Source organism: Myiozetetes cayanensis, unplaced genomic scaffold, assembly GCF_022539395.1.
Source record: "Myiozetetes cayanensis isolate MyiCay16 unplaced genomic scaffold, myiCay2020 scf5-8, whole genome shotgun sequence".
NCBI classification, from domain to species: domain Eukaryota; kingdom Metazoa; phylum Chordata; class Aves; order Passeriformes; family Tyrannidae; genus Myiozetetes; species Myiozetetes cayanensis.
The window spans coordinates 749,054-1,006,704 of NW_026087742.1; the positions used below are offsets into that span (position 1 = coordinate 749,054).

Here is a 257,651-nt window from a genome sequence, read left to right on the forward strand (position 1 = left end):
ACGTGGCAGCTTTGGGGTCCCTCAGCTGTACCAGTCGTGCCTGCAGCTGAGCCCGTTCCAAGCTCAGAGTCCAACCCCCAGCGCTGCTTGGTTTGACTGGCTGATTTGGGCACTGCTCTTCCCTTAAGGCTTCTCCTGCCCTGTGCAGCACTGGAGGAGTTTTAATCCTCCAGACAGCTCTGAGGAGGCTGAAATAGCACAAAAGCCTCTGGACTTACAGAGTTTCACTCTGAGACAGCTCTGGCCTCTCGAGATGAGACCCCTCTTGGTGCTGAGCCCCTGAACAATCCCAGCTGCCAGGACACCTACGAGCTATTGTTCTTAACATTATATTTATATGTTTAACACAAGGCCAGGCACTGGCCCCTCTCTCCTGGGTTATACAGGTCCCTGGGGGATCAAGGGCATGTCCCAGTCTGTGGCTAAAAGTGACCTTGAAGGAAGCCAATGATGTGTGGCCAACACTTTCCTCTGACTCCTCTCCTCCAGCACCGTGGGGTCCCTTTGCTGTTGGGTCTCCCTGACCAGCCCACCACCCCTCAGACAGCTCCTGCATCCTCCTCCCCACTCCTCCCGGGGAGATTTTCCTGTCCAGTCATTTGCTGCCTTTCCTCTCTTCCAGGATGTCAGCACCAGTCAGGATGTCCCATCTAGGGGTGGGTGACCAGCAGCAGGAAGGCACAAGAAAGGATAGGAAAAAAAAAAACCTGGAGCCAGGGTAAAGCTTGGGTGGGTATGAACATTGAAAGAAAAGGGTGGGAGAGAAATATTGCAATTTTTCTGGTGCATAAATCTTCCTCTTGTTCAGGCACCTCAGTGCTTAATTAAGAACAGTATAATAAAAATCTATTAATAGAAAGCAAGGAAGAAAACATAGCAGGTGACCTGCTTTATTTGACTGGATTAAAGGTGGGATTACAGGAGTGTCTAGAAATGTTGATAAGGGCTCCACCAAATTCTTCCCTGTTACTGCCTCTTTCCTGGGAATAGCTGGATATCCAGCAGGTCATTCAGATGAAGAATCTGATGGAATAACTTGCTCAGGGAGGGAGGAAAGGGGAAAGAAAACAAAACCCAATGATGGCCCCAGTATTGTCAGTTGAGGCAGAGTTTTCATTTTTTGAACAAGGAAAACTTGGCCAAAAATGCAGCTGTTGCAGTTTCAGGAACAAAAATGAGGTGCACGTGATCTGCGGGATTTTTGGTGGCTCCTTGCAGGTTGGTAATGGAATATGGGGAAGAGAAAGGGAAATGAAGGGCAGAGAGAGAGAGAGAGAAGGAGTGAAGGTGTCAGTGTTCTGTAGGGTGATGCAGAGCTGATCTGAGCAGGTGGCTTCCTGCCACCTGAAACTTCCACGCCGCAAAATCCCATTACGCGCAGAGTTTAATGAAGTTCTGGATGTCAAAAAGCAGCAGCTATTTAAAGCCTTGCTCACCTGCCAGACGTGGCTCTCCCAAACCCCAGGGGATATTTCCTGCCTCATGTCCCTTCTCCCTTCCCTCACGTGCTCCCCTCCCCTTAGGAAATGGTCTCACTTGTAAAACAAAATGCGCAGCGAGCTCCTGAGATAGCCGGGGGTCCCATGCAGGGGTGTCTGGGGTTCCATTAATCAGGTTAGAAACAGCACCCCTGGAGCCCAGGGCTGGGGAACCTTCTGGATGAGCCCTTTCTTAGCCTTTCCCTGGTGTTGCTGCTGAGGGTGCCTGGCATGTGAGCTTTCTGACAACCTGTGCTGTGGGTGGTGAGAGAAGAGCTCAGAGCAATTACGGACACGAAGAGCACCGAGCAAACGAGGTTTGTTGGTCGATCTAGGTGAATTATATTTAAAAAAAACACATATGGCTCATCACCCCATTTCAGAATGAAAATAATGCAAGGAAACTTTTAAGGAATTCAGAACTGCCAGGAAATATCTGAAAAAAACTGCCACGCAAGGCAGACTGGGAGTGTGCTGGGGAGTTTCAGTAGTGCTACCCACAGATGGGATGTTTTTCCTTCTCCTTCTTTGTACCTTCCACGTGTCCCCTACGTGATGAAAAAATGAAAATCCTGGCTCTACACCCTTGCAAATGCTGTGAAAATCAAATCCTTCTCCCTACACTGTATGGACCATATGTTAACTGGGACTGTGCTGTGGCTGTGAGATGGTTCCAGGGAAAGGGAAAACCTGGAGCTTGATCTCCATGGTTTCACCTTGCTGGAGGCACTCTAGATAAACTCCAGGTGGCTGTCTGCTGGGACATTATATTGAGCTTTGTGCTTCTCAAAGAGCTTGGACAACTCGTTCAGGTATTTCTCGTGGACTTGATCCACTTCTTGCTCGGAGGGTTTCTGCTTCTTCTGCACTGGAATTGGCTTCCCAACTGGAAAAGAAGCACAGGCATTAAAGAGGAGCCAGGGTCAAGCTGTCTAAACACACTTGCATTTGAGTTGCTTCCACTTTGCTCAGATTAAAGTTTTTTTGAAGCATTTGGTTTTTATTAGGAATCAAGTGCCCTCTTATCTTAAGAAGTTCACATTTAATTCAAGGTAAATCTAAACGTTTTTATTCCTAGCACGAGAATAAGCACCTTCCCATCTCCCAGAGCCAGCAGGAGCAGGAGGAGGTGCCTACAAGGGGGCAGGGGGGTCTGTCTGTGAGGCTTCTCTCATGCTCTGGGCTCTTACCCAGATTGTGTTTGTCAGGTGAGGAAGGGCTTCAACATCGTACAACACAATCCCTCACCCCGCTAATGAAGAGCCCTGGTGATACTGCCCAGCCCATAAAACCATTGAGAAGATCCAAACAGGTCATAATGCCATTAGAAGTAATTGCTGGCTGTCAAACTGAATCAGTGGGGCGAGCTCCAGCCTTTCCAAACAGTGGCTTTTGACTGGATTAATTCCCTGGATTAATTCACCGCATTCATCGGCCGTGCTGGTGGGCCGGGCACGGGGTTGTTGAAACCAGGCAAAACTTCTTCAAAACCCCAGGTTTTCTTGAGATGTGGTCTCCCATGGGCCTGGTGCCAGCCTGGCCAGCCTGGCTGTGCCAGGGGCTCTGGGGAGGGACTCACCCACGGTGCAGATGGGGCGCCGGTAGGGTACGAGCCCGAAGCTGTACTGGAAGATGCCTCGTGCGTGGAAGAGGGGCAGGGAGATGCCCATGACCTTCTGGAGCCGGTGCTGGATCCACCTCAGCCAGGAGCCCTTGGGGTTCATCACCTGGTCGAAGAGGTCGTTCTCCCCGAAGGAGAAGGTGGGGACCAGCGGGGTGCTGTGGGAGAGGAACCCAGACTAGGGGTGTCAGGATCAGCAGAGCCCGCCCCAAACCCCGGCACTGCCGTCCCAAACACCCCAATCAGCCAGCCCAGAGCACCCCCTGCGCCCCCTGCTCACCCGTGCTGGATGGCCAAGCGCACGAACCCCTTCCTGTTCCTCAGCAGCAACGTGCAGGATCCTGGCCGGGCATCCAGGGCCTCCTGAGCCCCCCCCACGATGATGGCCAGCAGGTTCCCCCCCCCAGGCCTCTGCAGCACGTGGGAGGCACTCTCCTTGTCAGAGGCAACAAGGCCTGGGGGACAGAGAGCAGTTAATGATGAGATCTGTCAAACCCACCCCACTGGTGCGCTCTGGATGTTTTTTCCCCCATTATCCATCTCTGGAGGGGTGCCAGGCACTTCATTTCCAGAGTTTTCCTGCTCTTTAGCAATCTCAGCTCAGCTCCCCTGAAAGGTGCTGGGTTGGTGCACGGCCCTGCTGGGTGAATACACAATTATCCCTTTGCTGTCTGGCTCAGAAGGGAGTAATGAGGGAAAAAAATTTAGGAATAAAATAAACTGAGAACTAACTGTGCTTAAACCCCAGGGAAAATCTGTTTTGGTTTGTTTGCAAGTGAAACCATGTCCAATCTTGAACCTTCCTAGAGTCAGGGAAACATTTGTTTTAGGTCAAAACATGAATTTCAGTGGATGCTGCCGATCTGAAGTGGAATGCAATGAGGGATTTGGTCCCTTGATGTTGTTTACTTGCAAAGGTTAGAACTCTTTAATTCAGAAATGACAAGGCAACATTGTTCTGATTAGCTAAAAAAAAAATAAAAATTCTTGTTTCAGGGGTTGAAATAATTTGCAAATTAAAACCTCTTGGGGAAATGGATTCAATGGACCTGAAAATGAGCTACACAGCCAACTCCTGCATTGCAGGGATCAAACCTTCCCTTACCTGGGTCACAACTCCCTCACATCTCACTGTTTTCATTCCTCACCGTCCATGTAAATATTTTTTCAGCAGCAGGAGCCAGAGTTTCCGTGGAAAACAGGGTGATGGATGCCCTGGGTCCATCAGGTGGAACTGGATGCCTGTGTTTAGTCTACCCCCATTCAGCTGGAGAAGTGCCATGCCCAAGCCCACCAGTGAGAGATGGGAGGCCATCCTGCCAGCCTCTAAACACCTCTCAAAATTCCCTTTCCCGCCCTCTCCATTTAATTTTTACCTATTCCATTTCCTATTCCTTTTTGCTACTTCTTCCTCCCCTGCCACGTCATTTTGCAGCAGCATGAGCTGCTATTTTCATCCTCTCACCCTGGATGCTGCTTCCCTGCAAGTAGCAGATACTTCTTCTAGTGGGCGTTTTCTCCTCCTTTCAGTGGCAACCACAATTTCAAGCCTGAACATTATTTTGACAGACAGGAAGAAATGCAGGCCCACCCTGCCCTGCTGCTCACGGTGTGCTCTGCATTTTGCTGTGACACAGCACCTGGCACAGTGATGCCTTGAGCTCAGAGACCATCTGTGAAGTGGAACTACGGAGATAACAACTAGGAGAGCAACTTTTAACTTCAGGGACTTTCTGGGGTGCCAGCTGCAGGGGCTGTGTCCAGGTATGGGGTCCAATGGGCCACAGATGGGGGAAAACAGCCTCTTGAGTTTTTTTACCCTGGTGTCTTCACTCTCCCACCATCCTGGCCGTGCTCCTCACCTCCACTCATCAGGTAGTCCCTGAAGAAGGGCACACGGAACCACAGGGAGAGCATCATCAGGTGAGGGGTGATGCCCGGGAAGAGCGTGGAAAAGCCCGATGCCTCCGTGCAGAAATTGAGGAAGGCTCCAGCTGCCAGGACCCCGTGGGGGTGAAATCCCAGCAGGTAGTTCTTCCTGGGGTCCAGCTCCGCCGTCTTCACCATCTGGGCTCGGGGAGGAAGCCAAGAAGGGGCCGTGAGTGGGTGCTGTCAGCTCTGGGGGTGGAGCATTTGCCATGCAGAGTGGGTAAGGCGTTCCTGGAGAGGGTTCCTTTGCACCCACCACGCCTTCTGTCAGGAAAGGTCCACTGGACCAACCCCATCCTATTTCACCGAGCTGCAATTCATTGCCAGTATTTCCATTTCCCCCCACCCATGGACCCAAAAGGACTTTTCCAAAGGTCCAGTCCCTCGTGCTGCCTCGGGCTGGACCACGTGCTGTTGGGAGCTGACTCGGTATAAAATGGCCTCCAGCACAATTCCTAATACGGGGAAAAACGCTAAAAACAGGTGGAATCACCATCGCTGAAGGTGTTCAAAACCCATGTGGATGTGGCACTTGGGCACATGGTCCGGTGGTGACCTTGGCAGTGCCAGGGGAATGGTTGGACTCCATAGTCTGAGAGGGCTTTCCCATTTAAACAGTGCTGTGGTTCTGTGATCACAGGGCCACCGTGAATTCCCAGGCAGCTCCGAGGCACTTGTGCTCAAGCAGGACCAAACCCTGTGCATTTTAGGGTGTCAGCCCTCCACGACCCCCAGTGCCACTCGGGGTGCAGCTGATGGTGTGTGTGCTCTGAGGGAGCAGCCAGAGCTGCAGGTTAATGGTGGGGCTGTATTTCCCTTTCTTCCCTCATGGCTCATTTCCCCCCTGTCCCAAAGCTCTGTTGACTGTTCACATGAGCCCACTCAGGCGCCTTCTCCTAATGAGGGGGTGGACAAACACGAGCCCCCCCCCGCCCAGGTGCAGAGATGTCCAGCAGGAACAGGGGCAGATGGCTCTGGCACTAAGTGCCCGGGGCCCCTGCCACCCTGTGCTCTTTTTTTGAGCAATCTCAGCTTGCATCAATGTTTCCTGCATTCATCTTCAGCTCCCAAACAGCCCCTCGTCTCCAGGTGATTTATAAGCAGGCAGGGAAGACGCCCGGTGTGATGGAAACTGCCACATTTCTGGCTCTGTGTTGCCCTGGGGAAAGCAGGTCCCTGTTTGGTCACAGTGCCTGCTCACAGCTGGATAAGCTGGGCACAGAGAAATCAGGGAGCCTGTACAGGACTGAGAAGGAAATCTGCAGCGGAGGAGAGACTTGGGCAAAGTCTCTCACACTGTGGTCAGGCCCCTGGACTCTAAACCCCCCCTTCTCCTTCTGGAAATTCTTTAACACAGAAACTCCACCCTCCCTTCTGGATTGTTCCCACCGTCTATTCCCTCCTCCCATCTCCACCTGCCAGAGGTCAATCTCCATTCCCAAACTGCCAGGGAAGTTAACCCCTGACCCTGCACTGCCCCCTCTCCTCTGCCCAGCCCCGAGTGCCTTACAGAGCTGGGCTGGGGTGCCAAGGGGTGGCACCGTCCTCCCTCCTGCCTTGGATGGGTTGTCATTCCCACACCCTCCGGAAGGCGGGTACTGCTCTGGGCTTTGTGGGTGAGTGGAACATTTAATAATTGTCCAAGGACTTCCTTCAGTGTCCAGCCAGGCCAGTCTTACATGGGTAAGCATCTCACTGAGGCAAATGCCTGACCCAAGGTTCTCCTGGCCAGACAAGGGTGGTTTCTCATCTCCGAGGTGCCGGGGGTGCCCAGGGACTGTGTTTGGTGTGTGTTCTGAGGGCAGTGAGCTGCAGCAGCTCAGGGTTGTGCTCTCCAAACTGAGCCACGAGGGGTTGACTTCCTCCAGCTGCCCCTTGGCACGGTCAGGGCGCTGGCTGGTGGTCCTGGCTGCTGCCAGCAGCAATGATCCCTTCTCAGAGGTGCTATGAGGCCTTTTGGATCCCACTGGAGGGGGAACTTGGCCTTCATAACAAATCCTAATCATTTAAGTTGGAAAGCCCTCTAAGATCATTGAGTTCAGCCATTCCCCCAGCACTGCCAAGGCCACCGCTAATCCATGTCCCCAAGTGTCACATCCAAACAGCTGTTTAATTTTTCCAGGGCTGGGGACTCCACCCCTGCCCTGGAAAGGCTGTGCCAGGGCTGGACAACCCTTTCAGCCAAGAACTTACTGAATTTAAATTGGTGTTTCGAAGGAGGAGATCTATTTTATGCTGCATCATGGAGAAAGAGCTTAGCTGCAGTTTTTCAGGGCTTGCAATGATTACTCTGAAACAGAAAACTCCCCTTATTCTCTCTGCTCAGATATGAGTCCAAGGCATGGGTGAAACCCTGCCCCAGTTCCTCCAGCTCCTGGAGAGACACGGTGAGACCTTCTCCCTGCACTGTCAGCCGAGTTAGGGAAGTCCATACACAAACTTCCAGGAGCTCTGAAAAGAGCCCACGTCCTGGTGAGGATCTCAAGCAAATTAATCCAAATTAATTTTAAACTGGATTAGTTAAATGGCATTAACATCCCAAGTAGATGCTCTTAGATGGAATTAAAGTGCCCCTCATTTCGTATTTGTTTTCTTTGGGTTTTAATTCATTTTGGAGGGGAATTAAGCTAATTGGAGTTAGGGCTTCTGAGTGACTTTACCAGCCTAGGAGTTCAGTACTGCTTTACCCAGCCTGATTTAAATCACCCCTTGAGATGTGGCTGGGACTTCCTACGGACTGGACTGTCCTGCCCCAGGCCATGGATAGACAGAGAACAGGCACCTGTGTGAGGCTGTGCACTGATGCTTGAGGAAAGGGTGGGGAGGCCCTGGCACAGGTTGCCCAGAGGAGCTGTGGCTGCCCCTGGATCCTTGGAAGTGTCCAAGGCCAGGTTGGACGGGGCTTGGAGCAACCTGGGATACTGGAAGGTGTCCTTGCCCATGGCAGGGGGTGGGACTGGGTGAGATCCAACCCAAACCATCCTGTGATTCTCTCGCTCATCAGCCCACAGCAGGCATCACTGATTATCTGTTCAAACCTAGTCTGGCCCAAAGAGATTCATTTTAAACCCTTTGGTATATTTTACACAAGATTATAGTGCAGCTGAGCTCAGCCAGGCACTGGAATCAGAGAATCACAGAATCATTAAGGTTGCAAAAGCCCTTTAAGACCACTGAGCCCAACCGTTCCCCCAGCACTGCCAAGCCCACCACTAACCCACGTCCCCAAGTGCCACATCCATACAAGCTTTTAAACAATTCCAGGCCAATTCCAGGCCTATCATGAGGGTGTATTAAAAAAAAAAGGACTAGAGCAGGGTTAAAATGCAGGCAAGTGAAGTGGAAATAACTCTCCCGGGCAATGCATTTGGATTCTCCCTGCTTTTTTCTCATCCACTTTTTAAAAACATCCCAACTCGTTCGGGTCCTGCCTGACCCTTTGAGTCCCAAACCACAAACTAAAACAGAGCCAGTTCCAAGGGGACTAAACCCAGCAGCAAAGTGGTTCTTGTGCACGGGTGGCCTCGGCAGAGGGTGCTCCTCGCACTCAGCATGGGGGGCACAGCTCAGTCACCCACACTGCCCAGACAGCAGCGCTCAGCCCCACAGCACACACACCCAGGGGTCCCTCAAAGGCACCAGTTAAAACTGCTTCCCAAAATAAAGCAGCACATCCCTCCCTGCCCCCAAACCCCGGAGTTCCACGCTGAGTTTGCTGCTGGGGTCGGGGATGATCAGGAGCCACGTTTAATCTTCCCAGGACATCTAATTCTCCATCCACACACAGATGCAGCCCAGGGTGCTGGGGGCCAGCCTGGTTTATGTCCCTGGATCCCACTTCTTGTGCCCCTGTTCTGGTTGGGCAAGTGAGGGGGTTCACCTGGAGAAAAGAAGGCTCCAGGGAGACCTGAGAGCCCCTTGCAGGGCCTAAAGGGGCTCCAGGAGAGCTGGAGAGGGACTGGGGACAAGGCATGGAGGGACAGGACACAGGGAATGGCTTCCCACTGCCAGAGGGCAGGGTTAGATGGGATATTGGGAAGGAATTCTTGGCTGTGAGGGTGGGGAGGCCCTGGCACAGGTTGCCAAGAGAAGCTGTGGCTGCCCCATCCCTGGAAGTTAGACAGGGCTTGGAGCAACCTGGGCTAGTGGAAGGTGTCCCTGCCCATGGCAGGGGGTTACAAACAGATGCTCTTTAATGTCCCTTCCAACCCAAACCACTTTAGGATTCCATGATCCTACGACTGAGAAAATATTTTGGAGGAATAGCATTATGTGACTGCTCGGTTACAGACCTCTTTTTATTACATTTTTGTTTTGTTTTCTGCTGTCACCTCTGTGGAAAGACCCCTCTGCTTTCTCCCAGACCAGAGGGGGGGAAAGGCTCCACCGAGCCCCCACTGCCTCCACCCGGCGAGCTGCAGCCAAACCCAGTCCCGTGCTCCCTCTACTGGTTTTACTGGTCCTCCTGCCAAGGACTGTGGCGTTCAGGAGGAGCGCTGCACGTCCTTACACAGGGACAGGAGAGGGGACAGGAGAGGGGACAGGAGAGGGGCCACCGCTGGGCTCAGCCGGCAGCTCGGTTTTAGCAGAGAGGTGGGTCCGACACTGCACAAGCGGTGGGTCACGGCCAGAGATAACTTATACAATATATGTCGCATATAATTCTTAGGGTCACGTACCCCACAGAGTCGCTGCGTGGTTTGGGTTGGAAGGGACCTGAGAGCTGCATTTGCTCAGGTTTGAGCCGGCCTGTGGTGGCTCTGAGGCAGGACTCGGTGCTGCTCCCTGCATCCTCGTATCCAGGGGGATACCACATGAAGGGTGAGGGCAAAGGGCAGCCACAGGCGTGGGAGTAAATCAGGCAATGTCACAGAAGTCCCCCTCAAAAGAGCTGCAGCTCTGTGAGGCTGCCCAGGGCACACCCTGCTTCCCCCAGCCATCCCCTCCCTCAGCACCAGGACCTCCTGGATTTCGGTCAAAACTTGGCCCTGTGTCCGCTGGGTGAGTGCTGAGCAACCTGAAGGGCGGGGGATGTTGAAACACAGAGGTGGAAGTATCGAAATATAGGCATGGAAATATGGAAATATAAGACCTGGAAGGCAGCAAGGTTAAACAGGTGCGGGAAAGGCAGGTGACTGAAGGATGAGGTGGTGAGAATGGTGGTCCACGATTTTTTTTTTTTACTGAATCTTCCAGTAATCTGGGAGCTGGGAAGACTCTCCTTCGACACCGACCTGCCAGCACCCCAAGGCGCGGCCGCTGGCCCCAGACCCCAAGGGCCACGCTGCTCCCCGCGGCACCGAAGGGCTCCACGGGGCGGGTGGCACTTACCGTGATGGGGAAATAGTCCCTCATGTGCCTCCAGACGGCGCAGTTCCGCAGGAATTGGACGCGCCGCCCTCCTTTCCTGGGCTGCTCCCTGTCGATGACCCACCAGACGGCATAGAGGGCACTGAGCAGCCAGAAGCGGGTGAAGAGGAGGGCGATGAAGGCGGCGATGCAGCACGGTGCTGGAAGAGAAGCCAGCGGGGTCAGGCGGGCTTTGGGAGAGGAATGGTTCGCTGGGAGAGGCTCCTCTGCTCTGGGGATGGAGCCCAAGCCCCCCTCAGAGGTGCCTTCAGTCTGACCAAGTAGCTCAGCAGGATGCTGAGCTATTTGGTCAGACTGGAGGCACCTCTGAGCCAGAGGGGGTTTCTTTTCTACCTGCCCCGGGATGTGAAGAGGAACCATGAAGAGCCACGATGTGGCCTTCTTTTACCCCAAAACTCCTGTTAATGCCGCCTGCTGACACCTGACATTTTGCAATGGCAGCAAACAGGGCACTGTGTCCTGCCTGTACGGCCCCCAATGCCTTTATCCTGAGCTAATGATTCCCCATTTTAATTGTGCCTTTGATTTAATCCCACGTTTAAGATTTTACTCTTTTTGAGTTTTTTTCTTATTGATTTTGGACCCTTTCCCCCACTTCTCAGGTTCTCTCTCAGCTCTAATCTGGCCTCCAGAGGATTTTCAGTGCTTTCAACTCGGTGTCAGCATGAATTCTATAAGGATGCTCTATTTCATTCTCTAAGACATTAATGACTTGGGACTTTCCCAAGTCATCAGAGAATTTTCTGAGCTGCTTCCAGTCAGTGCTCAGCTTTGACCTCTACCTCCCACCCCCTCATACCCTGTGTTCTGGCATGGAACAAGAGGAGAAAAGTCTGTGTGCAAACAAGCATCACTTGGTGCATGAAATCCTGCCCAAGCCCGAGACTGTCTGTCTGCAGAGACTGGGAAGTGGTGATGGCCACCAAGATGCCACCTGCTAAAGCAGATGCCCTAAAATGTGCCTGGAAAGAGCTGTGTCCTCTCCATCTGTCCCTCTGGAAGCCTTGGTGTCGCTTGGGAAGGGGAAGACTGAGCTAAAAACAAAACAAAGCACCCGTTCACCCCAGTCCTTTGCCTTTCCCTGCCCGTGGAAGGGTTACAACCACGTGTTGTGTACTTTGATCTTTTTTGGGTCTCCATCACAGATGCAGCACCAGAGCTGAAGCACCAGAGGATGGAGATGCCCTACTCAGCTTCAGCTTCAGCTGTGAGATAGATGCCTCCACACCCTCATCCTCTGAGACCTGGATTTCCTTCTTTGGGAGTCACCTGGCACCTGTTCTCTCCAGCTCATCTCACCCTGTCAGAGGAATAGGATGCTCTCATTTAAGACCTTCCTGTGCCTCCTGTTTGCTTTTACTTAAGGATAAATAAGTATATTTAGCTTGTAGTCCTTTTTTTGGTGATTATTCCCCCAGAACTTTGTGTGGAAAAGCAGAGGGGCTCCAGCCCTTGCAGCATCTCCTCTGTGGCCTCCTCTGGTCCTGCTCCCAGTAAGGTCTGATAAGAGCAGAGCAGAGGAGGGGGGAATCCCCTCCCTCAACCTGCTGCTCAGGCTTCTTTTTCAAGTGCCACAAACACAGACTTTGCAACCCTGGAGGAGAATTGCACAGAGCATGAACTGCAGCTCCAGGTCCACATGACAGGCAAACACAACCCACGGGCTGCAATTTCTTGCACCTGAGAGCCAGGTTGTCAGGGCTGCTGCTGCAAAACCCTGCAATGCCTCATTCTCCTTTTATCATATTGTGCAAGGCTCAAAGTACAGCCTGCAAAATGAAGGAGTTCTTCTGATCCAAATGCACACACTTATCATCCAAGAGAGGCTTTATCTTGCAATTATATAATTATTAATTTCTCCCTCGATTCATTTGCAATTTGACTTTTTTTTTTTTTTTCCAGAGCAGAATTTTCCCACAGTGACCTTCACTCAATCTTAGGATTGGGTTTTGTTGTCTCCTTTTAAAACCTTTTGGTTCTCCCTGGGAAAGGAGCCCATTCCATGTGCTGTGGGCAGGGATACCTTTACCCGGAGCAGGTTGTTCAGAGCCCCATCCAGCCTGGCCTTGAACACTTCCAAGAGGAATCAGAGGCTTGGAATCGCTGTGATCACCCTGGCACCGTGTGCCCTTTGAGCCAAGGCTGGTGACTGGGAAGGTTCAAAGGCTGGCTTTGCTGGGCTGGGTCTGCAGCGGGCCCAGGTCTGCTGTCCCTGTACTGGGTTTGTTTGCAGGGGCTCAGCCCTGCACTCGAGGCTCTGTGTGATGTGCCTGGATGGATGTCTGTGCCTGGATGGTTGTGCCTGGATGGATGTCTGTCCCTGGCTGTCTCCACACCCTCCACGCCGGGAGCATCCTCGGGAAAAGCGGCAGCGCGGCCAATGCCCGCCCCGTGTGAGGGATGTGGGGCAGCGGGGCCGGGCTGCTGCTGCCTCATCCCGCATCCTGCCGGCAATGAATGAGCCCTCGGCCCGTGCTCGGCTTCTCCAGGGATGTATTTGCACAACCATGGCAACAGCTGCCTGCGAGCAGCGCCGCGGGGAGCCGTGGTCAAAGGGCTGCGCCAGCGCTTTGGCAGCGCTGGAACGGGAATTTCGGGAGCCCTTCCCTGGCAGCAGCAGCAGGAGCCGGTCCCCGAGACAAAGGAGCAGCCGGCAGCTCAATCCTGCCCACGAGAGGTCGGAGCTCTGTGCCCGAGGGTTATAACAGTGCTGAACAGGGACGTTTGGCAGCTCGTGGGGTGAAATGCAGGGTATCCCTCGGCATCGAGCTTTTGCAGTTGTTAAACGGGGAGGTGTGGGGTGGAAAGCTCCAGGCTTGAAGAAACTTTGTGAAATGAGCCAAAACAGCTGGAATCGCTTCCTAAGGTTTGGTTATCAGTTTTCAAATGCGTTTCTTATGTGTTTTTGGTTTCAGATTGTATCACAGAAAACCTCCAAAATCAAAATAAAATTGTTCCAGGGAAAGGTGATAAACTCTGGAAGGTTGGCCATGGAGGAGGAGGGGGTTTGGGTCTCATCCTCATCCACAGAAAGCAGCATATCCCTGCAGGAGGTCGAGCCTGTGTTCGATTCCTCCCTTCTGGCCATGTGCTGTCTTTCTGTTGGCTCCAGAAGTCATTTCCATCACTGGAAAGTCAAGTGCCAGCTTGTTCCCAACACTGAGAAGGGAAAAACCTCAAGTACAAATTGGAAATTTACTGGAAAACACTGGTAAAGCTCCATAAGCCCCAGCTGCATCCGTGCCGGGAATGGAGATGTTTTGCTGTATCCCTTGTTAACAATGCGGCCACATCTCTGCTGCATCCCATCCCATCCCGGCACCACGGAGGGAAATGGGGGTGCGGGGACAGAGAGGGAACTGCAGAGCTGGGACTGCCCTCCCCCAGTAAAGGAGAAGCTTTGCGCAGATCTTATCCTAGATTCACAGCTGGCATAACAATGGGAAGCTCTGGGATGTCACCTTCCAGCCCGGCTCCCGACGGGCTGTAAATGGCCCCAGACGCTTTGCACTCACTGATAACCTGCCTCTGATGCTCCCATCTCTTTATTTGCCTAACAATTGAAGATTCCGGGATGTCACCTTCCAGCTTGGCGCCTGATGGGCTGTAAATGGCCCCCGAGTTTGCCCCCTCTGCTAACCTGCCTCCAGGTCTCCCATCCCTTTATTTCCCAGTGCATCCCATCCAAAACTACCTGTGTGTCGCTTCCATCAGCACCTGATGCCCTCCACATAGCACCGAGTTTGCCCGATTCTCGGTTTGCTAATGTGTCTCTTCCCTAAATCTGCTTGGGTTGTCTTGGAAAAACTTCCTTTAGGGATGTGCAGGGCCATCTGTATGAACTGAAGTGTCTGTTCCCAGGGCTGCAAAGCCGAGTCCCCAGGGCTCTTCCCATCCATCCTCAAGCACGGGAGTGCTGCTTCCCACACTTTACCCTGCCGAGCAGGGCAGCACCTTAGACCGGGAAAACACTGAACCCAAAGAGCAGGAGGAGCTGAAACCCCACTCGGGTTTGAATGCTCCGTAAGAGCTGTAGATATTCCCAGGCACGGCCAGGCAGCCACACACCTCCCTGGTGCCACCGTGCACTGACCAGGGGGTGGGAAGAAGCCAAAACCACTGGCACAAGTTGCCCAGAGAAGCTGTGGCTGCCCCATCCCTGGAAGTGGCTGGACGGGGCTTGGAGCAACCTGGGATAGTGGAAGGTGTCCCTGCCCATGGCAGGGGGTGGCACTGGAGGATCTTTCGCGTCGCTTCCAACCCAAACCATTCTGGGATTCTATGGAAAGCTCCTCAGAGAAGGAAGTGGAGATGCGTCTTACCCAGCCCCAGGAAGCTGAAGACCCACTGAGCCACGGCTGCCGTCTGGAGCCTCCTCTGCAGCGGCACCGAGCGCGGGGCGAACTCGACCTTCATCTTGGGCTCCGCATTCGCGTCTCGGGAGGAGGAGGAGGAGGAAGCGAGAGGCGAATGCAAAGTGCAAAGTCGCCCGTCGATGTTTGCTCAGTGTTACTGTACAGGGGGTTGTGCAATGTACAGTGGCGCTGGTGGCTGTCCCCAGCACCCTCCGAGGGGACACAGGGACGGGCACGGCCGGGAGGTGTCACCAGCCTGACACCAAAGGGGCTCGCCGCGCTCTTAGACGGGCATCATTTCATGCTTCTACCGCCCGAATGGGAGGTAAACTCCGTTCAGGACCCAGTCCTGCCTCCACGTTCCCCGTCTCTTTGCAATTTTGCAATATTTGGGTGCTGGCAGAGAGGAGGAGGCATCTGTGCCTGTGAGCCAGGCGTTATTTTCCCTCTGCCCCTACAAACCACCCTGTGCACCCCGACCACTCACCCTGCGAGCTTTGGGGTTTTGCACAGCAGGAGGGACAGGCGCGGGCAGGTCACTTTTATTTGCAAGTGATGTGACGAGGATGGGTTTCCACCTCAGCCGAGGAGGTGGGGGGACAACAGAAGGGTTTTCCTTGCTGAGCACAGGGTACATGAGGAACCTCATGCCTCTGTCACAACATGGATGGACGGACGGATGGACGGACGCATGGAGCAGACAAGTGTCCACGTGTATCTTTACACGCGGGTGTAGAGAAAGGAAATCCTCCCTCCCTCTTGCGTCTCCACCCCCACGCAGGTGCACAGTCTGAGCCTCTGCCTCAGTGCCAAGAGCTGCAATTTACTGCATGGGGGAAAAAAAATGCAGAACACACAGAAATTTAGGAGAAAAAAAAATCCTCGGGGAACTGTCGAGCCACTCAGGTAAACAAAGAAATCATCTTGTGAGAGGCCTGAGAAAAGCGAGGGCCTGATTGTAACCAGGATACGGGATAATGCCGCGAACGGGCTGCGCTGAACAATGAGCCGATGAACTGCAAAGCACCGGCCGAGTACAAAAGGCGTCTAAGGGGCGTTTCAATTCCCCAGGTCACCGCGGCCAAGAATTACAGAACTAAACAAAAAAACAACCTTTGGCAGAAGCAAATCAGGGATGTTGACCGAAAAACAATCCTTCCCCTTTGTCAGGCCCTAGGAAGGCGTCGGGTACGAGGGATTTACATCTGTTAAGCTCCATTTTCCCCCATCACTAGAACAACAGGGCTCTGGTGAAAGCCCAAGGGATCTTTTCCTAAAGACACCGGTTGCTTTAATTGAGCTGGAACTGGTTTAGGTTTCGCTTGAATCTCTCCCCATCCTTTGTGTTCTGCTGCTAATGTCAGGACCCTGCCTGCTTTGAGAAAGCAAAGGAGGGTTTTAACTCTTTCAGCGCTGTTGCCAGGAGACGGGATGTTTCCTGCTGAGAAACCATCGGTGATTTCCAAAATGCTCTGCAGAGATCTGCGGGTCCAGGGCTCCTGGTCTTCCTGGGCCGAGCAACCCCTTCACCGCCAAGGAGGGGGGCGGTGGGAGGGGTTAGAGTGGTTATTAGGGGAAATTCCTTCCCCAAAAGAGCTGTCCAGCCCTGGCATAGCTGCTCAGGGCAGTGGTGGTGCCCCTGTCCCCAGAGAGATTTAAAAGCCATGTGGATGTGGGTCGGGGTTAGTGGTGGCCTTGGCAGTGCTGGGGAAGGGTTGGACTCGGTGGTCTTGGGGGGGGAGTTCCAACCTAAACAATTCTATAACTCTGAAAAGTCCTTGCAGGGACATCTCCGGTTCAGTGATGATGTTTCAAGGTGTTTTCCACCCCGTCTTGCCCTCGCTGGAGCCCAGCCATGCCAAGGAGCTCTTTTGGGTTTTGCTGGTGAAAAGGGTCACACCTGTGCCTTGGGGACACCCAGACACGTGGGGAGCATTTTCTGCTCCCAGAAATGTCAGGCTAAGCCCCAGAGCAGTTGAATTGCTTACTCCCAGAGCAGTTGTATTGCAGAGTCCAAACTCTTTGCTTGTAGTTTGACAAGCACAGCCCCATGCTCTGGATTGATTATTAACAAGTCGGCTCCTTGGAAGGGCTGACCAAGGAGTGAAGCAAAGCCCAGCTGGGTAGTAAATATTTATGAGCTGCTCTGCTGTGGTGATGTCATTTGCTTTTTGTCTTTCTACTCTCTTAAATCAGGAGGGAAAAATACCTAATAATGGAGGGCTTTGAGATCCTCTGCCTAAATTAGGGAGGGATCACAGAATTCCAGACAGTCAGCAGGAGCTGGGAGAGATGCATCTCCTTGCTGAGTGCAGATAGAATTGAATCTGTGACTTAGAATCACAGAATCATCTGGGTTGGAAAAGCCCTCCAAGGTCATCAAGTCCCACTGTTCCCCCAGCACTGCCAAGGCCACCACTCACTCATGTCCCCAAGTGCCACATCCACAGGGATGTTAAATCCCTCCAGGGATGGGGACTCCCCCACTGCCCTGGGCAGCCGTGCCAGGGCTGGACAACCCTTTCCTTGAAGAAATTTTTCCTAATTTCCAATTTAAACCTGCCCTGGCACAACTTGATGCCGTTCCCCTTCATCCTGTCCCTTGTTCCCTGGGAGCAGAGCCTGACCTCCCTCCGCTCCCCCTCCTGTCAGGGAGTTGCAGAGAGTGAGAAGGTCCCCCCTGAGGCTCTTTTTTTCCTGTTTTTGGGAAGAGCAGAGCTGTGTCTGAGGCACTGAGCTAGCTGAGCAGTAGGTGACATGCCCAAACGCTGAGCCCAGATATCCTATATCGTGATACCCCAGGCAGCCTCCTTTCCTGACACACTCAGCCACTCACACATGTGGGCTCCAACCACATTCCCCTTGGCTTTCCCTTCTTAGTTATTTATAGTCATTTATCCAATCTCCCATGGCTTGCATTTAGTCTGGGAACATTAAGTTCCTTTAATCCCTCAATAAATCGTCCCCTGTAATCCCTTTATCAGTGCCTCCTGCGACTCCTCTGAGCAATGTCCACCTCTCCCCGTAAACCCTGAGTCAGAGCTGAAGGCTTTGCAAGTCAGCACGGTGGGATGTGCCCAGGAGCCTTCCCAGGCTGTCCATGGAGAGCTGGCCAGGCTCCAGGATGAGGGCTGGGAAAGCCTGGCCCGGAGGATGTGCAGGAAGCAGTGCAAGGAGCAGTGCAGTGCACGTACAGGGTGCCAGGACACTGCATAGCTCCAGGAGGAGCTGTCCAGGGCTGCTTGGTGAGTCCCCACCACATGTGGACCCTGTGGGACTTGGTGGCCCAGCAGAAGAGCTATAACCACTCTTCAGATCACTGCTCCTCTCTTCCAACTACAGATAACCTCCTTTCATTGACCCTACAGCCCCTCAGTTATTCACACACACTCCTAGAGCTTCCCACCAAACTAATTTACCCTCCAGTGGGCAAAATTATCAGAAGTAGACTGAAGGTATCTTCTCAGAGGTTGTCCCATGGTTTCTCTGAGTCCCATTCCTCCTTCTCCCCATCACCCCAAACCCACGTGATACCTTTGCACCCAGCTTGGTCTTTGCCCCTCCCCAGCTCGGAGTGAGGCCGTGGGTGTGACAGAAACCCACTTCTGCCTGCTGTTTTTTTGGGGGTTAATTTGTTTTTTTTTAAATATAAATTCTTTCAAAACACAGTATTTCAGATTTTACTCCCCCTCCTACCTGTTACAAAACCACTTCTTCTGAAATCCCGCTGTGTTATGCCAGTGGTTTTCATCAAAGAATTTCATGTCCTTTAGAGCACTTGAGTTATTGGTCAAATTCTTCTTTTCATGCACTTCAATTATTCTCTTTATGCAGCACTCTGATATGGATTTGCTTTGGCTCCTGTCCCATTTGGCCTTGAAACGCTCTCCCAACATACCTGAATCATAAGCAGAGTTGACAAGGAAAACAAGAACACCCCAGGCAGAACCTCCTTCCCAGAAGTTGAGTGTGATTATAAAATGATTTAAGATGTGAGAGGCCACTAGAAATCCTCTCTAAACTGTCTCCTGCAGTGTTGTCATGTTCTCTTGTCCCTGGAGATTGATCCTGGGGATGGAAGCAGTTCAGACTGGTGTCACCAGCACAGGGACACGTCCTGCAGAGCAGAGGGGGGTGTGGGACAGCCCTGCCAGTGCTGGTGAAGAGAAGTGCAGGTCAGTGGAGCTTTCCTGCATCTCATTGGGGTACTGTGGTGAACACCATTCACCAGGGCTGGCTTTGGAGCTGGAGTCTCCCCTGCCTTTAGCCCCTGGAGCTGATGCCCAGGGTCCCCCTGGGATGGAGGAGAAAAGCTCCTAAGGACCTGTGGGGTCCCTGCCAGCCCTACCTTGTCAGGATTTTCTTTTTCTTCGTGTTCACTCCAGCGTTTGTTGGTGATCTCCTGGGAGCCATGGGAGGAGCTGCCATCCCCTCCCTCTGCCTCTGGGCAGGGATTAGCCAGGAGCCTCCCTTTGAGATGGCTACCCCTCTGTGGGGTTTGTTCCCTAAATAACCCCACCTTCCACTCCTAAAAGGTCCTGCACTGAGCTTTGCACACCCTTTGGGCAGCGTTCTGCTCCAGTCTGATGTTGTGATGTCCTTGGTCTACCCCAAAACCAGTGTCCCACCATGTGGCCTCACACGGCCTTTTCCCAGAAGAGGCTGGAACAGGAGAAAGTGATTCCTGCTTCCTGCCATGGTGGCTGTAATTTAAAAACAGAGACATTTTTATTTATTTAGCTCCCATCCTCTCCGAGAGAGGTTTGCAGCCAGCACATCAATTCCACTGATTAGAGCTAATGGATTTTGCCTGACGATGCTTTTCCATAGCTGATTCCTGAAAGTGAGTGAGCAGCCATGCTTCAGAATGTATGTGTATACGTATATAGATATATATATATAACCAGAGATTTCACTGCAGGAGACACCAAGCAATTTTTTTTTATTCTGCAGCCTCTGAAACCACCCAGGTCCGCCTGCTATCTGCAGAGCAGCAAAGACTCCTGATGCTGCAAAACCTCTCGAGGCAGGTTTGCCCATGTCCTCTCCCACAAGAAAGGAAAGGATGGTCAGTGCATGACTGGGCATTTCCATGTGAGAGGAGCCCAGAGTGGCTGCAGGTGAGGGATCCTCAAAAGAAGGTAATGCACAGGCCAGTCCCCTGTCCCCAAATGGTGCAGGGTGCCGGGCACACCCCTGTGTGCTGGCTCTGCGGGATGCAGGGCTGGGACACGCCTGAGCTCCAGAGTGGGGGCTGTTCCAGTGGATTCACACAGGCTGGTATCCACCAGGAACACACTGATATCCCAGAATCACAGAGATGTAGAATGGTCTGGGTTGGAAGGGACATTAAAGACCATAAAGTTCCACCCCCTGCCATGGGGGGCACCTTCCACTGGACTTCTTTGGGCAACCTGTGCCAGGGCCTCCCCACCCTCACAGCCAAGAATTCCTTCCCAATATCCCATCTAACCCTGCCCTCTGGCACTGGGAAGCCATTCCCTGTGTCCTGTCCCTCCATCCCTTGTCCCCAGTCCCTCTCCAGCTCTCCTGGAGCCCCTTTAGGCCCTGCAAGGGGCTCTCAGGTCTCCCTGGAGCCTTCTCTTCTCCAGGTGAACACCCCCAGCTCTCCCAGCCTGGCTCCAGAGCAGAGGGGCTCCAGCCCTGTCATCATCTTAGTGGCCTTCTCTGGACTCATTCCAGCAGCTCCATGTCCTTCTTCCCACATAACTTCCTGGATAATTAATTTCACTAGTAGCTCTTTGTGCAACAAACCCCGAAACAGCAACACAGATTGAATTCAAAGATGTTTCCTGCAGGAAAGTCCACAAACACATGCAAGACCTCTGTGGGCAGCAGATCTCAGACCAAGGTCTGTATCCAACCTTGGAGATACTGAGGAGCTTCCCAAACCCTTAATTATTATCCCCAGTTTTAATTGCCCTGGAGGTAATGGCAGGGGTGATATAATCCCCGAAGACAAAGCATAGACACCTCTAGTTGCTATTTCTTTATTCTCTTTCCAAAGGCGGTCCTTTGATCCATCCATCCCTAGCAGTGAGGGCTCCAATCCCATCCATAAAATGAGCTTCCACAGTTTGCCTACAGGTAAGAATGAAATCAAGCAAATCCAGGCAAAGACAAGAAAAAAACTCCCAAACAAACCAAGAAACCCAAAGCCCTCAGGGCCCAAGGATCAATAGGGGGATGCAAAGCATTGTATTAAAGGGACAATCCCGACAGGAATAATCCTGCCTTTCACTGCACTCCTGGCAGCTGCAGCCACTGACGGGTGGGAATTGTTTCTTTCTCGTGGCAATTCCGTGTTTGAGTGTGTGAGTTTCACTGGGATCACTGCTTTTATTGGAGTCCTGCTCCCAGTGGAAATGCTGGCAGTGCAGGGAGGCTGATAAAGACCCGGGAGCTTCGAGGGAGGGGCGTCTGCACAGGGGGAGAGCAGGAGGGGATGTGATTTGGGTGCAAATGGACTTTATTGGCATCAGGGAATACAGAGGAAGATGCAGGGAGGAACAGAGGGGTAGAGGGATGAAAGGAGAGATGGAGGGACAGAGGGAGAGTAGGATAATGGGATGAAGGGATGGAGGGACAGGGGGATGAAGGGAGAGATGGGGAGATGGAAGGATGGTGGAATGAAGGGATGGAGAAATAGAGGGAAGGAGGAAGGGATGGGGAGAAGGTGGAGGCAAGGTTAAAGAGGAGGGTGGGAATGGAGTGTGGGGTGGGATTTGGGGTTGTGAATCCAGCCTGGGAATAGGATTTTGGCCTCGCTGCAGGAGCGGGGGGGGGTGTTTTGCTTTGGGTTTGCAGCTGCAAGTCTGCAATGAAATGGGAAAGAAACAGGCAAAAGGAACAGAATAAAGCATGTGTGTGTGTGTGTGTGTGTGCGCACGCATTTGCACACACGTGTGCACAGGTGTTTGGCTTCACCCATAAACCCTGTCTCGGGGAGGGGAACTGGGAGCAGCAGCTGGTGCTGAAACAGCTCCTGAAGGATCTGGGTGTGGATTTGCACACGTGTGTGCACAGGGGTGTGGGTGGGGAGGTGTAGGTGTGTAGGTCTGTGCACGTATGCATGTGTACGTGCACAGGAGTGTGCGCAAACACCCACCCACGTGTGTGTCTGTGGGGTTACAAGTGCATGCAAGCGTAGGGATGTGGCACGCGTGTGCACATGTGTGACACCAGCACACGTACGAGCTCACGTGTGTACACGTGCACACACCTGCGTGTGCCTGCAAATGCACACGCCTGTGCATGTCTTCACGTGTGTGTGCGGCTGGGTGCGCCTGTCCAGGTGTGTCACACACACAGAGCCACCTCTCAGGTGTGTGTCCGGGTGTGTCACACACACAGAGCCATCTCTCAGGTGCCTGTCCGGGTGTGTCACGCCCTCCCCCCCCATCTCTCAGGTGTGTGCCCAGGTGTGTCACACACTGCCCCCCCCTCCCCCGTGTGCAAGCCCCGCCCCCGTGCCCCCGCCCCTCCAAGCCCTGCCCCGCGCGTGCCCCGCCCCGCGCGGTGGGGGCGGAGCGGATCCCGGAGCCGATCCCGGAGCCGATCCCGGCGCGGATCCCGGCGGTCCCGGTGCGGTGCCGGTGCCGCTCGCGGTGCGGGGCTCGGTCGCTCCCGCTGCGGGGCCGCCATGGCGTGGCCCTGCATCACCCGCGCCTGCTGCATCGCCCGCTTCTGGAACCAGCTGGACAAGGCGGACATCGCCGTCCCGCTCGTCTTCACCAAGTACTCGGAGGCCACCGAGCATCCCCCCGCGGCCCCGCCGCGCCCCGCGGCCCCCATCGAGACCCAGCCGGGCGGGGAGGCGGCGGCGGGCGGGGAGCCGGGTCCCGGTGCCGCCCGGCCCGGCCCGGCCCCGCACGCCTCGCCCCCGGCGGACTCGGTGATGCGGCACGACTACAAGCCCTGGAAGGTGCAGCGGCCCGAGCCGAGCTGCAAGCCCAAGAGCGAGTACCAGCCCTCGGACACTCCCTTCGAGAAGGAGACGCAGTACCAGAAGGATTTCCGTGCCTGGCCCATCCCCAAGCGGGGCGACCACCCCTGGATCCCCAAACCGGGCCCTTCGCCCGTGCTGGCCCTGGACCGCGCTTCCCCGGAGAAACCGGCGCAGGAGAAGCGGCGGAAGGTGCACATCGCTCCCGAGAAGAAGGAGGAAGACCTCGAGGCGGAGGATGAGCATCCCAAAGCGGTGCGGGCCGGGGACGGGAGAGACAAGGGTCGGAAGAAGGCGGAGGAGGCGGGCGGGCAGCCGGCCGAGCCGGGCAGGGGCCGGGCGGCCGCCGATGCTCTCAACAGGCAGATCAAGGAGGAGGTGGCGGCGGGGGTCAGTTCGTCCTACAGGTGAGACACCACCCCACCCCCCCGTCCAGACCTCCCAACCTGCCGACCCCTCGCCAGCCCTTCTCCGGTCCCCCTTTGCACGTCCCCGGGAGGAGCATCCCGCCCTGGGACAGAGGCTGTGAAACATTCCGGGGGGGTTTGCGCATCCCCTGCCCGGGGGGATTGTCCTTAAATTTCCTCCCCTCTCTGGGGTCGGTGATGAGGCAGTAGAATGCTGTGCAGGTGGTGAATATATGGACGCTTTTTGTCGGGTGGGTTGGCAGGAGGTTTGAGTGTCTTTGTGTGTGTGTGTGGTCCCTCCCCCCGCATCCCAAAATCCAGAGACACCCACCGCCTTGGATTTCCGCAGGGGGAACGTCTGGGGTCACGTCCCCGGGATGTGCGAGTGGCCTCTGGTCCTTTCCCAGCGCATCCCTGGATGTCGTGCTGCAGCCAACCCAAAGGAGCAGCATCCCAAGGGGCCCACGCGCGGGTGGGGTGCCCCACGCGCAGGAGGGTCCCGGGAATCATCCCAGGCTGGGCACCCCCGAGACAAAGCATCCTGGGGCCGCAGGACACACACACACACACATCCCAGGCCGCTTGGGTGGGGCAGCCCTGGATGCTGCCATGTTTAACGCAGCGCGGCCGGGGATGACACATCCCCGTGTCCCCCCCAGCGATCCCCCCCACCCAACCAGGAACGGGTGCCCTTATTTCACCTCAAACAAGAGACCTTGTTTGGGATTCGGGGCGCGAAACTCCTCGCCGAGAGCTGCTGTTGTTGTTCCTCTCCGGGTGAAGGGGCTGGTGGATGTGTTGGGAATGCAAAACAAAAGTGATGGGGTGGCTGCCCTGCACGTACGTTTGCAAGGAGGGTTTGCTGCGGTTGTGTTTTCCAGAGCTTTCCTTGGCAGAGCCCACCGCTGCCGAGCCCGGGGTGGAGGTGGCAGGGAGCAAACACGGGGGTTGTGGTGACAGAAAGTGTCATCGCAGCCTTTTTCGCTTCTCCCTGTCGCCGCTCGAACGCCGGGGTGTTTGTGCCTTTCAATTATTGGTCTTCCTCCTTGGGGAGGTTTGGAGGTGACACCGAGCCATCAAACAGGTGGTGCATCCACGCAGATCCGAGCTGAAGCTGGGATTTGACTCCCCTGTCCCACCGATGACTGTGTGGCACAGCAGAGCTGGCAGTCGCCTCCTGTCCCTGGTCCCTGGGTGGTGTAAGCAGTGAGATTTTGATTTTTGCTGTCGTTCAGCATCAGCTCTGGCTCTCCCTGGGGCTGTGAGTGGTGCTGGAGGCTCGGGAGCATCCAGGTGTGACGGTGGTGCTTGGCTGACACAGGAGAAAATGGCCAGAGATTTTTGGGGGCTCTGTTGTGCCGGGGTGGAGTGTGTAGGAGAAGGGTTTTCCAGGAGTGACACAGCCCTTTAATCTGCCGTAGCCAGCTGGGATCTGAGGCTGGGCTTTTTGTCTGCTCACCTTGCAAGGGCTGGGCTTGTGCTGGGGATGGAAGGGCTAAAGCAGAAAGCTCTCCTGGAGCTGGGGGGTTGTTGTGATGCTTATCTTGCACTGCTGCAAGGATAATTAGACTTATTTACTTGCATATTTAAATGAAGATTGCTCACCTTCCCATCCCATCTCTCCAGTCTGCTCCAGCAAATTCTTGCAGCAGTTGGGTTGGGGTTCCTCCCCAAGGAAAGGGGTTGGATCAGCTGGGATGTTAAATCTAAGAGGAACTAGAAGGATTCAACTCTCCTTGTTGTTGCTCCTTGGCTTTCAGGACACCATTAGGGCTTCTCTTTCCACTTGGGTCCTCATCTGCTCTCCCATTCCGTGTTTTCCTTCCTTGCAGCATATTGCAGGAGGAGTGTTTTGCTCTGATGCTCAGCCCTGGAACACAAGCATCTCTTCATTAATGCATAAGTGATGTTGTGGCTAATTGTTCTCATTTTCTCTTCAAATTAGGCATCTCCTAAGCGCTGTTTATTGTTTGGGTTCTTTTTAAAAAGCCAAATGCTCCAAATCCTTGCTACTACCAAGAGCCTGGCTGCTCACACACTGGGTGGGTATTTGAACACCTCCAGGGATGGAGGCTCCACAGGCTCTTTGGGCAGCCCTGGGGGCCACCCAGCAGCCCAGACTATCTGCTGGTGACTAGATTGGAGCAGGGGTGGCTCACATGGGGCTTGTCCTCCGTGGCCTTCGCTGGGCCTGTGCAGGGATGGGCTCGTGCTGCTCCCCAGCAGCAGAGAGCAGGGGAGATCTCCTTACAGTCCTCTGCCACTGCTGCACAGCAGCGTAATGTGATGCTCCAAGGCTGCCAAACAATTCCTTGGTGCAACCAAAGAGCACACCAGGAGCGGGTTTTCAGCTCCCTCTGCCCCCCTGGGCATTATTGCCACGTGAGGAATAGCTGAGGGTGTGGAATGGAGTAACCAGCCAGCCCAAGGTCATGGGGGAAGTCCAGCCAAAGGGAACAATTCCCCCTTTTAACCTCTGTGTACCTCGACAGAGAGTGAGCTCCTGCCAGGTCTGCCCAGAGGTGCAGGGCAGAGGCGGTGCCTGGTGCTGGTGTCCGTGGAGGATGGAGGCTCCTCCCAGCCACAAGGATGAGTGATTTGTTTGGGCCCAGAAGCCTTTGGAGAGGCCAGAGCAGCAGTGGGTGTCCGCTGGAGACTGCCTGTGCCCAGGGATCCTACAGAATAAGTAGCATTTATGTCTGTTGTTTATTACTTATTTGTATTATTAACGGTATTTTTACTATTTATATATTTATTTACTCGTTAGTTATAATTTGGCCACCCCCTGGTGGATGGAACCTTTTCTTGTTCAGTTCTCTGACGTCCTGTAGGAGGATCTGGTGGCATCACCGGGGGCTTTATCTGTACTGGGCACAGGGGTGACCCTGGTGACCTCAGTTCTGCAGTGCTTGGGAAGGGATGGGCAGAGCTCTCCTCCCTGCTGGAGTTCACCCTGGAGGTCTGGGACCAGAGAGAGCAGGTGACAAAATGTGCAGATAGTGGCATTTGCTGGGTTTGTGGAACAATTAGAAGCACATTTGGCAAAAATGTGAGAAGGAATGAGTTTATGTTTTTGGAAAATATGGAAAAACGCCAGAATTAGGTGTTTCTTGGGTGTTTTTTCCTCCTTCTTCTTCTTCTTTGTCTTGCATTCTTCTCCTTTTGTTACCTTTATTTCCTGAAGACAAAAGATATAAAAGGGAAAGGAAACACTTCACGCCCTTTGCAAGGTATCAAAAAATGAGTACCAAGGCCATGAATTTTCCCCAGAGAAGCAATATTGCACAAACCAGGTTTCCAGCTCTTTACCAAAGCAATTAGTTTTTTCTCCCCCACCGATTTCCTTTCCTGGCAGAGGAAACAAAACAATAAAAGCTTCAGTGGAAAATTTTGGCCTGGCTCTGGTATTAATGAATTGCCTGTTGCTAAGGTTCTGTCATTCATCTCAGACCCTGGAGGTACAAAAGATGTGGAGCAAATGAGAATTTGTAGTAGCTGTAGAGATGAATGAGTCAGCACTGGGGACTGGCTGTGTGGTTTTGGGAGATACAGAGGAGATAATTTCGGGAGGGATGTCCACGCGGGCAGGCTGGAGCAGGATACACGTGGGCAGGGAATTTTGGGCTCCACCGTTGTAGTTGTGGACATGTAGGGCTGGAAGGAGCTGCCAAGACCATCTGGTGCCCATCCCATTGCAGGGAAGGGGATGATGCATCGAGACCACACCAGGTTGAAGCTTGGGATGACCCAGCAATGTGTGGTGGCACCCAGAACCCCCCTGCCCTGGGCTGATCCCACAGCAGGGCAGGGGGGGATTCTGCCCCTCTGCCCCCTCAGGTGAGACCCCCCTGCAGAGCTGCTCCAGCCCTGGGAACAACAGCACAAGGACCTGGAGCTGCTGGAGAGAGTCCAGAGGAGGCCCCAGAGATGCTCCCAGGGCTGGAGCCCCTCTGCTCTGGAGCCAGGCTGGGAGAGCTGGGGGGGTTCTCCTGGAGAAGAGAAGGCTCCAGGGAGACCTGAGAGCCCCTTCCAGGACCTAAAGGGGCTCCAGGAGAGCTGGAGAGGGACTGGGGACAAGGCATGGAGGGACAGGACACAGGGAATGGCTTCACATGGACAAAGCACAGGGATGGATGGAATATTGGGAAGGAATTCCTGGCTGTGAGGATGGGCAGGCCCTGGCACAGGTTGCCCAGAGAAGCTGTGACTGCCCCTGGATCCCTGGAGGTGTCCAAGGCCAGGTTGAAGCAATTTTTCCACTGCTCCCATTCATCTGGGTCACCTCAGCAGGGACCCTTAGGCACACGGGGCTGGATGGGACCCTCTGAACCTCTGGTGGTTTGCAACCCATTTCCAGTCTGGGTCAGTGGGCAGCTTGTAGTTTGTTTTTTTGGGTTTCCTTCTTTCCTTCGTTCCTTCTTCCTCTCTTTCCTTTTGCAGTTTGCTGTTTTATTGGGTTTATTTCTTTCTGCTTTATTTTTTGGCTGTTTCTCCAACCCAGACATCACTGCTCTGTGTCTCCAAGGTACAGCACCCACAACCTTTGGCTCTGCAGCTGGCATGTCAAAATATTTTTTCGTCTCCTGTTTACTCCCTGTACCAACCTTTTCTCTCCAGCTCTTCCCGGGTGAGATGTGTTCAGTAACCAGAGGTGCAGAGTGTTGCCCTCTGGAGAGGAGGTGCCCATTCCTGCTGAGGCTCACGAGCCGTGTTTGTGGCTCTCACGGATCCCTGCGATAAACCAGGATGTTTATCCACGCTGTTCTCCGTAGGCAGGCACACCCTTGGAGCTGCCACCCCTCGGCAGGAGATCCTGGTGGTTAGTACCGAGCCTAGAGTTTGGTCCTGATCATTTCCAGCCCGTTTTGAGCACGGCAGTCCAGGTCAGTGCCTGCCTTCCTCTGTGCCTCCCCGATCCTGCTCCGCATTGGTGCTGCTGGACCACCTGGTGTCATCAGGAGGTCTCATCAGTGCTGCCCTACATTTCTCCTGCCAAGTCAACCTTAAAAATGTTAAACACTGCTAACCCTCCTTCCAGGCTGCAGCTCAGCCTTCCAGCACTCATCATTCCCCTCGCCCAGCTCCCTGCTCTGCTGATGCTCGCGTTCAGTGGCTTAATTAATAATTTCCCACATGGCCCTGGATAAAAATGCTGTACTGAAACCCGGTAGATTTTCACGTTTCTTTTGTCTGCTAAGTCAGTTATCGTATCAAAGGACATGTCAAACATCTCTCCCCCTCCCCTTCCCCGCACAGCCGTGTCTGGTGGGACCACCAGATTCCCTGGGATGCAGGAGCACATCCCAGTTCCACTGGTGGCTTCAGGCTGTGACACCAACAGTAAATAAAGAGAAGGGGAGAGGAATTTATTTCTCTTGATTTATAACTCAGTACTCTGGGTCTCCTTCCAGTGTCCTTTATATTTTTTACATATTTACTACATATTTATATGTAGATTTTTGTACTTATATGTTATTTATTTAATTTTTAAAGCAATATATTTTATATATGATATCTTATATATTATATTTTATGTTATATATATTTATTTAGATTAAAAAATAACATACACACAAACTGAGCTGTCCTCCTTTAACCTCCAACTCATCTCTCCTCCTCAACCCCAGCATTGCAGGTGTTCTACAGCAAACACATTTTGCTTTCTATTAATAACTGCTTTATTTCCATTAATAGCTCATTGTAAAGGGAGCAGTTTTCTTTGCATTAATACTTTTTTTTTTCTTCCCTCACACGGAGCCTCCACCTGAGGGGACCCTGCAGCACTTTGCACACACAGTGTGCATGGGGAGACACTCCTGCTGCTCACTGAGCTGGCTGCAAGCTGGGCTGCTGAGACTACAAAATAAAGGGGTTTGGTGCTGGGAAGGTTGGAAGCCTGTTACTTTTTCTTTCAAAAAAATTTTTTTAAAATTAATTTTTAATTTTTATTTTTTAAAATTTAATTTAATTTTTGATATTTTTAAATTTTATTTTCAACTTTTTTTTTAGTGTCTTGAGTGGGTTTCTTTTTTTTGTTTTGGGGAATTTTTGTTTTTTTTACTTTTTGTTTTCTTTTTTGTTTGGATTGGGAGGCACCTGAAATATCATCTCATTCCAACCCCCCCTGCCATGGGCAGGGACACCTTCTACTAGACCAGGTTGCTCCAGCGTTTCCTTGAACACTTACAGGGATGGGGCATCAACAGCTGCTTGGATCATCTCATTTCAGATGTTCTTCTCCACACTCATCCCAATCCTGCTCCCCTGGCACAAGGTCTGACCCACAAGGTCTTTTGGGCCTCCTACGTGTAAGGACCAGCTGTCAATTAAACGGTGATTATGTGAAATTAATTCCTAAAATTGAAGGGCGGGGGGGAATTACTGACTGCCATGGTCTGATGTTTCCACTTTGGTGGGCTGCAGACCAGGACTTTGACCACGCTTTGTGCCCTTGTTGTTTGGATATAAATGGAGGTAAGAAAGAGTGAGATGGGGGAAGGAAAGGGGCATTGGAGCCCCCCTGGGCTGGGGCTGCTGGGGGACAGCCCCCAGCCGGGTACCCTGCACATCCAGCGCCTCAGCCAAGCAGCAGAGTTGTCCCTGTGTCAGCCAGTAGCCATGGCAACTCTCAGGGAGGATTCCCAGAGAGGGCTGTGTTGGCAAGCAGCCCAGTGGAGGCAGGACACAAGGAAAACCACGTGTTCCCTCCTTCGGCATCATCCTGGTCCTGCGGAGAGCAGGGGAGAGGCTGGTGCTGAAGGTTGCAGCGGTTGTGCCTCCATCGGTGGGTAAAAGCCTCTGGTGGCACAGCAGCACTGGAATAAGGCTTGGAGCAGGATCAGAGAGGCACAGAATGGTTTGGGTGGGAAGGGACCTTAAAGCTCATCCAGCTCCACCCCCTGCCATGGGCATGAATTGAACGTGTTCTTGAGGTTGTCCCCAGCCCCATTTGCCATGATTCTCCTTCTGGCCTGTTCCAGGACTGCCAACTAATGTGCTGATCCCTGTACACGGAGGATTTTCATCCTCTCAGGAGAGATTCTCCTTTATGACCAGTTGCAATTCGTCTCCTCGGCCTCCCCCCATTCAGAGCCAAGAATCCCTTCCCAATATCCCATCTCTCCCTGTCCTCTGGCAGTGGGAATCCATTCCCCCTTGTCCTGTCCCCCCAGCTCCTTGTCCAAAATCCATCTTCAGCTCTCTTAGAGCCCCTTTAGGTATAGGATGCCTTAAATATCCCACAGGCAATTTTGATTTACAGCACTGCTTTCCTGCCGTGGTTATAACTGGTACCTTAGTGCAGGGAAGAGGTTTCTGAGGGCAGAACGTGGCGATGGGACCATCCCAGCTCAGAGCTGTGTTTCATCCGTGTAACTCGTGCTGAGCCCTTCAACCTGTGCTTGGCTAAATCGTTTTGCATGAACTGGAATTCACAGAGATCTTGACATATCAGAGAAACAGCCTGAAATAAAGAAGCAGCAGCTCAGGAGAGGTGAGGGCAGGGTAGGACACAGAGGTGGGGATTAGCAGTAATGCTGCTGCAGGAGCTATTTTGCAGGGAATCACAAATCACATATCAGTAATGTCATTTTATTAAAAAAAGGTAATAAATTAACAACAAAACCACTCAAAAAAAAAAGAGATACTTTTGAGTGAGTACTGAGATGGATGGAGAGGATGTGTCATCGTTCCACATTAGTCAAGTCTCGGGTAGACTCTTTTATTCAGGTTTTGGTTTTGCCCTTCAGCAATCACAGACCAGAGTCCTGAGGACACCCATTGGGGGGGTCAGGAGTGCAGCAGATGTGGCTGCTGCAGGAAGCTGGAAGGTGTGGAATGGCTTTGGAACGTAGAAATGGGTTATTGCCTTTGCATCTCTGAGGTTGGGATGCTCCAACCTGCTCTGTCCCAGCCCAGAGGAGCAGGACTGGGATGTGCAAAGTAAGGAGTGTTTTAAGTGCTTTGCTGGAGCAAGTCCGAGGGTGCTGAGCATGGGAGGTGCCAGCAGGGTGTCTCCACAGCCCCTCTCTGAATCCAGGGGGAAAAGAAATAAGTCATTACCATTCATTCTCTGCATTGATTTTCTGTCTGCAGTGACCTTGGCGCTGCTGGCTTTTCTTTCTGCTCCCCAGGGCACGGGTTGGACGAAGCAATTATAATGTTAATAAAAACTGCCTGGGTGTGTTGTGTGGGGGGACGTTTGATTTATATTACCTTGATGGCGTCTGCTGGCCATCAAACATTGCCCCACCGCCCTCTCTCCTCCCTGCCATGCTCCAGGTCCTTTATCCCATGCTGGGGTCCAGCTGTTGGAGCCTTATCCAGTGTTGGACCTTGTGTGTCTTTGCCCAGACCAAACCACCTCATATTCCTGCACTGCCGGGGACTGGAAATCCAAAGCACCGTCCCTTGACAGCAGAGGTGTCTGTGGGACCCTGGGCCTGCCCTGCCTGGATGGAAAACACCACGTGGGGTCCAGAAAGCGTGTGCATGTGGCACCTGGGGACCTGGGTTAGTGGTGGCCTTGGCAGTGCTGGGGAAACTGTTGGACTTGATGGTCTTGGAGGGCTTTTTTAATATAAATATTCTGTGTGTCCATGACTTCGGGGCAGGATATCCATGTGGATATTGCAGAGATCAGTGGAAAACACCTCATTGTTTGGGGCTGGATCAGGATTTGATCAAACTGAGCTGAGTACAGCCAGGGGTGACCCCATTTAACTGCTGCAGCAGAGAGAACCCAAGGTGACAGCTCCCAAGTCCTTTCCCCCACCTTCCTTTGGGTTGAATTTTCTCTTGGCTGGCACCTTAGTTTTTTGTGGGGGTTTTTTTTGTTTGGTTGGTTGGTTTTTTGTTTGGTTTTTTTTTTGTGGTTTTGTTCATTTTTTGTTTGTTTTTGGTTGATTTTTTATGTTGTGGGTTTTTTTTTGCAATGCAGTATTTAATTATTACTTCATATAAACATTTTATGAACTGCCACAGGAGGTGAATTATTTATGGGAGGGGAAGGAGGGCTCTTTCTGAGCCTTTCTGCCCTGTCTGTTGCAATAAATATCAATCTGGGAGTGTGTGTTTTTAGGGCTTGCACGCTCTGCCTGGGAGACAGGAACACTGCCTGCTCCCATCAGCTCCTCTCTCAATTAACTACCTGCTTAAGACATTGGTCCCTGGCATGTTTTATTTCTCCACCAAGCTTGGAACAGCTCCAAGGGAAGAAGTATTTGTGGCCTCGCTTCCAAATGAGGCAAGTATTATTCACCCAGCAGGTACAGGTGGCTGGGGGAGGCTGTAGATGTTTGCTGTGCCCAAAAAGGTGCTTTGTAAGAGCAAATCCTCCTTCCAGTTCTTTTGCAGAGGACTTGTAAAAGTGATACTTTTGATTTTTGGTCTCCAAATTTACTGCCTGGGGGCTTTTTTGGGCTTTAGGGAAGGGATTGCTGTGCCCACTTCTGTGTGCTGGCAGCTGGGTTTGGGGTTTGGCAGGTGGGTCTGGGACAGGTGATGCTTGCAGGGTGGGATACTTTTATTCAGTCCTATCTTTCCTGGGAAGTGGTTCCCGTGATCCAGACCTGTTTTTAAGGCTGTTTGCAGCCACATTACAATGGCACCATCCTCTAGACCGGTGTCTCTGGCCACAGGAGCATCAGTGCAGCTCTGTCTCAAAGCAAGTGGCCCATTTGCAGCATCCTGGAGATGCTCCAGGCTGGGCCTGGAGGTGCCAAAAGACTCCAGGACATTAGATCCCTGGGTGGGAACATCCCATTAACTTCCCAAGCCGTGGCAACGCAGGATGCTCCCCAAAATGGGAGCAGGCTTTGAGTCTCTGAGGTGTCTCTGGGGTTTTGTCCCAGCCTGTGCAGCTGAACACGAGCACCTTTGGTGTAAAGACCGAAGCCATTTGGTCTGAGCTTTGCTTTCAGAGCTCTACACTCCTTGCAAGCACCGGAGAAGCCCTTGAAAACAACCAATTAAATATAAAATAACCTTCTTCCAGAGCATGCTTTCTCCCCATTTCCCATATAACACTTTCTGAGAATCCTCCTTACCCTCTATTTCGTGATGGCTGTGGTGTGGGCAGCGTGGTACCTGCAGTGACCACAAATTGCTTCATTCACTCATAGTGGTCCTTGTTTTTAACCAATTAGGAGGAGGTTTCACAGCAGAGCCATCTGTTCCAGTGCCTTCTGCTGCCCCAGACTCCCCTGAGACAGCTTTGATGGCCCCAGTATTTACCATTTTGGTGCCATGGGACTAACCCAGTTGTTGGGGAGCCAGAGTGAGTGGTTCCTCCCCACCAGAACATTACTGGTGTAAAAGTGGTGCTGGTGGTTTCCCAGGCTTGAGGTGGGAAAACAGAGAGCATTTCCTTCACCAATTTTTCTAATTTCCTGCAGTTCATATAATTTTGTGCCTCCCTCTGGCAGGGAGAGCTTCTAAAGAAAGATGGGTTAACTGGAAGTGGCGTGGATTGAGTGTGACACTGTTGAAAGGGATGGACTTTAATGGTCCTGATTCTGCTCCCTGTTACCCCCACACAGCCCCGCTGACTTGTGGTGCTGTGTTTTATGGCTTCCTAAAAAGATTCGTGGCCATCTTAAGCTTTTTCCTCTTCCCAAGGAAGCTTTCCCACCTCCCAGTTCCCTCTCTCTGGGCAGCCTGTGCCAGGGCCTCATCACCCTCAGAATTCCTTCCCAATATCCAATCTAAACATCCCTTCTTTTAGTTCAAAGCTGTTCCACCTTGTCCCAGCCTTTCACTCTGTTAGAACAACCTTCCCCACAGCACCCAGGGCAATTTCAAGGGAATTTTCTTGTGTTTCCTTTCCAGTGATTCCACATATGCCGTGCAAGGAGCTCTGCACCTTCCTGTCTGCAGTACAAATCAATTGTATAACTAGATTTTGCAGTAGCACAGCATTAAGGGTAAAGATGGGAGGGGAAATCCGACTCAGCCTTTCATTGCGTTCTCTGAGCTCAGTAATCCTTTATCTGAAGATCTTTGCTCAATCCTCAGCTCTCTTCCTTCATCTACTTAGTTCCCACCCAGCTCCGTTATGGTTTCCCCAGTTAAAAAGAATTAAAACCTCTTAACTTCAGCTGCAGAAAAGTTCAGCGGGGTGCATCGCACAGGAAAACGTAAAATGGCAAAGAGAATTCAGTCCAAGTGACTGGCTTGGGACTTTTTGTGCTAAAAGTACCTTAGGTTCACAATATTTCTGTAAAATTTTGTAAAGAAATGGGACGAGCTCAAACACAAAGACACATGGGCATGGCAGGGGTGGGTGATCGGACCAAACGTGGGTTAATCCACATCTGTGGTTGCAGTATCGAAGGCTGTGTTGTTGTCACACTGCCTGTGGGATGTGCAGCACATCTCCCTGTCCCTGACTTGTGGACACAGTGGAAATGCAGCTCCTCAAGCTGCAGAACCCTTTGCTGTGAAATATTCGTCCTGCTGGATCCAGCGGGTGGATCCAAGGAGTTTCTGCCAGAGGAGTTCTTGCGAAAAATATCTGCACCAATGTTTTTTATTATCATGCATTTTATATAGTATTTTTGTATTTTGTATATGTGTTCATGCTTTCTATAGTATATACGTATTTTATTAGTATTATGATTTGTTTATGATTTCATTTGTATTTATCCCCACAAACCATGACCCGAGCTGAACTGAGATAAAGCATTTTCAATTCATCTCCTCTCTGTGTCTTCAGACACTTGGAATGAGGTGCTGAAAAACATCTCCCCACCAAGAATCTCACTGGAGCCAAAGGCTCAGGAGGCCACTAGTCAAGGATCGTCCAGCCCTGGCACAGCTGCCCAGGGCAGTGGAATTCCCATCCCTGGAGGGATTTAAAAGCTGTGTGGATGTGGCACTTGGGGACAGGGGTCAGTGGTGGCCTTGGCAGTGCTGGAGGAACAATTGGACTTGATGATCCTGGAGGACTTTTCCATCTTAAAAGAGTCATTGATTCATTGTGCCCTTTGCATGGGGATGGGCAGGGCCAGGCAGCTCCTGGTTTCCCTGTATCCAGCTGGATATTTGAATGAGTTCGTTGCACTCCCCAGGAACTGCACTAAAAAAAATCTTCACACTTAAAGAGAAGAATTTCCAGTGCTGTGTTAAGTCTGCAGTTTCTTCCACTTTTCCTAATGTGAAGGTTTCCTCTCAAGGGTTTTTATCCATGGGGCCCTAATGGATGAACCTACTTAATCCAGGCTCCATATTTCCGTGCAGTTGCACGTGTTGTCTTGCAAATGGAGGCAGATCCAGGATGCTCTTTGGCCCAGCAAACTCTCAGAGGAGCACTTTGGCTCTCCTCACGCTGCTCAGGTTCCTGCAGCCCATCCTTCTCTGCCTGTGGCAATGCTGTTCCCAATCCTAATGGTGCTGCAGTGCCCTGTCAATAAAGATGCTGCTGTGTCAGAGCATCCCCGCTCTGGAGCTGCTCTGTGTGTTGAACCTCGTGGCAAATTTCACACTCATCTGCCCTTTTGCAGGACTGAGGGGTTGAGATGTTGCCCACTGGAGAAGAGACACTCAGGCTGTTAAATGGGATGTTGGCAGAGCTCTGACCTGATCCTGACCCATTTTCCAGGGGTGAACGTGACATTTCCAGCTGGGCTGTTTCTGCAGGCGAGCACAGAAGTGTCAGGCTGTATCACCCTGGGAGCTTGGCATGGGCTGGCCACTTCATCTGGGTGTGGGGATTTATCTCACCCTCCCCTATCATACGTGGGCCTCTCCATCCTGTTACTCCTCATGGATGCTCCTGACCTCTCCTCTTTCTCCACGCTGAGACATGAGCAGTGGCAGGGCTGTTACTCTTGGGTTTCCTCGCCCACAACTCCTTTTCTCCCTCACTCCTTGGCCCTCTCGGTGTTCAGCATCACCTTCACTCCCGTGTTTGTGACGTTTCAGACACGACAGCCTGGGCAGTAATTCTTCCTCCCTGGAACTCCATGCTCCACGGCCCTCAGGCAGTGCAATATCCATGATTTGTGGGCTGCTGACTGAAGCAGCTTTTATAAATGGCTCACAGCATGGTTCTGCTCTGCCAAATGACTTGACTTCATCCTTTTCAGGACATTAATCTTGGTATCTTGCTCACAACCTCCTTCAGCCAGTGCCAAAGTCACCTTCTTGAGGGCTCAGCACTTTGGTCCTCTTCTATGCCAGTTCTGTGCTTGGTGGGCCCTACCCAGGGATGTTCTGACCCCTCTCCATCCTGCTCACACTCACTCCATTGTCCATTGTCCAAGTTTCCAATTCCTGCATTAATATAGATCACTTTGTTTTGGTGCACAATTAGATATGGGCTCATCCAGACTGACTTGCTCTGTGTACATGTCTGTAAATATATCTATATATATATATTTGTGTGGGTGTGTGCATGTCTTAGAGGTTGATTATTAATGTTTTTGGGGAAAAAAATGATCTTGGGCACCAGGAGCTTCTTTATACCATTGACAGCGTCAGTGCAACCTTACAGTAAATTATTGTGCACAAGAGAATAGCCCAGGCAGCAGAGGATAAAGCTGTCATTAAACATCCCCGTGGGAGCTGGGGACAGGGCACTGGGTGCACGGGCAGGGGCAGGGCAGTTCTGGCACTTGCAGGGGGCAGATCTGGTGTGTTGGCAAGGCCAGTGACAGCGGGAGATGGTTGGAATTGATTTTTTAATCAATGGGGGTGGAAAATGGGATCAGGGACCTCAGTTCCTTTCCTGCTGGAAGTGGGTTGGGAGTCGGGGTTTGGCTCTTGCAGAGCAGTAACCACTGATGAGGCCTGTCCTTAAAACCACCTGTGTTTGCAGGAGGATGCACAGCCTGTGTGGAGTCCAAATGGAATGTTTGCTGTTCACATTAGAAAGAGAACAGCTTTGGGATCAAACACGGGCCCGCCCCTCACCTGGGCAGTCCTTTCTGAACAGGATTTGCCGACAGTCCCGTGGTTGATCACAGCCAGAGGGAGTCTGGAGGAGATTCCTTCAGCATGGAATAACTGCTGCTTTGGCCCATGGTTTTTAGAGAGCAGTTAAATGCTGAAGATAACTCTGAATACTCTCAATATCCAGCTAAACAGCCATGACTTAATTAAACCTCATTATTTACTGGAGTTCAGTGTCCTCCTTTGGCATTGAGTTCCAGAGTTCAACCAACCATTACCATTGATTTTGGGTTTCCCACTATTTCATGTCACTGAACATCTCTTTCCCTGCATTAAGAGGGGAAATAAGGGAGTTGGAGGATATTTAGGAGCAAATGATACTGTATTCCAGAAAGGCAAAATAATTTGAAAATCCCAGACAAACTTTTTACTTAGTTTTTTCATTGCTGTTTTGATAGAGGAACATTAAAGAGAAACGTGATGTTCTGAAATCCTCCCAGTGAAGCATTTTGGTGTTCTGCTTCGTAAGAGGATTCATAGTCCCTCTGTGTTGTCCTGAGCAGAATAAGGAAAAAAAACTGGGAGGGGAAAGAGTTAAAAAAAATGAAAAAAACTCCAACTTTCCACTTTAGAATTAATTAAACATTTCAGGCCTAACACTTTGTAAAGAATCATTTTTTTTTTTCCTAGTGAAAAATCTGAATATTTTTCTTTTTTTCAGTGAGCTGTGGTTTTCCAGGTTAAGCTGGAAATACCCCTGCTGTGCAGGACTCCAGCCTGAAGTTCCTGGTGTCCCTGGTTCTGCACCATTCATTATTTTGCACGTGTACACTGGGACAGGGGAATTGGGCTGGCCCAGTGCCAGTGGAGCTGCTGTCAGCAGAACACCCTGAACACCCTGTGCTGATGCTGAACAAACACAGCCTCTCTTTAAAGCCCTTCAAAGGAGGTGGGAGCCTTGAAGTGGTTAAGCCTGGCCCTGTCCTCCCCTTCCTTCCCCCTCTTGGCTCAGTAGATGAAGGCAATCCGTGCCTACACGGGTCGGGATGAGCATCTCCAGAGGCAGCTTGGAGCTCAGCTCAGCCCCAGTGTCCCCTGGCTGGGCTGGAAGAGTGTGTTCAGGTCACCTTCACCTGCCTCCAGCAATCCCCAGCCAGGGGGAAATGCAATTAAAATGAAATAACTGGGGTGGGTGGAGCAGTGTGGTGACCACTGTTGGATGCCAAGACAGCAGTTCTTCAAATCCTCCTCAGCAGAACGAAGAGCAGGGACAGTCCCTCAGATAAAGAACTGCAGAGCTGGCCTGAGCTGTGCCTGTTGGACACATCCAGCCTGGAGCTGCTCCGTGGCTCATCCCTGCTGGGTTAGGTGAGCTGGGAGCTGAGCTCTGTCAGGATGGGGTCTGGCACACTCCTGGGACACTCTGAGAGCTAATTTGTGTGTGTGCAGAATTCTGCAGTGCTCCAGGCACCACCGTGACCTGTTGTTCTGAAAACAGGGGGAAAATAATGTTTTCAGGGATTGTTTCAGGTTGAAGAAGGAATTTGTCACCTCTGGGCACCTTCCCCACAAATTGGCCTTGGGATGTTAAGCAGTAATGAGGGAATTCTCTCAACTTCAGGATCTCTCTCCAAACCAGAGTTAGTTTTAGTGTTACAGGAGCAACTGTACCTTAGAGAGCAGTTATTTTTACTATTCCCAGAATACAGAAAAAAAATAAAATAATTAACTTTTTAAGCTGCTAATTTCCCCCTCACTTCTTTGCTGCATATAAGGAGTATTTAAATTTATAACACAACACCTCTGAGTGACATAAATATCCTGGTGTAGCTGTAGTAAATGGTTTGAGACTGTGTCCTCCTCCTGCTCCTCTGCAAGCTCTGGAGAGCAGTTTGTCAGTCATATATTCACATCTTTAATCTACCTCTTTAAGCATGTTTCTTTCTCCTTTCTCTCAAAACTCTTCACGCAGGAGGGATATTTTAACAATGGACTGCAGAGAAATACCTGTGACAAATGGATGATATTCACTGAATGGGAAAGTCTTCAGTTGGGAATGTCTTCAAATGGGAACTGAATGTCTTTTTTTTCAAATGGAAAAGCCTTCAATTCATGTGTTGCTCATTCAGTGCAGTGGAACAGCATCCCTCAAACAGGGATTATCCCCGGACCTTTGGCAGTATCAGTGTTATCCAGGCCCAGGAAGGGCTGAAGAGTAAAGAGGGAGGGAAATTCAGAAATACAGGCACAATAAAAAGTAGATGTAGGTAGAAGCAACACTAAGGATGGCGAGTTGGAGCTGGGATGTGGCTCAGAGATGGCAATACCTACTTTCAGGGCTGTGTTTGTGAGTGTCTCACGTGTGCTCCATGTTTGCATTCCCGTCAGCAGAGATCTAGTCCATGAACAGAGCCCAGAGAGGCACTGAGCTCATCCTGCAGGCAGCAGTTACCTTGGAAGAGAAATGGGGTTTTTCCATTTTTCAGAGGGATTGTGTGAATGAGAAATGTAGGACTGAGCAGGCAGGGAGCTGCCCAGGTCCTGCACATGAAGGGATCGTGTATTCCCAGTCCCTGAGGGCACTAGATGACCTTCTGCAGCCCTGCAGCCCTGCCTAAGCATCCTCTGGTGATGTGTGCATGCCCAAACTGAAGCTTTCCTGAGCCCCTGGACTCGGTCCAGCTGCTTTATCTTCGTAAAAGGGAAAGCTGAATAACTCCATGCCCATTTGTCAAATTTGGTTGAAGCTGATTAAGATGTTCAGAGCTATTATGGGAAGGGATTGACTGGCAGTACCCTCACACAGAGTTCATTCCCCTCATAATCCAGGTTGAAAATGAGTAACACAGCCCAAAAATGTGGAACAGGGCAAGAGGGGCAGGGTCTGCAGCTCAGAGATCCCATTGCCTCAGAAGCCCTGAAATTAAGGCAAGAAAATGAAAAGGGGTTGGAGTGAAAAGACCTTTAAGGTCCGTCTCGACCCAAACCATTCCACAGCTGTGTGTTTTCCAAGGAAAACTCCCCCCTCTGCAGAGGGCTTGTATCACCACTGTTGGGATAACTCTTGGCTTGCACTGGAGTTTTCAGGATCTAAACACTGCCTTGGACTATGTCTGAGCACAACCCCAGGAAGGTACCAACACATGTGGGTCTCTCCATCCCCATTCTCAGATGAATATTGATTTTTAGAGAGAAAATAAAAAGGGTTTGCTTCAAAACCGAGCAGATGTTGGTGCTGTGCTGGGAAGAACTAGAAAAAAGAAGAGAAGGAGGCTGTGGAACATGTCCAGGAGATGTTAAAAATCTTTCAGGCATGATTGGGTTTTCTTCCTCTAAAAGGTTGACACTGTCCAAAACAAGTGAAAGATGGGGTTATTTTTTTCCTGTAACTCAAGAATTCACTATGAGCTAATAAAGAGCTTCACCTTATAGACTGTGCATTTCCTGCTCTGCTTGAGTTTACATCTAAGACAGCTTTATCTTGATTATTTACCTGTTTATCCCAATGATTTGTCTGTTAGTCTGGAATGAACTGAACTGTTGTGCACAGTTTGGTGTGGAATCACACAATTGTCTCCTTACAGGTGTGGCTGAGGGGTTCCCTGGGCTGCCTGATATTAATAGATCACGTTTCATGTGAATTATTTGTCAAAGGGGGTTTGGATGGGGTAAAAAAATGAGCCTGTTTCCATGTAAACCTGGCTGGCCAGAGGCAAAAATCCCTCCCTCACAGAGCTCGTTGAGCAACGTGGGATTCCATTCGTTGCTCTCCTGTTGGATCCCTGAACCTGTTTCCTCTGGATCCGCAGGAACGAGTTCCGGCCCTGGATAGACGTGAAGCCCGTGAAAGCGATACGAGCCAAGCCCCAGTACAAACCACCAGAGGAGAAAATGATCCACGAAACCAGTTACAGCGCCCAGTTCAAGGGGGAAACCAGCAAGCCTTCTCCAGCTGACAACAAATACCTGGAGCGCAGGAGGATACGCACCCTCTACAGCGAGCCCTACAAAGAACCTCCCAAGGTGAGGAATGCGGAGGGAGGGACCCGGGGAGGGACACGTCCAACCCACAGGGCAGGGCTGGACTCTGCTGCCTTCAGTCCCCTTCCTTCTGACCAGCTGGGGATCCACCTTGGAGCTGGTGGTGAAGGGAAAACTAAACATGTCCTGTCCTTGTGCTCTGGCGGCCCAGAAACCCCACCCCGTGCCCTGGGCTGGTCCCACAGCGTGGGCAGCAGGGAAAGGGGGATTTGCCCCTCTGGCCCCTTCAGTGGGGGCAGAGCTGCTCCAGCCCTGGGGAACAACAGCACAAGGACCTGGAGCTGCTGGAGAGAGTCCAGAGGAGGCCCTGGAGATGCTCCCAGGGCTGGAACCCCTCTGCTCTGGAGCCAGGCTGGGAGAGCTGGGAGTGCTCACCTGGAGAAGAGAAGGCTCCAGGGAGACCTGAGAGTCCCTTGCAGGGCCTAAAGGGGCTCCAGGAGAGCTGGAGAGGGACTGGGGACAAGGGGGAATGGCTTTCCACTGCCAGAGGACAGGGATAGATGGGATATTGGTAAGGAATTGTTGGCTGTGAGGGTGGGAGGCCCTGGCACAGGTTGCCCAGAGAAGCTGTGTCTGCCCCTGGATCCCTGGAAGTATCCAAGAGCAGGTTGGATGGGACTTGGAGCAATTTGGGATAGTGGAAGGTGTCCCTGCCCATGGCATGGGGTTGCAAATAGATGGTCTTTAGGGACTCTTTTAACCCAAACAATCCTATAATTGTAAGGTCTCTAGAAAGCTTGATGCACTTTGGAGACAGTAGTGCCCTATGTCAAACTGAGGAGTGAGGGCAGGGCCCAGATGAAGAGGGTTTTGTGTTGTCATTTCCCACATGATTACCTAGGCAGCTTTCCATTTCTCCCCCTAAAACTATAGGAACTCCACGTTACTGTTTTTCCTGGGAACAGCATGGTAAGAGCCAGATCTTCATCTGCAGTTAATTCAGAGCGCTGCTCTGGTTGTGACAATACCCACTTCTGGCTTTGATCAGATCCAGGGCATATGCAGGGAAGGGCCTGAGCTGAAATGTCTCCCAGCCTTGGTTTCCAGGAGCAGTGGTAGATCTGCATTTGAAAGGAGTTTTAAACCCAGGACCATTAGTCCTTCCCAGAGTTCAGGAGCACTTGGATCTGTGAGGACTCTGAGGGGTGGCAGGGCAGGCATGGAGCAGCTAAAGGCTTCTGTTCCTCCTTCATTTTGTAGCTGTTCTTCCTATTTTGGGGGCTGTAGAAACAAGACACTGTTTGTGCACTTTTCTCCAGGTGCCAGTCAGTGTCCTGTGCCTCAGGTATCCCCAAGAAACTTTCCTCTGTTGTGGGAATCTGTTAAGAATAAACAGAGAGAGGACGGGTGGGGATTTGTAGCAGCCTCTTTGTCCTGAGCATCATTTCTCTGCTTCCAATCCAGAGAGAGAGACAATCCCCTGTGGGCTTGCAAAGCCCCCCTCCTGAAGAAGTCAGAGAAAGATGGAGGAATTGCTAAAACTCCTGATAATATTCCCTCTCCGGTTCATCCTGCTGTGTCCTGATCTGGATACAACAGGCTCTGCTGGCTCCAGGGGCACTGTGACTTCAGGGCAACAGCAAGGGAGCTGGCCATTTGCAACCCAGCATGAGCCCAGCTGCTCCCCTCCTTCATGGCAGGGCAGAGCTGAGCAGATAAGGAACATTTGTGCTGTTTCTGATCTAAATCCTGTTTTCCACCTGTCCTTGTGTCTCTCTCTGTCTCTGTCTCTCTCTCTCCTTGTCTGTTGTCGTTTTGCCTGTCCTCCATGCAGGTGGAAAAGCCTAGCATAAAGCCTTCCAAACCAAAAAAGACCACAACAAGCCATAAACCCCTGAAAAAGGCCAAAGACAAGCAGATTGCATCTGGCCGGGCTGCCAAGAAAAAGAGCGCCGAGACCTCCAACACAGCAAAGCCAGAGGACAAGGAGAAAAGTAAAGAGATGAACAATAAACTGGCTGAGGCAAAAGAGTAAATGTCACTGCACTTTCCTTTCTTACTCATTTTTTTTTCCTTTTCTTTCTTTTTTTCCTTCTTTTTTTTCCCCCCCACTCTTGATTAAATAAAGGCCACAAAATTAATTAGAGGCTTCTAATCTGCTTTTTGTTCTGATTGTATTAGAAGCTTTTCTGTTTTATTTCCAAGGAGGATTAGGGAATCCTTGTTTCTGAGGTCAGGTTGTTCTGCTTTGCCTGCACAACACGGCTCTGCACAGAGTGAGGGACGTGGGAATGCACGAGCGGGGGCGTAGGAGGTGAAGGTGATGGATCATGGTTACATCCAACAGCCTGGTCCTTTCTTGGGCTGGTCCTTCAGGGCTTTGCCAGCATGGAAGTGCCCGTGGAGCCATGGAAGGGCTGTGCTCTCATCCCAGGAGGCCCTTTTGGGTTGGCCCTTGTTGGGTCGTCTCCCACTGGTGCCAGAGGGTGAAGGGTTTTGGAGGCAGAGAGGATCAGGTTCATTCATGGTGCTGTGGATCTGCTGGGAATCCACCAGAATCAGGGGTGTGGCCAAGAGGATTCCCCCTGGTGACACTGGTGGGATTTCTGCTCCAAGAAGCAACGGGAAAGGAGATCCCAGGGAAATAAAGGGCCAAATCCTCCCCCAGGGTAGCTGGGGGTAGGTCCAGCTGCATCAAGGCAGCTTCACCCTCAACACCACTTGAAGTCCTTGATTTTAAATAAAAAACTGAGTGAAAGAGGGTGCAGAGAGCAGTGAAGACTTTCCAAGCACGTGGCAGGTTAGACGGGGTTATCAGCAGGTTGTTCTTCCCTATTGTTTCCCCCAGGTTGTGGATCCTTTTCAGTTATTCCCTGTTTGGTTTGAATCTTGGTCTGCTTTCTTCACTTCTGGGGTGCCAGTAGGCAGAGTTGAGTTTCAGAAAGAGGTTTGGTTTGCAGGTGTGACCTTCCAAGAGGTAGAAAGAAACGTGTCAGCAAGGTCGGCTGGAGCTGTGCTGTTGGCCCCTGCTGTGCTGATCCTTCCAGCTCCTGGGGTTCATGTTGGCTCATAAGCATCCCAAGAGGGCCACAAAAAAGATGCTGGGATCCCTAGACTCCCTCCAGGCAAGATCTCAGGGTTCCAATCCTATTTTTACTGTGCCCTTACTCTGGGAAATCCCCAGGCCCAATTTGGAAGCTCTAAACACGGCAGGACCCTTTGTCGGCAGCGTGACCTGGCCCAACAGACTGGCACTGCACCCCCCAGAATCTGGGTCACTGCATCAGTGGCAGCTGGGAGAGTTGTGGTTCCAGTCCAAATTTATTGTGCCTAGCTCCTGGGTTGGGTCCTAAATACAGAAGGATTTATCTTGACCCCACCAAACTGAGCTGTTAAACTCTCCCGTAGCAGAGAGGCCTCAGGTCAAGGCGCAGGGTTCTCATTATTTATTTTGGCAGCCCCAAAATGTCTCCCCTAACATGAAGTCCAGGGTGAAACTTTCAGAGAACAATTGGGAAGGACGAAGAGAGAGGTGGGAGGTAGGGTAGGGAGGCGGTTGTTGCTGTGGAGGTGTTGAGGTGAGGAAAGTCTCACTGCTGAGGGCGTTTTAGGGACGTGAAACAGAACAGAGAAAGGGACGTGTGGGGAGGATGAGGAGTCCCACTTTTGGGCTCTCACCCCGTTAGGATTGGGGTTTTTTTGGAAAGGTAAATGAGTGGTGGGCTACAAGGCTGAGGGGGAGTTTCCAAAGGGGAGGGAAGCTCTGTGATGTAGAGATAGTGAGGTTTGCTGGCCTTAGTGCTGAGTAACTGCCACGTTCAGTGTGTCGTGTGACGTGTCCTGTTTGCCTTGCTGACAGCCTAAACCTTCGAGTAGCAGTGAGTGTAGTGTTCTGAACCCAGTGGTGTATTTCCAAGCTTTAGCTGTGTTAGAACTGTGTGCTATGAGCTAGTCAGGTCGTGTCTGTGGAAAATATATATTCATATATAGAAATATATATATATATTTAAACCTCCGCTGTTTGGGAGGAAACCAGGGAAAATCCTCCAGGAAGTAAAACTGTGGAAGTCTTTGTGAATGTAGTGCTTTTATTTAATTTTTTTTTTTTTTTTTTTAATTTTGATGTGCATGCCCTCATGGAGATGCTGACCTGTTGCATACTGACCATTGCTTTTCTGAGTGCTCAGAAGCCCCTGCAGCAGCTCAGCTCTGTCTCCAGCACTGAGCTGGGGGGAGAGGGGTGTGCTCACAGCTCTTCCCACCCACAAGGGACAACTGGCCAGAGAAGATGAGCTCCCCAAGGCTTGGTGTGATTTTGAGGTGCTTCATGCATCTTCCTGCTCCTCAGCAGCGTCCTCTGCTGTGGCAGGATGTGGCACCAGCCCTGCAGATGATGTGTCACGGCAGACAGGGCACATCAGGGAAGCACTAGACAGTTCCCAATAGCCCAACAAACACACCAGTCTGACAGAGGGACAGACCACACCAAGCAATTGTCCCCGTTATTTTTTGGCCCCGAGTTTCACGTTGATAGAGACGCATTGACGCTTGCCACTGTTCCACCTTGAATTCAGGGGGCATGTGGCCCTTGACTTCAAGGTTTGAACTACATTTTGCCCAAGGAACGTCATTAAGATGCTCAGACCACCTAATCAAAGCATCTCCATGACCCTGGATCAACTGCTGAACGTGCATCAGCTCCAGGATTGCTCCTTCTCAGTGAAGAGCATCCATCCCTGTGCAACGTGCACAGTGAGTGGTCACAATATGGCTTTGTGTTCCTTAATATGTGAAGTTTTTTGGTGGCAGAATGTCTAGGTGGTCTTTAAGGTCCTTCTAACCCAAACCATTCCATGAGCTCAGTACAGAGCCAGAGGTCCAAATTCCCACCCTAGGAAGGAACTTCCCAAGGGCCGTCAAGCCATCTATTTTGACCACCTCTCTTTGGGTGGGATGAATGGTCCTTGGAAGGTTTTTTTTCTGGGAGGCTGGTAGGGCCTGGAAACCCCCACCCCTACTCAACAGTAACAAAGCTGGGATAGACATCCTTGGGCTGTGCTCCATGTGCAGCAGGTCTCAGCATGCATCCAACACCCCCCCCCAGCACACAGTTAGCACTGCACTGAACGCCAGGAAATGCAGCAGAGTCGAGCCTCAGGGGGAAATCCTGCATACTCTGCCCTCCCCAGACTCTGTGCCCATCCAACCCACTCAGGTTTATCAGAAAGGAGACCAAATCTCTGCCGTTCCAAGTTCACTCTGGGCTCTGAGCTTGTCGATCCCACTGGGAAACTGCTCTGCTGTTGTGTGTTTGCAGCTCCCACGATGCTGATCTGTAATATTATGTTCTGCTTTCCTTTGTAAAAAGAAAAGAAAAGAAAAAAAAAAAAATGTTTTGCTTTTTACCCTGTGAGAGTTCCTGTGCTGTCTGTTGCTTGCTTTTGCATTTTCACTGTATTGTACTGTTACTCCTTTCTGCAAAATGGTGCTAATTGCTGACTGAGCTCCTGTTTCTCTGACGCTTCGCACACCAATCGCCTGCTTCTCCATTTGCCCGGTGCCCAGACCCGGCACCCGTGAATTCCACAAAACTCTCGCCTCTTGGAGGCAGATAGGAAGTGTCTAATTAATATTTTGTGGCCTGGGTTCGGTTGCATATCACGGATTGTCTCTTGTAAACATGTTGAGCACACCTCCTCGTGGTGCTTTCTCCTTGTTGCTGTTCTGATGAGAGTCACACACACACACACACACAACACACACACACTCAAATTAATGTATAGCCAATTGATTGTGACGTGCTTGTGATCTTTGCTTGCTCAAAGGGTTCTTTTTCCAATGATAAATAAATGCTGAAGACGAATACCACCTCCTGGAGCTTGTTTTCTCGACAAGAAGCACAGTTTAGTGAAAGAAACACCCTTCCAACTGAAATCAGGCTTGTGTTGTTAGAACTGCCCCTTCCACGCCTGCCCTAGGCACAGCCTGACTCCCTTTAGGTGGCTGCTAACCCCAGACTAGCCTGGAGCCCTCTGAGGGCAGTGAAGCCGTGTGGTTGGAGCAGGTTTGCCTTTATTTTCCATATGAGATGTCTGTGAGCAGAGGATCTGTGCAGGGAGAGCCCTGCTGAGCCCTCCTGTGCCCACCTTCACTGGCCCAGGGAGCAGAGACCAAAGCCCCTGGAGAGCTGGAGGGAGGGGAGGTGACGTGGATGAGGTGACTCGATTACAAACCCTTTCCCAATGTTAATTACAGTGTTCCAACTGCCTCCAGCTTTGCTTTTCTCCCAAAACCAAGGCTGAGCAACCTGGTCTAGAGGGAGGTGTCCCTGCCCATGGCAAGGGGTTGGAATGAGATGAGGTTTAAGGCCCCTTCCAATCCAAACCATTCTAGGACTCTGTGGAAACCACCTGAAAAGGCCTATGAGGGGTCAAAGGGCTGTAAATCCTCACTGAAAGGAGTGGCAAGTTCTTGGGTTGAGCACTTTGAGAGCCCATGGAAATGCAAAGCTCTGATTTTATATTAATGAAAGTGTTGGATATCTGAAGAAAATGGTGGTTGTGAAAAAGCAGGGCTGGGGGCACAATTTTATTTTAAATGGTGACCCTAACCTTTTTTCTTTTAATTAGCCTGCAATTTTGATTTTTAATCATGTTTTCTCTTTTAATGGATGCTCCAATAAAATCCCCACCAACCTGAAGAAAACTATTGCATTTTTGAGCAACCTGGGCTAGTGGAAGGTGCCCCACAGCAGGGAGTTTGCAACCAGATGGTCTTAAAGGTCTATGACTCTGAAATCCTCTCCTCCACCACAGCTCTGTTACCTCCATGGAGCACCAACCCTTTCCTGCCTTACTGCTGCTGGGGGCTATTTCACATCCCTGCCTGGTTTACAGATCACTGCCTGAATTTATTCCATCTGTGACCACCTGCTGATACCAGTGCTGCTTTCTGATGTCCTGCTGTACCACCCTGCCTTCCCTGTCCCTTCCCCACCAGCTCCATCCATCCATCCATCAGCCACACACACCTGATCTCTGCAATGTTTCAGCGGGGCTGTAGCTCAGGGGATTTATCATTTCACCCTCCACTGCTGGTCCTGGAGAAAATGTTCATTTTTAAAAGATTTGTCGTTATCTGTGACAACCCACGATGGCCAACAAAGTGTTTCTCCCCTGACACAAAGGTCCAGGGGCTTTTTCCATGCTGCAGCACAGATGGGGACCCCACCTGCTCCCACCCTAATGGTCACTGCTGGGGTCTGGGCGAGGGAACAGGGAGGGGGGAGAATAACTGGAATTTAAAGAGTCAAAAGTCTTCTTCTTGAAGTCTTAGAGGTGTTTTCCAGCCTAAGTGATGCTGTGATCTTTGTGGCTTTGCAGAGGTGCCACCCTGCCTGCCCTGAGCAGCCCCACCAGGAGTGGCCTCCATCCTTCCAGCGTTAATGAGCTGATTTTAAATACCTCGTGTGCACACCTGGGATCCTTGTGCATGGGTGCATGAGGAAGTTCCCCCTTGATACTCCCCATCCTTCCATTCCAGCCTGGGCACAGGACTGAGATTTATCAGTGTTGACACTTCCAAACCTCGGAGCTTCCTCTGAAAACCTCAGTGATCATTTATTACGTCCCTGGCTGGTAAAAGGATGAGTGCAGATGTTCCATCAGCCCTTGTACGAATGCAGCCTCTTTGTGTGTCATAATATTCTTTGGATTTAGGGTTTATTTGAAGATGTGCCAGTGCAGGAGAGAAAGGGACCTTTTAAGAAGATGCCTCTGTCATAAGTTGCATCTCCCAACATCCAAGGAATAAACTGCCATCCCCAAGAGTGGCATCAGCTCCAGAAGAGGAGCCATGCAGGAAGAAGAAATCCTCTAGTATGAACAAGAGGATATGGATATGCTCAGCTCTAAGAACAGTATCTTTTCCACAGCTGGGAAATACTGTGATGTTCGGACATGGGCTTCAGCTCTGCCTGGTTCCAGCAGTGCCATGGTAAGTTTGATCCAGTCAGGGAATTGTCCTGCTACATGTGAGCTTTCTGGGTGGGGAGCAATCCCACCAAAGCCACTGGGGGGTGTGGGATGGGGGGGTGACAGAGCTCTGAGCACCTCAGGACTGGTGGTCTGTCAGGAACTCTGAGCTGCTTGTGAACACTTCATTTCTGTTGCAGGGTGCCCTGGGAACAGCTCCCTGATCCTGACTGTCCTGTGGAGAAGATGTGAGCAAAGGATAAAAGAAAATCCTGCTAATGGGTTGAAGGCATCTTTCTGCTTCCTAAAAGGCCAGCTCTCCCTGCAGGCAGTCTGCTCCAGGGAAGACAAGGACCAGCCATCGGAAAAATGATGGATGAGGAGCAGTGACAGACCTCAGTGACGTGTGAGAGCCCTGAGGAATGATAACTGTGCCTTCAGTGTGTTCAGTGGTGTGTGAGGTGGAAGGGGGAAGCATTTCTGACCCCTCCCTGTTGTCCCCTGCCCACCCTAACCCAGCCTGTGGCATGCAGCAGCCCCAAACCCCTGAGCAAAGCTGGGTCTTCTGTGTCTTCCTGGGGAGACCTGCATGTCCTGCCTGGCTCTGGGAGAGGTCTGGAGAGCTGGGTCACAGCAGAGGGTGAGGAGCACCAGGCGTGGCACAGGGTGGAGGGGATCCCACCACACAGTGGGTGGCTGATGGGTCTGTCTTTATCAGTTAAACAGCACTCAGGAGAACTTGGTGGTGCCAGGACCAGATGGTCAGCATAGAGAAATCCTGAGAGTAGCCCCTGGCCTTTGGACTGAGCTGTTCCTTGGGCTGGTTCAGGATTTAGGACCCAACTGAGACAAGCTCAGCTGTGGCCACCTTGTTTGGAGCCAGGGGATTTGCCCAGAGAAGCTGTGGCTGCCCCTGGATCCTTGGAAGTGTCCAAGGCCAGGTTAGATGGGCTTGGAGCAAGTTGGGATAGTGAGAGATGTCCCTGCCCATGGCAGGGGGTTTGGATGATCTTGAAATCCTTCCAGACCATTGTGTTGTTCTGTGGTTTGTCAGCAGGGACATGAGCAAGGCACCTTTGATTTCGTGACACAGGTCATGCTTTGGAGCCATAAGGACACTGAATGTCCCTGCCCCCCTTGCCCCTGCTCCTGCCCCTCTGCCCAAGTTCCACTGCTGATCACACACCTGTGTCCCTGCTGGCTCCTGTCCCTGCAGTGCCCTCACCCCGTCACATCCCGTGTGCACACCATGGTGCTGTTCCTTCTTGCCTTCAAAATCATTTCTACTCCCTCCTCCCTGCCTGTCTGTCCCACAACTGCTTCTTTGACCCCTTGCTTTCTCCCCTAAGCTACTTTCCCCTCCACACCATCCTGAATTCCCAGCTCCACCAGGGACCTTGTCCTTCCCATTCCCCCCAGTGAGTGTCTCATGTGCTGTCCTCCTGGACTGTGAGTCTTTCTCTCTGCCTGTACTGTGTGATCTCACTCACTGCCTGGAATAAACGATACCTCACTCACCAACTGCCCCTTCTCTCTCTCTTTTCTTGGTGTGTGGCTTCACTGGCTGTGTCTGCAAGTGCATCGTGTGCCTGTCCCTGTGGCCACTGGAGCAGTTGTTCTCACTGCTGCCTCTCTCCCCACAGTCCTTTGGGGTGACTCTGCTCGTGCTCTTGTCCTCTGGTGCCTTTGTTTCTCTCTTTTACAGCCCCAGGGACGAGCTCTGCTGGCAGCGCAGGAGCCCGGCACACTCAGAGCTGCAGCACCTCCTGTCCCTTGCCATCCTGGTGCATCTGATAGAGTTGGCCTCCCTCCAGCTCCCTGCAGAGGTGTCCTGTGCTGCCAGGTGGCTCAACAAATGCAGCAGGCGAGGAGAGTGAAGGAGAAATCTGGTAGCCCAGAGCAGAAGCAGCTGATGGTGAAGGAACGTCACTACTCTGGGACAGAAAACAGTGGGCACAAGTGTGTCAGTGCAAGCCCAAGCAGGACAAGCAGCAGAAGCTGGCTTGGCATGTTCCAGAGATGGATGCCCAGGAGGTTTCTTCTGGCTCAGAAGGTGCCCTGAACATTTGCTTCCTCCATCCCAGGCCAGGACTGGACGTGCCACCGAGGTCCCCAGCTGACCTTAGGGGTCTACTGAAGTCTTCTGACATCTAGATTTGTGCCAGCAGAGCTCTGGAAGAGCTTCTCTATCTGCTGCTCTGCAGGCAGACCTTGGTTTGAACTATGAAGGGCCGAGCTCCTTGTTGCTCACCTCACACCTACAATCAGCTCAGAGCTCACAACCAGGCACCTTCTCCTCCTTCAGACCTTGCTGGCCCCAAACTGGTGCAGGTTTCCAGGTCTCACCCCAGCTGTGCAATGACAGCACCCCTTCTGGCTGCTGAGGTGCAGAGCAAGGCTGGAATGCTGCCTTGCACCCTCCCAGCTCACTCTTCCCAAGGCTGTACCCCGGGCCAGACCTCTCTGTGCAGCCCTGCAGAGAAGCAGCCAGGGCTGCTCCTGCTCTGCATCCTGTGGTGGCCCTGGAGAAAATCATGGAATCACCTCCCCCTCACACTCCTTCCAGTTTGGAATGAAGCTTTACTGGCACAGACAGTCATGCAATTATCTGTATTCAGTGCTTCAGAGTGGATTTTTTGCCTTCAGAGTTCTATTCTGAAATGCAGGGCAGCAGCAAGTGCAGGATTGGACACCAAGGGAGAGGTCCTGGCTCCTCTGGATCCTGTTGAGCCTGGATCATCACACACACTGGCACAGGGCAGCTTGAGCATCTTCCCCTAATGCTCTGATTTATGGTGCTGGGTTCTCCTCAGTCCCACAGGAACTGGAAAGCTGAAAGAACTCAGCACATTTCCTACCGACCTCTGCCAAACAGCTTCTGGCAGCAAAGAGCTCCTCGTGGTCAGCACAGAGGGCAGGGTAAGGGTGAGTATTTGAGGGAGAGCTGTCCTGCCAGGGTTCTCCATATGGTCCTGCCCCACAAGCCTCTCCTGCAGGGATGGTTGGGCTCCTGTGTCTGGGCTGGGCTGGTTTCATGGGCTGAGGAGATGGTCACTGGGCACTGCCCTCCTGCCATGGTGTCAGCACCTCCTTCCCTCCTCTGACCTGGAACCATTCCCTGCACAAAGACAGCATCAGGCTGGGGGGTGAAGGGGCATCTCCACAGCCCCTTGATGTAACCACTGTGTAAAGCTGCCTATTTTAAAGCCAAGCAGGTTTCTCCTGCCTCTCCATCTGCTTTCTGCCTTCCTGCAGCCTCACAGATCCCTCCCCATCCATCACACCTCTCCTCATCCCTGCAGATCCTCCTCCTCCTTCCTAATGAAGATGGATTCCCTCGTTCCCTGCAGCTCTTTCCTTCCCCTCCCTCACTCTGCGCTTCCACAAGACCCAACCTTTCCTCCGGCACGTCGGATACAGGGCTGGCTCCAGAGCTGATCCCATCAGACATCCAGTGCCTGGATGGATCAATCCTCACCCCCTGGTGTCTCCTGGGGGCATGGAAGAGGAGGGGTTAGGATATGTGAGCCGGGCTAGTTTTCCTGCTGGTCCTTTTGAGAGGAGCCAGGTCCTTCCTGAGCAGCACAAGAACTTGGCTCCCCTGGCACAGGGCTCCCACCACCCACCTTGAGGGGAACAAGCTGCTGCTCTGGGAGGCACTTGCACAGCGAGTTCCGTGCAGGTTATAATCAATTGGCGAGCAACTTTTTGTAGCTGATGGTGGGCGCGGTCCTGCTTCACAGCTCAACCGAGGGCAGCTCAAAGGGTCCAGAACCCCAGCCCTCCCAGTTTTAGTGCACATCCATGGGTTTTGGAGCAGCTCCTTGCAGGGCCCGGGACCAGACTCACCAGGCAGCCTGAGGACACACCAAACACGTGCTCGGGGGGCACTGCAGGACCCTCTGGGCATGGGGCAAAGCCCAGCCCCGGGGTGGCAGCGTGACCTCATGCACCAACTGATTGCTCTGACAAGCTTTGCAATGATGCTCTTTCTCTGCTTCCAGGACCCCTGAGAAAAACCCTGGTGCTACAGAGCAAGAGCCAAGTACCTTAGTGCAGGAGCAACCCTCGTGAAGTCGGGAACTCGTCTGAGCAGCCGCTGGAGCACACGTATAGTCTGCATGAAACGTGCGCGGTCTGGTGGCCTCCAATAAAGCCCGCGAGCAGAGCTCGGTGACACCTCCCCTTGTCTCTCAAGCACGTGGAGTTCCGTCACCGGGACCTGTGTGATGAAGTGTAGCATGTCTGTGCCTGGATGTAAGTACAGTAAAGTCAGAGAAAGAAAAATGGGTCTGGTTCTCCCTTTATTTGTAGCTGTGGAACAGCACTTGGGTCTCTTACCGATATCTAATCTAAATCAACTCTCTTTCAGTTTGTACCCACTCCCCCTTGTCCTGTCACTCCAGTTCCTGTTGGGCAGCCCCCCTCTGGTTTCCCTGTAGCCCCTTCAGAACCTGGAGGGTGCTGTGAGGTCTCCACACAACGTTCTCTCCTCCAGGGTGAACAGTCCCAACCTTCTCAGCCCGTCTCCATAGGGAAGGTGCCCCAGTCCCCTTACTAAATGCTGGACAAGACACCAAAACTTGCTGGTAAATCCGTATTTCTTATCAGCATATTTAAAAAAAAAAAAAAAAAAAAAAAAAAGTTTAACTGAAAACTTGTGAAGTACCAACTGGAATTGCTGTAGGAAAAGTTTAGCTGGCTCATGGTTGTTCTGTATGCCCATATTTTCTGGGTGAGGCTCCCTGTGTCCATGAGGGTCTGCTTTGCTGGGTCTAGTTCATAAGAAAACTGCCTTGGGGTGGGAGAAGTCATTCAAGTATTTCAAAGTGAAAATGCCAGTCCATAATACACCTCCTCCTCCAAAGTACTCCTCCTACACACCCCTGTTCCGTGCAGGAGTTATTCCAGATGGCAGGACCACCTTTAGGAGGAGTGGATGATATAGGAGATCCAATCTTCTTCACCTGCATTGGTTATTTCTATTAATCCTGTACCCCTGCCAAGGCACCCCTGATGGCCAAAATCCCAAGAGCTGTAGAGACACAGGACAAAGACACCCACCCAGAAAGATCCTGAAGGAAAATCAGGAACCTAAAATTGCCTCCAGCTCCTGATGTTCACATAATGGTGAATCCCCTCTGATAACAGGAAGGTTGGAGAGAACCTCCTTGTTGAAGGGATGAAACACAGAGAGGAATATTTGTCAGGATGTGTGGCTTGTACAAGGCAAGAAGAAATTGGAGTGAATCCAATCACTGAACCATTGCAAAGCACCTCTGAGAAGATGTGAATAGTAACTAATGAACTGCTCAGTGCAAAGGCTGGAGATTACATGCCTGTGAATAATTGCCTGGCTCGGTAGCTGAAGGGTCCTTGTTACACGTGATTAAGTAATTAACTTTTTTTTTGGTCTATAATTACAATGATTGCACAGTTATTAGAGAGGAGACCAGTCCAAAGCTCCAGTGCCAGTTGGTTGCCTGCAGGAGGTTTTGCTCCAGTTCCCTGGAGCTGCTGGTGTCCCAGGAAAGCAGGACCTGGAAGATGCCTGGCTGTTGCTCTCTGATGTCTCAGGGCCCATCTCTTGTCTCGGAATCAGAGGTGCCCACCATAGATCTAGTCAGCCAAGGATCTTATCTGTGCACAGTTATTTGTAGCAATCAAGACATCCATGGTGGAAATTTTAGAGGAAAAAGGATCATTTTTCCATCAGTATCTGATTTTCAGGGAGGCAGCTCAAAAGCCAGCCCAAACATTCACCAAAATACAGATATTTTTTCTGCCTCTTCAGGTCCCTGAAGGTGAGAGCAGGAGCAAGGGGCCACCAGCTTTCATTTCACCAGTGGACATTGTAGGGAAATGTGTCTGAAGTGGGAAGGGGAAATTTCACAGAGGTAGGTTTTGAAGCAGCAGAGCTGATTTAAATGGTGGCCCAGATCAAGGCAGAAGAAAACATTTGTGTAACCCATAAATAGCCACATGTGTTCTCCCAGACTGGGCACAATATTTCAGATAAGCCAAAAAAAAAATTCATTTTTCCACAAGTTGAAATATTTACTGTTTATTATGAAAACCCAACACTTTCTGTGTCCTGGCAGATTCTGTTTCCATTGCTAATATTTCTCTCCCCTTCCTCCTCATTTAACTGCTCTCCTCAGGCTCCTGTTTCCTTCCATTTAGCTTTTCTTTCCCTACATAATCTGTCCTACTCAGGGTCCTCCTACTCTCAGAATTAATCAAGTTACTCAGTGCACTGCCCAGATAATTTCCTGCCATGCTTTTCTTTTTAAGATTGCAAAGTCCCTGCAGCTGGGTCTTTCCCTCATTTTGTGCCCTGCTCAAAAATCTTGGTCTTATCGTGAGGTATTACTGTAATAGACGTGATTAATAGGAATTATCCTCCCACCAGCAAGCTTAATTCCATGCTGCTGAATTTTGCATGCCTGCTTTTATCTGGGGTGTACGTGGCACATCCTTCCAGCCTCAGCAGTGCTTTGTGTCAGTGGTGCAACTGTGCAAGGCTGAGGGAGAGGAGGGAATCCCCCAAGCAAGGAAAAACAAGGCTGAAACAGGAGCAACAGAGGGAACCAGAAATTTAGAGCAAGGAAATTAGAAATTAATGCAATGGAGGGAAATAAAGGCAGGAGGTGAAGTTTTCTGTTCCCCCCTCCAGGGGCTGGGTGAGATAACACTGGCCAGGGAGGATGTATTCCCTGGAGAGGAGGGACACAAGGCTGGAAAAGAAGAATAAAGTGCTCAGCAGAGTGTTTCAGGCTGGATCTCAGCTTTTGCAGGCCCCAGGTTTCACAGCTCCAGGGACATGTGCTGATTTTTCAGGGAGAAGCCTTGCCCAGGGGTGAGGAGATGGAGAAAGTTCACAGGAGATGCTTTGCCCCCCAGCAGGACTGGGAGCACAGCAGGGATTAATGCTGCAAAGCTCCTTATACGATGGGATATTTCCATTTAATGAGGCAGCACTGGAGGAGCTCAGTGGGTGGGGAGAGCTACCAGACACATCCATCCAAGACCAGGGCAGGACCCAGGGAGGATTCATTAGGATTTGAGGCCCATCTGTGGTATGAAGTGGCCAAAACTGCTGGAATTGTTGAATCTGCCTTTCTGTTTGTGGGTTACATCCTCAGAAGGTGCAAATGCCCACACCTGGATGGACTCCTTGCTGATTTACACCAGCCGAAGTCTGTCCAAACAGCACAGAATATCCCACAGCTCTTTTTAACACCGTGAATAACACGTTGTGCTTGGTTGATCCCCCCCCCCCAGCAGTGATTCCTAGATGACTTGTGTTCCCTTGTTTCCTCAAGGCTGTTATAAATCCTGCCCTGAATTATTTAACCCCCATTCGCTCCCCCTTTCCTCCATTGTCTTTTCTCTTTTGTTCCCCTTGCCTTGGTGTGTTTATCTCCCAGTCTGTCATTCCAGTCACTTCATTTCTCCCTCTACCCTCATGCATCTTTCATAGTTTACCCCCCTTTGCTCTGGCAAAGGGGCAGGTTTTCCTATTTGGTAGCAGTCAGTTTTTGTGACATATCTGGGTTACTGTCAGGACTCCTTCCCTGTGTAAAATGTCTTTCATTTTTTATGACTCTGCCTTAATAATTTATCCCCCATCAAAGATGTATCATGAAATCACCGTCCTGAAATGGCTTTTCCGTGTTGAGGTAATGGAACAGGGATGGGCTGGAAGGTGTAATTCCCATATGGTGTTTTGGTGCAAGGCAAGCCACAAGTTTCAGGGGAAGGAGAAAGCTGAGAAGATGCTGCTGTTTGGTGTCTAGATTAGAAGGGAAAGGAATGGACCCACATTTGCCCTGCAGTGCAAAAAGTCAAGTGCCTAAAAAGAAAAAGCAAAGCCCCCCCATCCTGCCCAGTCTGTACTATGAGGTGTGTCTGTGTCTGCTTTGTGTTTTTGGAACAGTTGCTTAAGGAGGACAGCGAGATGTGTGGGCAACCCCGCTCATGGTTCAGCTTTCCAGTCACACAGAAACCAAACCGGGTCAGTGGGTTTGCAGAAATTGGGAGATCCTGCAATCCCACCCACGATGATGTGTGGTCAGGTGATTCCTGTCTGAGAAGGCTCTGGAACCAAGGTTTTTCCACCCTTCCCAGTTCTCCCCTGAACAGAGCTCAGAGTTAATCCTCCTTGTCCAACAGGGCATCATCTCGATCTAATATCCCAGGACACGGGGAATTCACCCCTTCCCTCACAAAGCTTTTCTCCCTTGGCACTTAAATATTCATTGCTTTATTATGTCTGATAATAAACAGCCCCACTGGACCTTTAGGAGCTTCTCTTGATGGCAGTGGTTTCCTCTTCTGAAGGATTTCACTAACCTCCCTTCCCCAGAAGATGGCACTTATTGCCTGCTCTCAGTGTTCCCCGAAGCCTATTCAGTACCTTCTTCCCTATCTTCTCCCCAGTCATGATGCACTTTTCTTTGCAGCATCCAGCTTCTCTCATCCATTTTCTCTCCTCCTTTGCCACTGGGCTTAACAGAGGATACAGGATTTCCTTTTTGCTCTTGTTTTAGTGGGTTTTAGCGCCATTTTTGCCTTTGTTTTAGTGTATTCTAATTGTGGACACCAAACAGAAAAGGTTTGAGTTGTAGGCAGCCCTCTTTGTGCTACAAACCAAGATATTTAGGATATCTCACTGGCTCTTGCTGAACAGCTCCTAGATATCATTCATGTTTTTTTAGGCCGAATTTTCTCTCCTGGTTCATCTCATCTACGTTGTTCCCCCGTGTGGAGAAAAGACACATCTTGAACAGTTCATTTCCAAGCCAAGGAGGAAAAAAGGCAACTTGTCTGAATCCAGAAGGGTAAATGTAGTGTTATTAATGTGCTTAAAAATATATGAGTTGCAATTTCTAACTCTGAGCCGCCGGTTATCCGGTAAGACGTGGTTTGGGTTTGATTTTAGTGCTGATGTGGAGCAAGCTGAGAGTTCATCTGTGCAGGATGAACTTCCTTTTTGGAAGAGCTGATCAGCTCCTGAGCTGTTTTCAGCAGGGGGATGTTTCAGAAACACCGAGTGACTGATCTTGTTGGAAAAACCGTCCTGCCACATCTAATCATGACAAGCAAACACAGGCTGAGGGGGAGACCAGGTGGTGCCATCTCCAGTGCTTACAAGGAGCTCTGTAAACAGTGCACTTGCAAATGAACCTTTGCCTGAGGCAGGATTTTAAACAGGCCCTGCTCATGCCACAAATTATGTATCCATTTGGAAATGAGAAATGGTTATTATAATACTCTGAAGGTATTCCTCAACAGCCCTCCTTTTGTGTTAATTGAGCATTCCTGCCAATGTACTGAAAGGGAAAAGGAGAAATTTGAAGCCATTTATTTAACCACACAGCTTAATTTCAAGTACAAAACACAACAGAATTCAGGCTAACAGAATTGCCATAGGGTGGAAATGATTATCAATATAAAATCACAAAGCATTCTCAAGAAGTTACTGATCAACTGGTTGATCATTCACTACTTGTGAACATATCATTCATTGATACAACAGGCTGGTCTCAGCTGGGATAGAAGTTCCCAGTACAGTTGGGTGCCTCCTAAAGGACCTCTCTGTCCCCAAAGAGTTCTACAGATAATGAGTTAGACACACTGGAAAATTACACCTCTATATACAAATAGAATGGAATATTTACAAATAGTCAGGAACAACCACAACGGTTCTTGTCCTGGAGCAAATCTTCAAAATACTGTTTGTGTGTTTACCTTCGTCTCACCCAATACAAATGTACGTGTAAAAAAACCTGCTTTCATAAATGTTGATTTTAGAAATAGACTCAGAGTTCCCACCATTACAGGCCAGTGCTGGTCCCCAGGAAGCTCACACACATGCAAAAAGCAAAACAGTGTTTCAGTGGCATAGCCCTTGTGGAGAAGCTGCTCTTGGTGTGCTGCTTCAAGTTTACACCACAACAACCCATTCCAAGAGCTGCAAACATCCCACAGCTGGAGGACGAGTGTGCCTGTCCATGCAGCTCTGATGGATCCCCCTTCTGGAAGTGACTCCTTATGCTCAGAGCAGCAGCCCAGAGTGACCAAGTCCTTGTGTGGGGGTTTCCCACTTGATCTTTTCAAAGACTTGAGCAACTGTGCAGTCAATGTTTCCTCTCTCTGCCAGGTTCAGTTCAGGCCTCAAATCACCCTGAAATGTTCCCAAAGCAACGGCAGCAGATGGGCTGTTCCCCTTGGAGACCTGTCCTGGCTGTGATCCCTGCATGTAATGAGGGACCCCAAAGCCCCGCACAACTTAGGGGGGACCCCAGCCCCCTGCACGCCCTGGGACAGACCCCAAGCCCCTGCCCGCCTTATGGGGGTCCCCAGGGCCTGCAGGCCTTGGGAGGAAACCCAAACCCTGCCGTGTGCCCCTGTCAGTGTAGATGGAATCTGCCCCGGGAATGTGAACCCTGATGCTTTGGCTCCTGCTGCTCCAGAGATGCTGGGGGAACACAGCCAGTGCGGGGTGTGTGGAGAAGGGAGGCTCCCAAGGGAGTGTCCCAGGGTCCCCTGTGGGTGCTCCAAATGTTCAGGGCACTGCCCTGGGCGGCCCCAGGAGCCCCTCTGGCAGCCACACTGGCCCCAGCAGGGACCCGGGCAGCCCCACACACAGTCCGAGCAGGGTCCCTCCCCAGCCCCAGCCCAGGGTTCCCCAGCACAGGCTCAGAGCTCGGCATCCTCCAAACACTTTTATTGCCTTGCAACAACAAAGCAGGCGCTCCAGGGCTGGCAGGGATGTGGAGGCTTCTGAGGGCGATCGGGGCTCCGACGGCTCTGGCGTCTTGGAGGCTCTGAAGGCTCTGAGGGCTTCTGAGGGCTGTGGGGCCTAGGGGGGTCTATGGAGCCTCTGGGGGGCTATGGGGCCTAGGAGGGTCTATGGGACATGGAGCCCATGGGGCCTATGGGGGTATAGGGCCTATGAGGTATGGAGCCTGAGGGAGTCTATGGGGCCTGTGGAGTATTGGGCCTATGGGGATCTATGGGGCTTATGGCACTTTTGGGGGTATGGGGCCTATGGGGGTCTATGGGGCCTATGGGCTTATGGGGGTCTGTTGGGCCTATGAGGGTCTATGGGGCATGTGGGGGTCTATGGGGCCTATGAAGCCAACGGGGCCTAGGGTGGGGGCTATGGAGGCCATGGGGGTCCACGAAGCCTAGAGAGGTCTGTGAGGCCTGTGTAACTCTATGGAGCCTATATGGGGGGCTAGAGGCCGAGAGGGTCCATGGGGACTGTGGGGTTTTGTGGGGCTTAAGAGGGTCTATGGGACGTATGAGGGTATGGGGGTCTATGGGGCTTAAGGGGGTCTATGGGGCATGTGGGAACCTATGGAGTCTGTGGGGGTCTCTGGGGCCTATGGGGTCTTGGGCCTATGGGGGTCTATAGGGCTCAAGGGACCTTTGTGGGTATGGGGCCCATGGGGGTCTATGGGGCATATGGAGGTCGTTTTGGCCTATGGGGGTCTATGGGGCCTGTGGGGGTCTATTGGGCCTTTGGGGGTCTATGGGGGTCTGCGGGGGTCTATTGGGCCTTTGGGGGTCTATGGGGGGTCTGTGGGGCCTATGGGGGCTGTGCTGGGCTCTGGGATGCAGGGGAGGGACTGGGCCGAGGGATCTCGTCTTCAGCTGGTGACATTCCCTCGCTCATCCTGCTGTCCTGGGTTGCTGTGAAAGAACAGCAAGGAAATACCAGTTAAGGAAACGGCATCCCAGGAAAGGCTGGCACAGCCGGTACAGAACCAGGGCTGCACAACAAGGGCAGGTCTCTCTGCCATCCCACTCACTTCGCCGCTGCAGCTGCCAGATATTCCCGTTTCTGCCTGTGCCAGTTGTAGAGCCGGAGCACCCGAGCGTCCTCCTCCATGAGGAGTATGGTCTGCGCCTCAAACCACCGTAATTCACCGGCGTGCTGTGCCAGAGCACCAGCGCAGGGAAGGTTCTCGCCAGCTGAGGCACAGAGGGGAGAGGGGCAGGCCTGGCACACGTTCCTGGCCCACTCTCCACCCTCTCCACCAAATGCCCAGCTGAGCATGGTCCTGATCTCTCCCCAGCGCAGCTTCTGCAAGAGTCTGACAAAAAACAAAGAAGGAGAATAAGCAGGTGTGGCCTCAGGGAGGGCTGCACAGGTGTCCCAGAGGGAAGGGATGGCACTGGCTGGTGTGGCTGGCAGGGAGCCCTCCATGGGAAAGGCATGTGCAGAGGGCAGAGCCATCACCAAAGGAGAGCTTTGCTGGGAACTGGAGCCCAGAGCTATTTCCTCGTGCTCACAGGCACGTGGGACCACCCCAGAAGCCCAAGACCTGCCCCCCAGCACAGGGCTGGAGCAGGGCTGGGTTGGGAGGGGATCCTATGGCCGTGCCCATCGCTCCCACTCTGGGGTCCCTTTCCTGGGTCTCTCCCAAAGCAAAGTGTGGTAAAGCCAGACCGGTGGGTGTCTGGCCCCAGGGCCAGCTGGGGGGCTCGGGGAGCAGCTGCTGTTCAGAGTGGAGATGGTTCTTGGCCCAGCAGGGGCACGGGGCAGGGAGCAGGTACCTTCTCAGAGAGGGTTTCACCGTGTCCTGCCAAGCCTCCTCCGGCCATACCCAGCAGTGAGCCTGGGGAAGGAGAGACACTTGGAACATCCCACTTGGCTTGTGTTGCTCTGCAGAGCAAGGGAGGCCAAAAGGGTTTTCCTCCCACCCAGCCCACTCTGGACACAGGCAAGTGTGTGAAAACAGCCACCTTTTCAGAGAGCCCTCCCCTCCCCGTTTCCTGCTTTTCCCTGCCTCTGGAATGACCTAGGCTGCCAGGGCTCTCCTGCTAGCACTGCTGCAAGGCTGAAGGCAGGAGAGCAAAGCAGAGCTGTGCACAGTGGGCACAGAGGGCAGGACAAACCCCTTCCCAGCAGGCTGAACCCTGCTGAGCTGGGGCATGTGGAGCTGTCACAAGCTCCAGGGGTGCACAAACATCTCCGAGGCTGCCCCGCAGAGCACAGGCATCCCCATCCACCCATGGCTCAGCTGGGCCCCGCAGCCACAAGGCCTGACTGACGGCTGGCAAAGGAGGTTCTGGCTCACCTGCATTAGATATAAAACCATCACGATGAGGATGAAGACGATGGAAAAGATCACAATGAAGACAAACACCAATATTCCGGTGACTCGGGGTGGTTGAGCCCTGCATTCTGCTGGGAGAACAGGAGAGCAAATGAGGAGGGGAGAGAGCTCTGCTCATTCCTCTCACTGCCCCTTGGCCAGGGGGGCACAGGCAGCAGTGCCCAGGAGCTCTCCTACCTTTCCTGCGTGCTCCTTGGCCGTCTGCAAGGCCAGGGGCAGACACTGCTGTGTGAGAGCAGGGTCTCCCTGGCTGTCCTGCCTCAGGCTGAGCCTCTTTGCCAGCAGCCCAGTCTTGGAGAGCATCCTTGCACAGGGCAGCTGCAGGCCGGGCCGGCGGCACTCTGTCAGGGCTCCTGTCACGCGGGCGATGAACGTCTGCAGGGCCTCGTCCGGCGCCTGCGAGCGCAGCTGATGCTCAGCCCTGGCCTCTGTCAGCTCTGCTGGAGCTGGAGCATGGCCTGGGCTCTGGGAGCCTCCTGCCTCCTGGGGAAGCCTGGCCCTTGCCTCTGCTGGCTTCCAGTACTGCCCCAGAGAGGAGCGCTCCTCTTCAGTGCTGTCCTCAGGGTGGCTCTTGAGCCACAGGTCAAAGAAATTCTCCGGCTCTCTGTCCAGACCTTGGCTTTCTCTTGGCCTGGGCTCTTCCTTGCCCCTCACGTTGCCAGGCGCCTGGTAGAAAAGGGGGTTGTGTCGCAGCTGAGAGCTGGTGTCCCTCTGCCTGCGCTGGTACACGCGGACAGGGCTCCTTTGGGGACCTGCTGCCTCCTTTGCCCCTTGAGGGACAAAGGCAGTGCTGTTATCGGGGCTCTTTGAGCCACCAGCTACGTCCCAGAGGTTTAAGATGGGCCACTTCAAGCCTGATTCGAGCTGCTTTTCCTCCGGGTGGTTCGAGCCACCATCCACATCCCAGAGGTTTAAGATGGGCCACTTCAAGCCTGATTCGAGCTGCTTTTGCTCCCAGCCTGTGGTTTTCTTTTCCTCCACTGCTGGGAACTTCTGCACGTTGCGCCTGGTTGGCGGTGGCTGCTGTGGGACGACCTTTGGCACGGCCAGGGGGCTTTGAGCATCAGGCTGCTGGCTCTGGAGCTCAGCCGCCAGTCGCTCTGCCAGGACAGAGGGGTTGCTCCCCATGGCTCCGGTCCTGCCCATCTTCTGAGCGTCCTGCAGCATCCCCAGCAGCTCGTTGATGGCTTTGCTGTCCTGGCTGGAGAGGTGTGGAGAGGAATGCCAGTCTGCTTGGGGATCTCCTGGCTGCTGAGATCCCCTCGGTGCTGTCCTGCGTCCCAGACACTGCAAACGTTACTGATCCGTGGTGTGCCGGGGAAACCTCCTTGGCTGTGAGGTACAACACCGAGCTGCTTCTGAGCTGTCCAGACTTGGCTGCCTCCATTAGTTGTGCCCGTGTCTGGCCCAGAGAACCTGTGGCACAACACGAGGAGAGCAGATCAGCCACTCGGCGTCCCCAGCAGTGTTCTGCCCAAACACAGGGGCACAGGTTCCCCCAGGCAGCAGGCACACAGGTGGAGCACAGTCCCAGGCCTGCCAGGCCTCACCTCAGCTGCCTGCAAGGGCCTTTGGGCTCACTGAAAGGCCTCCCAGGGCTGAAGTTCCTCGAGAGAGGCCCCCCAGGTTCAGTATCCCTGGGACTGGCCAGGAGCCGCCAGGCTGGACCGATGCCATGGAGGGGGCCAGCGGTGCCTGGGAACCCCCCAAAAGGGGTGAGGGTTGAGGTGCAATCCCCACGGTCAGGACACCTACCACACTGGGCAGTGCTGGTGCTGCACAGGTTCTCACAGAGGAACTGGATGGTCCTGCACGGGGTCTCGATGGCACCACGTTCCTTGCAGAGGCAGCAGGACACGGCACGGGGCACTTTGCTAAAGACAAGAGGTTCTTGCTGGAAAACCTACCCTCCCAATCCAGGACTGCCAGTCCCAGCCGGGACTCAGCACCACCTACTCACAGTGTCTCCAGGTGGGATGTTGTCTGCAGGAACAGGAGCAGCGTCTCTGCAGACACTTGCGTTGCACTCAGGTCCCTGCAAGGATGGGAAGGACCACCTTAAATTCTCAGGTGACATGGGCAGAACTCTGCTCCCAGAACAAGGCCGGGTCCCTGATGATGCAGTGGGATCCGCTTCTTCCCAATCCAACAGAAATGCTTCCAAATCCCACCATTTCCCTGCTTGACCTGCTCCTCCCCATGGGCTGGGAATCAGGAGGGGACCCTGCAGGTATCCTGGGACCCCGCCGGCCTTTCCAAGGCTCGAGACCTGCTCAGCCTCTGGTCCTTTCAAGCTTGTATCCCAGCTCCTTGGGTCTTTGCAGCTGGGGACACAGCAGAACTGCTTGGCCTTTGCCTTGCAGTTCTGCTGCTGCTGCTGGGGATAATTTGGCCTCCAGCAGAAAGGGGCTGGGAGAAGAGGGAGATTTGCTCCTGGATCTCTGCTCTGCGGAGAACAGGGCACTGCAGAGAGACAAAGTGCTGGACCAGTCTGGTCCAAACGAGTCAGTGCTTACAGATAGTTGACTGAAGGCAGCTTGAAGAACGCTGGGTCAGCAATCACAGTCAGGGGGTTGTGGCTCAGGATCCTGCAAAAACCACAGAGGGCTGTGAGGGGGCTGGGAAGAACGTGAGCTGGGTGGGGCCAAGCTGCTCTGCCCCACTGCCCCTGCTCCCATCTGCCTTTCCACCTTGTGCCACTTACAGCTCCCACAGAAACTGCATCCCATGCCAGGCCTCGAAAGCGCCACCGGGGATCTGGGTGAGCTGATTCCCAGACAGGTTTCTGGGGACAGAGAAGATCACAGAAATGAAGCCTTTCCATTTGTCTCGCAGCAGGGGAAAGTGTCACTGTTCAAGAAAAGGCTCCTCTTGTTTTGAACACAGAAAGGGTCATCAATGCAAGAAGCCTTCCTTCCAAACACTGGGAGGAAACTGTTCCAACTCACAGATGTTCCAGAAAAGGCAGTGGCTCAAAGGCACGTTCCTCAATGGACTTGATGGCATTGCCAGACAAATCCCTGTTGCAATTTGAACACAAAATGTCACTTGCATTGGCACTGTGGTCTTTGCTTCCCTTTGGCACCGGCAGCATCCGAATTCCCCAGCTCTGATGCGGCCTGAGCTTGCAGGGCTGTGGAACCCGGGATGAGCCTCCTGCCCCAGGAGGGATAAAGCCCCTTGGCTGAGCATCGGGGTGGGGCCCAAGAGAGGGGGAGGCAGCAGCCCCCTGTGCTTACAGGTGCTTCAGCAGGAACAGCCCTTCCAGGGAATGGCTCTTCACTGCCCGCAGCTTGTTGTCCTTGAGGATTCTGGAACGACACAAACAGGCTTGGTTCCACCAGCTGCTGGCCAGGGGCAACTGGAGTGCTCACGGACAGGTATCCCACAGCAGCTGTGCTGGAACATCCCTTTGGGACACTGCAGGGATTGTCCCCACTCAGGGCCGCAGCAGGCACCTGCTCCTGGACAGGGGAAGCTGAGCAGCCCAGCTCAGAATTGCCATGGAAATTGGTCTTGTGGGTGCTCAAACATCGGACAAAAGGATGGGAAAGAGCAGCATTCCTGACATTGGAGAGGCTGGATGGTACTCACAAAGTCTCAGTCCACTGGTATCCCTTCCACGTTTGCGGTCCCAGGGTTGAAAGAGAGTTGTCAGTGAAATCCCTGCAAAGAAACCATTGCCCCTGTCAGCCCTGGGGAAAAGCCTTTTCCCTGGCAATTCAGCTGCTGAGGTACAAGTGGGTTTTGCCTGGAAAGGCCATGGCGTGGCCAACCGTGGGGGCTTCCCCCTGGTGCTGCAGCACGAGCCCCCCAGGAGCAGCCAGTCTGTGGTGCCGTGTCCCTGCCAGGCTGCCAGGGAGGGCTGCCAGCCATGCCAAGCCGAGCAGGGGTTCAGGAGGGCTCTGCTCAGGGGGCACTCACAGCATGTCCAGGGGCCGCGCACTCGTGGCCGGGGGCACGGCGGCCAGCCCGGCGTGGCGACAGTCCAGCAGCCCCCGCCACGGGGAGCTGCAGGGGGATCCAAAGGGCTCTCCGGCCTGAGCCGGGCACGCAGCCACTGCCAGCAGCAATGCCAGCAGCAGCAGGGAGCACACGGAGCGTGTGAGCGGCGCCATGGCCAACCACGAGTGCCTGGGGGCACCGGGCACACATGGCCGGGGCGCTGCCAGGGCCCTGTGGTGTCACAGAGGGGCCGTGTCACTGCCCTGCTCCCAGTGCCACAGCCACCAACAGACTGTGTTACAGCCACGTCCCACAGCACGGAACCCCGCAATGGACGGCCTTGGAAGGGGCCTGAAGGATCCGCCCATCCCATCCCCTGCCACGGCCAGGGACACCTTCCACTGTCCCACGGGGCTGCAAAGCCAGCCTGGTCGGGAACATTTCCAGGGATGGGGCAGCCACAGCTTCTATGGAAAACCTGTGCCAGGGCCTCTCCAGCCTCACAGGGAAGAATCTCTTCCCAGCACACCATCTAACCCTGCCCTCTGGCAGTGGGAAGCCATTGCCCCTTGTCCTGGCCTTCCAAAGTCCCTTTCCAGCTCCCATGGAGCCCCTGGACTCACTCCAGCAGCTCCATGTCCTTCCTCTCTTGGGACCCCAGAGCTGGAGGCAGCTGGGGGCTCACCAGAGCAGAGCAGAGCAGAAGGGGAGAATCCCCTCCCTCAACTTGCTCCCCACACTGCTGGGCAAGTGTGAGAATAAAATATTTTCAGACATTTCTAAGACAATTTTCTACAGAAATACCATCTCCCCCAGAAAACTTGCCCCAAGAGGGGATATACTGCATCCCAGCGGGGCCAGTCCAACCAGACAGTCTCCCTGCAGTGGCCGAGAACAAGGAGTGAGAGAAGTTCAGAAGATGGCGAGAATTGTCTGGGCGGTGCTGAGAGAACCCCAGAAAACACAGAGGCCTCACGACTTTACAGTTGCTGACGACACTGGAAATGGACTTTACTAACATATTATTCATAGATTGTTAATGCATGGTTAAAAAGACTCTGTACCCCAGTTTTATTGAATTCTAACATGTCTGGACGTGTTTGCTCCCTCACCATTACCCCTTTTTCCTGACTGGCTAGGATTTGCCACAGTGTAGGTAGTCCTGTGGTTGGATATCTGTTGATGTCATGTTCCCCCTTGTTCTCCCCCATTGGTTATACCCCCTGTCAATCCCATGCCCCTCCCTTTTTTCCAATACCCTCCATACTCAGCCCTATATAACCCGGGGTTGTGCTACAATAAAGTGGGATGGGATTGAGGCTGTTGCTTTGCTTGAACCCCTGGGTGCTGTCGCATTCCTTTCACCCAACTGGACCGCAGCATCTCCCCGTGGGAAACGGTGCATCTTCCCACCTGGATTTCACATCAGTCCTAGGGCTCTTCCCTGAGCTCTCTCAGTTTTCAATCCCCCTTGTTTAACAAAGAGAGCTCAAAAACTCTGGGTAGGGGTTTGTTATCAAATAAGCAGGGATGTAGACAGGGATAGGAAGCTGAATAGCCCTCCTGTAATCAAGGAGGAAACAGTCAATGGCCTGCTGAGCCACTTGGATCCTCACAAGTCTATGGGACCAGATGGGATCCATCCTGGGGTGATCAGGGAGCTCGCCAAGCTGCTCTCCATCATTTCCCAACAATCCTGGCTCTCTGGGGAGGTCCCAGACGATGGGAAATTGGTGAATGTCACTCCGATCCACAAAAAGGGCCGGGAGGAGGACCCGGGAAAGTCCAGGCCTGTCAGCCTGACCTCAGTGCCTGGCAAGGTTATGGAGCAGATCATCCTGAGTGCAATCACACAGCACCTACAGGATGGACAAGGGATCAGAGCCAGCCAGCACGGGTTTAGGAAGGGCAGGTCCTGTCTGACCAACCTGATCTCCTTTTATGGTCAGGTGACCTGCCTGGTGGATGAGGGGCAGGCTGTGGATGTGTCTATCTGGACTTCAGCAAAGCCTTGGACACCATTTCCCACAGCACACTCCTGGAAAAGCTGCAGCCCAGGGCTTGGACAGGGCACTCTGTGCTGGGTTAGGAACTGGCTGGAGGGTCGGGCCCAGAAGGTGCTGGTGGAACGGGGCTGCATCCAGTTGGGATCCAGTCACCAGTGGTGTCCCCAGGGATCATTGTTGGGTTCAGTTCTGTTTAACATCTTTATTAATGATTTAGATGAGGGGATGAGTCCACCATTAGCAAATTTGCAGATGACACCAAGCTGGGGGAGTGTCAATCAGCTGGAAGGCAGGAGGGCTCTGCAGAGGGACCTGGACAGGCTGGAGAGTTGGGTGATTCCAATGGAATGAAGTTCAACAAGGCCAAGTGCCGGATCCTGCACTTTGGCCACAACAACCCCTGCAGCGCTACAGGCTGGGCACAGAGTGGCTGGAGAGCAGCCAGGCAGGAAGGGACCTGGGAGTTTGGAGTGACAGGAGGCTGAACATGAGCCAGAGTGTGCCCAGGGAGCCAAGAGGGCCGATGGATCCTGGCCTGAAACAGGAATAGTGTGGCAGCAGGACCAGGGAAGTGATTCTGCCCCTGTACTCAGCGCTGGTGAGGCCACCCCTGGAGTGCTGTGTCCAGTTCTGGGCCCCTCAGTTCAGGAAGGACATGGAGGGGCTGGAGCAGGTGCAGAGAAGAGCAACCAGGCTGGGGAAGGGACTGGAGCACAAGTCCTATGAGGAGAGGCTGAGGGAGCTGGGGTTTAGCCTGGAGAAGAGAAGGCTCAGGGGGATCTCATCACTCCCTACAAGTCCCTGAAAGGAGGTTGTAGCCAGGTGGGGATTGGTCTCTTCTTCCAGGCAGCTATCAGTAAGACAAGAGGGCATGGTCTTGAGCTCTACCAGGGGAGGTTTAGCCTAGATATTATGAAGAAATTGTTTACAGAGAGGGTAATCAGGCATTGGAATGGGCTGCCCAGGGAGGGGGTGGATCCTCCATCCCTGGAGGTATTTAAGAAGAGACTGGATGTGGCACTTAGTGCCATAGTCTAGTAACTGTGGTGGTAGTGGATCAAGGGTTGGACTGGATGATCTCAGAAGTCCTTTCCAACCCCGCTGATTCTATGATTCTAAGCATCCACCACCCCTGCCCCCAACCTCACCACTTGGTGTGCTTGATGCCCGTGCTGCCTCCAAGGTTCACTCCCCACACCACACTGCAAAATTTGACTTCATTTAATGAAAAACTTGTTTGAAATGACAATCTTTGTTCTACATAATGACAATGCCCCAACTGCTTCTAGTTGGAGTCCAACACGTGACAACACATTCTTACAGGACTTTGGCTCATTTCAAACAATGTGCACTCAGGGAAATGCTTTCTCCTGTGCCTGTGCAAAGCCGGGTCAGCCCCACAGCTCCTCCTGCTGCTGAGACATCTTCCCTCTCAGACTGTCTCCTGTGAGTCAGAGTGACTCGGAGCTGGACATGGCTCTTGCAGGGAGGGCTCCTTCCTCTGCCTGTCCTTCAAGTGCTGCTTTTTGGAGGTGGCCACCCTGAAGATAAGGAATATCTATGGTGGTAGGAAAACTTCCTTAAGGAAAAAGGCAATGGACCTACTGTCATGTAAGGGACTTTCTCACTGGTACTTGTAGGCTAAACCTATTGCTAGGTTAATGCCACCACCTGAAGTTACATTGCCTGTTGCTGTGGGCTCTGCTCTCCAGAGCTGCATGCTGTTCCCCCATTGGGCAGCTTACAAAGATGCGTCTGCCCCAATCCGAGCCTATTGCTTCACTGTTACCTCATTGTTACTACCCTTCCCCTTAATGTTTATTCATGTCCCCTCTACCTATCCCATGTCCAGGTTTTGCATATCCCTCCCAGTTTCTAGAATCCTCCCCAGCCTTCCCTATAAAACCCCACCATTTTGTTTAATAAAGCAGATCAGGCTTGAACACTGCCAGGAGAGGATCTGCAGTCCTGTTCAAGAACCCCACTGGTCTCGAGTCTTTATTCCCGGCTCATGACAGCTGCTCACATCTGCTGTCCTGTTGAAACAACAGTCATGCAGCTGAGCTGGCTTCCAGACAGAGCTGACCTGAGTAGGCAACAGCAAAACAGTTCCTCTCCAAACCCAGCATATATTTGGGAGCTTACTTTGAGTAACACAGGGTTTATTGCCCATTTAGTTCCCTGTTGGGCATTTGGAGGAAAAGCAAACCGGGCGCTTCATGGCTCGTCATCCAAACTTAGATCAGACCAAACTACTTCTTTCAGCTCAAACTGTTCCAAGGACTGGCCTCCACTGGATGCAGTATATCCCCTCTTGGGGCAGCTTCTCAGGTGGAGATGGTATTTTTGTAGGAAATTGTGTTAGAAATGTCTGAAAATATTTTATTCTCACACTTGCCCAGCAGTGTGGGGAGCAAGTTGAGGGAGGGGATTCTCCCCTTCTGCTCTGCTCTGCTCTGGTGAGCCCCCAGCTGCCTCCAGCTCTGGGGTCCCAAGAGAGGAAGGACATGGAGCTGCTGGAGTGAGTCCAGGGGCTCCATGGGAGCTGGAAAGGGACTTTGGAAGGCCAGGACAAGGGGCAATGGCTTCCCACTGCCAGAGGGCAGGGTTAGATGGTGTGCTGGGAAGAGATTCTTCCCTGTGAGGGTGGAGAGGCCCTGGCACAGGTTTTCCATAGAAGCTGTGGCTGCCCCATCCCTGGAAGTGTTCCCGACCAGGCTGGCTTTGCAGCCCCGTGGGACAGTGGAAGGTGTCCCTGGCCGTGGCAGGGAATGGGATGGGCGGATCCATCAGGCCCCTTCCAAGGCCGTCCATTGCGGGGTTCCGTGCTGTGGGACGTGGCTGTAACACAGTCTGTTGGTGGCTGTGGCACTGGGAGCAGGGCAGTGACACGGCCCCTCTGTGACACCACAGGGCCCTGGCAGCGCCCCGGCCATGTGTGCCCGGTGCCCCCAGGCACTCGTGGTTGGCCATGGCGCCGCTCACACGCTCCGTGTGCTCCCTGCTGCTGCTGGCATTGCTGCTGGCAGTGGCTGCATGCCCGGCTCAGGCCAGAGAGCCCTTTGGATCCCCCTGCAGCTCCCCGTGGCGGGGGCTGCTGGACTGTCGCCACGCCGGGCTGGCCGCCGTGCCCCCGGCCACCAGTGCGCGGCCCCTGGACATGCTGTGAGTGCCCCCTGAGCAGAGCCCTCCTGAGCCCCTGCTCGGCTTGGCATGGCTGGCAGCCCTCCCTGGCAGCCTGGCAGGGACACGGCACCACAGACTGGCTGCTCCTGGGGGGCTCGTGCTGCAGCACCAGGGGGAAGCCCCCACGGTTGGCCACGCCATGGCCTTTCCAGGCAAAACCCACTTGTACCTCAGCAGCTGAATTGCCAGGGAAGAGGCTTTTCCCCAGGGTGACAGGGGCAATGGTTTCTTTGCAGGGATTTCACTGACAACTCTCTTTCGACCCTGAGACCGCAAACCTGGAAGGGATACCAGTGGACTGAGACTTTGTGAGTACCATCCAGCCTCTCCAATGTCAGGAATGCTGCTCTTTCTCATCCTTTTGTCCGATGTTTGAGCACCCCCAGAATCCATTTCCATGGCAATTCTGAGCTGGGCTGCTCAGCTTCCCTGGCCAGGAGCAGGTGCCTGCTGCGGCCATGAGTGGGGACAATCCCTGCAGTGCCCCAAAGGGATGTTCCAGCACAGCTGCTGTGGGATACCTGTCCGTGAGCACTCCAGTTGCCCCTGGCCAGCAGCTGGTGGAACCGAGCCTGTTTGTGTCGTTCCAGAATCCTCAAGGACAACAAGCTGCGGGCAGTGAAGAGCCATTCCCTGGAAGGGCTGTTCCTGCTGAAGCACCTGTAAGCACAGGGGCTGCTGCCTCCCCCTCTCTTGGGCCCCACCCCGATGCTCAGCCAAGGGGCTTTATCCCTCCTGGGGCAGGAGGCTCATCCCGGGTTCCACAGCCCTGCAAGCTCAGGCCACATCAGAGCTGGGGAACTCGGATGCTGCCGGTGCCAAAGGGAAGCAAAGACCACAGTGCCAATGCAAGTGACATTTTGTGTTCAAATTGCAACAGGGATTTGTCTGGCAATGCCATCAAGTCCATTGAGGAACGTGCCTTTGAGCCACTGCCTTTTCTGGAACATCTGTGAGTTGGAACAGTTTCCTCCTGGTGTTTGGAAGGAAGGCTTCTTGCACTGATGACCCTTTCTGTGTTCAAAACAAGAGGAGCCTTTTCTTGAACAGTGCCACTTTCCCCTGCTGCGAGACAAAGGGAAAGGCTTCATTTCTGTGATCTTCTCTGTCCCCAGAAACCTGTCTGGGAATCAGCTCACCCAGATCCCCGGTGGCGCTTTCGAGGCCTGGCATGGGATGCAGTTTCTGTGGGAGCTGTAAGTGGCACAAGGTGGAAAGGCAGATGGGAGCAGGGGCAGTGGGGCAGAGCAGCTTGGCCCCACCCAGCTCACGTTCTTCCCAGCCCCCTCACAGCCCTCTGTGGTTTTTGCAGGATCCTGAGCCACAACCCCCTGACTGTGATTGCTGACCCAGCGTTCTTCAAGCTGCCTTCAGTCAACTATCTGTAAGCACTGACTCGTTTGGACCAGACTGGTCCAGCACTTTGTCTCTCTGCAGTGCCCTGTTCTCCGCAGAGCAGAGATCCAGGAGCAAATCTCCCTCTTCTCCCAGCCCCTTTCTGCTGGAGGCCAAATTATCCCCAGCAGCAGCAGCAGAACTGCAAGGCAAAGGCCAAGCAGTTCTGCTGTGTCCCCAGCTGCAAAGACCCAAGGAGCTGGGATACAAGCTTGAAAGGACCAGAGGCTGAGCAGGTCTCGAGCCTTGGAAAGGCCGGCGGGGTCCCAGGATACCTGCAGGGTCCCCTCCTGATTCCCAGCCCATGGGGAGGAGCAGGTCAAGCAGGGAAATGGTGGGATTTGGAAGCATTTCTGTTGGATTGGGAAGAAGTGGATCCCACTGCATCATCAGGGACCCGGCCTTGTTCTGGGAGCGGAGTTCTGCCCAGGTCACCTGAGAATTTAAGGTGGTCCTTCCCATCCTTGCAGGGACCTGAGTGCAACGCAAGTGTCTGCAGAGACGCTGCTCCTGTTCCTGCAGACAACATCCCACCTGGAGACACTGTGAGTAGGTGGTGCTGAGTCCCGGCTGGGACTGGCAGTCTTGGATTGGGATGGCAAGTTTTCCAGCAAGAACCTCTTGTCTTTAGCAAAGTGCCCCGTGCCGTGTCCTGCTGCCTCTGCAAGGAACGTGGCGCCATCGAGACCCCGTGCAGGACCATCCAGTTCCTCTGTGAGAACCTGTGCAGCACCAGCACTGCCCAGTGTGGTAGGTGTCCTGACCGTGGGGATTGCACCTCAACCCTCACCCCTTTTGGGGGTTCCCAGGCACCGCTGGCCCCCTCCATGGCATCGGTCCAGCCTGGCGGCTCCTGGCCAGTCCCAGGGACACTGAACCTGGGGGCCTCTCTCGAGGAACTTCAGCCCTGGGAGGCCTTTCAGTGAGCCCAAAGGCCCTTGCAGGCAGCTCAGGTGAGGCCTGGCAGGCCTGGGACTGTGCTCCACCTGTGTGCCTGCTGCCTGGGGGAACCTGTGCCCCTGTGTTTGGGCAGAACGCTGCTGGGGACGCCGAGTGGCTGATCTGCTCTCCTCATGTTGTGCCACAGGTTCTCTGGGCCAGACACGGGCACAACTAATGGAGGCAGCCAAGTCTGGACAGCTCAGAAGCAGCTCGGTGTTGTACCTCACAGCCAAGGAGGTTTCCCCGGCACACCACGGATCAGTAACATTTGCAGTGTCAGGGACGCAGGACAGCACCGAGGGGGATCTCGGCAGCCAGGGAGATCCCCAAGCAGACTGGCATTCCTCTCCACACCTCTCCAGCCAGGACAGCAAAGCCATCAACGAGCTGCTGGTGATGCTGCAGGACGCTCAGAAGACGGGCAGGACCGGAGCCATGGGGAGCAACCCTCTGTCCTGGCAGAGCGACTGGCGGCTGAGCTCCAGAGCCAGCAGCCTGATGCTCAGCCAAGGGGCTTTATCCCTCCTGGGGCAGGAGGCTCATCCCGGGTTCCACAGCCCTGCAAGCTCAGGCCGCATCAGAGCTGGGAATTCGGATGCTGCCGGTGCCAAAGGGAAGCAAAGACCACAGTGCCAATGCAAGTGACATTTTGTGTTCAAATTGCAACAGGGATTTGTCTGGCAATGCCATCAAGTCCATTGAGGAACGTGCCTTTGAGCCACTGCCTTTTCTGGAACATCTGTGAGTTGGAACAGTTTCCTCCCAGTGTTTGGAAGGAAGGCTTCTTGCATTGATGACCCTTTCTGTGTTCAAAACAAGAGGAGCCTTTTCTTGAACAGTGACACTTTCCCCTGCTGCGAGACAAATGGAAAGGCTTCATTTCTGTGATCTTCTCTGTCCCCAGAAACCTGTCTGGGAATCAGCTCACCCAGATCCCCAGTGGCGCTTTCGAGGCCTGGCATGGGATGCAGTTTCTGTGGGAGCTGTAAGTGGCACAAGGTGGAAAGGCAGATGGGAGCAGGGGCAGTGGGGCAGAGCAGCTTGGCCCCACCCAGCTCACATCCTTCCCAGCCCCCTCACAGCCCTCTGTGGTTTTTGCAGGATCCTGAGCCAGAACCCCTGACTGTGATTGCTGACACAGCGTTCTTCAAGCTGCCTTCAGTCAACTATCTGTAAGCACTGACTCGTTTGGACCAGACTGGTCCAGCACTTTGTCTCTCTGCAGTGCCCTGTTCTCCGCAGAGCAGAGATCCAGGAGCAAATCTCCCTCTTCTCCCAGCCCCTTTCTGCTGGAGGCCAAATTATCCCCAGCAGCAGCAGCAGAACTGCAAGGCAAAGGCCAAGCAGTTCTGCTGTGTCCCCAGCTGCAAAGACCCAAGGAGCTGGGATACAAGCTTGAAAGGACCAGAGGCTGAGCAGGTCTCGAGCCTTGGAAAGGCCGGGCGGGGTCCCAGGATACCTGCAGGGTCCCCTCCTGATTCCCAGCCCATGGGGAGGAGCAGGTCAAGCAGGGAAATGGTGGGATTTGGAAGCATTTCTGTTGGATTGGGAAGAAGTGGATCCCACTGCATCATCAGGGACCCGGCCTTGTTCTGGGAGCGGAGTTCTGCCCAGGTCACCTGAGAATTTAAGGTGGTCCTTCCCATCCTTGCAGGGACCTGAGTGCAACGCAAGTGTCTGCAGAGACGCTGCTCCTGTTCCTGCAGACAACATCCCACCTGGAGACACTGTGAGTAGGTGGTGCTGAGTCCCGGCTGGGACTGGCAGTCTTGGATTGGGATGGCAAGTTTTCCAGCAAGAACCTCTTGTCTTTAGCAAAGTGCCCCGTGCCGTGTCCTGCTGCCTCTGCAAGGAACGTGGCGCCATCGAGACCCCGTGCAGGACCATCCAGTTCCTCTGTGAGAACCTGTGCAGCACCAGCACTGCCCAGTGTGGTAGGTGTCCTGACCGTGGGGATTGCACCTCAACCCTCACCCCTTTTGGGGGTTCCCAGGCACCGCTGGCCCCCTCCATGGCATCGGTCCAGCCTGGCGGCTCCTGGCCAGTCCCAGGGACACTGAACCTGGGGGCCTCTCTCGAGGAACTTCAGCCCTGGGAGGCCTTTCAGTGAGCCCAAAGGCCCTTGCAGGCAGCTGAGGTGAGGCCTGGCAGGCCTGGGACTGTGCTCCACCTGTGTGCCTGCTGCCTGGGGGAACCTGTGCCCCTGTGTTTGGGCAGAACACTGCTGGGGACGCCGAGTGGCTGATCTGCTCTCCTCGTGTTGTGCCACAGGTTCTCTGGGCCAGACACGGGCACAACTAATGGAGGCAGCCAAGTCTGGACAGCTCAGAAGCAGCTCGGTGTTGTACCTCACAGCCAAGGAGGTTTCCCCGGCACACCACGGATCAGTAACGTTTGCAGTGTCTGGGACGCAGGACAGCACCGAGGGGGATCTCAGCAGTCAGGGAGATCCCCAAGCAGACTGGAATTCCTCTCCACACCTCTCCAGCCAGGACAGCAAAGCCATCAACGAGCTGCTGGTGATGCTGCAGGACGCTCAGAAGACGGGCAGGACCGGAGCCATGGGGAGCAACCCCTCTGTCCTGGCAGAGCGACTGGCGGCTGAGCTCCAGAGCCAGCAGCCTGATGCTCAAAGCCCCCTGGCCGTGGCAAAGGTCGTCCCACAGCAGCCACCGCCCGCCAGGCGCAACGTGCAGAAGTTCCCAGCAGTGGAGGAAAAGAAAACCACAGGCTGGGAGCAAAAGCAGCTTGAATCAGGCTTGAAGTGGCCCATCTTAAACCTCTGGGATGTGGATGGTGGCTCGAACCACCCGGAGGAAAAGCAGCTCGAATCAGGCTTGAACTGGCCCATCTTAAACCTCTGGGACGTAGCTGGTGGCTCAAAGGGCCCCGATAACAGCACTGCCTTTGTCCCTCAAGGGACAAAGGAGGCAGCAGGTCCCCGAAGGAGCTCTGTCCGCGTGTACCAGCGCAGGCAGAGGGACACCAGCTCTCAGCTGCGACACAACCCCCTTTTCTACCAGGCGCCTGGCAACGTGAGGGGCAAGGAAGAGCCCAGGCCAAGAGAAAGCCAAGGTCTGGACAGAGAGCCGGAGAATTTCTTTGACCTGTGGCTCAAGAGCCACCCTGAAGACAGCGCTGAAGAAGAGCGCTCCTCTCTGGGGCAGTACTGGAAGCCAGCAGAGGCAAGGGCCAGGCTTCCCCAGGAGGCAGGAGGCTCCCAGAGCCCAGGCCATGCTCCAGCTCCAGCAGAGCTGACAGAGGCCAGGACTGAGCATCAGCTGCGCTCGCAGGCGCCGGACGAGGCCCTGCAGACGTTCATTGCCCGCGTGACAGGAGCCCTGACAGAGTGCCGCCGGCCCGGCCTGCAGCTGCCCTGTGCAAGGATGCTCTCCAAGACTGGGCTGCTGGCAAAGAGGCTCAGCCTGAGGCAGGACAGCCAGGGAGACCCTGCTCTCACACAGCAGTGTCTGCCCCTGGCCTTGCAGACGGCCAAGGAGCACGCAGGAAAGGTAGGAGAGCTCCTGGGCACTGCTGCCTGTGCCCCCCTGGCCAAGGGGCAGTGAGAGGAATGAGCAGAGCTCTCTCCCCTCCTCATTTGCTCTCCTGTTCTCCCAGCAGAATGCAGGGCTCAACCACCCCGCCGTCACCAGGCTCTTGGTGTTTATTTTCATTGTGATCTTTTCCATCGTCTTCGTGCTCATCGTGATGGTTTTATATCTAATGCAGGTGAGCCAGAACCTCCTTTGCCAGCCGTCAGTCAGGCCTTGTGGCTGCGGGGCCCAGCTGAGCCATGGGTGGATGGGGATGCCTGTGCTCTGCGGGGCAGCCTCGGAGATGTTTGTGCACCCCTGGAGCTTGTGGCAGCTCCACATGCCCCAGCTCAGCAGGGTTCAGCCTGCTGGGAAGGGGTTTGTCCTGCCCTCTGTGCCCACTGTGCACAGCTCTGCTTTGCTCTCCTGCCTTCAGCCTTGCAGCAGTGCTAGCAGGAGAGCCCTGGCAGCCTAGGTCATTCCAGAGGCAGGGAAAAGCAGGAAATGGGGAGGGGAGGGCTCTCTGAAAAGGTGGCTGTTTTCACACACTTGCCTGTGTCCAGAGTGGGCTGGGTTGGAGGAAGACCCTTTTGGCCTCCCTTGCTCTGCAGAGCAACACAAGCCAAGTGGGATGTTCCAAGTGTCTCTCCTTCTCCAGGCTCACTGCTGGGTATGGCCGGAGGAGGCTTGGCAGGACACGGTGAAACCCTCTCTGAGAAGGTACCTGCTCCCTGCCCCGTGCCCCTGCTGGGCCAAGAACCATCTCCACTCTGAACAGCAGCTGCTCCCCGAGCCCCCCAGCTGGCCCTGGGGCCAGACACCCACCGGTCTGGCTTTACCACACTTTGCTTTGGGAGAGACCCAGGAAAGGGACCCCAGAGTGGGAGCGATGGGCACGGCCATAGGATCCCCTCCCAACCCAGCCCTGCTCCAGCCCTGTGCTGGGGGGCAGGTCTTGGGCTTCTGGGGTGGTCCCACGTGCCTGTGAGCACGAGGAAATAGCTCTGGGCTCCAGTTCCCAGCAAAGCTCTCCTTTGGTGATGGCTCTGCCCTGTTTCTGCCTGTCCTCTGCACATGCCTTTCCCATGGAGGGCTCCCTGCCAGCCACACCAGCCAGTGCCATCCCTTCCCTCTGGGACACCTGTGCAGCCCTCCCTGAGGCCACACCTGCTTATTCTCCTTCTTTGTTTTTTGTCAGACTCTTGCAGAAGCTGCGCTGGGGAGAGATCAGGACCATGCTCAGCTGGGCATTTGGTGGAGAGGGTGGAGAGTGGGCCAGGAACGTGTGCCAGGCCTGCCCCTCTCCCCTCTGTGCCTCAGCTGGCGAGAACCTTCCCTGCGCTGGTGCTCTGGCACAGCACGCCGGTGAATTACGGTGGTTTGAGGCGCAGACCATACTCCTCATGGAGGAGGACGCTCGGGTGCTCCGGCTCTACAACTGGCACAGGCAGAAACGGGAATATCTGGCAGCTGCAGCGGCGAAGTGAGTGGGATGGCAGAGAGACCTGCCCTTGTTGTGCAGCCCTGGTTCTGTACCGGCTGTGCCAGCCTTTCCTTGGATGCTGTTTCCTTAACTGGTATTTCCTTGCTGTTCTTTCGCAGCAACCCAGGACAGCAGGATGAGCGAGGGAATGTCACCAGCTGAAGACGAGATCCCTCGGCCCAGTCCCTCCCCTGCATCCCAGAGCCCAGCACAGCCCCCATAGGCCCCACAGACCCCCCTAGGCCCAATAGACCCCCACAGGCCCCATAGACCCCTATAGGCCCATAGACCCCCACAGACCCCATACCCACAAAGGTCCCTGAAGCCCCATATACCCCCATAGGCCCAATATCCCTCAGGTCCCATAGACCCCTTCAGGCCCCATACCCCATTGTCCCCCATAGGCCCCATGGCTCCATAGGCCCCACAGAACCCCATCGACCCTGTTGACACCCCCATAGGCTTCCACATGCCTCATAGATCCCCACATGCCCCATAGACCCCCAAAGGCTTAATAGCCCTAAAGGCTCCATAAGCCCCATAGACACCCATAGGCCCCCACAGGCTCCATACCCCATAGGCCACATAGACCCCCATAGGCCCCATGGGCTCCATGTCCCATAGACCCCCATGGGCTCCACATACCCCAAAACCCCCATAGGCCCCAGAGACCCTCCTACACCCAAACCCCTAAAGGCCCCATAGGCCCCATGCCCCCATAGGTGCCACAGTGTTGAGGATGATTTAGATGATGAGACAACGTTCAGTGAATGGAAGGATCTTTTTGTTACTGGAGAAGAAGTGCTTGCTGACCCTCAGCCAGCTGCTTAACGGGTTTTATGTTTTCCTGTGAGGTGCTAAGCTAATATTGGGCTTATGCCCTCCATTTTGTGTTCATCTTGTTTTAAAAGACTTTGCTTCATGGCACAACAACAGTACCCTATTGGTTGGCTTATCGAAAGGTACCATCCAATCAAGTTTATTCCCAGTTACTTCATGGACTGTTCACACCCCTTTATGTTTATGCATTTACCTTTCACCTATCCCATGTAGATGATTTGCATGCTCCTCCCATGCTCCACCTACCTTCCAGCACCTTCCCTCTCCTACCCTTTAAAATCCCACCATTTTGCTAATAAAGTTAGATCAGTTTTGGCTGTTCAAGAGTTCACTTTGCTGTCCAGTGCCTCCTTATTCTGGGGTGCGGGGCGCATGTGGGCTTGAGATAGCCAGTGACTATTGCCTCCTATCTAATACCTACAGGCTAGTCACGAACCCCTAGCTGGTCTGTTCCTTTCCAGGACACCAAAACCGTGACACCACAGAGCCCCATAGATGCCCCGTAGGCCCAATAGACCCCCATAGGCCCAATAGACGCCTCATAGGCCCCATACTCCCAAAGGTCCCTTAAGCTCCATAGACCCCCATAGGCCCAATACTCTATAGGTCCCATAGACCCCTTTAGGCCCCATATCCCATAGCCCCCCATTGGCCTCATTGACACCCATCGGCCCCATAGGCTCCCACATGCCCCATAGACCCCTCACATGCCCCACAGACCCCCACAGGCCCAACAGCCCTAAAGGTTCCATAAGCCCCATAGACACCTATAGGCCCCCACAGGCTCCATACCCCATAGACCACATAGACCCCCAGAGGCCTCATCACTCCATAGGCTCCATAGACCCTCTTAAGCCCCATACCCCGATAGTCCCCATGGGCTCTATAGACCCCATAGACCCCCACAGGCCCCATAATCCCATAGGCCCCATACACTCCCATAGGTCCCATGGGCTCCATAGACCCCAGAGACCCTAATAAGCCCCATAGACCCCCTTAAGTCCCATAGACCCCCATAGGCCCAATAGAACCCCATACCCTCATAGGCCCCATAGACCCCTTATGCCCCATGGAACCCCATAGGCCCCATGGGGTCTAGGCCCTCTAGGCCCCCATATAGGCTCCATAGAGCCCCACAGGCCCCACAGACCTCCCTAGGCTTCATGGATCCCCATGGTCTCCATAGACCCCCCCCCCAGGCCTCATAGGCTTCATAGGCCCCATAGACCCCCACACACCCCATAGATCCCCATAAGCCAAATAGACCCCCATAAGCCCATAGGCCCCATAGACCCCCATAGATGGCATACTCCCCAAAGTCCTATGAGCCCCATATATCCCCATAGGCCCAATACCCCACAGGCCCCATAGACCCCCTGAGGCCCCATACCCCATAGGCTCCATGTCCCACAGAACCTCATGGGCTCCACAGGCCCCAAATACCCCGATAGGCCCCAGAGACCCCCATAGGTCTCCGAGACCCCTATACGCTCCATACCCCCAAAGGCCCCGTAGGCCCCATAGAACCCCATAGGCCCCATAGACCTCCCTAGGCCCCATGGACCCCCATGGGCTCCACTGAATCCCTTGGGCCTCACAGGCTTCATCGGCCCCACAGCCCCCACAGTCCCCACAGCCCTCAGAAGCCCTCAGAGCCTTCAGAGCCTCCAAGACGCCAGAGCCGTTGGAGCCCCGATCGCCCTCAGAAGCCTCCACATCCCTGCCAGCCCTGGCACGCCTGTGTTGCAGCCCGGGTGAAGGACGAGGCACGGATGGCGGAAGTGTTATAGTAGCCGCCATTTTGAAGTTGAGGGACTTCCAGGGTGGTATCAGTGACATCAGTCACAGAGGAGGGGAAAGGTGACATATAAGGTGACGTGTAGATAGGTGGGTACACAGCTTCCCGCGCTTGATTTCTCGCGCCACTCCCACTGCCTTCCTTCAGCCCGCGAAAATTTTCCTGCCCCTGGTATGACGCACCGCTTCCGTCGTCGCCATTTTGCATGCATTCCTCATCGCTGCCCGCCATGTTAAGGCGTTGTGCCGCGCGAATTTTTTCTGAGGGACTGCCGCCATTTTGAGGCTGATTACATGCGGCAGAAATCTCGCCTTAATTTTGCAAATTGCTATCCTTGTTGACATTAGTATTTTGAGAACAGTCACTTTCATTTTTCTGGCTTTGGTATTGTTTAATAGTTGTTTTTGAATTTTGTTCTGGCAATGGTTTTGGTTTTACAGTGTCCTTAAATATTATGAAGACTGTTCTCCACGCTTTTAAAGTTTTTACCGCGTGACTGTCTCCAGCGAAAATAGCAATTGCAAGTGCCGATCCAATTTTTGCCCATTCCAAGTATGTTAGAATTTCAGGAACAGGATCTATATTCTTATAAATCCATTTAATTAAAGCTTTCAGGGAGCTTTTGTCTAAAGGATAGTAATTTCTTCTGATTAAAGCCTTCAAGTCTTCATACATTTTAAGTTGCTCTCTTGAAGGGCTAGCTCCCATTCTTGTATTTTGTATTACGGGGGATTGGAAACGCAGAAAGGAATTAGGACTACCCCAGCTGCTCACCTTCTTCTGCCTGCAGTAAGAGGTGCGAAAATTGCAGTGCCAACTTGCTGCCTGCGGGTCCAGCTGGGTGTGGCTGCCAGGGACAACACACCTCCTGTGTCTCCTGTATCCCAGAGGAGCACTCCGGAGTTTCCTCAATATGAGGAACCTACAACAGAGCCTCATGGCTGGGCGCCATATGTCGAAGCCTGGGTGAAGGACGAGGCACGGACAACACAGGGGTTCTTCACTCTGTTGTAGGCTTTATTGGTGGTAAGTGGAGTGAAGGGTGTTATCCCCTCACTGAGGGGAGGACAGGCCTTTTATAGGGTCCGGGGTGGAAGGGACTAGAACTTGGGAGGAGTTTCAGGATTGACGTGAGGGTACAACCAATAGGGAAATTACAAAACGCGTGACGCAATCACCAACCAACCAAATGAACTGACAGCGTTAACTGTACCGCCCATACTGCGGCAAATTTTAACCTATCACAGAAGGGGAAATCACGACCAATCGGGGAACAGCAAACTCATGAGGGGAATAACATATTCCTATATAATATAACTAATATAACTAGAATAAACCACCAAACACCATTTTAAACTGTCCAAACATGTCCAAGTATGCCAAGTCCATTTGTCCACAACAGGTCCTTCTAATATTTGGCATAGACAGCTCTCCATTTCTCGTATCTTTCTCTTTCTCTATTCCATATCTCCTCACACCTGCTTTGTTGTTGCAAGGCAATAAAAGTGTCTGGAGGATGCCGAGCTCTGAGCCTGTGCTGGGGAACCCTGGGCTGGGGCTGGGGAGGGACCCTGCTCGGACTGTGTGTGGGGCTGCCCAGGGCCCAGCCCCGCTGGGGCCAGTGTGGCTGCCAGAGGGGCTCCTGGGGCCGCCCAGGGCAGTGCCCTGAACATTTGGGGCACCCACAGGGACCCTGGGACACTGCCTTGGGAGCCTCCCTTCTCCACACACCCCGCACTGGCTGTGTTCCCCCGGCATCTCTGGAGCAGCAGGAGCCAAAGCATCAGGGTTCACATTCCCGGGGCAGATTCCATCTACACTGACAGGGGCACACGGCAGGGTTTGGGTTTCCTCCCAAGGCCTGCAGGCCCTGGGGACACCCGTAAGGCGAGCAGGGGCTTGGGGTCTGTCCCAGGGCATGCAGGGGGCTGGGGTCCCCCCTAAGGTGTGCGGGGCTTTGGGGTCCCTCGTTACGTGTGCAGGGATCACAGCCAGGACAGGTCTCCAAGGGGAACAGCCCATCTGCTGCCGTTGCTTTGGGAACATTTCAGGGTGATTTGAGGCCTGAACTGAACCTGGCAGAGAGAGGAAACATTGACTGCACAGTTGCTCAAGTCTTTGAAAAGATCAAGTGGGAAACCCCCACACAAGGACTTGGTCACTCTGGGCTGCTGCTCTGAGCACTGGAGTCACTTCCAGAAGGGGGATCCATGAGAGCTGCATGGACAGGCACACTCGTCCTCCAGCTGTGGGATGTTTGCAGCTCTTGGAATGGGTTGTTGTGGTGTAAACTTGAAGCAGCACACCAAGAGCAGCTTCTCCACAAGGGCTATGCCACTGAAAGACCACTTTGCTTTTTGCATGTGCGTGAGCTTCCTGGGGACCAGCACTGGCCTGTAATGGTGGGAGCGCAGTCTATGTCTAAAATCGAGATTTGGTAATTCTGGGTCTATTTCTAAAATCAAGATTTATGAAAGCACGTTTTTCTACACTTCCACTTATACTGGCTAAGAGGATGGTAAACACAGCAATAGAATTTGGAAGACTTCCCCACAATAAGGGGAACTCTCGGTTGTTCCCAAAGATTTGCTCCGTTCTGTTCATAAAAGGAGGACATCACCTGTGGCCTGTTTTACTGGCACAGTCATATCAGCAGGACAACTTTTTTCCTTTTCCAAAGAATGTTTTTTTGTGGGAACTCGGGGCACACTGTTCCATTTGCTTCCAGGAGGACCACATGCAAAGAGTCCTGTCTTTAGCAGGGAACTGCAGCAGTAACAGGAGAGCTCTGGAAATCCAGGGCATTCCAGAGGCAGGGGAAAGCAGGAAATTGGGGAGGACAGGCTCTCCAAAAGGTGGCTGCTGGCACAGACTTACATGTGCATGGAAAGGAGGTTGTAGCCAGGTGGGGGTCAGGCAATCAGCAGCAGGACAAGAGGGCACGGGCTTAAGCTCTGTCAAGGAGAGGTTTAGGTTGGATATTAGAAAGAAGTTCCTTACAGAAAGAGTGATCAGGCATTGGAATGGTCTGCCCAGAGAGGTGGTGGATTCACCGTCCCTGGAGGTTTTTAAGATGAGGCTGGATGTGGCATTGAGTGCCATGATCTGGTAATCACAGTGGGGTTGGATCAAGGGTTGGACTTGATGATCTCAAAGGTCTCTTCCAACCCAGTTAATTCTATGATTCTATGATCCTATGAAAGGAAGGGACTTTTGCTACTAGAAAAATAAAAAGAATTGTGAGAACTGTAAATGAGAATTTTTAAATGTAAATACTGTTTCACAATTGAAAATTGTAAAAAAAAAAAAAAAAGATAAATTTAAAGTTGTGTTGTGGTCTTCAGAAGAGACAAGGTTAGGTCCGTTGGATCTGCAGGGCTTTGGGACTGGGAGAGCGGATTTGGGGCTGGCGGGGGCTGGATTTGGGGCTGGCAGGGGCGGATTTGGGGCTGGCAGGGGCGGATTTGGGAGTGGTGGAGTGGATTTGCGGCAGTGGCAGTAGGTTCGGGGCTGGCAGGGGCGGATTTGGGCGCGGGCAGAGCATTCGGGGCGGGTCGAGCGGGTCGGGGCCGTGCTGAGCCGGTCCGGGCCCACCGGGGCGGAGGAAGGGGCTGGTCCCGGGCCGGGGCGGAGGAAGGGGCTGGTCCCGGGCCGGGGCGGAGGAAGGGGCTGGTCCTGGCCCGGCCATGGCGGAGGTGCTGGAATTCCGGGTGCCCGCGGGCAGTGCCCACACACTGCTGGTCTGGGGGCTGGAGCCGCAGGCGGGGCTGGAGGTGAGGCGAGATCCTTCCCCGGGATCCCTTCTCGGGGCTGGGGCCGGGGTTGGGCACCCCCGGGGTCCCCCTTCCCTGCCTGGGTCCCTCTTTCCCCCCGGAGCTGTGCCCCATCTGCGCTGGGGGCTTTCCCAGCGTGCCCCAAACCTGCTCATAATTTGCTTTTGGGGTCTGAGCAGCGCAGCGGCCCCGAGTTGTCCAGGCAGGGTGGGAGAGCCGGGACCAAAGCCGGTTCATGCGCCCGGCTTTTCCTGGAGGCTGAAAGCACACGAGGGAGGGCAGAGAGCAGGGGGCAGGCTGGGCTGAGCATGAAATCCCACTATGGCTTGGCTCTCCCCAGCACAGAAGCTGGATGATAAAGGAGAGGAGAGGTCGTCCTGGTCCGAGGTGGGGCCAGGGCGAGCTCAGTTGGATGTTGATGCCCTCCCCTTCAGGCTGCTGCTTATTGCAGAGCTTCTTGCTGCCATCCAGCGTTGCTAACACCTTCCCTCGTTTTCGAGGGAAATAGGTCCTGCGAGTTGTCCTCTGTCTGTGGCAGTTGTTCAGCCTCTTTCAGGTGTATCAACCCCCTTTTTGCCCTCTGTTTTCCCTCAGCACTTGCTGTACTCCGCGTTCTCCAGGTTTGGGCCGCTGTACTCGGTGCGGGCGCGCGGCAACGCCGCCGTGGCAGGGCCGGGATACTACGGAGTCATCAAGTTCTACTCAGCCAGGGATGCCAGCAGGGCCCAGCGCGCCTGCAACGGGCAAAGGCTGTTTCAGAAATGCCCCTTGAAGGTAAGGGAACAGCCCCAGGTGGGAAACGTGCAGAATTCAGCCTCTGTGGCCTCCCCAGCGGGATGGAATCACATCAGCACGGGGAGGGGGGCCAGCACAGGCCACAAGGATGATTCAGGGACTGGAGCATCTCTCTGAGGAGGAGACACTAGGGGAGCTGGGCTTGATTAGTCTGGAGAGGAGAGGACTGAGAGGGGATCTCCTCAATCCACAGGAATGTCACCAAGGTGGGTGCCAGAGGATGGTGCCAGACCCTGTTCAGTGGTGCCAGTGACAGGATGAGGAGCAATGGCCATAAACTGAAACAGAACAAGTTCCCCCTCACCATGAGGAAGATCTTCTTTCCATGGAGGGTGGCAGAGCACAGGAACAGCTGCCCAGGAAGGGCCTGGAGTCTCCCTGTCTGGAGACACTCCAAACCCACCTGGATGCTTTCCTGTGTTAGCTGAGGTTATCTGAGGGTGACTCTGCCGGAGCTGTCAGTGGTGTGGCTGGAGTGGGAGCCTCACAAGCAGGGCCTGGCTAAGCAGGGTTCTTCTCTCCTGGGCAGGTTTGTGTTTGCCCCAAGCAGAAGGGGGTTCAGCAGCAAGCCCCTGCCCTCAGCAGCAACAAGTGCCAGGAGTTGGCCAACCACTACCTGGGCTTTAACGGCTGGTCCAGTCGCATCATCACGGTGAGGGGCCCTTTGTGTTCATCCATTGGCCTTCCCCTTGTCCTCCTCTTCCCTGGCGGGGTTGATGGAATGAAAAGAGTTGTCCTCCACTCAGCAAATCGTAGTCAGCTACGAGAGCTGTGTTTTGGGCCATGGATGGGGGGCTTGAGAGCCTGGGGGGAGCAGATTTTGATGGGTGAGGGCACTGGCTTGGTTTCTGTTAGTAAAAATGGGGGAGGTTGTGATGAAATCAGCACAGAGCCTGACAGTGCTCTTTGTGTGCCAAGAGAGAGGTGGCCGAGACTCGCAGAGGATGGGGCCTCTGAGGCATTTCTAAACTAGTGATCAAACCAGCAAATCCCCCTGCTCTGTCTCCACCCCTGGCTTCTCCACCCCCAGTCCCAGGCTGTGCACAGAAGGTGTGTGGCTCGCAGGCACGGGCCTCAGTGCGCAAAGCCTTCCTATCCCCTTTGTCTTTAACCAAAAGTAATTCTCTGTGCTCTTCCCAACAGCTGCAGAAGGTGTGTGGCTTGGATGGTGAGAAAGAGGAGCTGGGGCAGAGCTGCCAGCAGGGATGGGTGAAGTTCCTGTGTGCTCTGGAGGTGACGCTGCCGCAGCATGGGGTGCGCAGCAGGGGAGTTGCCCTGGGCCAGGCAGCCGTAGGAGATGGGCAAGGTGGGCTTTGGTGGGCTTTGGGGGCAGTGCAAGTCTCTCCCAGCAGCTGTTGCAGACACTGGCCAGTTCTGGTGTTGCACAGCTGATGGGATCCTGAACCTCTCCCCTCCCTGCTTCCCACCTTTCCTGCCTCCCGTTGTGTCCCTCTTGCCCAGGGTGCTGTGAAGCTGCCTCGTGAGTGTGTCCTGGGCACAGCTGCAGTGCCTGCTTGGTGTGCAGTGCCCTGCCAAGGTCAGTCACGGGCTGCTGTTTGTGTTCAGATCCCCTCGAGCTCATCACAGCCACGAGAAGGGCTCAGAAGCTGGCGGTGGGCAAAGCTCTGTCTGGGGCCTTCCAGAAGATCCTCCTCGTAGTCTTGGGTAAGGCCTGGGCTTGTGTGAAATATTTGGGCTGGTATTAGAACTTCTGTGACCGTTGGTAGGGATTCTTTTTGCTCTGAGCCTTTCTTGGGGCTGGAGGGAGCAAAATGAAACTCGTGCTGTGGTCTGTAGTGGTTTGACAGGAGGTTGTCCCTGTGAGCTGTGGGAGTGAAGGGAAAATCTGAGAGGAGGAGGGATATTGTTATGATAACTAAGCCATTGAAAGAGCACATTCCAAGAGTCTAAATGGTGTTAGGGAGAGCTTTTTGCCTCTGCACATGCATGCTGATGAATGGGTCTGGGAGGCAGGGGGAACAGGAGCTGAACTGTAACCCTTTGCATGTTGCTGTCCTGGCCGTGAGTGAAGCAGAATTGTCCCATGTCTGAAGTTCAGGGTTGGTTCATTGTCGTTCCACACAGCAGTGACTAACCACGGCTCTGGCTGCTCACTGTGTTTCAGAAAATGGGAAAGTGGCCGTGGAGTACAATCCCTGCCAGGAGGAGCCCACAGACCCCTTAACAGAAGAGGAACTGAAGGGGCTTGTTCAGGTAAAAGCAGGTGGATGTTGAGATTTCCCATAGGACCCGTGTGTTTCACCTGTTAGCTTTGACAGCCTCCAGCAGCCTCCTTGGATGCAGCCATGACCTCCCCTCAAATCCTAGGAAGGGACTGCATCTTGGAATTGTGCAGCAGGCTAAGGTTTTTAAACTCCTATGGTTTTGGCTCTCTTTGTGCAGAAAGGCATATGGGACGTAGATGGGAGAGAAAACTGAGCACAGGGCTGTGACACTGCAGTCTGACAGATCTGACATGTGACAGTGCCCAGGGCTGCTCTTCATGGAGTCTGGGGGAGTGAAAATCCCAGGAAAGCCCTAGATGGTGTGGAAGAGCAAGTATGTTCTTGAGAAAGAAATTTACTCTTGATTTCTCTTCCCAGGTCAGTGAATTGTCCTCAGAACAGTTTGAGCTCGAAGAAGAAGAAGTTTTGTCTGATCTCAGTTTGGATGATGAGCCATGAAAGGCCCTGTTTGCTTTTCCTCCAAATGTCCACCAGAGAAAGAAATGGGCAATAAACCCTTTGTTACTCAAAGTAAGCCCCCAAATACCTGCTGGTTTTGGAGAGAAACTGTTTTGCTGTCGGCCTGCTCTGTCTGGAAGCCAGCTCAGCTGCATGACTGTTGTTTAGACAGGACAGCAGATGTGAGCAACATTCCCAGGACAGGCAGAGGAAGGAGCCACCCCTGCAAGAGCCACGTCCAGCTCCGAGTCACTCTGACTCACAGGAGACAGTCTGAGAGGGAAGATGTCTCAGCAGCAGGAGGAGCTGTGGGGCTGACCCGGCTTTGCACAGGCACAGGAGAAAGCATTTCCCTGAGTGCACATGGTTTGAAATGAGCCAAAGTCCTGTAAGAATGTGTTGTCACGTGTTGGACCCCAACTAGAAGCAGTCGGGGCACTGTCATTATGTAGAACAAAGATTGTCATTTCAAACAGGTTTTTCATTAAATGAAGTCAAATTTTGCAGTGGGGTGTGGGGAGTGAACCTTGGAGGCAGCACAGGCAATGGGAAGGGGCATCAAGCACACCAAGTGGTGAGGTTGGGGGCAGGGGTGGTGGATGCTTAGAATCATAGAATCAAGTGGGGTTGGAAAGGACTTCTGAGATCATCCAGTCCAACCCTTGATCCACTACCACCACAGTTACTAGACTATGGCACTAAGTGCCACATCCAGTCTCTTCTTAAATACCTCCAGGGATGGAGGATCCACCCCCTCCCTGGGCAGCCCATTCCAATGCCTGATTACCCTCTCTGTAAACAATTTCTTCCTAATATCTAGGCCTAAACCGCCCCTGGCAGAGCTTGAGACCATGCCCTCTTGTCTTACTGATAGTTGCCTGGAAGAAGAGACCAACCCCCACCTGGCTACAACCTCCTTTCAGGGAGTTTTAGGGAGTGATGAGGCCTCCCCTGAGCCTCCTCTTCTCCAGGCTAAAACCCCAGCTCCCTCAGCCTCTCCTCATAGGACTTGTGCTCCAGTCCCTTCCCCAGCCTGGTTGCTCTTCTCTGCACCTGCTCCAGCCCCTCCATGTCCTTCCTGACCTGAGGGGCCCAGAGCTGGACACAGCACTCCAGGGGTGGCCTCAGCAGTGCTGAGTACAGGGGCAGAATCAGTTCCCTGGTCCTGCTGCCACACTGTTCCTGTTTCAGGCCAGGATCCATCGGCCCTCTTGGCTCCCTGGGCACACTCTGGCTCATGTTCAGCCTCCTGTCACTCCAAACTCCCAGGTCCCTTCCTGCCTGGCTGCTCTCCAGCCACTCTGTGCCCAGCCTGTAGCGCTGCAGGGGTTGTTGTGGCCAAAGTGCAGGATCCGGCACTTGGCCTTGTTGAACTTCATTCCATTGGAATCAGCCCAACTCTCCAGCCTGTCCAGGTCCCTCTGCAGAGCCCTCCTGCCTTCCAGCTGATTGACACTCCCCCAGCTTGGTGTCATCTGCAAATTTACTAATGGTGGACTCAATCCCCTCATCTAAATCATCAAAAAAGACGTTAAACAGAACTGAACCCAACAATGATCCCTGGGGGACACCACTGGTGACTGGATCCCAACTGGATGCAGCCCCGTTCACCAGCACTCTCTGGGCCTGGCCCTCCAGCCAGTTCCTAACCCAGCACAGAGTGCCCTGTCCAAGCCCATGGGCTGCAGCTTTTCCAGGAGTGTGCTGTGGGAGACGGTGTCCAAGGCTTTGCTGAAGTCCAGATAGACACATCCACAGCCTGCCCCTCATCCACCAGGTGGGTCACCAGATCATAAAAGGAGATCAGGTTGGTCAGACAGGACCTGCCCTTCCTAAACCCGTGCTGGCTGGCTCTGATCCCTTGTCCATCCTGTAGGTGCTGTGTGATTGCACTCAGGATGATCTGCTCCATAACCTTGCCAGGCACTGAGGTCAGGCTGACAGGCCTGGACTTTCCCGAGTCCTCCTCCCGGCCCTTTTTGTGGATCGGAGTGACATTTGCCAACCGGGACCTCCCCAGAGAGCCAGGAATGTTGGGAAAGGATGGAGAGCGGCTTGGCGAGCTCTTCCACCAGCTCCCTCATCACCCTAGGATGGATCCCATCTGGTCCCATAGACTTAGGAGGATCCAAGTGGCTCAGCAGGCCATTGACTGTTTCCTCCTTGATTACAGGAGGGCTATTCAGCTTCCTATCCCTGTCTACATCCCTGCTTATTTGATAACAAACCCCTGCCCAGAGTTTTTGAGCTCTCTTTGTTAAACAAGGGGGATTGAAAACTGAGAGAGCTCAGGGAAGAGCCCCAGGACTGATGTGAGATCCCTCTTGAAGTGAGAATGTTGCCTCTTTAAGTAAGAAGAGAAGAATGGGGCAATTTGCTGCAAGAGAAATCGCCTGCTACTGGCTGAGCTTATTAAGCAGGAAGGTGAAGCAAAGTGCAGTGGCTGAATGATGACTTGAGAGAAATCCAGGTGGGAAGATGCAGCGTTTTCTACGGGGAGATGCTGCGGGCCACAGCACAGAACCCCGCAATGGACTGCCTTGGAAGGGGCCTGAAGGATTGGCCCATCCCATCCCCTGCCACGGCCCAGGACACCTTCCACTGTCCCATGGGGCTGCAAAACCAGCCTGGAAGGGAACACTTTCAGCGATGGGTCCCTGAGCTCTCTCCATTCTCAATCACCCTTTTTTAACAAAGAGATCTCAAATACTCTGGGCAGGGGTTTGATTAGAGGAGGATCCTTCTATGTGTCCAGTACTCATAATAAAAGAATCCCTGCCCACTAATGCTCACAACTTGAGTCTGAGGAGTTTCTTATTTGCTGATTCATGGTAACACCAGCACCTTTTCCATACAAGAGATGTCTTTGGAAAGTCCTGTCCTGACACTGGTGGCACAAGCCCATCCTCGTTCTTACACTTTATTCTTTATTGCACTCTGCTCTTTCCGGCCAAAGTCTACCCCCAAGTCCCAAATCCACATGCTTAGCTCCAACCTTGTCCCTACAAACCTGAAATCCACCCCCCAGTCCCAAATCTCTACCCAATCTACTGCCAAATTTACCGCCAGCACCAAGTTCACACCCCAGCCCCAAATCTGCACCCCCTGGCCTGAAATCCACTCCCTTCAGACCCAAATGCACCCTCCAGCCCCTAGCCTCAAATCGTCTCCCCTCAGACCCAAATTCACTCTCCTGGCCCAAATCACCATCCCCTAAGCCTCAAATCCTCCCCTTTCAGACCCAAATCTACTCCCCATCCCCAAATCTACTCCCAAATCTGCCTGCCAGCTTCAAATCTACCCGCAGTCCCAACCTACTCCCCAGCCCATATCTACCACTAAATCTGCTCCCCACCTCCCCAAGCCCCAGATAGGCTCCCTTAGCCCCAAATCCACCCTGCCCCATTGGCTGCTCATCCCTCCCAGCCCCCCACAACGGGCTGTGCCCCCCAAAACCCAGAGACACGTTGGCGGTAGCAGGTTTATTCTCCAGGTCTCTTTCCAAGGAGCGGGGCAGCCATGGTCACTGAGGGGCCGGAGCGGGGTTGGAGCCATCCCCGGTGTCAAACGGTGCAGTTCCCGTCCCCGTAGCGCCGGCACTTCATGACCTTCAGGTAGGTCTCCACCCTGTGCAGGTCCTTCTTGAAGCAGCCCAGGAGGCCGTAGTTGAGCAGCAGCGCGTCCTCGCTGCGCACGTGCAGGTCGAACTTCTCGTAGGTGGGTCTGAGGATCTGCGGGCCCCGCGGGCTCCGGTCCTCCAGCTCCTGTGGGAGGATGGACAGGGGCTGGGGGGGCTGCTGGGGCACCACAACCCCACGCTCCAGGCTGGTGCTGGTGGACACGAGCCCAGGTGGCCAAGAGGCCAATGGCACCGGTGTGACCCACGGTGGGGCAGCAGGGCCGGGGCAGTGCCTGTCCCTGTGCTGGCACTGCTGAGGCACCTCCAGCCCTGGGGGCAGTTCTGGGACCCTCATGACAAGGGTGGAGTGTGCCCAGAGAAGGGAACAGAGCTAGGGAAGGGGCTGGAGAAGCAGGAGCAGCTGAGGGAGCTGGGGGGCTCAGCCTGGAGAAAAGGAGGCTCAGGGGGGACCTTCTGGCTCTGCAAGTCCCTGACAGGAGGGGAGCCAGGAGAGGTGTGGTTTGGGCTCTGCTCTCAGGGAATAAGAGGCAGGACCAGAGGACACTGAAGCTGTGCCAGGGGAGGATCAGGTTGGACATCAGGAGGAATTTCTTCGCAGAAAAACACTGTCAGGGGCTGCCCAGGGAGGTCTGGAGTCCCCACCCCTGGAGGTGTCCAAGGAAGGCCTGGCCTTGGCACTCAGTGCTCTGGGCTGGGGGACAAGGTGGGCATCGGGCACAGGGGGAACGCAGTGATCTTGGAGGGCTTTTCCAGCCTCAGTGATTCTGGGATTCTCTGATCCTCCTCCACAGGCCCAGTGCCAAAGGCTCCTCCTGAGCTTCAGATGAGCTCAGGGTTTCTCCCCCCACTCTTAAAGCGTATTTCAAATGTATTTTTGAGTGTATGTGTTTGCAGGAAGGGCAGTGACGCAGGGGGGATGCTACAGTGAGAACAGAGCTGGGCACAGGCTGCAGGGAGGAAGGAAATTTGTCCCGTTTCCGAGTATTTTGCATGGACATGTAGCAAACATTATGTTGCTGTTAGTAAGTGGATTTAAGCAACTGAATAGTTTTTTGTTGCTGGGTTTGGGTGGACTTTGGGTGTCGGCTGTTGTGATTCCTGATCAGTTCTGCTCTGTGATGGGTGCTAACATCTGGTCTGTGCAGTGGGGGTGTCATGATCTCATTATCTACAGGTGAGCAAAGTCCACAGGACACCACTGGCCTTCGGAGTGGAAGGTGGGGAGATTTCTCATGGTCCTTGGATCCCCGAGAGCTGAGTGCCCTGGGTCTGGGAGATAGATCTCTGTTATCCTATAATCACGCTACGTGCTGTGACTTACCCTCATCAGGGCTTGGATCCCTTCTTCCAGGTCCTTTAGCTTTTCGTACACTCTGTCTGAGGTGCCAAAAACCAGGTTGTTTGTGAACACCTTGCTCAGGTACTGCACTGGGGTCAGCCAGGACTGGATGAGAACCAGGGAGAAACGGAGAAGCTCCATGTCCTGAAAATAAGACACGAGAGGCTCAAAGCTGTGGGGGGAGGTATTTGGTGGAGTGTCCTGCTGCCTCTGGAACAGCCAGGAGGTGACCCAGGGATGTGCCACCACTCCTGCAGCTTCAGCAGACACTGAGTTTTCAGGCTGGGGAGCACCACCCAGACCTGTGTGCCGTGCAGACAACAGCTGTTCTCATCCTTGGGAAGAGATAATGACTTATAGTGTAACCCAGGTTATATCTTTCTTGGGAGGGGAGGGACGAAGCACCCAAGTGTGCACAGGTGGAAACCCCCTGTTCCTGCCCTGAAGCACAGCTGGGCTCTTCAGACAGGGCTGTGCTTGCCCTGAGGGTGAGGACTTACGGATTTCTGCTGGGCATCGTCCTTCTTCATGGGAGCAGGGATCATTTCCGAGTAACAAAATGCTATCTGGGAATTCTTGGTCGTGTGCCTTTGGTCCTCTGGAATGTAGGTGCGTTCCTGTGGAGACAGCCCAAATACACCCAGACATGTTGCCCACGTCCTCTGGAAAACCTTCCCAATCTGACCTGAATGGATGCTCCTGGCAAGAAGTAGATGTGAGACATGAGGTGCCTCTGGGCAGCGTTGGCTGGTGGGAAGCAGGAATATTGTGTTGGCACAATAGCTGCTGGGCCTAAAGGTCTTCCACTCGCTAAGCCAAGGTGCTGAGGTGAACACAAACCACCTGCACCGGGTTCTCCCAAGGAGGAAAGGACCCCTAAGGACAGCTCTTTCCTGGGCCATGTGCAACCATGGCCCTGGAAAGGGGGGTGTGCAGGATCAGAGCAGGGGCAGAGAGCTGAGAGGGGGAAACAGGGTCCAGTCCTATCCTGCTGACACCCTTCAGCCTCGTGAGAAGCAGGGAGAGGGCACACCAATGGCTGAGAGATCCCTGTCACACATCCTGAAGCCATCAAGCTAAGGCAGGGGAGGCCACAGCACTTACGAACTCCTTGTAGGTCTCAGCAGCCAGGAGGTGAAGGTGCTGAGCCCTCAGCACAGCGTTGGCAAACAGGCTGGACAGGGGCATGGCTGGGAAGGTGGCAGCTGGCTGTGCCCACTGCAGCCCCACAGCGATCACAGCGATGGCCAGAGGAGAGAACCAGGACCCTGCAGCAAAGCAGAAAGGGTTAGCAGGCCTTGGGGGACCGTGCTGAGGAGGGGGTGGCACCTGGGAGTTCATTCCCAGTCTCTTCTGTCCATGGCTGAGGGGTCCTCTTCCTCGGTGCCTCGCTGGCAGCAAGGGTGAGCTCAGCCCTCCCCAGAATTCAGGCATCATGCTGATCCTTGTCTTAAGCTTGGGATACAAATTTCAATATCCCTGACAACATTTATGTTAATACCAATGATTGTAACTGTGGCTCGGCCTTGTTCTCCACGTTCTCCTTGCCCTGTTCAGGCTAAAGATCAGTTCACAGATTAAAGTCACACTGCAGGGAAAGTTATTCTTTGTCCCTGGTTTATAAGTTGCCATACTTTAAGTTAGGGCTGTCCCAGAGTGTGTCCCACCACAGTACCACCCCATCATCATCTCCCATCACCCCACACGCATGGCAGCGCTGGCAAATCCCTGAAAACAGAAATGAAAAGTACCTGGAGCCATTTTCTGCCTGGTGAGTTGCTCAGGTGTTGCTCGACAGTGAATATTTCTCCCTTTCACGAGGCAAGGGGAACTGCTGAGCCCCCCTTTATATAGCAGGGGGTCTGTTTAAAATGGATCTGCCTGTCCAATGGATCACAACAACAGCTCTGCACCTTCTCTGTGCATAAATGCACAAGTGTTCACAGTGGTGCCACCTCACCCTGGTCATCCATACACAGATGTGCAGCCTGGGCACGTTGTTTGCCTCAGCATGAAATCAGGGATCTGGGATTTCGCCATACTCTGCTGTTTATTGCAAATAAAAGTCTCCTGACCACTGGAAGACCCGTCCCAAGTCACATCAGTGCTTTGTCCACCTGGTTATCCTGCCTTGGCCCACAGTTCACAGGCTTCACTGGCCAGTTTGGGAGATTCCTGACTTAAAGCAAATGACAACTTAGGCCAGAGGAGGTTTAGATTGGATGTGAGGGAAAGTTTCTTAGCCAAAAGGGTTGTCCAGCCCTGGCACAGCTGCCCAGGGCAGTGGGGGGGTCTGATCCCTGGAGGGATTTCACAGCCCTGTGGATGTGGCACTTGGGGACACGGGTGGCCTTGAAATGGTTGGACTCATGATCTCAGAGGGCTTTTCCAACCTAACCAATTCTGTGCTTCTGTGGTGTTTTCCCCTTTATCAGTGGGGATGGAGCTGGATGGACGTTGTCAGATTCATCCTATTTCTTTAATTTTCTACCAAAATGTCAAATATGAGTGAACATCTTCCTCCTCTGAAGCAGATTGAGCAGAGGGCTGGTGTGGAAAGGAGACAGAAGAGATGAGGAAGAGAAGATGGGGAAGAGAATCAGGGAATGGTTTGGATTGGAAGCTTAAAGACAGTTTAGTTCCAACCCCCCTGCCATGGGCAGGGACACCTTCCATTAGACCAGGTTTCTCCAAGCTCCATCCAGGCTGGCCTTGAAGAGGGAAGGTCACAGCACACCCATCCTTGCTTTTGAGCAGGAACCTCAGGTGGGCAGCTCCAGAGAGGTCCTAAATGCCTTTTACTCCCCTTTTACTGCCCCAAACCACACTGTTTTGATCTTTTATCTGGGGTCCAGTCTGTCCCTGGTTGGGTGGTGAATTGGCTTCCCCAGGCCCTGGGTTTGCCCTGTCTCCAGGTGTGGATACAGTTTCCAAGAGGCAGCATCAGCCCCGGGGCAGCTGGAGCCAGGGGGTGGAGAGCTGGTGAATAAATTAATGAACATTCTGGGAGAGCGTGGGCTGTTCCAAGAACCCCCAGGGTGGAGATGTGGGGGTGTCACGAGGTAAATGTCAGTCCCCAGAGCAGAGGGAACAGTGGGTCCTGCAGTATCAGGTGTCCTGTCACGCAATAGCACCCAGCATCTGGTTGTGTTTTTCTCCTCCCGATCAGGTTTAAGTATGTCAGCAGAGCAGCAGCTCCCCGGCCCAGCCCATGCTCTGCTGCCTGGGAGTGGTGCTGAGGTACCACTGCAGCACCTTGCACCTCTGTCCTGGCCCACACTGGCTGTCCCTCTAGCTCTGGCAGTGAGAGCATGGTGCTAAATCAACGTTCTGTGGTTGCAGCCAAGCATGGAGATGTGGGATGATGCAGACTGTGTGGTTCTCCTGAGGTTTGGGTTGTCCCCAGTCGTCTCTGGGCATGAAGTGAGGTGGAAGCATTGTGGGGAAGGCACGTTGTGACTGAAATGATGGCTGACACACGCCTGGCACAATTGCAGTTGCATAAGCAGCTCTCACATCTCAGTTTCTGGCTTTCAGATACCCGCATTTGCAACCTAAAGGAGCATCTCGTAAATGCAACGTGTCACTCTGCAATTTCCAAGCTCCTTTTGTTTTCTGAAAGAGAAAAAAACAAACCCTCGGCTCTCTTTGGGATGATCCCATGAGCATCACCAGCAAAACAAGTAAGATACAGAATTGTAAAATGGTTTGGGTTGGAAGGGATCTTAAAAACCATCCAGTTCCACCCCCTGCCATAGGCAGGGACACCTTCCTCTAGCCCAGGTTGCTCCAAGCCCCATCCAACCTGGCCTTGGACACTTCCAGGGATGGGTCAGCCACAACTTCTCTGGAAAACCTGTGCCAGGGCCTCCCAACCCTCACAGGGAAGAATTCCTTCCCAATATCCCATCTAACCCTGCCCTCTGTCCTGTGTTTCCAGGCCCCTGTAAATAGCTCCAGGGCTCCAACCCAGTCCATGCAAAACTGACCACCGTTGTTGAAGCACCCCTGATTCCAGTTTCCAATCTGGGGAAATATATTTTACTGCAATTTTCTCTGAAAAAAACACTCCTGTTTTCTGCATCCACAACTGCTGGTTGGTGTTTTTAGCCAGGTCCCTCACTAAATCAGTCCAAAACGTGCTGAGTTTCTGCCTGACCACTCAGCCTGGGGGTCCCCTTCTCGTGCTGCTTTGCCACATGGATCATTACCTCTCTCCCTTGGTTCTGGGATTGGTTTTCCATGCTAATTAGACTTCAGAAAAGCCATTCCCAGGGAAGTGTGCAAGAGTAATCAGTCACTCTGTACCTATGGAGTGCAATTTCCCTGTGGCTGGTTTGGGGCGGCAGCACAGGAACCAGCTCCAGGGATTTCAGATCCCCGCTATATTCCCTCCCCATGCCCTGGGGAATGTCACAGTCACTGCCCAAACCTCAGTTTCTCCATCAGTAAAATGATGGTCCTGACATTCATTAGCAACTCAGCTGAGAAGCAGATAATGATTGCAGAGGTGAATTAAAAATAAATCTGGTCTATTCTGCTGAAAACAAAGCAGAGCCAGTCAATTTAACCCCTTTCCCGTGATTTAACCCCCCCCCATGTTTTACATTGAAATGCAGGAGCAGCGAGTTGTCCAGGAACAGGCAGCAGCAGGGAATAAAACACACCCTGGGAAGAGTCATCCATCCCCCCTTTCTCAGTCTGTCTCTCCAGCAGTGGCTCTGACAACCATCCTGTGCCTCCCAGCAGGAGCTGCCACTCAGGAACCATCAGTTCATCCGCAGTCAACTGAACAATTGCAGCTCAGCTGCAGTTTTATGAGTCTGGGAGGGGGCTGACTCAGGTTGGAATTTTGGGAAAGTCACCTACTGCCTGCCTCAGTTTCCCCATGTGTGTTGAGGAGCACTCCCTCTCAGAAACATTTCCCGTTGTCTCAGCTTGAAAAACCCTTTGCCAGGGCACTCCAGAGGTGCTTTAGGACCAGCTCCCAGGGATAGAAAGGCTGTTGTCTGACCACCTGCCTGGCTCCTGTGCACTTCTCAACCCAATTATAACAACAAGCTCAGAGCTGCTCATATTTTACCCATTTATTAATATGGACACTTCTGGGGAAAAAAACTCATCTATAAGTCAAAGATTTGGTCCTTGAAGATTCTGATCTATGTTCTGGCTGCTCCTCAGGGCATTAGGGTTGTGACTCATTTCCTTGCCATTGTTCTGATTCACTAATGAATATTCGTGGCATTAATATCTGCCTGGTTCTGTATCCTGATTTCCTTTTCCTTTCCCTGCATCACTGTTAGCAATGTGACCACAGCTCACCAGGAAAATCGAATCTGAAATGCTGGCAAACGTCTGCAAGTCAGTTAAAACCTGGATTTATAAGGGGGCTTCTGCTGCCTCAAGAAATGTCATATATTTTCCTGATGTTCTGCGGAAATTGCTCTGAGCCTACGAGAAAGCCAGGCTCAGGTTGTGGTTACTGAATATTTCCATTAGCAAGATCTGCTTCAGATGTTTTGCTCAGTGGGAAATCCTGGCTGCTGAATTCCCCCAAGATGCCATCTTTGAAGGTAATCATGGAGTCACAGAACAGTTTGGGTGGGAAGGGACCTTAAATCTCATTTTATTCCACCCCCTGCCATGGGCAGGGACACCTTCCACTAGCCCAGGTTGCTACAATCCATGCAATAGTCTGGGTGAATTTGGGGGAAATAAGCAGAATATTCTCCCCTGCCAGAAATAAGTTTATTGCTCTAGAGGAGCACAGTGATGACTGTAAAAATTAATTTAAAAAAAATCAATCTAAAGATAACTGCTACAATTCTACATTAGCTTTCGGGTACTGCTGGTAGTCAGGACCAGACCTTGATGATGCCTCCAGACTCCAGCAATGGGTTAATGCATAACACACTTGGTTTCTGCTCTGTGAAACCCCCTCTCTTGGCTTTCCAGCTCATTGGTAGTGCAGGAACCACAGGTTAACACCGGGTCAGTGCAGCAGAGCCTGTGCTTCGCCACATGAGCCCCTTCTGCTCAGACCTGCTTATTTCGAGGGGTAATTTCACTGGTGATGGCTCAGGGCAGAGCCATCAATCACCTGCAGATGCTGTTAAACACAGCTGACACCCTCACAACACCTTTTGCAGGCTGATCACCAGCAGTTTTAATGACTGTGATGATTTTATAGCTGGGATTTCCCCCTCCCTCTGAGGGAGAGTCTGTGAATTGCTTCTGCCACCACAGCAGAAGGCAGGGAGGAAGCCTTGACCCAGCAGAGGCTTAGTGGAAACCACGACTCTAATTCCCTTTTTTTCTTTTTTTTTCCCCCAGAAGAAACATGACAAAGCACAGCAGGATTTACCCAGGAGGGAGCTTGGCCTTCTGGGCAACCCCAGGTTGGTGGGAGCATCCAACACCTTGTAAACATGGAGCAAATGAAAAGAGAAAGCCCTGCAAATACCTGATGGCTGGAAAATCAGGGTAAAGCTGGATTGTGCCGTCTGAGCTTCCCCAAAGAGCCCATATTTACAAGATTGGTCTCCTTACAGACCCAGCCACGAGAATCCCTGCCCACTCCAAGCGGGAATCCATGCAAGGAGTCCTCTGTGTTGTGGTTGGGGACCATATGGGCCTCTCCATCCCCATCCCCACTCACAAATGTGTTCAGACTGCCTCAGCTGCTGCAGGGTTTGGGCATCTGTGCTGGCAGAAGTCCCTCATTGTTGTCCTTTGTCGCGGCTCTGTGGACGGGGTTGGGTCTGGTCAGCAGCACTGAGTGAATTTATAAACCAGAGCAGCTGCCAGGGCTGAGGGAGATGAGGGGAGATGGGGACTGGACAGATGTTCTCCATCCCTGAACCCGCGGCTGGCTGCAAAACCCAGTCGTAATTCATTCCCATTCCAACCCCCCAGCTCCGTCTGGGCAGGCAAATAGAAGGACCTGGCCTCTAATAAACCCTGCCATGCCCTGTCACACCAATTACCTTGCTGGATTTAGCAGTTTAAGCTTAAATTTTATGTGTTCTTTTTATAACATTTTATGTGTTTGTTTGTGTTTTTTTTTTTAAACAAAGAATGATCCTGTTTCTTAACTGTGCCATGCTTTCTTTTTATCACCTGCTCAACCTCTCTCAGCAAGACACTTCTTTCCTACAATTTTCCGTACAGTTAATTTAAATGATAATATTTCTCTGGAAACCAGCCCTGCAAGAAACACTGGCTGCAGGCACAGGCACATGAATCACAGAATGGTTTGGGTTGGAAGGGACCTTAAAGGCCACCTAGTCCAGACCCTTCCAGCCTGGCTTACTCTGTGATCCCAAGAGGGTGATGCTCTGGGGATCCCTGCACAGGAGGAGCTGGATTTTAGGCTGGAATTTAGTCCCTTCCCAGTGTCCCCAGAAAAGGGCTCCTCAGGTTGCTCTTGGCAGCATCTGAAGACCAACTACAGGCGTGATGAACCAAACTTCCCTTGCTTTGAGTTCCATTTTGCAGGCAGAGAGCAAACTAACCCCATATCCAGGGAGAGGTCCTTTGCTTCTCCAGAATAAACACAGGAGCAACGAAAACTATGGCAGACAAAGGAAAACAAGCAGCTTTGAAAACATGCCATCAGCAGTCTCTTCTCCCATCTGTCAATCCATCTGTCATTCCTCAACACACCCCTGCCACCAGACAGATGCTCACAAACATCTCTTTTCCTCAGTGGGATTTCCCCCCCCGGTAGGTGTTGCAGGATTCCTGGGTGCATTTGAGACCAATGCCATTCGTCTGCCCCATCTTAGCAAAACTGAGAGCAATTTTACTCTCAGTACCTGGGATGGGGCTTAAACACTGATGAACTTGTGGGTTAAATCACCCTGGACGCCATGGCCTGTTCCCTGTTTGCTCTCTAAACTCGTGTTCCCGGGTCAGATACCTGTGCTTGTGCCCCTGCTCTAATTCCAACAGCCTGTGCAAGCTCCAAGATATATTAAAAAAGGTGTAATGCAAGGGTGTGGTGGCTGAAAAAATCCTCTGTAGAGATGGTCCCAAAATTGCCCTCATGCCCATCCTGTGAGGAGGAGGAGGCAATATGTTCTCCTTGCATCCTTGGCCATCCTGGAGCCATCTACCCCAGCCTCCCCTTGGGGCTCTTCTCTCTGCTTTCAGAAATACATGCACAAGGGAAGGTGGGGAGCTGGCAGGAAAACAGAGAACAACCACATAAATGTAGGGATAAAACCCACAGGCACCAAAAGATCCTGCTGTTGAAGAAATTTAATTCCCTTCACAGCTCTCAAAAAAAAAAAAAAAAAAAAAAAAAAAGAAAAGGGGGTGGGAGAGGGAAGAAAAAAAATTAGTAGTGGGTAGAGTTCTCTTTGAAGTGACTGAGACTCCCAAAGAAAGGCCAGGGTTGCAGAGAGTTTCTTCTTCTGGTCCATAGAATCCCCTTGAAACCAGGGAAGGAGAAATGCAACCATCACAACTTTGTGTCCCAGATCCCTGCATGTGCCTTTGGTCCCCTCTCACTGCTCACCCCCACCCCGTGACAACCCCACGTCACCCCACCCCTTCCACCCGTGCATTGCAAACACTAGTGTGTGTATGGCCTGTATTTGCACCAGAAATCTCCTTTTGGGTGTGAGGGGCCAATGCAAACAAATCTTCTCACAAAACCCTCAAAACTCAGAGAAGTGAAACAAACAAACAAACAAAAAAGCCCCAAACAATTTTCTCCCGATTCCCAGGCTGCCCTGTAGCAACCCCTGCGGATACAAACAGGTATTTGAGGGCAAGTTCTCTTCCCACTCCCCGCCCTGCAGCCCTTTTCCCCTGTTTTTTCCACGGCTAGGAAATCAGCGTGCCCAGGGATAATTAGGGAGCAGAGATCTCATCGTGCTGTGGAGAGGGATGGGTGAGGGTGGGTGGGAGCACTTGTGTGAGCAGATGGCAGGGGCAGGGGGAGAGGGGTCTCTCAGGGGAGTAAACCCAGCTCAGGAACACGTTCCTTTCCCTCTCTGACCCAGCCGACTAAATTTGGGTGAAGTGCACTTGGCCTCTCAGCCACTGACGATGGGCTTTGGAAAGGAGAGGGGGCAGGAGTCAGTCAGTCAGTCGGGGACTGATGGAGGGACCTCATGCAGGAGTCTTTGCTGCCTCACAGGGGAATAGTACAGGGATGGAGCAACTCCCTCCCTTCCTGATGGTCTGGGGAGGATTTTCAGGACACCAAAAACCCCCGTCTGCATCTCCATGGCTTGGGGAGAGCCAGGCTGGCACAGCACCACAGGCTGAGACAGCACCAGCACATCCCCTTGGAATCCTCGTGACAAAAAATCCACCCTGCTGCAAGTTTGGGTCCTATATTTGGTCCAGGAATGAGCTCTTGGCTGCAAAGGACCAAGATGTGCTTGCTTTCCTTGCCAGCTCCCCCACATCCTGGTGACAGGCCTAGGGATGTCCCCTCTTTCGGTTTAAAACTGTTCCCCCTTGTCCTGTGACTAATAAAGGGTCTGTGCCCATATTTGTTATAAGCACCCACCGCCTGTGCTCTGTCTGCACTTTCAGCTTTAAGGATGGCCACGGCAGCAGGGAGGAGAGGACAACACCCTTTCCAGGCTGAGAAATTCCTACTGGAAAGCAGAGCGGGAGTGGGCTGAAAAAGGGAGCCACGGAGTGCAGGACTGGTGGTTTTGAGCTGACACCCAATGGTGAGGAGCAAGACTGCAAGCAGTGCCCTGGCCACACTGCCTCGGAACAACCGTGGGGTGGGTGTTCGGTTTGCAAACTGCCCTTAAAAGAGAACAGATTTCAGTAGAGCACTAAAAAACCACCCCAAAGAGTGAAGGCGTGTTCAGCTGCAGCTTAGGCTGGTCTGGGACTGCCTGTCCCTTGCAGCTTCAGATGTGGCCATGGTGGATTTGTACTGATTATTTCATGTATCAGCAGGGCATTTAAATTCCTAGGCATGGACAAGGGTCCTGGGACTGCCCACTGGGGACGGGTGGTCACATAACACCCCCTCGAAGTGCAAAGCAGGGGCTCCTGCCCCAGAAAGCAAAGAGAGAACAAGTAACTGATTGCACAACAAATCAGGGGGAAAGGCTAAACCACTGAAATCATCAGCAGGGACAATGTTTGGGCACCCTGGTGTGGTGGAAGGTGTCCCTGCCCATGGCAGAGGGTTGGAATGGGTTGGTCTTCAAGGTCCCTCACCCAAACCATTCTGTGACTCTGTAAGTAATTCCAGCAGGAGCAGCTGGAATATGTGAGGCCAAGGAGGATTTTTACTTGCTTGGGAACATCAGCGTTCAAAGATGGTTTTCCAGATCATGGAACAAGCTGGGCTGAGGCTCAGGGGGACCCAAGCACAGATTAAACCCATCAGGTTACACTTTTGAGTCTGTCTGGGGCCTTCCATGGGATGCTCTTGGCAAACAGCTTGATCCCACAGCCCCCTGTGCTGTGCACAAACAGAGCAAGCAGAGGCTTTCAGCATTTGTGTGGCAGACGAGGGTGCTGAGAAAAGTGGGTGCTTTGGCGATTTTGGAGAATTGGACAAAATTCTCCCATGGCTTTGTGTCTCAGTTTCCCCTCTGAGCAGGAGTGTGAATTAGAACTTTCCCCCACTTTTCCTTTCTCTCCAGACCTCCTGCAAGTCAGAGATGGGACCAGTCTTTGAGCTGCACTGCTGGATTTCGCCTGCATTCCCAGGAAGCCATTCCCACCCCAGCCAGACAGGCAATTTCCAACCACATAGGTTGTTTCGTCACCAAAAAAACGCCCACTGTTATTTGACAACAGTGGAAGTTTAGCATTCACAGCCACTTTGACAGACCTGTTGTCTTGTTCATCCTAAAGCAAGCAGGTGTCACCATCCTGGGAGCTCTGTGTGCACTGGAAAGGGGGTCTGAGCACCCCGAGAGGGAGAGGAACACAACCTGCCCTACAAGCGAAAGTTATTTTGCATAGGTGTCTCCTATCTGTGGGCTGAGCCCTCATCTCCTCCAGCAGATGGGAAACACCTGCTCTTTCCCCTGTTTTTCCAAATTAGTTGGGGGTTATGGAGTTTTTGGGACGGAGAAGTGTTGGTCTTGCAGCAGATGGCGCTTCTGCCCAGGAAATAGGGCTGGGAATGACACCCTTGGTCCCACGAGCAGCGACTGGAGCAGCGCAGCGGCTCCCGAGCATCGACCATCAGAGAGGGCACGTGTGCCCTGCAAATACCCCGAATTCTGGCCTGCTGGCCTTGCTTCACCGCCTGCAGAAGGTCCTCTTCATCCTCGGGCGTCTTCCACCAATAAACACGTCATTCACCCCCACAAGCAAACTGAGCCCTGGGTTGCTCTTTACACGTATTTTATGGTGATTGTTTGCCAGGGAAAAAAAGCACTGAGGGAATGACACACCTTTAGGCATAGTAGTAGTAGTTTAGGAAGTAGTGTTTGCAGAATCTTAACCAAAATTAGTTTGGATTTAATTATTAATATTATCGTTATTATTACATGGGCAACGCAGCCAAATATTTCCATCTTCCTGAAAAACTCTCTCATGAAAACGTCACAATTTTTAATGTCCTTTTATTGGCCTTGACCAATAAAAACATAGGTCAAATCATCAAACAACAGCGAAATCTCCATGTATTTCTAGGCATGGACACACCCTGCACTGATTCCCGAGTGGAATAATGCACTGAGAACCCCTCAGATGGAAAGCTCGTTACTTGACTTACCCGACTGACAATAATTGCTCAGAGAGAGGGAAACACAAACAAACCAGTGCTCTCTCCTGGGTTTTTCCCATGATGATTTGGGCATAAGAAGGATGTTTCCTTTATGGGGGCAGAAGAAGGCAAACTGGGTCTGTTCACATGAATTCCCCGTGGGGCAGCTCCATTCCCATCTCATTACTCACATTTTTTTTCCCCTCATTTTTCCTGGAATAAATTGGTTAAATTTATTTAACAACAGTGCAGAAAGTTAATGTTTCTTATTCCTTCTCTTCTGCACGCGTGGGAAATCCTCATTTTACCTGCAGGTGCGTTTTTGTAGGGCTGGGTTTTGGGGGCTGCTCTGCACACAAAGGGCTGTCCCCTCTGGCTGTACAAGGCTGGGCAAAGCTCAGCCCATCCGTCACCAGCTCTGACACTTTCCATGTGTGTCAGCTGGAGGACAAACAAATTTCATGCTGAGATTCCCCCATTTCCATTCTGACCCCACTGGCCTTCATGGAGGCAACATTTCCCTGTAATATCTCGGCAATTATAGGGGGAGGTACAGGATGGCTGCTGAGGGGGTGAGGTTGACCCTCTGAGAGAAGAAATCCCTTTCAAATGAGAAAAAACCTGCCTCTGCCTTGGTATGGAAGGTGTTGAGCCAGAGGGACTGATAAGGGCAGAATAAAGGCTGAAAAATCAGAATGCCAGCATGAAGATCCGTGTGGGTTTGGGGGTATTTCAGCCTCCAGGAGATTTACCTCACCTGGGGCAGGGAAAAATGCTCTCTCTGTTGTTTATCAGCCTGTCCTGACAAATTCCAAGGGCTGTCCCGTAGATCCCAGTGAATGCAGGCTGGAAGGGCCCTCAGGAAGGCTCTGGGTGCAACCTCCTGCTCGCAGCAGGGGCCGTTCAGCATCAGCTCAGGGATTTACCCAGTTGTGGCTTGGACACCTGCAAGGATGGAGCTTGCACAACCCCTGTGGGCAAAGCCTTCCAGCAGTTCTCTTCCACACGCACCTCTGCTGAGGCAAAAGCATCCTCTGGCCTCTGCCAGTGCCCCAGCAGATGGGCTGAGTCCTCTTTGTGCTTACCACATTCCCATCTGCGCCTGAGAAGGATGACAAGGCACCAGCAGGGTTCCTCTAGGAAACCACTGCCACCCCAGGCTGGAGGAGGGCACATTCCTGGGGGAAACAGGAATTACTGCATCAGGAGCAGGGAACAGGGAAAGAGAGGAGTGCTCTGAGCCTTTTTATCATCTGTTGTATCGACTTTGCAATCAAAAGCAGCAGCTCTCCCCTCTGGCCCATGGTTAGAAAGCAAATTGTCACCAGCCAGGGAAGCAAGGGACAAAGTCTCAGCAGATGAAAGCTGGAGAAAGCTTCTGAGTCACTGTCAGAAATCTCCTCTGCAGCCAAAGCAAATCCAGCCCCGTGCTCTGCCCAAGCGAGTCCCGATGCCTGGATTTATGGACACAGTTCCCACTCCATTAATGAGCTCTGGAGAGCGTCTGCTGCCAGATTTGTTACAGATGGGGGGGAAAAAAAATATCATTCTGAGGAATCCCCCAGCTGGACATAAATATTTAGCATGTGATCAGCTGCTCAGTATTCCCCTGACCTGAATAAATCTCTGTTGTTTACCCTGCCTTCAAATAAAAGGTCCATAATCAGGATCACTCCACTCACTTAATCTTGGCGAGGGGCACAGTGGGGACAGCTGGTTTGGATCTCTGTGGAGCCCCCACATCCCTTCATCTCTGCCAGAGAAGCTGCTCCAGGCCGAAGCATCTCTGGGAGGCAAATTGAGCTCAGCCCAACAGGAGGACATTGGAGTAGTTCACGTGAAGGCTGGTGCTGCTCAGCAGCTGAAACAGAGCTTGCTCTTGGGTCCTCCAGGTTGGAGCAGGTGTTTTGTGAGCCTTTGGCAAACCCTGCCTTTTAGACCCCAAAACCAGCTACTTGGGCTCAAGTTAAACACCCTTCCAATCCAGTATTTCAGGACCAACAAAAGGTGCAGGTAAGTTATAGAATCATGGGATGGTTTGGGTTGGAAGTAACCTTAAAAACCGTCCAGTTCCACCCCTGCCACGGGCAGGGAGACCTTCCACTAGCCCAGGTTGCTCCAACCTAGTCTTGGACACTTCCAGGGCACTTGGACACTTCCACAGCTTCTCTGGGCAACCTGTGCCAGGGCCTCCCCACCCTCACAGCCAAGAATTCCTTCTCAATATCCCATCCAACCCTGCCCTCTGGCAGTGGGAAGCCATTCCCTGTGTCCTGTCCCTCCATCCCTTGTCTCAAGTCCCTCTCCAGCTCTCCTGGAACCCCTTTGGGCACGGGAGGTTTGTATCTTTGGCTTTCCTGAGCCCACGAATTGACATTTTTGATATTCCTTAATGACATGAAGGGGAATATCCACTTCAACGTGTTTGCAGCTTCCCCCCTGGTTATGGAGTTAAATGACCTTTAGTTTGTGCATTGTGGAAACGACCACATTTACTCTCACATTCACACCACTGTCCTACTTCTCTTTGTAAGCCTAAAACGTCTTTGCCTGCCCAGTGGTGCCTTTTCCAGCTCCCCCAGCCGGTGGGTGCTTGTGCATTGGAGTCATGCAAAGCCCATTTCCATTCCCTTTGGCCAAGGCACCGCAGACAAAGCAGGGAATTGTACCCAGGAATGTTTGCATGCCAGGAGCAGACTGCAGGAAGTGAAGGAATTGAGGCTGAAAAGCCCTGGCACAGACCATGGGAGATGTACATTGAAATCCATGTTCTGCCACCGGCTTGCTGGGCAACCTGGAGCAAACAAAGCAGAACAGCAGCTCCTTGGGGCTCTGGGCACCCACATCCCCCTCAGGGTCAGTGGGAGAGGGAGGTTTGCTGCTTTGGAGGGGCCATACCACCCTCATGGCATGAAAGCTGAGCAAAGCCCACCAAAAAGGGAGCACCAAGAGGTTACAGGGGCAGTGGAAAGGACTGTCCAGCCCTGCCACAGCTGCCATGGGAGTGGGGGAGTCCCCATCCCTGGAAGGGTTTAACAGCCCTGTAGGTGTGGCACTTGGGGACAGTGGCTCATTGTGGCCTTGGCAGTGCTGGGGATGGTTGGACTGGATGGTCTTACAGGGCTTTCCCAACCTAAATCATTCTATAAGTCACCTCAACTGAGTTCAGCCATCAGGGGGGCAAACATAACTAGGACATTTTAAAAACTGTGGAGAGATTTAAGAAATATTTAATAAAAATATACGCTTTTTTTTTCTTTTGGTCATTGATGATAAGGGTGAGAAGAAAATGGAATTTTTTTGCTGTTGTTTTTGGTGACATTTGACTCTAAAGGTATATATTTAATGGGTAAAAACTACCAAGAAGAGGTTATTCACACTTCTACATTCAGTGAAGGCAGAGAAAAGTGTCAATCACCAGCAGGTGAACCAGAGCTCCTTACTGACCACAGAGTTTGACCACTTGTAGCTTTGTAAAGTACTTTAAGTCAGATGGGGAGACTTGACTCCACCTCTGCTCCTACCTGAGTGCTTGGAGAAGTCACCATGGCCTTTCTCTAGCCACAGTGACTGGAGAAATACTTTTCAGAGCTGGGTCTTCATGTATTTCTCGTGCTTCCAGTGCCTCCCCTGCCTGGGCCATTCCCCTGTCCCACAGGAGTATTAAAAGGAGCAAAGCATATTCCAGCATGTGCTGAGATGGGGAGACCTAATTAAACACTGAGGCAACCACAGGTTAGCTTTTATATAACTTTATTATGCTTTACCACGAAGAATCCCCTCTGCTTAGCTCCACATCCTGGATTTTCCCCTCCTCTTCAGCCTTTACATCCAGCTCTTGCTTTTGGCATCCGCTCTGGGCTTTTTTTCCGCTCTTTGATCGTCCCTTTTCCACGTGGAGGACGGAGCTGCCCGAGCAGTTTGGGTGGGCAGGATCCCCTGTTTTGTGCTGCTGCGGGTCCTGCACACAGGGGCTGTCAGTCTCTTTGGGGGGGCTCGGAGGAGCACTGGAAACAGGCTCTGTCCCCAGAGCAGGGAGCACAAAGGCTGCTGGCCACGGCCCAGCCCTGCCTCAGAGTCCCCTTTCTGCTGGCATTAATGGGAGACTCCCTCAGACTGTCAGTGACCAGTGTTGGACCCCCTCAGATTGTCAGTGACCACTGTTAGACCCCACTCAGATCACCAGTAACCAGTGTTAGACCCCCTCAGATTGTCAATGAGCAGTGTTAGACCCCACTCAGACCAACAATAACCAGTGTTCAAGCCAAGGACTGGATCTCAAGGTCCCTGCTGGCCCAACCATGATTTGAATTTAATAGGAAATAAATCTTGCAAACATCAACCTCGCAATAAATCTGACACAGTTCCCTCCCTCCCTTCTCCTGGGAATATTTAAACCTAGAGGGACAACCAGTGAAACTGCTTTTATCTCTGCCCACCAGTTCCCAGCTGGCTATTATGGCCCTTAATCTGAATTAATCAGCTCTAGCTCATCCTTTCAGCTGGGACTTGCAGCCCTGCCCTCCTGCCCCACGGTGATATCATCTCCTGCCAGCTGGGCAGCCCAGGGCAAAGGAGCTCCCACATCTCCAGGGGATGGAGCATGGGGATGTTTACAAAGGCATAAAAGGGATAGGACAAGGGGGAATGGCTTCCCACTGCCAGAGGGCAGGGTTGGATGGGATATTGGGAAGGAATCCTTGGCTGTGAGGGTGGAGCAGCCCTGGCACAGGTTGCCCAGAGAAGCTGTGGCTGCCCCTGGATCCCTGGAAGTGTTCAAGGCCAGGCTTGAGAAACCTGGGCTAGTGGAAGGTGTCCCTGCCCATGGCAGGGGGTGGCACTGGATGGGTTTTAAGGTCCTTTCCCAACCCAAGCCATTCTTGGATTCCATGGCTCACTCTTTAGTGGGGTCCCTTTTCCCTACTGACTGTGGAGGAGGCCCCAGTTTTTGTCTTTGAGGGGTACAGTGGACTTTCTGAGGGGTGAAAGCTTTCATGGGAAAGGATGAAAAAGGCCATTTTCCCCTTGTTTACTACAAGCAGTTCCACTTGCTTCCCGCAGCAGCCCTGTCTGCCAGGTTACTTATAATTCTTCTGGGTTTTGTGTCATGGACAAATCTTATCAGGCCCTGAAGATCTTGCTGCCTACACCACCCGTGTGATTTGTTCACAAAGAGCTTTTTCTTCTTCCCCCTGGCTCCCATCCATAACACAAACATGCCCAAAATAACCCAGCTGCTGAGACAGGCAGCAGGAAAACCACAGGGCTGGGGGAGGAAGGGATGGTTTGGGTACCACTGGAAGTGATCGACAGTTGCTGCTTCGGAGTGCAAATTAAAAAATCATTTATTTTGCTCCTCAAAGCTTAAACACCTAAAGCTGAACCTACTGCACATGCTTTGCAGGTGATCACTACTTCCTTCTACATCTTTTGCCATGCAGAGCTCCCACAGCAGGTCTGGGCATTACTGGGAACACAGCCAGGAGGTGCTTCCCTTGTGGGCCGAGGGAAGCCCTCTCGGGATGTGAAGCACGTGGTGGTGACGGGCAGTTTCGTGCTCTGTGTCCTTCTGCCACAACAAGGGAGAGCAAGAAACAGCCAAGGCAAGCAGTTTTTCAGTTTCTCTTTCCATCAAACCAAAACACAAGTCAGATTTTCCCCATCCTTAGCAGAGTTTGAATTATCCAAACACCTCCCCTACACTGACTTGGCCATGATTCCAGGTAACAGTTACAGATATCAGTCCCTGCAGACAAACAGCAGTGCCTTGAACTTTCTACTTGCTCACAGGGAGGATTTAGGTATCCCAGACAAAGGCTGGGACACCTCAAGGACGGTGTTCCCAAAGCTCCTGTGATGCTCCATCAACAATATATTTCTGGAATGCCATAGGCACAAATGAAATCCCCGCAGCAAAAAGCAGCTGGGAGCCAAGGTGAATATTTATTTCTAAATAAAAGCAAGTTGAATTCCTTCCCTCCCCCTCCCCTGCACACCCACAGCCCCCACAAAACACAAGCACAATTCAGGGGTACAATAAATAGCAGGACCAAGAGCGAGGCAAACATTGCAGTGTCTGTGCCGCAACTTCCAGCACCGTGTCCCACCAACTGCAGCACATCACACGTGGCAAAAGCACGTGGGAAAGCTGACAGGGACATCTGCCACCCTTTGGAGTGTGCTCACTCCTCCAGGAATAAGGGGGAAAGTACAGCAAGACACTCCCAGGAGGCATTAGGAAAATCAGGGAAGACTGTGGAGAGAGAAGTTGAAAATGCAACTGGAAAACTCTTCCTTTTTACTTTCAAGGCTATTGCTCTGTCCAAATATATTACTGTGCTCAAGAGCACAAAGAACCACCAGCAGCCAAGCAAGATCATCTGTGTTCCCAGCCCTGTTCCACATTCCTCGGGCTTACCTTTGGCATGAGGACCATCCCTTTTTTCTAAGGGATTGCCCACAACGCTCAACCTCCTCAGCAGATCAGGCTTTGCTCAGTGCCTGCTCTGGGCAGGCTCATCCTCTTGGAATCTCCATTCCCATTAAAGACTCAAATGTGGATGCAATTTGATTGCAAATAAAATTGTCTTTTACCAGCAAGAATTTCCTTTTCTCTCCTCGTGGGAATAACCTATACCAGCGTGGAATCTCCTTCGAGGAAATCCTCGAGGAAGTAGCCTCAAGTTGTGCCAGGGGAGGTTTAGATCAGATATTAGGGGAAAAAAAATGTCATGGAAAGAGTTTTGAAGCATTGTGAGGGGTCCCCAGGGAAGTGGTGGAGTCAAAAAGCATGTGGGTGTGACCCTGAGGACTTGGTTTAGTGGTGAACACAGAGGGATTCAGGCAGAGCCAGCGGGTTTGGGACAGGCAAAGAGGAATAGCTGGACCAGTGGACACAGACATCTCCTCTGCTTCAGGAAGAATTGGGGTGAGGAAAGGAAGGTGCAGAGAGCACAGCAGCCAGCCAGCAGCCTGCTGTGGAGGGGTGCACCCCACAGTGTCCAAGGTACGGGAGTTTTTAAGAGCCCTCACTCTACATCTGGCAGCAATTCAACCTCTAACTGAACAACGTGAGCATTTACGTGGAGCCACCAGAAATTACCAGTTCCAGGCACGGACTAAAGACACCAACACCAAAAACTATGGTTATCCTACCAAATCAAACGTGCTCAGGGTCATTTCTAGACCTGAGGGCAGCTTGGAGCAATGCAGGCCTGTGTAATCAAACATCCTCCAAGTGAGCTGCACATTCAGGCTCCCAGGGACCCCAGTCTGTTAAATGTGGAGTTTATTTTAATGTTTGCTACATACTCCACAGCCAAAATGAGACAGTTCTGTGGCTACCATGCTTCAGGTCTTCATGCTTAATTCCTATACCTTAATATTCCTCCTCCTTTTCCTCTCTGAAGGAACTCTTGGCTGCAGGATTCACTTGTCCACTCAGTGACAGAGACACAGCAGTCCAACCACAAAACATGTATGACAAGAGAGAGCACTCTGTGCTTTGGGGGCACAGACCCTCACACAGCCTGTGCAGAGTCAGAGCTGGAACTATTTGGGATTTAGTGGAGTGATTTTCTTGGGATTATCAACTTTGAACTCCCAATCCCAGCTCTCTGTTCATGGATGTTAATGAGCATTTAGGTCCCCACTGGGGTTTGGCACAGGGTTCTGTAGTAAATGCACAAATACCTGACAGCTTTTAGCCAAAGGATTGGATCCTGGAGCTGCAGCTGTTACAGCAACAGTTCTGGGCATCAGAGAGCAGCAAACACACGTCCTTCCAGGACAGCAAACCTCTGCTGCAAGCACAGCAGAAGACTTTCATCTACAGCCAGGAAAACCTAAGCAAAGGTCAAATTCAGCAGTCCCAGGGGCTGCAGTGGCAAGGTCTGTGATGCAGCTTCACACAGCCCAGGACCATTCCATCCTCTCACCTGGATCAGCATCAAATCCATCGGCACCATCGCGAGGCCGGGAAAAACAAACCCGAGGCCACTCAGGGGCTGGTGGAGCACCTGCTCTGCAGTGGCTGGTGTTCCCACGTGCTGGGTGGCTCCAGGGGAGGCTCTGGGTGCAGGGGAGCCCTGTGGTCACCTGTCCCTGCGCTGCAGGATGGTCACACAGCCGTGGTAGCTGGTGCAGCGCTGCAGCGGCGGCTGCGGCTCCACCAGCCCCGTCACCGGGTCGAACGTGAACGCCTTGTCCGTGCCCTCCCCGCTCTCGTCCCGGCCACCCAGGATGTAGATCTTCCCTCCACACACTGTCAGGCCACAGCTCTCCTGGAAAGCACAAGGAAAGCTGAGAATCAGGCCTCCAGCTTCAGACAGCTGAGCAGGGCGTTGAGTCGCTGCCACGGGCCCAACTCTGACCTGCCTGGCAGGAAGCATAACAGATGTTTGGCTCTTGAGGTGCTGCAATCTCACTGTTTCTGTAAGAGTTTAGGCACTGGAAATGCCTCAAGCCAGTGATGGGGCTGTTGCTGTCTCTGGCAGTCCCTCAGGAACACCAAGGGCACAGCGATCCAGGCCGTGCCTCCCTGGGAAAGCCACTTGTAAAGGTGCTTTCTTGGCATTTTAATTCAGATCACAAGCTGTGTCCCACCGTTCCTCTTCCCTGTGCCACAGCTCACACTGCAGCACGGCTGTGAGTGCAAAACTGTGATGGCAATAAAGCAAGATATCCCACAGGCCAGAGCAGAGCAGTATAACCCTCCCACTGAAGCAGATAATGTGCAGAACGGTCCTCAGCACCAATGGTTTCTCCCTGGAGATCCACTCCTCTGGCATTAACAGATGGTGCAGACCCAGCTTCCCAAGAAAACTTGGGTTTGCTGCAGGAGAGATCCCCCAAGCAGTGTGGACAGTGATGGTAAGGACACAGGTCACATCCACGTGCTCAGAGCCAAACCCACAATGTGTTTTCCTTGCCTTCAACCCCAGCAAAGCACAGATGGCCACGATTCGAGAGAGAGAGAGAGAAGACCCAGAGCTTCTTTCCTGAAGCTCTTCCTTACCAGAGGTCCAGGGAGGGCGGCCACTTCTCTCCAGCTGTCCTTCCTGGGATCGTAGCTGAAGATTTTGCTGAGGAGTCCACCCACAACATAAATGATGTTGTCCAGGCAGACAGCGCTGATGCACCTCTGATAAAATGGGGTGGGAGACAAGAGCGTCCACTTGTCATCCTCTGGATTGTAACACTGGACCTGGGAGGAGAAACACGGCTGTGGGAACACGAATTCCCCACATCTCCCTGCTTGGGGGGAGCTGCTCTTCCCTAGAAATAAAAGTGCATGGGGACAGAAACACGGGTGGGAGCTCCAACCCCCAGAGGGGTGAGCAAAGGCATGAGGGGTTCTGGCACTCGTCTTGCACTCAAGTGTCCCAGACAAACTACAAGCCCCAGGGTGGCTGTGCTTGACCCAGACAGCATTTGGAGATGGAGTTAAGATGCACTGACAGCTCTTCCTGCTGCTCAGGAGACCAGAAGCATCGTGTCTGCCTTGCAGATGCACGGCCAGGCATGAGGAGCGTGTTGCTGCTGATCTGGTGTGGAAGGTTTGTTCCAGTGATGTCTCAGGGCTGACCAGGCTCTAACAGAAAGCCCATCTACTACACTGTCACCTCCTGACACCTTCCCTCTCTGGTCCCCAAGTCTCACTGGCTTCTTATCTCAGTGCATGACTTCTCACCTTATTATAAACAGAGCATCCTTGCCCCATTTCCCTCCAGGTTCCCTGTCAAACCTCGTTTTTCAAGTGTCTGTCCATCCTCGATGGCCCAGCAATACCTTGTCAGTGTTGGAGGTGTCGTCCACAGCCCCTCCCAGCACGTAGAGCCTGTTGAGGCAGGAGACCACGGCGGCCGAGCTCACGGCCTGGGGCAGCGGCGCCAGGGTGGACCAGCTGTTGGAGAAGGTGTCGTAGCACTCCACGCTGGAGAGGCGGTAGAAGCCATCAAAGCCCCCCACGGCGTAGATCTGCCACAAAAGGAGCACAGCGAGGGGATTAGAAACTTTCACCCAAAGGTGATTAACACAGCTGCCTGCAGAGGTCTGGCACCATCCCCATGGTGGATCTTAATGATACAACCTCATTTGGGGCTATTTCTGAAACAATGACATCTTGGTTATGTCCCAGTTGTCCTCCCATCAAAACCATCTCTAAATGAGTCGCAGAATGCCAGAAGGGCTTGGGTTCAAAGGGATAATAAAGACCATCCAGTCCCCCCTGCCACATGCAGGGACACCTTCCACTAGCCCAGGTTGCTCCAACCTGGCCTTGGATAATCCCAGAGATGGGGCAGCCACAGCTTCTCTGGGCAGCCTGTGCCAGGGCCTCCCCACCCTCATGATGACCTTGCATACAAACATTGACTGTTCCTCATTGTCCAGGGCAGCAGGAGAAGTGGGGCCAGCGCTCCACGTGGCTCCTTCCAAAATGCAGGCAGTGGCTCACCTTGCCCTGGAGCGTTGCCATCTTGTGCCTCCACCGGCCCTTCTGCAGACAGGCCACCTTGATCCAGACGTTCAGCTGGGAGCTCAGCACCCAAACATCACTGCTGCTGATGTGTCCTCCTGGAAAACAGAGGGATGGAGGGCTGGTGTGGTCCCAAGGACAGCCCCCTCAGCATCACTGCACCACTGGACTGCACAGCTCCTCCAAGCAATGGAGCAGCTTCGGCCAGAACATGGTTATGGGGTTGTGGTCAGGTAAACTCAGCTTCCCAAGGGAGATCCTGCCTGGAATTCAAGGCCCTGTTACACTGTTTCATCCCTCTTATAGCACTCATCTGACAGTCACTGTATTTCAACTGAGGGATGGGCAGGGACTTCGATGTTTTAAGAAACCCCTTCTGACAGCACCCACCAAAAGCAGCTCATGCTGCAGCTGGACACTCTTGACAGATGCCCATCAGAAGGGAGAGGGTTTTTAACACTGCCATCCTCCCCCTCAAAGGTGAAACTATTCCTTGGGACAGAAAAATCCAAACCACCTATGTTCAACCTTCACTGAGGAGTGATTTTGCTCCAAAGCTGGGATACACGTGAAGGATTCCTGGTGAACAGACCTAAGGAGTGACTGTCCAAGCAGAGTTTGTGCTGTTCTTTGTCCCCAGGAAGGGACCACCTGCTCCAGGCTCTCTCACCTGAGATGTACACGTCGTTCTTCAGCGTGCAGGCAGCAAACTCTGACTTGGTGTATCCGGGCACGCTGGAGAGGGCTGTCCACTGCCTGCTCTTGGGGTGGTACAGGTCTGTGAAGGGCAGCTTCAGGAGGCCCTTCTTATCACAGCCCCCGATGACAACGATGACCTCTGCCAGCTCCATGAACCTGCACCAGGAAGGGCACGGGTGAGTCCCGGGCCAGGCCACTCCTTTCCAACATCCCTCCCATCCTATTCAGGACATCCTAGGTAAGGCAGAGTCCTCTCCTGCTTCAGCTACTGATTTTCTGGGCAAATCATTTCACCCCCTGCACCATCAGGTCAAAGGCACCTCCCAGCTCGGGTGGGAAAAGCTCCAAAGTGCACAGGGAAAGGAAACGGGAATGACCTCTACAAGCCCATAGTGACATTGGTTCCTGCCACTCACCCTCCCCCTTCCAGCACAGTCAAACCCAATAATCCTCAGGAGTGTGGAAAGCCACTCCTGGCAGCCTGCCTGGGGTGAGCTTTCTGCCTGGAGAGAGAAGTGCTTCCAGGAAACCTCTCTCCCTTTCCAGCCCTAATAGCAGCGAGCAGACGAGACAGACGGCAGGGGAAGGCAAATCCTGCCAAGTAGGAGGTGGTGAGAAAAGAACCTCTCTGCGAGAAGGGAGGGGACAGGAAGGAGGAGGATGAAAGAGGATTTGAAAGGCTTGGTCCAATCCTCAGCTCCTCCATGCTTTGTGCAGGCTGAGACAATTCCCTACAGACCAAAGCTGCCTGGACCAGCATCTCTTTACCTTCTGGTTGTTCATCAGTAAATCAATGGAAAGAAAAAACATAATAATTTGGGCATGCCTAGGTGGGGACCAGGGCACTAACTGCTTTTTTCCCCCCTGGATACCAATTCCTGACCCTGCAGCCATGCCTTTGAGTGCTCTACCCTTTGGGGGAAGCAGATGGAAATAAAGAGGTAAAACACCCCTTCCTGCCCTTAGTCTGGATACCTCCCTGGATGGGATCATTGGACATCTGTGTGGATGGGATCATTGGACACCTGCGTGGATGGGATCATTGGACACTGCTGTGATTAGAGCACAATGAAAACAAGAAGCATTAAATTCCACAGGAATCCTTTAAGGCAGGCAAACAACTCCAACGCTTCATTTCAGGAGCAAGGAGGCCAAAAGTGAGGCAACAGGTGGGGGGAAAAGGAAAAAAAAAAAAGAAAAAACCAACCCAAGAACCACAAAGTACAAGAACCATCAATCTATGAGATCCATCAGCTCGGTCCATGCTGGTCATGGACACTGGGGCTGTTTTACCTCCGGGGCCTGGAGCGCAGGGAGCTGACCTCGTTCCCCAGGATGTAGCACTTGCGGGCCTCGTGCAGGAGGGGGATGCACTCCTTGGAGTCCTGGATGAGCCCATCCATCTCCACCTTCTCCAGGAAGTAGGTGGGGCTGAGCAGGGGCAGGCGCACGTGCTCCAGGAGCTCCCTCAGGGCCCCCTTCCTGGCGGGCACGTCGTGCCGCACCCAGCGCATCACGGCCTCGAACACCACCTCCTCCTTGGGCACCACCAGCTGCTCGTCACACAGGTACCCAACCAGCTCCTTCGCCCCCATCTCCAGGAACTCCTCGTGGCACGACACCTCCACGAAACACTCCAGCATGAACCTCCTGCTCTTCTCCGTCAGGGACGCGATGGAGAAGGAGTCGGCAAACTTCATGATGCCCAGGCAGTTGCACGGGTGCAGCTGGCCCTCCAGGAAGGTGACACAGGCATCCCTGAGCTTGGAGATCTGCAGCAGGTCAGACAGCTCCAGGATGCTCTCGACGTTGTCCTCCTGGATGATGATGTTCCCCCCGTACATATAATCCAGAAGGAGGGACATGGTGGAGGCAGAGATCTTCTGGATGTTAATGATGTCCTGGTGGCCTTCCTTGAGGTCGCCGCCAAACATGGCCCTGAAGTAGGTGCTGTTGGCTGACAGGGTGGCCCGGTGGCAGGGGAATTCCTGCCCATCGATCAGCAGCACCACGTCGGTGAAGGTGCCGCTGTGCCGGTAGGAGTTGAGGGTCTGCAGGATTTGCTCGGCGTGGCAGGACCCGCTGCACAGCTTCGTGGGCAGCTTGTCCTTGCCTGGCTCCCGGGGCACGTTTTCCAGGCTGCCTGTCCCGAAACTGGATTCTTCCTTCATCGCTCGGTGCATCCTGCTTGGGAAGCAGGGCAGGGACAGGAGATCAGCACACTGTTCAAACATCTGCCTGCAACACTCAACAACATCGTGGTTCAGCACCTTCCTTACAGAATCCAGCCAAAATCTAGTCAGAGCCTGCCCCCTCACCCACACACAACTCCTCCTCAGTAATCAACACTTCCTCCAAACCACAGCACAGCAATGGGCACTGGGATATTCCCAATCCAGCCCCATCCTTGTAGGCAAACTGCTGCTTTTGCAAGTTCCTTCTAAGGCTGTTGCCTTGCCCAGCCTGTGCTACCACCTTTCTTTCGGATGTCTCCCAGCTCTCACTGATTTCCCCATCCTCTCAGGTGCTCCACAGCACATCCCAGCTGGGAGCAACGCTGGATTTCGACTTTTCAGACCCATCCTGTTTCCCCAGATTGCAGGCAAAAATCCAGAGGTAAGGCTGTGACTCTGAGATTTGCCAAAGGTTAGCTATGACAAGACCTGCCTAAAACCTGTGGAGATGCTACACCTGATGTCCCTTTCTGCTCCAAATGATTTTTAATATTTCCTAAAGGACTTCATGAAGTGACTGCAATGAAGCACAGCAGGCTGCTCTCATTCAAGCTCCAACAGTTCACAGCTCACACCGATGGCACAAGCAGCAGGAAGGACCCAGCCCTGAGCCAGAGTGGAGCTCCTGCTCACAGCTTCTCCCCCAGCCAGGCTTTTCTGAGGCTCTGTGACAGCAAAGAGCCCGTTTAGAGGGGGCTCAGTCTCTGCTCTTAGTCGTTCCTCCCCTGAGTCAGGCTCTGGAGGATCACACCACAAGCCTCTGGCAGGACCACAAGTGCCCCCTGGGGTGACAAGTTGCCAGAAAATCGGTGGCTTTGTGGTGTCCACACCCTCCCTGCAGGAGGGCAGGGAGAACACCCCTGGAGGGGGATTACCTTGAATTTGAGTCAAACCCCCTGTCTTAGCCCTTAGTCCTTGCTCTGCTCCTACACCTGCATCTCCTGGGCAGCCACGGCTGACCAGGGACCCCGAAGTGCTCAGGTCCCCTCATCCAGAGGGCACCTCCCGGCTGCACTTGCACCGTGGGACGACCAAACCTAGCCCTGAGGATCTTCACCCCACTACCTCGAGAAAGCATCACTGTATCCCTTCAGAACCCCCCAAAAGTGGGAAAACACCTTTGCCGGTGCCCCCAGGTTGCTGCAGGGACCTGAAGAGCAGTGAAGCAGCACGACGAGCCCCACCTAAACATCTCAGAACCCTCCCCCCCCGGGACCGAGTGAAGGCTCCAAACACCCCGACGGGTGCTCGGGACCGCAATTTAATCAGTTCAAAGGGATTTAAAGAAGTTCCACCAAAGGCGGCTCCCCGGAGGTGCCTTTGCAAAGAGCTCGGCGCACTCCGCGTTCTGCTGACACGCGGTCCCAGCCGAGAAACAAAACCCGACGTATATCCCCGCTTTTCTCCCTGATCCACGCACATTTCCAAGCCATCGGGAGCATGGACGGGGAAGGGACAGCTCAGGCTGAGCTCCTTACGGAGAGACTCCGTTCTCCCCTCGCAGTTAATCCAAATGCCCTTCCCCAATCCACATCCTCCCTGTCTACCCACGACACAAATGCTGCCAACTCCAAAGAAAGTGAGTGTGTTTGCCCCGCTGCCCTCCCTCCCCTGGGTCACATTCTGCCCTGGGTCACCCTCTCCATCCAATTCCCACGCAGCAGCAAACGCTGCTTTGGGGAGTCTTTTAGCAAGCCAAAAAAGCGCCCAGCGTTAAAGAGTCCAACGTTACCTGACACAAGTTGTGCTCTCCAGGCGGGACCCGGTGCAGACTCAACTTCCCTCCCGGAGATCTCCCATCCACGTTGGAGCCCTGCAGGGAGACGGGTCCCCTCGGCAGAGCTCAGCCCCTCTGCAGAAACGCTGGGATGGGGGAAAGCACAAAAGCATCCCCTTTATCCTCCCTGGCGGAGAGGTGGGGGAGAAATCCGCTTTTGTTCCTCCTGAATGACATGCCAGGGAGCTACAGGGCATGAGCCGTGCAGCTGTCAGCGACAGCCAGGGAGGAGCCGGGACGCGGGGAAAAGCCAGCCCAGCTCAGGGAAAATACGGCACACAGGGCAGCTTAGGAGGGCCGAGCCATCTGGAGAGCAAATTGAGGGTCCAGGTGGAACGATTCATTTCATGGAGATTCTGTCTTGCTGGAAACGCCACTGGAGCCCATAAATAAAATACGGCTGAAAGGAGGAGCAGAAAGACTCGTGGAGCAGGACCGGGCTGGGTCAGGGAGGAGCTGCATCCCCCTCATTAACGGGGCATAATTAGGTAATTATGGCCCCGAGGATGGCGAGGACAGAAGGGGAGCTTTGCCCCGTGTGGCTTTCACACCCTCCCCTCTAACTCGATCCCAGTTGGGTGGATTTTTAAATGCTCATGGCAGAGATCACAAAGCAGCCCCGGGAAGAGCTCCACAGAGTCCCCCTTGTGCCGAAGATTGTCACACCCCTAAGGTGGCACAGCCCAGCCTTCCCTCTCCTGCTCAGCATCGCTTTGAACAACCTGTATTATTCTACACTAGACAAAAGAGAAATATTAATAAACCCATCCCCTGCGTGTTGTCATCGCAGTGAAACTGCCTTTCCGTGTTTCCCGGCTGGATCCTTCCTGCCCCTCTCCCACCGCTGGGATGCAGGGCACAAGCTGGCATCGTGCTTGCTCCCAGCATTTGCATACGAATCCCTGGCAACCGGGAAGGGACTGTGGTTTCCCAGCCAGCACAGAGGGCTCTGAGGGTTGTGGGGTTTGCTCTCAGGATCTCCCACCCTGATGGAGTTGGCCCTACCAGGCTGGATGGAGCACGTGGAAGGAAGCTGGAGATGACCAGGAGCAGGTCACTGGGACAAAGGGAAAAGCCCTCTAAGATCATGGAGTCCACCTGGTCATGGAGAGAGTCGGGACACCCTCCTTTCCCCCTCAGCCATTCAGCAGATAGGGAGTCACCAACCTCCAGGAGAAGAGACAAAGCGTGAGAGACAAGAAAAGGAAGAAGGGCAGAGACATAACTAGAACAGAAATGGGATCCAGAAAGAAGAGAGGAAAAAAATCAAGAGGCTCAAGAGGGAAAAAAACACCCCATCTTGGCTTCCTATTTCACATATGGTCAATACTCACATGGAACAGGAAGAGGTTGTTGCACCAAGAGTCCAGGAGAAGAGGCACCAGCCTTCAGCCTCGTGCTGCTGCTGCTCCCAACCATGGCTGGGCTTTTCCTGCTCCCACTGGACTTCCACAGCTCCCAACTACCCCAGCACGTGAAGGCTATGGAGATCCTTCCTGTGGCAGCTGGGTAAGCTCTGGCCACGGCCACATCAGCACTCCCTCCCAGACCCCAGGCCTGGCAAATTTGAAGGACTGGAAAGGTTCCCAGACACCACAAGAACCACCCCGGCTGAACCACTAAGCTCCTATTTATGAGGGCAGTTTTAGAGAGGGAGGAAAAAAAAAAAAAAGAGTTAAATAGTACAATGTTGGCTGTCCCAAGGCCTTTGGGCTTTGGGCCAGCAACCAGCCCTCAGCTCCTTTATTTGAGTGGCACACACACAAATGAGACAGGACTCTCATTTCTTCCCTTTCTACTTTCCCCTGTCTTTCCCTAGGGTACAGCAGGGACAGCCCCCAGTCAGGGATTATTCAACACTGTGGATATCAGGAGCTCTACCCCTTTCCCTAGGGCAGTTTTTACATGGAACACTCAATTATATCCCCAAAGCCACTTAAATTCATGGCACAGGACTGACTACCCACCACCAACCAGGGAGACAGGGCTGTGTTTACTTTAATCCCTTTCACTATCACTTAAGTGCAGCCATTCAGGGGCTGGAGAAAACAACAGACTGAACAAAGAACAAGATTTCTCCTCACCCAAGGCACCCCCTGGGAGAAGATCCTGGGGTAAAAACCCCCCAAAGCAGAGCAAGCACCAAGCAAGGCTTCCCCTTTACATCACGCATTTAGCAAAGAACTGCTCGAGGACTTCCCAAGCTGAGTCTTGCACCTGGGACTCCTGTGTTTAATAAGTGCCATTTATCCCTCTTTGAACTTGCTTATGGGTTTTGGCCTCCAAGGCACCCTGGGGCAATGACTTGCATAATGGGTGTTAAAAATAAACTGCTGTCTGATCACTTCTGTGGGTGCATCATCGTCCCCCTGGGGCTAGGAAAAAAATGATTCCACAGTTACTGCTCCAGCCTCGGGTTTGCACAGTCACCTCCTCTCCACACCACTGCTCCTCAGCTTCTGTCTTCCCAAACCTGGAGGGAGGGAGCCAGAGAATCACAGCAGACTTTGGGTTGGAAGGGACGTTAAAGATCATCTTGTTCCATCCCCTGGCACGGGCAGGGACACCTCCCACTATCCCAGGTTGCTCCAACCTGGCCTTGGACACCTCCAGGGATGGAGCAGCCACAGCTTCTCTGGGCAACCTGTGCCAGGGCCTCCCCACCCTCACAGGGAGGAATTCCTTCCCAATATCCCATCTAACCCTGCCCTCTGGCAGTGGGAAGCCATTCCCTGTGTCCTGTCCCTCCATCCTTTGTCCCCAGTCCGTCTCCAGCTCTCCTGGAGCTCCTTTAGGTCCTGGAAGGGGCTCTCAGGTCTCCCTGGAGCCTTCTCTTCTCCAGGTGAGCCCCCTCAGCTCTCCCAGCCTGGCTCCAGAGCAGAGGGGCTCCAGCCCTTGGAGCAGCTCTGGTGCCTCCTCTGGACTCTCTCCAGCAGCTCCAGGTCCTTGTGCTGTTGTTCCCAGGGCTGGAGCAGCTCTGCAGGGGGGTCTCACCTGAGGGGGCAGAGGGGCAGAATCCCCCCCTGCCCTGCTGTGGGATCAGCCCAGGGCACAGAGGGGTTTCAGGGCTGGGTCATGTCCAGCTACTCATCCACCAGCACTCCCACGACCTCCTCAGGGCTGCTCCCCATCCCTTCATCCACCAGCCTTTATGGGTAGCAGGGGTTGAACCGACCCTGGTGTGAGACCTTGCCCACCTGAGGTTCCCATGAGCCCAACTCCCTGAACTTGCCCAGGTCCCTCCCTCTGGATGTGATGCCACCCTTCGGGCATGTTAACCACACCACACAGCTTGGGTGTCACCAAGAGGAGATGCAGCACAAGCACACTGGTCTCAGGACAGACAGAGCTCCAAACCTCCCTCTGCTCGCACCTTCAGCTCTCTCAGAAAGCACATGAAGATCAAGAAGGATCAACTGCAAGCGATGCCAGAACACAAAACCACGTCAGACTGGCAGGGGAATACTGACAGTTTATTTCACAGAGCGTCGCAGAGTTTATTTTGGTCTAGCTCTATTTTCATCAAAAAATTTCATCCTTTTTTTTTTTTTCTTAAAAAAAAAAAAAAGGTAGCAAATATTTGGGACAATAACAGTAACAGTCAGTGCATTACACGGGAAGTTTGGGTCTTGTTGTAAAAAAAAAAAAAAACAAGAAAGAAAGAAGCTAATTGTGAAAACAACTCTTAGTTGGATTGCTTTTAACACTTCCAAGCTTTTAAGCACTTCACCTCTCAATAAAGTCATCTCCAAGGATAAAAACAGAACATGCAGGTGATTATCGACAGATGCTGAGATTTAACATCTCTCACTTGGCAATGACAATCCACCAGGAATGTTTCAATACAGCACCACATCAAAGGGAGAAGCAACTTAGTTCTCAAAATACCTTCAAACCCACCAAAAGCTTGCAGTTCTGCAGAAACAAAACCCCCACACTGTATTTCACAGACTTGAGAGTACCATAGAGAAGGACTGTATTTGGGGGAGGTAAGAGGGAGCATGGACCAGAGTCTTATTACATTCATAAAACCCAGGGCAGATGCAAAGGAATTAAAGTCTTAATTTTAGGCCGTGCTTATCAGAGCATCAACATTCACATTTCCACTATCAGCATTTTTCCTTTCCATAGAAAAGTTGGCCACATCTGCCCCACAATTCTTCCACACTAAGCCCAAAACTTTAGTGTTTCAAAATGCTACAGGAGTACAGCTTTAAAAAACCCACAAGGACAGAGCAGTTCCATGCTGCCAAAACAAGGACCAACTGCTCCGGGCTGGTTTCATCCTGGCTTTGGGTGTGGGACGTGATGCACATCAGCACCCCCAAACCTCCTCCTCCTCCTCCTCTGCCAGGTGACCAGCTCCTTGTGTGCTGCACAGCCCAGCTTGGCCAGCTCTCAGAAGAGTCAGCTCCCAGGTTTTCAGATCCATGGGAACAGCGAGGCCCCATCAGCGCAGCAGCTCCGAAGGGAGCTCGCGCTCTGGGGGTTTCTCACGTTGCACGCGGTGCCGACCGAGATCCGGCGAGGAAGGGAACGACCCAACACTGAGCCAAGAGCCATTCCCAGCTCCAGCAGCCTTCCAGCTGGCTTCGGCTCCTTGGGAACGGCCAAGTGACCCAAAAACAGGCTCCTCTCCTCGAGGCCTTGAAGGTCCCAGCAGAGAGCTGAGACCGCCTCGGGGAAGGGATAAAATTCAACTGTCACCAACTTGGTTTCTGAGCTTTTCTTTTTTTTTTTTTTTTTTTTTTTAAACTTTTAACCTCTGGTCTAAGATTTTGGTTTAAAGCCTTTTGCATTGGAGACACGCTGAGGGGGAGCTCCTGCCTTCACGAGCCCCTCAGCGTCTGCTGCAAGACCATCACTCCTTCGGAGGACACGAACGTGCAGCTTTAAGGATCCTGCCTTCGAAGCAAGGAGGAAAGGTCTCCTTGCAGGAACAATTATAGTCTGGGGCTGCTTCACCTTCCAAACTATTTACAGCTCCTTCACCCATGGGCACCTCCCTGGCCCAGAGAAGGGGAAGCTCACACTGCACCACCTCTCCCCCTGTGATGAGGGTGTAAGGAATGGGAAGCAGGGAGCGACTGCAAATGCCACTTGGGAGTGGCAGGCACTTCAACCAGATCCAAGCAGTGATGGTGCCCCTGGCATTGCTTTTCACAAGCCACCCAGGCTCCCAACAGAGCCCAACTCAGGGAGAAGATGGAAAGAAGGAAAGAAAGAAGGGGAAAAAAAAAAGATCCAACCTGCTGCCAGCAGAGGCCAAATGCTCAGGATTTGCCTTCAAAACTGCAGCAGGACTTTTCAAAAAGGCCATTCCCCATGGAGCATCCAGGCTTTGGGGAAGGAGGATGGGACAAGGAGAAGGTGCCCAAGTGACTGAGCCAGTGCAACCCCTTCCCTGGCTCTGAGCTTCAGCAGGGAAGATTCCTCTCCCAGGAAAGCTTCTCTCCTCCAAACAGCCTCCTGGTGCATCAGAGCTACAATTTAATTGCCCAGGAAAAGGGGAACGAGGGGGGAAACAGAAAAAAAACCCCATAACAAAATCAACACTTCACAAGAACATCACAACATTCAGCTACACAGTCGCTGCACCAAGGGAAGGGCTGGGGAAGGGCAAGGGGGAGAACAGGGACACACGTCCATCATGTTCCCAGAACCCCCCGAGGGGACTCAGGCTCTCACATCAAGATTCCAATACCTTCAAGCCATAAGGTTGAGGGTTTAATGAACACGGTATTTCCACTCATGCCCTGGAAAAATTACACTCAAAAAAAAAAAAAAAAAGACAAAAAAATTTCAAATTTTCTACATATTTACAAAAATAAGCCCCCCAACCTCACAACCAGGGGAGGTGGAGCAGTTAGTGGTGGGGTGTGGGAAGGGGTCTCTGCCCGACCAGCAGTTCCTCCAGGGTTCCCATCCCACAGGGAGCAGAAGAGCACGGCTCTCACTGCCAGGGAGCACGCGGGGCTGGCCCAGAGCCCCTCAGTTCATCCGCAGCTTGGAGTCCCGGGGGTCCATGGGGGTGAGGATCTCGTTGGCAAAGCCATTCTCAGAGCAGAAGGACAACTCATCCGTGGGCTCCACGCCGTTGTTGATCTCTGGGAAGGGCAGAGAGAGCAGGGATATCATCCCTGAACCGACTTGGGATGAATCACAGAACGGTTTGAGTTGGGAAGGACCTTAAAGATCATCTTGTCCCAACCCCCTGCCACGGACGAGCCACGACCACGTCCCACCAGTGCGGTCGGCCGGGTCAGTCCAGCCCCCCTGCCCCCCTGAAGCACTCGCAGCTCCTCCCTCAGCTGAGGGGTGGGGCACAGGGCCCCAGCCCTACCTGAGAAGATCAGCTTCTCCTTCATGATCTTGACGTCGCGGCTGGAGCGGCGCACGGCGGCGCTCAGCATGATCTGCTCCGGGTTGTAGGTCCTGATGCTCCCCAGGCGCCACCTGCAAGGCGGGAGCAGGAGGTCAGGGGCTGGTCCCCCTCCCCACAACAAGTGTGGGAGCATTTTAATGCAAGTGGCCAGCATCAAGTCCCAGAGACCCCGAGGCCGTTTGCTCCCTGGCACCCGCACAACCCCACGCGGCAGGAGGATGTTGGGAGATGAGCGTGGTTATCTCGGGGGGCAGGCACGCAGGCAGGTCGTATTAACCACCCTTGGCATCCCAATTCCACCAGGGAATTAGACCCAGGGACTGACCTCACCAAGGGCTGCAGCTGCCCCACAGCCCTCTCTCCAGCTGCCCGAAGGATGTAGGGGCAGTTTAACTCCTAGGGTTGGAAAGAGGGAACAGAACAAGACACCAAGCCAAGTAAGGAATCCAGAACCTTTTCCTCACCCTCAGGCTTGTGGGAGAAGGGACTCAAATTGCCCTAAGGCAATTTAAAGTCTCAAAACTGAGACACAGCAAGGAAATGGTCTCAAATTGTGTCAGGGGAGGTTTAGATTGAATATTGGGAAATATTTCTTCCCCTGAAGGGTTATCCAGCCCTGGCACAGGCTGCTGCTCAGGCAAGGCTTTGGCAGCCCAGCCCCTACACCCATTCCTCCTGCCTCCCGACCACAGAGGGAGGCTTTCAGGTAAATCCCATTCTCCCTGCCAGAGCCAGGCATCCCATAAAGCTGTTTGATCGGGAAACAGCAGGGCTTTAGGGTGGCTTATGGGCTTTCTGATCTTCTGGCACCATCTAGTGGCTCACCCCCACAGGAGAAGGCGATTCATTTACTTATTTCTAGGTACCAACCACCTTCTCTGACATTTCTAACCCAGCTCCAGGAGCAGAGGATTTGAGGAGCTCACAAAACTCCAGCCTGGGTCTGCACCACAACGACAAAGGAGCTTCTGCAATTTTTTTTTTTTTTTTCCCCAGGAAAATCTAGCTGGTGACAATTCCTTGGCGTTTCCAACCCCTTCCCAAATCCCAGTGGGTGACACTGCACCAGCAGGCTTTGACCAGGGTATGGATGAAGGAGGATGCTACAGAGAGAAGGACGGGTGGGATGGCAACACAACACAACTCACAGACCCACGGACAGAAGCGACGCAGAGGAAACACAGAGGAAACACAAAAGAGGCAACGACATTAAAGTATATTAAAAAAATATTTTAAAAATTAAATTTTTCTTCCATAATCATCATCTAAACGGAGCCACTCTGACCTGGAAGAAGAGCATTTTGGGCCATAGTAGGATCTGCCTGCATGGGACACTAAGGTCAATGTGGCTGCAAGACCTCACAGGATAAGACTCTCCTTAAACTATAAATCAGGACCAAAAGCCACTACAACAATGAGTCTTTTCTCTGCCCACACACCAGGGTTTCCTGCACCAGGCTGGGCTGTGTGGCCAAAAGGCACGGGGATCTCATGCCCATCCCAGACACCCCATGGAGAGCATGGCTCATTTTGAGGCACAGAGGGCCCAGACTCAAAGGATTCCAGGGACCAAGGGCGTTTCTCCTCCTGCCAAGAGGAACAAGCACCGCTCTCTGCTCTCCATCTCCCATGGTGGCTGTGGTCACACCCAGGGTGGGAAAACATGCACGAGGAGGTGATGCCTCCTCTCACAGGAGGTGCCTTGCCCTGGGTAAACAAGCCAGGAGAGGGTAACCCCATTTTTCAGGGGTACTTTGAAACGTCCTCTTAGAAGAGCCACCAGTACATTTAACCACGATGCCACTCCAACCAACACCATACCAAACGGTCTGTGCTGTGCTCAGCAGCCTCTGGGTCTCCAAAAAAGCTGGTTTAATAGAAAATAGCACCTCTCCTACCCCCTTGGGCTGTGTTGTGCTCGGCCAGGTTTGGGACAGCAGCGTGCAAAAGGGCCAGAGAGGCAGCAGGAAGGTCCTGTTCTGGGAGGTTGGCGGCAGAGCAGACCAGACGGACACAGGGTGGGAACAGACTAAAAAATACTGGGACAACAACACAGAGACAGCACACACCGTGTTAGGGCCACAGCTGGAGCCCTGGGTGGGAGGAGAGATGCTAAAATGGCAGGGAAAAGGGTGGGAGAGGGGCAGGCACTGTACTGAGGCGAGAAGATGGAGCGAGCACAGAGCCAAGCCAGCCACAACCGGAGTCCCATCCTGCCACCGCTGTGCCTAAAGCCTGCCCAGCTCCTCCATGCCTGCCTTCTCCTGATCCATGAGCCAGGGAGGGAGGGGGAGCTGGAGAAGGGGAGAACACCCCGCTCCCTGCAGCCAGGCCCTGTTTTGGGGCGATGCCACACCCCAGGCACCACTTGCTGGTGGCCAACAGGGAGGGGGGCTGGTAAGCACAGACAGGGAGCAACCAAGTCCTCAGGAATCCGGCCCCGGGGCACACAGCAAGAGGAATGGGGGAGGGAGCACGGGGAGAGTTTGGTCTGAGGAGGGACACAGGGAAGGCTTTACTGCAGAAAAGCGACAGCGCTTCCCTCCGAGGGGGTGGGAAGGACTGGGGAGGGAAAGGAGAAAACTGGGCTCCCAAGTGATGGCACTTCAAATCCAGCATCCCAGGCTCATTCCCTTCCCAAGGGCAATGCTCTTTATTTTCACACTGCCTTTCCAGTTCCACGGCGGTGTAACTGGGAAGAGACTCCTGGAAGGTCCCAAGCTCTGAGTGCAGCCAAACCTTTCCAGCTCTCAGCCCTTTTAAATCATTCCCAGGGCCAGGGAAGGACTCGTTTGCATCACTGAACAGGTTACACGATTTTCTTGAGAACTGGCCAATTTAGCAGAGGTTGGTCTCAAAAACCTCTGGCAAATACAGTGAGGAAGGGGCTATTTTGCATGGCATTATTTCCATGGAGAAAGCATTACATCCGCTGGGAATCCCCCACTTACAGCTGTGCCACAGGGCCTCAGAACAGGGCTGTTTTAAAAGGCAGTGACTTAGACCATTGTCACAGAAGGCCAGGTTGCCTTCAAAACATCCTCTGGCTCCAGCACATCAGATGCCTGTGGTGCTCGTGCCCAGTGTTTGAACCCTCATGGTGCCCCCCCACAAAGCCAGATGTTTGAAAGCATCGGGAAAAGCTGCGTCCTACCCTGTCCATCTGCAGTGAAGCCATAGCAGAGAGGGAGAAAGAAAGAGAGAAAGGAAGGTTGAATGAAAAAGAGAAGGAGGAGGAAAGCACCAGAATTACCTGATCATGTGATAGCTGTGAGATGCCAGAATGCAGCAGAGAGAGAAAGAGGAGGAACATGCACAACAGTCAGAGCAGTAAGAAAATAAACAAGGCAAAGAGGCAAAAAAAGGTTAGTTAGAGGTCATCCCAGTTGGTATTCCCCCTCTGGAGAGGCTGGCACAGTCCTGTCACCGGAGCAGAGGAGCAGGAGCAATCCCTACCCTACGGAGGAGAGAAGCCATGCGGAGGAGACAGGACGAGCACATCGAAGCGGTGGCTCTGCTCCCACCCACCCCCCGTCCTTGCCAGCAAGGGAGCAGCTCTGGTTTGCCCCAAAAAAGGACTTGAGGGGAAAAAAAACCTCAACAAAACCAAACCAGACCAACAAAAAACACCCCCCACTAACAGCCATGACCCTGAAGGCCAAATGCCAAGCCCTGTTTCCCCGAGCTGCAATTCTGCTGCGATTTGGTGTTGATTTATCCTCAGCCTCGCTACAAATTCTTTCATGTGGTGGAGAAACTGGAGCATCAGGGAAATGGGTCTGTCCTGCACAAGGCTCTTGGAAGAGCAAGTCCAACTTCTGGTAGTGGTCTCTCTTATTTCCTTCCACCGACTTGGGGTTGAGTTGTGCCAAGGGAGAGATCCAAAAGAAGACACTTGGACCTGCTATGATGAACCCCCACATGGCCAGACCTCTCTGAGTAACTGCCCTCCTGTGCCAGGTCCAGAGCTCGTTGCTCCAGGGTGATGGATCCTGGGAGAGCTGGTGGCATTTCCAGCTCTTCCCCCCTGTATCACACTGAGGGTGGAAGAGAAATCCTGCAATAATGCTTTCCTTCCTTGCCCTGTTTCCTCTTCCCCTACTCCATCAAACCTTTTCCAAGCTGGAAGAGCTTCCATCCGTGCAGACAGGAAGAGTCCAGCTATGGCAAAGTCCACATAGTTGTGACTTCTCCCTCTCCAAGCATCACCTCACTCTGCTCTGGGTCCTCTAGTTCCCACCCAGCAGGTTGAATCAGTTTAATTTCTCCACCTCTGGTCTCCGGCTTGTGAGTCAGGTAAACCTTCTAAAACTGACTCTGGGAGATGAGGCCAAAGACCACAAATATCTCATCGACTTGGCCTTCAAATTCTGCTCTTCAGAGAGGTCAGTCCCTGCTTCCAGACTCTTTGTGCATTTGGGTATCCAACAGAGAAATACAAGGGCTAAAGGTCAGGACATCCCCATAAAGCCACCTGATGGATTTGAGGGAGTGGAGGACACTTCCAGACATCAAGGCCTCAGTGCCCTTCTGGAGGAAAGGTTCTGCCACGCCCTCACCAAATCCTTGCTCTCTTTTCTTTGGAAAATAAACTTTCTCTGTGCATTGAACAAAGCAACTGATCTGATCTGCTCTATCATAATGTCTCCCATAATAACTCCCTACCCAGGGAGCCTGGAACTAGATGATCTTCCAACCCAAACCATTCTGTGATTCTATAATATTTCTATTTCTTGTTCCTCCAAACAAGAACAAACTGATTTAAGAAAAATATAACATGTTCTTTTTGAAGACTATCACGGTGGAATCTCAAAACCCCTCTACTCTTTTTCCTTTAAAGCATCTTAATGTCTTTCTCAACATCCATTTTCCTGAAGCATTTACAGTTTCTCTCCCACATGTGTTAAAGAGCAAAGCTCTGCCGCTATTTTGAGATCTCTCCTTCTTTCTAAAAGGTAGCAACTACCTCCAATTCTGTATCAACATCTTGGGAGTGGAATTATTGTTTCTATCTCCATATGGATTTTTAAATAAACCTTTCCCTGCTATTACAGTCCAAGTGTTGAGGAGCAGAGCCTCTCTCCCATCTCCACCCCAGGCTCTGGACAAAAACACACGCCACAAACGCACGGGAGATGAGCTGTAACAAGGCTACTTACTTCTGGAATATAAAAACTCCTACAATTATGATAAATGAAATGAGATCAGACGTGATCCAGATTAGGTGGTACTCGTCTGGAGGCTGGAAGACAAGAAACAGAAGCAGACCTTAAACCTTCCGCTTTGCGCAACCACAGAGAGACCACACGTGGCTGAAGTTACCACCAAGGAGCAAGAAAAGCACAGAGCTGCAGGGGTGGTTTGTAAATCACAGCGTTTATGACCTTCCCAAGGCCAGGATGTCATCCAAAATGATGTTATCAGGAAAAGCTGCCAACAGGAACAGCGTTAAACCCTCCCTCCTTTTGCGCGCTGACATTGCCTCAGAGCTCCGTGGGCTCCGAGTCTCCCATCTCAGCTGTACCCAACAGCACCTTAAACCCAACCAAACCCTCTTGGAAAACCCCACGAGTCCTATGGTGGGCAACACCTCTCCACTGCATTTCCCCCCTTCCAGGGGTCCCTTCCCAGCCTTACCATGAGCCAGATGGGGAAAGGCACCTTGCGGAGGACGTGGGAGCTGTCGGAGGTGACCGAGGGGACCCGGCACACCAGAGGATGGAGAACAGCCAGGGCTCGTTCACCGTGTACAGGTTCACACTCAGGTTGGCCATGGCGTAGTCCCTGCCAGGAGACACACACAGGGTGACATGCAACACCCTCCCCAAACCTCAGAGCCTCGGCTCCCAGAGGAGGGCTCCTGCCACCCCCACAGCTGTGATCACAGAGTGAGTCGCTTGGAACTGCAGGAAATGTGTTTTGTTTTTATTTTTAACAGAGTTCTGGGGCGGGTTTAACACCTCCTAAACAACCCAAGGGCGCTGCAGCCCAAAGGTTTGAACTCCAGAGCTTTCTTCCCCCTTGGCTGGCGTCTGACCCAGCCCACAGACCATCTCAAAAGCTTCCCCGTGAACGACAGACATGGAGTTTATTTGTAACAACCACCTCGTCAGATTGATGTGAAATCAGCGTCTGGCTCAGAGGCCCGTGACAATTCACAGGCAATTTGCTTAATTAAACACTGACAGACCTGTCTCCACCATTAATTCCTACGACTTCCACGCCCTTGTTTCAGGGACAGTTGCAGAGTCACAGCTTCCAGGTTCCCCGGGGGGCATTTTCCAAGAAGATTCAGCTGCAGGCTGGGGGTCCAGGAGCTGCCAGCAGCAAACCAGGCACTGGCACTGACTCCCTGGGCCCCAGATTTGCATAAATTGCTCCTGTTTCCTTATCTGTGAGGAAGAAGCATCACTAATCCCCCTCACCCGGGCAGCACAGATTAATCCCTGCCGTTTAATACTGGCAAAGCACTTGGAGGTGGAAGGCCACCGACAGGATGTGGACACAGCTCAAAGCTGCTCTGGAGGGATGCTCAAGGGCAGAGGTGGTTGCAGCAATGTGACATCCAGGGGCTGGTTTTAGTGGGGAGGAACTGAGAGCATTGTGTTCAACCAGGACTGCAGCAATGTTTGACTTTCAGGGTTCAGGAAGCAACTCGGGGTCTGATCTGGGACACAGCTCGGGTGGGATTGATGGGAGGTTGGCATAGGGTTCTCTCCATGGCATAGAGCAAATATACAGGGGGAAAAGCAGGCAGCAATTTTCCCACAGGTAAAGCTGGCAGCCAAGGAAAGACACCATGGATTATGTTAAGTAGGGCCATGCTCTCAAACAGCCACTGGCTCAGCTCTTCCCTACTTCTAGCTCAAACACACAAGGCAAGGCAGCTCCTTTTAGAGATATTTTCCTTCTGCAAGCTTGTTTAGTTTTCAAGCATTTAAACTTTAAAAAACAGAAAAGCCCTACTAGAAACAAATCTGCCATCTCTGAGAAAGGGGCCAAAGCTGGAGCCACAACATCACAAGGTGCAAATACAGCAGAGGACCCCACCCTGTGCCAGTCTCATTAAAGAGATGAGCTGATCAGTATGAAGAGCTGATACAGGACAGGAATGAAATGGGTGAATTCTCTGCAGAGAAAAACGTTTCCAGACTTTGGGCTAATCAGAAGTCTGTGGGAGCAGCTCTGGAGTGGAAGCAAAGGGTGGCTGCTAATGAGGATGGAACAGCACTCCGAGGGACTAGAGTTCTGAAAAGCTTCCACTTCCTCCCAGAGCTGAGAGTGTAACAAGAATCAGCCAATTCATACATTTGTATTTCCACGAGGACCAACATATACTGAATTAGCATGTAGAGGTGTCACAGGCAGCTGGGCACCCCCAGGAACAGCCTGGGTGGGTTCTGGGTCACAAGCAGGGAAAAGCTTGCACAGCTCGAGCTTTCGAGAGCAAGTCCGTCTGGAAAGCAAGCCCTGGGCAGACAGGACAGCCTGGGATGATGGGGATGATGGGGAAAGGATGCACTCAGGGCACGGGGATGCACGTGGGCAGTGGCCCAGCAGGGCTGTACCTGACATCCTCGCTCGTCACCTTGGTGTAGCGCAGGTTGAGCTTCACGATGCCCTTCTCCCTCAGGCGCTCCGTGTCCAGCTTGAGGCCAGAGGTCTGCTGGAACCCCGGGGCAACCTGCCTGACCAGCTGCCTCTCCGTGTCCGGCAGCCACATCACCTGGCAGGGAGCAGGACAGAGAACAGGCCATGGCCAAGGGGTCCCCAAAGCTGGAACACGAGGGACTGCCTTGTCTGTCACACACACTGTCTGGGAAACACAGCCTCCCCCACCTCTGGATGGTTAGATGGGATACTGGGAAGGGATTCTTCCCTGTGAGGGTGGGGAGGCCCTGGCATAGGTTGCCCAGAGAAGCTGTGGCTGCAACATCCCTGGAAGTGTCCCAGGCTAGGTTGGATGGGGCTTGGAGCAACCTGGGACTAGTGGAAGGTGTCCCTGCCCATGGCAGGGGGTGGAACAACATAATCTTTAAGGCCCCTTCCAACCCAAACCAGTCTGGGATGCTGTGATTGCTGGGAATTATCACATCCCTCCATCTCTCAGCCACAACACCATTAACACACCCTGAGGTGCTATCGAGTCCCCTCCCTGCTGCCTCAGCCACCACTCTGGCAGCCTTTCAGAGGCCCATCCCAGTCCTCCCCAGCGTGACATCCTGGCACAGGGTGGCATTTCCAATCAGCTGCCCTGATCCAATCAAGGATCGATGCCCAGATGGAGGCACTCAAGGACTCAGTGGAAACCACAAGGAAGGCAGTTTTGGAAACACCACCAACGCCCCAGAACTCACGGCCTGCTGCCGAATTCCCGATGCCAGGATGGTTTCCAGGGTGATGTTGATGTAAGTGCTGTAGTAGGGGTGAGCTGATGGCAGGTCCTGGAAGTTCAGGATGAGCGAGGTGTTGTCCTTGATCACCTCCAGCATGTCCTGCAGCTTGCAGACTGACTGGTTGGCAGCTTCCAAGTAGTCAGACCTCGAGAGAGACCCCACTGTCCAGAAAGGATCATTCTGAAAGCAAAGCACATCCCACCATCACTGCCACAAAGTCCAGACTCCCCCAGGCTGAATTCCTTACTTTTCCTCTGTGAAAATGACTGTCTCCAAAAGGAAATTCAAGAAAAAGGAACAGCTTATAACACTTTTTTGCCCTCTTTATAATCACCTTCACTCTCCTGGGGGTCTTGAAGTTCTTTCTGGTGTCAACCAGGCATTAAGTAAGGCCCCTTCTTCCAGGTGGGGCAGAAAGACAACATGTCTTTTAGGCCAAGTTTAGTAGAGACAAACTAAATGTGGTTTGTGGACACTTGGTCTCGCTGCACTTCAGCCCATGCCACCAAGGAGATGTGTCATCCCCACCTCCAAGGGGACTTAGGCATGAGCTGTCCTGCCCTGGCTCCGTGGTACACACCTGAAGGAACCACTCCCCAGCATTGAGCTTTTCCAGGTCAGTCCAGTTGAACATGGAGGAGTGCTCGTGGGCCCGCTCCGGGAACACCTCCTCCACGTTCGTGGTTCTCCTGAGTGTCTTGTCGTGCATCAGGAACGGGACTCCATCGTGGCTGCAAAGGCAAAGGGGCCCTGTCACAGGGGGAGGTGCACCAGCCATGCTCCCAGCAGGAGAGAAATGCCCCTTCCCACTCCAGCCCCTCTCGTGGCTTCACATCAAAACCACTGTGAAGGTCTCAACCAGCTCGACCCCCACCCCCAGCATCCTCAAGAGCAGCTGAGGTGCACCCTGAGGAAAACGTCTCTTAGATACCTGCTGGATGTTGGCAGTCATTCATACATGGCACAACCCTATCCACCCCCTCACCCATTCCTCCCTCTCACCTCACCACTATCCCCCCCAAAATTTCCAGACTGCCAAACTCAGGCAGCTTGGACAGGACCACCCACCCTGACTGCTCATGTGAACCAAAGCTTTCTCAGCACCTGCAGCTCCCCAAAACACCTTAGGTTTTCCTGGATGCACAGACAAACACACACACAAACCATCCTCAAACTGTTCAGAGCAGATGATGAGTGAGATTTTCAAAGGCTCCTAGACTAGAAGTGAACATTAAGGCTTTCAGCAAGAAGCAAGGATTCCAAATTACCAAAAATGCTCTGAAAGTGCCTTTTCCAACTGAAAACTGGTTTCAGGAAACAGCCACACCCACTTGAGTTGTTAAGTTCGTGCATCTTGCAGAAAAACCGGCTCTCAGATGAAACTAAACAGCCAAATGCACGCCCTGGGTTCTTAAAGTCACCTGGATATTACAGAACTAAGGTTCTGGGAAACACAAAAAACGCTTTCAGCTTTCTTCCCCCAAGTTTTCTGTGCCCAGGTCAGTGGTGACCCCACGCAGGGCAGGGGTGGTTTCTATCAGGGCAGAGGGAGAGTTGTCTGCACTCAGAAATCAGGACTAAGCCAGCCTGATAACAACGACATTTTCCAAAGCAAGGAGCACATCCTGAGAACAGGAGACTCAGACAAGGCTTGGAAGAGGGGTGGGATGAAAATACAAATCCCACTTGAATTAAGAGACGACCCAGAGTACTCACCCCCAAGAGCTATAGGGAAAACGAAACCCGGTTTTAGATGATGGAGCAAATGTTGCCTCAGCTTTACCAGTGCCTGCAGAAGTCCCTTATCCCAGAGGTCACTGATACCTTTATTTGCTGTTTCCAGCACGTGCTGGGCCAACACTCCCCCCAGCCCACAGCAACACGCTGACACAGCAACCCCACGGTCAGCACACCACGCTCCTGCAGTCAGGAGGGATTTTAATACATACAGTTAAAAAAAAGGTGCTAAACAAGTGCAGAGTGAAGAGTGTGGGGTGTTTAAGGGTCACAGGAGCTCGAGTCTAAACATCTCCTCATCAGACACCACTAAGCCTTGACCACAGTGTGGCAACCTACGGGGCAATTAACATTTGCTCCTTCCTTTCCAATCCTTCCCACCACAGAGTCACTCAGCACCACTCAAGGTTAACCACAAGGTATTGGCAGGCACAGGTTTGAAACAATAATTCAGACACAGGAACTGGAGCTTCAGAAGAAGAGCTGTGGGAGGAGGGAGGAGAGAGAGAGAGGAACAGCCGCGATTCCGTGCTCCTGCTGTCTGGAGCAATGTTGGCTTTATAACCAGGGCCACTGCTTTGGGATGTGTGATGGGCAGGGAGCAGGATGGGATGGCTCTGAGTGTATGTCCAAGGTGCCCACCCATGGCTCATATGTGCCTACAAGAGCATGGAAACATTCCAGGAAGGATCTCCCTGGCTGGGGGGACCCATCCGGCCACAGGCACAGAGAGCATCTTTCAGAGGCCCAAGGACAGCACTGGGTGTGGTGCCACAAACCCCTCCCAGAGGCACTGCCAGCTCACTTTTTCAATGGAATCTTCTTCTCCTAAAGACACTTGTGCCCCTAGAGAGGGCTCAGGTAATTGGGCCATCAAGAGCATTGTTCAAGTAAAGGATGCTTGGAGTGCTCCTCTGGGATGGCTGAGGAGAGGCAGAGTGGAGAGCTCTTGGAGCTTTTCCAGCTCTCCTCCTCCCAAAAGTCCACCTTTCTCCTTGGTCAGGGAGTAATGAAAGTAACTGGTTCAGCCACATGAGCCAAGTGCTCATCTGTGAGCTGGGCACTCGAGTACTTGTCCCTTCCCAGCAGTTACTGAACTAATTTCGGAAAGAACAAGACTTGTATAACATACATCCTAATTCAGACTTCATCCTTCCACAGTGACCTTCTAGTCCCTGATGGAAAGAAAGTCCTTCAGTTTTTTAATCATTTTCTCTCAAAAAATTTATGCAAAGTAAAAAGAAAACAATTAACAGTTAAACTTCCCCCCACCAGGCAAAAACATCTTGCCATCAACACAAACCTCCAAAGCAAATCAGGGAAAAAAATAAAATATCTGCTTCGAGTCTTTCTTGCATTTATAACTGGAACTGAGACAAAGTGAGGGATCACCAAGAGCCAGGTTAGAAAGCAGGTGCTGTATTTCACTGGAATAAAACAAGGATAAACTCCAGCCTTCCTGCAAACGGAGATTAGTTTTGTGACGAAGGGATCTAGGTTCCCCCATCTGGACAACTTCACCTTTCACCACCATCTGAAGGAAACAATTAGGAGCATCTGTGCAATACAAATGTGTTCACCACAGCCCTTTCCAATGGGAAAAAGCAGAAACCACCAGACACAACAGATAAGAAAGACCCACCAGGGTCTTGGACCATGCCCAGGCAGTCTCAGATTAACCAGCCCCCTGACTCACCTCAGTACAACATCAGCTTGGACTCCATACACCTTCTGCTCCACGGCCTTCTGGAACGACATCAGAGTGTTTTCTGGTGCCAACTACGGGGAAAAAACATTCCAAAAGCAACGAGAGGTCAGTAGTACATGGAAAGTTTACACAGCAGTATCAGCAAGGATGCTGGGAGGAAGGTTTGGAGATACTGGGGAGCCAAAACAACCTTGTTTTGCAGGTTACACCTTACACTTTCATTCTCCTACTTTTCTATGCAAACAGTGTTTCAAATGCCATTATAGAAAGAAATGCATATTTATAGACCATGAAGCAGGCTGTTATCCACACCAGGAAGAAAACAAGGCCACACATCGTGTACCAGCCGTTTTATTTCTGCATCTAGTCATGCAATAAAGTCATCTATTAGACTAAACATCAGATGGTTTCTCTAATAATACATCTCGCAGTGAGTTTTAACAATAATTAAAAAGCAGCCTTAAGCCTAGAAAATTGATCCCTATGGACAGGACTGAGTTTCCATCAAGGTACAAGCTTTCACAACCCGTGATTTTCAAGGATCACCCAGGAGTTGGAAAGAGGAATAATTAAGAGCAAAGGCCTAATTGCACCACGTGAGCAAGATGCACACAAAAATAAATACAGATAAAAACCCGCTCAAGCATCTAAGGTGCCATTTGTTTCCTTACAAAGCTGATCACTTTACAGGCTCAGGGGGTAAAACAATCAGACCAAATGTCAGCAACCACCTTCTCACAGCCCAGCTATCTCACTGAATTCCTCTGGCTCCAGCCGCGCATCAGGACCGGCTCATTGGGATGTTTGCTCAACAAAGGCAGCACAGAGGCACGTTATCTTCCTAAAAAAAGCTCCCAATCAACGCCAGACTTGTTTAGGCGAAGACAGAGGCAACCTTCCCCCCTCGCCACGGTCCCGCAGAGCCCAGGGCTGGGTCACCCAAGGTCGAGCTGAGGGAGGGAGGTTTTCGCCGTGTGCCCGATGCCCAGCAGAGAGCAGCAGCCACAAGGACCTGGAGATCCCATCCGGACTCGCCGCTGTCTCCTTGGGTTGCTTTTCAGCGTCTCGGGTTTCCCTTCCCGAGCGGCTCCGGTTTCCGCAGGATAACCCTGCAAGGTGATCCTCTCTCTCCAGCGCAATGCCCAGCACTGGCTTTTCGGGAAGGAAAGGCAGTGAGGAGCCCTCAAAGGAGAGAGGGCTGAGCTAGAGAGAGCCAAGCTGGGCAGGGAGAGCTGCCGGGCACCTGCAGCACAAGCCCCAGCTCACGATGTGACACCAGGACAAGCATGAGCTGCACCCACAGCCCCACAAACACCTCCCCTGTGGAGCCAGGCTGGGGGAGCTGGGGGGTGTCCAGCTCTGGGGAGATCCCAGAGAACCTTCCAGTGCCTGAAGGGGCCCCCAGGAGACCTCACCGCAGCCCTTCCACTGCAAGGAGCTGAACGAGCCGCTCACCCCGAGGGCATAACCCGGGGAAGATCCACCAGAAAGCCAGGAAAGCAAATTTAACCTTGGCCCCTAAAATCCAGCTATTCCCAGAGGTTCCCCTGGCCCCACTCTGGAGGCAGATTTCCCCACACCAGGAGTTTATACCCCCTGCAGTGGGAGGGTTTTTTGTGAGAAGGGAGAGTCTGAGATACAGGCATTTCCATCATCCCAGCCTGCCTCTGTTCCTCAGAAAAAGAGGGAGCTGAATCCCCTAGTTCAGCATATTTAAGGCAGAGATGCATCCAAGTGGGGCAGCTGCTGTTACAGGAATTAAACTACTGAAATTACTGTGATTTTAAAAAGAAAAAAAAAGTTTCACAGGAAAACTGCAGTAACTAAATAAATGTACAATCTTTCTGCTTGTATTTCTGTCTCCCTCCAGGGTTCTGTAGGGGCTTCCTCCTTGAAACAATATTCATATACAATATATATTCAGGCATGTTATGTCTACGTCCTAAATCCAGGTTTGCAGCAATGGACTCAACCAATCTCTTAAAGAAACTTGGGACACAAAGCAACGATTTCAGCCCAAATCCCCTCTCCTATACAATCCTCCATCACTGGAAGGCAGACAGGGTTTGGAGGAGCTGCTCCTCCTCTCTGTGCTTGGTTTGAAAGGCTCACCCCTTAAAATCAGGCTGCTATTCTTTCCTCCCTGCTGCAGAGACACAGCCAGTCATTTCTACAAAATTACCCGTGAATGAACTCACTTGGACTATTTTTGTGCTCTGAAATCCATTCCAAATGCATTCAAACAGAGTCAAGAGCTTTGGACCCTCCTTAATGAAGATTATGAAATCGTGTTAGTTAGAGCAGCCTAACCTTGCTCTGGACATCACCACGTTGTATTTTTCCACTAATTAGCCAGGACTTCAAAAAAAAAAAAATCATGACATCATTTGTATGTTGGGGAGGTTAAGGAAGGAGCTTGGACAGAGTATTTTATTCCAAACTATCAGCAGCACCTCTGGCTGGTCTAGTGAAGGTGCCCCTGCCCATGGCAAGGGGTGGAATGGGACGGTCTTTAAGGTCCCCTCCAACCCAACCCAACCCAACTCATCCTGGGATTGTGCACTGAGTTGCACTAAAGGATCTGATTTTTGTTTCATTAACAGGTTTTAAGGATATTTTCTTGTCCTTTTGGAAATCTGAGCTTTTTAAAATTATTATTATGATTAGTATTATTTTCTCTCTCTTACCTCTCCTTTCCAATAATTATCTGGAACTGGACAAAAACCCACAAGGCATGGTTAGGGCAACACCTAAAAAAATATTTTTTTTTTTTTTTGTGTAAAATGATGCCCTTTGGAAGTTTCCTGTATGGGGCTTAGCGTGGGATCTGCCAGTACATTGGATTTCAGCATTGGTGGCCCAGGTTCCTACAGGGCAACAACAATTCTGTCCAAACCATAAAATAAATAAAATGTAACTTTAATCCCCAGGAATTCATATTTTAGAGAACATCCATAATTAATCCTGGGGGGCTGGAACTGGAGGGTCTTGAAGGTCCCTTCCAACCCAAGCCATTCTGCGATTTTATGATCCAACTTTTCAGGAAGTAGTTCAGCTAGGCTGAAAGCAAGGGGAAAAGCACAAAACAAACAGAGGAAAAAAAAAATCCCCAAAACTGCTTTGGACAAGATAAACTCATAAGCAGAAGCCATTAGGGATTTAATAACTCCATGCAGGAGATGAGGGCTCATTATTGCCCTGCACACACAGAGAAAAAGCTGAAGGTTGATTTAATGAAAGACTCCCTGAGCTGACAGGGACTTATCTCCCTGAGCACAAGCCTTTCTCCAGGCCTGGCAGGAGATGCCAGTTGGGATTGTTTGCTGCCACTGGCTGGGCAGCACATGGGTCGACTGCCCTCATTTTTAATCTGAACATAAGCTGTACAACAAACCAAAGCAAAAAAAGAAAAAAGAAAAAACCCAAAGCCACCCCAAATAGACGGTGACAATGTTTTGGTACACAAGATAAAAATGAAAGTAAGGCCCTCAAAACCACCAAGGAAACAAAGTCCCCCCAAACCATCTAAGAAACCACCAGTTTTTCTTCAGCCTTTGCTGCCAGAAGAGCACTCAGGTGTATCTGTGCCTTTTTGGGAGAAGATGTTGGATGTGTAAATGCAACACGAGGGGCCCGGTCCTGCCAGGCAGGAGAAGCTTCAGTCTCCACACCCCAGAGTGTGTCTGTCTGCACAGCAAGTCCCATCAGCCCTGCTTCAGGAGACCTGAAGGCAAATATTGCATCGCTTTTTACCTGCACCAGCTCTGGTTCCACCTCAGGCCCCAAACTCCCAAGCTGTGCAGGGTTTTGCTCCCGACATTTTTGATCCCTAGGGGAAGATTCCCTGCCCGTGGCAGGCGCTGGAACTCGGCGGTGGTTGATCACAGAACACGCTGAGTGGGAAGGGACCCACTAGTAGTGTGTTTAAGGTCCCTTCCAACCCAAACCATCCTGTGATTCCATGGCATTGCCCAAGGGAGGCTGGCTGTGTCCTACAGCCCGGTCTCCACACTTCCCTGGGCTGTTCCATGCTCCCCAGCTCCACCTGGCCACTTCTCTGAACTCCATCTACACACACTTGGGCTCTGCAGCAAAAGCGTCACGGGCAGCCCTGTGAAACACGACCCCACTGGCAGCAACGCCTTTGGCAGGGCTTAAACTCATTAATTCCAAAAAGCAAAGCAGGTACGACCTGAGGGCTTGCACTGCAGCTCTTCAAACTCAAGGTGACACCTGGCACAGCGAAAAGCTGGGCACAGACAGAAGTGCAGGAGGACATTTTGGCCACTCTGGTCCTCACCTTTCCCATCCCACCTCGGCTCTGCCGTTCCAGGGCGCTCACTTCACGTGCAGCAAAGGCAGAGCAGTTGGATGAGGCTGCTGCCAGCTCCTCATGGGACGTGCAGACTGTGGCTTGCTGGTCCCTGACCTTGATTCTCCCGGGATTCAGAGCAAACCACCTGCTGCTCACAGGCAACCAGCTCTGGGTGCCATGGAATGGGAAGAGGAGGGATGTGCCCTGCTAAACAACACCTGGCACAGCTCCACTGCTGCTCTTCATCAACCCCCAACACACAGTCAGCACTTCCCAGAAGGGTTTATTCCTTACTGCAACAAGTGTTTGCTGGCTCCAAGGAAGAATGAGAAGCAAAGGACCAACTGTCAGCTGGGATTCCTCCTCCAGATAAGGTTTATGTAAACCCCTCAAAGACAGAAGGGATTTGTTTGCTGTTCAGCTCCTTTAGGAAAGGCTGTGGAGGGCACACAGGGCTGCAAACCCCACAGGAAGAGAATCTCCCCACAGGGTGTGGGATTTTCTGTCTCACAGAAAGCCCGGGGTTCTCACCTGGCTTCTTCTGGCCCTTGTGGTTGGTACAAACTGAGCAGGACAGGAGAAAGCATTTCTCGTGCCCAGAACTTCCTCCCACCACCCACAGGGGACATCTAGTTAAAAGGAGTTATGCAGATGAAGCTGGCATTTCAAGGGGCTGCTTAAGAGAAAGAAAACACGAAAAATAAAGAGAACTCAAATAAAATACTTGTGTCACGACAGGTCTTTATCTCACCCAGCAAACTCCTGGTGCACAGCCCTGAGCTTGGAGAGGAGCTCAAGCACACTCCAGCCTGCAAAATAGCTTCCAACAGCCTATACAGATATTTCTTTCTGCTTTGAATGCCAGAAAAATGTTAGTTGGATGCCTTAAAAGAGTTAAATTCACCCCCAAGAGCCGTGACTATACTGAAATCTTTGAAGTCAGTCAGCCAGCACAGAGAGCTGGGGATGTGACCACTCCACAGACCTGGGCACAGAAGCCCCCAGACTACAGATGTGCCACCCTAGGACAGCTCTGGACTAGATGACCCTTCCAACCCAAAGTGTTCCACAACTCCATGGCCCTGCCCAAGCAAACGTGCTCTGTCCTCTGCCTGGACAGGTCCAGAAGCCTTGGAGAAGAAAGGACTGTGTGATTATGATTTCAAGGTCTACCCAGAGGCAAGAGTGTTTCACCAGCTCACCCATTCTCATGCTGATCTGCAATGCAAGAGCACAGGGCACTCGTGCAGGCTCAGCACAGCTTGGTTTTTTTGCAGATTGCCACATCCTGGAGGGCATTTTGCTGCGAGCTGAGTACAACCACTGCTGCTGAGGTCCTGCAAAGGACATGGACATTGAGCCTCAAGCTCTAAAATAACAATAATAATAATAATAATATCAGAAACCTCTACTGCTTCAGCTCGTGGGTCAAGCCTTGAGAGCAAAATCCAGCAAAAATAAATATTTAGGTTAGATGTTAGGAAGAGAATATTTTACTGTGAGGGTGGGCAGGTCCTGGCACAGGCTGCCCAGGGGGGCTGAGGCTGCCCCATCCCTGGTGGCGTTCAAAGCCAGGCTGGACACAGCCTTTAGCAACCTGCTCTAGTGGGAGGTGTCCTTGCCATGGCAGGGGGGTTTGGGACTGGATGATCTTTAAGATCCCTCCCAACCCCTTAATATCCTCTGATTCTATGAAAACCAGCAGCCAAAACAAGGCCCAAACCAGCCCCAGCAAGGCGAGGATCGCCCTTGTGTTTGTGAGGCAGCTTAAAACATCTGGGGGACAGGGAGCTGACTCCAGGTTCACGTACAGCTTCACTGCCAGAGTAATTCCAGTCAGGAGGGTTTGATGTGCATTCTCTCTGCAATCAGACCCTCCCCACGGGCAGAAGGGTGTAAAACCACGTGGGGCTACTCACCATGGGTGCTCCACGGTGCCCTATGATGGCTGGCTTTGGTCCCAGGGCCTTCTTCTCCATGAGGCAGGGGGAGGAGATGGTGAGGGGGACGAGGTAAAGTGCAACTACAACTGCGAGGTATGCGGTGAACATCAGCATCTGGGAGGCTGGCGTGGGGAGAGAGGGGAGGCAGCTGGTGAAAACGCCGTCAGTTATCCAAACCCCAGCAACACAGCCCCGAACACAGCTGATTTTCCACCCTTTGGGTGGGACAGCACCAAATTCTGCCCTGCCTGGCAGCAGAAAACAGATGGCCACTTACACAGGCCGTGGCACCACGCTGGTGCATTTAACACCGCTCTGTGTGTGTACTGGGGGCTCACCACCAACACCCAGCTCTGGAGATGGAGAAGGTTCCTCTTCCAGGTAAGTTACCCTTTCACAAGTAAAATGACCCTGAAATAATTTTAGGATAAGGAGATAGGATATGTGTGTTCTTAAAAACAAACAAATGAAAAAGGAACCCAGGAGCAGAAAGAGAGAAGGAAAACACCTCCCTGGCTTCTAAAAGAAAAGAGAGGGAGAGGAAAAAGAGAGGGAGAGGAAAAAGAGAAAGAGGAACAAAAAAACCCCCAAGAATAAAAAGAGAAACAAAAAGAAAAAAAAGAATAAAAAGAGAAACAAAAAAAAAAAGAATAAAAAGAGAAACAAAAAAAAGAATAAAAAGAGAAAAAAAAAAAAAGAATAAAAAGAGAAACAAAAAAAAAAAGAATAAAAAGAGAAACAAAAAAACAAGAATAAAAAGAGAAACAAAAAGAAAAACAAGAATAAAAAGAGAAACAAAAAGAAAAACAAGAATAAAAAGAGAAACAAGAATAAAAAGAGAAACAAAAAGAAAAAAAAGAATAAAAAGAGAAACAAAAAGAAAAACAAGAATAAAAAGAGAAACAAAAGAAAAACAAGAATAAAAAGAGAAACAAAAAAAACAAGAATAAAAAGAGAAACAAAAAGAAAAACAAGAATAAAAAGAGAAACAAAGAAAAAAGAAAAAGAAACAAAAGAAACAAAAAGAGAAACAAAAAGAAAACAAGAATAAAAGAGAAACAAAAAGAAAAACAAGAATAAAAGAGAAACAAAAGAAAAACAAGAATAAAAAGAGAAACAAAAGAAAACAAGAATAAAAGAGAAACAAAAGAAAAACAAGAATAAAAAGAGAAACAAAAAAGAAAACAAGAACAAGAATAAAAAGAAACAAAAGAAAAACAAGAATAAAAAGAGAAACAAAAAGAAAAACAAGAATAAAAAGAGAAACAAAAAGAAAAACAAGAATAAAAAGAGAAACAAAAAGAAAAACAAGAATAAAAAGAGAAAGAAAAAGAAAAACAAGAATAAAAAGAGAAACAAAAAGAAAAACAAGAAAAAAGACAAAGAGACAAAGAAAAAAGAAAAAGAGGGAGACAAAAAAGATAAAAAGAGTCAAGAAAAAAAAGAGAAACAAGAGAGACAAGAAAAAAAAGGAAACAAAAAGAGAAGAAAAGAGAAACAAGAAAAAGGAAACAATAGAAAGAAAAAAGAGAAATGAAAGTGAAAAAATAAACGAGAAAAAGAAATGAGAAAAAAGGGAAACGAAAAAATAAAAGGAGGAGGCAAAGATTAAAAATGGTGGAAAATAAAAAATAATCAAAAGCCATTTTCAGGGAAGTCAGCAGGAAGAGAAAAAGGAGGAGGAATTCAGAAGGAGCCCATGCAGGCTCTGCTCCAGGCAGAACCACAAATCCTCCTCAGCTGGCACCCCCATGACATGCTGGGACACAGTTAAGGAGAACCAGGTACAGCCTCATTGGCACATTTATAAATTAAGGCACAATTCTCTCCTGAAAGGGCTCTCTGGGTAGCAAAATCTTTCCATCTTCAGACATTTCCTCATTCTCAACTCCCACTTCTTGGAAGTCTTTTGCAAGTGCTGCCAAATCCTTCCAGGGCTTGTATTTTACTGCAGGTTAAATACCAATTAAACCAATATTTTTCTGGTGCTGGCACCAATGTCTGAGAACATCCCTGGCTGCCCTGGAGAAAAACACTTCTGAGGGCACAGAAGGATCAAATTATTTCACAGGAAAACCTGGAGGAACAGCTTGGCTCAGCATGTCCTTCACCACTCTGCTCCCTGAGACCTCTGACCACGCCTCAATATGGATTTAAAACAGAACCCTCAACCTCCCAAACAGCCAGGGGAAGTTTAGCTTGGATATTAGGGAAGATTTCTTCCCCAAAAGGGTTGTCCAGCCCTGGCACAGCTGCCCAGGGCAGTGGGGAAGTCCCCATCCCTGGAGGGGTTTAACAGCCCTGTGGATGTGGCACTTGGGCACATGGGCGAGTGGTGGCCTTGGCAGTGCTGGGGGAATGGTTGGACTCGATCTCTGAGGGCTTTTCCAACCTCAGTGACTTTGTGATTGGGGGACCAGATCCCTACTGAGCCCTTTGGGTGCTGCTGCACCACAACCAACAATTCCACGAAGGCTTTCCTGGAAACCCAGAGAGCCAAGAAGAGAGAGCAAGGGAGAGACTTCTGAGCTACAGAGAAGAACATTTCACATGGGCTGCCTTTATGTTTCCTAAGGCACACTGATGGAAATCTGGATGCTTTCACTCATTCCACCATTGAAAACAACCTTTGCAGCTCCAGCCCTGGCATGCACAAATTGAGCCACGGGATCTGGGTGCATCCACATCCCCAGTGTGGCTGGGATGGAGACTGAACCCTGGGAAGGAACCAGCACTGCCAGCTGGTTGCCAACAAGAGGACCCAGTGCCCCAACAGCCCCTGAGCAGCCCCTGAGCCCCCAAGGCCACGGGAGGTACTCACTGGCTTTCTCTGTCCGTGCAAACTGCCCCGCCACCAACCAGGACAGTGCTGTGACTGCTGCCAGGGCTCCTATGTGCAGGAAAGGGGCTGTGGCCTGCAGGACACAACAACACGAGAGAAAAACAGGGTTAAAACAGGATTAAAACCACCCCAGCACCTCGAAAATTCACTGGCCTTGCAGGTTCTGTGGGGCATCAGAGCACTAACTTTCCCAGCTGGATCCTGCACCTGCTTTGGCCACGGCTTCTTCCAAATCCTGCCACTGCCTTTGGGCATTTGGATCACTGTGAAGGTAGAGAAGGAGAACTTGAACCCCATTTTGGGGGAATAGCTCAGGTGATAACACAGACAATGGGGAATCGCTTCCCACTGCCAGAGGGCAGGGTTGGATGGGATATTGGGAAGGAATTCTGCCCTGTGAGGGTGGGCAGGCCCTGGCACAGGTTGCCCAGAGAAGCTGTGGCTGCCCCATCCCTGGAAGTGTCCGAGGCTTGGAGCAACCTGGGCTAGAGGAAGGTGTCCCTGCCCATGGCAGGGGGTGGCACTGGATGAGTTTTAAGGTCTCTTCCAACCCAAACTCTGCTCTGATTCTCTGAACACACCGGACTGTGCATCACCATGACACAAAGCTGGAGATGTCTCATCTGAGTCATGCTTCTGCCCTCCAACTGCTGCCTGAATCTTAAAAAAAAAAACCCCAATAAAATGAAGCACTTCTGAGAAATGTTAGTCACTTGTGTGAATGCCATTTCCACCCTCATTATTTGCATATATTTGCATACTCCCAAATATACAGCACTGATTACCAGTAAAATCTTTTTAGCCTTTCATGGGCAAAATATTTTTGGACTCTTTCTTGAGGAAGACGAAAATAAGGAACAGAGAGCAGGTCTATCAAGAAGTTACCAGTTTATAAGTATTTTCCACTAATATTTCTATAGCGCCATGCAGGATGCCACAAAAGTCCTTCTTAAAAGAGCACCAGAGTACAGAAATTTATATTTATATATATATTAAAAATAAAAATACATGTGCAATGTGGAAAAAAGCCACCAAATTCCTGGCATTCAGCTGCACTGGAGCCTTCTCCCACCCAGAGGAGCAGCATGGCAGTCAACTCACCTGCAGTGAAATGAACACCATGTCCCACTCGTCGTCCCAGAGCTGTGCTATGGATGACATGGTCACCACCGTGGTTATCAACGTTGTCACCAGGCCAATCTGCAACAAATCAAGGGAGTGTTTACAGCCTGGAGCCTGTGTTATCATTAAAAAAAAAAAAAATCACAGATTGGCAAATGGAGAGAGAGAAAAATTTTGCAGGTAATAAAAGGCCTAAACCAACCAGTGTCAAGATCCCCAGGGAAAGAAGCTGGGCTTGTGTGCTGTGCCACCACAACCTCCCCTTTTCCACCACAGAACTCTGGGCTAAACAGTCCCAGGAGGGCACATCTCAGGGGTGAGCTCTCATTTTCCTCACACAAAGGTAAGGGAAGATCAGGTGATTTGCTTTGCCAACAAACTGGACTGAAACCAGCTTAAATAGAGGTTGGGTTCTGCCAGGAACTTCAGGAGGTGATCCCAGACTCTCCTGGGCCTGCTGCAACAGCATCCAAGTCATTTTGGCAGAGCAGTTACAACAGATACTGCAGCTTGAGAAGGGACTCTGGAGGAGCCAGTGGCTGAACTGAGATGGCAGAGACCCAATCCATTCCCAGCCTGTGGAAGCACTCAGAAGTCTGAGCAAAGCAGTCAAAGTGAAACCACGACCTGCATTTTGAAGGTAAAAAGTTCAGCCCCATCAGAAAGTGCCACAGGAATGGCTGCAGCTGTAAAGACCCAAAATCTGGGCTGTCTGTCTAAAAATAATTCAGTGTTCCCCGCCCCTGTCTAGTATCTCAGTCTCTGCTGTTCTGCACATCTGCAGGATTCAGAGGATGCTGCTGCTGCTCTATGGAACAGTCTCATGCACTGTCAGACCTGAAATCTGTCTGGAGACTTGGGCAGAAAAGACCCCTGCAATGGACTGGTCATCCTGGATGCACAGGACACCTCTACACCCATTTCAGGTTTACTTAATCCCTCAGACAAGCAAATAAACCCCCCCAATGCTTACAGAAATCACTCCTGTATCTAGACAGGATTGCTCTTTATACCATAGCTTCAGTTCCCACCTGCTGCTCCTCACCCAGGTGCCCACGAGGTGTCTCCAGGGAACAGGAACAAACCACATGGGGCACCACAAGGGGCCAAGAGATCCAGCTGCCCCAGGGTGAAGGGGATCCCTGAGCCAAGAGGCTTCACTCAAACAGCCTGGGGCACAGAGGTGTCAGGACACCTTTCTTCCTCCCATTTACTGCTTCTTATCCTCCCCCATCCATCTTCAACTTGGCTTACAGTGCTCAGCTCTCTTCAGGAAATTGCAGGAGAAAACTGGAAGGAGCTGTGTGGTTCACACACACCAGCCTTTCCCAACCCTCCAATCTATATTTGAAGATAATTCAGCACAGTTGCAGAGAAAAATATTAACTTGTTCCTGTCTTGTATCTCAGACCTCCTCAGAAAGCTGAGGGAGGTGTGGGGAAGGGAAGGGATGGAGCAACACATCTGAGCTGTGATGAAAGATGGGCTTCTTTGGAAGAAAAGAAGGAAGGCTGGGGTCCTGCAGGGTAGAACTACCTGATCTCCACCAACACATTCCTCTTCTGGACTTACTCATCTAAACCCACCAGCCACCTGGAGCGTGTCTGAAAAATGCCATTTCCCCGATGAAGAAACATATGTTTGACTCCAGAATCAACAGTTTATTTTGCAGCAGCAGCCAGACAGTCCCTGCCCCCTCCCTGATTGCATCCCCTTCTCCAGAGGAAGCAGAATTTCTATAATTCCTAAGAAAAAAAGGGAAGGTTGGCAGAGCTTTGCTCTCCCTGTGCTGGGAGGTCTCTGATCCTGCAGGACCTTGTCAGGAGCAGAACAAGCAGTTTCAGGAGGAGCTGTGTATCAGCAGATTTGGGACAGGTCCCTTCATTACCAGTTAGCAGGCTGCCAGCTACAATTAAATGCTGCCAACCTGTTCCCTTTGGCACTGCCTGTCCCTCCATCCCCTTCCTCTCCCCTTCTGTGCTCCACACCCCAGACCTGCATCTTCCCTGGCATTTCAGAGTTTCCAACTGCTTTACACACAGATCAGGATCAACTCAGGCCCCACAAAGCCCAACCTGCACGTTGCACACCCCGCAGTTTCAACACCTACACCTTCTCCCGAGGTTTTTTCCAGTCAGTTCCTCCCAGCACATCCTGAACAGCTTCACATCTGCTCAGCCCCTCCTTCAGGGCTGGGCTCGGCACAGAAAGGAGCCCCAGGGAGGTTCAGGGTGTACCAGGTTGGGCTGAGACTGAAGTCAGGTTGTTTCTCCCTCTCCACAGGATGGTCCCTCCGCCAGCAGGGCCCCCAAAGCATTTCAGCACATTCTTTGTGCCCAGGGCCCCTCCTGAGCAGTTTGCTCAGTCCTCTGACAGGAGGGCACATTCACCACAGACGTTTCATGCTGTTCCCAGCCCCCGTGCCAAGTGAGTGTCACACCCCCACCTGCTCCTCAGAGATCCTGCTCCCCTGGAGCTGGGAAGAGCCACTCACCTTGTGCAGCCAGTGCAGGTTCATCTGCTGTCCCACAGCTATGTGACACAGGGCGAGGATCTGGGAGGGAGAAACCAAGAGCCAGGCATGAGGCACATCACAACCTCTGAGCGCTGGAACGTGCAGGAACACATCACCATCCATCCAGGAGGACAACCAAAAAAAGCCAGGGCAGCCAGCTGGGCTGGAGTGGGGATGAGTCCAGCAGATACCACCCAGCTCAGCTGTACAAACACATCCTCTCCAAAGCCAAGGATGTGGAAGAAGAGACTTTTGACCTCCAAGGTGCAGGGAGTTGAGAGTCTGGTCCATGGACACCACCTTGAAGGCCCCAACACCTTGGGATGAGGGGAACAACTTGGACTTGTGCCTGGCAGATACACCAAAGTGGAAACTGGGCCATATACCAAGGGAAAAAAAGAGCTACATTCCTCCTCAGGCCAACTGCACCAGGGCTGTCAAGGTATCTGTCTTGCTTTCAATCATCCGAGGTCAAAGCCCATGAATTTTTCACTTTCCGCTTATTTTAGGCAACTTAAGGCTAAGAAAAAGAGACTGAGAGAGAAAAATCGCTTCTGAAAGTCGTAGGTGGACTGAGAAGTTCGTGCCCTTTTTAAAGCAAACACCCAAACCTCTAAGAACTGGCCTTTTTTCCACTCACCAATAACACTGTGATGTAGGTGAAGCCAGCAGCAGTTGTGACAAGGATTGGAATGGACCAGTCACTCCAATATCCCATTCGGTTGTATAAAAACCTGGAAGAGAAAGTGTGAAGTGCAGATGAAGAAGGGATTCACCACCAGAACAGCTTCACCAGGATTAGATAAGGCTCTGAAAAACAGGGCTTTCCATTCTCTCTCTCTCTCCAGGTGAGAGAGAGGCAGCAAAAAGCACAAGTCACTCCGAAACAAAACCCAGTGTTTGTGCTTTGATTCCTCACGGGAAATTAACTCTGCAAAGAGGAATTGGACAATTATCTCAAACACAGCAACCACTTTGCTTTAGAGGAAAAAAAGACAAAAAAAATCATCCAAGACCAGAGTTGAGTTTTCTGAAAAATTTTTCCCTACGAACGTCCTGCCTCTCCTCAGCACCTTCATGAAGCCAAATGGGTAGCAAAAGCTTTCTGAACAGGGGCACCAGGCAGGGCAGACCATTATTCACAGCAGCAGCACTGCCCCTTGTGCTTTGGGGTCTCAGATGTCAAATCTGCATTCAAATAGCAATGTATTTCCCAGTGAAACCATCCTGGAGTTGGATTAGAGAGTCATTAAAGTGTATTTACAGCAAAGCCACAGAAGACATAAGATAGACCTGGTCAAATCCCTCCCCTGGGCAGAAATGAAGGGCACTCAGCCCCACCACACAAGAAGAGAGGCAGACATATCCCAGAACCTGTTTGTAACTTCAAACCTGACCTGCCTTAAAACTTTTTCCAGTGAATTATTAGGAAACAAACAAACAAACAAAAACCTCCCCCAAATTGATCTGGATTAGGGTTGAGGTTATCTCCATGCAAAGCCTTTGGTACAACAAGATGCTTGTGGGGTGGGTGGTGCAGCAGTGGAGCTCGGGTTGAATGGTCCCACCAGCCTTCCTCAGCCCTCCTCATCAGCTCATTCAGTGAACTGGCAGGTTCTTCTGTTGCCTTTGTTTTTTTTTAGGTTACAACAGACAGAAGTGCTGCACTGCAGAAATGGGGGTCAGAGACTCAACCTCCTCCCACCACTCAAACCCAGCACCGTCCACCAGGCAGGAGCTCTGGTCCAGCAACTGCTCCAGCTGGACAACACCCATCTGTGTGATTTTTGGGGCTGTCCTGTACAGGGCTCCACTGTGGGTCCCTCCCAACTCTGTGATTCTAATTCTGGCCAGGAGCTCCCTCACAGAGTCTGGAAAGCAAATCCTGAGGCTCAACAACCATGGCCCGTGTCCAGGTTCTGCCCAGGGATTCAAAGAGCCACAAAAGCAGGGATCTGTAGGGATGCAGACATGCTGTTAGCAAGACAGAGGGAAGAAAGCAAAGAGGGCTCCTCTGAAGCCTTTGCTTAGGCCACCACCAAAGGCTCCTTAGCTCAGCTTCAGCCCATGTAAGTTTTTGCTCTGATGTCCCTTCAAGTGGCCCTCTGATAGCACCAGGTCTTCACTTGATGTGCAAATGACTGGTTTAAAATGCTGTTTCCATGGCAGCTATGAACCAGATGAGCCTTCTCCAGAACTAAGGAAATAAAAAAAATATCCTACCCAGACCTGCATTTGCAGTCCTGCTGCAGAGGGAACACAGCCAGGTTCCCAAACTGCAGCATCTCCCCAGCCTTCCTGAGCCAGACTTTGGCTTTCTGTGCCAGTACACACCTTACACACTGGATAGCTGAGGTTTAATGCAATTCAGTGGAGACACCAAAGGGGGAAAAGCCTGAAGCAATACATTAAAAACTAATAATTCCAAAGTACTTTCACTAACAGGGACCTGATGATATTCAGCCTCAAGGAAACAAAAAAAGGTTAAAAGCCCGAAGCAATACATGCTGGGCTCTGGCTTTGTGAAATCCCAGCTGCCTGTTGCATCCAGGGAAGACCTGAACATCTCCTCCCACTCCAGCAGGAATACTTGGGAACCCAAACTTGGCAGCACTGCAGCTGCAGTGCCCATTCACAGCATTCCCGGGCTTTCCTGCCTTTCTGCACGACTTTTTTTAGCCCTTTCACAGCTTGGAGCTGAAACAGGTTTGGCTTTTCATTGGATGGACTGGGAGCACTCCCATCCTTCACTGAGGGTGCAATCTGGAGAACAGAGGAGTTCTAAAATACCACTTTAAACACGACATTTTTTTATCATGCTCCTGGTATAAATAATCAAGAGCAATGGTGATGGTTTCATCTCTCACAGTGTGGGTGGGAGCAGAGAGAAAAACCCCCATCCTGGGAGGAGACATCTCAGGTCCCTGCATCACTGAACACTCCCTCACAGCTCCAGCGTCTGAAGCACATGGTTTATTTAAGGGATCTAAGGGCCCACAGTGCTTTAAAATACAGCTTATGTTTGACAAGCAGATGATGTCAAAGCAGTTTGGTCAGAATATGTTTTAAGATCCTGCCCAGATAGTGAAAGGGAGAGTAACTTCCAGCACTGGAGGGAGCTGGCAATGTCCTGGGAAGCTTGTTTGCAGCTCCTTCCAGCTTTGCAACATTTTGCACCCCCCTGTGCTTCAGGCTGAACTTTTGCCATTTGTATTTTTGTGGGAAGTTGCAGTCAAATTGCTCAGCCACTTCCAAAACCAGCCAACCATAGGAATAAACAAAACAAAGCCACCAAACAAAAAAAAAACACCCACAGAATAAACAAAGCAAGCAAACAATAAGCCCACACACCTAAACAAACAAACAAACAAACAAAAACCCAACAAAAACCCAACCAACCAAACAAAAACACCCAAACCAACCAAAAAGCTTCTATGTGATTTCATGCACCGCCTTTGTTTCCATGTTCTCCAGGGAGCACATCCACCCCAAGCTCTGCTGCAGCCACACAGTGGAGATGTGAGGGCACATCACATCCACACATGAATGAGGCAGAAGCAGCTCTTCTTCAGCCTCACTTCCCACCTTGCTTTCCCTTTATCATCACCAGCAAGCCCACCTGAAGGATCCAAATGCACCCGACAGCTCTGAGAGGCACGTGAAGGCAATCAGATCTCTTAAGGAGAACTCCACTCACCAGTTGATTTCATTGTAGTCATTGTGAACTTCCCACCAGAAGTAAAACCAGACCAGGGTGAGGAAGAAGGATGAGGTGAGGATGAGGAACCAGAGGCGCTCCCACTGCGGATGGAAAGAGAAGTCAGCATTATATCATCCCCTTTTTCAGTGCCCCATCCTGTCCCACAGCCCATCCAGAAGCTGTTGAGATTGGATGGAGTGAACACACATTTCCAATGGCAAATTTCAGGCCTTTGTTCCCTTCTGGGGAGGTGGGAGATACAACCCTGTGGCCAGCTCTGAGCAGAGGGGTCATTTCCGTAGGTTTATGTAGGGCTGGAAGGGCATCTCTCCAGCTGTCAGGGCATGAGGAACGAGGCAGCCTTTCTGCACACAGAGCTGCTTTTTTGTTTGGTGAGGGGTTCTTTTGTTGTTGGCTGTTTAGGTGGGTTTTTTTGAGGCAATGGTTTAATTAACTTTCCCATTCACATGAGGGATGCAGCATGCCATCTTCCTCTCCCAGGGGTTCAGTCTGAATGACCCAGTGAGGATTACACAGCTGGCTGGGGTGTTCCTACTCCTTATTCCTTCTCCCAGGGCACTCAGATTCTTCCTGCAGGGCCAAACCACCCATCCACATTTATCCCCCTCCCCCACCACACGTGTTTTCAAACAATACAGCAGGACAGGGAGCACACCAGCAGCAGATGAAGAAGATTTGCACCAACATTCAGTTTGGATGAGTCTTTCAAATTCTCCTCAACATGCACAAAATAAACCCCTAAAATGCTCTGGTGCTGTGGGTAAAATCCTAAACCACAAGGACATCCATGAAGAGAACAGCGTTACGAGACAACTGGCCCTAACCAGAACCATCTCCACGTGCTGGGAACCTACAGGGCACATGGACCCCATCAGCCCCGTAGGTTTGGTTTTCCTCTGAGGTGTTAAACAGTCCACATGAGTTTTTATTTCAACTGAAACCTTTCAAACACTGAAATAAACTCTTCATGGAAAACATTCAAATGGATCCTGTCTTCCCAGAACAAGCAAGAAAGGGCGAAGGCTGAAAATGTCTATGGGCAACTCTACCACTCTAATTCCCTTCTGGGACCCTGGGCACAACACTGTGATCTCTTCTGGAAATGCCCTTTTCTCTGGTGAACTGTCTCATGGCTTTTTAATTATGCAAAGCAACATAACCAGTGTCAACACTGGTTTGGTGATATGACAGGAAAAACCTACTACTCTTTTTGCCTTCCCTTTCCATCCTAAAGGCTGAAGTTATTTACTTAACTGTGTGTTGACTATTTTTCATCTTGCATCACCCTGGATACCAATCTTGTGATGAAGCTCCTCCTTGTATTCTCCACCACATCAAAAGAGCCAAAAGAAAAGGAAAGCAAGAAAATAAAATGGCTTGGAATTATTTAATTTGTGCCGTGCCAAAAATGATGTTTTCTGCTAGAAATTCCCAATTCTTGGTTGGGGTTATGGGGTTATTTTTTTTTTAACTCAGCTCAAGTTTGTTAACCAGCTTCAGAGTATGTTTTTGCAAGGCAAGGGAGGTTTGATGTATCTCAAGTGCGGAGGACCAACATTACTACAAAAAAAAAATATAACTCCTTGCAGCTCTTTAAAGGTCACTGTGGGCTAAGCTTTGCCAGCCTTCACACACTGAATGATGTTGATTTGATAAACAAGCCAAGGGAAACATTTCACAGCATGTTTGAGCTTTTTTTCCCCCCGTATATATATATTTTTTTTTTCCCTCCCTTATTTACATGCAAGCAGCACAGCTTGTGCCAAGCTCTCCAGAAGCTATTTTTGCTCTGTCCTTGAGGGTGCACTTGCCAGATAAAACACAGATTTTGTGAAAACCCAGTCAAAATTCTTCCATGGGCATCCTTCAGTGGGGGTTCAAGCCCAGTTCTGGGTGGGCTTTCAGAAGAACATGGAACACCTTGATTTTTGAGGTCCCTTCCAACCATTCCATGACTCAGCACAAACTGAACCGGAATCTGAACCTCCCTCAGTCTGAACTACGTGCTCAATATTCTGGATTTCAGCTGGGTCCTGTCCAACCTCCCTCCAACAGTCTCTCATCATAAGAGTTTTCCCAGCTCCACTTCTGCAAGGTCCCACGGGGACTTTGGAAACCTGCAACAGCTTCGAGCTCCTGCCAAAAATAAAGCCTTAAAATCAGTCAGCCTGATCAATCCCACCAACAGCCAAATGTAGGTGGGGGCAAAAGTGCCACTTCACCTACAGAAACTTGAGGCACAACCACGAGGATGTCTGGAAGGGGCTTGGAAAAGCAGCCACATTTTAGCTCTGGGAGATTTCTTATTCCAAGGGTATCTGCAGACATCATCAGAAGAGCTCCCAGAGGAAACGAATGGAGAGAGACATTTTACCAAGCTGCAGTCTGTCAGATTTTTTAATTTTTGTTAAAATCACAGAATCCTTAATTAAAAAAAAAAAAGAGCGAGAGAAAAGATAGAAAAATAAATCAGTATTTCATACACATTTCTCCATCCCTTTTGCACATTCCCAATCCCCACCCCATGCCAGGTGGGAGCAAAACCAACTCCAAAGTAAGGGATGATGGAGAAAACCCCACAAATTAAAGGAATTTGCCACAGCAGAGCTAATGTTTGATTCCACTGTCAGGTTAGCTCACACATTTTACCTGTTCTCCTGCTGCAAGATTTAATGTTCAGTTGTTTAAAACAGCCCTGAAATTTCTATCACAGAGGACAGAAGAGACTTCCCCATTTAGGGATCAAGCCTTTAAATCACCACATCACCCACTGCCTTCCCATAAAGCAGATCAGCACCAGCATCTAAAGAGACTTTAGAACACAGAAGGGACATTTAAGATCTTAAAAAATCAAGATTGCCCAGAGTGAGATTCCATTGATCTGAAGTGGGTTCTCACTGCATTTACATGTGCCCCTCTTCCTGAGCTTTAAATATTTTCATGGAATCACTAATCACAGAGTTACAGAGGTTGGAAAAGACCTCTTAAGATCATCAAGCCCAAACATATAAATTAAATTTTTCATATTATATATTACTGTATTGTATATTAAGAGTAAAAGATCAATATTTATATATAAATAATTATAATAATATAACTATATATTATTATATATTATATAATAATATATAACTTATATATTCCATACAGATATAGTATATAAGTAAAATTGATGCTTTGTGTAGTGATATGATACATAAAATTGATATCTTTATTATTAATATTCATTATAATAACATAATTAAGCTGGGTATATCAGAAGTATGTCCCAAACCCTGTCTGGGATGGGCAAAGATTTGGGGTCCAGCATGTGGAAGCACATTAAATTGGCTCCTTTACCACCACATGTATTCCCAAAGGTCACTGAAATACTGCCCAATTCCTAAGATCCACCTACATCTCCCAGCCTCGGGATAAAACTGCAGGAGCTCCTCTAAGGCAAAGCCACCCCCTCCAGCATCATCTCTGGCACCCAGAGGAAAGGGAGAGTTTCCAAAGGAACTGGGAAGGGAGAAGCCCTGCTTTGAACTGGGAGTGGGGCTGAGGAAATGCCAGTGCTGGGGGGATTAGGGCTCCATTCCTGCGCAGATCAGCTCCCAGCAAACACTCCAACCATCAGCCAGCGTGGGCAAAGCTGGGTCCTGTCCAACGTGGGCACCCACAGAAGTTTCCTGTGGAGGAGTCAAATGCCAGGGCTGAGAGTGGGCCCCACTTCATCCCCGTCCAGCTGACCGTGGCAGCTCGGAAACAGATGGTCCTTCCAGTCCCCTTGGGACTCACAGCCCACTGGGAGAGCTCTGGGACAAGGGGGGAAGGAAGAGACAGAGGGGGAAAAGAAGGGGAGATTGGTTGTTATCGATTCCCCTCAGCCTTCCACTCCCTCAGGCTGGAGGGCCTCACACCCAGAAAGGTCCCTAACGTCTCCAAAGCCAAACTCCTAAAAGAAGTTGGAAGCCCAAGCCCTCCAGCAGAGAGCCCCACGTGAGGAGCCAGCCCTGGGCTGAAGAGCAAAGTCAGCAACCACGGGTCGTGTTTGCCACTGATTGGGAAGAGCCACAGAAAGGAGGCTGAAGGGCAGCAAAAGGTTTAGAGGAGCCCACGAAAAATCACTGGAAAAACTCCAACTCACTTCCCTGTGCTCTGGGGCTTTGAGCCAAAAACCCTTTCTTGCCAGATCGGTTATTTCAGGGGTGGATAAATCGTGTTCCCTTTCAGTTCTGCATTCCTTTGGCTGGTAATTCGTGTTCAGGCTGCACCAGGAAATCACTGGGTTCCTGGGAGAGCTCCCTCCTCGCCTCATGGCTACTGAGAGCAAAACCCAGGCTCATTCTGCCAAAACTCTTTGGATGTCCCTGTCCTCCTTTTAAATAGGTGGGATTTTTCAACCTTTCTCTGAAAGTAGTTGGCTTTCCAAATCCAAACCCTGAGTGCTCTGTGATGCCACGTTTGGAAAAAGGCTGGGAAAACCAGAGCCATAAAAACATCTGAGTCACTTCTCCACACTCTCACTGAGTTGTAACAAACACCAGGCAGAGTTATCCAACTTAACAAGTTCAGCTGATTTTTCCACTTCAGTTGCTGACAGGATCTGTGCTCTGGGCAGAGCTTTCTGTGATCTTGAAGCCTGTTTCTTACATCATAGAATGGTTTGGGTTGGGATTTTTAAAGCTCATCCAGTCCCACCCCCTGCCACAGGCAGGGACGCCTCCCACTATCCCAGGTTGCTCCAACCTGGCCTTGGACACTTCCAGGGATGCAGGGGCAGCCACAGCTTCTCTGGGCAACCTGTGCCAGGGCCTCCCCACCCTCACAGCCAACAATTCCTTCCCAACAGCTCACCTAAATTTCCCCTCTTTCCATTTGAAGCCCTTCCCCCTTGTCCTGTAACTATATACCCTTGTAAACACATAAGAATATCACCACCTACTGAAAAAAACATGGAAGAAGGTTTAAAAAACATGAAGTGTGTTTACCTGTAGCGACCCTGGCCAAGAATGATGATCCAACACGTGTGAGGCTTTCCCAGACGAGAGGTTTTCCCACATACAACCAGAGGTTTGCTCCAAACAAAGGTTTCCATTAAAAGACCTGAATTTGCTCTGGAGGAAGCTGCCCCTCTTTGTTATCTATATAAAACCCCTCCAGAAGCAGCTTCTCCCTTTCAACACCTACACCCAGACAGTGTGAATATCTCCCAGCCTCCAACCCAACATTAACAGAAAGAAGTTCCACCTCCAGCCCCCCAGGACCAGAGAGGGTTTTCACAGCAGTCTGTGCTCCCCAGCTAGAAATCAAGGAGCCATCAGGGGGGACAGACTTGTTTCTGGATCTGCCACTCATCCAACGCAAAGAAGGCTCTTATTCAGTCCAAGTGCCCCTTGGGAATTCATGGCTTTCAGTCTCCACCCATTCTCTGTCTCCTGAACACAGTGAACCTCCTGTTCATTCATGAAAAATAATTACATAACTAAACAAGAATCAAACTAGAGCAGGAAGAAGCTTCTTAATAATGTCTTCCCCCTCCTCCCACCCCCCTCCTGCCTTTTTTGTTGTTTTTTTTTTTTGGTCAGAACAATTCCAGCTGGAAAAAACAGAAGCCTTTTATAGGAAATATAATATTTTAAAGCAATTTCTTGCTGAAGGGCATCTCAGCCCGAGATTGGAATTTCTGCTCAGAGGAAACTGGAGAGAAAGTGAGCCCTCCCAAAACCCTGGCAGCACAGTGGGCAGGGCACGGACAAGCAGATGGAGAACAACAGGACACGGATCTGACCACACGAACGGACAACAAAATAACAAAACCCGATGTGGGCATCTTTCTCCAGCTCCACCCACCCAGTCACGCTACTGGAGCAACTGCAGCTGCAAACTGGGCAATGTGGAAAGGTCCAAGGGAAAAGCCTCCAGGTAGGGAGGGGTGATGTGACCTCTGGTGAAGGATCAAGACCGGGTAGTCCTAAAACAACCGCTCTGCACCTCAAGAGCAAATCCAAGGCTGGACTTGAACTGGAGCACCATCATCACTCAAGTGTTTTCAGGAGGTGTTAATTCACTCCTGGACACTACAGAGAGCTTACTGAGAAGTCTGCACTGCACTGTTTTCTGACATTTTCAGGAATCAATTCCCTGCAGGCATTTATCAGGATTAGCTCGGAGAGGAAAGGATGAGAGTTAACATTTATCCAGTGAACACAAAGGAAAAACCCTTCATTTCTGGATTACCTAACTGCACCTCATTCAAACAAACACAAGAACATCTTCTTCAAGCAAGTTATTAAATCATCCCTGAGGATGGATGATTTCTCCTTCTCCCACCTGTGCCTGAGAGAATCAGAAACTGAGGATCAGTGAGAACTGGAGCATTTTATCAAATGACCAACACTTGAGGTCCTGTGGAGAAGTTCCAAACTTGCATTACTAACTCTCAGGATGTGAATGCACCGTCCTTAAAACAGCCACTGCTTGTACAAGAAATGGGAATGAACAGTTTTCCACCCCACTTGCTCTGGAGCTCGTTATGTCTGAGCAGTGTCAAGGACCAAATGCAGACCCCAATAAATATTTAAGCTAAAATAGCTGTGGTAGAAAGGGCACTGGCTGGCTCTGCTCTGAACTCCCCCCAAAGCAAAGCCAGCTCAGCTTCCCCAGGGCAACGTCCCAGCAAGATCTCAATGTCCCCAGGGATGCAATCCCCACCCTGCTCTGGATTCTGCTCCAGGGTTTGACTGCCCTCACGGGGAGGGATCTTTCCTACTGCCCACCTGGAATTTCCCCTGATGCAGGCTCTGCCCATTGCCTCTTGCCAAGGGCCATCTTGGCTCAAGTCTTCAAGCCAGGTTGGAGCAACCTGGTCTAGTGGAAGGTGTCCCTGCCCCTGTCCTTCGACAGGAACACCCTCAGTGTCTGGCTGTGCTGTCACCATCCCAGCCCGGGATGGGATCAGCCTGCACTGCCACAAGCACATCCAAGAGCTGAATCCCAGGCTGCAGAGGGATATAACAAAGGGAAAGTGCCTTGCACTCCAAGGATTGGAAGCATTTAAGTGAGCCAATCAATATATTGACCAGCAGATGTTGGCCTGGCAGACCGCACGGACAAAGCAAGGTGCCTGGGCTGCAATTCCCTCGTCCATAAGGAGGCTGCAGAGGGATCAGGCTTCATCCCTCTGCTGGATTGAGGACTCCTGAACCCAGGAGGGCAGGTGGAGTCTGCAGGACCCCACAGGGCACCAGGCAGTACTTTGTAACCTGTCCAAACTCTCCATCCAACAACCCAGACCGGGACCAGCTGGTGCAAAGCTCCCCTCGAACACACCCTCAGCTTTCTGTCTTTCCCCTTTCTTTGCTTGGTACTTCACATTTCCTAAGGTATGGGACTGTCTCCATGTGCTCCAGCCCTCTCCAGGCAGGGCATGGACTGACTGGAAGGATAAAACTGTCAGCACCACCAATCTGGGCCAGTCTGTCACTTCATGCACACTGCTGAGCTTCAGGCTGAGCCACCACTCCCAGGTAACACACTCTGCTCTTGCATACGAGGCATCTGCCAACAATTACATAAAGGGGAAGGATTTGGGTCTAACAGACAATGGGTCTGAAGTAAAGCAGGGGGAGAAAAACATTCCTGCCCTTCTGGCTGCTGAGGCTTCAATAACCAAGCAGATGCTTCCTAAAGTCAAGTCCTTGCACATCTCAGGCACATCTGATTTGATTACTGTAAGGCTTGGACTAATGGCTCTCTGCACACCTTGTTAGAGAGGGCCATGAATGAGATTTCTGAGCTGTGACACGCTCCATTTACAATTCAATTCAGCAGGTCAGAGGAAGTGGCACGGAACATATTCCACATATTCCGGCAATGCCTGTTCCTGCTGGGGCTGCCACAGCTGAACTGCAGAGCAACAGATGCAACAAAACCAGAGCCAACCCCCTAAAAATACCATTATAACACCTCCAACACCCAGCCTCCAAAAGCCCAACCAGCAGGGGAAAGTCAGGCAGGATGGCTGATCCCCTCCAGGGAAGGAGGAGCCAGTTCCCTCCGGCTGAGGAGCAACTGGGCAGGTTTTCTTGCCTAAATAGGAAGCAGAGTTAGGATAAAGGTATCCAGACAAAGGGCTAACCCACACCTCCCCTGCCCCGGGAATTCCTGAGCTGTTCCAGAGGCAGTGCACAGCCGGAGCCAGGGCTCTTCGTGCCTATTAGTGGCCCCAGGGGACTCTGAGCAGCACTAATAACGTCCTGCACCAGCTCTGCCTCCTGCAATTACATCCTCCCTCCTTCATTCAGCACAGAGGTAAACAAAAGTCCCTCGGGGAGCCTCTGATTCAGGAGAAAACAGGACAGAGACATTGGGATTCCCCAATCCATCCCCACAGCACGACTTACTCTGCTTTCAGAGCCCCTCCCCGTTTTTAATCAGCTGGATTTTGCCCAAACAACACAACCAGCCACACCCACTTTTTCTGACCGTATCAGTGGAAGGATCCAAGTATTCCAAAGCTGACTCCTGATGCTAACAATGCACTATAACCTCGTTTTTTTTACCAAACACTTTGCATCTGTGGAGGCCAAGGGGAGGTAGATACCTTTTCTTGACTAAATAGGTCCGGATTTTTCAACCTCATCAAGGAAAACATAACGCAGCCTGTGGCTCTCGCCCAGAGCAACTGCAGGAGGTCCAAGCCTTGCCTGAAGTGGAGCACCTTGCTGGGCACAGCATCCCTGCTGAGCTCTCATCAGCAGCAAGCAGCATCCCCAGTGCCTCCTGAGGATGTCATTCCTGCTGCCTCTTCCCAGTCTCGTGACAGTCCTTCCCAAAGGCACGTGATGTCGTCGACTCGCATTTATAGCTGATGGTTCGCTTTAATTAAAGCCCCAACATCCCAGGGCAATGGGGGTCTAAGATTAAAAACAGGCACACTAAAAGCAGGTTTGATCAAAAAAGGACTATGTAAGTTAACTAAGAATAGAGCCAAGGAAGGCTATCAGATGTAATGGCCTCAGTGCTGCACTTGACTCAAGAAATCTCAGGGGGGAAAAAAAATTCCCAGCAGGAGGATCCTTTGGTGCATATGCTGAGGGTTTGGGAAGGTGGTCAGCTCCTGGTCCCAGTTGGAAATAGGACATTTGATCCTTCACCAGGCCTAGACAAGACTGCAGTCATTAAAAACCCCAGACACCCCGAGCAAAGCTGTGTCCCAACCTCCCTGTGTTTCAATGATCACTCAGTGCCAGGGGAAGCAGCTCCACATTTGCCTCTGCTGAGCCTATTCCTGGCCTGGCCCCAGGCTGCCTGGGCCATTTGTCCAGCTCAGCCTCAGCCCAGGCTGGGATGAGCTTCCAGCCCTTCCCTCTTGGGTGTTCACAAGTTTCATAAGCACAGCTTTCACTGGGAAGAACGGTGGCTAAGAGAAATCCTGAAGGTTTATCCCTATTTAAACAGAATTACTGTATTCCAGGCGTGTTTACAGGAATCCTGTTGTAAATGGTTCTGTGCAATCTCACAAACAACCTGCTACAGATGTCAAATAGATTCAAGGGCAAAGGGTTGGGCTGGGAGAAGGAACAGACAGTGAAGTTGATTCCTCAGACAATTCTTTCCCCTACATTACTCTTGGCAGCAAATGTCTGCAAAGCAAGTTCTAAAAATACTATTTTGTCACGATGCTTGGCACCAAAAAAAAAAAAAAAAATCAAAGCAAAAACAAACCAAGGGTTTTCTTTGCTGGTTGGAAGGGTGAGAGCATCACCAGCCAGGGCTGGAAGGCAAAGTCCTGACAGCAAGAGTGGGAACGAGTGATGTTCCTGGTATCAGTATGAGCTCTTCCACCTTCCCTGGGTGTATCAGCAGGTGCAGAAGGACAAAGCTAAAGCAGGAACACTCACAAAATCGGTGCCAAAAGGCAAATCCCACCATGTGGAAATCCACAGAGGTTCCTTCTGCCCCCATCAGTGGCACAAGTGATGGGCAGTGACATCTTCCAAAAGCATTTGCCAGGGGTGATGATCCAGCTCTTCTGCCTGAAGGGCCAGCTGGGCTCCAGCTGGGACAGCAGCAAAGCAAATGATACAGCAGCAGCAGGGGTCTAAATGCTTGTGTTACTCAGAAATCACTGTCTGCAAGGCCCAGAAACGAGGACAAAACCAAGCGAAAGTTATTGCCTAATAAAAGCTGCAGCAAAGAAGCTGAAGATGTGACTTACATGAGGTCCCCCCTTCCCACTATCTCTGACACATCACACGTCCCTGTTGCTGCAACGGGGCATTTTCTGGGATGTTTATGGCTCTGGCACAGCAAAGTTGAATTATATAACAACAACTCTGTGCGTGTCTAGACTGGAGCCATGAGGTTCCCCTGCAGCTATTTCCTCTCAGTGCCCATCACCAGCACTAAAAGGCTGGCAGCCAAAATGCAGACAGGAGACGTGAGTTGTTCCCACCCTGTTTTAAGCAGGAGCCTCACTGCTCCCTGCATGTGTTGGAAAAGGCTTTGCAACTCCTTCCCCTCCTGGTGCTTTCCAGTGGCAGCAGCACATGAGCTGTTCCCATCCCAAAATAGTGGCCATGCCCAATTAAATCTATTTTATTTCCCTTCATTCACCAGGGAATCACCTGCAGCAAAGCACAAGGACATGCACTGAGCAAAGGACATGGCAAGGGGGGTGAGGTACAGAGCTCCCAGGGGGGGAACATTCCCGAGCCACCTTTCCAGAATCAGAGCAAATTTAACGTTTGATAGAACCACAGAATCACAGACTGCTTTGGGTGGGAAGGGACCTTAAAACTCACCCAGGCCCACCCCCTGCCATGGGCAGGGACATCTCCCACTAGCCCAGGTTGCTCCAACCTGACCTTAAGCCACTTCTAGGGATGGGGCAGCCACAGCTTCTCTGAGCACCCTCACAGCCAAGAATTTCTAACAGAATACTGGGATATCATCCCTTCCCAATATCCCATCTTACCCTGACCTCTGGCAGTTTGAAGCCATTCCCTGTGTCCTGTCCCTCCATCCCTTGTCCCAGGTCCCTCTCCAGCTCTCCTGGAGCCCCTTTAAACACTGGAAGGGGCTCCAGGAAACTTCTCTTCTGCAGGTGAAGACCCCCAGCTCTCCCAGCCTGAGTGTGCCCTTGGAGGCCATGCAGCCCCCTGGAAGGAGGCTCCTTGGAGAGAAAGCTCAGTTCACTTCCTTGCCATAAAACTGTTCACAGTTTCAGGAAAGGCATTTTAATCTGACTCATATTCTCAACTCGGTGAAAGTGGGAATAATTATCCCTCTCATCAAGGGCTGCACATTGATTAAAGCACTTCCATTCCTGCCATGGAAGGTGGTACAGAAATAGCAAGTCTGCCATGCCACTGTTCTGTACCTCGCTGTACTTGAGAGCTTTCCAAAGCCAGCCTGACTTTCCGCTCTCCTTTCAGAAGGCGAAGTGTCAGAGGACATTTTCTGCAAGTTCAAAAAAGCCTGTGCTGAAAATAACCCAAAGTTCAACATTTTTCCTGGTTCACCACTCCCTGGTTGTAAAACACGCCAGGGAAAAAAGTGCTAATCGTGCAGCTCTGGACATTTTGGATGAGCATCCTGCTTTCACACCATCTCTTTGCACAACCCAACATCAACACTCAGGAAAATATTCAGAGATAAAGCTGCTGTTGTGGCCTGGAGATGGATGGACCAGACAGTTGGGAAAAGTGTGCAGGGAAAGAATTCCCAAGGCATCCCTGTTTTGCAGCCAGGGATTTTACAGACCATCAACAGCATGGCTTTTGGCTTCCCATCCAGGATGCAGGCTAATTAAAGTTATTTCCAAGCACAGGAGTAGATCACAACATGGGCACTGCCCACAGCGTCAGCAATGCCATCCCAAAATCCCAAACCACACACACACAACCTCTCTCCTGGTCATGGGAGAGACCACGGCCCACAGCTGGGCACAACCTGCACTGTGCCAAGGTACAACACCTGCACTTGATGATCCTTCACCAATTTTCTCGTGGAGCAAAGGAGTTCCTGTCCTTGACACAGTCCCGATCCACCCTCTGTGATGAGGAACAGCAGAGCTTGAGCTCTCTCCACACTGCCACGGATTAACATGGCCAGAGGACCTATATATATATATATTCATTACTTGTTTCCTCAACTCTCCATAAGTTTTAAAAATAAAATTTAATTGCCCACAAATGCTTCTACTGGCATAAAATCAGCCTCTTCCACAGAGAAGCCAAAAGGGTCCTGAGCACCAGAGAATGACAAACAGCTCCATAAGAGGAGAGATGGGGCAGAGGAAAGAGAGCTCACAGCAACAAACCACCCTGGAGCTCAGATCCTGGTGCATCATCTTCACTCTGATCTTTTGGAAAGCTGTGCCAGCAATTCCTCTGCCTGGGCTTCCATTAGGGCTCCCCAGGATGATTAATGGGAAGAAAGCTTTTTTCCCATATGGCATTAATTTATCCTCATGTATTCCTGGGCTCCAGGAGAGACAGGGTCACGATGTGAACAGTGGGCTGCCACATCCATCAGAGGGCACTGCTCCCTTTGCATCCCAATTAACCCACAGAAAGGCAAGGGATAGTAGGACTCAGTGTCTGGAGTGTCCCAGAGGCCAGCTCAAGCCTTTGCAACCAGCAACCCTTCCCAGGGCAGGCATTAAAACATTCCTCCCCAAAAAAATCCAAGCCTTGTCACAGGAAATATCTGAATTATCGTGGCACTGCAGCTCCCATTTCAGTGGGACTGATGGAGCCTCCAGACACAGCAGGTGCAAAGCCATATTTCCGAGTTTTTTATAGCCCTGATAAAAATCCCTGTTGAGCATCAGGTTATTAACGCTTCACACGTGCCAAGAGAATATCAGGGGTGTTTGCAGGGAGGCAGAAGGACTCTCTGTTCCTTCCTACCCAAAGACAGCCAAGGAAGCTCAGAGGCAGGAGATGCATCTGCTGCTTCAGTCTATAAACTCCAGAGGAGACTTGCCTTGGACTTATTCCAGCACCAAACATGCTGCAGTTATCGGAAGAACCAGCAAAAAAGGAAAAGAAGCAAAAGCAACAGCTCTGAAGCTGAGCAGGAGCAGAGTCCCTGAGGGATGTGAGCTTTTAAATTGTTCTTGTTGCATTTAATACCAACCTGGTCGTGTTTCACTCGTGATAAAGAACAGACAGAGATGGGTTGAAGGGTGAGCTTTGGTCACTGAGCCAGGCTGGGCCCACAGCCCATCCCCTGGATGGGCACAGGTGTCCAGCAACCACATGGAATGTGATTTCCAGTAACAGGGATAACCCCCCACTGGTCTTCATCCAGACCCTGCCTGAATTATTCAGGCAAAGGCTCTTCCATCATCTCCCTGGACATCCAGGCTCCAGATGATCTCCATTAGGTGCTGAGAGTCCAAGCACCATCAACACCCACCAAAACACGGCTGATTTTTCAATTCCCTGCCTCATCCCAGGGGGAATTCCCCACAGCACTTCCTGCCTGTGGCCAGTAACTTTGGGAGCCACACAAAGGATTGAGAGGACAAAAAGAGGGAGGCCTGACATCAGAAACACTATTTTTTCCACCACATGAATCTTTGATGAGCAAAGCTTTTCTACCCATTGTTAAGCCATTAAGGAGACAACGTCAGGACTTTTTTTCTCTAGCCTAAGACCACCCCTTTCCTAGGTTGCACTATGCCAGAGTGAAAAAAAAATTAAATTAAAATAATAAAAGCAGTGTCAATAAATCTCCCACAGCAGCAGTCTGGGAGCAGGCTGTGACCACAACCCAGCCTCATTTACAGCTGAGCCTGCAGGAGGGGAGAGACAGGAAAAAGGCAGAATATGACACACCCCCCCCAACTCAAATTAGGAAGCCACGGGAAAAACTGCTTATGGATGTTGGTATTTCCAGCAAGAGAACAGATTCCAGAGACAGGCACTGAAAAATCCAGTTTAGCCAAGTCTCCAGTATAACAGATCTGGATCATTTAAACAAGAGGGAGCTCGCAGGTCCCTGCCAGGGTTCACATCACATCAAACTTTGGAGTGGGTGCAGGGAAGGGAATTGAGTTGGGGAAGGGATTGGAGCAGCAGGAGCTGCTGAGGGAACTGGAGGGGCTCAGCCTGGAGAAAAGGAGGCTCAGGGAGGACCTTCTCACTCTCTGCAACTTAGAAGGTTTCCAGTGGGCAATGTGGACTTCAGAGGAACTGCCAGATTTATTCTTGCAGCCAAATCTTTTTCTTCTACGCTTAATGTCCGCAAAGGAAAAAAAAAATTTAATTTTACAATCGCTTAATGTTTCCCTTCCCCGAAAAAACGAAACCTTTCTGGACCATTTCATGAGTTATCAGCAGGCAGTGCTCCCATTTCACACAGCAGGTGTGTGTAGGAAACCACCAGACAGACGTGGCAGCAGCCTGGGGTCGTAAAAGCATTTAAGATAAGGGTGTCAGAATCAAACAGTAGCTCAGAGAAGGTTGAAGTCAGTTTTCTGCTGGCAGGTATTTAAAAAAAAAAAAACACCAACAAAAAACCCACAAATAAATAAACCAACTCTACTGTATCAAAACCATGGCCTGTGGTACACAAAAATGCTCTCTGCTATGCCCGGGTAATGAATGGAAAAACAAGTGAGTACTGAATGAAATCCCAGCTCTGCTTTGGCACAGGGAGACAGCAAAAATCAAGGGGATTTCTTCTTAACCTGTTGCTTGCCCTGGTGAAGCAGCTGAACATCCCACTGTTCCACCAGCACGTGCAGGGAGGTCAAGGCACGCAGACAAATCTGAACCTTCCAGCTCAGATGGAGCATCCCTGAGGTGGATGAGAAAGGGCTCAGTATGTTGAGCTCAGCTTTATTCCAAGTATTTCAGCCTCACCCTTTCACAGACATGATTATTATCATGTACAACCTCAACCCACCAGCGCCTGGGAGCTTTCCTGGGTCAGAGTCACTAAACACTTGCTGAAAAACAGGAGCCAGATCTTTGATGTGGGGCAAAGCAGCCTCTAAAATAACAAATAAATAAATTAACAAATAAAAGCCCACCCAAATAATCAAAACCCCCAAAAAACCAAACCTCAAACCCCCACAAAACAAAACTAAACACACAACAATAAAACCCCACCATCCTGCACCAGCTACAGACTCGGGGTCAGCAGGGCTCACACAGACACCTGCAGAAAACTTGTTTGTGAGGGTTTAAACATCCCCAGAGAGCACTAAAGGGACAGGACGTGACTTCAGAGCAAAATTCACGCCTTCGTTCATCAAAGCTCAGCCAAACCAGTCCCACCCTCTGTATTTCAGCTCATCCAAGGGTTTATTCCTCAGACATAAATATCCAGTGCCCTGGATAGTGAATACAAGCATCCACAAGACCCTCAGGTGACAGGAGAGCTGGGCTGGGTGACTGTAAACCCAAGGTGGTGCCAGATGGGATAAACCAGCCCATAAAAGCAATTGCACTGTTGCTGCTATTGAGCTTAATAAACTGCTGCTAAATTATTAGGTCTGGCCTGCTGTAATATCCCTGCCTGCCTTGAGCAACAATCTATAGGTTTATTGGATTATACATTAGAGTCAACAAATCTAGCAGGGCACAAATTAAAACTCTGCTTTGGAAGCCGAATTATCATAATGCCATAAATAGTGACACACTGAACCTCCCTTCTTTTGTTCTTTATTACACTTAGGCTTGGCTGCAATTTTACAGCAAGAATCCTGGAGCATTTGCATCTCCCTCCAACAGCATCTTTTCAAACAAACAGTCCTTCTCTGCTGGCCAAGAACCAGCACCCCCAGGGCCTTTCCCACCTGGGAATTCCACTTCTCTCCTCTCCCACCACCCTGGCTACCTGCTCTTCCAGCCCACTTTTTTTTCCTCTTCAACCACAGCTTTTTTTTTTAGTGTAGCACATCTAAAGGAAACAACTGAGCCTTTTCCAAGGATGAACCATCCCCAGCTGGTTCCCTTTTCCAGAGGGAAAGTCACAGGGGAGCCACAGGAACCCACAGATCTGCATCCAGCGTCAAATAGAGGCCAGTGTCGTCTGCTGCATCCAGAGCTTATTCGTGCCCCCTGTCCTGCAGCTCAGAAGCAGGGAGAAAAGAGGGGAGGGTCTGGAATTTTTCAGGAGTCCACAGCTGGAACATTTCTTTGCCTGTAAAAGGCAAACACACTGTTTGTGGGCCCTGAAAACAATTACAGTTATTTGCTGCTCGTGTTGAGCCCATCACGGGGTCCCTGCACTTGTTTGACAGAAATGGGTACATTTTATGGGCACGAGCAGTTGGAAGATAACCCAACCTATTTAATTTTCCCCACCAGCGTTTCCAGGAAGAGGCTGAGCTGGATAATTTGCTTTTTTAATATTCAGGAACCCTGCAAAACCAAACAGTGACCCTGAATTTGTCTTTCATGCTCAGAGCCCACAAAACTAAAAGTCTCTATTCACTGACAGCGAATCACTCCTGACACCCTCTCCAGACCTCTGAGAAAATTAAAATCATTTTTAAAGCCCGGCAAACTCTGACATCTGGAATTTGACTGCGCCAGGACCCTGGGGAGGATAAATAGCTGCAATTTTGCAGACAGCAGTGACAGCACACACAGCTATGGAGGACTCCTTTCCTACTGGAAATAATTGGATTTATATGCATAAAACCCTCCTCCCACCAAATTATATGAAAGGAAATCTGCTGTGGAACATTCTAACAAATAGAAAGCAGTAGCCAGGAAGCACATTAATTATTTCACAAGCTTTCATCAACACCCTCAGTGTCCTCACACTGTAAACATGGCTTAATAATAAGCTAAAGTCCTCCTTAAGCAAAATTTTGGGAAGCCAAGGAAAACAAACCGTAATCCTGTTTCAAGGCAGCGCTGTGATGACAGACAAAAGTGTTTAAACAAAGCTTAAGATGTTGATACATCAATTATTGGTCTCAAAGCCTCTTTTTCACCAATTCAGAAGACACACAAGAAGCGCTTTATCACAACCCCACAAGCAAGACAGGGACACCTTCCACTAGCCCAGGATGCTCCAACCTGCCCTTGGACACTTCCAGGGATGGGGCAGCCACAGCTTCTCTGGGCAACCTGTGCCAGGGCCTGCCCACCCTCCCAGGGAACAATTTCTTCCCAATATCCAACCTAAGCCCATTCTCTTTTCAGTTTGAAACCATCCCCCCTCTTCCTGTCACTACATGTTCTTAGAAACACTCCCTCGTCCATCTTTCTGATGAATTCTGACTTACACATCCAACATTTCTCTCCCCAAAACTCTCAAAATCAAAACCTTTTGGGGTATTCAGCCACCTTTTCCCCACTGTAACCCGGCCCTGGTGGGAAGGTGGACACACACAGGATGTTATGCAAGAATTCCTTTGCCATTAGAAGATCCCAGCACTTTGACCAGATTTATCCCAAGTTAAGAGGCTTGAAAGCCATTTCTGGACTTCACTTTTTCCACTTATTTGTATTTTATATTTGAAATTTTAAAAATTTCTTATATATAAAGAAACAGGCAGTTCTTTACATAGTTATGCTCCAAGACACAGACATACACAGAAGGAGCAATGATGCCTTGGTTTTGTTGGTTTGGGTTATTTTTTTTCTTTCTCTCCAGGAGTTTCCACCCAATTTTAAACACCCCTGAGCAAGTCAGTCCTGAAAAAGTAAAGTAGGGGGGAAACAGGGAAAAAGGAAAAAACCAGAAAAAATTAAATAATTTATTGGGAGGTATAGGGGGGGAAAATAAAAAAAACGAGGTGGAGGGGGAAGAAACAGGAAAAAAAAGAAACTGGAAAAAAACAAACGAAAAAAAACACTCGGAAAACAAAGAAAGAAACAAACTAAAAAAACCACACACACACACACAAGAAATAAATAAAAAAAAAAACCAAACCACGGAAAAATACCCAAAAACCAAATACAAAAAAAAGTAACAAACAAACAAGCAAAAAGAAATAGAAAAACAGACACAGGAAAAAACAAAGAAACACGAAAAAAAAAAGGAACAGGAAAAAAAAGGAAAGGAACAGAAACAAATAGAAAAAAAAGAAAGTGAGGGGAGGGAACAGGAAAAAAACACAGAAAAAAGCAAGCAACCAAAAAAGACCTAAAAAAACAACAAAAAAAAACCCAAAACAGGAAAAAAAAAAAAAAAGGAACAAAACAAACAGAAAAAGAGAAAAAGAAAAAAAAAAGGAAAAAACAACACAAAAACAACCCACAAAACAAAAAAAAAACCACACCAAAAATTCAAACAAACAAACAAACAAACCCCACACAATTGAAAAATGAAAGGGAAAAAAAAAAGGAAAAATAAACGAGGCGGGGAGGGGGGAAACCCAGGAAAAAGATAGAACACTATGACTAACAGTGCCCAGCAGAAGGAACACACTCTGCCTGTTACTGAGGAGCACCACGGATGTCACCCAGTTCTTTTCTTTACAGATCTCAAAGCAGGGGAAAAACAATCTCTTCCTCAGTCTGGTGTTGTCTTTAAATCAGCAGCATCAGGAACACGAGGACAGGAACTGATTGTCCTCAGGCAGTTCTGCTGCAAAAAAGGGGTGGCATTTGAGCAGTTTGGGGTTTCTGGCACTGCAGCTCTTAGCAAAGAGATTTTGGTTGTTTCTCTCCTCTCAAGTAGAAAAAAAAATAATAATTAAAAGAAAAGATCACGGAAAGAGGGAGAAAAACAGAGCAGGGGAAAAAAAGGGAGGGGAAGAAGTGTGTGCTAATTAAATAAAAACCACAAAGCAATGTGTCATTTTTACTGCCAAGAAATGAAAAAAAGGAGGAAAGAAAAGGGTTAATTCAGGGCAACATTGGCTGTTGAACAAGCCCATGTTGGTGGAAACTCTGCAGAAAAGGAGAAGCTGGAGCCTTTCTTTTCCCACCACTTTCTTTTCCTGCTTCTTCTGACCCCACATTCTCTGGAGGTTTCAGAGGGATTGTCCCCTGATCCACAGAAATCCCTACAGTGGATTCCACTGAGCATCACCGGGGCTGGGAGAACTTTCTCCCTCGATCACATCCCACCCTCCCCAACAGCCCTCAGGAGAAGGCAAGGCCAGAAAGTTGCTTTAAAAAGCCATTACAGCACTTCATTGCTTTATTAAGCTCCTACATTGGGCATTACAAGGCACCTCTGAAAAACACCTCCATCAGTGCTACAGCTCACAATGCAGGCTTTAGCAGCAATTTCGGCCTCTTCTCCCCCTTTAATAGCTTTAAACATTGCTTGCAAGTGTTGGAAATCTCCAATTTAATTTGTTTTCAAGCCACAGAGGCACTGGACTAATAAGAAGCCGAGTGCTGGCTTCTCATAAAGCTGTTTCAGTGCTCATAAACCAGTTAATTTGCCAACAGCAGCAGACGTTGCCAAACTTCTCCCTTGGGTGTGATATCCAGGTTGGGGATGGGAGTCATTTACAAAGCAAAGGCAGAGCAGCATCTTAAAAGTAGGATGATTATTCCCATTTTTAGATACGTCCAGGCCAGCACAGGGAGGAGAGGATAGGTTTTAATCTCCAAAGATGTCCTGTGGTGATTTAAAGGAGAATAAGTAGAAGGGGTGCAAGACCCCTGAGAAGTCTTCGGGTCCAGCAGAGAAATGAGCCCTAAAATGGCACGGAGCAGCCACCAGGAATTCCGTCCAGCATCCCTGAGGAGCTGCTGCAAACCCCCACACCTGCAGGGACAGATTGCCCCCATCCATCAGGTCTGATTTGCTGTCCCAGCAGCATTTGGAAGGAAGAGGCAGGAGCGTTTCCAGCAGCACCTGCCTCGAGGTGATCCCATCCATCGCTGCTGGCAGCCTCAGAGGGCAAACACATCCCCCTGGGATGCCAGTGTGTCCTGCTTCCAACCTGGAAATGACAGGCTGGAGAACAAGGGATAATTGATAAGGAACAGCATTTTGGGAGCACAGGCAGTGTATTATCCCACGAATCACCCAGAGAGGGTGGGGAACTGCTAAAGCTTCACCCTGTCACAAAATGTAATTGTTTAGCACCGCTTGTCAGGTGATTTAATACCGTAAAAAATCATCTGACAGGATGCAGAGCCGAGGTCCAAAACGTGTTCAGCATCAGCCTCTTGCCCTGATCCAACTCACAGCTCCCTTTAACGGTCCAAGCTCAGGAAAAAGAACATCCTCCCAACTTGTTCCACACTGAAACTCCTGAAACGCCAGTGGGATGCAAACTGGGAGAAAAACTGAAAAGGAAACGTGATGTGGATGCAGAACTGGCTAAAAACACTCGGTAAAAGTGACAGGAAGCCTCAGCCAGAGCTCCGAGGAGGCAGAGCTGCCCCGACCTGCAAATGAGATGTTAATGAGGACAAGCTCCTGTAATCAGGGACTCTGATTTGGAGCAGAGAGCTCGAGTTTGGCCAACGAGACAAGAAATGTAATTAGAGCATCCACTCTCCAAGGCTGGAGGTGCAGATCTGTGAGTCACAAGATGCCATGTGCCCCCACCACCCAAAAAAAAGAAACCCCCACTGTGAGCTTGGGGCAGCCCAAGCACCTCATTCACCCCCAGGCAGAGCTTCCAATCCAACTCCTTCCCTGGCAAACCCCAAAAACACCAACCAAAAAACTTATGGTCTGACTGATGTGAAAGATGGAGAGGAAAGGGAGGGAGAGGGTTCCTTGTCCATCATCCATCACTCCTCCCCAGCTGCAACTGCTCTGATGCTCTCACCCAGAGCTGCTCTGAAGGAACAAACAGAAAAGATTTGACTCCCACAGCAGGAAAAAAAAAAAAGGGTTTTCTGGAATTTTCTAGAAAAAGGAGAAAGAACCACAGAATCACTGAATAGCTGGAGTCGGAAGGGACCTTTTAAAGCTTATCTGTTCCAACCTCCCTGAATTCCAGGTGTCACACCTGAGTGCCTGTACACATCAGCATCCCCTGCAGCCACTCCACTCTCCACCAGCCTTGGCAGCATCGCTACATTGCTGTCGTGGTCACAGACAGAAAACGCCACCTTTCCTGGCCACTCTGTATCCACCTCGACTCACTTTAGGTGTGCCAGGAGGGTATTAAACACTTGAATCACAAGATGCCAGGAGGAAGAGGTTTATCCCACTTATTTGGCCACCCACCATAGGATGAGGCAGCAACAAATCCTAATAAATTTGCGTGCATGAAAACAAGGAGCGGGACAGATTCTACCTGACATGCTGGGAAAGCAGGGAGAAATCACCAGGTAATTGCCTCCCAAGGGTTCCACACGTGACACACAGTCCCAGAATGGGCTGAGGTGGAAGGGGCCCTAAAGATCATCTATTCCACCCCCAGGGACACCTTCCAGCTAGCCCAGGATGCTCCAAGCCCCTGACCTTGGGTACCTTCCAGGGATGGGGCAGCCACAGCTTCTCTGGGCAAGCCGTGCCAGGGCCTCCCCACCCTCACAGCCAACAACTCCTTCCCAATATCCCATCTCTCCCTGCCCTCTGGCAGTGGGAAGCCATTGCCTGTGTCCTGTCCCTCCATCCCTCGTCCCAAGTCCCTCTCCAGCTCTCCTGGAGCCCCTTTAGGCACTGCTTTGTAATTAAGAATTGTTCCAAACCTAAAGCAAACCCCACAGCTCCACATCCACTGGTTATTCCCCCTGAACACAATTAAAATCTTCAAGCAGAGCAAGAGTCTCACGGCAGCTGCACTGAGGAGCTACTGAAAAGACAACTCTGAGCAGAATTTGCCTTCAATCCCGAAGAAATCAATTCTCCAGCTCTCCCACTGTTCAGCCCTCTGGGTTCATCCCAGTGGACGTGGCACTAGGATGCCAACAGAAAAACACAGGTTGGTTTAATGGGATTTGCTGTCACTCCAGCCCAGGGTGGCAGAAGGATTATTTTCATTTGATTTTCTCAGTTCCCTTTTGGACAAAACACCAAACCACCCCCTGTTTGCTTTAATATATTTGCAGAGAGCAAACGAAATTTTCCCATCACAGGACCAGTAATAAAGTTTGAAGCCCAGGCAGCTCCAGTTTTCAACAAGTGCTGGTGAAAATTAACTTCAGAAACACTTTCTCTCAAATGAATTCCCACATTCCACCATCCTAAGTCCAACCCAAAGAAAAACAGGGGAAGCAATTTTTTTTTTTTTACTTTTATTGCAATAGGAATAAAACCCAACCATATATAAAACATCACCTTTTTGCTCCAGTTTTAACTTAAACAACTGTATATATAAAATTCCTCCCTGGCTCCTATATATGCAAAAAAAACCCCAAACCAAAAAACCATTTCACAGATTTATCTGCTGCCCATAAATATTGTGGTTTATTATGGAAACAGTGACAGGCTCTTGGCAAGGAACTGATGCCAGAGGTGATGAAATAAAGCCCAGCAAGAATATCCAGTGAATTATAGAGCAGGGAGGAGCTCAAACCCCATGTGCCAGCCAGGCAGGGAAAATGGGAAGGAAAAACTAAATCCCATTTCCCAGGCTGGCTGAGAGTTTAAAGGGATATTGCTGAGACTTAAGAGTTCTATTCCAGAATAACCCACAGAGATTAAGCAGAAGAGGAATAACTCAGCCTGGTGCTTTTTCGGGAATTTTTGCTCTCAGAGCTCTCCCTCCTCACCTGTTTGGTGGTGGATAAATGGTGCCCTGTGCTCTTTTCCATTCCAAATATAATCCAGGGTGGAAGACACAGCCCATCTCTCTCCTTTTATGCCATCAGCCTCTTGGGAACCATTCAGCCCCCAGATTCTCCAGTGGGATCCAAGCTGTTGTTATTCCATGGAAAACGGTGCCTCTGGTCATGGCCTGGCATCAACCTCTCCCCCTGCCCCCAAAATGCCCTGGCACTTCCCCTCAGAACAGCTGCCATGGAATCCCTAAGGAATCAGGGTGAATGGAACAGCCCCTTCCCCACACTGGGACAACCTGGAAAAGCCAGCCCAGCAGAGCTTTGGGTGTGGACAGAGGTGGGATCACTGCTGGGGAGCACAGGCCAAAGCTGCTCCAGACTCAAAATCTCAACCACCTCTTTGAGATTTTCATCCAGAAATAAACATTTTTGGGGTTTATTTCACCCAATTTTCAGGTTACAGCACCCATTTGTCCTCTTTATCTACACCCCCGGGGAGAGCCAAAAAATTACCTTGGGGAAGGGGGGGACAAAAGAAAAAAATAAGTCAAACAGCAACAGCAGAAATCCAGCAAAAATGCAGCCCAAAAGGATGATCCTGAGTTTACTTCTACTCTCATGCAGGTAAGCTCTGCCTGAGTCCTACAGAAAGGCTCAGAGCAGCAGAACAATATCCTACATTCTATGAAAATACAATATATGGAAGGAGGTCCCTGGGACCATCTCTGACCATCATCCAATTCTCCAGTTTTTCAGAAGTAATGTGCTCAAAAATAACTGTATTGCCATTTTATTACTTTAAGAAGTCCACGTGTGTCCCCCCTCAAGAGCAATCTCACTAGAAAACACTTCTCTTTTCCCAGTTGTTAAGATCCTTGTCAAGTGCTCCCTGTTAAATCACCTCTCCAGGTGAGTTGATGGACATCAGATAATTAAAATCAGGAAGCACAGACAACTATTGGATCAGACTGGACCCAACTCCTGGCCTGTTTTATTCCCTTGCCCTTCATCCCCTTTATCTTGAGGGTTTAAAAGTTTCAGCATGTACAAAAAGAAACTCCACCTCATAAACACGAGAAAAAGGATTTGGAATTTCAGTCCATCCTGGTAGGTAAAAATTGCTGTGGAGGAGCAGAAAGGCCAAGGGGTGGGGTGACAAAAGGTGGGATTTCCAGAAAGGAAAAGGAAGAGTGAAATGTCACATCCTTAGCAGACAAACCACCCCCCAAGTTCACATCCCCTCAGCCCACTGCCCATGCCTTGGTTGCAGAAGTCACCTTAATTTCGTGATTAATTAGCTCAAGTAGGTGTCAAACAGAAGATTTTCTTGCTGAAGGATGCACATTAGCCAAGTGAATTTCCCATGACCGCACTCAAACTTCAATCCCGCTCCTGCTCTCTACTGGTTTTTCGAGTTTGTTTTTGGTGGATTTTTTAGGGTTTTTTTTTTAGTTTTTTGGTTGGCTGTGGTTTTTTAAGGTCAGTGGATCTCTGGGTGTTCTTTAATCAGAAGTTTTGTTGAAGGTTGGCCCTTAGGCTGCTCACAATTTCCTCCACTCATCCCAGGTTGCTCCAAGCATGGCCTTGGACACTTCCAGGGATGGGGCACTCCCAGCTCTTGGTGTACCCCAGGGGACCAGATGCTGAACTTGCCTCCCCTCCCAGCTGCCCTGAAAGCAGCTTTGGGCTGTTCCCCAGCAGCAGAGGCAGTGGTTTGTATTCCATAAATGCTTGCTGGAAGGCAGGAGGGAGAAGGGAGGAGTAGGGAGCCCCAGCAGGATGATCTCTTGCTCCTCCCAGACCCCCTTCTCCGTGTCCATGCAGGGCAGGACAAGGGGTCTCACCCAGCTGGAACCACCCCATAAATACACAGAGCAATTCATCCCCGAGGGGTCCAGAGGGCACAGCCCCATCTGTTCACAAAAGCCATTGAGGGGCTGATGTGCCAAATTTCTCCTGCCCCAGCTTTGGCACCAACCCCAGTGACCCCAAGGGCTGGAATAAAGAAGAATTAGAGCAAGGCAAAGCTGGAGTGTCTCTCTTTCAAGGAAAAAAAAAATAAAAAACTGTTTAGATCGGGGTCTTCCCCAGCCTCCACATGCCCAGAGACCCTCTGACACACTGACATGGCAGAGCTACCCCAGCAGGAGGTTAAAGCCTGGCTTCCCAGAAACAAGGGTGCGCTTGTTCCTGTGTCTGCCAGACAAGGGGGAGCTTTGTGCGAGTCACAGAAATCACTTCTCTTGCTGATTCTTGACATATGGAAGGGATTTACCTGTTCTTCCCTAAAAGGGATCTGAATGGGTTCAGTGGAAACCAAATGAGGTCCCCCAAGCTCCAGCAGCAGCTGAGTATCCTAAGCCAGCATCCACGTGGAGAGAAGGCAGAAGCTTTGCTACAGGATTTATATCGATTTATTTATTAAACCTCAAGGGTGAAGAGTTAGGGAAAGAAAATACATAATCAGCCATCAGGGGAATAATTTCAGTGCTGGAGCTGGCTCATCACACAACAGATTGGATATGCAAAGCCCTTCTATCCACAGCAGGGCCACGCTTCTGCAGCACACGAGAGGCACTGGAGCATCATCCATGGACAACCTCCCACAATCCACATCTCCACCTTTTAGACTTTGCTCACTTAAATGAGTTTTCCAGAGTCAGGACACAAATGCCTCTATTATTTTCTCTCTCTGATACATTATCAATTTAAACTATCATTTACTTCTTATATTTTTGATCCTCTCATCTTGATCTGTTTATCATTTTCCCACGTTCTTTTTCAAACACTTAACTCCTCACAGCACAAACTTACTGAACAATTTTCTGTTACAGCTGAGAAAGGGCTGGTTTTTTGGCCTAAAAGCTGGTAAATAGGGGATAAATTATCTAAGAATTACCACATTATCATGTGTGGGACAGGAGGCAGTAGGGAATGAGGAATAATGTCTTCAAGAAGGAGTGATTAGACATTGGAAGGGAGGTGTTTAAGGAAAGCCTGGATGTGGCACTGAGTGCTCTGGGCTGGGTGACAAGGTGGGACTCGACCTCAGAGGTCGAGACTCCTGCACACACATACATGGGGATTCTGCATCAAACACACACATGGTGATTCTGTATCGACCCCAAGGGGAAAAAAAAAAAAAATAAAAGAGCTGTGAAATGAGATCTCCTTTCCAGATTTGACTCAGCTAAAAGCTACACCACCCCTCCTGACAGAACTTCAGGCTCTTGACCTTACTGGGGAAGGAAAACACCGAGCCAACGAGGCCCAGCTCTCAGCAGAGTGGTTTGCTATGGTGGTTTGAGTGGTTACAAACCAGGCTTGCCAGGCAAAGCCTACAGAAAGGCACAGCTCTGAGTTAGAGGAACCAGGAGGTGGGGTTTTTTTTCCCAGAAAGGCCAGAATAGCTGTGTCAAAAAACGTCAAACACGAGGAGACGGCCGTGAGCAAAAATGAAAGAGCAGTTTGGGGTGAAAACGAGCAGCCTGGGGGAGAGGAAGAGGCAACAAAGCCGCTTCCTCTGGTCTTAACCTGCAGTCCTGGCAGCTGGGCTGATGTCACCAGTGCCACACAGCACCACCACCAACAATAGCCATCACCCCCAGCATCATTAGATGGGATACTGGGAAGGAGGTCTTCCCTTGGAGGGTGGGGAGGCCCTAGAATGGATTTTCCAAAGAAGCTGTGGCTGCCCCATCCCTGGAAGTGTCCAAGGCCAGGTTGGAGCAACCTGGGCTAGTGGAAGGTGTCCCTGCCCATGGCAGAGGGCTTGGACTACATGATCTTTGAGGTCCCCTCCAAGCCAAACCACTCTGTGATTCCCTGATCACAGTCAAGAGAAGGGCTGGCTCTCCTGGAAGGGACAAGAAGAGGAGCTGGGTCTCTCCCCTCTCCCTTTGCCAAACATCCCACTGATTTGATCCCACTGCAATGGTTGAGGTTTAAATCCCTTCAGGAATTTTGACCTAGCAAGGACACTTTTGCATAAAGTGAGGTTAAAGGCACCGGACTCTTGCTGGTCACATCACCCTCAAGTCAAGAGCTACCCCAGCATGGTCCTGCCCAGCAAACTCCCACCCCCAGCTCATGGGCAGGGAGGCCAGAGCTGCTCTCCTGAGAGCAGGGCCTGTCTTTGGCACATATAACACGATTTGAACAACTATCCAAGCTTTACTTGGATGGTAACTGGTGCTGCTTTTTGTCACCCAACAGTAAACTTCTAATTTACACAAGGAAGTTGATTCAATTTTTAGGGGTCAGGGTGTCCCAAGCCTGCAAGACTTCAAACAAAGCCTTAGTTGTTTCATCTTTTCCCTGTAACTGTCCCTGAAAAAGGGCCTCATTTGACTTCCCTGAAGTCAACTGATCCCCAAGTGCTCACTGACATCATCTGCAAACAAACCCGGTGGCAAACGACGGCTCAAAACCACACGTCAAATAGAACACGACGCATGACGGGTCCAGACCAGTTCATCAGGTTTCCTCTGTTACAGCTCATTGTGGACGTGGCACAAAGGAGAAAGAACAATTTTCAAGGTTGAGATGAGCTGCAACCCACCCAAAGCGATTCAAACCTCCAGCCACGGAGCAGCACAGTGGTTGTGCTTGGCACAGTCTCTTGGCACACACCCTCGAAATCCCACTTTGGAGCTCAGCAATGGCTCTCCTGGGAACAACAACCTGGAGAAAAAGGTTCAGGCTGCAGCCAAACACCCCAAAACTCAAGGCCCCTTGCCAAGAGGAACTCAGGAGACAGCAAAGTCACATGAACATCTCAGATCACCTTCCCTGCCAACGAAGAACGCTCACGAGGTTCTCCCGCTTTGCGAATCAACGTTGTTAATTCTTATTAACAGCAGCACAGAAGGCTCCTTGACCCAGTTCATCAAACCATGAGCCTTTCTGGAACTCAAGTCTAGGTGCCCAGTTTGGATCCCCAGCCAGGCAGGCAGCTGAGCCATCTCCAAGCCATCACACTGGCAGGGGGCTGACACACCTCGTGACAAATGGCAGCCAACCCCCAGCTCCACGTGGCCTCAGGTTCTTCCCCACTGAACACACAAAGCTGTGAAGCATTAAAGCCACGTGGGGAATAAATGCTTCTGGTGCAGAGCTCTGCTTCCCAAAAATGCTGCCATCAGCACGGATGCAAAAATAAAGATCTGCTGAACAACAGCTTTCCTGGTAGAGCAGAGGAAGGCACAGCCACAACCGTGCCCTGAAAGCTGCAGAGTTTCAGGTTTTGGTGGCATTTTTAATGGGATGAGCTTGGAAACTACCAAGAGCATTTGCCCCAGGGAGATGTGTTCTGTTGCCCCCTTTAATGCAAAAACCCCGTGTCTGAAGCAGCACAGAGTTTGACTTATTAATAAATCAACTGAAAACTCCAGCAAAGAGATTAGTCTGTGGCTGTACCTGTTCTGGGCTGATGTTGGGGTGAAGGACAGGACCAGGAACTGTGTGCAGCAGTTCCTTTATGCAGAAACTTGGCCAGACTCCCAGAATCACAAGATTGACTGGGAATATCTGTATTAAGAGGCAGAGGGATGTTATGCAAAAGAATTTCAGCTTCCAAACCTTCCTATTCCAGGCCTTCCAGCAGCCTCCCCCTCCAAAGGAAGATGAACAGATGCCATGTCTTTGGCAAGCTCACCTCTGCCCTCCATTTAGAAGCTTTTTACATGCAGAAATGAAACACATTGGAGAAAACCAAAGGGCCCATTAAATCATTTAGCCTGACTATGTGCAGGAAAGGCCACTGAATGTCACCCACTCAGTGGAATATTTGCCACACAAACGTGATTCCTGGGCACACTTTGCACAAAAGGCATCTGATGGGCCAGGGGACTGAGAATCCCCAGCACTGCTGGCAGTAAACCAAGAAATAGATCTGAATAATCCACTTCTGGGAATTGTTAGAGCCTGTTCGAGCCAAATTATTTCCTCGGTGCAAATGATGATGTTGCTGCAGACTTAAAACCATCCCTGCAGCATTTTCTCGGGCCACAGAGGAAATGGGACCACTCAAAATAGCAAGGAGTTCATTTTTGTGGTTATTTTGGACCCACAAGCATCCACCATCAACTTCCACCAAGTCTATTTTATCAGGGGCAAGAATATAAAAGCAAAAGGAAAAAAAGCCTTCTCCACTGGCCACTGCACACTCCCCCAGTGCATCCAACATTTCCTGCTCTGACGCAGCACAGCTGTCCTTGGATCTCTTCCAGGACACCTGGGAACTGAAGAAAGAGGCTGGAAAAGCAGACCTGTTGGATCCAGGTAAAATAGATCACTGGAGTCCAACTGATGGGCAGCGAGGTGACACTCACCACCCTCTGGGGGAGCAAAAACCAAGTCTCTGCTGGGAAAAGGGCACAATTTCTCCCTGTTCTGTCAAGGTTAGAGAGAGGATTTCAGACACCAAGAGACCAACAAGTCAAACTTCCACGCTATTAATTCCCACTTCACTTTTATCATTTGCTCTCTTCAAAATTCACACACAGCTCCACACGTGGGAAAGGGACTAAATCTGTGAGTAAACAGTGACACAACTAATCAGCCCGGGCTGGATTACAGGTTCCCATCGCCTCTTCGGAAAAAAGGAGTTACACAATTCAGTTTTAAAACACTGCTTTTGGAAAGCAAGCAGAGAAACCACCCAATTTTCCCTCCTTTTAGAAGGAATTCCAAAAATATTCTACCTCGAGGCTGTGTAAGCAAACTTCAGCAATAGCTGAGGGCTTGTGTTATCAACACTGGTTTGGTCACAAAGCCCAAAGTGAGCAGAAAATTAACCACATCCCAGCCAAAACCAGTCCAGGGAACTCACATATGGGCTGGCAGGTTGGACCAGGAGTTGACTGAGCACCCAAATCCCATCTGGGGCAGACCCAGCATCTTTTCCAAAGCAGGAAAAGGTTTTACAGGAAGGGCTGCACAGCCCTGTCTTTAGACAGGAACAGCATTGCTGCACCCAGGTGTCCCAGGCAAATCCACGTAAAACCCAACTGACAGCCCCACCAGCTCTTGTTTGCTAAATACAGGGCTGGTCTAAGGGATCAGGGCCCAAAAAATCCCTCTTTTCCTCTGTCTCCCGCCTGCCTCTCCCCTTTCTCCAGATGCAGCTCAGCTCAGTGCTGGTTCTTTATGGCCCAAAACACATTTTGCAGATGCTCTGCAGTAAAACCCTTTGACACCTCCAAAGCTTTATAAATCCCAGAGCACGTTAATCACCCAGTCTGAGCCCATAATCCCAAGCCAGGCCCCACACTCAATGGGTTTTGCAGACTCTCTCCCATCCCACGGGCATTTTGCCTACCTCAGGGCTCAGCCACAAATTTAGCTGCAGTCAAACATCCTAACCCTGACAACAACTGGGCTGCACCACAGAATTAGGCTCTGCCATGGGGCCTTTTTCTGAGGTTTCCAATCCTTCAACCCAGAAAAAAAAAAAACAAACCAGGAAATCTTTGACAGGACAAGCAGGAATTTCTGGAGATCACAGTACCTGCAGTGCATGGCTGGTTATTTATACTGAAGAACGGCTTTGGAGGAAAAAAAAAGTACAACCCAAACCCTTTAAAGCTAAAAACGTATTTACTGAATCAAATTAAATTTATAATGCTGCCCAACAGCCTGGAATTTTGGTCAAGCAGCTTTCTGGGCTTGTACCTCCGTGGTAGCACCTAGAGGTGACCAGCAATGGTCTTCTGGACCTCACCCAAGGGAGCAACAGCTTGCCCTGGAACAGGTTCATCCCAGCCTTTCCAGGAGCTGTCTGGGGAAGTGGGAATCGAGGATAAGAAAGGTCCTGGCAGGTTAAGCCCAGTTCCTGAGACTAACACACCTTCCTTGCCCAGTCTAAGGGAGGTCTTGCTCCTTCATGGAGACCAAAACACACCCTTCCCAGTTAGAACCAGCAGCACTCCCTGGCACCATGCCCAGCAATTCCTGCCTGGCTCAGCTGGCACGTGGATCTGAGAGCATCTCAAACAGCTTCCCTGGCCAGTAATCCACACCCCTGTGTCACCTCCAGCTTCCCTATGAAATGAAGGACTCAAGGGTGAATTTTAAGGATATTTAAGTGTAAAGCCCTGAAAACGGGGCAACTTTGCTTTCAGTTCCAAGCATTAGAGGGAAAAAAGCCCCCAGAATCTGAATAGTTTGGGTAGAAAGGAACCTTTAAAGGTCATCTAGCCCAACCCCCTCAATAACCAGGGACACCTTCAGGAACAATAAGGAAAAACCCCATCAAATATTAATTAATTTAACCCAGTGATTGGATTCTCCTGCATTTAGCCCATCACACCAACATGACCAGACACATCCATTCATGGGGACTCAGCTCTGAATCCCTGACCACATCCAGTGCTTCAGTGCCCACCCTCAAGCCAAACCACCTTGAAAAAGCCTCTTTCCCCAAAAAGCTCCTGTGCCCCTCAGGTCTACGGTCTGGAACACCAACAAATTGAAAAACACGTGGAAAAGGACAAATTAACCCCTCCTCTAATCGAGGTTTTCAGCAAAGCAAGCGATTCCCCGTGCCCAGTGACCTCTGGCCGTCTGGGAATTAGCACTGACAAAGTCCCAGCCCCAAAGCCTGTGGCTCAGATCATCTGTTCAGGTCATTTCCCAGCTCTGGCCAAGCGGGAATTACAAGAGTGTTTCACTAGAAAGTGAATTAACAGCTATCACAGCCACAGCGCTGCAATTCATTATGCTGATGGATCACAGCTCCTCGTTTTGTCTCCTCACAAAAGGAGCCCAAAAAGCCCTGGGAAGCCTCAGCTGGAGGCCACGTGGGGTGTTGGAGCAGCTGGACCGTCTGGAATCACACACATCCCACTGTAAGGGAGTAAATGTTAACACCCAATTCATTAGGAAGGGTTTGATATCTCAGTTATAGGGGCAGCAGCAAAGGCAGGGAGAGGCATTAGAAATTTTACCCTCATGTTAAATAAACACAGGATTAGGAGATTTGGGATGTAAAACCAGGATTCTGTATCAAAGACAGGAGGCTCAAGTGAACACACACAGAGGGTCTGGTGCCCCTTCACACACCACAAAATGCCACCCAGAAGAGCAGGAAAGATCCCAGTTCCACCCTGCTGGATCTCCAAAGGGCTCATGGGTGGGAGGTACAATTTAATCCCTGCAGAGAAGCCACAGCCCCTTGCAAGTGGTGACAATATTTTATCCTATTTGCCAGGGAACTAAGGAAGGTAAAGAGGACACAATATTTCAATACACAGTAACTGGGAAAACCAAATAAACAACAAAACCATACAAAAAGCAAACAACAACCAACCACCTCCCCCAAAAAAAAAAACCAACCCAACTGGACAAACAAAAAGAGCTCCCCAAAAAACCACTCAAACCCAGACAGTCAATAAGAGTCAATTCTTCTGTTTGCTGGATAGCTATAAAAATTACCACTGCCATTTCCTTCCACAGAATATCTCCTCCCCCTCTCCCCCCCCAAGGGTGACTTCCCAGGTGTGATATTTGCTGGGTACAAACAACTGGGGTGTGTGTGGGGGGTGTGGTTGGAAGCAATAAAAACCCCTCCAGAACAAAAGCAGTTGATAGATTTAAGTTGATGTGCACACAATGCAACCCCTGGACAGCTCCCATGTGGACACTGATCCTGCCACGTGTGTGCAGGGGTTTTTAAGAGAGGCTGCCCTGGACTCTACCCCAGGAGAAAGAGATGTTTTTGTGTCGTAACAACCACCAGTGGTTCATTTGGGGTGAACCACGAAGACCATTGTGTTTACACCCTGCAATCAACTGCATGTCAATTAATTTAATTGCTGGCCATCCATCAGTGGGATGGTGGCACCCAGGAGCTGCCTGGGAAGGTGGAATCTGAACTTTAGACCTTTCACAGCACAGATGGCAACTCAGAGGGCAGAGCTCATTTACCCCCAGTTTGTGCTCAGGGTGATAGAACCCTGGCAAGGTGATGGATTCCCCATCCCTGGGAGTGTCCAAGGCCAGGCTGGATGGGGCTTGGAGCAACCTGGGATGGTGGGAGGTGTCCCTGCCCATGGCAGGGGATGGAATGGGATCATCTTTAAGGTCCCTTCCAACCCAAACCATTCTCTGCCTCCATGCACTGACCTCAGAATATCTTCCTTGGTTTAATATGTGAGGAACAAGCTGTGATTAGACCAGAAATTCCTTCCTCACACCAGCTGCAGAGATTCTAATGATCTGAATCTCAGCAAGGCCATTCCTTCTCCTTTATAGGACTTTCATTTCAGAAAGTATTAAATAAAAAAAAAAAACAAACTCCGAAAGGGGATCTTGCCCTTAAAGCTGAAGGCCCACAATAGAAAAAAGGAATTTTGCAGATGTTCAAAATTTAAAAAGGAGACTGAGTGTGCTGGTTGTGCGCCTTCAGCTCTCCCTTTTCCATCTCAAAGGTCACAGAAAATCAAGAGATAATGACAATTCCAGCAAGCACTGTCCCAAAAAACTTCCAGCTCAAGCTTACAATCCAAAAAAGTCCCCCTCTGAACATCTGACTTGCTTTCTGATCATTAAAAAGTAGAAACGCGACTTGGACATACCCTAATTTCCTGATTTTCCCCCCCTCCAAATAACATCTGCAGGGCACTTAATTGGCATCAAATGGGAACAAATTCTTCATCCTTTGGTTCTGCCCAGCCTGCAGATCAGTCTAGGAGATAGCAATACTTGCTATCTCCATTTCTCTTAAAAGGGGAGTTTGATGCCTCATGTAGACCTTAAAAAGCCCAGTTCTGAGACTGGGCATATTTCAACCTAGATCAGGTGCCTTTAAACACAACTAATTCCTTTCCAGCACTGGAAGGAAAAAAAACAATTGGAATTCCAAGTTGAACTGGAAGGCTGCCACTGATATTTTTTGGTAAAGCAAGCAGAGCCAGATTTCACTGAAAAATTCAGTCAACAGCAGTTTTTCTATGGATTTTTAGCTAAGAAATGGAATGTTCTGGTTCATCAGGCAGAAGGAAGAAGGCATTTTTTTAGTATTTAAGTTAGTGCACGTCCAGGTGCCAAGACATTGTGTCCCACTGTTTTCCTGACAGAGTCTTCCAAAGCCACCTATACCCTCTGCCACGGACGTGCCCAGGAACGGTCCCTCAGGCTGAAAGAGGAGGAAAAACAGCACCAGCATCCCCACTTTGCAAAAGGAAATTTGTTCAGGGCTGCACAAACAGCAGCCCTGACTCTCCATTTCCCACGGGAGCTCCTGGCCAAGCTGCTCCACCAACAATCCGTGTAATTCACAACCAGGAGCGTTTCTGGCACGGGATCTGCCAGCCGGACGTGTCTGCTCCTTAACAGCTTCTTTTCCAGAGGGAGAGCACTCCAAGAGCCGGGAAGATCCCTGGTTATAGACTTAAAAGCAGAACAGAGGAGCCAACTGACACCAGAGCAACTTTAAGCACTCAAAAGGCAACCAGAGGATCTCCTGGGAGCACAGCCAGGAGAAACAAGATTTAAATTTGTGGGTTTTCTCTCCTTTAAGTAGTAAGAACATTAAAAAAAGAAAACAACCTAGAAGACACGAGAGCCCAGAAGGATTGTAACACACAACCATTTCCCAGAAGCTGTAAAAGGGTGGCTTTGACAGCAGTGTTTTCACACTTATCCCATAAAAACACAGCAGGTCTCACAAGGCCTCATCTCACAGCCCTCAGCAACAGGGAAAGTGCAATGAAGCCCTGCTTCCTGAATTCCCTCTGCCACAGCTCCTGAAAACTGCATTCCCAGGCGAGGCAGGAGTCACCTTCAACACTCCCACATTTCCCCCCAGCCAGTTCTCACCTCCTGCTGCCTTTCAGAGAATCCCACAATGGTTTAGGCTGGAAGGGCCTTTAAAGATCATTTTGTTCCTCACCTTCCACTAGCCCAGGTTGCTCAGAGCTCCATCCAACCCGGCCTTGGACACTTCCAGGGATGGGGCAGCCACAGCTTCTCTGGGCAGCCTGTTCCCCCTATCTCCAAACTTATTTTCCCATGCAAGAAGAGACTCAGGGAATCATGAAGGTTGGAAAAGACCTCCAAGATCATCAAGTCCACCCTTGGACCGAGTGCCACTAAACCACGTGAAGGCAGAGAAGATGCAGAAACACAACTCCTGCAGGTCCAGCCAAGGATGCTGTAAAGCACACCAGGGAGACAGAGCAAGGAGTGAACACGGGAAATATGGATGGATTTGGCCATAGCACTCAACCCCTCTGAGCACCAGGACCATCTCACGGCGCCCACGGGGCAGAACCACAGACCTCCAGCCACGAGGTCACTGAATCCCATCGTTATCCAAGGCAACAAATAAATAAATATCCAGCACTTTCAACCACGATCTCCAAGCCCAGCATCAGTGGGAGGAGGGGGCACCCACCTTGGTGGTGTCATCATGTGACCGCTGGTACCGTTTCCAGCGGCAGCCGTAGATCCCGGTCAGACAGGACAGACATAGCTGGGGCTCGTAGTACTGCAGGGGTTGGTGTTTGACCATGCTCCTTCCAGCCCCTCCGGAGCCAGCTCTCACAACTCCATCAGGTCCTGGGAGAGCCCTTGGCGAGAAGGAAAAAAACAAAATCCGTTAAAAAGAAAGAAAAAAAAAGAGAGTGAAACCCACCGAGCGATATTTCACTACATTAACAAGTAATTCAATAATTAACCATGTCCTCTGGCCATGGAGAGGGGGGATGAGAATCAGAGCTATTCCCAACCCTGCCAACATCTCCTGGTCCTTACTTAACAAGACTGAGAAGTTTAATTAGTTTGAAGGTTTTCTTTCCTTGAGCAGCTTCTCCCACGCCACTGAAAGGCGATGGATTCGTAGGAGTTTGCAGGAAGAAGAGCCACAGGAGGACAAAAGGAGTGGGCTGGTTGTTTGCAGCCCCAATGATGAGGGTTTTATGAATGACTGAAATGTAAAGAACCGTCGCCTCTGCAAGAACAATCTTAAAAATCGATCCAGAGACCTCCTTGGAGCTGAAACCCAGCCAAGATAAAGCAGTTTATCTTCAGCATCCTACACAGCCTCCAAACAGCCCCAGACAAGGAACAAACACTTCCAGAGGCACATCACAGAGTCACAGACTATCCTGAGCTGGAAGGGACCCAACAAGGATCCTCCAAGTCCAGCTCCTGGCCAACCCCAAGAATGCAGTGTGTGTGCATATACACAAAATATATAATATCCACCTCCCTTTATACACCTCTCAAGCACTCCTAGGGATGCAGAGGTGGATGAAACCTTCACCCAGCTCCTCTTCCCACCAAACAGCACCCAAAGGACCAGACTGACTCATGGGAACGTCAGTGTTTGGAGGGAAAGTCCTCTGCTTCATCCACCACATGCTCCCTGCGTCACAGGGCTTTTCTTCTTATAGATATTTAGATGTTCCCTTGTCCCTGGTGAGACTGATATTGAGGACAGACCAAACAATCACATTCTCTTACTAATTCCTAGAGCTGGTGCTCAGGGATGGGAACCTCAGAGCCATTATTTGCCGGTCTGGTGGCATCACTCTGTGCTCAGATCCCACCCGGGGGTTTTCCACAGGTTACTGGAGCACAACCACAGCCCCACAAGCTGCTGCTGGGGGAAATCAGTGCACTAGCAGCGATGTTCAGCAGCAGCTGAGCTTGCAAAGAGCTTGCCTACCTTTCCAGAGCATGCAGAGATGAGTGTGGGCAGTAAATCACACCCTCTCGAAGGGAAACCCTTCTATTTCCTTGCACACAGGACCCCCAGAGCTCAGCTCTTGCAAAAACCTCTGGCAGCTGAGTAGAAACATCCTCACTGGCATCAGCAAAGCGGGACTGGGCTTAAGGAGATGAACCAGCCACCTAAAAGCCTTTCATAGCCACATCCTATGGGGAGAAGCCTCCCAAACCCACAGAATCACCAGAAGTCCAACTGCCGGCCCTGCACAGGACAACCCCAAGAATCCCACCAGGGCTGAGCATATTTTTCGCTGGAGCTGCTGCAGACACAGTGGTGGAGCCCAGAAATGTCATCAGGGACACGGCCAGCTCACCCCTTCCAGCCTCTGCCCGCGTCCGTGGCCATTTACGCTCCGTGCTGACAGCCTTGTCCTGACTTCCTCTCAGCAGGACTCAGCACCCGGGGGGCAGGTGGTGGTTGTGGCTCCAAAGGCCACCAGACTGTCACCACGCTGTCCCCATCAGTGCCCTGCCTTCCCCTCACACAGACTACAGGGAGCGTGGCTCTGTCCTCCCGGCAAAAACCCGCCTGGGATGCTCCGGGAGCGCTCCAGGCACTGACCCCGCAGAGGACACGAGATGTGCATGACTTGCACATCACAGATGCCCACGTGGCTCTGCTCATCCCCTCGGGGATGACATGCAGGACGCAGGCACACACGCATCCAGCACCCCCCTCTCCCCCTGTGCTCTCCCAGCTCATCTGACCCCGAGCCCTGCTGTGCCACCTCGGTGGCCTCGTGCTTGGGGTCACCTCCCTGCCTGCATTTTTGCCTCTTCTCTTGCTATTTATAAAGCTCAGCATTACTCACTGCATAAGCTGCCTCCTGTCTCCAGCTTTTTTTCTCTGCTTCAAGACCATCCCTACAAAATGAATCTCCCCCCACGTTGGCAGAAAAACGGACAGGACAGGACAGAAACACTGAGAACGTGCAAAGTTTGATGTTCTGTGAAGGTCCTGGACAGAGCTTTGATCTCTGCCCTCTCTCACTCAGCACTGAGGGATGTACAAGATGTTGGGGGATAAGGGCAGGATGTAAAAATCCTGCACAGCCTGTTAACAGCTCCCCTGCCAAACCCCTTATTCCCACACTGGGAACCTCGAAGGCTACAGCAGCTACAAGAAATCCTCCACAAATTCACCTCCAAAGGAAAGCATCTCTCCTGATTTCCACCTCTTCCTGTTTTGGCTGTGCAAGGCAGCAGGGCAGACAGACCACCTCTACCTGCAAGAGCTTTGGCCACGTATTTGATTTGTTCACTCACAAGAACTGGGTCACAAACTCAAACACAAGTGGTACCAACAATTAAAAAAAAGCATAATCCCAAGTGTCATTAGATTTAATATTAGGAAGGAGTTCTTCCCTGTGAGGGTGGGGAGGTCCTGGCACAGGTTGCCCAGAGAAGCTGTGGCTGAATCCCTGGAAGTGTCCAAAGGCAGTTTGGAGCAACCTGGGATAATGGGAGGTGTCCATGTTCATGGCAAGAGGAGTTAGACCTGGGAGAGTTCTCAGCTCAGGGCTGTCACCAGGATCCCTGATTCCACCTGTTCAGGACACAAACATCCCTCTCAGGATGCTTATCCAAAGCTATTGGATAAAGGCCTGAACTCTGCTGCACAACCAGAGGTGGCAGAGGCACCAAAGCCCTTCCCAACAGCTTTGCTTTAGTAAGGTACCAGTGCACTTTAGAGATGGACAGGGACCAGCAATCAACCCTTCCCCCCAAATTAAAATCCTGCCAGGAACACCAACAGCCAGGGCAAATGCAAGAGCTCTGTGGTTATTGTCTAATTGTGAAGAGCATCTGCCAACCACCAAGCAGCAGCACCTAATTCAGCACCTCCCAGTTTCCTGGCAGAGTTCAGGAGGGACACAAGTGTTTTCCATACAAAGGGACAACCCAAAAGAACAGCTGCCCACCAACACCATCACCAGGAGGCACTGCTGGAAGGGTCTGAAAGCAGCACAACCCACTGTAAACAACCAAGAGACAAAAACTGCAAGCAAGGGAAAATCCAGCTGAAAAGGCTCCATCAAGTGAAGCTGAACTCATCTGGAGCCCAAAATTCCAGGCTGCTCCCCACAAAAACAGCCAGGAGAAGCACAACAAGAAGAAATCCAAGCTAAGTTTTTAAAAAGCCGCTCCCAAATAACCAACAAGCCTAAAATCCTTGCCTCTCCTCCGGAAGGGTCACGATCAGCTGCACAAAACCCCACAAGGGAGAGGAAAGCACAAGCACAGCACCCACCCCTCCCAACCACACCCAGGGACACCTGAGTGGTAACAGCAGATGAAAGAGGAGACTGAGGCACAAGATGCTGCTCCTGATACCACCTGCCCAGAGATCCAAGCTCGGGGACTCCATACTTACTGCTCCCTGCTTCCAGGAGTGGATTTCCGGGAGAGCAGCACGGAGTCTGTGCCACCTCCCAATCACTGTTCCCATGACATCTCCAGCTCCCGAGGTGCAGAAAGCAGGCTATGAATGATTCACAGCACTGCTGGTTAGTGTTACACACAGCAATGAAAACAGGAAGCAAGACAACAGGCATCAATTATTCAAATCCAGCAACACGCACCAGGAGGGAGGAGAGGGAAGAAAAAAAGGAATGAAATAAAAAAATGCAAACCCACACCAGCTCTCCACCTTGGATTTAGAGATGCATCATCTGCCAATGGCTATGGACTTTTTGGAGCTGAACAAGTGAATTTGCCAGCTGGCCTGGCCAAAAAAGGGGAGCAGGGGAGATTCCATCTGCAAGTACAGTGGGAATATTTTCCAAAGGCTCCTTCCAGGATGCCTAATTAGCACACACCACGCTCCTGAGATCCTGAAGTGGAGGTATCTGTTACAGCCTGTGACACATTATTCCCTTCCAAACAGCTTCGGAGCTAAGAGGGGGAAAAAATGGAAAAGAAAACACCACCACCACCAAAAAAGGGGGCAGGGGGAGAACTGAAGTTGCAAAGTGGAAAGGGAAACTCTCTGGGGAGATCTGGCCTAAAAATTGGGATTTTTGTCTCTCTGACTGTAACTCCAAGCCCTCCCCTCTAATCCCCCTTGAAAGTTTTATTTTTTCCTATCAACAACAGTTTCAGGGAGGTCCCACTGATCTCATTCAGCATCTTGGGACAAACCTTTTAATAGCCCAGAGAAAGCAATTTCCTGGGATACTGCTGACAGCTCCACCCTGGATACACCCATGGGTTGATCAGGACAGATTTGGGGAGCTGGAAGGACACAGAAGAGCCCTGGGCTCCTGCCTGTCTTCTCCTGACCTGCAACCTCCCAAATTCTCCCAAATTCTCCCAAATTCCTTAGACTGGTTCGCTTTGACAGGCACAACTTCTCACTTGAGCCTGCAAAGGATTCCTGAATTGGATCAGCACATCCAAGGAAAAATCAAAACACAGCCAAGGATGCTCTGATGCATGTTCATAAATAATAAAATTGCAGAACCATTAAGGCCAGAAAAGCCTCCAAGGTAACAGAGCCCAGCCATTAACCCAGCACTGCCAAGGCAGCCACTAATCCACGGAATCCTGAACTCTCAGGAGATGATGGAGCGTGCAAAGCCAAGAACCAGGAGACAGGTGGACACCTCTGATGTTCTCCAACAGCTCCATCCACCAAGATGGGGGCACCTGAGATCTTCTACAGCATCTCCATCTCTCAGGGCACGGCCGGGAAGATCCATCCCATGGAAAACTTTGGCTTTCCCCAAGGAGGCTCCTGTGGTTTCTGAGGGGCAGATTTGTTGGGAGAACAGGGGGATAAACCAATCCCACCACAGCAACCCTTCCATGTGCTCCCATTGTACCCAGAGAGACCAAAAGTCCAGCAGTGGGACACCCAAAGCCAAAGCAAGCCCTGAGAGCACAAAGTCCCACCTCCCAAAAATCAGGCCCGAGGAAACTCTCCTCATTTGCAATGCAAATAAATGTAGAAAACACACACTCATGGGGTCCTTGAGATTTATTTTTTATAAGTTAACCCATTTTAAAAAGAGCTTTGATGGATTCAAATGATTTCCACATTAAAAGCAGTGGTTTTCCTCTCCTCAGTGCCTCCTGGGATCACTGTTTATCAACAATCTCTGCATAATTCCAACATATCTCCCTCTGTTACAACTTCTATCAAGCCAGTTATCTTAAAACCTTGTTAAGCAAATCATTTCCTATCCCAATTAGGTGAGAACATCCCTGATAACCAATTATCCCTATTGATATGCTTGTAAGCAATTGTTTCCCTAATTATACTGGAAAATTCCCATTTTCCTTAATATTTTCTAAACAAGTTAAGCTCTTCCAGAGCAAACCCTCCAGTTCTATGCATGAAAAAAAGAGAAACCTCCTCTACTTCCCAGCCAGGGCTAAAGTGATTTAAAGAATTAGAAGGAACTGATCTAAATTCTTGGGATTTTCATGGACTTTTCACGGGTTTTCATATTATATGAAAATATACTGGACTCATCCAAAGCAAAGTCATGGAATTCCACTTTCCCTGACTAGAAAGATGGAAATGGAAGAGGGACAAGATCCCTCCCATGTTTAATACCAACCCAGCTGTCACAGAGGGATGTTTGCTCTGGCCATTCCCACCGGAGGAAATCTATATGAACACGCACACACTGAGCTGTATTTTCCACATTTTGGTGGCCCAGAGCCAGAACAGCTCAACTTGCAAGGTCAAGATTTCATTCCAGGGCAGGAATGGAACAGCCCAAAGCCATAAACAGCCTCAACTGCTGCGCTGATGCGTTTTGGGGGCGGAATGACCCCCTTGATTGCTGCAGACCTTTTGTTGACCCAGGGGGGTTGTTCTTTCCTACAGATTGTTATTCCCCACTCTGGAAATCAGGGTGGGTTGGAGGTCTCCCACCCGCTTTTTCCAGGCTCTAAATATCCATTTTTTACACTGATAACACCGAAGTCTCTGCACAAATAAGAGTAATTGATGTGTTAAAATGCCACTCTCCATCTCATATTTTTTTTTTCCCCCCTCTGGGAAATAAATGAGATGAGCTGCAGCAAAGTATTCCCTGCCATGTGGATACAGAATTCTGGATGAGAACTGAGGCAGAAAAACACACGCAGTCACAACACCCTTGTCCTAAAAGCCAACTGCTTCAGTGACAGAAAATGGGGGTGAGGGGAAGATTAAAAAAAATTAAAGAGAGGTCTAGAACTCCTCTGAAGGAGAAACATCACTGTCTCCCTGCTGCCTGGTGATGCCAAAACCCCGTGATTACACCCTAATCCAGGGAGGCAGCCTGCAGAGCCACTTGGATTCACAGCCATGACCCAAACAGTCCCACCCCAAATAGGATCTGGCTGACGTGGAGCCCCTCTGGGTCTGACCATTTGTTTGTTGTTCCTCAATTTTCTTTTCTTTTTAAAACACAAATCCTTTGAAAGTAGGGCAGCGTGGAATTTGGGGGTTGGAAACTTCCAGTTAATGAAAATTCAGACTTCAAAAGATAAACACTTCAAAGGGATTACAAAAGAAAAATGTAGACTTTAATCTCCCTAAATAAATAAGCAGAGTATGGACTAACGCCCTCTGCAGCAGAGCTTCCTCATGTTTTCCACAAACTGGGTGCCTAGAACTTGGAAAGGGTTGGAGGAGCGGAGCAGGACACCGGAAAAACCTGTACAAACTCCTTGCAGAGCGAGAATTAAACACGGTCTCTGCTTTTGGCACAAACCTTGCAGCAAGTCAAGGTGGTGGCACAGCTCTGAAAACACAACCCCAAAGCCACCGGGCAGAGCTGGGTTTTCTCTCCTCCCCACAAGCTGGGAAGGAGCAATCCCAGTCCTAGAGATGTTTTAATGACCCAGCAGGAGACTGGGCTGCATTTACAGCTGTGAGGGCAGTGGTGGTGGCCACGTGTTCCTCACCTTCAGGTTGTTCCTACGAGCCCATCCCACGTTCCAAACTCGGCAAGGTCAAGGTCGACCCACTACTGTCTTTGCCTTGGCAAAGACCACGAGGCCCAGACAATCCAGTTCGTGGGCAGTTCAGATCCTTCCCAGAGAGATATTCAGGAATGAAGACGGAACTCGGTGAGGAAGGAACCCCATGAGCTGTGCCCACCTGCTTTCCAAGTCGCTGGGAACCAGTGCAGCCAGTTTGTATCATGGAACTAGAGAATGGTTTGGGTTGAGAGGGATCTTAAGCTCATCCTGCCACGGACAGGGACACCTTCCACTAGACCAGGTTGCTCCAAGCCTCATCCAATGTTGTCTTGAACATCTCCAGGAACGGGGCAGCCACAGCTCCTGGATTCATCCCGAACCATTCCATGGTTCTATGATCTTCCCAAGCCTCTGCTTAAACACAAACCCTGCTCCTGCTCCACAGGAGTTCCTGTGCAATAAATCCCTGTGGCTCAGCCAGAGAGACCTCAAAACAAAGCTTCCCTTTGGCCTTCTTCATCTCCTCACTGCTGCTCTGGCTTTAAATACGAATCCCTAATTTCTAAAAATAAGTTAAAAATAATCTCAAACCATCAGGTGAATCCACAAACAGGTTCTGAAGCAACTCTAAGGCAGCAGACAAAGCCCAGGTGGGACAGGAGGACATGAGGAGGAGGGCAGGAGAAGGCTTGATAAAGACAGGACCAGCCCCACCCGAGTTCCCAGGGTGAGGAGTTAACTCATTAGTCCTATAAGAACATTTCCTTTCTCTAGGGATTCCTGCCTGAGAAAAGCTGGGAGTGCCAGTGCTGCAGCAAGGCCACTGGCCACGTTTAGAAAGAGAGTAAATAAAACAAATAAACAGAAACAGGCTTTGGTAGAAATGAAGTAAATAGCTAAATAAAACAAAGCAGAGAGCTGGATGTGAAAAGCTGCAGCTGCACCTGGGAGACAACACACCCCAACCCTCTGGAGCTAACACTCACTGACTTCCAAGCCTGAACTGCCAACAAACCAATCCACTTCAGCAGATGCCAAGTTTTCCTGTCGAAGAACAAGCCAAGCCGACTCTCCAAGAAGGCCCTGCCAGCGTTTCCCGGAAGGAGCTGCTCGGTGCCATCCGGGAGCACCAAATAAAAAGAGGTGCCGGTGCGCTCCTTGGTCCTTCCAAAAGGTGGGCTTGACACGTGGAAGAGTTCAGTGGGGCACCAGGATTAAATTATAAGAGGAGTGAGGATATCCTCGTGCTGCCCAAAATAAGGGCTCTGAAACCCTCTAGGCAGACAAACCAGCAGAGACACCGGGCACTTCACTGGATTTCTCGTGGAATCAGAACGGTTTGGGTTGGAAGGGACCTTAAAGCTCATCTCATTCCAACCCCCTGCCATGGGCAGGGACACCTTCCACTAGACCAGCCTGCTCCAAGCCCTCCTGGTTTTCCTGCAATCGATTCCATCCAGCAGGATGGTGGTGTTTGGAAAGAGGGAGGGCACGTCCCAAAGGGAGTTTCCATGTGACAACAGCCAGCTGTGGTGGAAAAAAGGTGGAGAGCCTGGAGGGAGGAACCTCTAGGCACCACAGAAACAGAGGGGTTTTATTGGGCACAGTCCTAAATGCACACAGGGGCCTCTGAACCCCCCCAGATATGCCCAGGAACAGCAACTGCAGGACACGTCTGGTCTCTGCCCACGAGGATGACACCGATCACTTCCAGAGATCCCACTGGGAGCCATCACAGGACATCACTTGTGCTGAGCACTGCCTTGGCACCATCCCTGGGAGAGTCCCCTTGGGACCTGGCATTCCAGAAACATCCCAACCGGCACAAAAACACGGCAGCCCAAGAGGTGAAAACCCAAAAAGAGCAGCTCAACGAGCCAAGCTGGGGTGGGACAACACAAGGACCCACACAGCACTGCTGACCTTGGCAGGAGACGTGGAGGTGGAGACAGCCTGAGCCACAAACCCCAAGAGACCTGCAGGAAGCACTGAACAGGTCTGGGAAGAAAGAGGCAGAAGAGCCAGAAGTATCTCAGGTAGGAGACCCCACGTTCAACCTCTGCTGCCTAAAGATCATCTCAAAGAGGTCACGCCGATGGCTGGGGGATGGCACCACATCAGCAGGGCTGAGCAGGGACAACCACAGTGAGAAGAGAAGGAAAAAGAAAACCAGCAGTGGAAGAAGACAACATGACCCAGGAAAGCACAGCTGGATGCTGAAAAAAACCTCATTCACCGACAAAGAATTAAAAGAATATTTATGAAATCAAAAAATATCTAAGGAATTTAAAATTGGCTGCATAATACCTTTCCCCTCCACAGACCCCCAGAGCTCTGCCATCTTCCCCAAGCTGCAAGCCAGAAACTTCCACCAAGCCTCCCCCAGTTATCACTGGGTTTTTGCTGAGGAATTAAGTGGAAACAGGAGCGGGGTTGAACATGCAGCCCCTGACAGCAGTTTCCTTTACAGACAAGCTTTTCCCTTTCCAAACACTCCCCTGAGGAGTTCACCACAACCCCCTGTGAGTTGTATTAGCAGGCCCTCCGAGGGGCAGGTTTAAACCTCTCTGGGAGGTGTCAGCAGCTGCAGCAGCAGCCTGTCCCACACACTGCTCACTCTGCTTTTCCTAGGACACCTTCCCCGCTGGAAATTTGGTCCCTGCCAGCAGGAAAAGAAAACTGCATGAACCACACCAGCAACACTCATCTGAGATTGAGCCAAATGCCTCCACACCCACTGCAAGCACTTTAATGGAAACAGGAGGGGGAAAAAAAAAAAAGCAAAACAAACCCAGCAAGAGTCATTTTACAATCAATCCTCTGCACATCTGCTGGGCAACTGCTACCCAGAGAATTGAACATGAATGTCTCTGGCTTAATGAGAGGTGGAAAGTCCTGGTTAAACGGGTTACAAGCTCTTTATTTCCTATGATTGATTCCTTCCATAAGGCTGCAAGAAACATTAGGTCAAAAAATAAATAAATAAATAAAATAAAATTAAGTGTTCTCGAGCAGCAGAGGAGCTAAAAATGAAGGAGCAAACTTTGCTTTGCCATCCTTGCTGTTCCCTGGCTCTGCTTCTGTGCACAGCCAGAAAACACCCTCACCAACCACATCCTTTTCTTTCCCTCTGATTCCAAGGGGAGTGATTTGGAGCAATCAAAATGAACCATCTGATACTGGAAAGGCCTTTATATGGATTCACTTTTGGACAGAGCTCTCCCAAAAGCCATGAGCCAACAGATGAAGCCCAGGAGAGGTTCTCAAGAAGTAAAGTCAGCCTTGAGCAGGAGATGAATTCAGGCTGATCATTCTAATGTAGGCAGGGGGTGAGAAATGCCCAAGTTTTTGGCAAAAACAGGAGCAGGAATGCATGGGATACCAAGAAATAGTGGGAACTGCTGCATCACTCCTGGGAACGTGGCGTGAGGTTTGAAAAGTTCATGGCAGACACACGCTCTTTGATCTGAAAATAGCTCTCCTGCCCCCAACAGCGCTACAGCTGCCCCTGGAAGGTCACACAAGGTCCATCCTTGGAGGTTTTCAGGACCTGACTGGACCAAAGTGCGAGCCAACTGCTCTGAGCTCAGTGCTGGCCCTGCTTGGAGCAGGCTGAGATGGAGTCCAGCCTTCCTGAGGTCCCCTCCCAGCCAGGGGGACCTGACTGGTCCCAGATTAAACAAAACATCAAGTGCCACCCCCCGTCCAGGAGCCTCAGCTCTGAGAATGAGATGCACATGGAGGTTTTCAAGCACCAGCCTGAGAGCTGCTCTCACAAAGCCATCCCAAATTTAACATGCTGTCCTCCCACAGGTTTGTCTCACGTTCCCAAAGCCTCCCTCCAGTTCTTGCTGAAGCCCTCCCAGCTCTGTGTAAATCAGTCTGTGTTCCATGCAAGGAGACAGACGGGACAGTTTCCTCTCAGAAGATTTACGAGCTCAGCTCGACACCAGGCAGTGAAAGAAAATTGCATTTAAGGGAACAAATGGGTGACAGAGACAAGTTCCAGCCACCCCATCCCACAGTCACTCAGCACACCAGGGAAATACCTGTCTTGGAGCCTTTCAAAAGCCGCTGTTGATCTTGAGGAGGAGGTGAATAAGAGCAAAGCGATTTTCTCCTCTGTTTGCAGCAGCAGAAATCTTTCAGGAGAAAGGAATCTTCTCAACTGACTTGGCAAGCACCTGCAACATCCTCGAGCGCTCCTGGCTTCCCAGAGAGCATCTCTAAATGCTGGTCAAGGTCACTCTGACACATCAAGGGGCCGGGAGAGAGGGTGAAGTCAGGAAGGAAACCGCCCCTCCGTGCACAGGGTGACTCCCAGAGTTAACAGGGCAGGCTCTCAGTCACTTCCAACTCATGCCTGGAGAGTCCTGTTCGAATGAAAACACGAAAACAAGGCTCCCTCTGCCAGTTACATCAGCCACTGTCTTGTTTTCCTCATGGAAAGGGCCAGTCACGGGGGATTCATAAACTCATTTACTGATGTAGCTCCAAGACCTATTAGTCAAAGTGCTTTCAATCATTTCTGAGGACTTCTAATACAATGAGCATTGATCCCATGACCATTAACCCTCCCCATCCCAGTGCCCTCCCCCAGCACCAGTGACACTCTCCCAGACAGTCCCCACTGGCACCACCACTCAGAGCATTATCAGCAACATGATTTATTCAGTATAATCATCCTTAGAGTGAGACAGTGACATCTGCAGCAAACTGCCTTCAAAGATGGTCACCTTCACTCACCCCACCTCCAGGGAAACCCCACACAAACTGAACGGGAGTGATTTGGGAAGTCAAATCCTAGGGAATAGGGACACCCTGGGACTTGTGAAACGCTGTCCTTCCTTACAGCCACTTCTGCATCTTTGCCCTCCTTGTTCCCAACCATCAGGTGATTGATTAGGAGACTGAGAGAAGGTTTAGATGGGATAGTGGGAAGGAATTGTTCCCTGTGAGGGTGGGCAGGCCCTGGCACAGGTTGCCCAGAGAAGCTGTGGCTGCCCCATCCCTGGAAGTGTCCAAGGCCAGGTTGGAGCAACCTGGGACAGTGGGAGGTGACAGAGGTGGTGTAAGTGGATGATCTTTAGGGTCCTTTCCAACCCAAACCGTTCCATGATTGGTATCAGTCAGGCAAAGGCGTGCCAAGCAAACCCTTGGCTGGGCTGTGATGATCCTGGGGGTCTGGAGATGCTCCACAAAGCTCTGCCTCACTAACCCCACTGAGGTCCCCACTGATGATCCTCAGCCTGGTGCCACAGAGAACATGATCCCGAGGCGAGACCCCCGAGGGCTCCACTAATGTGCAGCTACACAGTTTGATGGGAATTGCTTCCAGCCCTGAGCAGCTCATCCAAACATCTGGAGCAGCTGAGCCACAGTTCCCACAGGAGCCCGGGATGCAACACTTCTGTCCCCTGCCCTGCTCAACTCCGAGCTTTCTAGGAAAAAGCCTCCGGAAAAGGAGCAGCTGAAAGTTCCTTCTTCTCAAACAGCTCTGGGACGCTGTGGGAAGGGAAAAGAAAATCAAGATACCCAGGAGATTTTGGGCAGGGCAGAGTGTTCAGCAGCACAGAGTAAATATCATCCAAAAGTCAAACTTCCACAAGGCATTAAGGCTGACCCAGGGGAATATGTTCATTCAACAACGTGACCTTCCCTCTCCCACCTAGAAAGGCAGCCATGTCACCCCAGAGACCAGGGCACTGCTCAAGCAGACCTTGGAAGAACAATAATGAAAATATTAATTTTTTTAAAAAAATTGAAAAATTAAAAATTAAAAAATTATTAAAAATGTTAAATAATCAAGAAAAAAGAAAAAAGAAAGGTAAAGTAACAAAATAATAAATAAAAAAGAAACTAAAAATAATACAAAGAAAAAAGTAATAAAAAGTAATAAATAAACTAAAGAATAAACTAAAATAAAAATTAAACCAAAAAAATCAAAAAATAAAATAAAAAATAAACAAAATAAAATAAAAATAAAAATAAACAAAAATAACGAAAAATAAAATAAAAAATAAATAATTTTTAAATAACTACAAATAAACTACAAATAAATAATAAAATAAATAATAAATAATAAAATGAAAAATAAATAATAAAAATAAAATGAAAATAAAATAAATAATAAAATTAAATTAAAATAAATAAAATAAAATAATAAAATACAATAAAATAAAAAGAAAATAAATAATAAAATAAATAAAATAAGCTTCCTGTACATCTTTTTTGGTGAGCCATCAAGGCAAGCATGAAGAAAACAAGGGAAATGGGGAGTCTTCAAGGCTACACTTGCTCTGAAGGCAGGACCCCCTCCACCCCCATCCCCAGGTGGGTCAGGCACTTCACACACCAGGACCACAGCCCAAAAAGCAGCCACATCCCAGGAAAGCAGAGAAAGGCTTTCCAGAGCACACAACTCCCATGGAAAAGCTTTTATTGTTATTATTCTCACACACACACACACGTTTATTTAAGAAGTTCCCAGGCATATTAGCTTGGGTAACTTGAAAGGGCAAACCAACTGCACACAAACCCAGCATTTCCAGGATTAAATGCCTTTTATTCCACTTCCACTAAGCCACTTTGGGTTTTCATCTCAAGTCAAGGCAGATTAAGAGCCTGCCTGGAGAGGAGCACCGAGGAAGCTCCTGTCTGGTTGAGAAACAAGCAGCTTTCCCTGCTCTAGCCAAGAGCTAAAAATATCTTGATTTTCAGCTTATTTTCCTATAAAACTACAGTGTGGTTGCATAAGTGTCTCTGCTCCTGCTCTTTGCTCTCCCCTCCCCTGCTGCCCTGGAGCATCAGCCTCTTCCACACACACTCAACACTCTCCAAGGGGGAATTGCTGAAGGCTGGGAAAACATCAGATAAAGCTCCCCCCCAGGAGAAGAGCACTTCTAGCCCAGCCCACTGTCAAAGACTCATCAGCCTCTACAGCTGGAGACATGAAAGGATGGGAGTGGGAAGATGAAAGATTTGAAATAAGTCCCAAAGAAACCAGACTTTGCTTGCTCTCGAATCAACATTTGTTGGGTAAGTGGTAAAACAGTGAGAGCACCTCACGTTGGAGGGAGGGCCGAGCCAGTTCCTGCCACTGTCCTGAACACACTGAAAAGGCCCTGAAAAATTCTGGGATATTCAGCACATTAAGAGAAAGCACCAAGTAACCAGGAGGAGATTACTGCAAGTGGGAATTCAGCACAAAAAAGAAAAAAAAAATCAGGATTAAGGTTTATAAACACAGGAATCAAACAACAACAACAACAAAACCCACCCAAAGGAAGCAAAAAAAGGACCATCCTCAACACCCTCAACATTTTGCTGGAATGGCTCTGACATCTCAGTGAAACTCAACAGCAAATCAACATCAAAATTCCTGGGCCCTGGATGAGCACACCTGAGTTCAAAGCCACCAGTGTCCAGGCTGGATAAACCAGGAGACTCTAAATCCAGAGGCAAAGAGATGATCAGGAAAGAAAGAAAGAAAATTAAAGGTATAGAAGAGGAGGGGTTTTTTCCCTGAAAAAAGTGTTAACTTCCAGACCATAGTAATATATGTGGGAGTAGAAAATAAAGGAATATCCCTTTGCCATATGAGACCCTGCAGCAGAAGGTGGAAAAGAACTGGTAAGTGGTCAGACTGGAGAGGAAAATGGAATTAGGAAATAGAGGTACAAACACCAGGCAGGCTGTTCGTGAGGCTGCAAACACAGAGGAGCAGGGAAACCAGCATCTATTTATCCATAGGGGAAGAGGAGGAGGGAGAATCCCAGCTCACCACTCATCATTCAGGCCACTGATGGGAAGATGTGCAGCAGGAAAACACAAGGACTGCATCTGGCAAGAATTAATTCATTGAGATTTGCACAAGGCTGTAGCATAAAATATCCTGTATTATCACAGTAACGAGACACCTGAGGGGGGGGGAGATAATTCAAAGAAAACAGTAATTTTTGGACACCGCTGTTTTTACCAAGTATAAAAATTCCCCTTCGAGCGCCCTCATAACCAAGAAATCTTCCCAGTTCTTCCAGGCCTTCCCAGGAGCAAACAATCTCCTCATTTCCAGAAAAGATCCCGGGAAGCAGAAGGCAGTAGCACAAATCAGTAGCTTAATTTGTCATAAAAAGGGGAAAAAAAAAAAAAAAATCAAATGGGAGGAGGGGGATAGTCAAGTGTGCTTTGTCTTTGCTCCCAGACTTGACAATCAGGCTCTATCCATGTCCAAAGGACTATTTCCCACTGAAAGGAAGAATCCCTGGAAGTGCTCAAGGCCAAGGTGGACAGGGCTTGGAGCAACCTGGTCTCATGGAAGGTGCCCAAAAATCCTCCAGGCCTAATCCCACACAGGGGGGCTGGAAGAGGATAATTTTGAAAGTCTCTTCCAAGCCAAGCCATTCCACGAATTCTGTGAATTTGAAGGCTCAGTCTGCTTTGCCTCTGCAGGGGTTCCAGAGCTCCAGTTTCCCTGCATCCATGAGATGTGAGAACCAGTGGCTTGACCACTTTTTCCTCCCTGGCCAGGCCAGGATTTACAAACAGCACAGGTACCTCCCCATGGGGATCAGGGTCCAGGTGGCCTGGGACAGCAGCTCAGGGCTCACTGGAATTTCTCTGCCCCTCCAGTAGGTCCTTTCTCATTCCCTGCAGCATGATCCTATTTTGGGATTCTTGGGGCTTATCAGCACTGTTTGACCAGTGCTTTTTCCCCCTCCACCTCAGCTCTCTTAAGCTTGTTTAAGGGCAGTTATGTAAGAGCCCTCCTGGGTTTCAGCAGAAAGGAAGCACTTTCTTCCCTGTCCTCAATCCTGCCATTATCAGCACCTCTTCACCAGCCCCAGACTCACTGAAACTTCTCATTTCAGAGGTGCAAACCAAACCACAGCCTCCCAAATGGAATATTTTAGGTACCAGAGCACTTTCCTGACCGGGCTGGGAGTGTTTCTCCCGAAAAGGCACTGAATGAAACAACTCCCAACACAGGCAAACCCCAGCTGAGCACGTCGTGCACGGCTCATTTCAGGAGCTCTGACGCCACAAAAGCTGGGAAGAAACAGATACAGGATCTTCAAGTCAGCAAGAAGTTGATCAATAAGTCCTAAGGATGGGTGAGAGAGAAGATGGAAAAAAAAAATAATAAAAAAATCTTCTAATCTCTGCCCCACTAAAGCCAATTGAGTTACACTGGTTTCCTTCCTCAGCTCTGAGCCCATGGGTGTCAGTGAGAGACGAGAATCCAACTTTGCATGTTCCTCCTGCCCTTTCCAGCTGAGGCAAGGATGTTACTATTTCTATATTTTTATTAATTATATTTTATATAAAAATGTAGATATTTAATTATATTTAACTGGTAGTTGATATAAAATACATATTTATAAGAGGGGAAGAAAGAAAACCAAGTGACTGCTAGAAGACAGCTCCTTTTCTAACCAATTCAAAGGGGAATTCTTGATTTATTATTATTATTATTACTATTAATAATATTATTATTGTTATTATTGCAAATTCTCTTGTGAATTGCGTATCAGTCAAAAATCCCCCAGCAGATTCAGCCCCCTTGGCACCCACTGTTTAGACACAGAGTGGGGTTGTGGTGATTCCTGCTCATCCAACAGCGCAGGAATCACTTTTCTCAAGGAATATAAGGCTCTGCCCTATCCCCTGGCTTTGCATTCCAGTAAGTTCCCAGAAATTCCTCGATGGCAAATGAGGGGAGAACATTTTCTATTCTGCAGACTGAGCTCAAGTGCATTTGTAAGCCTGGCTCTGATCAAGCCCAGGAGCACCAAAAACCAATCCCCTTCCGAGGTCCTCAGAACCCACATTCTCCACGCTGAGTTCCCTCACAGGCAGAGAATTTGCCCAGAACAGAAGCTGTTGAGCCAAAGGTTTTTTCTGACTCTTTCAGAGCGTGAATTTTGTGTGGCTGGTCAGGATGGAAGCCTCTTCTTTCCAGCATAAACCCCCAGTCTGGCAATGTTGCTGTAAGTCATCATCTCCCCCCCTCTGTAATCCTGGCTATTCACTTCCAGCTTTCTAAGCAATTTTACACATTCCTGCTGGAATTGGGGGTTTGGGTCATGCAGCTTTCCAAGAATGTCCCTTCCTCTGTTTTAGCAGCCCAGCAACAGCAAAACATTGAGCAGTTTGGGAGACTTGACTTCATTCCTTACCCCTTGGCTTGGATCTTCCTCAGCAGTACTGAAAACAGGGTGAGAACATCCACTGAGCTCCAGAGCACACTGCCCCGATACTTCCAGTAAAATCCCCTTGAATTCCAGGCTTTTTCCCCACTGCCAAGCCCTTAAGAACTCCAGCTTTTCTCATTTTGGTGCCATTTAGTGCTGACTAAGTTTGAAACATTTAGTTTGAAGTCCATTCAAACCTTCCCTGATCCCACACCTGCTTCCAGGGACGAGAGCAGAGCATCCCATTTCTATTCCAGGGCTTCCTCCACACCCCGCCCACGCTCTGCTCCCTGGCTTTTGGGATTCCCAGCATCCCTCTTTTTCACACCTTGATAAGGGTTTTTTTTTCCCACATTAAAAAAAAAAAAAAAAAAGGAAAAAAAGACATTTGAAACGCAGCCCTTGGGTTTTCTTCTTAAAAGCTGACATGTCGAGGCTGTTGTTTTTTTTCAACCCTGTGATGAAAATCCTGGGTGTTTACACAACAAACCTGCAGGCTCGGCCACCAGGCACAACAAAATAATCAGAAACAAAGGAAGAAACGGGTGTTTTACAAACACTTGGGAGTGGTGGAGACAGCTCCTCTTTGGGAATGAGGTGCTGAGGAAGCTGAACCTTTTCCCATCCGTCAGATCTCTCCCAACCGGGCTCAAGAAACCTCCTCTATGGAGCAAATGACATCAAGACACATCCAGTCCATAGTTTTATGCACAGGTGATGGCAGCAAAATTCTTTGCTGTCGAGATAAGGAGAGAAGAATGGGGATCTGAGGGGTTATTTTTATTGATATTTTGTCATTATTACTGTTATTTTTTAACATGATTAGATAATAAATAAATAAAACAAACATAAGAATTACTATAATAAATGTATTATTAGATATAGATATAAGAAAATATAATGATAATAATAATAAAAATAAATAAGAGAAAAATTATTTTTTTAATGGGCAGTGAGCTAAGTGGCTACAAACTCAAGCATCTTCCAAGAGCCAATATCCCTCATTTTCAGGGCTTCCTCCTGTTGCCAACATCACTTTAGGACCAGCAGAACACAGGAACAACAACATCCTCCAAGCCCCCACCAGAATCCATGGAGAAAGGAGTAAAGCACAAATGAGGTAATAAATCACTTTTTCATCACAGTCAGGGTGTATTTAAGAGCAATCTCTTCCCACTCTCCTGGCTCTTACTGAAACAGCTTGACATTACCAGTATAGAGGATTTTCCCTCTTTTTTCCCCCCACTCCAGCTCTGAAGAGAGTTTGGCAAGTGCCACATGAATTTCCAGCCTCTCACATATTGAAGAGCCGTATATTTCTATATATTCATGCCCAAGAGCCAACCAGATCACCCCTTTTGCCCCAGGAGGAAACCTGAACAACCTGACCCCCTCATCAAAGAGGGGGGGAAAAAAAGCAAGTCCAGGCTCAGCTCCTCCATCAACACCCACCAGACAATCCCAGCCTCAACAATGCCGTTTCAATGAACATGTTTGCATTTAATTTCAAGAGGAAAAAATGTCATTTCTCTCCCCTGCCAGCTCTGCTGCGTTAACCTTTGTCACTGCTGTCACATCTCCAGTGCAGGGCTCAGCAGAAACACAAAACAGGGAGAGATTTTAGGAGGACAGACATTGTTCTTGACAAGAAGTTTGAGACTGCTTTTTCTTTTTTTTTTTTTTTTTTTTTTTTTTTAATTTACATTCATGCTTTGTAACAAACACCCTCTGCTGTGGAGGATCAAGCACTGGACTCCTAAAAACAGGAGCTCTCAGCAGCTTTTCTCCCCCCTTTTTTGAGATAAATGCTCTCCAGAATAGTTCCTCACTCCTGAGTTCTTTAGGATGCATAAATTTTACTCAGGGTCATCTCCATCTTTGTATTACAACAGTTCCTGGATTTTTGCTTTAAGTTACAATGCAGTTTATTAGCTGAAAGGATTTCCAGCTCCAGTTATTGCCTGGTAGGAACTGCACTGATATCCATTCATCATCCCTCCAAATAATGGGATAATTGCACAAGAAAGCCAAAGTTCAGCATCGATTTCCTGCTGAAATCAGGTCCTGCAGACACAAAAGGCTTCATTATGGATTTTAATCTGGTTGGGCTTTGAAATTCTCCTCACAAAATGGTTTAACTAACACGATTTGGGAGCAGGAGGTGAAGCCAAGGTTTCATCCACACCACAGCCCAAGCATTTTGCCTGATGTTTTCCACACAACACAGAGGGAATTCCAGATTTAGGCAAAGGATGGCAGGCTAAAGCACAGATTTGGCAGCCACTGAACTGTTTTTTTGCAGTGATCTGTGTGTTCTTGAGTGCAGGCAGAACAGGCTGAGATGTTTCCCCAATGTACAAACATCACTTGGGCACCCGCAGCTGAACAGGGAGAAGTTTAAGAGTTTAACTTCACCTGAACCACACCCGGAGGTGAAAAGCAGCTCAGATGCAACACAGCACAGAAAGAAAAGCTCCTTATAGAGACAGGAATGTTGACTAAAAGGTAATCAGATCTTCACAGCACTCCTGATGACCACAGCACCACCCAGAGACTCCACACATCCCACGGCAGGAAAACCAACTTAATCCCCCCACCCCTTAGTTTGCCGAAAATGGGAATAACGAGATGGAGGAGCCCCAAAACCAGGTTATCTTAAAAATCCACATAAATCATGATGGTTCAGTGCCCTGGGTGGGGAGGGTTAGTCACAGGATCACAGAATATTCCTGAGCTGGAAGGGAGCCACAAGGATCGTTGAGTCCAGCTCCTTCACGTACAGACACGCGCAGGATGTTTCATCTCAAGCTGAAGGAGAATGGCCATTTTCCCCCAACATTTCTCCCCCCCAGATGGTATTTCCTACACCCACGTGCCACCCAGCTCTGAAAAGCAGTTCTCAGCATGCAGACACCCTGCTTTGAAAAGAGAACAGCGCCCAGTTAAAAACCTGATATCCCAAGGGAACAACAGGACACCAGGAGGGATTTAATGCCAAGGGCAGGTACGGAGGGAACAAAGAAACCCAAAGTGATTTCATTGACATTCCCAAGTCTGCCCTCAAATTAAGTTCATCCAGCCTAAAAGTTGGGTTTGACTTAAAAGTTACATCAAAAAAATTTGGATTTAGCTCCTAAAAGACTCAAGATCTTTTGTTTACTTTTGAGCAGCCTCCTGGATATCAAGGCTTGAACGAAAAGCCCCAAGGAAGGAGATCAAACAGCAAAAAGGCGGGATGGGGAAAAGTTCAACTCCCAAAAGGTCATTCCTGGGCAGAAACCTCTCCAAGCTGCTGCCACTTTTTGGCAGCTCGACAGTAGCAAAGGGACACAAATGGGAACAGACCTGACATAGCCTGTTATTTGTGCAAGACTCAGACAGATTCAGGTTGCAGTTTCACCAGCACAGAGCAGCTGAGCCAGCCTGAAACTCCCTTGGAAAAGGAGTTGTTTTGGGCTACATATGCGTACATTATACCAAAAAAAACCCCACAAAGTAAAAGTCTCGGTGAGTAGTTAAAAAATACTTTAAAAAACGTGACTTAAAGATGTGGTGAAAGTTCATTAAAACGACAATTGTGGCACATCAGCATAATTTCTATCACTCCTACCCACACACCTGCCTTCAGACCACACAATTTGCTTTATTTGAGACCAACAGTAAAGCCAATGAGGCTTCTGGAGGATAGAACCACAAAAACCCCAAACTGAAAATCACCTACAAGAAAGACCAGAATCGTGCAGTGGGTGTTCCTATGGGGGAAAAAAATAAAAAAAAATTTTAAAAAAATCACCCAATCTCTGAATGTTACATTCCCCTTTTCACCAGATGACTGAAAACCTGCTGGAGATGCCGAACCACACAGGAATCACCACAGAATGGTGTGGGTTGGAAGGGACCTTAAAGCCCACCCAGCCCCACTCACCTCCACCTTCCACTAGCCCGGATTGCTCCAACGTGCCCTCAAACCCTGCCAACAACTTTTCTGTCTCAGCCTCTGCACCAGGTGCCCCATCACACCTGCCCTCACCCAGCCCATGCCAACAAAGCTCCATTTTCTTCTCACAGTGGACAAAACCACCCCAAGAATCACCCTTTGGCTGCCCTGCAGCACTTCAGCAACATGCTTGGATGCTTCTCCGGAGCCTTCTGGGCTCAATCTCTCCCCTTCCCTCCCAGCCAGGACATTGCAAACCAGCAAAAAAACCAAAAAAACACACCAAAAACAACACAGAGAGAAGTGCTGAAAAGAAATCTCACCATCACAGTTGGCAGCACGGCTGATTTCACCCCAATTACTCGCTCTTGTCATGCAAAAGAAGAACTACGGGAGGAAATTTAAATCCCGATCCAGACAACACAACAGCCAAAAACGAAGACGCTGCCCCCGCCCCCCCCCCAGCACTTCTTTCAGATTTTTACATGCTGGGATCAGCCCTTCAGAGTCTCCCAGAAGTGCTCTTGGAGGGAAGACAGATATTAAAGGGCAATTAAAGATGTGAATGTAACTGTGATTGAGGGAGCCCGAGGAACAGGCACACACAGGTCGCTTCAAAAGAGAGAAAGAGAAAAAAGTGTGCAAGTTATGCAGAGAATCCGGGCAAAGAATGCAAATTCTGACCTACTTCTCCCTCCTGGCTGGGAGAGGGCACGAGGCAGCTGCTACTGCTGCTCTGCAAGCAGGGAGATGAGCAGGAGCCCTGCCAAAATTCCTGCCTGATGCCTCTTCGGAGTAGCTGGAAGGTGGGACAATCGTCCTTCTGCCCAGGCAACAAGACCACAACCACCCAGTCCAGCAGCAGCGACTTCCAGGGAGGTGGGAAGCCTGGGACCTTCACAAAGCTTCTCACAAAACCCAGGATGGGAAGGGGGACAGGGACACAGTCAGGGAGGTGATGGACACCTTGGCTTGGCTGCAATGCCAGCTGGACACTCACAGGGAGCAGGGTCTTCTCTGACCCAAAACCCACCCACTGTCCCACTGCAACAGGCCAAGGATGAAGGGAAAACACAGGACAGGAACAGGGTGCCAGAACAGGAAGAGTTTTGCTCAGCAGCCCCTCCACTGGAAGAAGATTCTCGGTCTTACTGTGCAAGCTGAGGGTCTCAAACCAGACCTCCGTGAACTGCCCACCAACCTTCTGCAAGGTCAGTCTGCAGTGAAATCCTGCCCTTCAGCCCCTCCTCACCCCAGCAGGATGGCTGCAGTCCAGTCAGCCCAGTTACTGGTACCCAGTGGAACCAGGGGCGTCGACACAGGATTCGTCCCACAGGACTTTCCAGCTCCAAAGGTTCAAGTCTCCTGCACCCTCCTAAAAACTGAGAGTGACCTTCAGGAGCCACGGGAAACCTTCCTCCCAATGCACAGCTTCCACAGGAGAAAGCCTTGTAGATGGAAAGGAGTCCAGCTGGCCTCACACAGAACGTGAGCTGAGCAGGTTAAACACCAGACAAGTCCAGGACCTGTTACTGCACAATGTTTCTATAAAAGCCCTGAGCTGTTTCAGCACAACGTGACAGAAGATAAAGACAACCAAAAAGAGCCATCAGTCTCCCACCACCCAGAGATCAAGCTCACTTCACACACCACATCTTCAGCCAGGGCACACAGCTGGGAGAGGGGCTTGGATCAATCTGGTCTGGTGGAAGGTGTCCCTTCCAACCCAACCCATGCCATGCTTCTGAAACTCCAGTGCTGCCTGCCCAGAAATACACTGAGTTTTCACCAGTTCCTGGCAGGTAATTGCTATCAGATATCACCCACATTAACCTCTCAATGATAAAGTCCAAGATGTGCCACCCAGCACCCCCACAGCTCCTGCTTGGGCAGAAATGCCACTACAGGCAGAGCCATAAAACCCTCACTGTACTGGTCAGCAACTGCAATTTCTGTCCAAAGCCTACTGCAAACTGATTATAGGGCAGGCTTTGTTCAGCCAGACTCCTTCCTTCCCCTTGGGAAACCTTTATGTCAAAAGACCAATAAATGCTGGTGATTTATGATGTGGAAAGACAGTCATGCAGCTGAAAGTAAGAGAGAGAGCTGAGACTTAAACAGAGTTTATGTTTGAAAGGGTCACAGAGCCCCTGGGATGGTAAGTCAGAATTGCTGCTCCTCTGTTTATCTGCACATAAATACCTGGGGATGGAGGAGTGTCAAGTAGAGAAGAATTATCAGCACCACAGGAGCAACTGAGCAGGAAAACGTGGTTCAGATTTAAAAGGCTGTTCAGGGATTGTACTGCAATGAAAAACAAAACAAAAACAAAAACCAGGGGAAAAAAATGTACAAGGAATAAGATCACTTCAATTTGAAGGGTATTTATCAGGATTGATTCAGGGAAGATTAGTTTCATCCTAAAGGACAGCAGGTAAGTCAGTACAAGCCTTTAAGTTCTCATCCCTCATTAACAGATGCCACTCCCTTGGGCTCTGGAGGGGATCTGTGGTATAAATTTCATGTTTAAGTAAACAAGAATCACAGAAATGGTGTTTGGGGTTGTTCCCACGTCCCAAACCTCCAAGGAATCCTCCAGCACACACAGGATGTGGTAACCCTGTCATCACCACCTGAAGCTCAACCCAAGAGATGATTCCTCATTTCCTTCTGGCCTCTTTCCTGGGGTTTGGAACATTCAAACCCCACCTGGATAATTCACCTGTCCATGCCTTTTCCGTGGAACTGGATGAGCTTTAAGGTGTCTCCCAACCCAAACCTTTCTCTGTGTTTTAAAGACATACTCACACAAACCATGTTTTCCAAGGGGCCAAAAAGGAGGAAGAAATTCAAGCCAAAGCACTGATTTATAAAGATGGTGATTTATAAGCTGCAAGCACAGCCTGGAGAGGGGAGGAGGCTAAATTAGCACAGGCAGTCCAAGTGGATTTTGTCTTTGCTGTTGGGACAGGGATCCAGCTGCAACAGAGAACGCGACTCCCATGCAGCGTGTCGGGGTGTGCCAGCCCGGGTGATTAACTCACAGCTGTTAATTACAGCATGTAAACAGTGCCCTCCCCCTGACCCTCAACCACGTCAGGCATTTACAGCTCCAACACGCTCTGGGGAGCCAGCCCAGCCCTGCAACGTGGGGGCACACGTGCCGTGTCTTGTCCAGCCCCTGCCCAGGGCAGCAGAGGACACCGAGGTGACACCACCTGAGCTTTGCACTCTGGGTTTCCAACCCCCAACACTTCTTCCATTCCCTGGGGGAAGAAAAAAAAAGCTCCTCACTGGGAAGAGCTCACGGAGCTGCTCTCACAAATAACAGACCTAAGACTATAGCATCGTGTCAGAGGGGATATTGGGAAGGAATTATTCCCTGGGAGGCTGGGGAGGCCCTGGAATGGATTTCCCAGAGAAGCTGTGGCTGCCCCATCCCTGGAAGTGTCCAAGGCCAGGCTGGAGCAACCTGGGCTAGTGGAACATGTCCCTGCCCATGGCAGGGGGTTGGAATAGATGACACCTGAAGGTCCCTTTCCAATTTAAACCATTCTGTTATTCCACAATCCCTGGACCAGTTTGAGCCCACAGAACACACAGAAGCTGATGGTCCACTCCCATGAGAGGCACCACAGCAAGACCAGTAAACACTTCCAAAACTGCCTCTGCCACAAAAAGTCCCCTCAGGCAACTGCCCTCGAGGGCTGGCACTGTGAGGGCAAGGCAAGCCAAACTCTGGCATCTTAACTGGTGTCACCATGACCTGCTGCTGCTCCAGAGGCACAACAAGATAACGCAGAGACCAGCGCACCAGGGAAGTTATTCCTGACCAATATTCGTTGAACATCTTTTTTTCTCGCTGCGATCTCCCCAGATACTATTGTTGTTTTAATCTCCTCAGAGAAGAGCAGATCCCACCAGCCCAGGGGACACCAGGTTAATAAAATCAACGTCTAGTTTTACAAACATGCTCCGAGCCTTTCCAGCGAAGCCAAACCAGAAGCAAACGCTCCCCCCTCTCCCAGGAAGTTTGCCCTCACGTTCACCCTCTTCCCAGGATTTCTGCAAGCAGCTTTGAAAACATCTGAAAGGCACCATTTCGGGCTAAATTCACATCCAGGAGGCACAGCCACTCACAGAGCACATGAAGAAGTGTCAGGATTCCCAGGCTGCTTTTTAAAGTGTAAGAACTTCGAAGAGCAGACGACCTTGGGAGTAGAGAGAGAGGGAATTCAACACCTCCTGCTCTGAGTACTTGTTTCCCGGTGTGTGGCAGTGGGTGCTGAGCACCAGAAAGGCCTCCAAGAGCTGCCCAGGCACAGCCCTCCCAAGCACCAGGGCTCAGGGTGTGTTTACACGCACACAGGGACTGAATCATCTACAAAAAAAAAAAAAAAAATCCTTTCTGCTCCTCCATCCATCCACTTGTGCAACACAGGAGCAGGGCTGGAGCAAGGCACGTGCCACATCCCTGTCACCCACCCCAAAGGAGGGGGGCAGTCTCAGATTTAGAATCCTAGAACGGTTTGGGGTTGGAAGGGACCTCAAAGCTCATTCAGTCCCACCTCCTGCCATGGGCAGGGACACCTTCCACTAGCCCAGGTCGCTCCAAGGCCCGTCCAACTTGTGCCAGCACAAGCCACCCCAACATTCCAGTGGTGCTCCCAGCCATGCCTTGTACCACTGAGCCTTTCTTTAAGCACCCCTTCTCTTCCACAGGTTCCCCCAGCAGTTTGGAAACTGTATTTTTCTCCTTATTTCCCCCCACACACACACAGAGCATGAAACCCTAATCAGCTCCCCTCAGGTCAAACGTGATGGGCTCAGGTTAGGTCAGTCTGGGGCTTATCTCCCACAAAGCTGCCTATTCTTAGCAAGCCAGGCTTGACTCTCCAAACAGTGCATTAGTGAGGATCAGCCAGAGCAACACCCAGCCAGGCCACCCCCAGCTGTCACCCCAAAGGCACCTGGCTCGTGCCACCACCCTGCAGGGGACCAGGGGACAAACAGAGAGGGTTCTAATTTAGGATGGAGTCCTTGCACGAGGCATCCCTTTGCACTACAGCCCTCAAGCAGCCCTCTAGTGACTGGTTCAGAGCACAGAGCTAAAAAAAACCAACACAAAATAAGAATTTGGGGTCATTTTTAGCTCTAGAAAAACTTTTTCTCTGCATGCTTTCACAGGTGGCCACACTCAGCCGTGGTTAATCTCTGCTCAGACACTCTCTGGTGACACTGCTTTTGAGTCAGAACAGGGATTAAACGGGGTGACCCAGAGGGCCAAGGGCAGCCTGGACAACCAGGAGCCAAAGCCACCCTGGCAGCAGGAGCGTGGACCTGTCACATCATGCAAAGGTTCTCCACAGCTTCCTGCAGCACCAGCTAAGGCTGGTCCCTCTGCCCATGCTCTGCCTGGCCCCTGCACCAAACCACATCTCTATTCTGGTCCCCAAAAACCAGCCCAGAAGGCAAAGATCCTCCTGGAGGCTTCCCAGCGTGGCTCCACTGAGAGCAGGTCTGACACACTGTCACCACACAGCTCCTCAGCACAAACCTCAGTGAGAATCCCAATCCTTTCAAACCCAAATGATTCCAGAAGAGTAAATTCATAGATTTGCAATGTTTGCTTTTAAGAGCAAATTCCACCAAGACCTTTTTGTAAAAAAAACCAAAAACACAAGAAACAAACAAAGCAAAAAACAAATCCCACAGTTGTATTTTCATAGAATCACAGGATCATTAAGGTTGGAAAAGTCTTCCAAGATCATTAAGTCCAACTGTTAACCCAGCACTTCCAGGGCCACCACTAACCCATGTTCCTATGTACCACATGCACGTGCCTCTTGAGCACTTCCAGGCACTGTGATTCCCTGTTCCAAAGCCTGACCACCCTTTCAGTGAAGAAATTTTTCCTTGTATCCAAACAAAATCTCCTCTGGCACAACCTGAGGCCGCTTCCTCTCATCCTGTCCCTTGTTATGTTTGGGATATAAGTTTCTCCAAGCAACGAGCCGGAGGCTGGAGATGCAGATCTGGTGACAGCACATCTTTAAACATCAGCTCTGTCCCTCTGCTCTTTTCTGGATCAGCTTTGCATTGAAGACTTTCCAAAAGTCCCTTCTCTGGGGCCCAAACTCTGGGGCAATTCAGCTGAAGGGAGAAAAGGAAAAAAAAAGAAAAAGGACACAAGAGAAGAGCAAACAACTTGTGCAGAGTCAGCAGCGAATTCTGGCGCCGAAATCAAGGGACTTGTTTTCTTTTGAGGAATTGGGGAGGAAGGAAAAGGATCAGCACTTCAGAAAAACAACACAACTACAGCTGTGGCCACGGGGCTGATTCCAAGCAGGCTGCAGCAGTCTGAGGGCTGCTGCAGATGGCACAGGAGCTGGGCTTGCAGACTTATCTGGCATTTCTGGAGGAGCCAGTGATGTTATTCCTTGGACAGAAGCAGAGCTACGTAAGTGCAGTGTTTAGAAGGGCCCACAAGTTGGTCTTTACAGGAGTTCTCCCCAAATTCCTGCCATTCTCTTCCACAGAGAACATCATTAGGGGGGTTATCTCCCAAGAGGAGGGAAGTAGGAATCTCAGCCCATCTCCAGAGAAAGTCAACCAAGAGGTGTCTTAAGGCCAGTACCAGATGAGCACTTCAGTGTTTGGGGCCCTGCTGGAGACAGACTCACCATCTGCTCCATGTCTCCTACAATCCCAGAGTGGTTTAGGTTGGAAGGGACCTCAAAGCTCATCCAGTCCCAGCCCCCTGCCGTGAGCAGGGACACCTTCCACTAGCCCAGGTTGCTCCAAGCCCCATCCAACTTGTGCCAGCACAAGCCACCCCAACATTCCAGTGGTGCTCCCAGCCATGCCTTGCACCCATGGGGGCTTCTTTAAGCACCCTCCCCTTCCTTTAGGCATCCTCAAAGTATCTCCTTTAGATCTACTCCCATGTAGCTTTTTTTATTATTATTTATTAACTAAAAGCAGCAACAAGCAATGCTGGAGAACAACTCAACAGTTTCACTCGGCAGCATTTCAAGAGCTCCAGCCCTCACCCCAGTCCCAGCTCTCACTGCACCACCATCCCCACTGTGCTTCCCACAACGAGCTCTCAGTACAAGAGCCCTCTGAGCAACCCCTCCTGTCCCCCTTGAGCCAGCACTAAACAGCTCTGACAACATCTATTTAAACCTTGTCTAAAAATCCAGCTGGCCCTGGACCACTGCAGATGCAGGTGAGGCCTCAGGGACTGTGACACACCAAGGACAGATGCTCAGCTCCAGCTCTGATCCATGAAGTCAGCAAAAAAGCATCCCTTCCAGGCAGCTCTCGAGTCAATAATGAAGTCAGTAATCAGAAGATCCCTTGCATTTCCTAATCATGTGCTTGGAAAAGGGCACCAGGAGGATTTTTAAATGAATAGGAATGATGATGGATGCCCAACTGACAGCTCACAGGAGAAGCCAAAGAGGGGAATTTGTGTTGCTTTCAGCTCTCTGAGACATCAAACAGGCTCCAGTCCTGCAGTCACCTGACACTTCGTGGTGACTGTGGCCAGTCAGGCAAGAACCCCAAAAAATAACTGACTGAAGAGCCACCTTGGCCTCAACAAGTGTTGGAATTGCTCTGCAGTACTTGCACAGTCCACATTAAGCCCAGCATTTTTGTGGGAGGTGGATCCAGAGGGGCTCAGAGATGCTTTTGCTTCCCCACAGCCTGGCTGGACAACCCAAATTCTACACTCAGAAGGTCAGATCAGCGCCATCCCACCGCCCCAGGAGAGACCCTGGACACCAGGATGGATTTAAAACCCAGCTCTATCATTCCATCACATATGAATTGCAGATGAGAGGATTTAGGTCCATTTCTAAGGTTCTTTACCACTTCCCAATGGAACAAGGTTTTTTAAATACCCACCAAAGGCTTCTCCCAAGCTTCTGAAGACCCAGGTCTCCACCAGAGTCACCTCACACAGGCTCAGACTCTCAATAACTGTTTTTACAGTGGGTGTTGGCCTTATCAACAGGATGAGTGTGCTCTGGCCCTGCTGAAGTGTGATACAATCCCCTAAAACCCGTTATCACGAGCTGCTGTTGCTTAATTAGGGCACGCGATTTCCACCCAACCAGAGAGGGCAAACCTCCCCCAGTTTGCCTTTCCCACTCATTCCATGAGCTCAGCAATCCCAAGCCTATCATGGAACGCTCAACCAGCCTTTCCCCTTCCTCCTGGGCAGAAATCACCCACAGCTCCCTCAGGAAGCCCCTCTGATAATGCTGGAAAGACCTGGAAGTTCTTATCTGAGCCCAGGGCATATTTTCAAAAAGAGGTAGGTCAGAGCAGAGCAACTGCACAACCAGGTGGTTCCTGACATCCCTCAGCCTGGAATATCAACTGGGTATTATTTCTGCACAAGGAATTGTTCAGTTCCTGAGCCCACAGGGAAGTCCAAGTGGACAGAGGAGCATCTCTCTCGTGCTGCTCTGCCGAGGTTTGAGTTAGGACAGCTTTTCCTTGGAAATGCTCCTGGAGAACACATCCAATCTTAACACTTGGACACTTCCAGGGATGGGGCAGCCACAGCTTCTCTGGACAACCTGTACCAGGGCCTCCCCACCCTCACAGCCAAGATTCCTTCCCCATATCCCATCTATCCCTGCCCTCTGGCAGTGGGAAGCGATTGCCTGTGTCCTGTCCCTTCATCCCTTGTCCCCAGTCCCTCTCCAGCTCTCCTGGAGCCCCTTTAGGTCCTGCAAGGGTCTCTGAGGTCTCCCTGGAGCCTTCTCTTCTCCAGGTGAACCCCCCCAGCTCTCCCAGCCTGGCTCCAGCCCTCTGACCATTTCCATGACCTCTGGACCTGCTCCAACAGTCCTGTGCCTTTCTTTCCAGCACTATTCAAGGAAAATCCACTTATTTTTGGTACAGCAGATGGTGTATGAGGTTGATACAGCTCAGAACTAGAAGTTTACATGGCAAAAAAAAAAAAAAAAGGCAACCAAGCTTTGCCCCCCAAAAGGGATGCATTTGAAAAGGTTTGAGCTAAGGCAGACCACAAAAACACCAGTTCTTCCACGAGGGAGAAAGGGGCCCTCCCAAAAGAAGTTACATCCACTCAAGGGATGAAATCCAGGGGTATGATATAAAGCCTGTTGGATTTTGCAGTCCCATGTCCCTGGCAGGTAGAACCACGAATCAGGAAAAGGTTAGAAAAGACCTCCAAGATCAAGTCCAACCATTAAGCCAGCACTGCCAAGTTCCAGGCTGAAGGCAGAAGCTGCTCTGCTTGTTAATTCTCTCCATCAGTGCTAAAACATCCTGAAATGAAGGATCCAGGCAGAAATTATGAAAAAAAAAAAAAACCCAAACCTAAGAGGGACCCAAGCCAGGACAAAGGAAGGTAAAGCAGAGACTAAAATGTGAGGCCACACATGGTGAGGAGAGAGCTTCCCACGCTGGAGAGCCAGGGGAAGGAAGAGAGTCAGCCACGCAGGGAACAATTGCTCCAAGGAAGGGGAAGCAGCATTGTTTGAGAGATTGAACAGAAAAGCACATAAACCAATCCCCCCAACCCCATCCCTCAAAAAAGAAAAAAGAAAAAAAAAAGAATGAAAAAAATAAACCTCCATTCCCACAGTGTTTGGGAAGGCTCAGCCCCACCTCCCCATCGCACCCCGCTCGGAGCTGGAGGGGAAGAGAAGCTGCTTTGTTTGGCTTTTCCCAAGTTGCACTGCCAGCCCTTTTCCCCAGGAAGGAAACCTTCTGCACTCCCCTTCCCCTCCAATTTGCAAAGGCTCCTTATTCCACCTCCCCCAGCCCCCCCAGGAGCCCTGACAAGGCAAGGACACAGGAGCCAAAGGCAGCAGCTCCCCACGGGGTCATGGATTCCAGCCCAGCCTGGGGTAGCAGGACACCTGAAAGCTTTTCAGGAGCTTCCATGGGAGAGCATGCAGACCCAACACAACCCTTGCTTTTCCCCCTTGGATTGAGAAGACCTCTCTCTTTCCAGCAGGGAATAAATACCCCAGGGACAGGCAGGAGAGATGGGGCTGTGCACATCCTGTGTAAAAATGCTAAAACTCCTTGCTTCATCTCACTTAATTCCAAGCCTTCCCTGCTGTAACATGATCACAGCTGAATTTTATTCCTCTCAAGCCTTTCCCAAAATACCCGTGGTCCTTTGAGGTACCTCTTCCTCTCCTGACAAGCTTTGCAGGAGTTAAATCCTATTAGCACATAACCATCATGCAATAACTGTGACATCCTGGGGATTTTTCCTGACAGGCTCAGCAGAGACCTTGCCAGAGGAGAAGTCCTTCAGATGCGAGACATTCAAACCATCTGAAGCATCAAAGCCTCCTGTGCTCAGGATTTAGTGCTAATCCCAAAGCTCCTCAGCCTTCACTGTTGACAGTGGGAACAGCCCAAGTCGGATCCGAGCTCTGGGCCTGTCCTATCCCAACATCCAGGAGTTCATCTGCCTTGGATCACTCATGTTCCATCTCTGGAAGTGTCCCAGGCCAGGCTGGACGGGGCTTGGAGCAAACTGGTCTGGTGGGAAGGTGTCCCTGCCCATGGCAGGGGGTGGGATGAGATGGTCTTCAAGGTCCCTTCAACCTAAACCAGTCTGGGATTCTGATTCCCAATCCTTCAAAGTACAGGTCAGGGCAACCTTTAATTAATAAATCCCCTTCCCTGATGTTTGGGGGGGCCAAAGCACTTCATGCTTGGTCTTTAATTGACCCCAAATGCTGCAGGAGCCTCAAAGCTCTTCTTCATCTGCTTTTTTTAGTGCTGGAAAAATCCCATCTTTGCTTCTATTCCCAAAGGAAACTGGACACATCTGCTTATCATCCCTGAGCCCCATTATCTTCAAGCATTTTCCTACTGATATCTGTGCATGTCAAGGCTCCAGCAGCAATACCAGGTCAGCCACCCCTCCTTCCTTAATGGTACCTTCTCCTAAATTCCTTCGCTCTGGAAATGAGTTTTCCTCCACCAGGCACTGCACATGGATGATCCTGCCTGTTCCTCCCTGGATTTGTGGTGCTGACACCGCTCTGTGATTCCATGAATATGTTGAAACCAACTTATTAAACCTGGCTCTCTTGCTCAGCAATAATGGGCCTGTCCTAAGTAATAACTAAAGTTTAAGCCCAGCAGTCCTTGCTAATGTTTGCCTTCTGCTTTAGAGGAAGGAAATGTGATGCCAATCTTTAGATCAAATGGCATCTGTGCTTCCATGGACAAAAGTAAATTTGTAATGGGCTTAATGAAGCCTAGAAAGATGTTTGAGATAATGGACAGAAAAAAAATCTCTGCCCTTTAAAGACTTCCAGCTCCCAGAGTTATTGCAAGGCTTCCTATTCTGCCTCAGAAAGTGGGGGGTTGTTTTGTTTAGGGGTGGCTTTTGTTTTTTGGGGGGTGTTGTTTTTAACCCCTTGAGCTTTCAGCCTCTTCAGGCTCTGATCCCTCAGATCCTGCCTCACACATGAGCTGGGAAAGTCCTTCTCCAGGAAAAGCCTGGAGCTCTGGGATCTGTCACCAGGCTGCAGACCAGGAAGGTGCTTTATAACACCTTGCTCAGCACCTTCCCAAGCACAGGCCTGTGCAGAACACGACAAGTGAGGTTTCCTCAGGTGGCCAAGCTTCCCACGTGTGGGAATATTCTGTGCAGACCTCAGGCAAGGCTCTGCAGTTCCACAAGTTGCATCAGAGCCAGGTAAGTATCCAACCTACACAATAAACCAATTAACTGCTTGTTTTAATTTAAACTATCAAAAAAACCCCAGCTAATCAAGAGGTGCCACAGCGGCGTTGAGCTGATAACCAGAAGTGGGATTAAAATGACTCAAGTACTGTTTGTTTGCAGCCTTCAAAGCAACAGAGGCTTCGTGGCAGTCTGGAAGAGAAATCCAAACAGCAGGAAATAAGAAGGGTGATTTTTGTCTAATTGTGAGCCATCGAGCCACTGGGTGACAAATCCATTTGTGCTGGATAAACAAAGGCAGCCAAGCCAAGCTCCTCCATTGCCAAAACCAGCACCAGGAGGTCAATGAATTCCTGCAGAGTCACTGCACGTGGGGACAGCTGGGATGGGAGGCTGTCACTGGGACAGCCAGAGGGCAGGAGACCAGGACACGCTCCAGCATCTTCCTCACACCTGAGAGCACCTTCCAGAGCCTAAAGGGGCTCCAGGAGAGCTGGAGAGGGACTGGGGACAAGGGATGGAGGGACAGGCCAAGGGGGAATGGCTTCCCACTGCCAGAGGGCAGGGTTAGATGGGATATTGGGAAGGGATTCTTGTTTGGAGGGTGGAGAGGCCCTGGCACAGGTTGCCCAGAAAAGCTGTGGCTGCCCCATCCCTAGGAGCATCCAAGGCCAGGTTGGAGCAACCTGGAATAGTGGAAGGTGTCCCTGCCCATGGCAGGGGGTGGGAATGGGATGATCTTTAAGGTCCCTTCCAGCCCAAACCATTCTGCCTCCCTCTCCCCCCATCCAGCAGCTCCCCCCTGTATCCCACCCCAAGGTGTGCCGTGCCTGTCACACCCTGGGGACACTCCCCAGGTTGGCAGCCCCTGCTCAGCAGCAACTTGGTCAGCCACAGAGCAGCTTCCAACTCTCTCCTGATCAAAGCAGCTGTCACCTTATTCGGTATTTCCCCCCCCCCCATAACAGCTCACAGCTTGTCCTAAAACGACCCACGCCAGGTGTGAAAACCACCTTTTTGCCAGCAATATTTCAAGGACCCACGTCATGCCGAGGGAAGCTGCTCCCACCTCCACAGGAGAGGTTACTCCGTGTGAATTCTCAGAGGAGCAGCATCCCCCCCACCTACCACCACCCCCACGTGGGAAGGTGCCATTTCCATACTGAACAGAAGGAGCCAACACATTCCCTCCTGCCCTCCTCCCAAATTACTCACGGCACAGCCCACGGAGTCTCTCGGATCCAGGACACTGGGGGTGCAGCAGACACAGGTTCAGCTGCCAGACACTCCTGTGCAAATATCTCTCAGGGAAAAGTGGCTAAAAATAGCTCCCAGTCCTGTACCCACAGCCCTAAAACTGGGATTTTACTCCCATCCCAGCTGATCCAGGTTACTGGGATAGAAGCCATCCCCCTACACAACCTAAATCATTACAGGCTGCCTGGGTTTGAAAACTTCTGCTACACTCCCAGCCCCAGGGCACAAAAATGTTCTCAGCCATCAGGATGAATACAAACAACACTCAGGTAGAGATTTCTAGCTGTAAAACACACCACAAGGTGATGGAACAATCCCTGGAAGGTTTTCTTTCCCATCCCCACCTTCACACCCCGCTGGTTCCAAAGATGCTCCATGAGCTGAGCTCGCTGGCACACTCAGGACAAAGTGAGCAGAGCCCTGTGCCAAATAAACCCCCCCTGCAGAGCTCTCAGCTATTTCTGGCAGGTTCTGTCCAAAGCTGAAAGTATTTACAGAATCTAATTTATTATATCCATCACTGGGGGGGAGGGGGGAGAGATAAACAAATAATCACAAATCAAGGGTTCATCCTTTGGCTAAGACACTGCAGAAAAAGGGCTGGAAAGGAAAAGGGAAGGAGAAAAACGGCTGCAGGTTCCTTTCCTTGTCCTATTCCATGCATTGTATTTTCTCCAGTGAACCTGGATCACTGCTCGTGGCAAAGAGTGGCAGCATCCAGAGTCTTCCCAATCCTCAGCCTGCCCCACTGAGGCAGTGCAACATCCTTTGTTCTGCAGTCACAGACCTAGGAAACACACTTATCTCCTCAGCCAAAATCACTGGGACCTGGATAAAACATGGTTTCAACTGGGGAACAAGAAAATTATTGAAATGCAGCCCTCATGTTGCGTGGCAGGGAGAGGATTTATTACTGCAGGGACACAAGACCTTCCCCGTGGTTCCTTCCCAAATTGCAGGCACTGAGTCCTGGGGGGAATCCAGACACCTCAGCAGTCCCTATGTATCCACTCACAGCAGAATTTCTTACAAAGCTCAGCCACTTGCAGCTGTATTTATGTTTTTAATCCCAGCCCAAAGCTTGTTCTGCACAGCTCTGCCACTTAACAAGCATTAAACCTGATGGAGCATGAGACATAACAGGGTTTAACTCACACCCCAGCCAAGAGCTGCCTCAGAGGAGCTGACAAGAGCCACAAGTGTTTTAGGCAATATTTATTTCATACCTTTCCCTTCCAAAAAAAAAAGAACAAATTAAATTAAAAAGCCAAAAGCCAGCCTTTTGGAATCAGATATATGGGATTTGTCACCAAAACCAGCCAGTTTGGGAGCAGATCTCATCAGCTTCAGGCAGTGCTGAAACACAGCAATAAGTTTCAGGGTGGAAAAAAAGAATATAATGGAAGACAGTGGTGGCTGAGCTGAAATATTTACAAGGAAGAGGTGAAGTCCAGCTCCTTGACCAAGCACTGGGGTTTTCCCAGGGCACTCAGTTTCCCTCTCCCCAGACTGCCCTCTTGGAACTCCACAAGCCTTTGCAAACAATTCTCTTCTGGAGCCAAGCAAAGGGTTGGGAGAAAAAGAAAAAAAAAACCAAAACAAATAATTTGGGCTGAGTCCAGATCTGATGCAAACATGGAAAGGTTAAGGGAGGATGGTGAGTGTAGGATATAATTTAAGCTGTGCTTGCAGCCTCCTCCTACCACCACTTGGTTATCTGTTCTCCATCCCAGACCTCACCCCAGGCTCCACCATGGATGCATTTCTCTTCCAACTTGAAGAAGAAAACTTAATTCTAAGATGCATGAACTGTGTGAGGGATCCCTTTAGCAGCTCTGTAGGTTAAAAGAGGATTTGAAGTCGCTGCCCCCACCTCCCCCCCTCGATGCCAAAGGCTGGTTTGGGTTTTGTGACTGAGATATTTCAACTCAAGAAGTTTCCCAGGAGGCAGAGCTTTCAGCATAAGGGCTCTGAGCCTCAAAAAGCACCAGGAGATGCTTCTTTCTTTCTTTCTCCCCAGCCTCCCAGCACGTGGAGTCAATTCAGATCCAACAGTCAGTGCAGCAGTTCTGGTACAAATCAGATGGTTTGGCTGCACGAGGCACTGGAACTGGGCAGCCCCAGGAGCTCCCATTTCCACTGGCTTTTGTGGCTGCTGTCACAGAGCCGAGTTAGGAGCACTGGCTGCTGTGTTAAACCCCCATCAGCTGAGCAGTGACAACTGTTTGCTGGAAGAGTGACCCTGATGGCCCAGTTTGGGACCTCCACGGTGACACTGACCCTGTGCACAGACCATGGAACAGCAACCAGTGTTTGCTTCCAGTTTTGGCAAAAGCCAGCCCTTCCAACAGCTCAGCAGGGCTGATCTTGCTTGGACTAAGCCTGGCTCAGCCAGTGTAAAGCCTGGAGCGCAGCTTTGCAGAGGGCAGGCACGTTTCAGCCGTGGATGGTGCTGTCACATCGTTCTTGCCAAGTCCCAGCCCCTTCCCTCCTCCAGCTGATTCAAACGAGCCTTCTCCCTGCCCTTCCAGCACCTATAGGGGCTCCAGGAGATTTGGGACAAAGAGATGGACTGACTGGACAACGGGAAACAGCCTCCCACTGCCAGAGGGCAGGGTTAGGTGAGATATTGGGAAGGAATTCTTGGCTGTGAGGGTGGAGCAGCCCTGGCACAGGTTGCCCAGAGAAGCTGTGGCTGCCCCTGGATCCCTGCAAGTGTCCAAGGCCAGGTTTTATGAGGCTGGAAGCCACCAGGTCTACTGAAACGTGCCCATGGCAGGGAGTTGGAACTGGATGAACCTTAATGTCTCTTCCAGCCTAAATATTCCCATGATTCTAGAGAACCTCTTTAGAGTCCCCACAGCGGCACAGCATTCTAAATCTGGGATGAAAACAGAGCCTTCAAATGTACACGTTCCCTGAACGCTTCCAGGGACAGTGATCCCACCACTTTCCTGTTCAACCCATGTGCACACCAGCTACCACTTTCATTAAGCATCAGCCAGCTCATTACACCCCCACAACGACCAGGCAGCTGCAGTTCCATTTACAAGTCTCCGTCCCAAAATTACCCTTTTCCTTTAAACAAAACAAAACAAAACAAAAAAAACAAACAAGAAATGCATTAGAGAGGGACTTACAGAGCAGCAGCACTTCCAGCACAATTCCCTGATGGATGTTCCCACAGTGCTAAGGGACCCCAAACACCCTCATGTCCCAGGGCCCTGCTGTGGTCCAGGTCCAGCAGAGCTGACAAAGCTGAGCTGGAACAGCTCCTGCGCTCGGGAGGTTTATCTGAGGCAGAGCACACACTCGTTCCAGACCCTCCCTTATCACCACTGCAAATATCAGCACAGATAGAGGAGCACGTCATGCCCAGGAAGCTGCAGGAATGGTCCTTTCGCCTCCTCTGCCCCCACCTGCCCGAGCCTGTGCCCTGCTGCTCACCCCACGGACCCTCCACGGCCCCAGCCCTGCATCCAGCCCACACACTGCTCCAGGAAAGGAGATTTCACACTTTCAGCCAGTCACACCCCTCCAGGAAACACTGCAGCTGAGCCACAAAGTTCAGGGAAACAGGGAAAAAGCCATTCTTTTCCCTGAGCTGGGAGAGGAGATGCCAGAAAGAGCAAAATTGTCTCTCAGGTGCAGTAGAGCTCAACACAACCAATTACCACAGAAGCTTGGATTTAAATCCCTTCTGTCCTGAGAGTCCTTAACATAATAAACTGACCCTTCTAGGAATAGAGAGGACACCACCCCCCCCCCCACCCCCCCCATTTAAGCTTATTCTGCTGTCAGAAGTGGATCTCTAGCTGGTCACTACAGGGCATCTCTAAAAAAGTCTGGCCACCAGGTTACAGCTCCCCAGTAAATTCCCAGGCTTTGCTCCTGCTAAACTATCCTCATTCCCACTGGAACACAGTGTGTTTATCACACCAAGAAGATAAACCTCCCAAAGACTTTTCAACCCAGCAGGAACCTTTGCTTTCAGGTGAAATCCAATCTTGCTGTTAACAAGCCCCCCACCCCTCGTCCCTTCTGAGAAGGGACCATCCACCAGGGAAGGGACTGATCCCCCTGCTCCAGGTGGCACTGGGGTGGGTCACCAGCATCAGTAAGGCTTCCCAGAGCTTTTCCAGCCTGGCAGATGGGTCAGAATTCCCCCCTCCCCTGCTGCCCACGCTGTTTTTGATGAAAGATGCTCTGGGTGGACTTATCCCATGTTTTAAAGGCTGCCACATTCCTTGTGTTGTCCCGTTAACCCCATCCAAGAAGCCGAGCTGACTCTGCCTCCAGCACGGCTCCTGTGGCAGCAGGAGAGATGCCCACCCTGCCCAGAGCAGGGTTTCTGGAATGCTTTCCACCAGAAGCACATTCAGCCAGGTGCTCCCTTCACAGAGCCATCACAGAACGATCCCATCCAGCCCTGGAAGTCTGGGAAAGCCACAGGGCACCCTCTGAGCTCCAACGTCACCCCTCGTACCCCCACGAGCTCGAAACCAAGGCACGCTGCAGGGCTGACACTACAAACACAGGCAAGGACGTCTCCAAACCGGCCTTCAGCCACGCTGCTCCCCGCCTGTGTGTTCAGGGACATTGCCCTAATCCCACAAGCAGCTTTATTTTCCTTTGCAAAGCCAAACTGTGCCCAAGAACGGGCGCAGTTTGTGTGTCAGGAACACGCAGAGCAGTGACCTTGTGAGGCACAAAGGCTCGTGCCTGGCAGCACAAGGGACACACCAGAGCACGCTCACCACCCCCCCCAGCACATTAACATTTTAACATATACAGCTGTCTTACACTGCATTCCTTTAATATACAGCTCTCCCAGAGCACAGCCTGGAGATGAAAACAAAAAAAGAAAAAAAAAAAAAACACATCCCTACGCAAAGGAGACGGATTAGGAAACACTTGTGATAAGGGAAAGTATCTCCAGCTGAGCTGTCAACCTTGCACTTTAAATTAGGCTTTTAATGAGGACTGCAGGCACTCTGCATTTCAGCGATTAACTCACAGCTAAATACCAGCTGGAACACGGATTCTGCCCCCAGGTTTCAGGCAGGAGCACAAGAGGAGCTCACAGGATGTCAGACACCAGCAACTCACACCAAAGCCCAAGCACAGAGGGTAAGTCACCCCTAAAATAAGAGCCTCCCACCACTAGATATTTACAAAGCATCAAATGCAACACAGCAGGTGGGTTGGGAGCTCAGAGGACCCAGCTCAGGGAAAAAAAGAAGACAGTAATATCAAAATGCCTGCCAAAAATGTAGATACTTATGTAAGGGCTGGAAAACAGGGATTACAAGCTCAGTGTCCCAAGTGCAGAGCAGTCCTTGATGAGGAACATCATTTGCACATGAACAGGAGCACATCTAAAAATAGAGCTTTCCAGAAGCCACAGGTCGGGCCTCACCTCTCAGCTTGACAAATTCCAGGGCTCCCATTGATCCCAGAGCCAGCCACAGATTCCAGGGACTGCTCAGGCCCTCGCTGTGCAGACCTGCAGGCTCAAGCAGCCAGCTCATGGGCGGGGATGGAGAAATCATATCCCCAAAAGCCTGGGAGAAACGGAGCCAACCAGCCCTGGACACCCGGGCTGGGACAGCAGCGCTGCCTCTGTGCCGGCTTTCCAACTGCACAAGGTTTGACTGACAGTTTAAAGTCCCATTGACAAGATTCATGAATAATTAGGAGGTAGATTGACACCAGAATTCCCACAATAGCTGCAAACATAATCAACTGGTGGATCAGGCAACTGCCTACAAACCATCACCCACCTGACAGCTCCGAGGAACTTCTTTATGGGGCTTCTTCGTGCAAGAGAGAATCACAGAATCGTCAGAGGAAGGTCTGGGTTGGAAAGGATCTTAAAAATCACCTCATTCCACCCTTCCCACCATGGGCACCTTCCACTAAGACCAGTTGCAAGATGCTGGTTTTGAACACACACTTCTTACCTTCTCCAGAAAAAGCCCTTTTTGCCTCCCAGAGAGGTCAAATGGGTTGGATGAGTCCTTCCTACATCACGCAGGAAATATTTTAATCCCAAGGAAAGCATTAATTACCTCTTGGCAATAAAATAAAAGCAAATCCAGCAAACACACACACACACCAAAATCCGCCCAAATATCATAGAGTGACCTCACCCCTGAGGTAAATCCCTGTAAACAAACCTAAGCCCTGCCTACCCATCCCAAAGACCGGGTTTAGGCACCAGCAGGAAACCTCCAGGGAGCCTGGCCTGGGCACAGCCCAGCCCCCACCTTGCCCCTTGGCAGCATCATGGAAAAGCACTGGGCACAACAAGGTGTGACCTGGAAGAGATCCCAGTTTTATCAGCACTCTCCAAGGTTTTGTTCAGACAAGAGGGTTGAGATGGGGTCACACACAAGGGCCAGCCCGGGTCCCTGCCCTCCTGGCAAGGTCCTGGGCAATTCAGCAGGACAACAAGCCCAGACACGAGCCCCAAATCCTCTCCAAGCTCTTAAGTGCCCTGCTCAGGATTAGACCCGAGGATCTCGTGGAACACCCTGAGCATCACCCCGTGACCTTCAGGCACCAACTGCCAACCTCTGGAGCCACCTCCAAGCCTGAAAATCGACTGCACTTTATTTGTTTTGCTGCAATTGCATCAGGCAACCAGCACCCTGACTTGATTTTAGATTTGATTTATGATTTGGTGACTGTCAGCTCCAGGGATCCATCAATAAGTGGCCCAAAATATAATCTATTAGAGCGGCTCAGAACCCTTTGAAGGGCACAACCAGTCCATTATATCTTTTTAAAGGCTACAACCCAAAAATACCTCTTGGAGGAAACTGGTTTTCACCTTGTACTATTTCAGTCAGATGCAAAATGCTTTCCCTGAGCAACCTGTGCAAATGTGAGCCTGAAACTAAAACCAGAATATTTCTGCTCTGAGCATCTAAACCCGAGCTGGGGGAGAGACAAGTTTCGTTTCACCTCAGCCAGGAGGAGGAAAGGGAAGCAAAACACAGCAGCCAGATATTTATGAAGAGATTTTACAAGCTGCAGCAGAGTTTTAAGGGAAGCAGGTTTTAAATAAATAAATAAAAATTAAAGGCGAGCTCACTCCGAAGGGGAGAAGCGGAGGATAAAAAGCTGCTTAACACAGTGAAACAGATCCTTTGGAGCAGTCCCAGACAAGAAGAGAATAAACTTCCAGTCCATCACCTCCAAGTCCTCCTGCATCCCAAACACCTCACAGAAAGCCTGGCTCCAACACAGAGGACACAGGGGACAAAGGGCAGGAGGATTCAATTGGTCATGACTAAGGAGTTGTACTAAAAGCAGTCCCAGCTATTTCCAAGGAGGAGATGAGCCACCAGCAGGGCTCTGCTGGGATGGGGGAGCCTGGGGATGGAGCTGGTTCCCAGATTTGTGCATCACCCCAGCAAAGGTACAATCTCCCCCTCTCCTGTCCCCAACCCACCCTTCATCCAGGGGGAAAAACCCAAACTTCAGCAATACCTGGATCAAGAAACACACACACACAAAAGAGAAAGAACGTCAGTGAGAAAAAGATAATCACAGAAAGAAACATTTTTTATAAAGCTGATCCTGCCCAACGCCCAAGAGGGCAAAAAATTCCAGTCATGACCTGGAATGGGTTCCACGGGTGAAAACATCCCAATTGCCACCCGAGAAGGTCCTTGCTTGAACACCCTTCAGGGGAACGCTCTGCACCTTGAAACCACTCCCTGGTAGAATCTTCTACAAATATTTAATTGCATATAAAGTAAACAAACAAAAAAATCGGGCTGCTTTTTTTCCTTTCAGGCTGTTGAGCAACGACAGACTATTTCACCAAACATTCAGGCAGTTGTCCTGCCAGTGTCTGTGGGTATTTTTGGAGGAAGTGGGGAGAACACAGTGGTTAACTCAAGAGGAAAAAGCAGCAAAGCCAAACACCGACGTGCAGCTTCTTTCTTTTTTTTAATTTTATTTTGTTTTTGAAAGTCAAGCCACGCATGAAAGTAGCTGCGTCTAATCGCTGTTTATAGAGGGGCTGGGAGGCAAAAGCAGCTGCTGTAAACAGTCTCTTAAATCCCCTTTCCCAGCATCACGCTCAGAATATTCCCACAAAGGTACATCAAACACCGGGAGCAGACCTGGAGGGGGGGATATGGGGTTTGGGGAAGGAGGCAGAGGGATGAGGTGCCCGAGCCTCACACGCTCGGGTGTCGAGACCCTCCCGGACCCCTGGGAGGGGGAAGGAAAGTTGTCACCTCCCTGTGTTGCTCAGCATGGACAAAAGAAGCGGCTCTCGGTGTGACACTGCCCTCTCCTGAGCAGAGGGGACCGCTCGGCTCCACAGCCAGCCCAGCAGGAGGATTGTGGGGAGGAACAGCCCTGAGCAAAGCCCCAAACAGAGGGAGAAGCTGAGACACCACTCACCCCACAGCAGCTCCAGCCGGCACCAGCAAAGCCCGGGGCAGCCGCAGCCTCCCCGCACCGACAGCACTACCTGGGCTCCAACACGAAGGTGAACCACCCCTGTTTAGGCTCCTTGAAGCTTAATTAGCAGCTGCTGCTAATTAACAAAGCCTCTTTATGGCCACGGCAAAGTGGCTGCCAGGTGGATCCCATCTCTTCATCAGCGGGCTTGGAGCAACCTGGTCTGATGGGAGATGTCCCTGCCCGGGGCACGGGGTTGGAGCTGGAGGAGTTTGAAGGTCCCTTCCAACCCAAACCATTCTGTAAATCTGGGAATACCAGCAGGAGGGTGCAAAGCACCTCATTCCAGGGCTGTGGGAGAGGAGCCCAACCCCCATGGCTGCAAAATCTCAAGAAAAAGGAGTTTCAAACCAGGGGAAAGCATATTCTTACACCCCGTATTTGTAGGAAAGCTGCTCTCAGGAGGAGCCCTACCCTGACCAGCCCCTTGACTCTCGCTGTCGGTGATAACCACACCTTCCCGGGGTGGCACAAACCCGGAGCACAACGCCAGGAGGATTTCAAAGGTGAAGCCGTTCCCTTTCATCCTCACCCTCGGGAGGGCTCACAAAGAAGAGTTAAAGGACAATATTGCCCCCAGGTGTGTCTGGTAAAAGGGCACCCAGATCCAACTTCCACCACCTGTGAGCATCAAAGGGCCTCTAACAAACAGCAGGGTGAAGGAGCCACCTGTGACTCGACCTCAACCCACAACACCCTTTGCAACTCTGAGTTACTCCGACCCACATGTTAAAAAAACCACACAAAAAACCAACAAACCCCTAAATATGCTGGCACTGAGCAGTGAGAAAAACCCTGGCAATTTTAAGGCAGCTACTCCAGATCAAACACACATGGACAGATAGTTTATGGAGGAGAGTACAACAAACAGTCCCTGGCCCTTGCAGCTGCCTCAGTGTCTCGTTAGAATCTTCCAGTTCATAAAAGCAATTTGTTGCCCTTGCAAAAAAACCCAAACCTTGTATCATTAATTCTGAGCCAGCAGTTTCTGAACCTACAACCAGACACCCAACAGATTGATCCACCCAGGGCTCATTTTCATTGTCAACACACGAGGCAAACGTCAGCCGTGCTTCGCCACTCAGCGCAGAATTCATCCCAGGGAAGAGCAGAACATGCAGAACATGCTTATTTAATACAAGTACAGCGTGCCAGAGACACCCACTCTAAAATTAACTCTGCCACCAAAGCACAGCTTTAAATTTGCCACTGAAGAAGCACCTTCTAAATCCCAGGGAAATATTCTGCAGCCACACACCGCTGGGATATCACTGGGAAGATGCTTCGAGGAGGAGAAGGTGTTAACATAGCAGGGTTTGAGGATTCAGGATGCATCACTGTCAGGTGGATAAAGGCTGTATAATGAATTAATGGACCACTCTCCATAGCAATCTGATGGCTGGGGAGCACAGACCTGCCAGACAAAATGCAAGGCAGGAAATCCATTGACCTCAGCTTTTCCCCAGCCACACCTGCCAAGTGCGAGCTGGCAGTTTCCAAGGGGGAGAGAAGGGAGTCCTCCCGCCTCACCGTGCGCTCCAAACCCCAAAAAACCTCTTGAAGGAGCAGCACTGGGCGAAGTTTTGCTGGCTAATAAGCAGCAATCTAAATTTCCTGGCAGCTGGAGCATCCCGAGGAGAATCCAGCGTCGGAACGGCGCACTCGGATTGAACGCTCCCCGTGCGCGGAGTAACTTTTAATGGAGAAAAATCCACACAGGCTTCCTGAGCAACGCTCCTTTTCCTCCGCCAAAGAGCCAGCAAAGGGAACCAGAATTCCATTTTTTTGCTATAATTTCACACACAGCACAGTCAGGACTGTTCCTATCAGCTCTCCATAATCCCTTTCCAGCCCCAAAATAACCCTTAAGCCAAGACGATTACACGTAACAGTGGCTGGGCAGACCCAGCCCTGAAACCCCAAAGCACGGTGAGTTTGCCACAGCCAGGTTTTTTTCTGGCTGCAGAAGCCCCATTTCCACCCTGCCAGGGGGGAAATTTCACAGCTCCCACCCCAGGAATTGCTCCACCAGACCTTTTCCAGAGGAAAATGTGGACTGCAACTCCTCAGTGCCCAGTTTTCTGGGCGGTGACGCTACAGGACGTGGGTGAGAGCTTCAATAAAACACCAATGAAATTATTTCCCCCCCGCTTTTTTTTTCCTGAATTACTCCTTTTCCTGAGCAGTTTCTTTGCCAAGCATCAAAATACCACCCTCTACATTCACCCTTTTTCACCCCCTCTGGCTGAAAAATTTGGGGTGTTTAACAGCAGCTTTGCTGCGGGGGATGTCCCCCAGGAGCCATTCTTGAGCATCCTCCTGGGATGCTGGGAGACTGTGGGTGCTGGATGGGGCACTGGGTGCTCCTCCAGCTGGGCAAGCAACAATAAATCCCTCTTGGGATTTTGCTGCCTCAGGATTTTAGGGCTCTGGACAAGCCCTGGGACTGTGGGACACTGCAGATGCCAGGATTTTACATCAAAATGAAGCATTCCCTGGCAAACAAGTAGGGCCTGGAGAGAAAAGCAGGGGAGCAGATTCACACCCTGATAACTGGGGGGGGTCTCAGAGACCACAAGGGGCACCCTGGCACCTGTCACCAGGTGGGTGCCCACCCACAGTCCCCCATCACATCCCAACTTTGCCTGGGATGCTCCTGGCCAGGTGAGGCACCCATGGGGGCCACACAGCCTTTGAGGGGCACAGAGGGCAGAGGAACAGCTTTGGGGAATGGGAAAAAAAAATCCACATTTGGTGGGCAAAGAAACACCTTCTGGGAGTGGGGAAAACACCCACCTTTGAGGGCAAAGAAACACCTTTGGGAAATGGGGAAAAAAAACAACACCACCTTTAGGGGCAAAGAAACAACGCAGCACTTTTTGGGGGTCAAACCAACACGTCTGTCACACACCCAACACTTCCTCCCCCCCCCGCCCCGGCTCAGCATCGTCCCCCCACCCCGGGGGCACCGCGCACCCCAAAAGGGAAGGGGGAGGGGGGCGAGGGATGCCAAAGCCCCCTCCCAGTGCTCCCAGTGCTCCCAGTGCCACCCTTTACCTGCCGCTGGGGAATCCTCCAGCTCGCCCAGCCCCAGGGGACGGGGTGCCCCTGGCCCGCCGAGGCCGCGGGGGGGGCCGTGCCCCGGCACAGGGTGGGATGGGGCGGCGGCCGGGCGGACAGACGGGCGGACAGACGGGCGGACAGACAGACGGACGGACGGACGGAGCTGCCACCGCCGCGTCCCCGTCCCCGCACCCGGCTCGGCTCCGCTCCCCGAGCGGGGCGGGCGCTGCTCCGGCGGCTCCGCCCCGGCAGCGGCAGCGGCAGCAGCAGCAGGCAGGAGGAGGAAGGAGAGGAGGAAGGAGAGGAGGAGGAAGGGGCAGAAGGCTGTGCCCGATCACGCAGCTGGTTTTGGGGTGTCCCTGGGGGATGCGCCCGGCTGCGGGATAAGGGCACCCCTGGCAAGGGAAACCTCCCCGCTCCCCGCGCCGGCCCCTTCCCCTGTCCCTCCCGCTCGGGGCTGTCCCAAAGCTCGGTTCTGGGAGACCTGGGGAAGCCGTGGGGTGATTGGAACTGTGGATGGGGTTCGGGAATGCTGAGCGCCCAAAGGGCAGAGGGCACCCGGGAATGGGTTGGGTGGGAAGGGACCTTAAAGCTCATCCAGTTCCACCCGCGGGACACCTTCCATTAGACCAGGTTGTTCCAAGCCACGTCCAACCTTGGACACTTCCAGGGATGGGGCAGCCACAGCTTCTTTAGAGCAACCTGTGCCAGGGCCTCCCAACCCTCACAGCCAAGGATTCCTTCCCGACACCCCATCAAACCCTGCCCTCTGGCAGTTCCTCACATCTTCATCACCCGTCACCTCCCCTTCACCATCCATCTTCCTCCCCTCAACTGCGATATATGGATGTTGTCCCTCCCAGGGAGCAACATGTACATCCACACACACATTCAGAGTGGAATGAAAATAAAAATCTGACCTGGAAAACCTCCACAAGTTGGAGCAAATATATGGCCCCCGGGCCGCTGTCAACTGGGCACCAGTAAATCCCCGCTTGGCAGCACGAGCAGAGTGGTCACATCATTCATATTTCTATTCCTGGGGTATTTATATCCAAGGCAATCCAGTCTCAAAGAGGGATGGGATGGGAGGGATATTTTGTTCCCACGTGGGTGGATGGAGGTGGATAAAAAGGCTCCGGTTTAGGCTTTGCAGCCTCCTGGTTTCTCCTGCCCCTTCCAACTCACCCGTCCTTTCTTTTTCCGTCCCCTTTCATCACCTGCACTCGTTCCTCCATCAGGTCCTGAACTCCCAGGTGTGGAGCTGCACCCTGGACCTGATCTCCAGGCTGAGGCCACCCTGGTGTGGGGTCCTCAAGTCGGAGCAGTTTGGGGAAAGGAGGAGTGTTCTGTTGGATCTGCTCCGTGCTCAGGACCTGTTTTCTTCACATTGCAACACCACGGGTCACTCGGGGTGAGGAGGATGCCCAGGCCTGCCCAGCACTGAGGCAACACTGAACTGTGTCCTGCCTGGGAATCCTTTGCCCTTCTTGATGCAAGGTGACAAAAGATTTAGCTGAGAGCAACGGCCTCAGGGTTTCTTTCTGCAAATTGGCCATTTTCCACTTTTTCTGGCCCAGCCCCGAGGGAGTGCACGGTCCGAGCAGTTCAGAAGAAGGGGATATGCTGTCAAAATAACAAGCAAGTGTGAGACAGATGCCAGGCTCCTCTTTACTCAGCCAGACTTAGCCAAGAGGTCACTGGCAACTGTCTCTCTTTTCCCCCACCAGCAGGGAAGCTGCCTGCAGGAAAACACTGGAGCTGAAAGATCAGGATACAGGGGCTGATCCAAAGTGATGAGCCCGGGCACAGCAGAGGATCCTGGCAGCTCTTTGCCAAGTGCTTCTCCTTCCAGCACTGCTGACAGCAGACTTTTCAGAATCACAAGGCTCTCAGAGCTGTGATTATCTTAAATCCGGATGGAAGTACATCCTGTAGGAGCATTTGATTTGCTGCCTGGGCCATGCAGAACTTTAGGCTGTGTTCTCTGCAGGCAGGAGGGTGGATGTGCAGGGGCAGATGGGGCAGATGCAGGCGTTTCAAGACATGGCCATGGGTCAGACCCCATGCCAGACCCTACACGTCCCTGGGTTTGTGCCTCGTGTTTTGTCTCCTTTTAATTTCAGCAGAAAAGGCTTCAACCATTTGTAAGATCAAGAGAAAACTATTCTCTTCTGGCACTGAAAATATCCTTCCAAGTCGTGAGGTTCCACTGCAGCTGCTCCCGGTGTCAGCCAGGCATTTGCTTTCCACATCCTTTTTGCTGAGCAAAAGCCTCCAAAAGAATCGGAGTCTGCACATTTTCGGCATATTTCTGTGACTTGGCCAGTTGGATCCAACACAGGCTCCCACCAGGATGCAGGGCTGGGGAAGGTTTCATTTCCAAGCCACCTCCAAGAGGAATGATGAGCAGAAGGACCTTCCTTCCCCCCTGCCAGCAGCGATTTGGCTGCTCAAGGCTGTGCAGTGTCAAAAAAAAAAAAAAAAAAAAAATCTAGGGAGCAGCTGATGGAAGGGAATTTAACATGAAGTCCCAGACAGCTTCTAGGAAAAGAGGTGCAATTTTGGATGGGGAAAGTTGGTTTCAGATTTAAAAGTTCCTTATCCCATGCTTAGAGCCTTGAATGCTCAAAGCTATTTTAGATATCTCCCTGTGCTATGGCTGGGGGATTTCTGCTGTGATTCCTCAGGTGGATCCAGCCACATTCATTCCCAAACGATGCACCTATAAAAAAACCCTCATTAAAACCCTTTGGACTCAGTTTTTAGCTGCTCCTTTAGGACCCAGCTCAGCTTTAAAGCAGGGCTGAGTTTTAGGCATAGGCAGATCTCACACCACGTCCTGAAAGCCTTTCCTTACATGATTGTGGAAGGGGAAAATTCCTCCAGAAGGGCCAGTTTGGTTTTCTGGCAGGGAAATTGGAGACTGAAGACCTGGGGATGCAAAAGGGCAGCAGGTGAAAGTCTCAGAGGAGACTCTGCTTTGATATTTTGGTGGGGATGGACAGAGAAGGAGATGCTGCAGCTTCCCCTGAGAGAGGGAGCAGATGGAAGGGGGTGAACAGTCCTTAAACACAGCATGGAGCATCACCCTCCTCCAGGAGACAGGGCAGGTAGAGAAAAGTCCCTTTTCCTCTTCCCAGGCTCACAGGTGGCAAGTCTTTGCTTTGGGAGAAACACTTGCCTGAGCCCTCCTGGTGATCCAGAAATGGCTCTTTTTTGGGATCGCAGGATAACTTATTCCTACCTAATAGAGAATCACATAATTCCAGGATGGTTTGGGTTGGAAAGGACCTTAAAGATCATCCCATTCCCACCCTCTGCCATGGGCAGGGACACCTCCCACTAGTCCAGGTCGCTCCAACCTGGCCTTGGACACTTCCAGGGATGGAGCATCCACAGCTTCTCTGGGCAACCTGTGCCAGGGCCTCTCCATCCTCACAGGGAAGAATTCCTTCCCAATATCCCATCTAACCCTGCCCTCTGGCAGTGGGAGCCTCCTTGTCCTGTCCCTCCATTCCTTGTCCCCAGTCCCTCTCCAGCTCTCCTGGAGCCCCTTTAGGCCCTGGAAGGGGCTCTGAGGTCTCCCTGGAGCCTTCTCAGAGGTGTCAGAGTATTTTGGATGCTGTCTGTCTGTCTGTCTGTCTGTCTCTCTGTGTGTGGCAGCAGAGCTGGTGGGAGGTACATCCCCACTGCACTGCCCTGTAGGATCTGACCAGCCCTGGGAAGGGGAAGGAAGTGAGGAGAGGGACACAGGGACACCCCATTGTTCTGCCCCTTCAATCCTCGGGAATGCAGGGCAAACGGGAGGGAGAGCTGGGCTTTCCTGTGTTTGTGCTGGGAGTATTTTCATTTAGGTCCTTTTTCCTAATTCCTTCTCCGAGGTCTTTGTGCCTCTAATAAGTGCAGGGAGGGTGTTGATTGTAAGTATCCCCTTAGGCTTAATTATTGTACCATAATGGCATTTACAGGGACAACTCACAGAGCTATTTTGCTGTTACATCCTCTGCATTTCAACCTCTCGCTCACCTTTCCCCCCCTCCCCCAATCTGCCCCAACAAGCCCCTCAAGGTGTCCACCCCTGCAGCAAGAGCAGGGTGAGTTTGTGAGCCCCGCAGAGCCCTTTGAGGGGGAATCTGTGGATGTTTGGTGTTACCCAGCAACTAGAAACGAAGATACTGTTTGTCCACCGAGTCAGGAAACGTGCTGGCTGTTTGCACAATCCCTGTGTTTGCCTTGTCTGTGGTGGTTTAACCAGCAACCCCACAAGCCTTCCAGGAGATAAGATGGACGGGGGTAAACAGGAGGAAAGTCCCTGCCATGGATTGTTGGGGCAGGTAAATCAGGTCCCAGCCAACCCTGGGTGTTCCTGATCGCTGCAGTAAAGTCCTTTCAGAAACTGTGATGGTTCAAACAGTCATCAAAATAATAAATAAATAAATAAGGAAACAAATAAATAAACAAAAGGGCTCGTTTTTGTCCTGGCACAGTGTGGAAGAGAGAATTGCAAATGAAATACTTTGTGACATGTCATCAGTACGAAATCCGCCCTGGGCACATCAACGCTCTTAGATTGAGGGGCTGGAACTCACAACAAAGTCAGCTGAGGAGACAAACAAGCCTTTCTTTTTTTTTTTTTTTTAATTTTTAATTTTTAGGAGAAATTATTTGGGCAAAGGGATAAAGACAAGCAGAAGTGTCCCCACCTGATGTCTTTATTGCAAACGAGGTGCTCCTTGGTACATAAATACAGGGCTGGTTTACATCAGTGAAGGCAGAATGTGACCTGAGGTGTTTTGTCAGCTCTGTCACAAGAGGTATTTCCTCTCCTTTCCCATCTGACAGAGGCACAGAGGCTGGCTGTCAAAAGATGAGAAGGTCTGGAGGAGCCAGGAGGAGTCTTTGTGGTGCTGCTGCTCCACTGGCAGGGTGAGGGATGTCTTTCTCAGGTTCCTCAGGATGAAGAGCCCCCCTGTGCCCTCCTTTCCCTCTGAAGGATGTTGTTTCCATCTGCAGGCTGTTTGTCTTATGCAAACAACCCTTCAAAGGGCTTGGCTGGACAAGCATGGTCTGACAGTCCATGCAGAACCCTCTGGATGGAGGTGAGGTGGGAAGTGGGGCAGGACCTGGTGCAGAGGTCAAGGACAGCCATGGACAGCTAAGCTGGTGGTAAGTCCCACTTCTGTACCCCAAGCTTGTGACCCTTCATTTACTGGCATTTCCCTCCCCCCCCCCCATTAAATACACAATTGGAAGTAATGAAGCCATCCAGAACCTCCAGCTCTCGGTAGGAAGCTCAGGATAAATACAAGTCTGTGGAGAAAAAAAAAAAATTAGGTGTAGTAAAAACATCCCATTTTGCAGTAAAAGAAATCTCTGGAGGTAAATCTGGGGTAGTGGCTCCCTCGCAGCCCAACTGAGGGCCAGGGAGCTGGAGCAGCCGTGTCCCCCCCATCCAGCTGTGCTCTGCAGCTGGCCTGGCTCCTGGAACATCTGCACTACAGCCAGTTGTGAGTAGAAAGTCATCTGGGGCCCTCATGAAGAGGCTGGAGGGTGACATGCAGCCACACCACTCCAAGCTGTTTATACACCCCATCATATATGAAAAGAGGTGAATTAAGATCACGTGGCAGCTCTTCACTCCTGGGAGGGACCATCTCAGCACCACCAAGAAATCCTTTTCCTCCCTCTTTTCAAGCCATTAAAGCAGCATCCTCCTCACTGTGTGATGATTCCTGAAGGAAGGTAGTTTAAGGGAGGAAAATCCAGTCCTGAATATGTAATTTGTAGCAAATGAGATCATCTCAGGCCTGCAACTCCTGTCTCAAAACATGCATTTAGCTGTAGGTGGGAATATCTCTCCATCCACTGCCAGGACAGGGGGAAACAACTTCAGGCTGTGCCAGGTGAGGGTCATGTTGGATATCAGGAAAAATTGCTTCGCTGAAAGAGTGGTTAAGCTTTGGAACAGGCTGGAACTGTTCCCCAAAAAATGAGCAGGTGGGGCACTTCACAGCGTGGTTTAGTGAGGATGGTGGGATCTGGGCGAAGGTTGGACCCGATGATCTTAGAGGTCTTTTCCAACCTTAGCGATTCCATTATTCTAAATATATTGGGAGAACTTCAGGCCATGTAGCTAAAGCCATTCCTGAAATAATGAGTCACAATGACTGTGTTTGACAGCATTTTCTAGATCCTAGAGAAGATCCACTTAACAAACAAATGAGGATGAAACAGCAAGGAAAGAAATATATTTTTAAACGTGATGCAAGATTTCCCTGCCCCTGGGAGAAGGATCTCTACTAAAAATGCTTCTGATACCACCTGGCCAGAACAGTTGGAGAGGATGAGTCTGAAGGCCAAACCTTGCTTGCACCAAAATCAGCTTTGCTGGAGGAGCTCCCATCCCACCCACCCTGGAAAGCAAATCCCAGCATTCTGCCGTGCAGACAGGGCTGCTTTGTTCCCTTCTGCTCCCTGCCCACCCTTTCCCCTTAACTAAAACATTAATCAGAGGCTTTTGGACGAGGCCTTTGTTGCGTGCCCGCACCTCACCAGGCACGGGAAGCTCTGGGCTCAGGGATCACATTCCTGGTGCCAGCAGGGGTTGATCTGTGTTGACAAAGGCCAGCATCGATCCAGCTCCCTCCAGGAGGACTTTCACCTGCTGCAGCCACGTTCACGTGGCTCTGGGGGTGATGTTTGTGTCCAAGCACAGCCAGGCCACGCACAGTCACACCTTCCACAGGGCTTCCCTGCTCCAGTTAATATTAAACACCTCTGGTGATATCTCTCCCTTTCTCCAGGCCCAGGGGGGAACCTGCCACATTCCTCTCAGAGAATCTTTGCAGGCAGCTGAAATAAAATCCCTTGCAAGCAGCTCTGCCCCAGCCCTGAGTTGGATCCCTGAACAAAGCCTCTCTTATTCAGGAGGCAAAAGGGAACATCAGTTTTCTGATCGTCTCCATCCTGGAGTTTTCAGTTCAAAACCTCACTGTCTGAAAATTGTTCCATGAGTCCCTTTGCCCTCTCTTTCTGACAAAGCAGCAGCAGCAGCACATTTTCTTCCTGTTACAATATAATTTCCTTCTACGTGATGCCGTTCCAGTGGATTCTATACATTTCATCCATAAATTGCTTTTTGCTGGGTGAAAATACAGCATCTGCAGTCAGTTGGCCAAGCATCAGTAACCAGGCACAGACTAAAGCCAGAGTGGCATTTTGGGGCGTATTTGCCCTCTGAGGGATTTAAGATCTTGGAAAGATGAGCCCTCCTTGCAGAACGCCACCTGTGCTGCCCAGAATTTGGGGGAGCACCTTACAATGCCATGGAATATCCCGAGCTGGAAGGGATCAGCGAGTCCAGGTCTGAAGTGGATGAGTCAAAGGGCAGAGCTGCCTGTGCTGCCCATCCTCCCCTTGGAGCAGCTCAGGATCTGCCTGGCTGAGGAGAGCAAGGACTGTCCCCACCCTGTGGGCAGAGCAGGGCTGGGCAGAGCAGCACCAGAGCATCCCACATTCCTGGGATGGGAGCACGGGCTCCACCCCTGGCTGCAGGGAACAGGCCAGAGTCTGGGGATGGGTTTTGCTGGCCTCAAAGATGGAAGGAATTTTGCCTTCATCCCCTGGACTGCAAAATCCACTCTGGGACGCTGCGTGGCAGCCCCGGGGGGGGCTCATTCTGGAGCTGCCATGGCTGGTAAGGCCCCCACAAAAATCCCTCCTCAAACCAGGATTGGGAAAGCCCCTAAAGTGTTCGTTTGGGCCGGTTTCAGCTCGGCTCAGCACCTCGTTCCCGGGCAGAGGGTGGATCCCGGGTCAGGAATGTGCTGCCATCCCGGAGGCTCTCGCAGCCCGGGCAGCAGAGAACCTGTTGGTCCCGTCTCACTTCCAGCTTCCTGCTCGGCTTGCCAAGAGCTGATCCCGGGGGGAGGCATCTCAGCCAGCAGCCTCCTCACCTGCTGGAATCACGGGCAGAGCAGAGAAGCCATTCAGCCTTGCCTCCTGGGACCAGACCTGCCCTGTGTCCTGCTGGTTTCATCCCGAGTCTCCTCTCCCTTTCCTGGCCTCGGAGGATTTTCCCTGCTCCGAATCTCTCTGGGGTTCCTGATGCTGTAAACACACCTCTCCATCCTCTTGTTGCCAATCCTCCAGCCCAGAAGGGGTTGCATTTCCCTGACACAAGACACCCCAAACCCCACATGGGGTCAGCAGCCACCCCAGAAATCATCGTGTCCTCCTCCACCATGGTGCAAATCCCCTCATTTCCAGCAGATGGGGGGCAAGGGAATCTCCACTCCTGGGGGCAGATTTCCCCTCCTGGTTTGCAGGACAGGTTGGAGGGGCCATGAGATGTTTGCTTTGACCATGAGGTAACGTCTAGGGTGGAAGTGTTACAACAAAGATGCTTCCAGGATTTATGTTCCCGGGAGCAGCAGCCACCCCAAGCTGTGCTGGGCCCCGAAGCTGAAGCAGGGAAAGCAAATATTATCTTACATGGGGTCAGGAGCTGCTGCTGCTCCTGCTTTTAAATGCTGAGCCCATCCAGAGAAAAAACCTCCTTGAATAGCTGGGATTCCTCCCACCAGCACAGGGATGAGAGGGATAATATTTGGGAGAGGAACACGCCCCAGTAACAGTCTGTGTGCTGGGTGGGAAGCAGGGAGCAGCCAGATCTCCCAGCCACAGATGGTTCCCATCAAGATGAACTTTTCCTTGTTAATCCCAAAACAAGCTTGAGATATATTTTTATTTCAGTGTTAAGCAAAGAAAAAAAAAAAAGAGCTCTGACATGACCCCCTGTTTTCTGGCCTCATTCCCTGCTTGGCCCCTGCTCTGAGCAAGCTCAGAAAATTCAGTTCATGTTAAAGGCTGAGACCAGAAAATCCTGGGGTGGTTCTTCCAGCTCTTCTTGACCTGGAAATTTATTCCATTCAAGCTGCAAGTGGAGATGAAGATCTAAAGGCAGGATGTGTATTTGAAGCATCCTCTGGTGTGCTCTGGGCTGCTCATCAAGGGGTAAATGATATTCCAGTGTCTTGGGGGTGTCACCAAGGGTGTCCATCACAGAGGACCTGCCTGTGCTGCCACTCCCACCTTTCAAACCTGCTTTGAGCAGCAGGGATGAACTCCTGAGCTAATCCAGGCCTGAAACCCCCACATGTGCTCAGCAGCATCTTTAGCTAAAAAAAACCCCAAAAACCAAAATGGTGATACAAACTGCATCAGTGGCAGGATTGGGAATGAATTATACTCAAAAGACATCCCAAAAGCCCTGCTTTGTGGAATTGCCAATCATTCCTCCATGGCCTCCCTGACCCGTTGGATGCTGTGGCTCCCCAGCCTTGCTGTGACGGAGCTACCAAGAGGCAGCCCTTGGCACATCCCAGGACAGGTTTCCAGGGAGAGCCACGGGTTGGGGATGTGGCATCTCTCCCAAATGATCAGCTGTGGGCCATCTGAAAGGATTCAGCTGGAGGCAAGGCCAGGAAAGAACTTTTTCTCGTGGAATGTCACTTCTGGTCCACGGTGGTGGCCCTGCCAGAAGCAGCCCTAGGAGGTGGTGACCTGTCCTTGACAGCTCAGTGGGTTTCCTTAGGAGGAATTTTCTTTCAGATGGATCCTCCTGGGACATTCACACCCCCTGGATGAGGCTGGGCATCCCCCACTCCTCTCTGCCAACTCCCTGGGGTGACTCAGGACGTGCAAACACTGACTCATCACAATCTCCCACAAGGGTTGAACTTCCCCCACGCTCCAAGACAGGGCGGTGGGAGGAGGGAAATGCTCCATTCCACCTCCCCTGGGCCTCCAGGACACGTCAGAGGGGATTGCAGACACATCAGCAGGGTGGGGAAGCCAGGGCAGGCTGGGACAGCACAAGGAATCTTCTCCTGGACAGGGATGGCCAGAGATAAGGGGATGTGGTCTGGGAGGTGCTGCCCAGCATGGGACTGGACTGGGAGCTGCCCTCCAAGCCATGCTCTTCTGGCTGAGGAGGAGGGCCAGGGACAGGTTTGGGAAGAAGGATTTGCAGAGGTGAGGGAGAGGGTGGGTAAAGCCAGGGTGGGTGCCTCGTTTGGGGTTTGCAAAGGGGGGCAGCACAGACCTTGGAAAGCCAGGGAGCTTGGCTGCACAAATCCTGGATGGCAGCACAGACATCAGGGCAGGATTATTCCACACAGGCATAAAAAGAAGTGGTTTCTGCAGCAAACAGCACCTCTGCAAAAGCTGCCAAGCTCTGTGAGCACCCACTGCTACTCAGGCTGGAAAATTGTGGAGGAACCTGAATTCACTCACCAGGAGTCAGAGGACTGCTCTGCTGGAGAGCTGGGATTTAAAGGGTCATCCACACATGTCATCCTAAAAATGATCTTCCCTCGTGCCACTGCACATTGTCAGGTGTTCCTTTCCAGACCACAAATAGGCTTTGGAAAGCACTCCAGGTGTTCCACCCAGAAGATCCCATGGTTAAGGTGGTTTTGGATCCCCAAGGAGCTCTTTTTTCCCAGTAGGACCGGCCCTGACACATCTCAGGGAGATATTTCCCATCCTGGGTTTCCCCACAGCCAAGGCTATATCTGGTTCATGTCCATCCCATGGGGATGGTCTGGAAGTCCTGGGGTCAGGGAGCAGCTGCAGAGATGTGTCCATCACCCTCCTCCTCCCCCAGGACCCATTCCAGGTTTCCCTGTGTTTAACCATCCTTTCAGCAGCATCCCTGCCCCATTTTTCCTCCACTGTGGGTTTAGTAACTGATTGTTTTAGAAATCCTCAGACTATTTCAGAGTGAGGGATGCTGTGGGCACGTGGCACAACTGAGTCAAACCCTGTGGCCATGGAGGTTTGATGCCATGTGGATTCTCTGGTGTCTCCTAAAGGGTTGTTCACACATTCCCAACCCAATGAATCCCCATGGATTATTTAAAGCTTCCCTCTTCCTGCCCAGTGCCACCAGTGCTTTCCCAAAGCCACTGCCCACCAGGAGTGTCTCAAACTGCCTCCAAAAATGACCTGGGTAGGACAAAGAAGCAGAGGCCAGGCCCAGTGCTGCCCATTGAAGATTACAGTCCATCCAGAGCAGGAGGATTGTAGGAGTCAATCCCATTTAAGCCTTTCTATTTAAAGGAATAAACTACCCAGGGAAAAGCAGCCTAAGATTAGAAACTCACAGGATTTCCTCAAATTCCATCCATCAGCCAGGGATTCAGCCCGGGGTGGGTGGCTTGTGATCCTCTCAGAGCACGAATGCTGCCCCCCAGCAAAGTTAAACCTGGGTTATGCTGTGCAGCTCCAGCACAGGACCAAAAGCCAGGCTCAGAGCTGGCTGTCTGGAAAAACAGAGTCCAACCCCACCTGGCACCACCCTCCTGTCAGGTAGAAATGATTTGTGTAGTGAGGAGAACAAAGGATGAGACATCACTGTCTGTAAATATGGAGGGAGTGTGGAGAGGAAGGGGGGAAACACACTGGAGAGAGAAAAACATGATTTTGATACAACTTTAGGCCTGGGTGATGTCTCTGAGCATCAGAAGGTCCCAGTCATAGCAGCCAGGATCTGCTCTGGCTCCCAAAGGGGGGAGCTGAGGAATGCTCAGGAGCCCAAGGAGGAGCCCAGCAGTGTCTGGGTGAGGTTCCTATGCCCTGGTGCAACTCAGGGCTGCACCCACATTTCCAAATTCCTGTTCAGCCCTCAACAAAGGAGAGAGAGAGGTTTCTTTTGCTGTCCAGCCCTTTCCACTGTGGGATGGGGCAGCTCTCCCCAGGATTTAAGAGCTCCCCTCCTCTCCCAGACACAGGTTTGGCAGCTCGGGGGCCTCTCAGACACAGCTGGTGCCAGCTGGGCCAGGGAAACCTCTGCTCCTGGGCTGGCCCTTCACCCTGAGACTCCTCCCTGCTGCCTTCTGGGGGGTGGCTGAAAGTCTCCAGGTGCAGAGAGGGGCTGGAGCTCTCCCACCGAGGAGATGGGGTGAGATGGAAATCCTGCCAAGGAGTGAGTCACACTCCACGTGCTGCCTGTGCCTGGAAAAAGCAGCCAGTGGCCACTGCCCCCACCCTGCTGTGGTGCTGGGGGAGCAGAGCTCACCCATTCCTTTGGGATCACATTTTTTTCCAGCTCGCTTTTGGGATCCTGGGATTGTTTTTCGCCCCTGCATCCCACCAAAGCTCCTGCTGGTGTTTGCACCGTGGGACTGGGGGAAGGCAAGAGGGAAAGGATGTCTTTGGGGGAGCCAGGAGGGATTCAAAGTGGGCACCCATGGGCAACCTCAGCCCCTCCAGCCCCTGGCTGAGGGGTAGGACTGTTCATGGGAGCAGGGTGGGGGTGAGCCATGCTGTGGGAAACACTTCCAGCCTCCAGACATTTCTAACCTAAGCACAGAATTCATGGAATCATGAGATGGTTTGGGTTGGAAGGGATCTTTAAGTCCATCCAGTGCCATCCCCTGCCGTGGGCAGGGACACCTCCCACTATCCCAGGTTGCTCCAACCTGGCCTTGGACACTTCCAGGGATCCAGGGGCAGCCACAGCTTCTCTGGGCAACCTGTGCCAGGACCTCCCCACCCTCCCAGCCAGGAATTCCTTCCCAATATCCCATCTAAATCCACCCTCTTTTGGTGACAGAGAGTGCAGCAGTTGGGGGATATTGGTGTGGCAGGGATGTGCCCACCCCTCCCGGGCTGCTTTTCCTGCACCACTCCTTCCAGACACACCAGCTCAGCGTTTCTATTCCCCCTCATCCTGTCCAGACACACGATGGACATCAGTGGAAAATGATTCCTTTGCTGAGTGTGCCGGGCTGGATCAGCTGCCTGGGGTGGCCTCAGTGAATCTCGTGGTCCCACAGCTCCGAATATGTGGTGCCTGCCTAAGCCTTTCCGTGTGTGGGACAGAGAGGGGAGTGAGAGGGTGGAAACAAACTGTTTGGAAGCAAAGGGCCACGGGGTTTAGAGGCAGAACAGGGGAAACGGGCTGGGGGTGCAGAGGGTGGGTAGCAGGGATGGATCCTGGCACGGAATGGAGCTGATTGACCATCATTAACTGATTAGTGCTCTGTGCAGAGCTCAGGGGAGGGCTGTGCTGTCCACTGAGCTCCGGGCACTGGAGAAAAGCACTGGGCTTCCTTCAGGATGGCAAAACCCCTTTTGGGTTTGTGGGATTAGGACCTGCCTTCCAGGTTTGGGATCAGCGTTGGAGCGCTTGCTGGAAGTGTGGAACGCCCTCCCTGCCTCCCGTGCCCATCTCTCCAGCCCTTCATCTCCGCGCCCCGTGGCACAGGAGCCGAAATCCGGCCCTGCAGTCAATCCCAGCTGTCTCCCGGCCGGGAAGCAGCGCTGCCTTTCCCTGGGCCAGCTCCAGGGCAGAGCAGGAGCTGTTGCTCCTCGGGAAGGCAGCCTGGGGAGGAGCTGTGCCAGGGAATAACATATGCCCGAAATTCCCCCTCCATTCAGCACATCCCCCCCTCCCGCGGGAGGCAGCGCGTCCTCCAGGAGGGCGGCGGGAGGCACCTGGAGATGCGTGCACAGGCACTCAGAGGGCTGGTAAATCACCCCAGACAGGCTGTAAGAACCCTGACAGGCTCTAATTGCTCCGTCCTGGATATATATGGGATAAAAGTGCTTATTCCTGGGCTGCTAGAGCAGGTCTGAGTTGCTCTGCAGGGATTTTCCTGACTGCCAGCCATTGCAGGGTCAGGAGAGGAGGGGATCTGAGCAGGGACTGCTCCTGAGCTTTCATTCCCTGAGCATGGATGTTCCCTGTCAGATCTGTGGGGGTTCTTCAGGTCCATCAGTGGGGTGTGCTGGCATTTGCAGCAGCACTGCTGGGGCTGTCAGCTCAAATCACACAGGGCACAGCTCAGGGCACAGCTCAGGGCTGGCTGGCACTGGGAAATGTTTGGTCTCCATCCAGTTCAGATCGAGTTAAATAAAGAAAATCAAACACTTCCCCACAAGCCAACACCACCACCACCTCCCTTCTGGGTGCTGTTGGATGTGAGGTTGCACTTCTGGATCAGTGGGAGACCACGAGGGCAAACCCCTCTGATGGCTCCAGCCTTTTGTTTTGCCCAGTTGCCAGTGCCCTGTAGGAAGCCAGTCAGCTCTTCCCATCCCTGCTAAAGGAATTGTTCGTTCCTTGGGCTGGGCTGTGCATCCTGGCACATCCCTCAGGGACACCTGGCTGTGCCCCAGAAGCAGATCTGGCACCTCCTGGCACAGTGATGAACACCTACACCAAGGTGGGGGGGCATCACATCCCCCTTCTCAATACAGCCACTGATTTTGAGGCACTTTGGGACACCCAGAAGATGCCTGGACCTTGATTTTTCCACCCAAAAGGATCACTAATCCAGAACAGGGAAAAGTTGTTGCACAGCAGATACTCCCAACACCCTCATCCTGACACCTGGGCTGAGCCTGCACATCCCCTGAGCCACCTGGGACACAGGACGTGGGTGGGTCTGTCAGCAGGGACCCAGCATGAAGCCTCTGTGGGTTTGATAATGGTCAAGCACCCAGGAAATAAGTGAAGTTCCTCTTCAAGGCCAGGTTGGACGGGGCTTGGAGCAACCTGGGCTAGTGGAAGGTGTCCCTGCCCATGTCAGGGCGTGAGACTGGATGGGCTTTAAGGTCCCTTCCCACCCAAACCAGTCTGTGACTTTATGGTTCCATGATTTTCTGTGACAGAGCTGCCCTAAGTCCCTCCTATCCCTACAGCCCTTCTGCCAGGATTCTCCTGTGGATCCGTTCCCTGCTTGTCTTTCCCTTCCTGGATGGGAAAGCGGCGAGTTCAGGTAGTCCCCGTGGCAATGGGGATTTGGGCAGCCCGGGGAACCATCTTCAGGAGGGAAGGATCCTGCAGGTGCCTCAAAGAGAAGGAGAAGGTCTCCCCCTCTCTGCTCCCTGGCGGAATAGCATCCTTTAAACTGGAGCCTGTGCAGGGAGAGGGGGGAGCCCTGCCCAGAGCCCGCTGGAATGGGAGCAGGGTCTAAATTAATCCCGCACCGGGCTAATTTGATCCGTGCGCTCCCACCTCTCGGGAGCTGCTGGATGTCACCCAGCCCTGCTCTGTCCCTGCTATTTTTAAATCCATCTATTTCCGCTGCTCCCTCCTGCTCTGGCGCAGCCTTTTCCACGGCGACACTCGCAGCCCAGGAACGCTCCCGAACATCCTTGTTCTCCCAAGTGTATCAGCTGTTGAGAGGAGGGAGCTCACGGACAGCGGCACTGCTGGGCTTTGGGGGTTTCTGGCACTTTTTGGAGCATGGGAAACTTGGCCACGGCCACACAAAGCCAGGAGTGTATTCCCAAGGCGGGATTCGGGGCGTGGGATTGGAGCTGGGACAGGAGAGAGGAGCCCTGGTGGCTGTCAGGGCTGGGGGAGGTTTTTTCCCCCTGATCTCCTTCCCCCCCCAAGCAAGGACACTGATCCTGCTGCCCTGGGGGTGCCATCAAGGCACACAATTTTCCATTTATCTGGAGCAAAAGCACTGAGGTTTTCCAGGAGAACACAGGTGCTGAGGACCTGCTGGAGGCTGAAGGTATTTCTGAACTTGGGGTGTGCTTGGAAAATGAAGACAAAAAATGGGGGAAACCCAACTAATTAGTTTGTTCTGATGTCTTTAATTTGTTTCCATTTTCTTCACCTGAAAATTATATTTGGGGCTACATTAATTTTTCACTTAATAGTGAAACAAGAAAAGAATAAGAAACAAAACATTTTCTTCAAATTGAACGTTGTGGATTTCTCCCTTGGATACAAAACTTCCCCTTTCTGGCTTGATTTGTCCCGAATGAACAATGAATTTGATCTCCTGGAGGGACCCTTGGGACAAAAACTCCAAAAGCTGTACCTTTAAGGTCAGAGAGGGTTTGTGCCTCTTCTCCACCATCAACAGAGCACTGTCTCCAGCAGGTAATTCCTCCCACCACGGGCACCTAAGAAACACCTAATGCTTCATTTTGAAAACCACAGGAGTTGTGGAAGGTCATCCATCACAGGGGAAAGCCACATTCCAGCCTGGAGATGGATTAACAGCTGGACATCAAGCCTAGAAAGAGGGTCTGTTTGTGCTCTAAAGTAACACATGATCCCATGGTCTCCTCCATGGCCCAAAGAAGAAGTTAGGCTGGTTTCCACAATGTCTAAATCCCAGTCTCCCCGTGATTCTGTGTGTCCAGAACCCAGCTCTGCCACTGGAAACTGCAGCCAACAATAGCCACAGGTGGATATTCCATATCCAACAGACAATTGAGGTGCTGTGGCCTTGGAAGTTTAGGATTTGGGTGTTCCCCTTTCACTAAACCCTCGATTTGTGTCCTGAAGTGCCCAAAGCTCAGGAGCTGCCTTTCATTCTCTGCTGCTTCTTCTCCATGTTCAGGCAGCAAATGAGCTTGAAATAATTCCCACCTGGATGGGGCTGAGCCCGATCTACACAGGATAGGAGTGATCCCAGGGGAATTGAGGTGCTGGCGTCAAAGCCGACAGAGTCCAGAGTGCAAATGATTTCACAGACTGAATCCAAGCTGTTTGGGCAGGGCTGGGAAACCTCCAGCATCCCCCTGAAGGGAATCAGGAGGGAAACAACATTCCCATTCATCCAACCCTCCCTGTCCCACCTCTCCCACACCGCCCAACCACCTCTGCATCGAACAAGAGACCTTCTGTGCGAGCCCAAATTCCTCACCAGTGCCTCCTGCAGTGCTGGGAACGGCCTCAAACCTGGGGGCTGTGCAGGAGCTGGTTAATGTGCTGAGTGCTGGGCCAAGAGCAGGGATGGTGCTGCCCGTGGGACATGCAGGGAGAGGCGGCTCCCGCTGCAGGAAGCAAAGAGCTCCTTCCTTGGAGCAACATTTGGGCATCCCCACTGGGGAAGGGGCATCGTCGTGGTCCCACTGGCTATGGAAACACAGAGCAAGAGCCTGTCCCTGCCTGGGGTTTAGGCCAGACTAAGCAGGAGCAGGGAGAGAAGACAAGGACATACAGGGCTGCTCCGGGGCTGGGAGGAGCAGGTACCAGCCTGGCTGGGAGATGCTTCTGTGCTGGATGAGATTTGAGCTGGGACAATCCCAGGGGCTCTGCTCCGCTTAGGACCAGCTGCAGGGAGCAGCTCCACATCCAAGAGACCTCAGCAGATGGTCCAGGGAGGGAGGAGATGCCTCTGGGACTCCCTAGAAAGTCCTCAGCATCCTTTTGGAGAAGGAAAACCCCACAAGGCAGCGGTGCAGGAGGCTGGCTCTGACTGTGCCCCAAACTTGCCTTCCATGCCTCAGTTTCCCCAGCTCCCAAACCAGGACAATCAGCCTTGGCCTAATCCATAAAATCCTTGCACATGTGGAGATGCAGATGTGATGGGATGAGTCAGATCCTCCCCTGTGTGACTCAGCTGGCAGATGTTGAGCCCTCCATCTCCCCTGGAACAGCTGTGGAGCTTCCCCTGCTCCTGGATCCATATTTTCTGTTCTTACTGCCACAGGAGTCTCCTGAGTGCCTGAATATTCCCACAACTGAACACTCCTGGGTGTTCCTAGACCCATTTGGGAAGAGCAGGAAAAAAACCTTTCTAGAATAAACACTTTTGTTACAATACAGGGTGACCACAACATCTTCCTCAGCATATTGTAAATATTTAGATGTATTTACGTCTATTTAATACACATGTGTATTTTTAATATATTTAGGTGTGTTTCTAAACTATGAATATATTTTACAACTATCCATAAATGCTTGCAGCAGCTTGATGCATTTTCTGTGCTCTCAGTGCAGAAAGCAGCAGCTGTGGCTCCTTCTGAAATGGGAAATAGAGAAAAGTTCACTGGACAATCCACAACATTCCTCCCTGCAAGATATAAAAGAAGGAAAACTGAAGACTAAGAGTGGCTTTTGCCTCTAAAATTACCATAACTCTCCCTGACACACGAATGTGGCTCTGCCACAGCAGCAGCACAACCCCTGGAGCTGTGGCAGGACAGAGACCTGACCTTGGAAAAGCCTTGGAGGTGTGGACACAACCCTTTGGCCACTGGAATTCCATGTCAGTGGCTCCTCCTGGAGCTCCCACGAGCAGCTGCTCCTCTGCAAGAGTGACCAGGGTTGCATCATGTGGGCTCCTTGAACGCTCCAGAAATCCTGCCACCTCTTCCCTGCCGGGTTTTCCCCAGGAATCTCCACAGTAGCCAGGAAAGACACACTGCCATTTTCTGCTGGCTATTTAACGATGATTTCCTTCCTATTTTAAGCAGGCAGGAGTATCCAGGCTAAGAGGGTTTGATGTGTGGGGGACACAGGGAAGGTGTCCCTTTTTAAGAAGGGTCCTGCCTGCAGAGCCAGGATTCTGGGATATGGGAAACTTTGGAAAGAAGTAAATACATGGTTAAATGCATTAAAAATCAAATGTGACACTGTGTGTCTGTCAGGCACTGAAAAACCACATGAGAACTAGCATGAAAACTGCACAAAGCACTAAAAAGCCCGGAAAGGCCAAATTAGGTTAATCTGGGTAACTTTGGGCTTAAATTATGACACAGAGAGACCCTGGGGCTGTGGTAACCGAGAGCCTGTGGCCCCTTGGAAACCCGGGAAGGATGAAGCCCCTTCCCCTGTTTGATTTTAAACTAAAAGAGGAGAGATTTAGATGAGATAGTGGGAGGAAATTCTTTACTCAGAGGATGGGGGGACCCTGGCACAGGTTGCCCAGAGAAGCTGTGGCTGCCCCATCCCTGGAAGTGTCCAAGGCCAGGCTGGAGACACGTGGGATAGTGGAAGGTGTCCCTGCTCACGGCAGGGGGTGGGACTGGATGATTTTTAGGTCCCTCCCAACCCAAACCATCCTGTTTTATCTCTCTGGGCAGCTTTTCTGCCGCCCCCGGAAGAGCAGAGAAGACCCAGGGGCTGCCGAGCCCCTTCCTGAGCATCCCTTTGCTTCCATCCCCGCCTTTATTCCCGCTGGCCCCCTGCTCGAAGCAGAAGGGGGGTGGCCGAGCCCAGCGCGTCATTCCTGGGATTCATCCCTCCCCTCCTCCTTCCCTGCCCTAAAACTGCCGCACCAACCCCCTCCTCAAAGTCCCCCGCATCAGCCCCACATCCCACCGGCATCACCAGTGGGAGTTTCTGGCTGGGCTTGGTGGGATCTTCATTTCCAAGGACCAGGCGGCTTTTGGGGGGCAGCGGGAGGGTTCGGGGGTTGTGTGACTCGTGTCACACTGAGCCCACCCCCTGCCCGCCCCCGAGCAGCGCTGTGCTGGAAGCAGGAGATTGGCTGGCTGAGGATCCCCCTCCGAGCCAGGGTCGGCTTTAGGGGCGTTTCTTTTCCCTAAATTGGCTCCAGAAGAAACGGTTTCCTTTTCCATCCCAGTTTCCTGAGAAGATGCTGCGGGGGGAGCACTCGGGGCTGAGCCTGCTCTGAGCTCCAAACGAATGGAAAGGAGAGGCAGAGCTGCCACCCTCTTAAATTCCCACACGCTCCTGGAAAACAGGCGGCCCGGGAAGAGAGGAGGAAGACCTTTAGCATCGCAGGGGATGCAAACTCAGCTTGTAGGGAGACATCAGAGATTCCCCATGGCAGCTCCACTCTGGGCGTGTCTGAGCAGATCCACCACCCCGTTCCCGGGCTCCTCTGGTTCTGCTTTGTGATAAAAGATCAAAACCCGCAATCAGCACGTTCCTGTTTCGAGGCTCTCTGCAGTGAGGAGGCTGAAGCTGCAGCATCCCAAATCCCTGCTGCTCTCCCAGCCTGCCCTGGAGATGGCCCTGGAATCCGTGGGGCTGACGTGGCTGAGAAACAAACCACTTGCTTCTCACTTTGGCTGATTTTTGGGTGGATCCAGACAGTCCCAGCACCGCGAGGCAGAGGGGAGGGAGGGGGAGTGATTATCACCAGCCCAAGGCAGGAAAAGATTGGAAAAGACCTCTAAGATCATCGAGTCCAACTATAACCTGACACTCCAGCCAGCCTGGAAAGGATCTCCTGGGGTCCTGACTCCTCTTGGATTGCCACGACCCCAAAAATTAGTGTAGAAAGAGCCCTGTGTGTCCTCCCAGCTCCCTGCCCAGGGATGGCAAACTCCTGCCACATCCCCAGGGACTCCACCTCCTCACCCCATATCCCAGCTCCCAGGAAAGTCTGGGATACAGGGGCTTGCAATCTGACCTGCCCTCACCCTGCTGGACCTGAGGCTGCACAGATGCCATTCTTTCCATCCCAAAGCACCAGAGGAATTCCCCCCCCGCCCCCTCCCCTTGCCTCGATATGTTGGCTGGAAACCCTGTGGATTTTGAACTTTTCTCTGGGAGTATTAAACAGGGATTACAAACTGGGATCAAGGGAGTCTCTCTCCCCTGTGCCCTCTGGGAAAGCTGTAGCTGTGGCCTCTCCAGCCTGTCCTTCCTTGGTGCATCACACCATACCTGCATGATGCCAGGGATGGGCACTTTGCCCCCCTCCATGGAAATCAGCCCTTTTGGCTCTTCCTTTTTTTTCTCCTCCACCACTCCTGGAAGCTGCTCAGTGCTGAATTCGCACCTTTAGGGTGGATAAACCCAGGCTGTGACCTCCCAGAAAGCCAGGGGCTGGCATTTCCAGGGGCTGGCATTGCCAGGGGCTGGTACACAGGAGTTTGGCTCAGCACTGCTGCAGACCAGACACATCAGGGCACACAGGCTTTCAGCTCCACTGCCACCCTTTGTGTGCTCAGACAAAGCTGGGCCCTCCCAGCTCCAGCCAAAGCAGGGCCTGGGCTGCAAAACAGAGAGGGGGGGAAAGGGCTGGGATTCCCCCACTGCCAGCAAAGCCATTGCTCTGTGATTCCTCCAGACCTGAGGGCCGGAGCAGGATGTTGCAGGGGGGGAAATTAAAGTGCCAGTCCTGGGCTCGTGCCTGAGCTGAGCCGAGAAAGCAGAATCCCCCCCAAATCCTTGGAGTGTGGGAACCTGGAGAAGCAGGTCTGGATGGGGAACCCCTCAGCCAGCACGGCCTTGGTTTGCCTGGAGGGGAGGGCACAGTGTTGGAATGCTGCTGGGAACTCACCTGAGGCTGGAATCAGCCTCCTCTCATGGATCTGGGAGGGGGAGAGGAGTGTGAGGAGTGGCCAGCAGGGCGAGGGAGGGGATTCTGCCCCTCTGCTCTGCCCTCGTGACTCGACCCCACCTCGACTGCATCCAGCTCTGGGGTCCTCAGCACAGGAAAGATGTGGAGCTGTTGGAATGAGTCCAGAGGAGGCCACGGAGATGGGATATTGGGATGAAATTCCTCCCTGTGAGGTGGGGAGGCCCTGGCACAGGTTGCCCAGAGAAGCTGTGGCTGCCCCATCCCTGGAAGTGTCCAAGGCCAGGTTGGAGCAACCTGGGCTAGTGGAAGGTGTCCCTGCCCATGGCAGGGGGTGGAAATGGATGATTTTAAGGTCCCTTCCGACCCAAACCATTCCATGACTCTATGACCTCAGGCTGAATCCCCTACAGCTTCTTCCAGGCTCCATCCAGACCTGTCTGCTCTGCCCTGGGGAAAACTCTGGCTGGTGAATCCGAGACACACACAGGTTCCTCAGCAATTCCACAGGAACTGGTGCCAAGTGCTCCTGGGGCTGCCCTGGGAACCTCTGAGGGCTGAACTGATTCCAGAAGGTTTGAGCTGACCTAGGGAGGGTTTATTTAAGGCTGGGTCACCTTCCCTGCCCATTCCTGCCCACCAGGTGAGAAAGGTGCCCAGCAACTG

At 51.2% G+C, this 257,651-nt stretch overlaps 6 protein-coding genes across 13 annotated transcripts; 2 read left to right on the forward strand and 4 right to left on the reverse strand.

Moving 5' to 3' along the window:
- Nucleotides 1-2,209: 2,209 nt before the first annotated feature.
- MOGAT2 (monoacylglycerol O-acyltransferase 2) lies at nucleotides 2,210-14,814 on the reverse strand. Its single transcript, XM_050332670.1, has 6 exons — nucleotides 14,721-14,814; nucleotides 10,360-10,538; nucleotides 4,962-5,166; nucleotides 3,380-3,554; nucleotides 3,058-3,257; nucleotides 2,210-2,364 (listed from the first exon to the last, which is right to left on the reverse strand). The coding sequence occupies exons 1-6, from the start codon at nucleotides 14,812-14,814 to the stop codon at nucleotides 2,210-2,212; spliced, it is 1,008 nt and encodes a 335-aa protein (XP_050188627.1).
- A 7,496-nt stretch (nucleotides 14,815-22,310) lies between these two features.
- MAP6 (microtubule associated protein 6) lies at nucleotides 22,311-53,492 on the forward strand. 3 transcript variants are annotated; one of them, XR_007631030.1, is made up of 6 exons: nucleotides 22,312-23,126; nucleotides 40,826-41,039; nucleotides 42,832-43,028; nucleotides 48,931-48,992; nucleotides 49,171-51,895; nucleotides 52,975-53,492. XR_007631030.1 is itself a non-coding variant. In XM_050333480.1 (4 exons), the coding sequence occupies exons 1-4, from the start codon at nucleotides 22,417-22,419 to the stop codon at nucleotides 53,042-53,044; spliced, it is 1,191 nt and encodes a 396-aa protein (XP_050189437.1). In that variant the 5' UTR covers nucleotides 22,311-22,416; the 3' UTR covers nucleotides 53,045-53,270. The 3 variants fall into 3 exon arrangements, 2 of the variants coding, with proteins under 2 accessions (XP_050189437.1, XP_050189436.1); XM_050333480.1 differs by lacking the exons at nucleotides 48,931-48,992; nucleotides 49,171-51,895 and having other exon boundaries at nucleotides 22,311-23,126; nucleotides 52,975-53,270; XM_050333479.1 differs by lacking the exons at nucleotides 48,931-48,992; nucleotides 49,171-51,895; nucleotides 52,975-53,492 and adding an exon at nucleotides 48,716-48,924 and having other exon boundaries at nucleotides 22,311-23,126.
- Nucleotides 53,493-84,899: 31,407 nt separating this feature from the next.
- On the forward strand, nucleotides 84,900-88,972 carry RDM1 (RAD52 motif containing 1). 2 transcript variants are annotated; one of them, XM_050333495.1, is made up of 7 exons: nucleotides 84,900-85,004; nucleotides 85,599-85,778; nucleotides 86,329-86,451; nucleotides 86,943-87,105; nucleotides 87,366-87,464; nucleotides 87,925-88,013; nucleotides 88,403-88,972. In XM_050333495.1, the coding sequence occupies exons 1-7, from the start codon at nucleotides 84,918-84,920 to the stop codon at nucleotides 88,481-88,483; spliced, it is 822 nt and encodes a 273-aa protein (XP_050189452.1). In that variant the 5' UTR covers nucleotides 84,900-84,917; the 3' UTR covers nucleotides 88,484-88,972. The 2 variants fall into 2 exon arrangements, with proteins under 2 accessions (XP_050189452.1, XP_050189453.1); XM_050333496.1 differs by lacking the exon at nucleotides 86,329-86,451.
- Nucleotides 88,973-91,995: 3,023 nt separating this feature from the next.
- LOC126649711 (somatotropin-like) lies at nucleotides 91,996-95,172 on the reverse strand. The gene is given in 6 exon segments (XM_050334097.1): nucleotides 91,996-92,247; nucleotides 93,445-93,606; nucleotides 93,963-94,079; nucleotides 94,567-94,599; nucleotides 94,601-94,730; nucleotides 95,162-95,172. Coding segments are annotated over 6 exon segments (654 nt in total). The 3' UTR covers nucleotides 91,996-92,046.
- Nucleotides 95,173-108,946: 13,774 nt separating this feature from the next.
- On the reverse strand, nucleotides 108,947-122,286 carry KLHL35 (kelch like family member 35). Of its 5 annotated transcripts, XR_007631029.1 has the most exons (9): nucleotides 121,691-122,286; nucleotides 120,312-121,523; nucleotides 117,639-118,529; nucleotides 116,317-116,501; nucleotides 115,626-115,744; nucleotides 114,959-115,147; nucleotides 114,186-114,374; nucleotides 113,107-113,451; nucleotides 108,947-111,422 (listed from the first exon to the last, which is right to left on the reverse strand). XR_007631029.1 is itself a non-coding variant. In XM_050333474.1 (8 exons), the coding sequence occupies exons 3-8, from the start codon at nucleotides 118,526-118,528 to the stop codon at nucleotides 113,263-113,265; spliced, it is 1,761 nt and encodes a 586-aa protein (XP_050189431.1). In that variant the 5' UTR covers nucleotide 118,529; nucleotides 120,312-120,431; nucleotides 121,691-122,286; the 3' UTR covers nucleotides 108,947-113,262. The 5 variants fall into 5 exon arrangements, 4 of the variants coding, with proteins under 4 accessions (XP_050189431.1, XP_050189430.1, XP_050189429.1 ...); XM_050333474.1 differs by having other exon boundaries at nucleotides 108,947-113,451; nucleotides 120,312-120,431; XM_050333473.1 differs by having other exon boundaries at nucleotides 108,947-113,451; nucleotides 120,312-120,442.
- A 1,522-nt stretch (nucleotides 122,287-123,808) lies between these two features.
- GDPD5 (glycerophosphodiester phosphodiesterase domain containing 5) lies at nucleotides 123,809-236,106 on the reverse strand. The gene is given in 17 exon segments (XM_050333470.1): nucleotides 123,809-126,463; nucleotides 126,700-126,812; nucleotides 131,901-131,983; nucleotides 132,379-132,443; nucleotides 132,446-132,525; nucleotides 134,310-134,467; nucleotides 135,099-135,317; nucleotides 135,718-135,868; nucleotides 138,571-138,653; nucleotides 144,817-144,962; nucleotides 147,662-147,755; nucleotides 148,784-148,882; nucleotides 151,299-151,358; nucleotides 151,960-152,053; nucleotides 155,017-155,120; nucleotides 190,048-190,222; nucleotides 235,939-236,106. Coding segments are annotated over 16 exon segments (1,782 nt in total). The 5' UTR covers nucleotides 190,165-190,222; nucleotides 235,939-236,106; the 3' UTR covers nucleotides 123,809-126,347.
- Between the last annotated feature and the right edge of the window lie 21,545 nt (nucleotides 236,107-257,651).

Bases quoted from the DNA above. Each gene is read 5' to 3' on its own strand.
- RDM1 (XM_050333495.1), top strand. From the start codon at position 84,918: ATGGCGGAGGTGCTGGAATTCCGGGTGCCCGCGGGCAGTGCCCACACA. The intron at 86,452-86,942 runs GTGAGGGGCCCT...TCTTCCCAACAG, and splicing joins GGTCCAGTCGCATCATCACG to CTGCAGAAGGTGTGTGGCTT. The intron at 87,106-87,365 runs GTGGGCTTTGGT...GTTTGTGTTCAG, and splicing joins AGCCGTAGGAGATGGGCAAG to ATCCCCTCGAGCTCATCACA.
- KLHL35 (XM_050333474.1), bottom strand. From the start codon at position 118,528: ATGCACCGAGCGATGAAGGAAGAATCCAGTTTCGGGACAGGCAGCCTG. The intron at 116,502-117,638 runs GTAAAACAGCCC...TTCCTGGTGCAG, and splicing joins CTGCGCTCCAGGCCCCGGAG to GTTCATGGAGCTGGCAGAGG. The intron at 113,452-114,185 runs GTAAGGAAGAGC...TGTGCTTTCCAG, and splicing joins CCGCCCTCCCTGGACCTCTG to GAGAGCTGTGGCCTGACAGT.
- MOGAT2 (XM_050332670.1), bottom strand. From the start codon at position 14,814: ATGAAGGTCGAGTTCGCCCCGCGCTCGGTGCCGCTGCAGAGGAGGCTC. The intron at 10,539-14,720 runs GTAAGACGCATC...CTTCTCTTCCAG, and splicing joins CTTCAGCTTCCTGGGGCTGG to CACCGTGCTGCATCGCCGCC. The intron at 3,555-4,961 runs GTGAGGAGCACG...TCTGTCCCCCAG, and splicing joins GGACTACCTGATGAGTGGAG to GCCTTGTTGCCTCTGACAAG.
- MAP6 (XM_050333479.1), top strand. From the start codon at position 22,417: ATGGCGTGGCCCTGCATCACCCGCGCCTGCTGCATCGCCCGCTTCTGG. The intron at 41,040-42,831 runs GTGAGGAATGCG...TCCTCCATGCAG, and splicing joins CCTACAAAGAACCTCCCAAG to GTGGAAAAGCCTAGCATAAA. The intron at 43,029-48,715 runs GTAAATGTCACT...CTTTGGATTTAG, and splicing joins AAACTGGCTGAGGCAAAAGA to GGTTTATTTGAAGATGTGCC.